This window comes from Sorex araneus, chromosome 5 (genome assembly GCF_027595985.1).
Source record: "Sorex araneus isolate mSorAra2 chromosome 5, mSorAra2.pri, whole genome shotgun sequence".
NCBI classification, from domain to species: Eukaryota; Metazoa; Chordata; class Mammalia; order Eulipotyphla; family Soricidae; genus Sorex; species Sorex araneus.
The window spans coordinates 117,547,977-117,830,644 of NC_073306.1; the positions used below are offsets into that span (position 1 = coordinate 117,547,977).

A 282,668-nucleotide genomic window follows, 5' to 3' on the forward strand; every position below is an offset into this window, starting at 1 on the left:
GGTGGCGACCAACTCTAATAACTCATAATAAACTATTATGTTGATTCTAAACTACTACACTCTGCAGAATCCCAGACAGTTTCTGCCTTCAACAGTTCCCTGAAAGGGCCAAGGGAGGCAAGCAGTGGCAGAACGTGTGCCTAGCATGGATGAGATACTGGCTGATCCCTGGCCTACTTAGAAAAACGTGCAACTCACGAGGCTGGAGCAATAGCACAGCAGGTAGGGCATTTCCCTTGCACGCGGCCGACCTGGGTTCACTTCCCAGCATCCCATAAGGTCTCCTGAGCACCGCCAAGAGTAATTTCTGAGTTCATCAGCCAGAAGTAACCCCTTAGCATCACCAGGTGTGACCCAAAAAGAAAAAAAAAAGGTGCAACTCCAGCACCACAAGGTCAACTGCACATACACTGTACAGCCCAAGCAATAGCAAAAAAAAAAAAATGAGGGGCTGGAGCAATAGCACAGCGGGTAGGGCGTTTGCCTTGCATGCGGCAGACCTGGGTTCAATTCCCAGCATCCCATATGGTCCCCTGAGCACCACCAGGAGAAATTCTTGAGTGCAAAGCCAGGAGTAACCCCTGTGCATTGCCAGGTGTGACCTAAAAAGCAAAAAAAAAAAAAAATGTTGAACATAGAAACCTCCCAACCCCCACCAGCAGGAGCTCAAATCTTTCCTGACCTTTTGAAGTCCTAGTTCTCAAAGACATCGTTCTCCGTCAAGGCAGCAAGTTTCATAAACTTCATCAAAGTTTTTTCCTGGTGGCCTTTCAAGAGGAGTTGACCATTGACAAATAAAAAGTGATCTACTTATATGACAGCAAACCCTTCAGAAGGGAAAGAGAATTAAATTAATGGGCTTCTAGAGATAGGGCAGAGATGGTCAAGGTGCTGGCCTTGGACAGCAACTAACTTAAAGTTCTAACCCCGGCCATTGCCTATGGTCCGCTGAGCACTGGCAGGAGTCATCCTTGAGCACAAAGCCAGGAGTAAGTCCTAGCACAGCTGGGTGTGGTCCAAAAGCCAAGTAAGTTAAAAGAAAAAATTTTTAAAAAGAAAATGGGGGGGGGGCTGGAGTGATAGCACAGTGGGTAGGGCGTTTGCCTTGCATGGGGCCGACCTGGGTTCGATTCCCAGCATCCCATATGGTCCCCTGAGCACCACCAGGAGAAATTCTTGAGTGCAAAGCCAGGAGTAACCCCTGTGCATTGCCAGGTGTGACCCCAAAAAAAAAAAGAAAGAAAGAAAGAAAATGGGGCCAGAGAGATAGCACAGCAGGCACTATTTTGCATACACACTTGCCTGGCACACAGTCAACTCAGGTTCAGTCCCCAGCATTGCATACAGACCCCAGACCCCCAAGCCCTACCAGGAGTGTTGAGCACAGAGCTGGAAGTAAGATCTGAGCACTGTTAGTTGTGCCCCCAACCCCTGCCATGCTGGTGCACGTGCACGCGCGCGTGTACACACACACATACACGAGAGAGAATGAATTTAAGGTGGATGTGTTCCAAGGCTGGAGAAGGTATGGGGTGGGGGGTTGGGGGTGGGGTGGTAAGATACTTGCTTTGCTTGTAGCTAACTCTGGTTCAGTTCCTGGCACCACATATGGTTCCCCTAAGCACCTCATGTGATCTCTGAGCACAGAGTCAGTAGGAGTAAGTCCTGAGCACTGCTGAGTTGGCCCCCAGACAAACAAAAAATATTCCTAGTTAGCGGGGCCAGAGAGACAGTACCTGAGGTAAGATACTTCCTTCTGTTTGGTAACCAATACCCCGAAATCAAATTCCTGGCACCACATGTGGTCCCCTGAGCATTGTCACGGGTCACTTTTGAGCAAAGGGCTAGGAATAGCTCCTGAGCACTCTTTTTGAGGGTGGGGGTATTCAGGGCTATTGCTGGCACAGTGCTCCTGAGATGCTCCCAATGGTGTTTGGAGGACCATGCAGTGCTGGGGATCAACCCCAGACCTTCCATATGCAAAGCATACGCTTAACCTTTGAAGATATCTCTTTGGCCTGCACCCAAGAAACCTTTATCGTGGGCTGGAGAGATAGCACATAGTATAGGGAGCTTGCCTTGCACGTGCCCAACCTGGGTTCAATCCCTGGTACTTCATAGGGTGTCCAAATGTCTCCAGGAATGATCTGCTCTGACTGCAGAACCAGAAGTAATCCCTGAGTACTGTCGAGTATGGCCCCAAAACCTAAATAAATAAAGTTTACAAGACTCAGGGTAAAATAATACATCTACAAATAAACATTTATTGATTAAAAAAATCATAAATTTATTTTAAAACAAAATATTTGCAACCCCCACATTGAGTTATGTGACCCTGTATGGAGTCATGATCCAGTTTAAATTTCAAAAAGTGGTGTTTGATTATTTGGGTAAATAGATACCTATGCGGTTTTGTAATTTTTTTTTCTTTTTGGGTCACACCCGGCAATGCACAGGCATTGGCTTTACTCTTGGCTCTACACTCAGGAATTACTCTTGGTGGTGCTCAGAGGACCACATGGGATGCTGGGAATCGAACCCTGGTCAGCCACGTGCAAGGCAAATGCCCTACCCGCTGTGCTATTGCTCCAGCCTCTACGATTTTCTTATTATTATCTAAAATCTCATATTTTGATTTGTTTTCTTCTCTGGTGCAGGGATCAAACCTAGGGCCTCACATCCATGAGGCATATTTCATGTCCTCATGCTTCAAGGCTGGCCCTTTTATTTTTTGTTTGTTTTTGTTTTCAGATCACACCTAGCAGTGCTAGAGGCTTAATCCTGGCTCTGAGCACAGAGATCACTCCAGGCAACTCTGGGAACTATATGGGGTGACGGCGATCAAGCTTAGGTCAGTTGCATGGAAGGCAAGCTCCCTACCCACTGGACTATCCCTCCAGCCCCTTGGGGCATGTTCTCTTCCCTCCCCTGTGTCATGTATCTAAACTGTATCAGGCACCTGCTTTACTTGTTCTTCCTCCCTCTCCCTCCTCCTTCCCTCTCTCCCTCCCTCCCTCTGTCACTCTCTCTTTCTCTTTCTCTGTTTCTCTCTTTTCCATGGTAAAATATTTGTAGCATGAAATTATAATTTCAGCCTTTTGGGGGTTTGGGGGAGGATGGGGCACATCTGAAATTTCTCAAGGGATAGTCCCAGCTTGATTCTCAGGGGACCCAGCATTGACAGGGATCCACCTGAGCCTTCTGCACACAAAGCATGAGCTCCAGTGCTCTGACTTGCCTGGTTCAGTTGTCTGACACTACTATGAAACCGTCACCCCCAGCCATCTATAATGTGGCCCCTCTTCCCAAATTGAAACTCCATGCCCATTAAATAATCCCTTCTCTTTTCTCCTTCATCCCAGCTACCCCCTATTCTTTCTGCTTTTCTACTCTCTATGAATTCACTTACCCTCATATAAGTAATATCACAATATTTGTCCTTTTGCAACTGGCTTGCTTTATTTAACACAATGCCTTCAAAGAATCATCTATACTGTAGCCTGGGTCTGAATTCTTTCCCCTTTTTTTCTCTTTTAGAGCTAAAGAATATTCTACTGAATGGCTGGACCCCTTTTGTTCAGCCACTCCTGCACTGTTGGGCTCTCAGCTTGCTTCCACCATTCAGCTATTGTAACTGAGGCTGCTATGAACATGTGTTTCAGCCTTTTGTGCTGCCTTCCAGGCCGGGTTGCATTTCTCCTCTTCCCCTTGTTGCTGTCGCGTGAATGACAGGCTCCGCGCACTTGGCTGAGATGCTCATGCCTTGGCCTCAGTGCTCACCAGGGATGGCGCCCCTTTATTCAGCTGTGATGTCATACTCACTCTGGTTGGGATGCTCCGAAGGAGTCACTGTGGTGCTCACACACTGGCTTCTGGGTTCATACTTCCGGGTAGAGGTGCTTGCTCATTTTCAGTGGTGGTCATGACCAGGGCATCACACACCTTAGTGGGGATGCTCCCCTGGCTGTGCCTGGAAGGCCAGCAGTCTGTTGTAGTGTGGGTCGTGTCACACAGCAGATTAGCTGGTACCCCACGTGGCACGCTCAGGCAGTTTCAGGCATCAAACTCATGTCCCCATGCTTCAAACCTGGCCCTTTTATTTTTTGTTTGTTTTTTGTTTTCAGACCACACCCAGCAGTGCTCAAGGCTTAATCCTGGCTCTGAGCACAGGGATCTCTCCTGGCAACTCTGGGAACTATATAGGGTGTTGGGGATCAAACCTGGGTCAGTTGCATGGAAGGCAAGCTCCCTACCCACTGGACTATCCCTCCAGTCTCCTGGGGCATGTTCTCTTCCCTCCCCTCCCTTCCCAACCCCCTGCCCTCCCCTCTTTACCCCCCCTTTCCCTTCGATTTCCTGTCACACCTGGTGTTTGGAGGAGGGGGCGAGAGTGCTGCTTCTGAACTTATACTTGAGTTATTCTCATCTTCTTACCATCCAGTTACTCAATTTTTTTTTTTTTTTTAGGAAGGATGGTGTGCTCAGTGGTGCTTGAAGGAGAATGAGGTCATGGGTATCAAGCCTGGGACTCCCACCTGCAAAGCATGTTATCTTCTGGGCCCCCAATTCTTTTCTCTGTACAAATGTCTGCACTATTTTTATTGTCTTATTTCTGGCAACTTAGGAAAGTTAAGTAATGTATCTAAAGTCTGGGTCAAGGGCATGATTCTGACCTGTCTCTCCATTTAGCTTTCGATATGCTTCTCTCTCTCTCTCTCTCTCTCTCTCTCTCTCTCTCTCCCCACTTCCCTCTGTCTTGCCCTAACTCCTTCTATCTATACCTTTCTTTGACTTAACTAGTTCATTTTGGGGGTTGAGGAACCACACTTGTCTGTGCTCAGGAATCACTCCTGGTTGTGCTCAGGGGATTGAACCAGGGTCAGATGCATGCAGGACAAGCCCCTGCACTAATACTGCAACCCCCTTCTTTCCTTTTTTTTTCTTTTTAAGTGGCACTCGGCTATGCACAGGGGTTACTCCTGGCTCTGCACTCAGGAATTACTCCTGGCGGTGTTCAGAGAGCCATATGGTGTGCTGGGAATTGAACCCGGGTCAGCTGCGTGCAAGGTAAAGGTCCTACCTGCTGTGCTATCGCTCCAGCCCCCCTTCTTTTCTTTTCCTTTTTAATACAGAAAAGTACACAGAATAATTTGCACTTTAAAAAAATAGTCTGAGGGGGCTGGACATGGCCAACCCGGGTTCGATTCACAGCATCCCATAGGGTCCCCCGAGCACTGCCAGGAGAAATTCCTGAGTGCATAAGCCAGGGGTAATCCCTGTGCATTGCCGGGTGTGACCCCCCTCCCAAAAAAAATGTTTGAGACTAGTAATGTGCCTCAAGTGGGAGAGCACACGCCTTCCATGTGGGAGGCCCTGGACTTGAAGCCCAGGACTGCATGCCCCAGTTCTGAAATAAAGCCCTGGAGGCTGGGACCACGGGGCCCAAGCTCATTAAATTTGGTCCCAACCAATGAAAAAAGCCTACTTTGGGCCAGAGTGATAATAAGCGGGCAGGGTGTTTGCCTTCCATGCGGCCAATCCAGGTTCTATCTCCGGCATCTTAAATGGTCCTCCAAACAATGCCAGGAATAATTCCTGAGTACTGAGACAGGAGTAAGCAATTTTTTTTCTTTTTAGGTCACACCTGGCGATGCACAGGGGTCACTCCTGGCTCTGCATTCAGGAATTACCCTTGGCGGTGCTCAGGGGACCATATGGGATGCTGGGAATTGAACCCGGGTTGGCCGAGTGCAAGGCAAACGCCCTACCTGCTGTGCTATCACTCCAGTCCCAACAGGAGTATGCTTTGAGCATCGCTGGGTGTGACCCAAAAAGCAGGGGGGGAGCCTACTTCAAAAAATCATTAACATGGCTATTATTAAAAAACAGAATAGCAAGTGTCGGCCTAGGATGTAAAACATTGGGGAAACACTTGCCTTGCATGAGACCCTAGATTTGAGCCCCAGCCAAACTCTCTCTCTCTCTTTCTCTCTTTCTCTTTCTCTTTCCTTCCCTCTCTCCCTCTCTCTTCCCCTTTCTCTATCTTCCTCCCTCTTTCTCTCTCTCTTCCCCCCCGCCCTCTCTCTCTCTGTCTCTCTCTCTGTCTTTGTCTCTCTCTCTGTCTCTCTGTCTCTCTCTCTCTCTCACACACACACACACACACACACAAACATGTGTAAAAAAAGTCAAGTGCTGAGAATGCGGAACTGAAGTCCTATGCACTACTGGTGAAAATGGAAAATATACAGCTGCTGTGGAAAATAGTAACGCAATTTCTCTAAAATCAAAATGTACAGGACTGGGTTGAATGTCACAGAGAGTGACCCCAGCCCCCTGAATGTAGCTTCAGAGGCCTAAAACAAAGAACAAAACAAAACAAAACAAAACCCAGAAGTGACCAGGAATGTATCTCAGTGATAGAGCATTTGACTTACATACAGTGAGGCCCTGGGTTTCATCTATAACCACCAAAAAAAAAGGCCTTAAATGCTGTGAGATTTGGGCTTTCTCTTCTTGGATACTTGCTCTCCTGTATGGTAGCGTTAGCCACATACTCCTATTTATCATTAAATAAAGGTAACAATCACTCAGTTACCCTTATTCAATCACATTTCTTTATTTGGTGGGCCACGCTCAGGGCTTACTTCTGGCTCTGCACTTGGGACCACTCCCGGTCAGGCTTGAAGGGGGGACAATATCCGGGACTAGCCATTGAACCCTGGTTAGCCATGAGCAAGTAAGCACCTTACCTGCTGCACAATCTCACTGGTCCCACTCAGCCACATTTCAAGTGCTCAGTAGATGACTCTGGTACTGAACATGTGTAGCCATAGAACATGGGCTTTGGGGCTAGAGAGAGAGCACAGGTGCTGGCCTTAGATCCCCCTGACCGTGGCACCACATGTGGTCCTCTGGGCCCTGCCAGGGTTGACTCCTGACACTCCTGAGCAGGGAGCCAGGAATAGCCCCTGAGCATCACTGGGTGTGGCCCAACCTAATCTGCCTGCTTCCTCCACCCAGTCACCCACCAACACACGGAAGACCATTATCTCTGCCTCGTACAGCAGTGCCCTGGTCCAGATATTGAGGAGCTAATGCATGTTGGGTAAAAGGGGCACAATCATGACCTCACTCCGTAGGAGTCAGGGAGGCAGAGAGAAGGGTACCAACAGGTTAAAATAAGCATGCGGTGTGGAAGATTCTAAACCTGCATGGTGGATGGAGGGGACAGAGCAATGGGGGTCAGGAGGGAGCTGGGAGGTAGCCCAGCCTTTGCCTCTGATATTCCTCTCCTTGTCATCAGCTGTGGAACTTACACATGCAACTTTTCTGAGCCCATTTCTCAACTATACAACTAGAGAACAGAAATAAGGAGGGGTTGGGGAGGCAGCGCAGGGGTTAAGGCATTTGCCTTCCGTGCAGCCAACCCTGCTTCCATTCCTTCTTCCCTCTCCCTGCCATGCTCACAGCTCCCTCCGATCACTGACACTCTGCCCTTGTGCTGCTTTGGCATGGAGGTTTCCAGAATGATTAGAAATTCATGGCTGCAGAGCTCTATTAGTTAGAATTTCACTACCAGAGAATTCTATTGATTTGAATCTTAAGGCGCCAGAGAAGTATTGATTCACATTCCATGGCCCTCGAATGCTATCACTCAGAATTTCATGACTGGAGAATGCTATTGATTGAAATTTCATGGCCTTTAGTGTCCCAGCAAAGCAAGTTCCCCTCGATACCTACACATATGTGTGTGTGTGTGTGTGTGTGTGTGTGTGTGTGTGTTTTCCCACACATACTTGTTTAGATCTCTACTGAGGGCTGGGGATTTGGCTCAGCTGCAGAGCACATGCTTCTCATGTGTGAGGCTTAGGTTTGATTCCTGATGCCAAAAAAAAAAAAAGATAGAAAGAAAAGAAAGAAAGAAAGAAAGAAAGAAAGAAAGAAATAAAGAAAGAAAGAAAGAAAGAAAGAAAGAAAGAAAAACTAAAAGAAAAGAGAGAAAGAAAAAGAAAAAAGCACCACGCAGCTCTCTGCTACACCGGTCCCTTCTCAGGGAGGCCTCCCCTCACCTCCCTGTCTCAAAATATTTGTCTGCCACCTGCTCCCTTTTATTTTTTTCCATAGCAGAGATTACTTAGCAATACCTCAGCCATGTTATTTACTGCCCTCTGTACTAGAAAATAAGAAACTCTACTAAGAGGGGCAGGAAATTTTACTTGTTTGTTTTGTTTGGGGGCCTTACCCAGTGGTGTTCAGAGGCAACTACCAGAGCAGGACCCCCAGCATGCTGGGCGACCATGCAGGAATCAAACCCAGGACTCCTGTGCCAAAACCTGTGCTCCAGCCCTCTGAACCATCTCCCTGAACCCAGGGGAGCTCTTATTCACTTCTATATTCCCAGGTCCCAGAATAATGGCAAACTACACACACTCAACAAATATTCATTGAATATGTATAAGAGAATAAAATGTGGAATGAGCAAATTGTTAGAATTATTACATATGATGCCATGGAATCGTTACAAAATAGTGACTTACCCCTCTTCCTTCTCTTAGCCAGCTCTGCCTCCTCAGAGCATCAACGCATGGATGGAGAGGGAGTCACTGTGCCTTCCGCTTCTGGGTGGGAGAGTAGTACAGGGGGCTAAGGCATTTGCTTTGCATGCCGTCAACCCGGTTCAATCCCCAGCCCCACAAGGTACCCTGAGCACCGCCAGGAGTGACCCCTAAACACAGAAATGGAATTAAGCTCTGAGCACTGCCAGATGTGGTCTACTCCCCTCCCAAAAGAAAGATCTAACATTTTAGGAGAGGAAAGGAATGGAAATGAAGGGAGGTAGGGTTGGGTGTAAAGAGTGTTAAGTGAGTATAAAGGGTGATAACTGAGGATTCAGAATCTAAATCACTTCTAAGACCTCGAGAATTACCATCACATCCTTCATCCGATAAGCATTACTGACGAACTCATTCTTAGCTTTCTTGCACCCCTGTTCTAAGTATTATTTGCATCTAGAGATGTGCTGGGGGATTGTTTGATAGCTGCAGATAAGGATCAAGTCTGGTGAACTTGACTCTGCATGAATACCACATCTGGAACACTCTGGAAGAATAAAAAGAGTATGCTAGGGTAGCCTGCAAGAGTAATTAGGGGTCAGGGGATGCCAGAATGAAGAGATCCCCTCAGGGATTGAGTTTAATCCATAGCCTCCTTCTGGAACTATCTCCAGGAGATAGGGTAGAGACAGGCTAAGTTCCGACAAATGGCAAATGAGCAGCTAGTGAAAGCCAGGCTTGCCATAGTTGTGGCAATCAGCCTGGACAATAGGCAAACAATTAGCTGAGGGGCCAGAGAGAGAGAGAGAGAGAGAGAGAGAGAGAGAGAGAGAGAGAGAGAGAGAGAGAGAGAGAGAGAGAGAGAGAGCATTGCATCAGGGGGTAGCCCCATAATAACAAAAACCAACAAAACCAATTAGCTGCCTGTGTTCCCCAAATCTTCTAGATGCTAAAACTTTGAACTTAATATATGTTTTGCTTGTCACACACAAGAACCTTACTTTAATCTTCCCCATAAGTGAAAATAGTACAAAATGGTCCAGAAGGGGCCATAGAAACAGTAGATCAGGGGGCCAACCCTGATTCTATCCCCAGCACTGCATATGGTCCCCTGAGCCCCCATTTAAGAGTATCCTGTATTCTGTGAACACTGCCAGGTGTGACCCCAAACCCTACCCCCCCACCCCCGCCAAAGGCCCAGCAAGCAAGGACTGTCAGGGCAGGAAACTTGGGTGAAATTTCATTCTTTCTTCTTTGGGGCGAGGATGGGAGTTTATACCCAGCAGTGCTGAGGATATTGGAACACTCGGGGGATCATGCTAAGGTGCTGGGGATTGGAACCCCGGTCATAAGCAAGCACTGTACTATCTCCTCAGCCCCCCTCCGTTTTTTTTAAGTATAGGATGTTGGGCACATCAGTTAACCGCCACGAACCTCCCGCACCTCATTTTAAGGGACTGTCATAAAAGTTCCCAAGGCAGTGGTGAGGATTAATCAAGATATGCTCGAACTCCAGCCTGTCAGACTGGGCTTGAGCCTCTGGGCTTCTCTGGTTCATCATCATGACCATCATTAGTCCCAGGGTGGTTTGGGGAGGAGCGTGTAAATCCTTGTGCACACAGACTGGCAGCAAGGAGACCTCCTTAGAAGCTCGGAACTTCCCCTTCTCCCACCCCACCCAGATGAAGCTCCCCAGAACGCTCCTCCCCCCACTCCCAGCTCTCCAGCTCCCCAGACGGGAGGTACTCAAGGCAGCTGGCCAGGGGGCTTGGAGAGGGGCCCGTGGTGGAGGGAGGAGGGCTCTGACCAGCCCCTCGCCCCTAGCTCATTGTCTGAGCCAGCCGCCCGCCAGCCAGCTGATGTCCTGGGTCGGCGACACCAGCTGGCTGGCCCCACCCCCACCCCAACACCCTTTTCTCCCAGGTCCCGCCTCGTCACTCAGCTTCCCCTCTCCACCCCCCCACCATCCCAGCAGTCTGGAAAGACTCTGGGTGCGACCAGAAGTATAGGGCTTTTGTCCCCCAAATCATAGGCTGATTTGCATTCCTTTAGCAATTTGCACACCCCATTCATTTGTAGAAGGCCAGGCTGCCGCAAGGCCTGCGGACTCCTTTGTGTTTAATTTTATTTGAGAGGGGTTTTAAAATATGGTTTTGGTGTTCCCTTTCGCCTGCAGCACTGCCTACATCTGGGACTTTGGCCAAAGGATTTTACCACTCCAACCCTCAGTGCTGTCATCTATAAAATGGGGACACAACCCTTTCCTATCTGTAGTCACTGTGAGGGTTCAACGGTCCTGCAGTGTACCTGGCACAAAGCGTGTACTCAGGTCTTCAGTATCCCAATGCCCTCCAGTGCCACTGTGAAAAGCTGAGATGTCTAGTAAGACCGCCACTAGGCACATATGGTTGTGTTATCACTGTATCACTGTCGTCCCGTTGCTCATCGATTTGCTCGAGCGGGCACCAGTAGCGTCTCCATTGTGAGACTTGTTACTGTCTTTGGCATATCGGAACACCACGGGTAGCTTGCCAGGCTCTGCTGTGCAGGCGAGATACTCTCGGTAGCTTGCCGGGCTCTCCGAGAGGGTTGTGTTATACTACAGGTAATTATAATGATTCACTTGTAACCTTAGTTCCTCTGCGGGACCAGCCAGATTGTAAGTACACTATAGTGGCTTCCAGAGGGACACAGAGATGGAACTTCTCACGGGGAGCTTGGGGATGGCCCCTGGGCTGGAGCTCAGTGAGAGAGTACAAGCTTTGCACATTTAGGCCCTGGGTCCGGAAAGGCATGCAAAGAGAGAGAAAATATTCCCACTGTGGAGAAAGCTGATTCAAAGGGCGGATTACCTGGAGCAAGGGAGGGAAGGAGGGAGGGAGGGAGGGAGGAAGGAAGGAAGGAAGGAAGGAAGGAAGGAAGGAAGGAAGGAAGGAAGGAAGGAAGGAAGGAAGGAAGGAAGGAAGGAAGGAAGGAAGGAAGGAAGAAGGGAGGGAGGGAGGGAGGGAGGGAAGGAAGGAGGGAGGGAGGGAAGGAAGGAAGGAAGGAAGGAAGGAAGGAAGGAAGGAAGGAAGGAAGGAAGGAAGGAAGGAAGGAAGGGAGGGACGGAGTGAGGGAGGGGCTGAGAAGCGGAATTGAGGGGAGGGCAAGGGAGAGAGAGACAGGTGGGAACACTTGCACAGGAAAGGCAGCGTGTTCCGCTGTGCTGATGGACTCAGGCCCCCAGAGCTTTCCTCCTTCCCCCAAATAGGACTCTCCCTTCTGCAGTTTTTCTCCCGCCCTCAGCAAGGTAATGACCTTGGTGAGTAGGTGTTCTTTTGTTCTCTGCACCTGGACTGGCTGGGGGTGGGGGTGAACAGGTGTGGAGCTGTGCCCTGGAGCACTGGGGGAGGGGGGAGCAGCGAAACGTCCCTGTTGTAAAGCAAACAGCTGCACCCACCTCCATCCCAGCCACCAGCCGGAGCTTCCCCAGCCAGACGCGGAGGAGGGCGGGCGGGCGGGCCCTGGGAGTTGCCTGCCCCGTCCCCACCACCACCCAGAGGCGGTTTCAGGTCACACGGCATGTCTGGGCCCGGGACGAGCGGTTTCCCGGACAGCTGACACCTGGGGAAGGTGCGCCAGATGGGAGGCCCGCGGTGGAGGGAGGAGGGGCAGATTAGCAACCTCTCAGAGCCGGGCTCAGCTGCACCAGCGGCAAGAAGGCTAAGTGGGTCACACTCGGGCTCCTTCCAATGCTGCCCCCCCCCCCCAACTGTGGTCCTGCTGCACCCCTGCAGGAGAACAGCCACAGCGAGAATCCGGGAGGCTCAGGGCACTGTGGTGGCACCCCCAGCTCACATCTCTGCACCCCGACTCCTGCTCTGCCCCCCGGGATGTGGCTGTCTGAACCACTGTTCTCTCTCTCCCTCTTTGGTTTTTGGGCTACCCCCATTTCCGCTCAGGGCTTTATTCCTGGCCCTGAGCTCTGGGATCACTCCTGGTGGTGCTGGGGAATCAAACCCGGGTCAGTCACACCCCTTACCCCCTGGACTGCCTCTAGCTGCGGCTGGCCCCAGGCTGATCCTGTCGCATCCCTGTGACTCCATCCTTCCAGTTATCCAGCCTAAACCTTAGAGTTGCCTTCGGCCCTTGTTTTCTGTCCCCTCCAAGTGGCTGCTAGCATCCAACAGCCCCACCTTCCCTATCTCTCTCCAATCCAACCCCCTGCTCTCTGCTGCCATGGCAGCTTCCTGGGGCTTAATGAGCCCCATTTGCCTGGCCCCGGTCCCTTTGCCTCCCACCATGCTGCCCCCCCCCCCACACACACACACTAATGTCCTTCTGTGCCTGTACTGCCACCTTGGTGACCTGGCTCTTGCTCCCCTCCCGGAGCCACTCTTCCATCACACAGCCCTGTCTGCTCTCAGACCTTCCTCGGGCGAAGACAGACCCTATTCAGGGATGACCTTCTCTGACGCCTGCTAGTAAACCTGCACAGCCCCCTGCCTTGTCTTGCCCTGTTTTCCCTCAGAGCACCTGTGACTGTGTATATTTATGGAATTGTCCAGTCCATTTTCCTTCTCATTCCCGCACGGAGATGCCAGCGCCATGGGCAGGCATTTCATCTGCCTTGTGTCCTCCACGCTCAAGGCTCTGGCCTGCACTTGGCTTATACGAGTAGAAGGAAGAAAGGAAGGAAGGGATAGAGGGAGGGAGTAAGGAAGGAAAGATGGAAGGGATGAAGGAAGAATGGGAAGGAGGGAGGGGAAGGAAGGAGGGAGGAAGGAAGGGCAGGAAGGAGGGAGGGAGGAAAGGTAGGAAGGAGGGAGGGGAAGGAGAGGAAAGAAGGAGGGGAAGGATGGGAAGGAGGGAGGGGAAGGAGAGAGGGAGGAAGAAAGGATGGGAAGGAGAGGAAGGAAGGAAGGATGGGAAGGAGGGAGGGAAAGGAAGGAGGGAGGAAGGAAGGATGGGAAAGAGAGAGGAAGGAAGGAAGGAAGGAAGGGAGGGAGGGAGGAAGGGATGGAGGAAGGAAGGAGGAAGGAAGGAAGGAAGGGAGGGAGGGAGGAAGGGATGGAGGAAGGAAGGAGGAAGGAAGGAAGGAAGGGAGGGAGGGAGGGAGAAAGGAAGGAAGGGAGGGAGGGAGGAAGGGATGGAGGGAGGAAGGAAGGAAGGAAGGGAGGGAGGGAGGGATGGAGGAAGGAAGGAAGGAAGCAAGGAAGGAAGGGAGGGAGGGAGGGAAGGAGGAAGGAAGGAAGGAAGGAAGGAAGGAAGGAAGGAAGGAAGGAAGGAAGGAAGGAAGGAAGGAAGGAAGGAAGGAAGGAAGGAAGGAAGGGCGGGAGGGAGGGAGGAAGGATGGGAAGGAGGAAGAGAGGAGAGAGGGGACTATGTTGGGAGCCACACTAACATGACCACATCATTCAATGCTCATAGCCCTAAGGCAGTTATGAATTATCTGATTTTGCTGGTGGAAAGAGGGTCCTAGGCAACAACTTGCCCCAAATTATTAACAGACTTTCCCCAAAGTACCACCAGTCCTCCAATAACTTCATTTTCTTTTTTTTTTTTAATTTTTTAATTTTTTAATTTTTTGCTTTTTTGGGTCACACCCAGCGATGCACAGGGGTCACTCCTGGCTCATGCACTCAGGAATTACTCCTGGCGGTGCTCGGGGGACCATATGGGATGCTGGGATTCGAACCCGGGTCGGCCGCGTGCAAGGCAAACGCCCTACCCGCTGTGCTATCACTCCAGCCCCCAACTTCATTTTCTTATGTTGAGGAAAAAAAGGCATCAATTCCTGGTTGGAGTCACTGTGTGTTTGCACCTTCTCCCCCTGACTCCCATCTCAAATGTGTGCATGCTAGGTGTGTCCTGGTCTCACTGGCTCCGTGTGAGTGTGGGGGTACATACACGCACCCCAGCAGAACCTGGTGTCTGGCCCGAGTTGGTTCCTGCCAGGGGAAGTCTCATGACACCTGAGAGTCTGACCTGAAATAAGTAGGCTGGAAAATGAATGAATGAATCAAAAATGAACGCACAGTATTGCTTAATATTTGAAGTGTCTGGGGCTTTATTGAAAGGTTTGTGTGGCGTAATGACCAGTAATATGCCTGAAAATGTAACTCTTTTATATATTTTTAAAATTTTTTGGCTTGGGGACATACATGGCGATGCTCAGGGGTTCATCCTGTCTATGTACTCAGGAATTACTTCTGGTGGTGCTCTGGGGGCCACTCGGATGCCAGGACAGAATCCAGGTTGGTCATGAGCAAGACAAGGCTCTACCTGCTATACTATCTCTTTAGCCCAGGGGCTGGAACTCTTGTTCCTATCAATTATCCTATGGCAAAAAAAAAATTGGTCTCCAGTGAATTTTTTCACTTAAAATCCCAGTTTCCAAGAACTTACTATGAGGATGTTGAGAACATAACCCTTTTTTTTTTTTTTGAGGGGGGCACTCCTCGCTCAGTGTGCAAAGGCCACCCCTGGTGGTGCTCAGGGAACCATATGCAGTGTCTGGATTTGAACAAGTGCCTTAACCTCATTAAAAAAAAAAATCCTCTGACCCTTTTTTATCTCTTACTCCACTCCTGTACATATAGTCAGAATTGACAGGGAGTTGCAAGAGAGCTAATTCGATGTGCCTGGGACACCCACCAGCCTCGGCATGACACCTGAAACTGTTCAGTAGAAGCATTTCCAGAAAACAAACAAACAAAACACCTCTGACAAATCTCTGATATCTCTGTATTATAAAGCAGCTTCTGGTCAATTGGTTTTTTTTGTTTTATTTTTTTTGCTTTTTGGGTCACACCCGGCAATGCACAGGGGTCATTCCTGGCTCATGCACTCAGGAATGACCCCTGGCGGTGCTCAGGGGACCATATGGGATGCTGGGATTCGAACCCGGGTCGGCCACGTGCAAGGCATATACCCTACCTGCTGTGCTATCACTCCAGCCCCTTCTGGTCAATTGTTTAAAGAAAAATAAAGAGTACTCAGCACTTAGTCCTGACTATGCTCAGGGATTGCTCCCGCTGGGGCTCAGGGATCATATGTAGTATTGGGGATTGAACCCAGGTCAGCTGTCTGCAAGGCAAACAAGGGCGAGGCAACCACCCTACCCACTGCGTTGTCTCTCTCATCCCAGTTCTGCTTTTTTAACTTGGCAACTCTTCCTACCCTTGAACCCGAGCATTGCAAGCAAATTTGGTCCCCATGACAGCCAGGGGTGTGTGAGTACCACAAAAAAGGGATATGACTCCCAGCAAACACGCAATGAAAATGAAGTGTCAGTGCCACAGCCACAAAGTGTGATCCCGGCCATGTGAGCACTGCAGTTACCCTCAGCGAGCATCACAACTAAGAGGGCGAACCCCAGTGAACACATGAGCAGGACAGACTGGGCAGGAGCAATAGTACAACAGGTAGAGACTTGCCTTGCATGCAGCCAATCCGGGTTCGGTCCTCAGTACCAGCAACAGCACAATGCTAGGAGCAAGCCCTGTGCACCGCTGGGAAGGGCCCAAAGGGGAAAAAGTGTTTTAAATAAACAAAGAGGGCTCAGAGCAATAGTACAGCAGGTGCTTGCTTTGCAAGTGGCTGACCTAGGTTTGTCTGCCGTCATCCCATATGATCTTCTGAGCACTACCAGGACTGATCCCTGAGTGCAGAGGCAGGAGTAACCTTTGAGCATGGTTGGGTGTGGTCCAAAACCCAAAAAGAAAGGAAAGAAGAGAGGGAGGGAGGGAAAAAGGGAGGGAGGAAGGAGGAAGGGAGGGAGGGAAAAGGGAGGGAGGGAAGGAGGGAGGAAAAGAGGAAGGGAGGGAGGGAGGAAGGCTGAAGGATAGCACAGCAGGTAGGGTGTTTGCCTTGCACGTGGCCGACCTGGGTTCTATTCCCAGCATCCCATATGGTCCCCCGAGCACCGCCAGGAATAATTCCTGAGTGTATGAGCCAGGAGTAACCCCTGTGCATTGCCAGGTGTGACACAAAAAGAAAAAAAAAAGGAAATAAAGAAAGGAAGAGAGGAAGAGAGGAAGGAGGGAGGGAGGAAAGATAAACCAAGTAGCAAGAAGCATGACACCAGGAACAACTCCTGAGGCGTTCTAATACAGGGTCTGTATACAATCAACACATAAAAGGAGGAGGAAATAAAAGTAAACAATCACTAACTCAATTTTTTGGAGGCTGGAGAGATAGCACAGCTGGTAGGGCATTTACTTGCCTGCGGCTGACTCAGGTTTGATCCCCAACATCCTATAGGATCCCCTGAACATTTCTAAGGGTAATTTCTGAGTGCAAAGCCAAGAGTAACCCCTGAGCACTGACCCAAAAAACAAAAATGAAAACAAAAAGTCAAATATTTTTTATTTGCTTTTTGGGTCACACCCAGCAATGCTCAGGGGTTACTCCTGGCTCTGCACTCAGGAATCACTTCTGGCAGTGCTGGGGGAACCATATGGGATGCCGGGGATAGAACACGGGTCAGCTGTGTGCAAGGCAAACGCTCTACCCGCTGTACTCAGGCCCTCAAAAATAAAATTTTTAAGAAAAATATCAGATAATAAAGTTAAATCCAGGATAGTTTTATTTACATGCAAAATTTCAAGTATATTGGGCCAGAGTGATAGTACAGTGGGTAGGGCATTTGCCTTGTACACAGGTAACCTAGGTTCAATCCTTGGGATCCCATATGGTCTCCTGAGCACTGCCAGGAGTAACTCCTGAGTGCAGAGCCAGGAGTAAACCCTGAACATCGCTGGGCATGCCCCCCTCAGATTCTTTTTCAAGTATTGATTAAAGCTAGCTTCTTAGTAATTATAACTCTCTCTCTCTGCGCCCCCCCATTTTCTTTTTCTTTCTTTCTTTTTTTTTTTTTTGCTTCTTGGGTCACACCTGGTGATGCACAGGGGTTATTCCTGGCTCTGCACTCAGGAATCACTCCTGGTGGTGCTCAGGGGACCATATGGGATGCTGGGAATCGAACCCGGGTCAGCCACATGCAAGGCAAATGCCCTACCCACTGTACTATCACTCCAGGCCCCCATTTGCTTTTCTTTTCTTTTTTTCTTTTTGGGTCACACCCAGCGATGCTCAGGGGTTACTCCTGGCTTTGCACTCAGGAATTACTCCTGGCAGTGCTTGGGGGACCATGTGGGATGCCCGGGATTGAACCCAGGTCGGCTGCGTGCAAGGCAAACGCCCTACCCACTGTGCTATCGCTCCGGCCCCCCCATTTGCTTTTCTTAAGGTTAATGGCTGGGTGGGAGCCCTGGGTACAATCCCTGGCTCCACCTTGTCCCTGGAACACCACGAGGAGCAATCTTCAAGCCCTAAGCCAGGAGTAGACACCAAGAACTGCTCGGTGTGGCCCGAAGTGGGAAAAAGGAAAGAAACTGAGGTGGAAGAACACAGTAACCAGGAATATAAGGCTATGTGCAGGAATGCAGGGCTCACTCACCTCTAGGACTAACGAAGGTCTAGGAACCTGTTTGGGCAGAGGCTTGAAGAGTGTTCTCTTCAGAAGATCAAGTATTGATCTGGAATAAAAACATGAACTCTACAATCAGCCACTGCTATTTAAGCCTGTGTATCTCCGTCATGTCTTCTATTAAGAGGGATAATATGACAACACTTAACCTAACAGGATTGCTAGACACGCTTTGTGCTTCATACACGGTAGCTGGCTCATAGGAAATACTCAATCAATGTGCTCTTCTCTTTTTGGTTTGCTTATTTTGGGGCTACACCTGGTGCTGCTCCTGGCTATTCCTGGCTACTCAGGAATTATTCCCGTGGTGCTTAGGGGATGCTGGGGATCAAACCTAGGTTGGGCGCATGTGTGCAAGGCAAATACCCTACCCCCCCACCCACCCACTGTACTATTGTTCTGGCACTCAGTGGTAGATCTCTTGAACTATTTTCGTGTGACTGGAGAGGCAGGGCAGGCAGAATGTAATGATGATACCTTGATAAGTTTAAACAATTTGCCACAGTCAAGTAGAGAATTTGAAGGGCTAAGTGGCTGCTTCGCAGGCAGAAGAGCTGGGTCTGATCCAATCAATCCTTAGCACACCATGAGCCCCATGTTCCACCAGAAACAATCCCTGAGAACTTCCAAGTGTGATCCAAAAATAAAACAAATGAAATATATATTCTGAGATCCAGAGGAATAGCTCAATGGCTTATAAGCCTTGCTTCACGACTCTATAAACACCTAGTCCAGAGTTCAATCCCAGGTGCTGCCACATGTGCCAAAAGTGATCTTGGCAAATCAGTTGCTGGGGCCTGGCATTTCTAATATCTATGATTCCCTGGTGCTACAAGCAATTTCTGGCCACATCCCAGGCAAGTGTGTGCATACACTCTATACATAAAGTGTGTGCAATCCCTGAGGAACACCAAAATGAAAAAGAGATGTATGAACACCATGGCTAGGAAGTGTAACCGTTGGTGAGTATATGTGTGACCACTGCAGCAACTCCTGGCAAGCAGTACAACCAGAACATGTATGCTACACACAAGAGTGTGACCCCAGTGAGCACATGTACAATCACACATACTTGTTTTCCTGTAATAATCACAGGAAAACTCATACAACTAAAGGAGTGTAAGCCTTAGCGAATACCACAGTTGAGAGTGCCAGCATCTAAATTTGATGTGTGATTCCCAGAAAGCACTGCAGACACACACACACACATACACACACACACACACACACACACACCACACAAACACATCCTGAGAAATAAAACAGGAGGTAAGTTGTTGCCTTGGATGTGACCTATTGATCATTGCCAGGTCATATATTGATCATGTGAGTAGTGAGTCAGGAATAGCTTTGAGCACCATGGGGTATGACCATAACAACATCCCACCCCTACCCCCCCATAGCCAGAGAGATAGTCCAGAGGATAAGGAATTTGCCTTGCATGCAGCTGATTTCTTTTCTTCCTTCCTTCCTTCCTTCCTTCCTTCCTTCCTTCCTTCCTTCCTTCCTTCCTTCCTTCCTTTCTTTCTTTCTTTCTTTCTTTCTTTCTTTCTTTCTTTCTTTCTTTCTTTCTTTCTTTCTTTTTTTTGCATGCAGCTGATTTCTATTCAACCCCTGCTATCACATATGACCCATGAGCACTACCCAGGAGTGATCCCTGAGCACAGAGCCAGAGCCAGAGCCAGGTATAGTCTTTGAGCACCACCAGGTGTAACTCTAAAATCCTCCCTCAACAACAACAACAAAACCCAAAAAAAACTGGGGGGCCAGGATTATAGTATAGTGGGTAGGACATTTGCCTTGCACACAGCAAACTTGGGTTTGCTGACATCCCATATGGTCACTGAGCACCACCAGAAGTAATTTCTGAGTGCAAAGTCAGCAGTAATTGCTGGGTATGAACCCCAAATGTAAAAATAAATAAGCCAACTAAGAAATCCAACAACACAACAAAGAAAATATAAATAATGATGCAGAGTTATGCTGAATAATTATCACAGGAAAAAATTATTCTACAGAAGCTGTAAGGACTATTTGTATATGTATCTACCAAAAGTATATTAAATGGTTATCCACTAAATTTATCCACTAAATTTATAGAGAATTTTCCCACTGATGTGTGTGTCATCCTTGGGGAGGGGCCATGCTAATCTTCCCTGCATTGTTCCAATTTTAGTATATGTGTTGCTGAAGAAGAGTGAGCACTATAGATAAGTTTTAGCATACAAATACTGATGTATACAATCGTTTTATTTTTAAATGAAAATGCACTAACAGTGTGGTCTCAGTTATAAAAATATACCCATGAGTAGAAAAAATGTTGAAGGGAACAGAAACTAGTACAGTGGGTGAGGCGCTTGTCTTGCATATAGCTAACCCCAAATTGTTCCGTGGCATCACATATGATCCTTTGAGCACTTCTAGCAGTGATCCAGAATCAAAATTAAGCCCTGAACATTGCTGGATGTGGCCCCTACCCTTCCTTCCCCCCAATAGATTGGTAGGGCCGGGGAGAAAGCATATGAGCTAGGAGTATGTACCCAACCCTGGTTCGACCCCCAGAAGCACAGTGCTCACTAAGCATCACCAGATGTAGTCCCGATGGTCCCCCGCATCACAGGGCCTAAGCAGCACCGCATCATTGGGTTGTTTCAATGCATTACTGGCCTGGTTATCCAAGTGTTTCCAGAGTGGCCCATGGGCCACTGAGCATTGCTTGGGAGGCCCAAAGGGGAAAATAAAATAAAGTAAAACAGAACTATGGAGGTAAAGCACATACCTTGCATGTGTAGTCCCTGGGTACCATCCCTGGAATTGAAAATTTAAAAATTAGAGAGATTTTAATTTTATTTCTAATATTGTTGTGAAGCACAGTAATTCCTCCCTGTAAGTATATTGCTCACATTTCTTTCGTAATCATAAGCATTAATGAATTTAATAATATAACCAGTGGCCAAGAAACTCAATTTACTCCTTTCTCCCTCTGGGAGCTTTTCAGTTCTTTAGCCTCCTATGGAGAAAAAAGCATTTTCCCTTGCTTATTAGAAAAGTTCCAGTCATGCCAAATGGTGCACAGATAATCTTTCTCAAGTGCTATGGGCACTTCAGTTTCCTGTTTACCCAACAGGAGCAAACACCTTAAAGGCACTTCCCCTCACTGACTGTCATATGTCAGGGCCTGGTGTTTATCATTCATTTAGCTAGCGGAAGGGGCATGGCTAGGGCAGATGGCAGGCAGCATGCGTTTGTCTCTGCCACCCATCTTTGTTCTTCTTGTCAGTAGTGAAAGAACAACAATTACTTGGGGGATTTTTGTTTTGGAGCCACACCCAGCGATGCTCAGGGACTATGTTTGACTTGGTGCTCAGGGGTTGCTCCTGGAGGTACTTGGACGTCATGTTGTGCTGGGGACTGAACCTGTGCTCTGACCCTTCCAGCTATCTCCTTGCCATGCTATAGCCCTCACCTGCCTACATGTGCCCCCCACCCCAATTAAAAAACATTTTTTGGGGCTGGAGCAATAGCACAGCGGGTAGGGCATTTGCCTTGCACGTGGCTGACCTGGGTTCAATTCCCAGCGTCCCATATGGTCCCCTGAGCACTGCCAGGAGTAATTCCTGAGTGCATGAGCCAGGAGTAACCCCTGTGCAACACCGGGTGTGACCCAAAAAGAAAAAAAAACACCAAAAAACCCCCATTTTTCTTTTGTTTTTGGTTTTGGGGCCTCACCCAGTGGTGCTCAGGAGGTACTCCTGGCTCTGCACCTAGACATTATTTCTGGTAGTGCTTGGAGGACCATAAGGGATGCCAGGAATCAAACTAGAGTCAGCTGTGTAGAAGGCAAACATCCTACCCTCTGTTCTGTCTTCAGCTCCTTTTTTTTTCTTTTTTGGGTCACACCTGCACAGGGGTTACTCCTGGCTCTGCACTCAGGAATTACCCCTGGCGGTGCTCAGGGGACCATATGGGATGCTGGGAATAGAACCCCGGTTGGCTGTGTGAAGGGCAAATGCCCTAACCTCTGTACTGTCTCTCCAAAAATCTCTTGTTCAGTTTTAATTCATTTAAAAAATTATTTGTAGGGGGGCTTTGGGGACATACCCAGTGGTGAGTGGGATGTTAGGCGGGTACCTTAACCCTCATACTATCTCTCTGTTCCTCGTTTCATTTTTATTTATATTTTTGTTATTGTGGTTGCACCCAGCATACTCAGGGCTTACTCCTTGCTCTGCATTCAGGAATCACCCTATGGGGAAGCCACGATGGAACCCTGGTCAATGGCTTGCAAGGCAAGCTCTCTGCCCTCTACTATTCCTCTGACTCCTCAATTTTAACTTTTTTTTTTTTTTTTTTTTTTGCTTTTTGGGTTTCACCTGGCGATGCACAGGGGTTACTCCTGGCTTTTCACTCAGGAATTACCCCTGGCTGTGCTCAGGGGACCATATGGGATGCTGGGATTTGAACCTGGGTCGGCCGCGTGCAAGGCAAACGCCCTACCCGCTGTGCTATCTCTCCAGCCCCCTTTAACTTATTTTTTTAATAGTGTGTGTCACATCCAGGAATGCTGTGTGCCAGAGGAGTAGTATGCATACCAGTTATTTATTTATTATTATTTTTTCTTTTTGGGTCACACCCGGTGATGCTCAGGGGTTACTCCTGGCTTTGCACTCAGGAATTAGGGGACCATATGGGATGCTGGGAATCGAACCCGGGTCGGCCGCGTGCAAGGCAAACGCCCTACCCGCTGTGCTATCACTCCAGCCCCATGCATACCACTTATTTAAACCCAGAGTTTTTACACATAAAAAAAGCATGTACTTTGCCACTTCAGGAGCATCCCTGGCCCCATTTTCTTAGCTTTTTTGCTAACAGTAAGCGGTTGACAAGTTGATTGACAAGAAAGCACTTTATTTGCAGGAAAGAGGGAAAATATCTCTCTTTCTCATTGTGAATTTAATTGAAATGCATAAAAATAACATCTGAGCATGATAGAGAGCAATAATAATAATGATAGCTAAGTTATTAAGATTATTATGATGATGGGGCCCCAGGATGTGGCTCAGTAGTAAAGAACATGCATATGCATAAGACTTAGATTAGCTCTTTAGCACTAGAATAAAAAAAAGAGGATAGCACTGTAGCACTGTCATCCCATTGTTCATCGATTTGCTCGAGCGGGTACCAGTAACGTCTCCACTGTGAGACTTCTTGATACTGTTTTTGGCATATCGAATAAATATGCCATGGGTAGCTTGCCAGGCTCTGCCGTGTGGGCGGGACACTCTCAGTAGCTTGCCGGGCTCTCTGGGAGGGACGAAGGAATCGAACCCTGGTCGGCCGCTTGCAAAAAAGGAGGATGGCATTTTAAACCCTTGAAAACGCTAGAGGCCCAAAAGGGGAAGGTACTTGTTAACAGACCTCGGGCGAAGGCTAGCTAGCTGGCTCTAACCTGCAGAACTAAAGCGAGGCGTTATCCCCAATCCCTAAAGCCCGCCCCCTAGAACTCCGCCCCCGGGCCTTGGCCACGGCCGAGACCTCAGAGGGATGCCCAGTGCCAGAAGAGTGGGCAGCGCGCGTGACAGACGCGCGTGATGCTGGAGGGGCGGGGCTGAGTAGTAGGCTGCGCCGGGATAGGACGGAGGTTCGCGCGGAAGGGGCGGGGTCGGCGAGGAGGCGGGATTTCACCGGATCTGGTCCTGGGCTTCCGCGTGCGTTGGTGCGGAGGGCGGGAGCGCGCGGCGGGGGCGTGCCCGGGGGCGGGGCGGGGCCAGGCGGGGGGCGGGGCGGCGCGCGGCCTAACGGCGGCGGCGGCGGCGGCGGCGGTGGCTGTGGCAGCTTCGGCGGCGGCTGGGCTGGTGGCGCTCGGCGGCTGCAGGTCCCGCGGCGGGGGCTGAGCGGGACCCGGGCCGCGCGGGGAGCCGGAAGGCGCGGGCCGGTGTGGCCGGGGGATGGTGGGCGTCCCCGGAGCGGCCGCCTTCCAGCGTAAGCGAGGCGGGAAGGCGGGCGGCCGAGGGGGGCGTGTGAGGGGCCTGCGGCGGCTGCCACGGGCGCGAGGCCGCGGTGGGGAAACTGAGGCCCGGGGCCGCGCGGCGGATCCAAGGTCACGCGGCAGGCCAGGCCTCCCCGGCTCGCGAGTTGGCTCCGCGCGTGCCCGGCGCCGCGCCGACGGCTCGGGACTCGGGCGCGGAGCGGGACGGTGCGGACCGCGGCCTCGACGCCCGGGCCGGGCCGGCGTCCCCCGGACGGGCCCGCCGAGGGTGGTTCTGCGTTTCCGGCGCCGCGGCCGGGCGGGCGGCGCGGCGCGAGGGCCGGGGCTGCGTGGCCGAGGCTGTGGGCGCGAGGGCGGCCGCGCTCCCGGGCCTGCGGGACGCGCGGAGCCGGCCTGGCCCGCCCGCTGCGCGCTGCGGCCGCGCTCGCGGCTCCCGGCCTCAGTTCCCTCATCTGTGAAGTGGGGGTGCCCCGCCCTGGGCGTCTGCAGACGCCCCCCTCCTAACCCCCGTTTCGGGCACGCGGGCGGAACACTTGGCCCGGACTCGGGCACACACACAAAAGCACTGCCCGTTTGTAAATCGCGGGTAGTCCGTGTCCACTGTGACCCTCCCCCGAAAAGCTCGAAACTGGGGCTCTGGTGATTTTAGATGGAATTGTGTGTGTGTGTGTGTGTGTGTGTGTGTGTGTGTGTGTCTGTGTCTGTCAGTCTGTCTTTCGGTTATGGTCGGGCAATGTGTCTTGCTCACCTCTGTGTCTTCAGTCCTGCCTTTTATCTCGTGTTCCTCCAAGAATTGTGTGCTGATTATTAGAGGGGGGAGGGGGGAACAGGGGAGGTAGGGGCGGGGTCTCTTCACAGTAAAATTTTAATTGTTCCTTGTTACAAAAGCAATTATAGCCTGTATTTTTGAGCACCAGGCATTTTGCATTCTATTCATTTAATATTTATTAAATCATCTATTAAGTAAGAAGTACCATTCTCGGCTCTGGGAATACGGCGCGAACCGTTAGACTAAACTTAGGTGAGCTTTGAGTTTTTATTGGAGGAAGGGGAGGTCGGGCAAATTAAACAGATAAATACACTTTGTTTCATATAACCCTGGTGACTACAATATAGAGTTGAGTGTATTAATGTGCCCATCCGGCAGTGGAGAAAACTGAGAGACAGGAACCCTGCAATCTAGCCTTAGAGCCAATATTTCTTATATAAGGCGTTTTTGCTGTCTCCATTGCCACTTTAAGTAGATAACCCTGCTAATAACTCTTTATAGTCTAGCCTGATATTGCTGCTTTTGGTCATTTGATTTGTTCCTTTTGATGTTTATAACAAGAAATAAGATAAATAATCCTTTATTTCTTGTTTTGAATTTTGGGGTCACACTCGGCGATGCTCAGGAGTTACTCCTGGCTTTACACTGAGTAATTACTCCTGGCATTGCTCAGGGGACTATATGGGATGCCAGGGATTTAACCTGGGTGGGCTCGTGCAAGGCAAACACCTACCCACTGTACTATTGCTCCAGCCCCAGTAAACAACCCTTTAAATTTGAAAAAGGTACATCATCTTAGTAGTGTGAACGAACTTAATTACCTTTTTTTAACATTAGTTTTCAATTTAAAATATAGTGCAAAGTACAACTTCTTATTCTATAACAAAGTCTTATTTAGTTTATTTTAGAGTTCTCAGAGAGATCTGTATTATATTCCTAGGCATTATACTTTGTCTTCTCTTCCCTTTAAAAAAATTTTTTTTTGACTTTTTGGGTCACACCCAGTGATGCTCTGGAGTTACTTTTGATTCTGCATTCAGGAATTACTCCTGACAATGCTCAAGGAACCATATGAGATGCCAGAGATCGAACCCAGGTTGGCTGCATGGGAGTCAATGCCCTACCTGTTGCTCTATACTATTACTCTTTTAATCTGGAAGCATATAGTAAGTTGCATTAAAATACTGAGATAAATGTTTTCAGCAAGTTCACATGATACAGTTAGACTGACCGTCTGCTATGCATCAGGCCCTGTGTTGACGTTTGGATTGCAAAGATAAATAAGAGCAGACTCTTGCCTCTGGAAACTTACCGATAGTCTTGATTGGCTAATGTTTTTAACTGAAGTGCTGGGAGTGAGGATGTAGATGCTCAGGGTCCCTGGGGGAAATAGTCTAGAGCAATGGCCGAAAGTGTTTTGGTGTTCTTTCCATTGGTAAATAGGGTTAATGCTATATGAATGCTCTTTCCATCAGTGATAGTGTTGACTGTTCTCACTATTATGTATACTTTATAATTTTTGTTTTGGTTTGTTTTGGGGTTGCACCCAGTGGTACTCAGGGCTTACTCCTGGCTCTGTGCTCAGGATCACTCCTAGCAGGGCTCTGGGGACCGTATGTGGTGCCAGGGATCAAACCTGAGTTGGCTACGTGCAAGGCTAGTGCCCTGCTCGCTGTGCTATCACTCCAAACCCCTATTATGTATGTTTTAGAATGTACAGAAATAAAAGCTTTACAAAAGGATGAGCTAAAGTAAATATAATTAGAAGTTCCAATATTGTCTTTTCACACCCCAATGTGTGAATATCAACTATTCCTCCTGGGGTGCAGACCACTAACTTTGTAGTTGGTGAAAGCTTCCCCTTGTTTTGTTCTGTTGAATTAAATTCTAGAATTTGTGCCTAGGTAAAAATCTTAATTTTCAGTCCTTACTAACTTTGAGAGTTTTGGCAAATAATATAACCTTTCTGTGCACTTTGTTTTCTTCATCTGTAAAACTGAGATGAGAATACCCAACTTAATTTGCAATTTTATTGTGTTGATTGATAATATGTATATGTGTGAAGTACTTAACTGCTTGACAGTGTTTCCAGTGCTGAAAATACAAAGATGACTTAGGAGCTTACTATCTATAAGGGCTTTGCATGGGTACATGAATAATGATAAAGTGTGGTTTGTTTTTTTTTTTTTGAGTGTTTTAAGGCTAAGCAACGTTTTGGGACTGCAAAGGAGACCTACTTTTGGGGTCTCCAAGTGAAATTCATCTAAATCTGGAAAGGACAGGGCTATTGTTTAGGAGGAGTGAATCTGATTGAGAGGGAAAACTTGGAGGATACTGAGGGCTTGCCAGGTAACTTTCCAGATCTGGGTTACAGGGAACCTGATTGAAGCTTGTATACCTTCTTAATAAGATAACTGAGATCTGGCGGAAGTTGTGTCTGGCTCCAGCCAGATGGCAGGGAAGCCTGTTCCAGAACTTTTCACAGCATCACAGCTCTTTACTCTCTGGTGGCACTTAACCTCATTCTCCTTTTTAGTTGTTCAAGATTATAAACTCCTAATTTAAGGCTCATGAGGTTTTTGGAAGTCTTTATATTTTTGTGATTTTATTTTGAATAGCAAGGTTAGTGTGGTGAGAGGTATCTAAATCTTTCAGGGGCTGGAGGGATAGTACAATGGATAGGGTGTTTGCCTTACATGCCAACAACCAGGGTTTCATCCCTGACATCACATATGGTACCCCCATGTCCGCTAGGAATTATTCCTGAGCATAGTCAGGAATAAGCTCAGCACTGCCTGGTGTGACCCCGAAGCAAAAATAAGCAAACAAAAAATTTGCTCTTCCAAAATAATTTTGAACAATTAAACGTGAAATGTTAAATAGTGATACTTCTAGTAAAAAACTTAGTTTTTCTTTTTATTTCTATACCCAGTGATACTTAGATCTTACTCTGGGATCAAGGATCACTTTTGGTGGGCTCAGGGTCCATGTGTAGTGCTAGGGATTGCTTTGATATTTTATGGTAGCTGTCCCGTGTTCAATTCCTCCGCCCCTCTCGGAGAGCCCGGCAAGCTACTGAGAGTATCGAGCCCGCACGGCAGAGCCTGGCAAGCTACCTGTGGCGTATTGGATATACCAAAAACAGTAACAATAAGTCTCCCAATGAGAGACGTTACTGGTGCCCACTCAAGCAAATCGATGAATAACGGGATGACAATGACAGTGACAGTCCCTGTGTATACTATTCACAAGGAGTGCAAAATGTGGGGTTTAGTAACTCCTTGTTTTTGTTTAATTCTTCCCTTCCCTTCTTTTGTTGTTGTGTCAGTACCTTAGGCTCATATACAGGCTTGGCTATTGTGTTTACTGGGGATCACACTCTTCAGTTGTGTTGCTCTTGTACATTCTGGTAGTGATGCTTATTAGTCGTTGCCTGCTCCCTGAGCATTGTGCTCTCCAGTTGTGCTTGAACACACCTGGCTACAGTCTGCTAGAACTCACACATGGTGCTGCAGAGCTGAAGGTCCTCAACAGTAGAGGGTCTGCTTTGGGTACTTGTGGTCAGTGCTGAGGATCTCTTTATCTCATGCTTGCACAGCAGGTGCTTTAGTCACTGAACTATCCCCTGGACCCAGTTCAATAATTCCTTATCTTAGGCATTAGAATAATAGAAGGGCCTTGGAGATAACTCCAAGGGTTGGAGCAGAAGCAAATTTGATCTTGATTACTATTGGCACCTCATGGTTCCCCAGCACTGCTGGGAATGGCCTCTGAACACATTGGGTGTGGTACTCCTCCAAAAAGTGATAAAAAGTGATATGAAAGTGTACAAGAAAGGCTTCTCAAAGGTTAATTAGGCTCTTTAAGGCCCACTTCATTCTTTTCACTCTTTGCCCTGGAAGGCTGACTTACTGTTTGGACTTCTCTTTCCTGTGAGGTTAAGTTTAATTTGCATCATCCGTTTTTTTATTTGTTTAGTTTTTTTTTTTTAATTAATTTATTTTTGATGTTTTGGGTCACACTTGGTGATGCACAGGGGTTACTCCTGGATCTGCACTCAGGAATTACTCCTGGTGGTGCTCGGGGGACCATATGGGATGCCAGGGATTGAACCTGGGTCAGCTTTGTGCAAGGCCCTTCCACTGTGCTGTAGCTCTGGCCCCCTCCATGCTCCTTTCTGATGGGTGTTGTCTCTGATCGGCCATGTCCCTTGATTGGATATTGCCATATTCCTTTTAAGGTGGTTCTCTTTATGATTCCGTTCTTCTTGGCTTGGGAAGGTTTTATGCTCTATAACTCTTGATTTACTTGTATTCTCACTAGTCCCAGGATACAACTGCCCCTTGTGATTATCTTATACCCTCTCCCACCCCTTTTTTTGTTTTTTTGGGGTCACATCCGGAGATGCTAAGGGGTTGCTCCTGGCTCTGTACTCAGGATCATTCCTGGCAGGGCGGGGACCACATGTGGTGCCAGGAATCAAATCTCAGTCTGCCGTGTGCTAGGCATTGGAGCTGTACTACTGCTCCATCGCCTCTAACCCCCCCTTTTTTTGTAGTATTCTTTATTAAACATTTCTTAAATTGTCCTTACTAAAGTATGTTTTTTCCTGTAGGGATCATGACTATGATTTAAATTTATGTGTCTTATTTATAGGGTAACTTCTCAAACTTTAACTCAGAGCTCATACATTCTCTAACATGCTTCAGAGATACTTGCCTGAGTCCCCAGATCATACAGATTTATTTCTTTGTAGTTTTTTTTGTGGGGGAGGAGGGAGAGGATACTAGAAGTGTTCAGGCTTACTGTTGGCTTTCAGGGCTTACTCCTGGCTCAGTGCTCACTCCTGGTGGGGGTCAGGAGACCATCTGCAGTGTAAATGTCAGACTAGAGTTGGCAATCTGTGAAGCAAACACCTAAACTTTTGTACTATCTTTCTTGCCTTCATTGCAGATTTAGACTCCACAGGGTTTGGGGAGATAGTGCAAAGGATTGAAGCACATGCCTAGCATGTGAATACCAATTCTTGGCACTTTAGCATGCCCCAAGCACAAACAGGATGTCCTTGGTGACCGCCAATACTCTTGGGAGCTTCCCCTGCCCCCCCCAAAAAAAAAAACCCACAATAAATTAGATAGAGGAGAGTCTCCGCTAATTATGACTGTGAGAGACGGCATCTCATCCTGAAGTGCATGCTTGTTTGTATGAGTCCTGAATTCAGTTCTTGGCACCACTTAGTCTATGGAATATAGCAGCCAGCAATTTCAAGCACTATAGGGTGTTTTGTTCTCGTCTTTTAATTAATTAATTTATTTATTTTTGCTTTTTTGGGTCACACCTGGTAATGCTCTGGGGTTACTCCTAGCTCTGCACTCAGGAAACACCCCTGTGGTGCTCAGGGAACCTTATGGGATGTCCGGAATCAAAGCCAGGTCAACTGCATGCAAGGCATGTGCCTTTCCCACCGTATTACTTCTCTACTACCCCACGGCAAGTTTGGTTTAGTTATTGTGATTCCAGGAATCAAACCCAAGGCCTTATAAAAGCAAGGCAATTGTTCTGTTGCGGAGACTCATTCCTGGCACAGCTGTTACTTGTTAATTATACTCTTTATTTTATTTATTTATTTATTTATTTATTTATTTTTCTTTCTTTATTTTTTGGGGTCACACCCAGCAATGCACAGGGATTACTCCTGGCTCATGCACTCAGGAATTACTCCTGGCGGTGCTCGGGGACCATATGGGATGCTGGGAATTGAACCCGGGTCAGCTGCGTGCAAGGCAAACGCCCTACCCGCTGTGCTATCACTCCAGCCCCTAATTATACTCTTTAGGTATCACTGTGTCACTGTCATCCTGTTGCTCATCGATTTGCTTGAGCGGGCACCAGTAACGTCTCCATTTGTCCCTTTCACATGCTAGTGTCGCCCAATGGTGTATTGGGGGCTCTTTCAGGATCAGGGGAATGAGGACCGTCGTTGTTACTGTTTTTGGCATATCGAGTATATCACAGGTAGCTTGCCAGGCTACTCTTGGTAGCTTGTTGGGCTCTCTGAGAGGGACGGAGGCTTTTGGGGCGACCTCTAATTGCCTTTACAGGTGTTCCCAGTCTACCGAATGTAAGCTTTTGGCCTACTGGCATGTTGTAATTATCTGCACACTGACAAACACGCACCTGCTTATGTCTCTGGGCAGCACCTGGGACATCTGCGGCCTCAGGTTCATCTTCTTGAGGTTGACGGAGTGCGCCTGGAGGTTGTTGAGTAGCTGGCAGAGCAGGATCCTATTGCGGAGGGTCTCTGCCAGGTCGAACACCTGCGCTGAGTCCCAGGTCACCTGGTGGTTGGCTGACAGCACCCCACAGTGGAGAGCTACTGCACGAACTGCCTTTCTTTGCTGCGTGCGGCGGCAAGATGGCGGTGCAGATTTCCAAGAAGAGGAAGTTTGTAGCTGATGGCATCTTCAAAGCTGAACTGAATGACTTTCTCACTCTTTAGGTAGATACCTTATTTGCAGTTTAGAAAATTAACTCATTGGGGCTGGAGCAATACCACAGTGGGTAGGGCATTTGCCTTGCACGTGGCCGGCCCAGGTTTGATTCCCAGCATCCCATATGGTCCCCCAAGTTCCACCAGGAGTAATTCCTGAGTGCAGAGCCAGGAGTAACCCCTGAGCATCGCTGGGTGTGTGACCCAAAAAGAAAAAAAAAATTTGGGGCTGGAGCGATAGCACAGTGGGTAGGGTATTTGCCTTGCACTCGGTCAACCCAGGTTCGATCCCCAGCATCACATATGGTCCTCTGAGCACCACCAGGAGTAATTCCTGAGTGCAGAGCCAGGTGTGACCCAAAAAGCAAAAAAAAAAAAAAAAAAAAAAAAAATTTAGCTCAGGAGGCTGGAGCACTAGCACAGAGGGTAGGGCATTTTCCTTGTACTCGGCCAACCCGGGTTCGATTCCCAGCATCCCATATGGTCCCCCGAGCACTGCCAGGAGTAATTCCTAAGTACAGAGCCAGGAGTAATCCCTGTGCGTCTCTGGGTCTGACCTAAAAAACAAAAGACAGAAAAAAAAGAAAATTAACGAAGATTTTATAGAATTAGTACACAAACCCAAACCTGAACTCTTAAAATTAAGATAGCAGTTAATTTTTCTTTTCTTGGGTAGGGGGGACACCTGGTAGTGCTCAGGGCTTACTCCTGGCTCCGCACTTAGGAATCACTCCTGAGGGGCTGTGGGACCATACGAGATGTCGGGGATTGAACCCGGGTAGGCCAAATGCAAGACAAGTACCCTACTCAATGTAGTCTCTCCAGTCTGGTAGCGGTTAATTTAGCTATTTTGGCAGAAGGTGGACATTTGGGCTACATTCATTGGTTCTCAGGGACTACTGTTGACTGTGCTCTGGGGTTGCTCCAGGTGGTGCTAGGAAGGACCATGTGGTGCCAGGGATCACATGCCAAGGCAAGAGCCTTACTCCCTTTATCACCTTGTCAGCTCTTAACTTTTCTTTTAGGTGGGGCCACCTGGTGGTGCTTAGGGCTTACCTCTCTGGCTCTGTGTTTAGTCACTCCTGGTAGGGCTCAGGAAACATAAGGGTTGTTGGGGATCTAACCTGTATTGGCTGTGTGCAAGGCAAGTCCCTTACCTACTGTACTGTCTCTACTGTCCCACCTCCCCATTTTTCCCCCCCTCCTTTATAGGGCCATGTCCTGAGTGCTGACCAGGAGCCCGAAGGGCTGCACCTGGCAGTTCTCATCCTGGCAGGGATCCATGCAGTGCTCTGGGTTGAATTCATTTATGTACTCTACCACTTGAGCTATCTAATTCTAGCTAGTATTTTAAAGTGTGTTGGCTGGGTGGATGGGCAGAGCCATAGTGCAACGTGTAGGGTGTTTGCCTAGCATGGGGCCATCCCAGGTTTGATTCCCCTACATCCCGTATGGTCCCCCGAGCCCACCAGGAATGATCCCTGAGTGCAGATTCAGGAGTAAGCCCTGAACACTGCTGGGTGTGGCCTAAAAAGAAAAAAAAATAAAAAGTGTTGCCTGGGCCAGGGAGATAGCTCACAGAAGCTTCTGCTTTGCACATAAGAGACCGGGTTTGATTTCTGGCACTCTATGGGTCTCCAAGGCAAGACTAGGAGAGACCCCCACCCAGCCTCCAGCTGAAATTCTATACCTGTGTTTCTTTCATTGTAAATTGGGCATTAAAATACTTGTTAAATGTGTTGACTATCACCAAGTGGGAAAATTAAATACTTTTCCTACTCTTTTAACTCCTACATTCGAAGGATGATGTAAGTTATCAGAAAGAACATCTGTAAGAGGAGGAAAACCATGCTTATAATTACGTGTACATTACAGAACTTTTCCTTGCTATTTCCTCCATTATGTGCGGCAGGGTATTCTAAACCTTTGTTGCCTCATGTTCTGTATCCTACCCAATTTTCCACCTTGACCCAATTGCAGAGTTGAATGAAGTGAGTTGAAGTCTTCAAGAATTCTACTGCCACAAAACCTTAATTATTGGTTAAGGCTATTTGCATGTTAATTAATTGGGGGGGGGCCCACATCCATTGGTGCTCAGGGCTTACTCCTGGCATTGCACCCAAGAACCATTCCTGGTAGTCTCAGGGACTATATAGGATGCTGGGTATCAAACCCAGGTTGGCCAATTGCAAGACAAAAATGCCCTACTAGCTGTACTCTCACTGCAGCTCCTGTATGTTAGTTTAGAAGTGAGTTCTGTGTAGAGTTGAATGTAAGGTTTTCTTATTAGGAACAGTTAATACTTTGTTTTGAGGTCTGTTGACTGTTGACTGATTGTCTTGAGAGTTGTAATTTAGTAAGTTGAATCATGTCTTGGACTTTTGATTTTTTTTTCATCCTTGACTTTTAATTACATTTTTTGCCAGTATACTTTACTACATATGGACAGATTCTAAAAATAACCAGAGATTGACTTAAGCTTGTTTTTGAATAAGCTTGTTGTGTAGGGTGTGTAAATCTCTACTTTATGATCAGTTATTTGAATTTAATTAATCTTTTAGGCAGGAAGGATGGTTCTGTCTTAGTTGCTTTTTGTCCTTTTGGTTTTCGTTTTTTTTGAGAGGAGGGGTGGGTGGCTCTTCTGGTAGCTTGGGAAGAATCTTTTTTTTTTTTTTGCTGGGGGGGAGAGAATCTTATTTTTGTTTTGTTTTTGTTTTTGGGTCACACTTGGTGGTGCTCGGGGTTTGCTCTTGGTTCTGCACTCAAGGATCATTCCTGGCAGAGTTCGGGTACCATATGGGTGCTGGGGATTGGATCTGATTTGGCCACCTGCAAAGCAAGTGTCCTCTTTGCTGTACTATCTCTCAGGGCCTTTGGGGAAGGATCTTAAATGGTGCCTGGGTTGGCTAAGTGCAAGGCAAATGCCATAACTCCTGTACTATATTGCCTGTAGCCTATAACTATTTTTTTTTTTTGGGTGGGGTGGGGTGGTTTGGTGCAGCCAGCATTGATCGAAGATTATTGCTGACTGCACTCAAAGATCACTCCTTATGCCATAAGCCTCAGGGGACCACACTGATGTCTCAGCTCGAACCTGGCTCTTGTGTGTGCAAGGCAAGACCCTACCCACTGTACTATTTCTCTGGCCCCAACCCATAACTTCTTTGAGCCGGCAAGCTACCCGTGGGGTATTCTGTATGCCAAAAACAGTAACAAGTCTCACAATGGAGACATTATTGATGCCCACTAGAGCAAATCCATGAGCAATGGGAAGACAGTGCTACAGTGCTACCATGAGATACAGTTACAAAATTGTTCTTGATTTGGTTTCAGTCATACAGTGTTTCAACACCCATCACTTTCACCCTTGTTCATTTCGTACCACCATTGTTCTTTTTCTCTCCAGCTTTGCAGCCTCTACTGCAGACACTTTTCTCTCCCTCTCTCCCTCCCCTCCTTTTAGGCATTATGATTTGCAATACAGTTACTCAAAGGTTAACAACTATGTATCAATTTACCTCCTTTCAGCACTCAGTTCTTTTTCACAGGGATCATTTCCAACCATCATTGTCATAGTGATTCCTTCTCTGTCCTAACTTCTGGCAAGCTTCCAATCGTGGACCAGTCCTCCTGGCCCTCATTTCTACTGTCTTTGGGTATTAGTCTCATACTATGTTTTTTATATCCTTCAAATAAGAAGCATTCTGTGTCTGTTCCTCTCCCTTTGACTCACTTCACTCACCATGATACTCTCCATGTGCACTCACGTGGAGGCCATGTAGTATTCCATTGTGTAGATGTACCATAGTTTCTTTATCCAGTCATCTGTTTTGGGGTACTGGGGTTGTTTCCAGATTCTGGCTATTGTGAATAGTGTTGCAATGAACATAGACGTGCAGATGACTTTTTCTGCATTGTGTTTTTGGGCCCCTAGTATATATTCCCAGGAGTGGTATTACTGGGTCTTAAGAAGCTTACTTTCTAGTTTTTTGAGGAATGCCCATATTGTTTTTTATAAAGGATGGATTAGTCAGCATTTCCACCAACAATGAATGAGAATCCCTTTCTCCCTGTATCTGCACTATCACTGGTTGTTTTTGTTCTTTTTGTGTGTGCCAATCTCTGTGGCATGAGATGATGTCTCATTGTTGCTTTGATTTGCCTCTCCCTGATGATTAGTGATTAGAGCATTTTTTAATTAGTGATTAGTGCCTTTTGGTAGGCCCATAACTTCTTAAACTGTGGATTTTGACCCCATATCTCATATAGGAATCAAATATCTGTTAAAAAGATGGTTTTAAATTAAATTTCTTGGGCCAGAGTGATTGGGCCAGAGGTTAAGGCTATTGCCTTTTTTGGATTCAGCCAACTCTGGTTCAATATCTGGTACTCCAGGATCCCTTAAGGACTCTTAGAAGCAACACCTAAGCACAGAGCCAGAGAAGGCCCTGAGTACCAGGAGGTGTGGCCCTATTCCCACACCCAAAAAGTAAATAAATTTATTTTGGGGGCTGGAGATATAGCTAAGTGGGTTGAGGGTGTGCTTTGTATGCAGGAGGCCCAGGTTTGATCTCGAGCACCACTTGTCCCCTGAATACTTTTAGAAATCACCCTTGAGCACTGAAACAGGAGTAGTTTTTGAGCACCACTAGGTGTTGCCCCCTAAATATTTTTCTTTATGATTTATATACTTATAAGTAAATGATTTATATACCTATCTTATATACTTATATGTTGGAGTTGTATAATTTTTGGGGTAAAAAAAGTCATAAATGAGGAAAGTTTAAAAAGTTTTGGTTTTGGGCCAGAAAGGTAGACAGTGGGTAAAGCATGCAGCTGACCTCAGCTGAGGAGGTTTGATCCTCGGCACCACATGTGATCCTGTGCATGCAGAGCCAAGAGGAAGCCCTGAGCATACTTGAGTGTGGCCCAAAAACAAATATCAAAAGAGAAAAAGCACTGGGCTCTGGTTTACATGATAATGTGAGGTTGTGCTCCCACAATTTTATGGTATTAGTGTAAATCAGTGAAATGTTATTAGGAAAAAAATAGTATACAATAAATAAATCTGCACTGGTATCAAAATGAATTAATGTGCTAAGTTCATAGTCTCTTTTAGAGTAAAGAAAATATGAAGAAAGATGCGGGAAGTAAGAGTTATCAACTGCCCCCCCAAAACAAAAAACAAACAAAAAAGGGGCTGGGGGGCTGGAGCAATAGCACAGCGGGTAGGGCGTTTGCCTTGCACGCGGCCGACCCGGGTTCGATTCCCAGCATCCCATGTGGTCCCCTGAACACCGCCAGGGGTGATTCCTGAGTGCAGAGCCAGGAGTAACCCTTGTGCATTGCCGGGTGTGACCCAAAAAAGCAAAAAAAAAAAAAGAAAAAAGAAAAAGAAAAAGAACAAAAAGGGGGCTGGAGTGATAGCACAGTGGTAGGGCGTTTGCCTTGCACTCGGCCGACCCGGGTTCGATTCCCAGCATCCTATATGGTCCCCTGAGCACCACCAGGAGTAATTCCTGAGTGCAGAGCCAGGAGTAACCCCTGAGCATCGCCAGGTGTGACCCAAAAAGCAAAAAAAAAAAAAAAAAAAGTTCTCAACTGCCAGTTTTATCCTCATTCTTTAGTTTTATTTGTTTTTTGGGGTCATACCCAACCGTGCTCAGGTCTCACTACTAGTCCTGTGCTTAAGGATCATTCTTGGTGGTTCTGGAAAACTGTATGCAGTGCTGGGAATTGAACCCAGGTCAGCCATGATCAAGAGAAGCACCTACCTGGCCCACATTTCTTAGTTGTAAAGTATTGTTTTGAACCTCCTTGTAGAAAGTGAACATTCAATGGTAGACTTATTTCATATCTCGGAAAGTTTGAAGACCAGTGAGGGAGACTTGCTTCTTCCTTGATTGTTGTTTCTGCTTGGGTAAGATTACCAAGCAGAAGGACCTCACTCGCACTGTACTCGCTGGCCTGTCGCAGTATGAGCGTAGTGAGTGTACTTGTGACAGAGCCAGTTTCTTAGTTTTCTTATGACTTGATAAGTAGCTTTTTTGCTTTTGTGTCTGTTTCTGGATTTTTTTTTCCTCTGGCCCCTTGATGCCCTTGAAACTTTCTGAAATACAGGAATTGTGCATCATAAATTAAATGTTTTTGGGGGATGGGGGCCACACCTAGTGATGCTCAAGGGTTACTCCTGGCTCTGTTCTCAGGAATTTCTCGTGATGGTGCTCAAGAAACCATAAGGGATGCCAGGGATTCAACCCGGGTCAGCTATGTACAAGGCAAGCATCCTGCACACTATACTATCACTCCGGCCCATAGATAAAGTAAACTGAAAAAAATCCAGCTGAAAATTTTTTCTTTAAAAGTGAGTAAATAGCTGTAATGTGTAACAGCAGACCAACAGGAGGAAAAGAATCCTGAGGCCCCAGACCTTCTCCCCTGATGTGAGTCCTGTGTGCCTGGGCCAGTTCCAGACCTGCACCAACCCTGAGGCCACTAAGTTCCAAGCAAGGGTGAGAAGGGAAGATGGGTGATTGGAGGTTTAGTCCAAGAGTTCCAGGAGCAAACATAGGTGCTAGTTGAATTTGACCTTGGAAAAATCCATCTCTGGATGTTGATCATGAACTTCTGTCTCTTTTTGTACGTCATCATCTCTACCATGCTGCAAAGCCTCACTGTCCAGATCCGACAGATTTGGATTCTCAGGGTTGGTCCTTTTGGCGTTGATCTCGGTCAATGACCACCAAGAGAATCCACTGCTCCATCTTGTTGATCTTCTCCAAATGCACACAGTCTCCACTTTTCCATCCTCGATAAATCATGAGCTCTCCTCCACTTTCACCTTGTACAGCTCCTTGTCAATGACTGTGGCTGGCCCTTAATTCCTACCTAGAGGTGGGATGTTCTGCTGCTGGATATCCACCACCACATCCTTCCCCTTCAGTCAGAAGTTCACACGAAAGGGTACTGCCAGGTCCAGCTCTGACAGGGTCAGGGTCCAGCGTTAATTGGGCAGGTCTGCCTCATTGCTAAGGTTGGGCTTCACTTTCCCTTTATTCTTCTCTTTGTCCTCCTTCTTTTTTTTTTTTTTTTTTGCTTTTTGGGTCACACCCGGCGATGCACAGGGGTTACTCCTGGCTTTACACTCAGGAATTACTCCCGGCGGTGCTCAGGGGACCGTATGGGATGCTGGGAATCGAACCCGGGTCAGCCGCGTGCAAGGCAAACGCCCTACCCACTGTGCTATTGCTCCAGCCCCCTGTCCTCCTTCTTTCTCCTCCTCTTTCTTGTCCTTCTACTTGTCCTCCTCCTTTCTCCTCCTCTCTTCTTCCTCCTCCTCTTCCTCCTCCTCCTCCGTCTTCTTCGTCTTCTTCGTCTCCTGCTTCCCTGCTGAACCAAGGCTGCCATTCTGTTTTTTTGTTTTGTTTTTTGTTTTTTGGGTCACACCCAACAATGCTCAGGGGTTACTCCTGGCTTTGCACTCAGGAATTACTCCTGGCAGTGCTCGGGGGACCATATGGGATGTTGGGTCTCAAACCCTGGTCGGCCACATGCAAGGCAAACACCTACCTGTGCTGTGCTGTTGCTCCAGCCCCAAGGTGGGCCTCATGATTCTCTGCATCCTTTTTCTGCTCAGTCTCCAGCTGCAGTCTCTCGGCCTCCTCATCAGTTAGCTCTTTGATCTGGAGCCCAGCAGTCTCTGACTTGGCCTTCTTGGCCAGCCTGCCTCTGTCTCTCCCGACAGTCAGACTCCTACCAGGCTCTTTTCTCCCTCTGGACCTTTTGTGCCAGCTGGTTGTAATGACTGAAGGTCTGAGTGATCAACTTCTGCCTCCCCTCATCTCTCTCCTCCAATGAAAATGTCTGTTTGTGTCACAGGGAACTGAAGAAGTGTTCACAGGCTCCTGTATTCCACCCTGGTGCTGCTGCACACTGTCCTTACACTGTTCCTCCTTCTGCCCATCTTGCCTGCTCCTAGCTGCACACTAAGACCTGAGCTCTGCACTGGCTTCCCGTGCTTCCTTAGCTCTGTCTCATAGTGTCCGACACAAGTCCCTGAATGGTTGGTTGGTTTTTTTTTTTTTTTTGGCTTTTAGGCCACACCTTGACCTGTGTAGAGCTTACTCTTGACTCTGCTCAGGGATCACTCCTGGCAGTACTCAGAGGACCATATGTAGTGCCAGGGCTCATGCTCTGGTGGCTGCATTCAAGACAAGTACGTTACCTACTATACTATATCTCTCTAGGCCCAGTTGAAAATTTTGTTTGTTTTTGGGCCACACCCAGCAAGACTCAGGGTTGACTCATGGCTCTGCACTCAGGAATCACTCCTGACAGGCTTGGGGGATGTCAGGGGGACAATATGGGATGCTGGGGGTTGAACCCTGGTCAGCTGCATGCAAGGCAAACACATTACCTGCTGTACCATTTCTTTGATCCCCCAGTTGAAATATTTTTTTTTCTTTTTGGGTCACACCCAGCACTGCACAGGGGATACTCCTGACTCTGCACTCAGAAATTACTCTTGGCGTGCTCAGGGGACCATATGGGATGCTGGGAATCGAACCAGGGTCGGCTTGATGCAAGGCAAATGCCCTACCTGCTGTGCTATTGCTCCAGCCCCTGAAAATTTTTAAAAAGATCTTTTTGCTAGACTTTGGCTCAGTGCTTTTCCTACAGGTCATTTCATGTAATTCTTAGAATCACCTTGGGAGGGAGTTAGTATCTTTGTTTTATAGATGGGGAAATAAGGTTAAGAGAAGTTAAATACATTGTTCAAGGTCACATCACATAGTTAATAAGTAGCAGACACATTATTTAAGCTTAGTTTGCTCCTGGTGTTGAGTTCATTTATTCTGTATTAAGACCTAAGTCCAAATACTTTTGTCTAACACAGTGTTTCTTCTTCCTCTTAACTAAACGTGTATTCCAAGAGGATTCCTAGAACTATGAAGATACTTGATTTTATTTTTTCTTTCTTTTCCTAACATCTTACTAAAAATATTCTAGGAATTGGCTATGGGTTTTAAAGACTACTATATTAGGATTTGTACAGTTCAAGAAGTGCCCTGAGAGCTGGAGTGATAGCTCAGCGAATTGGGCATTTTCCTTGCAATGGGCCAACATGAGTTAGATTCCTTGGACCACAAGTAATCCCCTGAGCACCACCAGGAGTGATTCCTGAGCATGGAGCCAGGAGTAAGATCGGAACACCATCAGGTATGGCCCCCAGACACAACCCTTCCCATCCTCACCAGAAAAAAAAAATCCTGAATTGGCCTTAGAGATGAATTAATAGTAAAGGTAAGAGTAACCCTCATCAACCTTTACCAATTTATACCATTTATTATCTGGTCTTAGAAGGTTATGGAAGTGAACGTCAATACCTCAAGAAACAGGGGCTGGAGCAATTTAGCACAGTGGGTAGGGTGTTTACATTGCACACAGCCAACCTGGGTTTGATTCCCAGCATCCCATATAGTCCTCTGAGCACCACCAGGGGTAATTCCTGAGTGCAGAGCCAGAAGTAACCCCTGTGCATCGCCTGGTGTGACCCAAAAAGCAAAAAAAAAAAAAAAAAAAGCTTAAAATACGTCCATGCTAAATTTACATGACCATATGAGTAACTTTCAGAGATGGTCAAATGTATTATATGGACCAGACGACAAACCTTTACTTTGGACTGTGGCTCTTTTGTGTATGGGGCAGGGCGTGGACTGGGGGGTGAGGAGGACAGTGTTGCCACACCTGCCGGTGCTCAGGGACCATATGTGGTGCCAGGGGATCAACCCTGGGTTGGCCATAGACAAGGCAGATGCCTTGCTCTCTGAATTGTTTCTCCAACTCTGAACTATGGCTCTTTAAAAATTTGATTCTAGGAGCTGAAGAGATAGTTGGAGGGTAAGGCATTTGCTTTGCTTTATGGCTAGCCCCATTTTGATCCATGGCACCACTAGGAGTGACCCCTGGTCTCAGAGCAGGAATAGCCCCTGTGCACCACAGAGTGTGGCCCCAAAACCCAGAAAAATTAAAAAAAAATTCTATTCCTCTATTTTGTATTGTACTTAAATGCAGAAATGTAAGTAAAATCCAGAGTAACGCAGAACAGGGTATTGTCTGTCTGAATTTATCGCTTTGGAGTTGTCTAGGCCTTTCAATTAAATTAGCTGATGGTGACAAATATGTAATCTGACCTCTCCAGCAGCTCAAGTGAAATGTTAGTAACAGACATTGCATAGCTCCCTTGACACACGACTTTGACCTTTTTCCTCTCTCACAAATGTTTCCCTTACTCCTTTGTTAATTTAACCATCTCCGTGAGGGGAGGTTCTGACTGCTTCTAATTCCTAAAGTCTCTTGAGAACAGATATTAAAAGAGCACAGACTTACTCACTTTTACCTATATCCCTAGAGTTATACTAATCATACTGTTTCACCTAATTCACATGTAACTTTTACTTGGTTTGCTGTCTCCTTATCATTATCCATACTCATACTCACTCTTACCCTCTCAAAAGCTAATGTACCATCGATACTTTTTCAATGCAAAATATGGCAGGGCATTTGGTCCTTGACTTAGAGAAAGTGTTTATGTCTTCAGTTTTGTTTCCCTGTAAAAAAGTGGAGCCAAACCCGAGGAGAGGAAACAGGCAGAAAGGAAGTTCTGTTTATTACTGAGATTAAAAGTAAAGGTGGTTTGGGAGAGATAAGTTCTGAGTTCTGCCTCTGAGCCACATCTGGAACCTGAAATAGCTTTTTGGGGGTAGTACCAGAAATTGAATCCAGAACTTCAGACATTCAAGGCATGCTGTACCATTCTGAGCTACATCCCTAATTTTTTTGGTGGGGGTAGATAGGAGAATGGTGCTCAGCATTAACTCCTGGCTGTGCACTCAGGGATCACTCCTGGTAGGCTCTGGGGACAATATGGTGTGCCAGGGATTGAACCCAGTCAGCCTGTGTAAGGCAAATGCCTTACTGCTATATTAAAACTCTGGCCTTCAACTTGTCTGTCTTTCTTTGCTTGCTTGGAATCACTGTGGAGAAGTCTGTATTTCCTCTCTTTCTCCCCTTATGTCTTTGTAAATAAATTTAAATAAAAACTTCTTGCAAAAAATAGAGGTACAAATTATTCTCATTGTCTTCAAAAGTTCCCTTAGGCTTCATTCTGTCATTTATCTGCCCTTGGCAACTACTGTGTTGGTTTATATTCCCATAGGTTATTGTTGGATATTTCTGTTCCTCTCTACTCTTGCCTTTTCCATATAATATATAAATGGAGCCATTTGAATTGAACTCAGGTTGACCTTGCACCGGGCAAAACACCCTATCCTCTATACTATCGCTTCAGCCCCTCACTTTTCTAATTAAGGTGATATTCAATTTTTTTTGTTTTGTTTTGGGGCAACACCCAGCAGTGCTCAGGGCTTACTTAGTCTTGGTTATCACCCGGGAATCACTCCTGTCTGACTTGGTTGACCATAGGGCTGCTGGGGATTGAAACTGGGTTGGCCATATAAAAAGCAAGCACCCTACCCTTTGTACTGTTGCTCTGGCCCCTGTATTTCAGTTTTCAAAGTAATTAAAATTCTTCAGTTCTTTTTTGTTTTGGGTACCAGGATCTCATACATGAAAGGCATGTGTCCTATCATGAACCACATTTCCAGGCCTGTAATTTGAAAAAGAATTTTTTTACATGCGGATTTCACAAAAACTCATATTTAGTGCTTACAAAAGGCCTGTGAGTGAAGTACTATTATCATCTTCATTTATAGTTTTGGAAACAGGCTATGAAAATAAATCATTCATTTCAGGGTATGCCTCTCATTAAGTAGTAGAAATAAGAATTGATCCCATGTCCAAACTCTATCACTGTCACTGTCACCCCATTGCTCATCAATTTGCTTGAGTGGGCACCAGTAACGTCTCCATTGTGAGACTTGTTACTGTTTTTGGCATAGCAAATACGCCACGAGTAGCTTGCCAGGCTCTGCCATGCGGACGAGATACTCTTGGTAGCTTGCCGGGCTCTCTGGGAGGGGCGGAGGAATTGAAGCCTGGTCGGCCGCATGCAAGGCAAATGCCCTACCCGCTTTGCTATAACTCCAGCCCAATCCAAACTCCATATCGTTATTTATTATTTTTTTGGTTTTGGGACAAACCAGGAGTGCTAAGGGGTTACTCCTGGCAGGTCTAGGGGATCTTAGGAGTTGGCAAGGATCGAACCCAGGTTGGCCTCGTAGAAGGCAAGTGCCCTATGTGCTGTACTATCACTCAACACTGCCATATTTATATCAACTTGATTAGCTATCATGTTCTGTTTCCTAATGTTTTTTATTTTTATGGTAGTGCTAGGGGTTACATTCAGGTTTTCTGCTTATAAGGCATACATTTTACTACTTAGTCACATCTTTGGCCTTTCCTAACTATTCTGAACAAGTGATAAGTTATTCTCCTTCTGCTTTTATAGTATAGTTTTTGAAAAATGCTTTATCAGTGTAATATATGACATTCTTATAAAAATCAGCCTAGATGGGTTGGAGAGATAATACAGTGGGTAGGGCTCTTCTGCATTTGATCTCCAGCATCCCATATGGCCTCCTGAGCACCACCAGAAGTGATTCCTTAGTCATAGCCAGGAATAACCCCTGAACATTGCTTGGTGTGACCCTCTGCAAAAAAAAAAAAAAAATCAGGTTGGAGAGATAAAAGTTAGATAAGGTGCTTGTCTTACATATGACTGACACTAATCTGTCCCCAGCATCACATATAGCCATCTAAGCACTGCCAGATGTGATCCCTGAGCACTGCCAAATGGAGCCAAACCCTCCAGCCCCCCAATAATACATTTATTTGTATCAGGCCTGGAGAGAGTTAAACAGTTTGAGTATATGCAAATATTGGAGACCCAGCCCTAGTTTGATCCCCAGCACCACATAGCCTTCTAAGCACTGCCATAGGACTCCTGAGCTTAGGGCCAGGAGTAGCTTCCTAGCTTTGCTAGATGTGTTCTCAAAAAAAAAAAAAAAAGTAGCAAATAGAGTCAAAGTAAAATTCCTTTCTACCTCATCTTTGCAAGTTTGTATTTCTAGTCTTTTTAGGATAGATTTTTTTATACATTTGTTACATGCCAGTATATGGTTTTTCAATGTGGAATCCTAACAGCAATAATATTCTACTGTCCATAATGTCAGGATAGATGGGAAATTCATAAAATTGTTCTCAGATCTTTGCTTTCAACAAGAGCAAAGAAATTACTCTCTTCTGAAACAGATTTTATAAGTGACAGGAGCATTCAGTATTGATTTGTTGAGATCCTTTTAAAATGATCACACCTTTCATTTCAGAGAACTTTACAAATGCTCTGTAAAAAGGCAGATGCATGATTGACTGCTTCAGGAGACTGCCAAGCATCATTCAGATCATTTCCCCTTTCTCAGGAAGTGCAAAGTCATCTATCTTTGGAGCTATTAACTCTTGCAAATGCATTTCTTACCTGTGGTTATAGGACATGTTTCTCCATCTGTCTGACAGTAATAAAAGAAATAAACTTGTGAAGTTCTATAACTAGACAGAATTTCTGAAAAAGAAAACAGGTCTTTCCTGCATCTGATAACTGAGAAAGCAAAGCGCTTAAGGTAGATCATACTCTCTCCAGATCTGTCTCATTGATGCCTAGTAATTTTCATCTGATTAATGCCATAAAGATGTTGTGATTTATTTTTACCATTATAAACTATACATATGACAATTTCTTATTTTATTTTTTGTTTTTTTGAGCCACACCTGAAGGTGTCCAGGGACTGTGCCTGGGTCTGTGCTCAGGGGTTTTCAGCAATGTTTAGACAACCATGTGGTGCCAGGGCTGACTACGTGTAAGGCCAGTGCTTTAACCTTATACTGTCTCTCTGACACTGATATGACAAATCAGTTTACTTTTTTTTTTAAGGGGGGAACATGTTATTTTGGGCTATATCTGGTAGTGCTTCTGTGCTTAGGGGGCTACTCCTTACGGTACTTAGGGGTCATACCTGGTGATAATCAGGGGACCACAGTTGCCAAGGATTGGACCTGGGTCTCTTACATGCAGTTTTTTTTTTTTCAGTCCTTTGAGCTATCTCTCAGACCCCTATTTTTTTTTTTTTGCTTTTTGGGTCACACCCAGCAATGCTCAGGGGTTACTCCTGGCTTTGCACTCAGGAATTACTCCTGGCGGTGCTTGGGGGACCATATGGGATGCCGGGGATCGAACCCGGGTCGGCCGCGTGCAAAGCAAACGCCCTACCCGCTGTGCTATCGCTCCGGCCCCCTCAGACCCCTATTTTTCTTTTGCTTTTGTTATCGAAACACATCAGGGTTTACTCCTTAGGGGCTACTCCTGGCTTGGTGCTCAGAGGTCCCTTCTGGTGCTGTGTGGAGATACTCTACTAGGAAACAAAACCTGGGCCTCATATGCAAAATATTCAGTCCAGCCCATTAAGTTATCTCTTTGGGTTCTAGATGGACTTTGGAAAGGTGGTGGTTAGAGCCACACCTTGGCAGTACTCCGGGACTATTTCTGACTCTACTTGGGTGGCCATGTACAGTGCTGGGAACCAAACTGGGGTCAACCTTAGGCAAGGCCTTATTCCCTTGTATCATCTCTCTGGCTCCACTAATATCTAACTTGTTTGGTTTTTGAACAATACCCTGCCTGCTCAGGGCTTACTCCTGGTTCTATTCTCAGGTAGGATTGGGGGACCATATTAGATGCTAGGATTGAACCCAGGTCGGCTGCAAAACAGGTGTGGGAATTGCACATATTCTGATTGTACTGTGTGTGGGGGAGTGTCACTGCAGTACCTTTACAATCTTCTTCATGCTCGCCAAGGGTCACTTCCTTTAGTTGTACTCAAGCATAGTTGACTCTGGTGTAGCTGGAAACTTGTGGTGTGGGGCTCGTAGGCAGCAGAGCTGCCAGGATTGCATTCCACACATTTGGACAGCTCTAGGGATAGAATTTGGGATCTCATGCTTATAAGGAAGATAGATGATTTGGCCACTGAGTCATCTCCTGGGCTCATAAAAGCATAACTTGTATCATTCAGACTGACTTACTGGGGCCAAAGAGAGAGTACAGGGACTGAGGTGTTTACCTTACATGTGACGCACCCCCGTTCCATCCCTGGCACTATTTATGGTCCCCTAGTAGTGCCAGTAGTGACCCCTGAGTACTTGTGGTGTAGCCCCCTGAAAATTAAAATAATTAAAGTATGATAAGAAATTTTCACTTAATGTGTTTTTATTTGCTGAAGAAATCACTGTTTCTAGTTTTTATTATTTTTATTTTATTTTATTTTATTTTTGCTTTTTGGGTCACCCCCGGCAATGCACAGGGGTCATTCCTGGCTCATGCACTCAGGAATTACCCCTGGTGGTGCTCAGAGGACTATATGGGATGCTGGGATTTGAACCCGGGCCGGCCGTGTGCAAGGCAAACGCCCTACCCGCTGTGCGATCACTCCAGCCCCGTTTCTAGTTTTTATACACACGTGCCTGTGTAATATACACACATGTATTTTTTGCTATTGTTTTTGGGCTACACCCAGCAGTGCTCAGGGCTTGGGATCACTTCTGGCAGTGCTCAGGAGACCGTATGTGGTGCTGGGGATTGAACCCGGGTTGGCCATAGACACTGCTGAGGAATAGTGAACTCATTTTATAAGGATTATCCTTTTTTAAATATTTTTAATTTAGTTTGGGAAGTGGTTAATGACAGGTTAGTGGTTAGGCTTTTAAATGTAGAACAGTTTTTCTGACATTATTGTACTACTCTAACATTTGTGTTTTGGAGATGCAAAGCACAATTTTATCATCTTAAAATTAAAAAGTGACATTAGAGGGGCTGGAGCTATAGTACTGCAGCTAGGGCTCTTGCCATGCACTCAGTCAACCTGGGTTTAAACCCTCCACTCCTTGTGGTTCCCCGAGCTGGCCAGGGGTCATCCCTGAGAGCAGAGCCAGGAGTAAACCCTGAGTATCGCATGAAGCATATGGCCCATAAACAAAACAAAAAAAAGGAAACGAAAAGCAGAAAAACCAAAACACACAAAAAATCTGACACTGGTCTTAATACGGGCAGTAAAATAAAAGCACTGACCCGGACTTGCCTGCTCTGTAGATAGCACTGTTCTTGCAAACTCCATGGGACTCAAGTGTAGAACTAGGTGTTTTACTTTAACTGTAACTGAACCATCTGTGGGAGCAGGTGGACAGATTCTGTGTCATCAGGAAAACACAGCTGGTGAGACTTAGGAGATCTAATTGACTGGTTTTCCTCAACAATTTTCCTCAACTATAGCTCTCTCTGGTCACATACATCTCAGCACACCTTTTACCTGAGCATAGGCAAATGACTTTGGTCAGGAAAACAACAATCAATTGAACTCCAAAATGGAAGTATTTGCTTGTATTTTTGTTTACCTGGCATTGAAAGATTTTCTTTTAATTTAGTTTTTAGTTACTTAAGCATGCTTTCAGATTTTATAATGTCTCTGAGAGTTCCTTGTGAGAATAGTTAATTATGGTAGTAGGTATATAGAGTTTGTCACAGGCTCTGAGAGAATTGGGAAGTAAACACGATGTACTTTTATTAGGCAAAATAGAGCAAAAGAATAGTTGCTTATTCCATGCTTTAATGGAACAGAAAGTAAGTATAGATTAATAATATTTTTTGAAAAGACTATCCCGCCTTCCTATTTTACAGATGAGTAAACTAGGACCTAGAGATAATAAGTTGCTTGTGGCAGTGGTGGAGTGGGGTGGTGTTTGCTAATTCCTTAGAGAATTGGGTTACAACTCAAAGTATCACTTGGTGGGAGGCTGGAGAGAGAGGTACAGAGAGTAGAGCACTTGGCTTGCATAGGGTTGACTGTATATGGTCCCCTAAGCCCCACCAAGAATCATATCGAGCACAGAGCCAGGTGTGGCTCAAAAACCAAATAAGTGAGAAAGTATTGCTGGGGCTATACTACAAGCACAGGGGTTAAGAACTGCTTGCCTTGTCACAGAGTTTAAATTCCTGATGTCCCACATGTGCTAAAAATGATCTGAGCGACTCTGTTGTTTGAGTTTGGCAACTCTTCCGTCTGTGATCCCTGACATTGAAAGTGACTTATGGCCACACTTTAGCCCAATGTGTGTAAGCACAGCAAAAAAGGGGTGTCGCCCCCGGAAAACATGCCAGTTTAAAAGATGTGCTAAGGCCATGGCCAGGAAGTGCAGCTTCTGGCAAGCACATGTATGAACACTGCAGTGTTTCAGCATGAGTAGCCATAACTTGTGTGCCTCAACTGATCTCTGTCCTGGGTAGCACATGCAGAGACTCCAGCTGAAAGAGTACAAACCTCAGTGAGCACTAGGGCCTAGTGTGCAAATATTGGATCCTGATGTGCAATCCTGTCAAGCACCACAGCTAAAATTGTGTAAGCACCACCAAAGTGGTGGTCAGTTCAGCAGCAGCAATGAAGGGGAATATAAAGTTCAAAAAATAAAAATTCAAAGTAGCATTAAATTCTGAAACTAGATCTAATCCAGAATTATTTGATGAATTGCAAATAAACAATTTATAATGTAGGGAGCAGCTAGTCAGTTTTGTACATGGTTTTAGCTCACCTGGGGCTGCAAACTAAAATGAACCAGTGGGCCAGAGTGATAGTATGGTACATAGGGTGTTTGTCTTGTATGCAAGCAACCCAGGTTTGGTTCCTGGCATCTAATACGGTCTCCTGAGCCGTGCCAGGAATGATCCCTGAGTGAAGAGCCAGGAGTAAAACTTAACTGCTCTATGTGCCCCAAATAAACAAACCACACACACTAAAAAAACCCACAAAATGGTAACTGACCCTCACTAAGACACATAGACTAGATTCTGGGTTGGTAGAAAAGAAGATGTGGAACATAGATAGCCAGGTGACCTTAGATGACTTTAAAAAATTCCTTCCTTGGGGGCTGAAAAGAGAGTACAACAGGTAAGGCTCTTTGTATGCATCTGATTTTGGTTCTATCCCCAGAACTCCATATGGTGTTCTGAGCTTCGCCAGGAATGATCCCTGAGCACAGAGCCAGGCATAAGCTCTGAGCAACACTGGATGTTCCCCCAAAATAAACAAAACTAAAATTTTCTTTTTTTGTTACCATTTATATATTGTGAAAAAAATTGGTTATTTTGTTTTTGGGCCACACCCACCCAGTGGTGCTTAGGGCTCATTCCTGGCTCTGCACTCAGGGAGTACTGGTGCACAAGGGGGAACACATGGGCTGCCAGGGATCAAACCCATGTAGGCTGCGTGTAAGACAAGTGCCCTACCTGCTATACTGTCACTTTGGCCTCCAATTTTTTTGTTTGATTTGGGGCCATACTTGACGATACTCAGGGCTTACTCCTGACTCTACACTTAGGAAGTGTTCCTGGCAGTGCTCCAGGGATCATATGGGATGCTGGGGATTGAGCCCAGGTTGGATGCATGCAAGGCAAGTACCCTACCTACTGTACTATCACTTTGGCCTCGATATTGTGAATTTTGAATTATTGGAAATGTTACTGAAATCCAGAACCTAAGAATTTGAACAGATGCTTCACTGTTAATTATATAACCATCTAGATTTTTTTGTTTGTTTTTGAATTTTGGTCACACCCTGTGATGCTTAGGGCTTACTTCTGACTCTGAACTCAGGGATCTTCTAGCAAGGCTTGGGGACCATATGGATGCTAGAAATCAAATGTGGGTCAACTGCTTTATTGTCATAAGTAGGAATTTTTAAACTGGGTTCTTGACTGATATGTAGGTAGCATTGATCTCCCTTTGTTTTTCTTTTTTCATTCTGATCTTGTATAGATGTAGACTTAGAAATGTACTTATTTTTATGTAAGATAATTTTACTGCAAGTGATTTTTGGTAGCAGTTTTGGGGCTACAGCTTGTGGTACTCGGCCTGCCTGGCACTATGCTCATGAATATGATCCCAGGTAGTTCTGGGGAAACCACACGCAGTACGAGGGATCAAACCTGATTCACTTGCATGTAAGACAAAAGCCTTACCCCCTGTACTTATCTTTCTGGTCTACACATGCTATAAAGGCTTTTTGGGGACTAGGGGATTTAGGTCCCATCCAGTATGGTCAGGGATTATTCCTGGCTCTGTGCTCAGGGACCACTCCTGGCAGTGAGCAGGGGACTGTGTGTGATTCTAGGGATCCATCTGGGGTTTGAAAGGCTCCTCTAGCTCTTTGAGCTATAGTCCTGACTCAGTATTTCCATGAGAGGAAGGTCATTCTCTGTCTGCAACTTTTAAAGGAATTTACCACAGTCTACTTCATTGGTATCAGATGATCTGGAAAGTCCTAGTTCCACATCTTTTTTTTTTTTTCTTTTTGGGTCACACCCAGCAATGCACAGGATGTGCTCCTAGCTCATGCACTCAAGAATCACTCCTGGTGGTGCTCGGGGGGACCATATAGGATGCTGGGAATCGAACCACTGTGCTATTGCTCCAGCCCTTTTTTAAAAAAAATTTTTTTTGAGGGGTGTCACACCTGGTGATGCTCAAGGATTATTCTTGGCTCTGCACTCAGGAATTACTTCTGATGGTGCTTGGGGGACCCCCGGAGATTGAACCCATGTTGACCGCATGCAAGTACTATCACTCCAGCCCCCTATATTGAAACAAATTTTAAATGAAGATATTCAAGTATGTCTGAGACCTCAATTTCAAACGTTGAGGAGTGTTAATAGCAAAAGTGGGACGTATGTCATACTTTAAACATGGCAAATGCTGTTATTAGGCCAGAATGTGTCTTATATTGTTACTGCGTATTTTCTTCTCTTTATCTAGGGGCTTTGAAATGCATTTAAAAAATAAGTACCCCCCCATTACTGTTCCACTAGTAGAAAGACACAATCTTGTAAGTTCACATTTAAATCTACTTCATTCCAATTCCTGTCCTTGTACTAGCCTCTTAATTTCTGTGGGTCTGATCTGTTTTTGTGCTAAATGAAAGCACAAAATCACAAAATTGTGTAGGCATAAATGAGAGGCATATGGGGGTGGTGTAAAAGGAACTCTAGGAGTTTTCATATGCCTGGGTGGGCGAGCTAAACTAATAGCTCCCAGCAGTTCTTCTGAATCAGACACTGTGGAGCCAAGAGTCTAACATTTGGAATTCCACTGCCTGTGCTAAGGGTCTGTCTTTTATCCTCCAAACCACCATTTGTTAAATGGCTAATGACCCAGTGGACCTGTTGACAACAAAGGAGGAAGACTGGCAAAGATCAAGTTAAAAGGAAAAAGCAAAGTTCAAAGGTAGGAAAGTAAGAACAAGAAGAGTTTGATCATATCTTCACTTACTGTTTATTATTTTGTTACAATTTATTGTAGAGGATTTAAAGGATACACAAAGTAGACAATAATGTAGCGAATATGAAATTACCCCTGTTCCTGCCCCAGCCCCAGCAATTTACCAGACTTGATTGTGTGGAAACCAAAACTCTGGTGAGCCTTGGGTTTGCTCTCAAAGTCTTGTCACCTTTGGCCTAATGCCATTAAACTTTTTTTTTCTTCTTGAGCACCAAGAATGTAGAATACTATGTTTAGTTTTGTGATGAGTAGGATAATACTTAACCTCTAGCAGCTTAAGGTTCTAAGTGCTGTTGTTCAAGTATAATTATTAGAGCCTATTATTATTATCAAGTATTATTATTAATTATAATTAGAGCATAATTATTATTGTTCAAGTATAATTAGTTATCAAGGGAGAGAGTGAAGGGGAAACTAAGGGAGATTTTATTGAGAAGAGTGTGTGACAGAGGAATGGCTCCCTGGTTGAGACAGCACTGTAAGCAACCTAGTAACTCTTTAAACTGGGCTATTTAGACAGGTTTTTTTTTTTTTTCAGGTGCACAACAAAATATTTTTGTTAAATTTTCTTCTAGAAATAAACTCAGATATTTTTTCTAGTCTATCTCCTTGGATGTTTATTATCGATGATCTGTGCAAGGTGTGTTTGATTCTGAGAAATACCATTCCAAAGTAAGCTGGGCCAGGTTTCATTGGACAGGACCTTTGAGAGGGGAGAGGTGGACTTTGTTGGTATGTCTTGTTTCAGTTATCTTTATCAGTGAAAAAAGCCCTAACTTTTGTAACTGCTCAACTATCAATGACTTTATAAACCATGGTTCTTTAGTTAAATACAAAGCTTTTTAAGAATTAAGAAAATAGCGGGCTGGAGCAATAGCACAGCGGGTAGGGTGTTTGCCTTGCACGCGGCCAACCCGGGTTCGAATCCCACATCCCATACGGTCCCCTGAGCACCGCCAGGAGTAATTCCTGAGTGCAAAGCCAGGAGTAACCCCTGTGCATCGCTGGGTGTGACCCAAAAAGCAAAATAAAATAAAATAAAATAAAATAAAAAAATAAAGAGCTAGTTGACTGACCAAAGCTAGTTGACTGACCAAATAATGTTGTGATTAGTGAGGCATTGAGCTAACCTGGAATGTTCCTTGTTCTTGTGTTCTTTCTTCTGTTATTTTTCAAGGAATAGATGATAGATCTTCGTGTTTCAGACCCAGGTTTCTCACATACGTCTTTTAACTTTTTTTTTTTTTCTTTTTGGGTCATACCCAGCGATGCTCAGGGGTTACTCCTGACGGCACTTAGGAATTCCTCCTGGCAGTGCTTGGGGGGCCATATGGGATGCTGGGGATTGAACCCAGGTCAGCCGAGTGCAAGGCAAATGACCTACCCGCTGTACTATTGCTCTGACCCATCATTTGACTTCTTGACTCTTCGCTTATATTCAGTTCTTTTAAACTGCTTGAAATTCTCTGGGATGTAAATTCTTACTGTCCTGAACAGTATTTCTTTTTTTTTTTTTTTTTTTTTGCTTTTAGGGTCATACCTGGCGATGCACAGGGGTTACTCTTGGCTCTGCACTCAGGAATTATTCCTGGTGGTGCTCAGGGGACCATATGGGATGCTGGGAATCGAACCTAGGTTGGCCGCATGCAAGGCAAACTCCCTACCCGCTGTGCTATCGCTCCAGCCCCCTGAACAGTATTTCTTGGGCTTTTTTATTTTTTGGCTTTTGGGGTCACACCCGGCGATGCTCAGAGGTTATTCCTGGCTCATGCACTCAGGAATTACTCCTGGCGGTGCTCAGGGGACCACATGGGATGCTGGAAATTGAACCTGGGTTGGCTGCGTGCAAGGCAAACGCCCTCCCCGATGTGCTATTGCTCCAGCCCCCTCTTGGGGCTTTTTTTCCCCTAAACCTTTATTAGTTTTTCCCTTTGATATTACTTATTATTATTGTTTTATTTTTGGGCCACACGTGGCAGTGTTCAGTGCTTAGTCCTGGCTCTGTACTCAGGAATCACTTCTGGCAGGTTTGGAGAACTCTATGATGGGTGCCAGGGCTAGAACCTGAGTTGGCTGCATATAAGGCAAGCACCTTACCTATCATACTATCGCTTTGGCTTATTTATTTATTTATTTATTTATTTATTTATTTATTTATTGCTTTTTGGGTCACACCTGGCATTGCACAGGGGTTACTCCTGGCTCATGCACTCAGGAATCACTCCTGGTGGTGCTCAGGGGACCATATGGGATGCTGGGAATCGAACGTGGGTCGGCTGTGTACAAGGCAAATGCCCTACCCGCTGTGCTATCACTCTAGCCCCTCCAAGTAAAATTTTTTTTTATTTGCTTTTTGTGTCACACTTGGCGATGCACAGAGGTTACTCCTGGCTCTGCGCTCAGTAATTACGCCTGGCAGTGCTCAGGGGACCATATGGGATGCTGGGAATCGAATCCAGGTCGGCCTTGTGCAAGGCAAATGCCCTACCCGCTGTACTATCGCTCCAGCCCCTCTCCAAGTAGATTTTAAAATCAGTTTGTCAGTGTCCATAAGAAGGGAGGAGGCTGGAAAAAAATTTTTTTTGCTTTTTGGGTCACACCCAGTGATGCACAGGGGTTACTCCTGCCTCATGCACTCAGGAATTAACTCCTGGCAGTGCTCAGGGGACCATATGGGATGCTAGGAATCAAACCTGGGTTGGCCGAGTGCAAGGCAAATGCCCTACCCGCTGTGCTATTGCTCCAGCCCCTATTCTTCATTTCTGACTGTAGTTTTTTTTTCTTTTTTCATTTCAGCTCTCATATTTTCTCTGCCTTCCTGACTACCTGTGCTCTTGTTTCTTTAAACTCATTGAACATCCTCATCATAGTATCACTATAGACACTGAGGATTTGCTGTTGGTTTTTTTTTTTTTTAATGTCTTGGGTAATTCTTTTTCATGCACTGAGCCTGGTGAGCTTCTAACGTGTTTCCACCATTAATTTTCTAGTGTTCTTGTGCTGGGGTGAGTCTTTGTAGTTATCCCTCTTGGAAGATCCTGGGATGGTGGGACGGCAAGCAGAAGGTTAGGGAGAAGCTGTGGTGTGGGGCCTTAATATGGCACAGATCATGTGTTGAGGCTCCTGGTACCCAGTAGGGAGAGATTCTGCCTCCCCTTTAGAAAGACAGCCAGAAGGTAGCTCACTTAGGATGGTGGAGCGGCAAGCAGAAGGTCCTCCATTTTTTTTGGGGGGGGAGGATTGGTTTGATTTAGGGGGCTACACTGACTACACTTAAGAGATAGGACAGAGATAGCTTGCTTGCATGTTCAGTCCCTGTCACCCCATATAGTTCCCTAAGCCCACCACTAGTGTTCCCTTTTTGTAAGGGAAAAACAAATTACATTGTTTTTTCTGATTTTTTTATATCCTCACCAAGGGTATACAAAATTTCAGTGTTTTTTCTTTGGAGAAATGTTTGTTAAGAATCCTTCCCACATTTGGGGTGGGGGGTATTGGGGATCGATCCCAGGGTCTCATACATGTAAGGCAAGTGCTCTACCACTGATTTATATTCTTTTTTTTTTTTTTGCTTTTTGGGTCACACCTGGCGATGCACAGGGGTTACTCCTGGCTCTGCACTCAGGAATTACCCCTGGCCATTCTCAGGGGACCATATGGGATGCTGGGATTTGAACCCGGGTCGGCCGCGTGCAAGGCAAACGCCCTACCCGCTGTGCTATCGCTCCAGCCCCTGTCTACATAATTTTTAATTGGGTGGTTTCGTTAATATCTGTTTAGGAGATCTTCATATTATTTAGATACTAGTCCCATAACAGATATGAGTTGCTAATATTTGTGCCCATTTTATAGATTACCTGTTTATTCTGTGGTAGTCTTTATGTATATGTATGTGTTTTTGTGTTTAGGGGGGTTGGGAGGGGGTTGAGGAGGGTATTGCTAATTGAATCCAAAATCTCAAATATGTGAAGTCTGCACTATTCCCAGGGATGTGATAGTGTCCTCTGATAATTAAAATCAAAACATTTTCATGGTGCCCCTTTTTTTCTTTTACCCTAGTATTTTATTACCTAGTATTTTAATTAAAAAAATCCCTACCTTTTGTTTTTATTAACCATATTCTGTTCACTTCGCCTTGAGAATATATACAGAATCTGAGTAGTGTTTTAATTTTTTTCCTCCTGTTCTATTTTTTTTCCTTTTATTTGTTGTTGTTATTTTTTAGGCCATACCTGGCAATGCTCAGGGGTAACTACTGGCTCTACACTTAGGAATCGTTCCTAGCAGTGCTTAGGGTCTGCATGGGATGCTGGGGATCAACCCCCGATCAGTTGTGTGCAAGGCAAGTGCCTCTCCGCACTGTACTATCTCTCCTGACCTAACCTCCTGTTCTGTTTTAAATCTCCCAAGATCTCTGGCCTGAATTACATTGTTTTTCCTGCTTCCATTCTGGCCAAACTTTCAGTTTTGAACACAACAAAGTGATCCAATTTAGTAAGATCTTATAAATGCTCTTGGGACCCTTTTAGTGACTTACTTAGAGGAAATCAGTTTTTTCAGTAACCTTGAAGCTTTCTATTATTTTCCTCTATGACTCGGGTTCGATTCCTCCGCCCCTCTCGGAGAGCCCAGCAATTTACTAAGAGTATCTTGCCTGCACAGCAGAGCCTGGAAAGCTCCCCGTGGCGTATTCGATATGCCAAAAACAGTAACAATTCTCACAATGGAGACGTTACTGGTGCCCACTCGAGCAAATCGATGAGCAACGGGATGATAGTGACAGTGACTTATCTTGGCCATTCTTTAATTGTCATTTTCTCCTTTTTCTTCCCTCTGATAATATTGCAGTGATGAGGATTGCACACATACTTGGTACGGTGCTTGCACATTTGGGTTGTATTGCTCGCTTAGCTTATTTGACACACTTGGCCGCTGTGCTAATCAGGTTGGATCTTTTAATAATCTATTTTTTTATAATCATTCTGAACTCAAATCCTGCTCCTTTCTTACTTTCAGCTATACAAATCTTAGTGTAGTGAATTGAATACCATATGTAGCCCTTAACATGTGCAGCACTTTTACCTAGACTGCATCTTCTCTGCTCTGTCATCTTCATTCTGCTTTACCAGTTCTTTCCCATTCTCTAACATACTCTGTAATTTACTTATTTTATTGTCTGCTTCCCTTTGCTAAGATGCAAGTTCCAAAGAGGACAGGAGTTTTTGTCTGGTGTTTATTGCTATAGCTCTGTTGCCTAGAATGTTGTCTGGCACGTGGTAGATGCCCGTCAGATATTTGATGGATGAGTAGAATAAAGTAGATAGAGTAGAATAGAAAGAAAAAAAGTGGACAAATGGTCTTTGCTGCCGTGAAGTTTATACTTTGTCGAATGAACTTACCCATTCAACTTCCTTTATTTTTTGGTTTAAATATGTGTAATTCAAAATTTTTGTTGAAGAAATGGCACTTGAATTTTGGGAGCTTACTTTCTTCATTTTTGTTATTGTTGTTTCCTTTTTGGGGTGGCTGAGCTCAGTGTTGTGGTGCCAAGGATTAAATCTGGAGCTCCTCTACCCCTTGGAGCTCTCTCCGTGTCCTGAGAACATTATTTCTCAAAAATGGTTGGGGTCTTGAGTTGTGCTTATTTGTTTTTGTTTTGTTTTTTGGGCTACACTCAAGTTCAATCCCCTGCACCATGTATGGTCCCTTGAGTAACATCAGGAATGATCCCTGAGCACAGAGTAAGCCCTGAGCACTACTAAGTTTGGCCCAAAGCAAACAAAATGCTGTTAGATAATTTTGAATCTTAGTTCATTGCTATCAAACACTTTATTATAAAATATTCTTTCCTTATAGTTAAAGCGATTTGTTTGCTTATAAATGGGATTAATAAAATTATTTTCTTTCTATGAAAGTTTTCCTTGAAAATGATTGACAAGTTAACTTACTGATTTTAGGCGTATAACATTAGTTTTATATTTGTATACATTATGAATGGTCACCCCAGCAGTTCTTTGTCCTTCTGCAATCTACCCTAAGGTTTTTCTAATGTTTAAATCCAGAATTCTGTGCTAGAAAATGAAATGTGAGGACTTTTGAACAAATAATCAGAGTTGAAGCAAATATAAATAGTAGATATTATATTGATGCCAACTGAGGAAATATGATTAGATTTAGTCAATAAATAAATCTGTTAACATATTTGTCATGTGCCAATTTAGATAATAAAAGAGTTACTGTAGGAGGATGTTTTGTTAAATGTCGTATGTGGCATGTTTTTTTCTGTGCAGGCTTACCATGTAGTAGACATTTATTAATAGTTGGGAAATAATAATGATAATACGATATTGAATTTTCTGCCTCTTAAGTTTTTTATCCAAGGTGCCCAGGGTAGGGCTTAGAATACCTTCTACCTTGCAGACATTAGGCCAGAATTGTGACTATAGTGTGCCACCGTCCTTCATACAACTCTTATTAAAACACGGGAAATAAAAAGGCTACTTGGGGACCAGAGAGCTAGTACAGCAGATAAGACACTTGCCTTGCATGTAGTCAACCTGAGTTCAATCCCTGTACTACGCAAGGATACCAAACCCTACCAGGAGTGATCCCTGAGTACAGTCAAGAGTAAGCCATGAGCCCTGCAGGGTGTGTGCCCCTACTCTCCCCACAGACTACCTGGCAGAAAGTAGTGTATTAAAAAAAAAACTTAGGTATAAAGTCTTCCCACTTTTTGGATGAATTCCAATGAAACTAGTTGTACAATGTCTCTGAAGTGTATATTATTTTCTACTAACATCTTTTTTTTGAGGCACTATGATTTACAACACTGAATACAATGCAATAATAGGATTTAGTGTACACAGTGTTCTGACCTCACACCTCCTCCGGGTCTTTTTCTTTTCTTCTCCATTGTTTTAGTGTCAGATCTTAAACACATCTTCTCCTGGCACCCACCACTCCCCTCCCCACACACTTGGGGAAGCTCAGTTCTGTAAACCAGTTCTTAGATTCTTTGCCTTGGACCATTTGTTATTCCCTTAATACATTTCTTTTTGTTTGTTTGTTTGTTTTGGAGTCATACCTGGTGGTGTTCAGGGCTTATTCCTGGCTCTATTCTCAGGGATCACTTCTGGCAGGGCTCAGGAGACCATATGGGGTACTGGGGATCGAATACAGGTTGACAAGACAAATATCCTACCTGCTGTACCATTGCTCCAGTCCCTAATACATTTCTTTATATCCCACATATGAGAGACATCATTCTGTATATGTCCCTCTCCTTCTGACATAATTTACTCAGCAAAATATCCTCCAGTTTCATCCACGTAGTGGCAAGCTACAGGATATAATCTTTTCTTAAAGCCCAGTAGTGTTCCATTGTGTGTATATATCCCAGTTGTTTTTAATTCGATTTTAATTAATCAGTTCTTAAATACTGCTATTAACTTTTGTTCTTAAGACTAAAATACTAGAAGCTGAACAGTCAGGGTAAGGCACTTACTTGTCTTATATGTGGCTGACCCCATTTTGACCCCTAGCACCACATATGGTCCCTCAAGCACTTCCAGGAGTGATTCCTGAGCACAGAGGAAAGAATAAGTCCTGATCGCTGCTGGTGTGGTCCAAAAACAAAACAATTGAAGTTCTGGAACCAGGGGAATAGCACATGGCTGGCTTGCACTGAAACCATATTCCCACTTACCCAGCAGCACTTGGTTGTAGCCCTTGTGGACTTCATCAGTGCCGGTTCAGCACAGCACCACGTTGCTAGCCCATCTATTGCTAGGAGTTGTTTGTAAAACCTCTGAGCAGTCAGTCCATTGGAGACCCAAAATATAAAATTGAAAGAAAAACCCCACCAATCTGAAACAGTTTTCTGAGCAATAAGTAGTCCTAAGATGCATGGGAATTAATAAGTAATATTTCTGGATTGTTCTGGTTGTGGGATGTTTTAGATTTTTTCTCCTCTCCTTTTAGGTTTAGAACCACACCTGGCAGTGCTTAGGGACTGTTGCTGATATAGTGTTCTGGGATTGCTCCCAGCCGTGCTGGGGGAACATGAGGTTCTAGGGGTCAAATCCAGTCTTCCTGCATGCAGTGTGTACTTAGTACACTGAGCTCTCTCTCCAGCCTCCTTTTGTGAGTTTTAAACATCACATCTAAGTTCACCTTTAATATCTTAAATATTAAAGGTTTTTGTCTTTTAACAACTTTTTTTTTATTATTTTTTGGTCACACCCAAATATACAGGGGTTACTCCTGGCTCATGCACTCAGGAATTAACTCCTGGCGGTGCCTAGGGGACCATATGGGATGCTGGGAATCAAACCCGGGTCAGCCAACGTGGAAGGCAAACACCCTACCCACTGTGCTATTGCTCCAGCTCCTTAATACCATGTATTGTTTTTGAACTTTGTGTCCTCTGTAACATAGATATACAGCTTACCTGTTATTTAAAAATTATTTTAATATTGTTGGTTTTTTTGAAAGGGAACTTGCTAGGGATTGAACTCAGAGCATCTCATATGAATCATGCCCTCTTACCACTGAGCTACATCCCTACCCTGCAAAGTTGTCAAAGACAACCATTTAAAACTTGGGGGGGCTGGAGCAATAGCACAGTGGGTAGGGCGTTTGCCTTGCAAGTGGCCGACCCGAGTTCGATTCCCAGCACCCCATATGGTCCCCTGAGCACCACCAGGGGTAATTCCTGAGTGCAGAGCCAGGAGTAACCCCTGTGCATCGCCGGGTGTGACCCAAAAAGCAAAAAATAAATAAATAAATAAATAAATAAAACTTGTGTTGGGTTGTTCCCAGCAGCGTTACTTTAAGATCACAAATTGGAAACAATCCAGATGTTTCTCCTGGTGAACAAATATGTTATCAAGTAATACTACCAAGCAATAAAAAAAAAAAACTACTTGTACTATATACATTACAGAAACCTTATACTAAATTTAAAAAGTCAGTTACTGAATAAAATATACCAAATTCCATGTATTAAGTGAAATGCCTGAGAATAGAGACCGAGTGAGCAGATTGGTAGGTTCCTCGGACTGTGGGTATAATTAGAATTTCCTTTAAATGGACATAATAGACCATTAGAAATGATGGAAGTATTATGAAATGGGATTGTGTGATGATTAATTCTATAAATTTACTAAAAATTGTTAAATTATACATTTTAAATGGGTAAAATTTATACCACTAAAACTTACATTTTAAATTTTATTGAGGGGGAGGCCCCCCCTTAGGAGCTTTGGAGACACCTGTGAGATACTTTGAATGGTTCAGTTATCAGGCCCAGATCCAGTACTACTACTGACCGTCATTACTGGGAACTGCTAAGGCCATACTCAGTGGTTTTTAGAGGCACAAAAGCTATACGTGGTGTTGCTGAGAGTAGGGCGTGTAGTTAGAGGGATCAAATCCAGGGACAGCCGTTTGAGCTAATGTCCTAGTCTTATGGGTGTTTTTTCAAAAACTCAGTCTAAAGGAGTGGCCCATGTACAGCACATCTCTGTAGATTTACTTAGATGACTGCTGTTCAGCTTGCTTAGTTTAAATCTTCTGAAAGATTAGAGCCAACAGGAGCTAGAATAGTCATTTGGGATCATGTTATGATTTAAGACACATCAAAGACATTTGTTTTTAAATTTATAAATTAGTATTATATAATGCTACCAAGCAATAAATAGGTCAGTATATAACTGACCTAAGACCTTACCTGAATTTTAACACCTAGTTTTGTTATTCATATAACATTTTCTTGAAGGTAATATATCCTAATAACTTGACATATATTGCCCTACATTGCCCTTGCAAATAGGTATATATCTGTGTGATTTATTTTTGGTATTAAGGTACAGAACCTTGGACTTCATTACTTGAAAACTGTATGACCTACCACTAGGATTTATCCTTGGCCTGGATGAATGAGAACTTATTTGGAATAGACAGGGGTATCAAAAATGTTTGGGAAAACTAGGGCTAATAATTTTTCAGTTATTTGCAAATAAGTTATTGAATGTTTTTGCCGAGCTGGATTGATAGCACAGCGGTAGGGCGTTCGCCTTTCACTCGGCCGACCCGTGTTCTATTCCTCCACCCCTCTCGGAGAGCCTGGCAAGCTACTGAGAGTATCTCGCCCGCGCGGCAGAGCCTGGCAAGCTACCCGTGGCATATTGGATATGCCAAAAACAGTAACAACAAGTCTCACAATGAGAGACGTTACTGGTGCCCACTCCAACAAATCAATGAGCAACTGGATGACAGTGACAGTGACAGATGTTTTTACCATTTTCAGGGCCCAGGAGATGACTCAAAGGGTTGGAGTGCATGCTTGCATGCAGGACCCCTGGTTTTGATCCCTGCACCTCAAAGTTCCCCAAGTATCACTGTGTGTGGTTCCTCCCCCAGTAAATGTTTTCATTAATTTAAAAGCCATAGCACTCATAAAAATGATTGAGGATATAATTTGATTTAAATGTTATATTTAATAGAAAATGATACAGTTTTCAGACTATATCCTTGTCTATTTTATTAAATAGAGGTTTTGGTGCAGATTCTTTTTAGCTAATGTTTAGTGGTTCTAGAATAAAGAATCTTATTTTGTTAAATTTATTTTTAATGAATAGTATATTTTAATTTATTTATTCAGCAAATAGCTTTGAATTTATGGATTTTGGCATTCTCCCAGCCTTAGAGGCAGGTAATGAAGACTCAGAAGAACGGACTAAAAGTGTGTCAGAGAGCTCGACACACTGATGGGTATGCTTTGCTTGCAGGAGGTCTAGGTTCAGTCCCTGGCACCACGTGGTTCCCCCAGGCGTTACTGGGTGTGGCCCCCAAACAAAAGCAAATTGGAATAATGTAGTCAATGGGTAACTTAAGCATTAATTTTGTTTTGTTTTGGGGACACATCCGCTGATGCCGAGGGGTTACTCCTGGCTCTTCACTCAGAAATTAACTCCTGGCTGTGCATGGAGGCACCATACAGGATTCCAGAGATCCAACCCAGGTCTGCCATGTGCATGACAAGTACCCTACCTGCTGTACCATCTCTCCGGTTCCAAATATTAATTTTTTTTTCTTTTTGGATCAGACCCAGTGATGCACAGGGGTCACTCCTGGCTCTGCACTCAGGAACCACCCCTGGCAGGGCTCAGGGGACCATATGGGATGCTGGGAATTGAACCTAGGTTGGCCTCGTGCAAGGCAAACGCCCTACCCGATGTCTATCGCTTCAGCCCCCCAAATATTAATGTTTTAAGTATTGCTATCATATCTGTCTTACTTGCTTTGAAAATCATCTCTCCCAAAGGTAAAACTCCTATGAAAATTCTTTAAAACATGATTAATTTTCCAGATGGGTCACATAGAGGGGGATATAGAAAAGAGCTTGCCTACACACACACACACATGCACACACACACACACACACACACACACACACACAGAACCACTCCTGCAGTGCTCAGATGGGTCACATAGAAAGGGATATAGGAAAGAGCCTACACACACATACACACACAGAACCACTCCTGACAGTGCTCAGAGACCATATGGGATGCCGGGATAGAACCCTAGTCAGCTGCATACAAAGCCAAGACAAGCACCCATATGCACTGTACTGTCTCTCCAGCCCTACGAAGAGCTTATTTTGAGGGAAGAGTTCAGAGTTTAAGAAATTGGTTGGTAGGATAACTAAGTATTATCTCTTATTCTCAGAATAAGAATCTTAAAGGGTTATGTGTAATTTGTTTTAGCAAATGAAAATTCCTGCTTCATTTATTTTTTTGTATCTCTGTTCTCTCAACTTTTAAAACTCAGTTATTACAATTAAATTGAATTCTTGATTTTAAATGATGATCCACAGCTGCTTCTGTCTGGTTTGTATCCCATAAGGACCGATGACTTAAACAGCAAGAGAATTGTTTTTCAGTTTTGTTTTCAAGATCATTTGTCAATGTGATTGCTTCTCTTTTTAAAAAATTAACAAAACATTCTTTCAGACTTTGTAATATTAATTATATCATGCAAATAAACAAGCAAATTATGAAATTTTTATTAATAAAATAGGGATCTATGTGTTATCTTGTAAATAAAATACTTTGTTTCTGGAAAGTCTTACCTCTTATTTTCAGGTTATTTAACTTAATTTAGTATCTGGAGAAAAAGTTTATCTACGTATTTAAAATTTTAAGAATTTAGGTACTATGATCTACAGTGTTCATAGTGGCAGGGTTGCATGCATAAAACACCACAGGCTACCAGAGAGTCAGCTTCCTTCCAGCGTCGTTCCCCACCCCACACTGTAGAATCAGTTTAAAAACAAAGTGAAAATAGAAGCTTAAATAAGAAAGAAAGCTGTAGGGGCAATTATATCATTTAATCCTGGTCTCTGACTTGACATAGGACTTAAATTAATTTAGTAGCTGAATTGGATGGCACTCTGTTGAATTGCAAGAGGAACGCTCTTAAAATCTTTGCTGTAGATTCTAGAGAGATAGTACAGCAGGTTCGATGCTTGCCTTGCATGTGGCTGGCTGGGTTTGCTTCCTGGCCCCACATATGGTCCCCTGAGCCCTGCCAGAAGCAATCCCTGAGCATAGCTGGATGTTCACATCCCCACCTCTTAGAGGGTGGGTGGGGGGGTGGGTATGTTTCCTATAATTTGATCTGAAAATGAAGACCCCCCCTATATTCTGCGGTGGTATATTTTAAAAGTCTAAACATTTCTTTAGGGTTTTAATTTTTTTGTGTGTATGTTTTTATCATCCTCCCCGCAAACTCCTCTTCACTCCCCATGCTCAGGGGTTACTCCTGGAGCTGCATTCAGGAATTATTCCTATTGTTATTTGGGGGACCAAATGGGATGCCAGGGATTCAACCCTGGTTGGCCACTACAAGGCAAGTGACCTACTCTCTGTCCTGTTGCTCCAGTCCTATTTTTAGTATTTTGTTTTGTCTTGGAGCCATATCTGGTAGTGCTCAGGGGTTATTTCTGGTTCTATGCTCAGGGACCAATCCTGGTTGTGCTTTGGGGCAATATGTGGCGCCAGGGATTGATCTGGGTTGTCTACATGCAAGGCAAGTGCCCCTACCCACTTGCACTCTGGCCCCTAACCTTTAGGTACTGGAAGTAGTTTGATATATTGACAATTTGTTGAGACAAATTGGCCTGTATCGTTTACCTACAACACAACAAAACTGTGTAGTCTGTTCTTTGCGTGTTACTGTAATGAATCTCCCCCCCTTTTTTTTTTGCTTTTTGGGTCACACCTGGTGATGCACAGGGGTTACTCCTGGCTTTGCACTCAGGAATTACTCCTGACGGTGTCAGGGGACCATATGGGATGCTGGAAATTGAACCCAGGTCGGCCACGTTCAAGGCAAACGCTCTACTTGCTGTACTGTTGCTCCAGCCCCTGAATCTTCCTTTTACCAGTAATGTTGTCTAAACACTACTACTTTCAGGTCTTCATGCATCTTCTCATACATTCTTTTTCTTTTTCTTGTTCTTTAAAATGTTTCTAAAAATTCTTATTAGTGTTCATTGTTATTTTTGATATATTCTTTTCTCTACCTGAAGTAATTGAAATATTCATAAACTTTTTAAAAAAGAGTCTAGTTCCTTTCTCATCTCTTTAAGTTCTACTTCATGTGATAATACTTGGGCTGGAGCGATAGCGCAATGGGTAGGGTGTTCGCCTTGCACGCGGCCAACTCGGGTTTGATTCCTCCACCTCTCTCGGAGAGCCCAGCAAGCTATCTTGCCCACACAGCAGAGCCTGGCAAGCTACCCGTGGCATATTCGGTATGCCAAAAACGTAACAAGTCTCACAATGGAGATGTTACTGGTGCCCACTCGAGCAAATCGATGAGCAATGGGATGACAGTGATACAGTAATAACACTTATATATGATAAGCCTTTCATCAGCCTCCCTCTGTCCCACACTAGGCCCTTAGTTCTCATAATCTTTTCCTAGTACTTATTGTTTATTACGCATTCATCTTTGTAACCTTTTTATATAACATATAGCCTCAAAAGACTGCAAGCTTCCTGTGGGCAGAGACTATATTTGTTTGCTTTTTTGTTTCCAACACTTGGCCTAAGATTTGGTTCACTGTGTTTGAGTCTTTGTAAAAATACTCTTGCTAAATTCTGGTATTTTGTAAAAGGCCAGCCAGTAAATGTTTTTGGCTTCCAAAAACATCATCTGTCCAAATTCTTTTGTTGTAAGGAGAAGAAGAAGGAGCTATAGAGAGATAAGTGTAAGGAAATAGGCATGGTCCTTTCCCAGTGGACTTTAGTAAGCAGGTTAAAGCTTGCTGTCCCTGTGATAATAATTTTTTGTTTGTTTTGGTTCTAGGTCACACTTGGTGATGCTCAGTGGTTAGTTCTGGCTCTGCACTCAGGGAGTGCGCAGGAGACCATATGGTATGCTGGGGATCAAACCTGGGTTGGCTGCGTGCAAGGCTAGCACCTTCCTCACAGTACTGTCTCCAGCCCCCCAGTAATAGTTTTGAGGTCTGGAAAGCTAATACGGTGGGTAGGGCACTTGCCTTTCAGCTGACCTGGGTTTGAGCCCAGTACTCTGTATGGTCCCCCAAACATGCCAGGAGTAAATCCTGAGCACTTTGAGGGATCACTCCTGAGAAGGCTGTATTCATGTTGTTTTTTATGGGGAGGGGAGAGTGGGAGCACACCTGGCTATGCTCAGGGCTTACTTTTGGTTCTGCACTTAGAGATCACTCCTGACAGGTTTGGGGGGGACCACATGGGATTTCAGAAATTGAACCTGAATCGGGCACATGCAAGAGAAGCATCTTACCATTATGCTATCTCTCGAGCCCTCATTCTATTTTGAATTTACATTTCCCTGAAAATTGTATTTTTTTTGTTTTATATTTTTGCTTTTTGGGTCACACCCAGAGATGCTCAGGGCTTACTCCTGGCTCTGCTCTCAGGAATTACTCCTTGCAGTGCTTGGGGGACCAAATGGGATGCGAAGGATCGAACAAGGCAAATGTCCTACCACTATACTATCACTCTGACCTCACTCTGACCGCTTCCCTAATAATTGGTTGCTGAGCATTTTCTCCTCTTTTTTTTTTTTTTTTTTTTTGCTTTTTGGGTCACACCCATCGATGCACAGGGATTATTCCTGGCTCTGCACTCAGGAATTACCCCTGGCGGTGCTCAGGGGACCATATGGGATGCTGGGAATCGAACCCGGGTCGGCCTCGTGCAAGGCAAACGCCCTACCCGCTATGCTATTGCTCCAGCCCCTTTCTCCTCTGTTTTATTGATTTTCTCTGTGTCTGTTTTGACAAAGTAACTGGTCATCTCTTCCTCCCTTTTTATGATAGGATTATTACTATTGTGTTTTTTGACCACAGTCTGTGCTCAGGGATCATTCCAGGTTGGGCTCAAGGGACCGTATGGGGTAACTGATCAGCCATATACAACACCTTACCCCTGTACCATGTAGTTCCAGCACCTATTATTATTAATTTTTATTGTTGAGGTTTTTTTCTTTGTGTGTGTGTTTCTTTTACTCTTTGGGCTACTCCTGACTGGGCTAAGGACTTACTCCTGTCTCTGAGTTCATTGATCGTTCCTGGTGATGCCGGGGATTTCAAACCTGGGTCGGCTACATGCAAGACAAGTACTTTCCCCCTTGTATTATCTTGCGACCCTTTTATTGTTGAGTTTTGTAATTATTTATATACCTTGGATACTCTTGTATGATGTGCAGTCCTGTAATTTTTCTTTTTGCGGAGAGGTGTTGGACCACACCCAGGGGTGCTTAGGGCTTCTCCTGGCTCTGTGCTCAGGGATCACTCTTGTTGGAGCTCAGGGGACCATATGTAGTATTGGGAATCAAACTCTGCTTTACTATATGTAAGCTAAGCACCCTGCCTGCTGTACTATTACTCCGGCCCCTTATGCAGTTATTTTCTCCTGCTCAGTAGGATATCTTTTTGTTTCACTGATGAGTTGTTTTGCATGCAGGAGCTTTTTGGTTTAGTATAGTCTCAGATGTATTTTTGCATTTGTTTCCCGTGATGTTAGAGTTAAGTCCTCAAAGTCATGACTGAAACCAATATCGTAGTGTTTTGCCTATGTATTTCTCTATGTATTTATGATTTTAGGTAGTAGATTTAAATCTTTGATCCATTTTAGATTCAGTTTTGTGTATGGTGTGAGATAGTGATCTAGTTTAATTTTTTTGCAAATGGATACGAAGTTTTCCCATCGTTTGTTAAAAAGATTTTTCTTTATTGTATTATTTCAGCTTCTTTGTTGTAAAGTAAGATTCCATATGTATAGAGTTATTTCTGGGCTCAGTTCTGTTTCATTGATCTGTGTTTATATTTTTGTCTAGTACCATACTGTTTTCATTACTCTCTTTTTGTAGTATAATTTAAAGTCAGCATAACACCACCTATCTTTTCCCCCAGTATTGCTTTGGGAGTATGGAGTGGGTTTCAATGCAAATTCCAGTTATATTAGTTCTTTGACCTTGAAGAATGCCTTGGAATTTTACTAGATACCACATTAAATCTGTAATTGCTTTGGGTAGGGTGAAAATTTTGTTTTGGGGGAAGGCTGCCACTTGTAGTGCTCAGGGCTTACTCTGCGCTCAGGGATTACTCCTGGTGGTTCTTGGGACCACAATATGAGAGTGGGATGTCTTTTTATTTCTTGGTATCATTTCTTACAGTGCCTTACAATTTTCATTATATAGATCTTTCACCTTTCTTTGAAGTGTATTCTTAGATAATTCTTTTGACAATATCAGTTTTCTTTATTTTTGTTTGGGGGGGCCTGGCGGTACTCAGGGCTTACTCCTGGCTCTGTGCTCAGGGATCACTTCTGGCAGGCTTGGGAGACCATATAGTGTGCTGGGGATTGAACCAGTTTGACCATGTTCAATTCAGGTTCCCCTACCTGCTGTGCTATTGCTCCAATCGACATTCAGTTTTCTGTGGTTAATTTTCACTAAGCAGAAATTGAGTATGCTATTATTGCATGCCAGATATTTCAGGGAATAAATGATTAAGCCCAGACCTTGAGTGGTTCATTTCTTCTCTCTGGGTTCTCTCTGTTATACTTTCTTTTAAGAACACACATACACAACTTACTACGGCATCATGATTTATTACATTATTCATAGTTGAGTTTCAAGTATACAGTGTTTCAGCACCAGTCCCCCACCAGTGTCAACTTCCTTCCACCTATGTCCCTGGTTCCCTCCGACCCTCCGCTATATTTCTAAAAATGTTTTAATTTTCAATCTTTAATGTTAAATATTGTTATTTGTCTCATATTTTCTTTGCTTTAATTTTTGTCTTGCATTGCATCCCCATTTTCATTTATAATCTTCATAAGCATCAGAACCATGTTGCCTGCATTGTCTTACTTTAATCACGTGCCAGTTTTGCAGTGCTACCAAGTCTGGATCTGAGAGGCAGCTTGTGTGAATCATTTACATACATTTCTGCTTATATTCCCCAAATTAATTTGCAACTTTAAATTTTTCATCCAGTTATGTGTCCAAAGCAGATTTTTAATCATTCATTTTAAGAATCTTACCTAGGATTTAAAAACTGGCTCGAAGAGCAGCAGCTATTAAACAATAGCAGGAACCAGACAATACATAGGACTTTAAATCGTAATTGTTAAACCTTTGAATGTTCCCCAAAACATGAGTCTCTGTATGTGTGTCTTTATATGTTACTCCGCTAGGGACTTGTACAGATAGGTTTTGCACAGTATCCTTGCTGTTATTGTCAACCATAAACAAATTACACATACTTAACAAGTTAATGTCAGATTGGCTAGGAGCCATTGGGAGGTGTGTACTTAGTGACATCAGCTGGCAAAGAGCCCTGGTAACTGGGAGGGTTAGAAGGGTAGTGGAGGGAGAAGGGAGCAGGAGGGAGGTAGAAAAAAAGAGACAGAGAAACTGACTGTATCTGGGGATTCTGGCAAGGTGAAGAGCTGGTCTGTTTGGCAGGACCTTCCCATCTGGGATCCATCTGTGTTTCCCTGGAATGGGACAGGCAGCTCTAGTCAGTGAGAAATCGCAGATGTGAGAGAGCTGACACATGTCCAGCTAATGAAAGAAGGAAGGAGGCTGGTTTCAGATTGGGCTTTGAAGATTAGGAGGAGAAAAAGAAACGCTTTTAAGCATCTATTTGAAATATATTTGGTATTTTTATATTCTGGATTGTTATAATTTGGACATTTGGGGTAAGTACATTTTAATCTAATTTGGGAGATCAAAATGGGCATTTCTCTGCCTCAAAGCTTTCACTTACTTCACATTGTGGCATTATGAATATGTTTGATATTGATAGCTTGTCTTTTAGCAGCTTTTTTTTTAACGTTTTACTTTGTTCATGTATGTGAATTTTCAATTATCACCTTCATTTTGTATATTATACTTTATTAAGTGGAAACATTAGGTGTAATGTGTGAATACTATGAGTAGGAAGAAATGCTACATGTATTTCTATAAGGCTTTCCAATTTGAGTCTTACTGTGATGTTTTGAGGATAAAATTTTTTTATCCTTCAGTACGCATACTAAGAAAGATGGCCTATAAAATACTCTTTTGCCAGACTTTATTTCAATATATTTAGGCAAATTGCAGCTGGAAGATGTTATCATAACTAAAAAGCATATTAATTTTGATGCATTTAAGCTCAGTGTATTTTCATTACATTTTATCCCTTTGCTGTTTTTCCTGTTTACTTTCTACTTATAAATAGCTAACATCAACAAATCTGAGTTGAATTGTGAGTTTGAATCACTTTTGTGATGCAGTAAACTCACATGTGTTCTTTGGTCCTGTTTTAGTTGGTAGTGTATAATTTAGCTTTTTGCTACTTCTGAACATTGTATTAATGTTTTCTAAGCTTCCAAAACCAGGTTAACTATGAAATGAGTGAGTTTCATGGTTAACATATACTGGATAGTCATCATTAGTAAATGTCTGTTCTCAAGCAATCTGTTTACTGTCATTGAGTTTATTTTTGTGAACTTCCTGCCTCGTGTTCTTTTGGGGGAAATTGGTACGGCACAATGAAGGCATACAAGTTACTTTCATAAGTTTTCAGATGTTCATTAGTCTGCTGTCATTGGTTTTTAAAACATTTCCATTTTTAATTTTAATTCTCATCCTTAGAATGAGTCTATAACTATAGTTTTCAGGACACCCCTCCTCTCACTGTACCTGCCTCCCAGGTCTCTGTATTTTTAAAATAAATATTACATGTTATTTTTGCTAAACCTCATTGTGATTATAAAAAAATTTGAACAGCATTCTAAGCATTGTAATGTAAATGAGACCGTTAAAGTATACCAGAACAGAGGAACTTCAGAAAGTGGACCAACATGATACTCATGAATTACACTTATTATATAAGCAACTACTTAGTTTTCTCCCAAATTTTGATTCCTTAAAATTAACCTTCACTCCTTCACTTCTCCTTCACTTCTGTCAGCTGGATATTTTTTTAAGTGGACGGTACAGTAACATTTAATTTCTTCAGTTTTGTATTCCAGTTTCTTGTGGGAAACATTTTTGTCAGTTTTTTTTTTTTTTTTTTTTAGCCAAATGAAGAATTTACAGGCTTGTGTGACTAGATGAGTTAGTAAGAATTTACAGGTTTGTGTTTTGATAGACATGTGTGTGTTTAGCATATTTGGGAACTTGTTTTAATACCTGAGCAGATATAGAGTTTATATTGTTTTTGATATATATAATATATATGTGGGTATACAAATACACACACACATTTTGGTTTTTTGTTTTTGGTGTCACACCTGGCGATGCTCAGGATTTACTCCTCGCTTTGCGCTCAGGGATCACTCCTGGTGGGGCTCAGGGGACCACACTGGATGCTGTAGATCCAACCCTGGTCCACCACATGCAAGGCGCACTACCTGCTGTACTATCTCTCTAACCCTACATGATAATTTTTTGTTTGTTTTGGGGCCACATCCTGCAGTACTCAGGGCTTACTCCTGATGCAGGGAATCACTCCTGGAAAACTTGGACCATATGGGGGTGCTGGGATCAAACCTGGGTTGACTGCATGTAAGGCAAAAGCCTGACCCATAATACTCTCTCTGTGGCCCCACATGATACTTTTTTTTTTTAAATTGGATCACTGTGAGATAGTTACAAAGTTGTTTGTGATTAGGTTTCAGTCATACAATGTTTCAACACTCATCCCTATACCTTCAGTGTACATTTCCCACCACCAGTGTCCCATATTTCCCTCCCACCCCTCCATCTTGCCTCTATGGCAGGCACTTCTCACCTCTCTCTCTTTCTTGCACCTCCCCCTCCCTCTCTTTCTTTCTCTCTCTCCCCCCTCCTTCTCTCTCTCTCCCTCCCCGTCTCTCTCCCTCTTTCTCTCCTTTTCCCTCATGTGTGCTCTCTCTCGTTCTCTTTTTCTCTGGCTCACTCTCCTTCTGGTCATTATGGTTTGCAATAGATATTGAAAGGTTATCGTGTGGGGCTGGAGCAATAGCACAGCGGGTAGGGCATTTGCTTTGCATGCAGCCGACCCAGGTTCAATTCCCAGCATCCCATATGGTTCCCTGAGCACCGCCAGGAATAATTCCTGAGTGCAAAGTCAAGAGTAACCCCTGTGCATCACCAAGTGTGACCCAAAACGCCAAAAAAAGGAAAAAGGTTATCATGTATGTCCCACTGCCTACATTCAGCACTCATTTTTTTTCAGAGTGATCATTCCCAACTACATATGATATTTCTTAAGTGAGCAAGCAGTTTTCTTTGAACCCTTGGAGACATTCTCTTAAGCTGAATGTGAGAGAAAATACTTAATGCTGGGCTGTAGCGTAGGCAGAGGTCCACTGTGAAGGGCCACAAAAAGAGATTTGCATACCACTTTATGTACCTAGTATAAATACTTATATATGGTATGCCAAGGCCTCATACATATTCTATACCACTGAGGTATATTTCTGACCTTGCATTAGGAACAGTTTTTAGATTAATGTTTCAAGTAGCATTAAAAAATAATATGAAGGGTCTGAGAAATGGTACAGTGGGTAGAGTATTTGCCTTGCATGCAGCAGAACCTGGGTTTGATCCCTGGCACACCATATGTTCCCCTGAGCATCATTAGGAGTAATTCCTGAGCACAGAGCCAGGAATAAGTGCTGAGCACTGCCAGGTGTGGCCCCCAAATTAAACAAAATTATATGAATTTTATTTTGTCAATATCCATTGACTGCAAACAAATGTGGCTGACTCAAATTAACTAGGACCACATAGTTCAGAAGAGCAGTTGCTTGTTACTGAGATAATCACATATCTTTGAGTTGAAGATAAGACTGTGAAAGTATTAAAGCTTTATTACTCTGAGAAGAAACGTTTTAAATTGACTTCCCAAAATGATCCAACCAAGAATTTTCATACCAAGGGGATATTGGACTGAAATTATTCAATGCAGTAATGTCGGTACACTGGAGGATAATGACATTTAAATTGCATCTTTGGAACATCAGGAAAGAATGCTTTTAAGTTTGAATGACTCTTTTACACAACCAGAAGGATTTAAGTGGATCTGAAAGATTATTCGAATTACTTCATTGAAGGTAATTTTAGACTGCAAGTCTCACAATGGAGACATTACTAGTGCCCGCCCGAGGAAATTGATGAACAACGGGACGACAGTGCTACAGTGCTAGAAGTGCTTAAGAGTCCCTATTGATGAGCTATAAAAAATATTAAGATTGAAAATGATTCTAAGCATAATCTAATCAAAAGCATTATTTTATAATAAGGAATCTTGAGGGAAGGGTGATGAAACAGTAGAGTCTGCTTGACTCAGAATTTTAAAACCACAGGCCAGTGAAATAGAACGGTGGATAAGGCACTTGCCTTGCAAGCACCCTCCCCCCCAAAAAATTAAAAATTGTTACCTTAGTTGATGACTGAGCTTAGATGGAATTGTCTTGAGTTTCTGAAACATACATTTTACATTACATAATTTTGGTCTTGTATATCATCACAAGGTAACGGTGGAAAATGCCTTAAAGAGGAGATCAAATGTTCAAAAGTAACTAAGTCCTAGAAGTTAACTGCCAAAAATTGGAATATTCTCAAGGGATTTAATAGCAATTGGTTAGAACTTCAAAAGGGATTGGAAGCTTAATACAGGGGTTAAGATCTTTTCCTTGCATGAGCCAACACCAGATCAGTCTCCAGGCACCATGTATGTTCCCCCAAGCACCACTAAGCTTGATCACTCGACACAGAGCCAGAAGTAAATCCTGAGTACTCCTAGATGTGACCCAAAATAAATTTTAGAGGGTCAATAATTTTTTTTAAAAAACCAGTGTGTCTGGAGGGATAGTACAGTGGGTAGGGCACTTGCCTTATTTGTGGCCAACTTGGGTTTGCTCCTTGGCACCCCATTTGGTCCCCTGAGCCCCCAGCCAAGTGTGCTCCCACTCAAAAAAATAAAAAGCAAACAGGAGGACAGGAGGATTTGGAAGAATAGTGGATTGTTGGAAAGGCTCACTTTCCATTAGACGCCAGTGCCTTAAGTCAGACTTTTTCAAGGCATAGAAACACTAATATCTACCGTGTTTTTAGTTAGGTCTAGCTGTTACCTTTCCAAATAGAAGAGTACATGTTTACTTTTGACATATATCTCCATGTACATGCATATCCCCCTGCCACTGTCATAAATTGGTTTATACCAGGAAACTCTAAAGATTTCTCTGATATTGATATCATTCTCTGGTATCTATATCATGCAGAAAAATAACATACTGTGTAATTGTTCTTTATATTATTACTGGCTAACAGTCCAAACAGCTTTTAAGAGCTAGATGACTCTTAAAAGCATTTGTGCTAGGAAACTTAAAATGGAGATAGATATGTTTCTGAAGCTAGCCACAACCTGCAAAAAGTAACTCTGTGCTTTGTTTAAACTAGTGATCCTCAGCCACCAGTCCACTGACTGGTGCCAGTTTGCATGTGTAAAAAGTGAAAACCACTGGTTTTCTACACTGGTTATAATTGTCCTGTTATATATGACAGGTGCTGGTTTGCTCGTGTATAAAGGTCGAAGAATGCTGGTTTAGTGCAAAAGCCGGTGAAAATGTTATTCAATCCTGAGTTAGAGGTGCCTAGTAAGGCAGGGTTAGTGTGCAGTTCTGTATAGGATGTATGTGCATGTACTTGAAATTGCCTTTCTCCTTTTGGAATTGGGGGTGGTGGTCCTCAGGGCTTATTCGTAGCTCTGTGCTCAGGGATCAATCCTGGCAGGGCTTGGGGACCATATGTAGTGCTGGGGATCAAACCCAGGTCAGCTATGTGCAAGGTAAGTGCCCTACCCACTATACTAACCCTCTGACCTTTGCAATTACCTTTTCGTAACTGGAGTTCTGAAGTAGATAAAGTTTGTATTTTCATCTACTTATGGTAGTTAATACAGGTGAAGAAAAGGCAGTAGAAATATTGTGTTAAGCTTTGGCATTAAACAGTGTAACCATGACCTAATTTATCTTTCACTTCTAAACCCCATTTTTTTCTCACCTATAAAATAGGAGTTAAAAAACTTAACTGTGGGCTCTAGGGATTAAATTAGAAAGCAACAAGCCATTGATACTTAATGCATCAATACTCAGTAAGATTTGTCTTAGACTTGGTTTTTTTTGGTATTCTCTAAACATTGAGACCACAATTAAAGACTTAAAATATGTTTCTTGTGTATTTTCAGTCTTTCCTCAGACTGACAGGGAACCAACCTTATTCCCTTAGCTAATTCTTAGTCATGAGAGAAGGGTGCATGCAGAGGATGCAGCAACCTTAAAAACTCAAACCTGTTGCTGTGTGGCAAGCTGTTCATATGTAGGGACCTTGGATTACTCACCCTGCTGGAAGAACAGGGGGATGGGCCACTTTGAGGGTGACAGATGTGCCCTCTGCTGCCGCCGGGCGCGTGCCGGCTCTGTCCCTCTGCTCCCAACACCAGGTGCAGCCATTGTTCTGGCTGGTCTCTCTTCATCCTGCCTCATCCGGCCTCGTCTGTTACTCTGCTCTTTCTAGCTCATTGTTTCTGTAGGAAATTAGCATTAAAAACCCATCTGAAACCCCCATGTCCCTCAACTGCAGGTGACTGTTATTGGTCCCAGCTGCCACCCTTGCGCTTGATTACTTCCATATGGGTCTGTGCAAAGAAGTAGTAGCCATTTATTGATTTCCATCACAACCCCCACCTCTATTACTCAAACTATAATACCCTGAAATCTATTAGACCCCCAACAGCCTGTATAGCTCAGTTGGCACTACAACTGTGATGAACGTTTTACAAGCAAAACTAATTACACCCTCTTCCTACCCCCTTTACCACCTCCTAAGTGTTCAGTGTTTAAAAACGAGAGTGTCATATGTGGAATAGTAAATCTTGTGAATGTTTAAAGGTGAATCTGTTTCTGTATAGTAAGCCTTTTACACTAGATGGACTTTTATGGAAAATTTTAGTTACTGCCTTGAATATTTTATATCACAGCCATAATGTTGAAGCAAATTTATAGCCCAGTTGGCCCCAGGGATAGGGGCATGCAAAAATTTGTCATTTGTCTTATAAGTTCATCACGGTTCCAGTTTGTTAGGAAAGGGAACTAGTTTAAAATACACATTTTTGTTTGTTTTTGTTTGGGGGCCACATCCTCTGATGCTTAGGGTTTACTCCTGGCTGTGCACTTAGGGTCACTCCTGGAGGACAATGGGGCTCCAGAGATTGAATCCAGGCAAGCATCTTACCTGCTGTACTGTCTCTCTCTCTCTTTTTTTTTTTTTTTTTTGCCTTTTGGGTCACGCCCAGCGATGCTCAGGGGTTACTCCTGACTTTGCACTCAGAAATCACTCCTGGCGGTGCTCAGGGGACCATACGGATGCTGGGAATCGAACCCGGGTCGGCCCCGTGCAAGGCAAACACCCCACCCACTGTGCTATTGCTCCAGCCCCTGTACTATCTCTCTTGCTCCAAAAACACATTTTGTGGGAACATGTCTTTCAATTACAGTTCTTTCCCTTTTTCCCCATCAGTGCTCAGGGACTATTCCTGACTTGGTGCTGGGGCGGGGGGTGGGGGGGGGTGGGGGGAGGGATGTAACTCTTTGTAGTGCTCTGGGGATCATGTCATGCCAGGAGTAAACCTAGATCTTCGTGTGAAGCATGCAGTTCAGTTCATTGAACTGTCTCTTTGGCCTTAAGTTATTAATGTAATGAAGATCTTTATTAAGGAATTTGTTTTCTTTAAACATCTCCCTGGTTGATCATCTTCATCCCCCACCCCCACACCACCTTAATTGTTGCTATGACAACTGGGACTGGAAATTGCACACTTGTAGTTCTTACTGGGAATCTCACACTTTTAATTTTTTTTTCCTTTTTGGGTCACACTCAGCAATGCACAGAGGTTACTCCTGGCTGATGCACTCAGGAATTACTTCTGGCGGTGCTCAGGGGACCATATTGGATGCTGGAAATCGAACCTGGGTAGCAAATGCCCTACCTTCTGTGCTATCACTCCAGCCTCTCTCACACTTTTATTTTCAGTACTCATTAAGGTTGCACACAAGGATGCTGTGCACATCCTTGCCAGGAGTTACACTCATTTAGTTGTGGAACTTGCCTGCGTTCTGGTTGTAGTGCTTGCCACATGCCTTGGTGCTCATACAATTCTTTTTTTGCTTTTTGGGTCACACCTGGTGATGCACAGGGGTTATTCCTGGCTCATGCACTCAGGAATTCCTCCTGGCCATGCTGGGGGACCATATGGGATGCTGGGAATCGAACCCGGGTCGGCTGCATGCAAGGCAAACACCCTACCCACTGTACTACCGCTCCAGCCCCACACACAATTCTTTTAGTTGTGAATCTTACCAGGGGTTTCATGCTTCAGTTGCAGTGCTTGCAGAGGATGTCACACACTCCATTTTGTATTAAGGGCCTGAAACAGCGGAGTTGCGAGGACCACATTCGACACATGTGGGCACACATACCGGTGGTACTGGAGATTGAAATCTCTGAGCTTGTGCTTTTGTCACTGAGCCATCCATGCCGAGGCTACTACCAGTAGCCAAATTATTTCATTCTACATTATTTTGTTATATACTCCCTATATTTGCACAGTTGTATCATTTTTTAAGATAAATATCACAGCTAGGAGATTGGTAACCTGGATTTATTCCTTCAGCAGTAAACAAATTATGTGTTCTGGTTTGGTTATTCATCTTAATCAAGGTTCTAATCCTTAACAGATTGGCTTAAGCCCGTAATTGCATTATTATTGGCTGCTGATGAATTGTATTGTGATTTTGATAAAGTTACTAACCATGTCTGAAAAATTTCAGGTGCACATCAGAGCCTTACAAGTCTGTAGTGAGGGGGCTAGAGAAATAGTGCAGTTGGCTTTCATGCAGCCAACCTGGATTCAGGCCCTGGCACCCCATTTGTTACCCCAAGCATTACCAGGAGTGATCCCTTAGCACAAAGCCAGAGGTAAACCCAGAGCTCTGCCAGGCATGGACTGCTCCATCCCCCACCAAAAAACCAAAAATCAAACAAAAAACCCCATCCAAGTAAGTAGGTAAGATAACCAAGACTAGTCATGACTAAGATATTTTGGCAGATGAGTATTTAACTGAAGAATCAATGTTAAAGTAAAATCTGGAGTTCACAACATTTCAAATTAAGTTATTTAGTAATTCTAACATTGAATGTAACAACTTCAGTATTTTGAACTTGGCTAAATGATAATTTAATCATAATTATAGAAGTTAAGGCCATCATTGGTTGGGAAACTTTTTCCTTCCTTTTCCCACTTTCCTTTCATTATTCTAAAACTTGGAGTTTTAAAGTTTCCTAGGGAGACTGGAGAGATCTGACCCGGATTTGGTTGGTTTCTCAGAAATTAACATTATCTGTGAAGGGCAGAGAAATTGCAATTTGCAAAGTCAAACTGATTAACCTGTTGAGGATTAGAAGAGGTTTTATTCGTGAGCAAGAAGTGCAGAAGGTGAAGTACAGATGGAGTTCAAGCAGTTAAGTTCATTGGCTTAAGAATGAGGAGAGAGGGATTCTTGGCACATATTCATTGCTCAGGAGTTAAATTTAGATCTTTTGTAAATCTGGCGTTTATCATGAATCAGTCTCTGAGTTCTTAAGCTTTGTTTTTTTGAGGTCTATGTATGAGATTCTTTTTCTGAGAACAACTTTTTAAAAAATTTAAAGAACCATGATTTACAAGTTCTTAGTAGTTTAGTTATAGACATACAATATTTCAGTACCAATCCCACCACCAGTGTCAGCTTCCTTCCGCCAGTGTTCCCACACTGCATGGGCCTCCGCCTCCCTGCCTGCCACGTTGACAGAACATTACAAAGTTTGGTGGTTGTAGCTTAGATCTCATGTTTTCAATGTTATTGCATTTGTGCTTTAGATAATTAACTACCACTCTCCCACACCAACATTATTTTACATCTTTGGGTTTCAGTTTATTTCATTTATTTATTTTTGCTTTTTGGGTCACATCCAAAGGTTCTCGGGTTATTCTTGACTCTGGACTCTGAAATTACTCCTGGCAGTGCTCAGAGGACTGACTGTATGGAATGCCCTGGATCGAACCTGAGTCAACTTTTGTATAAGGCAAATGCCCTGCCCACTAAACTATTGCTTCAGCCCACCAGGAGGGTTCCAGTTTAGACCGAAATTCTTTCATACCTCGTTTCTTTGTATTTGTGTGCTTTAGGTTGCTTTGACAGTGCTTGGGGAGCTACTTGGTGATGGAGCTTGAACGTGAACCTCCTATATGCAAAGCATGCACTCTAGCTCATTGAACCATCTTTCTGGCCCCCATACCTTTTGTTTATTTTATTTATTTATTTATTTATTTATTTATTTATTTATTTATTTATTTATTTTTGAACCACACTCAGCAGTACTCAGGGCTTACTACTGGCTCTGTGCTCAGAGATCACTCCTGGTGGGCTTGAAGGACTATATGGACTGTCAGTGATTGAACCTCATGCAAGGCAAATGCCCCACCTGCTACACTATCACATGTATCTAGTCCAAGCACATTCATCATTTGAACACGTATCAGATTGCTATGAGAGAGTGCAGAGGATAAGGCACTTATCTTGCAGGTAGCTGACTCGGGCTTGATCCCCTGCACGCCGAAGCGCTGCCAGAAGTGATCCTTGAGTGCTAGGAGTGACTTCTGAGTACAGAGCCAGGCATAAACCTTAACCACTGCTGGGTGTCCCCTCAGAATAGGGGCCAGAGCAATAGTATAGCAGATAGGGCGTTTGCCTTGTATGAGACCGACCCAGGTTCAATTCCTGACATTCCATATGGTCACCAAGCACCACCAGTCGTAATTCCTGAGTGCAAAGCCAAGTAACCCCTGAGCATCACTAGGTGTGACCCAAAAAAACAAAAACAAATTAATTTCTTTTGTTATTGTGGTGGGATGTGTGTGTGCCTGCATGTGCCTGTGCGTACTGAGGATCAAACCCAGAGTCTCACATATATGCAAAGCATGTGCTCTGTCACTGAGTTACATTCCTAACCTTGGTTGGTGTTTCTGACGTTCGGCTTCTGGGCAAAAGATGAATATCATGAGCAAACGTTAGACTTAGATTATCTTGAGATGATTCCTAAGTAGTAGTCTAAGCAAGAAATGGGGAAGGTCTGAACTTTGTTATAGATATACTGTAGGCTAGAGGATTTGGACTTGGTGGAGTGATGGTTGGTAGTAATGATTTTCATTTAATTTGTGCCAAGTGCCTAGGGGACTATGCAGTGCCAGGGATTAAACCTGGGGCTCCCACATGAAACCATGAGCTCCAGACCTTTGAGCCATCTTACTGGTCCAGTAATGCTTGGTTTTAAAAACACCCGAAAGTTGTTTGAGATTGCTCGTGGAGCTGAGCTCCTGCTCTGCAGATGGGAGGTCTAGGGTCAACCACGAGCACCACTGGGTGTGGCTCCCAAACTAAAGTCAAGCCAAAATAACAACAAAAAACACAAATGACAACAAACCAAAAAACAACAAAAAATGCTTGGATTTGAGCTGATGTTGCTATTTCGTGGGTTTTTTTTTTCTCCCTTTAGGATCTGCTGCTAGCTACATCCCTGATTCCCTGATCAGTTATTTTAAAGATTGCCTATGAAGTGTTTTTATGCTTTCAAAGCGAAATTTGAAAAGAGAGGAAAAGCTTGGGTACTGTAGGGTTTTATTAGACATTTGGGGTGGGAAAACAATTTCTAAAATATTTCTAGCAACATTATTTTCGTTCTTAATCTGCAGAATGGAAAAGTAAATTCTGAGGTTCTTTTTGATTAAATTAGCAGACCATATGGTGTTTACACAGACTGACTGCTATCTGAGGTGGCTGTGTTATTTTCTTCTTTCAGGATGTGATGCTTTACCTGATGCCAATGTTCTGAAATATTTATTTTCTATTCAACAGTATGTGAAGCAATTATTCTAATTGTTTTTTCTTGGTGTCATAATTTGTGAGGGATTTAACTCTACTTTTATTTAGTTTGATACTTTATTGTTACTTCGCTTGGTTTTGCTTTTTTTTTTTTTTTGTGGTCCAAGGGATTGAACCCAGGGCCTACGCTCTACCTCTTAATCAAATTTCTAGCCCTTGTTAATTTAATATTTCAAAAGTTAAATATTTATTCCAGACTTGTATAGTCTTGTCCAAATTTTCCATATAGCACACAGAAATTAGTTACATTCTGGTTGTCTATCCTAGGTAGAGGAAATTATCTATGTTCAATATATTAATAAATGATATATAATCCATGTATGTTGAATATATAATCAATAATTACATGTAATCATTCACACATTTCTAGTGATTATTGGCACACAACTTAATTTTTTTTTTCTAGGGCTGCAGTGATAGTATAGTGGGTAAGGCTGCCCTTGCATGTATCTGACCTGGGTTTAATCCCTGGTATGCCATATGGTCACCTGAGCACTACTAGGAGTGTTCCCTGAGGTCAGAGCCAGGAGTAAGCCCTGTGCACATCCCCAAAATATTTTCATTTCTATGTAATAAAAAAGCTTTAGAAACCTCTCTGTTGCATTTCAATTAACTGAAACTAGGAAACGGAGCCTATTCCAGTGTTTCAGACATGTGATAGACTGGTCTAAATATGGGTGTAGCATACCTGGCAGGCACTGGAGAAATAAGGGAAGCCTTAGGTACTATTGATGGAGGGTGTGGGGTGGGCAGTAGGAACTTCTTGTTGGTTCACTTAAAGAAGGTTGCTTCTGGGAGAATGCTAAGTAATTTCCCCCATTTTTAAAATATTGGAGCCAAACCCTGCCTATCTTCAGGGGCTGTGCCTGCTCTGTGCCTGGAAGTTGCTTTTGGTAGACGTGGGGGACCATCTAGTGTTAGGGATCAAACCTGGGCCTCCTGCATATAAAGCATGTCTTCAGCTTCTTAACCGCTCTCAGGACCTGTGATTTTTTTTTTTTCTCAAACAAGGCAGGAGAGAGACCAAAATAAATACGAGAATATCTAGTCTGTACTGTGTTTCAGATATGGTAGTTAGGTACAAACATCTGGTTATAAAAGTAAATCACTTGGAGCTGGAGAGATAGTTCAGCAGGTAGGGTGCTTGCCTTGAACACAACCGACCTAGGGATTTGATCCCTGGCATCCCCTGTGCATTTGCCAGGTGTAACCCAAAAAGCAAAAAACAAAAGGGGGGGCATGTATAATAGCATAACTTAAAAAGTCTGTTCTTGTGGCAGATGTGGTTATGTGTCCTACTGTAGTGCATATCTACCTTCTATTTATGTTGTTTGAAATCAGTCCCTACTATTTTAGAACTGTATTTGAATTGTGCTTTTATTTTTCAAATATAAACTTGAAAAAATGGTCTTCCTTTTAACCACCCCCTAGTGATGAGGAAAGAAAACGGATGGTAGCAATTTTACTTATGTGCAGGAGGAAACTGGAGCACCTTTATTTTACCAGTATTTTTTGTTTTCAAGCATTAGTCATGGGGGCCAGAGCAATAGTACAGCACGTACAGCACTTGCCTTGGCACATGGTTGACCTGGCACCTCATATGGTCCCCCGAGCCCCACCAGGAGTTGATCCCTGAGCATACCAGGTGTAACCACCCCCCCAAAAAAGGCAAAAAGTTAATACGAGAAAAGAACTTAAAATATCTCTAATGACTATATCAGTTTCCACAGTATCTTTGCTTTATTGCACAAGGTGCTGTTCTACAGGAAGAAACTTTCCCAGTCTCTGGGCATAGCAAGAGTGATGACTGATGAGGCAGTCGCTAGGAGGAAGCCAGCAAAGCAGACAGCAGGGTTGCTGATTACAAAACCAACAGCCCGACATCTGCAAGCTGCAGCTGTAGCCTTTTGCTACAGCAAATTCGTATTTGTGCATATACTCGAGAAGAATCACAGGGTTTGAAGGAGGAATGCTAGTTAAACCATTCCAGGCTTAGAATATGCTTCATTTCTAGCTCTTGTACTCTATGCTTGTATTTATACTGGGTGGAATTGTCTATAGCACCCATAGTTGATATTTTTCCAGTTTACTGTTGTCTTGTTTATCTAAATTTCCCAACACCCAGCTTTAGTTTAATGCCAAAATAAGATGGAATGGAATAGGTGCTCAACATGACTGAAATGCTTTCCAAAGAGATAACGTCTGTGTTCTAGCTGGTTTTGTTCTTTATCCTTCAGCCTCTCATGGAGAACACATGTAGACCACCTGGTGATGTTTAACTGTGTCATTGTTAAAATACTCATTTAGTGAGCAGTTTTGGCTGTTGACTCTTTACATGTCTACCTACATATGCTTATCCATTTTCCCAGAAATACATGGATTTAGATAGTGAAAGAAAGAACTTTTGGGTTTAATTTTGAGGAAAAAAAAGACACTCGGTGTGAAATCAATATTTTCACAGTCATGTCTGTTCCCCCCGCCCCCCCATACCTAAAATCCATTTGTTTGACAGAGTGGGCCTACCTTATCAGAAATCTTTCTGATTACCGTTTGAGGACAAATACTTTTCTATATAATAACTTTTTAGTCTTAAAAATTATTTTTTTGAGGGGGCACACCCAGCAATGCTCAGGGGCCACCCCTGACTCTGTGCTCAGGAGACCATATATGATGTCAGGGGTTGAAACTGGTTCAGCTTTGTACAAGACAAGAACCTTGACCCCAGGTACTATCTCTCCAGTCCCTCAACTAAATTTTTCCACATTATTAGTTGATGACTTTTGTTATCAGAAAAGAATGATTTCAGGTATAAGACAAATGACTTATGCCTAAAATGTCTCAAAAAGTCTTAAGTTACAGGACTAATACAGATGACTATAAGAAACAACATAAAACTGAACATTAGTGTGTACTTTCCAAATTTTAAAAATTTATTTTTGAAAGTTCAAAATTTTCAGCATCTTTAAAATTTTGTGATCATTTCTAGGGTAGTGTATATGATTGAATTAGTATACAATATTGAGTATTAGTTTTACTTGGAGTATTTTGTTTTTGACCTTTTTCATCTTTGTTATGATGATGTTAGGTGATTGTATTTGCATTGCAGACTTTAAAAGTTCTGTGTCCATGGTTTGTACAAGTTTTAGTTGTGGTGCTCACATAGTTGCATTGTACTAGAGATAGCACATTTTATGGTGACTGTCAATCCCAAATGAGGGTGGGAAATGTATCCCAGATTCAGCACGTTGGGCAGTACTGGTGTTCTGACTGGTGACCTCATGCCTGCAGAGCCAGGTGCCCTAGCATGAGCTATTCCTAGATCTCAGGAGTATTCTTTAAAGTTAAGCTAAATAAAAAATTTAAAAACCCAGAAGAATGGAAAGCAGCTGAGAAGTTAAGACTGTGAACAGAACATGAAAAATTGACCATAATCAAAGAGAATTTTGTTAAATTTACCTCAGTTTGCACCCATTTACTACTATTTTCCATTCAAACTGTAGCACTTTCTCCATATTACAAGATTGTAGAGTTGCTCTGTATTCTGTGGTATTCTCACAAGGCTGATACAGAGTAGCTCTACATTCTGTGGTGTCTTCACAAGGCTTGTTACACACAGGAAAAATTATATAGCATTGTAATATAGTTTTGAATATCTTTTCCTTGTTTGGATAATGTGAGGCTTTTTGAAGAAAAAAATTTCACTGTGGCATAAGATGCACTAGTAGCATCATTCCCACTTTTGTTATTGATTATTAGTGAGTGCCGGTCATTCAGGATGCAACTAGGCTGGTCTGATTATCAAGCCTACCCTTCAGAAGGAAATAGTTGTAAACCTTAAGTATGGCATAAACTGGTTATAAAGACTGTGTAAAACATGTGTGGCTATGATGCAGAGGTATCCTGAGTGATTTTCATAGGCTCTTAAAAGGGGTTAGTGGAATGGGGTATGGAATCCTTTTCCACTGATTTCAAAATACATATAATTGACATAAAATTCAGATAATTGTATGCAGTCCAATGATTTGTCATGTGAAATCTTACCCATGCCACCCTCCCTCTCTTCTGTACCCTGTGCCCCTTCAGAATTTGTATGTATCCTGTTCTTCTGACTGAAATCAGAATTGTGTATTTATTATAGCTTCCCTTTATACATTGTAGTTAGTTCCTTTACTAACCTGTCTGATGTTGTTTTGATTACCTGTATAACTCAGGAAGAACCTGGAGGGCTAAGAACTTTTACCTGTATTTTGATTAAAGTTGTGTTTTTGGTTTTTTTTTTTTTTTTTTTTTTTTACTATTCTGGTCTTAATTTCATGTATTTATGTATTTTGGGGGCCACGCCCAGCCATGCTCAGGGCTTACTCCTTCTGTGCTTCTGTGCTCAGGGATAACTCCTGGCAGGTTCAGGGGATCATATGAGATGCTGGGGATTAAACCCAGGTTAGCTACACGCAAGGTAAATGTCCTACATGCGGGGCTGGAGCGGCAGCACAGCGGGTAGGGCATTTGCCTTGCACGCGGCCGACCCAGGTTCGATTCCCAGCATCCCATATGGTCCCCTGAGCAGCGCCAGGGGTAATTCCTGAGTGCATGAGCCAGGAGTAAACCCTGTGCATCGCCGGGTGTGACCTAAAAAAAAAAAAAAAAAAGTCCTACATGCTGTACTATCTCTCCGTCCTGTAATTTCATATTTTGATTGTTTTTAAACTTATTAACAGTAAAAACTTTTTTAATAACCCACAAGGAAATACCTAAGACTTGGGCTATTTGTTCATTAAATAATAAGTTTGTGCTGTATTCTGGCCACTAGGCTTGGCACTGGGAATATAGCAATGATCAAGACAGACTGGCCCCAGTTCTCAAGGAGCTTACAATTTAAAAATGACCTCTGACAAATTAAGAGTTAGGCTTTGACATGAACAGGTTTTTGATATTCTTTATTTAGTAGCTAGAAGAAATGTCAAAATTATCAACTAAGAAAGCAATATTTCTTTCCATTTGAGTAGGATTCATCTGTAGCACACAGGAAAAATTGCTAATTTTTGGTTTCATATTTTAATGAAATTTGTTTTAAACCCTGAGTAGATATGTATGTCTTTAGTTTCCATTATAAGCAATAGTCACCTAACAATTTCTTGGCGAAGTCTTATTTTATACCTCTGATTGTGTTATAAATCGGGTGCTTTAGGAGTTTTAGGCCACACCTATCTGTGCTAAGGTCTTCTGGCTCTGCTCAGAAATCACTCTGATGGCAGACCCAGGAGACCATTTGGAGCACCCTCCCTGGCTGTATTATCTCTCTGACCCCTTTGGGGTTTTTTTAAATTTATTGTTGGTGGTGTTTTTTGGGGATGGAGATGGGAGGTGTTTTTGTTTTAATCCACTGGAACCAGAGGTGTTAGTTTGTGTTTTAAAACTCACATTTGATAGTGGTACCAACAGCTGTCACACTGAATAATTGTCAAGTCATTATGAGAGTTTCTATTGCTCACTAATCTGTAGCTATAAATGTGGGGTTTAAGCGCATGTGATTGGTTGAAATTAGTTTTGGGAAGAGTATGCAGTGTAGGATATCTGTTTCCTGTTTGTAAATACAAAAATGAAAAATTAGTCTTAAACTTGGAAAACCAGTGAACCTCAGATGTATGTTACGATAGCCTGAGTGAAGTCTTGGTGACCCTTATAACATGGGATCTAGATGCAGACACCCAGGGCTTTGCCAAAGCATTAGTGTGTGTGGTTATATTCTTCATTTGGTTAGAGACATCTCTCTATTTTTAGCTGATTTTTTTGGGGGGGCCACACCTGGCATTGCTCAGAGTTTATTCCTTGCTCTGCACTCAGGAAATACTCCTGGGGGTTCTCAGGGTACCATATGGGATGCAGGGAATCAAACCCCAGTCTGCCTTATACGGCAAATACCTGATGTACTATCACTCTGGCCCCATTTTCAGCTGATTGTCAATGACAGCTGTGAACTACAACAGGACATTAGAGTACAATGTAATTTGATTGTTTTTCCCTTCTTTTCTGATCCCATTCCCAATCTACTTGAGACTGTTTCTTAATTTCCAGTGACACCAGAAAATTCTTGGGGTTGGAAATGCCACTGTACCCTCCTTCCACCCCTTGCTTTATCTTTATAATTGTACTGAGCACTTAATACAAAGCTGTGGTCTAGTCTTTCAGTGACTGCTAAATGAATCACCATGGCAGTTTCTTAAATTAAGAAAGTGTGGGGAGGGGAGAAAAAAAGAAAGTGTGGGGGCCAGAATTTTAGTACAGGATCAGCCATGTGCAGGGCACTATCGCTTTAACCCCAAAGAGTGATACCTTTTACTAAAACCAACATATTTCTTCCCCACATCCCTTCCAGTTTTTGCCTATTCACGGGCACTCCTTTTGTGTTAATTCTATGAATACATTATTCTTTCCTTTACAAGGCCATTTTTATGTTACTCTGTAAATTTTTCATCTTATTTCAATGGAGAAGTAATCCCAGAATGTACATTGTTTTCCTCATGTATTACTGTTGACATTAGATTTAGTTGTTGTTTGTCAATCATTTTCCTGTAAAGTTGGTTTAGTCACCTGGTAATGAATGGATCTTTACCAGGGCCAAACACCACCCATGTCTAGTTTCATTTTCTTCTGGACGAATTTACTATATGGTTTTCTAGTTTTAAGTTCTTACTAATTGTAAATCTATTTGGGGAGATGTAATAATTTGAATAGAATGACTTTTGTCATATTTCTTTGTGGGTTACAAGTGTATTTAAGGGCCAGGGTTTGTAACTCACTGGTAGAGAGTGTGGTTTAAATGTAAGAGACTCTGAGTTAGAGGCTCAGCATTCCCCCACCCCCCACACACACAATAATCAAACACCCATCCCCTCATCAGTGCACACCCTCCACCACCAAGAACCCCAGTATACCCCTCAACCCACCCCTCCCCCTGCCTATGTGGCAGATGATTTCCACTCTCTCTCCACTTTGATCACATTCAGTATTTCAACAAGAGTATGTTTACATGTGAAGTGTTTTATTTATGTTAACTATTCAATAAGCATTTAAAATAATTTTGTTTTTTGGAAAGAATAAAATCGCACACAATTGAGAATGAGTTATTTGATTTGAAACCATAAAAGGATTCTACATATATGTATATGTATATTTTTTTCTTTTTGGGTCACACCCGGAGAGGCACAGGGGTTACTCCTGGCTCAGCACTCAGGAATTACCCCTGGCGGTGCTCAGGGGACCATATGGGATGCTGGGAATCAAACCCGGGTTAGCTGTGTGCAAGGCAAACACCCTACCCGCTGTGCTACCGATCCAGCCCCTCAATATATTTCTGTCCTAAGTCTCCTTGTTTGGAATTGGATGGTGAACAAGAAGCCATTTGGGGGCTGGAGAGATAGCTTAAAGGGTTTAGTTAGCACTTGTTTTGCATGTAGAAGGTCTGAGTTAAATCCTTCAGCATCACCTGTTTTCTCAAAACCACCTCCAATTAAAAAAAAAAATCCAATTAAAAAAAAAATCAGATTTAGGGGCCGGAGCGATAGCACAGCGGGTAGGGCGTTTGCCTTGCACACGACCCACCCAGGTTCGATCCCCGGCATCCCATATGGTCCCCCAAGCACTGCCAGGAGCAATTCCTGAGTGCAGAGTCAGGAGTAACCCCTGAGCATTGCTGGGTGTGACCCAAAAAGAAAAAAAAATCAGATTTATATTTATTCTGTCAGGTGATTTTTTTTAATATAAAATGAAATTTTAATATCCCTCCCAAATAACAGCAATCTCAATTGTAGAAGTACTTTTCTGAGTATCCCCTATACCAGCTAATCTGTGTAATATGGACATGCTTTCTTTTTTTTTTTTGGCAGGGTGGGGGGCACACCCAGTGGTACTGTACTACCACTCTGCTCTATGTTTTTTGGTTTTTGGTTTTTTGGGGTTTTTTTGCTTTTTGGGTCACACCAGGTGATGCACAGGGGTCATGACTCCTGGCTCTGCACTAAGGAATTACCCCTGGAGGTGCTCAGAGGACCATATGGGATGCTGGGAATCAAACCTGGGCCGGCCACATGCAAGGCAAACACCCTACCTGCTGTGCTATCCAGCCCCTCACTCTGCTCTATGTGTGTGTGTATGTGTCTGTTGTTTGTTTGGGGGCCACATTTAGACACCTGGCTCTGAGCTCAGAAATTACTCCTGGCAGTTTGGGGTGACCACGCCAGATCCAGGGTTCCCAAAAAGGTTGGAATAGTTGACATTCCCACCAGCATGAATGATAGATAGTCCCTTTCTCCCTGCATCCATACCAACATTGGTGTTCTTAATGTGTGCCAGTCTCTCTGGTATGTCACATAGCTTTGTACTATGTACGCTTCCTCTCGTGTGGAATCATCTTCATATATAAAATTTTTAATGCCTTTATAGTTCATGTCGATATGTAGTTGAACCATTTATTTAACCATTCTTCTGTGGTATTAAGGCCTTTTTTTCCTTTTGTTATTTCCTTAATGACAAATTCCTCAGGAATGCAGACATACAGTCAAAGGCAGGATTTATTTTTTATCACAGAGGAGTTATTTTTTAGCCTCATTAATTGCATATTGGGACTTCAAAATACAGTTTGTTTTCTTCCTAGTTCATTGGTAATTGAATAGTAGAACTAATGGAAGATAACAAGTTTGAAAACAACCTTGAAAGACTTTTGGGTTGAATGGGATATATGACATTTTCTTCAAAGTCCATTATCCTATTTTGCTTTGCAAAATGAATGATGGCTATCTGAAGACCAGGGCAGAAATTGATATTAAAAACCTTCACCTTGATAAACTGAAATTTGACTTTAGAAGAAAAACTTAACCATAGAAGCAACATGTAACTATTCTTTATGGTTGATTATTAAAATATAGATTTGCTCCTTTTGTCCTCTGCATACCAGTTTGATAATATGCCTCACTCTCCTACAAAGGTGATTAATTAATTAATGTACATGTGCTTAACACTAAGGAAAAGAACTGCAACTATACACTTATGTAATTCTATCAACACTTTGAACTTTTTTAAAAAAGGATAATTTAAAAACTTTTTAAAAAGGGATAATCTTTGATACCCCCCTTTTTTAGATGAAAGTAGACTCTGAGGTTCCTATTGATGGTGGCTCTGTCCAGCACAATGGAATCTGCTTATGCTATTTTTCTCTAAAAACCTTAAGTAGAGACTGGATTCATGAAAGTCATTTGTATTTCAGAGCAGATTGTTGCCTTGTATATGAGAGCAAAATAAAATTATTCTCTTCTCAGTGCCAAGGATTGAACCAGCAGCTTCCCATATGCAAGGAAAGTGCATCCTGCTGAGTCTCATCCCAGCTCCAAAATAATAACCTTAGATCCCTTTGTCATTATGAGTTTCTAAATGATCAAAAATAACGTTGTGGTTAGCGTGTGACGGGTCAGGGGGACTTATTTATTATATAAGGATGTAAGGATGGAAAGGCAGCTTTGAAATAGGAAAACTTTGCTGCAGACCCCCTGACACACAGAAAGATATGTACTTTGACTCTCACTTACTCTTTTTCTTAGTAGGTTCGAGTTAGGGCATAGAAGTTTAAAGACTGGGGCCGGAGCGATAGCACAATGGGTAGGGTGTTTGCCTTGCACGCGGCCGACCTGGGTTCGATCCCTGGCATCCCATATGGTCCCCCAAGCACTGCCAGGAGCAATTCCTGAGTGCAAAGCCAGGAGTAACCCCTGAGCATCGCTGGGTGTGACCCAAAAAGCAAAAAAAAAAAAAAAAAGAAGAAGTTTAAAGACTGTCATAGTTTGAAAGCTTTACAATTAGAATGGTCTCTAAGGGCCAGAGAGATAGTACAGTACGTAAGGTGCTTGCCTTGCATGCAGTTGACCTAGGTTCAAGACCCCATCACTGAATATGGGTCCCTTACCCCAAACCCAGTCTCACCAGGAGTGCCCGAGTATGAGAGCCAGAAGCAAGCCCTGAACACCACTGACAGTGGCCCAAAAAACAAGAAAAGAGAAAAACAATTGTCCCAAGTATAGGAATTTGGCAGGGTAGTGTGGGCAAAGAAAAAAAAAAAAAAGAAGAAAGAAACCCATCAGACTTGTCTCCAAATCTAAATGTGGGCCTGAGAGATGGTTGTTTTTTGTTTTTTTTTTTTTTAATTTTTATTATATCACCATATGGAAAGTTACAAAGTTTTCAGGTTTATGTCTCAGTTATACAATATTCAAACACCATCCCTTCACCAGTGCCCATATTCCACCACCAAAATCCCCAGTATACCCCCCGCCACAGCCCCCCCCAACTGTATAACTGATGAATTTCACTTCATTTTCTCTCTACCTTGATTACATTCCATGTTGCAAAACAATACTCACTATTGTTGTTGGAGTTTCCCCCCAAGGAAGACAGCCCTACTAAGGAAGCATTTGATAATTGGTTTGTCATTAAAAGATTGTATGTTTTCAGTTTTTAGAAAAGGTTGCGTGGCTGCATTAGCGGCTGCGAGGCTCGGATGTGTTCCAGTCCCGCAACCCGGAGCCGTGTTAGTTGCTTCTCAGTGTCGCCAGGGCTCCATCCGGAGAAGGTGTGCCAGCTGTAACTCCTCCGTCTGGATCCCTGGTGTTGTTGGCCCGGATTCGGGTCCGGAGCATTTCTCCGGCCGAGTTGCTCACCAGACTGCCTCGAGAGATGGTTTTTGTGGTCAGATAGTATGCCAAGACTTCTATGGAAAACTTAAAATCTAACTCCTCAGTACCAAAATTTAAATCTCTTTATTCTTTAATTGAAATTACTTTTATTTATTTATTTATTTATTTATTTATTTGCTTTTCGGGTCACACCCAGTAATGCTCAGGGCTTACTCCTGGCTCTACACTCAGGAATTACTGCTGGAGGTGCTGGGGGACCATATGGGATGCTGGGAATCAAACCCGGGTCGGCCGCGTGCGAGGCAAATGCCCTACCCGCTGTGCTATCGCTCCAGCCCCTGAAATTACTTTTAATCATGCTCCCATAAATGGCTTTTTTTTTTTTTTTTGCTTTTTGGGTCACACCTGGCATTGCACAGGGGTTGCTCCTGACTCATGCACTCAGGAATTACTCCTGGCGGTGCTTGGGGGACAATATGGTCCCCCTTTCTTACCCTTAATTACATAGCTGGGAATCAAACCCGGGTCGGCCGCGTGCAAGGCAAATGCCCTACTGTCTGTGCTATCACACCAGCCCCATAAATGGATTTTTATAGAAAATTTCTTGGCTGTTCTCAAAACCAAAAGTTAAATTATTTTATGTCATTTTACTTAAACTTGTCATGTCTGGGTTGTTTTGGCATTTAAAGCTACTGATCTCAACTCATGATTTCTGTCTAGAGACAATTAAAAGACTGGTATTTATATCAGAACTATTTCTTTCTTTTTGTTCTTATTGTTGTTGTTTGTTTGTTTGTTTGCATTTGGGCCACACCCAGTGATGCTCTGGGGTTATTCCTGGCTTTGCACTCAGAGGTCACTCCTGGCGGACCTCGGGGGACTATATGGGATGCTGGAGATTGAATCTGGATCAGCCGCATGTAAGGAAAACGTCTTCCCCACTGTTTATCGCTCCGGCCCCCATATAGCAATCACTGTTTCGTTCACACGTTTTAAATTGGGTTAGAAATTTTATATAGTAAGGAGACCAGAGTGATAGAACAGTGGGTCAGGCACTTGCCTTGTGACCCAGGTCTAATCCTCCCCATGCTCACCCGGAATTACCCTCGTGTACAGAGCCAGGAGTAAGCTCTGAGCACCTTTGGAGTGGCCCAAAAACAAAACAAAAAAAGATAATTAAATAGTGAGAAAGTCAGGAGTTTAGAGTAACATCTAGTGTTACCATTGAAAAAGGAAGACCTTCTAGTGAAGGAAGGGAGACCATAAAGTGACCAGTTACATAGGTATGTTTACTCTGTTGGTTTATTTTTTTTGGGGGGGGGGCACACTCAGCAATGTAGGACTTATTCTGGCTCTGTGCTCAGGGACCACTCCTGGTGGGTTCGGGAGACAAGATAGGGCATTGGGAATTGAACCCAGGTAGGCCATGTGCAAGGCAAAAACCCTAACCACTGTACTATTGCTCTACCCCTAAGGATATCTTTACTTTGGACTTAGTTCAGAAATGGAATAATTAACCAATACTTTCTTACCCTTAATTACATAGCCAGAACAGTGTGAAATAATCATTGTGCAAATTAATTGTGGGGGGTAGAGGAAATGAGAAGGAGGAAAGATGAATTAGTTTTTAGTTTCCGTGGCCTGGGGTTTGTGCCAGTTCTATTTTTATTTTATTTGATCATCAACAGTAATGCTGGCAGCTGGACAGTATTGATTGTAGGTTATAAGCAAGGAAACCGAAGGAACAGATTTTGAGGAACAAGTAATCTCACTGTTACAGAGCTAGAAAAGAAGTAGGGCCTCAGTTTGCATCTTGATCTATCTTAATGTAGAAATCAATTATTTTTCTGTCATCTTCCTACATGTTACTATCCTACTTTCATTTCAGCCCTAATAGTTTTTAAGGAAATTTTTTGAGTTTGGGGTGGTGCTTAGGGATCACTCCTAGTGGGCTTGGGGGACTATATGGAGTGCGGGGAATTAAATCTGGGTTGGTCATGTGCATGGCCATGTGCATGGCATAAACACTGTTGTACTTTCTCCAGCTCCTAGTAACTTTATTTTATTTTATTTAGTTTTTGCTTTTTGGCTCATACCCAGTGATGCTCAGGGGTTACTCGTGGCTCTGCACTCAGGAATTACTCCTGGCGGTACTGGGGAGGAACATATGGGATGCTGGGGATCAAACTCGGGTTGACTGCATGCAAGGTAAACACTACCCACTGTGTTGTCGCTCCAGCCCAGTAACTTTATTTTAAATAGAGAAACAGATTAAACTAACTTTTTTACTTAATACATAAAAAACCTTTTTAATATGTAATTGTGTAAAAACATTTTTAATATATAATTGTATAAAACCGATTGAGATAGTTACAGTTCTTTTTTTTTTTTTTTGCTTTTTGGGTCACACCCAGCGATGCTCAGGGGTTACTCCTGGCTTTGCACTCAGGAACTGCTCCTGGCAGTGTTTGGGGGACCATATGGGATGCCGGGGATTGAACCCGGGTCGGCCGTGCAAAGCAAACGCCCTACCCGCTGTGCTATCGCTCCGGCCCCTGTTACAGTTCTTTTTGTATGCAGAGTGTGTGTGTGTGTGTGTGTGTGTGTGTTGTACAACGTTGAAAAACAAATCCAAGCCCTCATGTAAGTGAAACATATATGCTAGCACTGATTAAGTTATACTTGTGGTTGGTTTTTAAATGCCGCCCCTTTTTTCCAGTACTAAATCTTTGAAACTTAGTTATATGAACAAAAGATTTGATGTTTACATTCGTCGAATATTCCTGAACAATATATTTGAGTTTCAGGACCACATTTGACTGTGTTTGGGCTATTCTTGGCTAGTGTTCATGGGTCCACACAGGACCAGAAATTAAATTCAAGGTTCTGACTTATAAAGCATTCACTGCAGCCCTTAGAGCCACCTCTCTAGCCCAGCTTTTAAAAACAGATATTCAACTTCTTTACAATTTTGATAATGGAATCCTGATTTGTATAACATTTTATGTCTCCATTAAATGGGTGAAGATGTATTACTAGTACATGTAATTTGGAGGAATAATTTTTTAAATTTTTTTAATTTTTTTTTTTTTTTGCTTTTTGGGGTCACACCCGGTGATGCACAGGGGTTACTCCTGGTTCTACACTCAGGAATTACTCCTGGCGGTGCTCGGGGGACCATATGGGATGCTGGGATTCGAACCCGGGTCGGCCGCGTGCAAGGCAAACGCCCTCCCCGCTGTGCTATCGCTCCAGCCCCCCTGGAGGAATAATTTTTTTAGGTGCTGTTGATGGATAGAGCTGCATATAGTTCTGTCTTCAGACTTTGTCTTCCTAGTGTCAAGTAAAATTATGACTTTATATGATTAACAGAATACTCTGTGGTCTAGAATTAAAGTAAGCAAAACTTGTTTATACAATAGGTTCTTACAAAATATCTCTTTATTCAGGTCATTTTATTTGAAGGGAGGGGCTTGGGCTGGGGGTTCAGTCCCTATTCCTGGCACTTTGTTTAGGAATTACTTCTGGTGGCACTTGGGGCCATATGTGGTACCTGGGATCAAATTGGAATTGGTTGCTCACAAGGCAAGTCTCACCTCCTGTACTATTTCATCTACCCTCAATGTCATTTTGTAATCATGCTTGTGAAAGAAAAGAATCAATTCCTGGCCAGGACTTGTTTATATGAACTTTACATGTCTCCCCATGTTCTGCTTGAATTTTCACTGGATACAGAAATATTGCAGGTTTTCTCGCTATATCCCAAACATGTATAAGATAGGCTAATCGTTATGTCTAAATTGTGTTTGTTTCAGAGTGTATATGAGTGTTTCTTGGATAAAGGATAGTGTTGTGTTATCCAGTGTTGGTTGCCACCTTGTGCCCTAACTTACCAGGATGGGTTCTGGAAACTGCTGACCCTGATGGGCTTGGAAAATGAATGAATACAAATTATTGTATAATATTAGAAGTGTTTTGAGTATCTCAGATGTTTGATGTTTGTGACCAGAAATAGGCCAGAGGAACTTAATTCTTATTTTTATCAATTATTCTATGGTAAGTTTTTAGTTATAATTTTATATGTATTTTATTTTATATTTAATTTTATATGCATATATATGCCTCTCGGAGAGCCCAGCAAGCTACAGAGAGTATTCCCTCCCACACAGCAGAGCCTGGCAAGCTCCTCGTGGCATATTCGATATGCCAAAAGCAGTAACAATAACAGGTGTCATTTCCCTGACCCTGAGAGAACCTCCAATCATTGGGAAAAGACAAGTAAGGAGAGGCTGCTAAAATCTGAGGGCTGGGACAAATGGAGATGTTACTGGCGCCCGCTCGAGTAAATCGATAAACAATGGGATGATAGTGATACAGTGGTATATTTAATTTTGCCCAATATTACAGTTTCTTTGAACCTTTCAGTATTAAGGGGCTTGCTATATTTATACTATTTACTGACATACTTCAGCAAAACTATTATAAATCATCTCCTTTTCTTATTTTCCTGTTTAACAACAATTGTGATCAAGTGCCAACTCTTTGCTTACGGAGTCCTGTGCAGGGTGATATGAAGGGGGGAGGGTGTCTGAGAGAGAGTACAGTGGGTAGGGTATTTGCCTTGCACTTGAACAACCCAGGTTTAATTCCCGAATCCTGTATGGTCCTCTGTGTATCACCAGATGTGGCCCAAAAACCTACAAAAAGAGAGGGACACAGAGAGAGAGATTAAAGAGGGCCAAGAGATAGTACAGAAGTGTACCTTGCACACTTCTGACCCAGATTCAATCCCAGCACCCTACATGGCCCTCTAATCCCGGATCATAGCCATGTGTGAGCCCCCCAAAAAAACAAAAATTGCGAGATTAAACTGAGGGCCAGTTAAATGGGGGAGGGGTATAGAAACAAGCTAGAGAATATAAATTGTTACACTCCCTGTAACACAGATCTGCCCTTGGTGTCACAGCCCCAGGCTGCTGCACATTTCTTTAATGACCAGTTTAATACAGCACAGCTGAATTCTCGTGTATTTTATTAAGTCTCCTATGATATCATTCCTCAAGTAGGCACTGAAAAAAGACACTGTCCAGTTGCAGAAAAGGCAGCTATTTACTTCAGAGTTTATCACTCAAAATTTACTAATTTTTTATTCTTTGTGTTTCAGAGAAAAGATAGCACAGATATTTCAGTAGATGGAACCAGACAAACTTCAGTTTGATTTATTTTTGTTTGAATTTTTTAAAAGCTAGTAATAAGCTGTATGAGAAATTGATAGGATTTCTTTCTGTCTCCAGAAACAAATCTGAAGTCTTCATTTGTTGGGGAAAAAAGAAGAAAAAAAACCCTCACAGAGGTATTAGCTTTTTCCCCTCTGATAGTCTCAGTTTCTTGAATTAGCTGGCTGGCTTTTGTGGGGGATTGAAAGTTGAAAGTATTTTGAGCCACACCTGGTGGTACTCAGGGGATTGCTCCCAGCTCTGTGCTCTGGTGTTGCTCCTGGTGATATTCAGAGGACCATAGAGTTCCGGGTTATAAACCTGGGCCTCCCACCTGCAAAGTATGGTTAAGCCTTTTGAGCTCTCCATCCTGGACTGCATGTAGTTGGCCAGAATAGTAATGTCCCCTCCCTCCCTGTGAAAAGTGTGTGTTCTGCCTGTTGGATTATCCATCCAGCTCTGGCCCCATGTATTCAGCCAGAATCGTAATGGCTACACAATGTTGAGTTTAAGAGTCATTAATGTGGGTATGGATAACATCTAGGGAAAGACAAGATGTTAATCAAATGTAATTTTAAGTCATTTCTTTCATGTGAAAAATATTAACTCGCTGGGACTTGAAACAGATGGTATACAGTTGGTGTAGATAACTATATAATTCCAAATAAACATTTGCTGGAGCTGGGAAGCAACAATCATATTTTCCTTTTCCCTATTTCCTTTTTTGTTTTGTTTTGGGGCCACACTTTGTGGTGCTCAGAGCTTACTCCTGGCTCTGTGCTTAGGGATCACTTCTGACAGAGCTCAGGGGACTATATGGAGTGCCAGGAATCAAAGGCTGCATACAAGGCAAATGCCCACTATACTTCCCCTCTGGCTCACCCACTATTTACGTTTTAAATTGGCAAGCAATTATAACATCTAAATATGAATTTATTTAAATACTAAGTAAAGGGGAAAAATTGGTTACCATTCTTGTGGTTAACCCCAGTTTGATACCCTCTACCACATGTGGTCCCCTTCGCAGTCCTTGAGTACAGAGCTATAGAGTAGCCCCTGAGCATTGTCAGGTATTGGCACCCCCCACTTCTGTGGGGGGGGGGGTTGGGGGCCACACTTGGTGATGCTCAAGGGGTTTCCTGGTTCTACACTCAGTAACCATTCCTGGCAGTTCCCAGTGGCACCTGTGGGTCTGCCCTGCGCAAGGCTAGCGTCTTACCCACTGTACTGTACTGTTACTTTGCCCCTTTTTTTATTTTTGGCTTTTTGGGTCACACCTGGCAATGCACAGGGGCTACTCCTGGCTCTGCACTCAGGAATCACCCCTGGCAGTGCTCAGAGGACCATATGGGATGCTGGGAATCGAACCCGGGTCGGCTCATGCAAGGCAAACACCCTACTGCTGTACTATTGCTCCAGCCCCAACTTTGCCCATTGAAAAAAAATAAAATTTTAGCACTGGAAGCGATCCATTAGTTACATTCCGTATACAATGGCATAATTGTTATTGATCTATTTCTAATGAATAATTGTCTAATAATATCATAGTGTAACAAGCACTAGCTAAATGCTTGTTTGCTCATAGTTATTTTTTTATTTTTCCATATTTTTTTTTAGTTTGTTTTTGTTTTTGGTCCACACCCAGCAGTGTTCATAGCTTCTACCTGGCTCTGCACTCAGGGATCAGTCCTGATCTTAGTTGTCTTAGTTGTTACTTTATTGAACTTTCAATTTTCTTCCTTAGGTGAGGAAGATAAGGAAAACTGATTTTTGAGTTTTCTTATTCAGTATCCCACAGTTGATGAATCAGTAGGAGAACTAGAATTCATAGTTCACATCTTCTAGTTTCATGTCCAGTTCTAATTCCATGGTAGCTTGTCTTTTCTTCAGGGACATAAATCTCAGTTAAGGGGCTGGAGCAATAGTACAGCATGTAGGGTGTTTGCCTGCACATGGTTGACCAGAGTTCAAACCCGGCATCCCATATGGTTCCCCAAGCACCGCCGGGAGTAATTCCTGAGTGCAGAGCCAGGAGAAACCCCTGAGCATCGCTGGGTGTGACCCAAAGAACAAATAAATAAATCTCAGTTAATTTGTAATTTGATCTATTTGTCAAATAGATCAAATAACCTTTCCTTTTATTCTTTGGCTGCAACAGCTTTTTTTGTGTTTACTATATATTGTTTCAGCTAAAATCTATCTCATTAGTTGGAGATGAAGGAAAATAATCACATTAACTGTTTCATCTGCCTAAAGTACTTTAGCCGTTGTATTTGGCTTGCTCCAGTTAGGTTCTGGAATGAGATTTATATGCAGCCTGTTACATTCTTTTGATCTTTTTTGTTTGTTTTGTTTTGGGACCACACCTGGCGATGCTCAAGGGTTACTCCTGGTTCTGCACTCAGGAATTACTCTTCTTTTTTTTTTTTTGCTTTTTGGGTCACACCTGGCAATGCACAGGGGTTACTCCTGGCTCTTCACTCAGGAATTACTCCTGGCGGTGCTCAGGGGACCATATGGGATGCTGGGAATCGAACCCGGATCGGCCGCGTGCAAGGCAAACGCCCTACCCGCTGTGCTATTGCTCCAGCCCCTGCACTCAGGAATTACTTCTAGCACTGCTCAGGGGAACCATATAGTTTGCCGGGGACCAAACCTGGTTTGGCCACGTGCAAGGCAAACACTTTAGCTACTGTACTATCACTCTGGCCCATTCTTTTTTTTTTTTAATTTTATAAAGTAGTTCACAATATTTGGTTACATTTAATATTCAAACACCAGCCCCACAACCATTACACCTTCCCACCACCACATTTTGGGTATTTCCATCCCAAACCCCAATCCTTGCCCCAAAGCAGAACTGAAACAATATCTTTTGTATTGTTTGTTATGAAAAACTGCTGAAAATGCTACAAAAAAGTATCCTTACAATAAAGAGTGTGAAGATTGTTGTTTTTCACCCAGGGACCAGTAAGCCCTTCTATAAGAGATCACTAACACGTTGTTAAAGATTGAGCCTTGTGTTTTTTTTTTATATATTATCATCATCCCGTTGATCGTCAAATTTCTCGAACGGTTCCAGTAACGTCTCCATTCGTCCTAGCCCTGAGATTTTAGAAGCCTCTCTTTACTCATCCTTTCCAATGGTGCCGCATTGGAGGCTCTTTCTGGGTCAGGGGAATGAAACCCATCATTGTTACTGGTTTTGGTATATGTATATGCCACTGGGAGGTTTCGAGGCTCTCCCATGCAGGCAGGAAACTCTCGGTAGTTTGCCAGGTTCTCCCAGAGAACTAGGCTATAAGATGTTGTGTGCTTTCGGGAGCTTAGTTTTATAGTCTCTGGATGTTGGTCGTTGGTGGGATTACACGGCGCTGGGGGCAGTCCCTGGGTGTGACAGCCTCGAAGCTGGAAAATGGGGATCTGACGGAAGAAGCCCAGTCCCAATCCAAGCAGGCTTGGAGATCTCAGCCCCAGGTCCCACACACCTGGGTTCCTCTGCCAGTTCCTTCATGCATGAGGCTCGTCCGAAAGTGTGGAGAGGGGCCTTGAGCATGGCTGTGGCTGGGATCCGGAGGTCTTCAGCTGCAGGGGCTCTGCTCGGGGCAGAGAAGGAAACTGAAACCCACCCCCTCGGAGGGGCCCCAGTGAAGACAGGCAGGAGCGGGGGCAAGAGACTCTCTGCCTTTTTTTATATATGTATCTATTTAAAAAAATGTATATTTTCCCTCTAAGATTGGTTGCCTCCTACTTTGAATCCTATCAAATGTGGTACTATAATCTTGGAGTACAGGTAGGGTGTGTGGTTTAAAGTATCGCGTGGCTGCAAATGTGGCCATGCGGTTCTGGCCCATTCTTTTGTGTCTTTTTCTACAGATAGTATATTTATTCTGACCTTTGTGATTATAATCTTGCTGATGCCCATGATCCAAAGTTTTAAAATAATTGGTATAAAAGATCCCTAAATTGTCAGTTATTTTTAATGTGAGAATTCATGTTTAGAATTTTAGGCTAAACAATTTTGACAAAACTAAGAGTTATTTTGAGATCAAAACTTGGATTCCCTCTCTTGCATCATCTTAAAGATCCTCTCATAACAATTTTAAAAGTCTATTACAATAGGCTAGAGATATGATTTAGCAGTAGAGCACATGATTTGTCTGTTTGAGACCCTAAGTTTGATGACCCAGGACTGCCACCCCCTCAAAAAAAATCTGTTCCAAAAATTGCTTGTTCCCCATATAATGTAAAAAACAAAATAATCATACTCAGACCTAATGGTTATTTTTGTGTTTATCCAACTAAGTAATTTGTGTTTATGAACTCAACACTCCCTCTCCTCCTTCTCCCTCTTTTAGAAAAAGAAATTTCTTCTTGACTTTTTATATCTAAGGTACTCTGGAATTGGAGACCTCAGGATATGTTTAGTTCTTTCAAGGGATTCATTTAGATTATAAAATATTTATGAAAATCATTTCATAAAAATTTAGATAATGTGTGCTGGTGGAGGGATGGGTGTTTGATCATTGTAAAAAGATAGTTACAAGCTTTCATGTTTGGGTTACATTGTGTGACTGTAACCCAAACATGAAAGCTTGTAACTATCTTACAGTGATTCAATAAAAATAAAAAAATTAAAATTAAAAAAAAAATTTAGACAAAGTCATCCTAACAGTGATGACATAAGGGCCGGTTACGGATACCACACAGAGTTAGTGCCTACTTTGAAACAAACCAATCAACCACCATCTTAGCAACTGCTTCAGTTGCCCAGGCTGTTTGTGAGTCATTTGACAGATCTCTCACATCATGAGGTGTACATTCATGCCACCTAGCCTCTAATGAAAGTGCCATCTAACATTGAACTGGATGGTTTTGTAAACTCTTCATTATTCCATGCAGTATTTCTGAAGTTACATGGATTAATTATTGCCAGTATAGCCATATTACAAGGGAAACAAGTTGAGTATGATCACATGACTAGTCAAGTGATAAATCCAGAATTTGTTGATTATATTTTCTGTACTCTAATTATCATGACTCTTTATTGAACAAGTTTGGCATCACCTACCTTTATTTTTTAATTTATTTTTAACACATCTCTTAAAGGTTGAATTTTGTTTGTATTAAATCACCATGAGATACAGTGACGAAGCTTTCACAATCAGATTTCAGTCATACAGTGTTCCAACACCCATCCCTCCATCAGTATGTATTTCCCACCACCAGTGTCCCCTATATCCCTCCTGCCAGTCCTCCTCCCCCTAGCCTGCTTCTGTGGAGGCACCTTCTTCTCTCTCTCTCTCTCTCTCTCTCTCTCTCTCTCTCTCTCTCCCTTTCTCCCCCTCTCTCTCCTTCTCCCTCTCTCTCTCCTCCCCCTCCCCCCCTCTCCCTCTCCCTCTCTCTCCCCCCTTTCTCTCCCCCCTCCTTTGGGGCATTATGGTTTGCAATACAGATACTGAGAGGCCATCATGTTTGGTCCTTTACTCCTTGTATAATTTCTGCCAGGCGTATCTTATTATCTCTCATTTTTGCCTGTGTTGAAAAAAGCCCAGAAAGGTGAAACGATGAAATTCCTACAGGTCATTGGTAACAGAATGAGAATTCACACCAGATCACCGACTTCATCATAGTCATGCTTTTTATTTTTTTTTTGGTGCCGAAACCCGGGAACGAAAGTCATGCTTTTTCTGCTAGGCTTTTTCTGCTAGTGTTGCTGCTTGGGACAGGAAGAATAATGTTGTTGCTGCAGGTTTATGAATAGTGAAATGAACTAGAGTAGATTTTATCTATAACTAGTATTCTTGTGGTTAGGTTTTACCCACTGTCTCAGCTTTCACTTGGAACATAGTTCAGTATCTGCACTTGGGCTGCTATTTTTTTTCCATTTTACCAAGTGCTGAATATTAAGGCACATGTAACTGCAACTGCTAAGCCCTCCTCAGGCCCTTTGGCGCCCTTGCTGTAAAGGCAGGTGGTCTGAAGAAAGGCTCCCTCTAGGTTGTTGCACACTATACACAACACATAACAGTGCGAGACAACTGTCAGTTCCTTCCTTCCCTTCTCCTTCCACCCTCCAGAAAGCTGGGCTCCAGATGGAAGAGCTGGAAGGATGTCAACTGTTCACTGAAGGGCATTGAGAAAATACTGTCAGGAAGAAAAAGGCAAGCACAACAGCTCATTAGTCCACTAATCAGACATGATGATCATCAATTTCACAAAGAAAATGTCCTAGACAGAGCCATGGGAAGAGCTGGCAGAGTGTTGTCCACATGGCTCAGAGACGGTACATTTTTGTCAGGGGATTTGTGACTTGAGGGCAGTGCTTCCTTGGTTGGATTTCTGTGTTCATTATATTCTTCCCCAAATGTGGTCACCACAAACTGTAGCCTAAAACTTAATATTTTGGCAATGCCTTGTGAATGTACAAAGATGTGCCTGTTGCTATTGTCATAAATGTTTTTGCTTGTGTTATGTTACAGCTATCTCACTGAAAGGAAACTCTGATTTAACATTGTATTGTAAACTATTGGAATGATTTTCTTCTATTTTTAGTTGAATTCATATTTGATGCCTTAGGTTCAATCTCTGATACCATAAGAAACAAATAAATGAGGAGATAAGATCCAGTGATTATAGAAAATAAGTATATGGGGGGCTGGAGAGATAGCACAGCGGGTAGGGCGTTTGCCTTGCACGCGGCCGACCCGGGTTCAAATCCCAGCATCCCATATGGTCCCCTGAGCACGGCCAGGGGTAATTCCTGAGTGCAGAGCCAGGAGTAACCCCTGTGCATCGCCGGGTGTGACCCAAAAAGCAAAAAAAAAAAAAAAAAAAAAAAAAAGAAAATAAGTATATGGTACTTGAGTGAAAAGCTTGAAATTACTGAGAGTAATAACTTTAAGATGATTAAGGTAGACCTGACCCTGTTATTTGCTCAAGTGTGTACTGTATCACCTTTAATAGGAAAAAACTTTTCGAAGAATATTATTCCTTCGTGTCAGTTTCACTTTAGATACAATTTTATTGTCATGATGTTTAAACTATCTAATTTCGGGCTGGAGCAATAGCACAGCGGGTAGGGCGTTTGCCTTGCACGCGGCCGACCCGGGTTCGATTCCCAGCATCCCATATGGTCCCCCGAGCACCGCCAGGAGTAATTCCTGAATGCATGAGCCAGGAGTGACCCCTGTACATCGCCGGGTGTGACCCAAAAAGCAAAAAAAAAAAAAAAAAAGCTATCTAATTTCCCTTTTTGGAATTTATTTTGTCTAATGTTATCAGATAGCTGCGTATTATGACATTTTCCCTATGGGCAAAGTACTGTTTACTTAGGTTAGAAGCAGCAAAGCTTTTCATCTTCTATGGACATTAGGCATCATAATTAACATTTATGTGCCAATGTCAAAGATATTACTACACTTTTTTTTGTTAATTTCAGGAATTGAACCCAGCACCTCATACATGCAAGGCACATGCTGTATCACTCGTTCACCTAGCTAAGTCCCTGACCTTGACTCTAGTTCTTTTTTCCTACTTTCAGTAATTGATATATAAAAATGTAGTCCCTATCATTTGTGGTAATTACATCAAACAGTTTATGACTCTTATTTCCATACCATGAAGTAAATGCTTATTGAATTAGGCCCACATTAGCCATTTTTCCCTACTAATATGATTCAGTTATAAGAACTCAAGAAAGAAATTGAATTTATAACCTAGTTTCTTTCTTACTTAGCCATTATCATAGTTGTTAACTTTCAAGTCATGTGACCCCTTGCTCTTGTTGACTTGTTTTAGTTTTCTAGGATTAGTAAAACAAAGTGCCACAAACTAAATGTCAGTAAAATGAATGAATGTATCAGCAGGATTAATTCCTTCTTAGAGCACAGAGGAAAAAATACATATTTTCTATGCCTTTCTCCAGTCTTCTGGTGCAGGAAGGCGCAAGTGGCGGGTGTAATGTCTTATTTTTATGTGTGTCTTCTTTTTTTTTCCCCTCTCCTTTTAAGGACACTATTTATATTTGGATATTAAAGAACCCAACTCAACAATTCAAAAGATGAATGAATGAATGAATCAGCAAGATTGATTCCTTTTTTTTGATGATATAAGTTATAATTCATATTTCTCTTTCTCCATACATTATTGTCCACATGCATACATGTAAATAACAGAGGTGTGTTTACATTTCCAATATTGGTGATATTACCATTTGATTTATTATATTATGACCTTTCCAATTAGGCTAATGCAGCAGTTACTGTATAAGCAACCATATGGTTGGCAATATTGATTTCTTCTTGATTAAGTCTCTTAAGATTGTTAACTCAGAGCCCCACATAATTCAAGGGGCTGAGCACATGTTTTCCATAAGGGAGGCCCTGGGTTTGATCCGCAACACAATATCTCTTTAGTGTCATCAGGTGTGGCCCAAAACACAAAGAATCAGGATCAGGGAGATGGTTCAGAGATTAAGGCACTACTTTGCATGCAGTTGACCAACCCCCCTCCACCGAGGGCCCCTCCATTTCCCCCCTTCCCCCCCACCCCGTTCCATCCCCAGCAATACCAGGAATGATCCCTGAACACAGAGATGAAAGTAAACCCTGAACATTGCTAGGTGTGGGCTAAAATCCTACCATCCAAACAAAACCTTTTTAACTTATTAGATCTTCAAAGACTTTTTTTGTCTCCCATATTAGGAAACATTCACAATTCAAGTAATTAAAAGGTAGATATGTCTTTTGAGGGGCACTCATTCATCCCATTACACTAAAAATGTTTTTTTGTTTACTTGAGCACACCCAGCAGTGCTCAGGGATGATCCTGGCTTTGTGTTCAGAGATCAGTCCTGGCTGGGCTTGGGGGACCGTATGGGGTGCCCGGGATGTAAGCTATGTAAGCTATCTGCAATGTACGTACCTTACGTGCTGTATTATATCTCTGGCCCACTAAACATGTTCTTAACTTTTCAATCCTCTAAGAAAATAAATTAATTTGTCGCCATTTTTATTATTGAAAACTCATTTTCATTCCTTCTTTTTTCCTTTATAGTTGGTCCTGAGAAAAGGGTGCCAGCAATGCCTGGATCGCCTGTGGAAGTGAAGATACAATCAAGATCTTCACCTCCTACCATGCCACCACTTCCACCAATAAATCCTGGAGGACCGAGGCCAGTGTCATTTACTCCTACAGCATGTGAGACCTCTTGATTACTTGGATTTGTGATTCATTTGGATCTAAGTGATTAGCTGCTGTTTGGGCTTCTATGTATACTATTTAACATTTCTGGATGGCTCTGAGAATAATGTTTAAATAATTTAGTCATTTGAAAAATTTAGTAGTTCAAATATTTTGTTTCCATACCATTGGTCTAAGGGGTCAAGAATATGGTTCACTTTACATGTGTGAGGCCTCAGTTTGCTCCCCAACACAGAAATGAAAGAGGGGCCAGACAGATAGTACAGCAGGGAGGGTGTTTGAACTCACATTCAACCCCCGGCATCCCATATGATATCCCAAGCACTGCCAGAAGTGATCCCTGAGCTCAGATCCAGGAGTAACCCCTGAACACTGCTAAATATGGCCCCCCAATAAAGAAAGAAAATAATTTTTTTGTCATACTCTTTGCCTGGTAAATAGCTATTTTAATTATTTACTCTAAAATAGTCAAATTTTTATGTTGATCTATGCAATTCAGAGTAAGTTTCATAAACAACTGAACTACCTTTTTTTTTTTTTTTTTTTTCCTTTTTGGGTCACACCTGGCAATGCACAGGGGTTACTCCCGGCTCTGCGCTCAGGAATTACTCTTGGCGGTGCTCAGGGGACCGTATGGGATGCTGGTATTTGAACCTGGGTTGGCCGAGTGCAAATGCCCTACCCGCTGTGTGCTCTAGCCCCCAACTGAATTACTTTTAAAATTTTCCAGTACTGTCATGGTTAGACTTGGAGACTAGAAGTTCAAGATTAATTTGTCAGCAGGTTTGGTTTCCTCTAAGGTCTCTGTCCTTGGCTTAAAGATAGCCACACACATGCTGTAGCCTCCTGTGGGCTCCCTTTGCACACATGCACCTGTAGTGAACCCACCTTTTTTTCTAAGGACAGTTCGTCATACTGGACTAGGGACCAACACATCATTTCATTTAATCTTTCAATGTCCTATTCACAAGTAGAGTCACATTCTAAGTGAGTCACATTCTAAGTAGAGTCACGTTCTAAGAAGTTTAGAATCTGTATAAGAATTTATGAGGATTTGGGTTGGACAATAGTACAGAGGATAGGGTGCTTTCATTGCATGTTACTGACCCAGGTTCAGTTTCTGACACCACATATCGTCCTCTGAGCCCCACCAAGAGTGATCCCTGAGTGCTGGAAAGCCAGGAGTAAGCCCTGAGTACTACTGGGTATGGCCCTGAAACAGCAACCAAAAAAATTAGAAGAATTTGGAGGACACAATTTAGTTCATTACAATAAACATAATAAAGTATTAATCAATATATGCAATCTAGTATAGAAAGGAATCATAATTTTGAGGGGTGAGGAGTTAGGGCAGTTTCCTGACTGATTCTATCCCCAGCACCACATGACCTACCAAGCATCACCAGATAGAACTACGGGGTACAGTCCTGGAGGCCGCTTAGCAGTGCTGAGGTGGCTGTGTTCTCTCCTGGCACTAGAGGCCTGAGCAGGAGCATGTCCGCAGGCCCTAGCTCTGAATTGCCAGCCTTGTTGATAAAATAACCAGGAGTAACTCCTGATCATCACTTGGTAGGTTCCCCACCGTGTTCTCCCCTGGCCTGCTCATTATATTTTAATTTGGTGAGTAAAATAATGAAAGCCTCTAAATAGGCAATGTTTTTATCTACTTGGTTTTGTCTTAACTTTCCTCGTGGTGCCAAGGTTAAACCCAGGACTCACTTGCAAAGTGTGTGCACTCCCTGATGGTCTAGTGGTTAGGATTCGGAGCTCTCACATGCAAAGTGTATACTCCAGTCCTTTTTTTGGGGGGAGGGGTGAGGAGGGATTATGGGCCACACCCATCAGTGCTCAGAACTTACTTTTGATTCTGTTCTCAGGGATCACTTCTGGTGGTGCTCAGAGACCATACAGAACGCTGGGGTTCTGTACATACTGTCTCAGGGCTGGCTGCATGCAGGGCAAGCACCTTAACTCCTGTACTACCTCTCTGGCCTCCCAGTCCTTAAGCATCTCTTTTCTTTCTTTTTTTTCTTTCTTTTTTTCTTTTTCCTTTCGGTACAAAATATTTTAGTTTATTATTGTGGGGATTGGGGTTGGATCACATATGGCAGTGCTTGGGTGCCACCTGGCCCCCAACTCAAGATCATGTGGCGCTGGGGATCAAACCAGGGGGTTGTCCATTTGCAAAGCAAGTCTCTTAGCTTCTGTACTATCTTAATGATCTTTTCTTCCTTTTTCATAGAGACCATTCCCAGTGATGCTGGGATGACCAATAGAACATTCTCAGAAGTGCTCAGGGGTTGGGGAGTGGAACTCACAGCCCTGCCTATGCTAGGTGTATTGTTTACCTCCTGAGCCAGATGCCCAGCCCTTACTCTTTTCTATTTTAGTATTTCTACTTTATTATTTTTTTTAATTTTTTATTAATGAATCACTATGAGGTACAATTACAAACTTATGAACTTTCATGTTTGCATTTCATTTATATCCCTCCACCAATGCCCATTCTCCTCAATCAATGTTCCTAGTATCCCTCCCACCACCCCCACCCCAACCCCCATCACCCCACCCTGCCTCTGTGGCAGGGCATTCCCTTTTGTTCTCTCTCCTGTTGGATGTTGTAGTTTGCAATAGAGGTATTTATTGAGTGGCCATCATGTTCGGTCTATAGTCTACTTTTGGCACGCAGCTTTCAACCTGAGTGGGTCCTCCCAATAGTCTCTACTAGGTGTTCCCTTCTGATTACGCAGGTGCTGGCTCTCTGAGGTTTCTCTGAGGTTGTGCCGGTGCTGGCTCTCTGAGGTTACACAGGGCTGGCTCTCTGAGGTTGCGCAGGGCTGGCTCTCTGAGGTTACTCAGGTGCTGGCTCTCGGAGGTTGCACAGGTGCTGGCTCTCGGAGGTTGCACAGGGTTGGCTCTCTGAGGTTACACAGTGCTGGCTCTCTGAGGTGCTCTCTGAGGTTACACAGGGCTGGCTCTCTGAGGTTATTCAGGTGCTGGCTCTCTGAGATTACACAGGGCTGGCTCTCTGAGGTTACACAGGGCTGGCTCTCTGAGATTACACAGGGCTGGCTCTCTGAGGTTGCGCAGGGCTGGCTCTCTGAGGTTACTCAGGTGCTGGCTCTCAGAGGTTGCACAGGTGCTGGCTCTCGGAGGTTGCACAGGTGCTGGCTCTCTGAGGTTACACAGTGCTGGCTCTCTGAGGTTACACAGGGCTGGCTCTCTGAGGTTACACAGGGCTGGCTCTCTGAGGTTACACAGTGCTGGCTCTCTGAGGTTACTCAGGTGCTGGCTCTCTGAGGTTACTCAGGTGCTGGCTCTCTGAGGTTACACAGGGCTGGCTCTCTGAGGTTACTCAGGTGCTGGCTCTCTGAGGTTACACAGGTGCTGGCTCTCTGAGGTTACACAGGTGCTGGCTCTCTGAGGTTACTCAGGTGCTGGCTCTCTGAGATTACACAGGGCTGGCTCTCTGAGGTTACACAGGGCTGGCTCTCTGAGGTTACTCTGGTGCAGGCTCTCGGAGGTTGCACAGGTGCTGGCTCTCGGAGGTTGCACAGGTGCTGGCTCTCGGAGGTTGCACAGGTGCTGGCTCTCGGAGGTTGCACAGGGTTGGCTCTCTGAGGTTACACAGGTGCTGGCTCTCTGAAGTTACACAGGGCTGGCTCTCTGAGGTTACACAGTGCTGGCTCTCTGAGGTTACTCAGGTGCTGGCTCTCTGAGGTTACACAGGGTTGGCTCTCTGAGGTTACACAGGTGCTGGCTCTCTGAGGTTACACAGGTGCTGGCTCTCTGAGGTTACACAGGGCTGGCTCTCTGAGGTTACACAGTGCTGGCTCTCTGAGGTTACTCAGGTGCTGGCTCTCTGAGGTTACACAGGTGCTGGCTCTCTGAGGTTGCACAGGTGCTGGCTCTCAGAGGTTGCACAGGGTTGGCTCTCTGAGGTTACACAGGTGCTGGCTCTCTGAGGTTACACAGTGCTGGCTCTCTGAGGTTACTCAGGTGCTGGCTCTCTGAGGTTACACAGGGTTGGCTCTCTGAGGTTACACAGGTGTTGGCTCTCTGAGGTTACTCAGGTGCTGGCTCCCTGAGGTTACACAGGGCTGGCTCTCGGAGGTTGCACAGGTGCTGGCTCTCTGAGGTTACTCTGGTGCTGGCTCTCGGAGGTTGCACAGATGCTGGCTCTCTGAGGTTACTCAGGTGCTGGATCTCTGAGGTTACACAGGGCTGGCTCTCTGAGAGAAAAGGCCGCGCGGCTCGGATCTGTCCCAGTCCCGAATCCTGGAGCCGTGTTAGTTGCTGCTAAGTGTCGCCAGGGTTCCATCCGGAGAAGGTGTGCAGGCGGCACCTCCTTCCTCCGGCCCCCCGGTGATGCTGGCCCCGATTCGTGTCCGGAGCATTGTCCGGGCCGCGTTGCCCACCAGAATGCCTGCCGCTTCTCTGTGGATTGTGTCTACTTTATTATTTTTTAACTGGTGGTCTATTTCACTGTGAAGCAAAGTCATGAAGAACATAAAGTGTCTTGCATACTCTTAACTAAATTCAAGTAAATAAAGTAAAGGAGAAAGCAAATAAGAACAAAATTACTGTGTTTTACACTTTAACAGTCTTTTGCTTGACTTTCTTTTAGTAAGTAATGGCATCAACCACTCTCCCCCTACCCTGAATGGTGCTCCATCACCACCTCAGAGGTTCAGCAATGGTCCTGCCTCTTCCACGTCATCTGCACTAACAAATCAGCAGTTGCCAGCCACTTGTGGCGCTAGGCAGCTCAGCAAGTTGAAACGTTTCCTCACCACTCTGCAACAATTTGGCAATGACATTTCACCTGAAATTGGGGAGAAGGTGCGGACCCTTGTTCTCGCACTGGTGGTAAGTACTCCATTGCAGCTGAGTGTGACTTAGAACCGAAGCCAGAGAGAAGTAGATTATTTTGTTCATACCAAATCCGCAGCAGCTTGCAAATTCTGTAGAATATACTGGTTTTTATGTATACTGTATAAAAATAACTGCGTGCGGATTTCTGTTGTGGATAATAATGTCTGTTGAAATAAAGTCTATGACTATCTTATTATGTTATACTGATAATTTAATGCCAGTAGCAGCTTTTGTCTTGCAACTGTTTCAGCAGGCCCACTGATATTTAACCAAGTTAAATGCAAGGTTTTCTTAGTGTATTCAGTGCCTGTTGTGTTGCTTCAAAACCAGAGATTTTAAAAATTTAATGAGTTTTCAAAATTACAATTTGCAAAAATTATTAGTATTGTGGTCTAAGTACATACTGTCTCAGGGGTTGTATTCTTTAGTTTCTCATGTAAATATAGTTTCTTTAGAATTTTCTTGCTGTACATAAGTTTTCTAAGTCTGGTATAGTAAACTGGTGATATAAGGGAGTGATTTTCTGGCATTGACTGCTTGCTGCTTTTAACTTAGTGCTTAAGTCAAGTATTACCAGTGTCCAGTGTTTATAAATTTAATTCTTCGAGGTTTCTCTCTAATAATGGCACCCTGGTCTCTTGCATATTATCTTTATAAACGATGAGAAAAGATAACCCTACAGTTCTCAAAGTGTAATCAGAGACCTCCCCAATTCTTTTTCCAGAAGTTCCAAAATGTCAAAATTATTTTCATAATAATACTAAGATGTCCCTTCTCTTTTTTATTATATCCCAATGGGATTTCCTTTCCCTGTCACCTCCAGTTTTTAGGTCACACCTGGCAGTGCTCAATACTTACTCCTGGCTCTGCACTCAGGGATCATCCTGGTGGGGGTCAGGCTACTATTTGTGGTGTCAGAAATAAAATCCAGGTCAGCAAAGTAAGCACCCTGCCTACTGTACTATTACCGCCCCTCTCCATGGAATTTTCTAGAGATTATATAACAAATGATTATTTGTTATTTGCAAAAGATTAAATGTGAAAGCAAATAGAAGTATCCAGCTATCTTATATTAAACTGGATGTTAAGTAGTTGAGGCACAATGAGATATCCTTATCAGGTGGGAAAAACTTTCTCGGTTTTGAATCAAAGCAAAACTGCTTATTGGTCAGATTTTTAGACTATTAAAAAGTCTCATTGTATATAGAGTAATAAAATTGGCCTTAAATGTCAGGTTAACTTTGAAAGTAAAACAGACACTGGAGTATTAATGCCAGTTCTAGCAGGAAATTATTTTAACTAGAGTCTGTGCTTAAGTATAGTTTAAAGGTCAGAGATACAGTTTAGCTGCAGAGCACTTATCTTTGGTGTCTGGGCTCTGGGTTTGATTCCCAGCACTGCAATAATAATAGTAATAATAGAGAGTAAAACAAAGAGGGAGGGCAAGGTAGTACAGTAGGGCTAACAATAGGCATTTGCCTTATATGCCATCGACCTGGTTTAATCCTCAGCATCACATATGGTTCCCTAAGCATTGCCAGGAATAGTTTCTGAACAGAGTCAGGAGAGAGCCCTGAGTACTGCAGGAATAGCCCCAGAAATCAAGAAGAAAAATGAAGTAAGAGAAATGATGAAACAAAAAATTATTTTTAATTAATTATTTTCTAGTTATGACATTTATTTATTATTCATTGACAATATAATAGAATTGTCGGAGTGTAACTTCATACTTCTCTGTGTATATGTCATACCAGTCAGAAATTATCTTTGCAAGTATAGTTTTTTGAAAATACATTTAGATTTGTCCAGTCACCATTTTGTTTTGTTTATTTGGGGGGAATGGTGCATCCAGCATTGCTCAGGGACTACTCCCTGCATGATGTTGTAGGCTGCTTCTGGCAGTGCTTAAGGGTCAACCTGGAGCTTCCACATGCTATGCATTCATTCACTCTGCCCTTTGAGCTGTTTCTCTGTCCTAGAATTTCTTATCTTCTGTGTTGGGAGGGCCACACCTGGCAGTGCTTAGGGCTTACTTGTGCTCTGTGCTCAGGGGTAACCCCTGGTAGGCTCAAGCGACCATATGGGGTGCAAGGGATCAAACCCAGGTCATCATATGCAAAGTAAGCACTCTGCTATACTATTACTCTGCCCTATGGTTTTCCTATCTTTCAAACACAGAATGATACTGCATTATATTCATATTCCTCATTTTGCTTATCCACTATCGGTTAATGGACACTTGAGTTGCTTCCACATTTCAGTTAGGGAAAATTTCAGAGTGGGGAATTGTTTAATAGACAAGAACAGACAAGTTCCTCGGTGCCAGCCAGTGGCCAAACTTACAAGCCAGACTTTTTATGGTCAGAGGTTTTAAGTCTGCTGTGTTAAATTCTTATCTACCTAGGAGTCCTTACAAATCATGTTGTAATGTTTTCTTACAAGATTATATATGAATGGCCTCCTCAGTCTTATGCTTGGTATGTGTATACAAATATGCCCCGAGCAATGGAATTGTGTCTTTATAGGGTGTTCATATGTACCATTCAATATATAAAGCTATATGGTTTTCCCAAGGTTTATACCAGTTTGTGCTTTTACGAACTGGTTTTCATTAAAATTGGTGTCTTAGTCTCCTTGAGCTCTTAGAACGGAATATCGTAGACTGAATGAGTTATAAACAACATTTATTTTTCACAATTGTATAGGCTGTAAAGTCTTAGATGAAGGTATTGGCAAATATGGTGTACTGTGAGGGTCTGGCCTTGTCCTCTTTAATAGATTTCTAACTTCTCACCATTCTCAAATCACAAGAGAAGTGAGGGAGGTGGTTTTGGTTTTTGTTTTGTTTTTGTTTTACCACACCCAACGCTGTTCAGGGCTTACCCCTGGCTCTGTGCTCAGGGATCACTTATAGTGGTGCTCAGGGGGCCAAATAAGGTGCCATGGATCAAATCTAGGCTGACTGCATGCAAGACAAATGCCCTTCCAGTTGTACTATCTCTCCAGCTACCCCAGGAGATGTATTTTTATGCATACTGAAGCCTTTAGTGAGAACTTGACTCTTGTGTCTTAATTACCCAAAATCTTGCAATTCTATTAAATGGTGATTGAGTTTCAGCAAATGAGTATGTAAGGGTATTAGGATAAAACATTGAACTTACACCAATTGGTGTTGAAAATATAAATAAATCAGGTAAAGATGCAGAAGTAATTATTTGTTAAATTCAGCACTCATTCTTTTTTTGTTTGGTTTAATTTTGGTGCCATACCCAAATGTGCTCAGGAATCACTCCTGGTAGTGCTCAGGAAACCATATGCAGTGCCAGGGATCGAACCAGGCTTGGCTACATGCAAGGCAAGTATCTTAACCTCCATATTATCTCTCTGGCCGATCCTTATTTTTTAAAATCTTAAAACGTTTAGGCACCAGGAGGTAGCTCAAGTGGTAGAGCACATTCCTAGTATGGTTGAGGTCCTGAGTTCAGTCTCTGGTACCAAGTGTCTCCCCTTATCCGGCACTTTCAGTTGTAGTCCTGGAGGCCCCTAAGTACCTCATTGCTAGACTAAGCATTACCCACTGTCCCCCAGAATACTCCTGAGTATGGTCCCCATTGGAAAAAACGAATAAACTGGTACTTAGGAAAATAGGTATAGCAAGGAATTCCTTAATATCCTCATGGCTTTACATTATAAACAAAAAACGTATATAGTAAATATCATTCCCTCCCCCCAGATAGGATCAGTCCTGGTTCATTGCTCATGTACTGCTGAGGTACCACATGCAAGGCAAGCACCTTAACTACTGTACTCTTACTACTGTAACTCTTTGGCCCAACAAATCTCATACTTAATGTTGAAATTTTGAAAGCTTTGTTTGTTCTTGTAATCTGAACTTTCTAGCCTACCTTGTACGATATAAGTATTACAAGGGTGAGAGAGACAGATTAAACTGCTGTTGTTCATTGAGAAACATATATATTGCATTCAAGCTCACCACTATCCCCTTCTATTTGGTTTTGCTACCGTCTTGTTGTTGAAAGCTTTGTCAGTTTGGAAGGGAATATCTTTACAAAAATTATTACCCATTTAAGAAAGACTTTAAAAACTTCATGATTACTTATTAGAATAATTATTTAGATTTTATTAAGCAGGCCAGGCGGGTAGTGCAGTGGACTGAAGTGCATGCCTGGCATTTGGATGCCCTTGGTTTGGTTTCCCAGCACTGCACAGTCTCCTGAGTGCCACTTGATGGCCCTAATGACCCTCTGACAGGTCTGGGCTGTATATTGCTGGTATTGGCGCTGGAAGCAACTGAGCACAGCACATCCTTTCTCTACCCCTCCCCTCAAAAAAAGAAAAAAGATTTTTATCAAGCCTGCAGAAGTAGAGCTGTCATTTCATCTGGAGACTTTATTTGCTAAATTCAGAAAATGCTAAGCTAGACTTTCCCATATTGGGGATACAGCTTTCCCTATGGAATGCTGAAGTGAAATGAGGACTGCATAACAGGGGCTGGAGAGATAGTGCAGCGGGTAAGGCGCTTGCCTTGCACAAATCCAGGTTCAAACACTGGCACCCTGTATGGTCCTCCTGAGCCTGCTGGAAGTGATCCCTGAGCACTTCAGGTCTGACCCCAAAACCAATGAATAAACTACATAACAAAGTCTCCTAGGTTTTATACTTTTTACATATACCTTAGACTGCTTTTGAAAAGCAAGGAAACTTGAATTACTAATGGGGACAGCCATAAAAAGGAAAGAAAAGGCCGTTTTCTAGCCAAAAGATATAGAAGTGGTCCCTGTGCCTCAGTAAATGTGACCCAAAAGCCAAGAAGAGGAAAAAGCTGACCAGTCACACAGAAGAAAAAGCTACAACCTGTGGAAAATACAAAAGATTTAAAATCCAAGTAAGAAACATTTTACCTAGAAAGGGAAGACCAGTGACAGTGGACTTCTCATTAATCAGCATGGAGGCTGATTGTTGAACTATTTAACAAGAATCTTACATCAAAGGGAAGTACCTTTCTTTTTTTTTGGGTCACAACCAGCGATGTACAGTGGTCACTTCTGGCTCTTCACTCAGCAATTACCCTGGCAGTGCTCAGGGGACCATATGGGATGCTGGGAATCAAACCAAGGTTGGCCTTGTGCAAGGCAAACGCCCTACCCGCTGTGCTATCGCTCCTGCCCTGGGAAGTACCTTTCTTAAATGAAGGGTCAGGGGATCAAGATATTCTTAGATGAAATAAAGAAATTTCTCTTTATTTCATCTAAGCCAAACATTCTGAAGGAACGGTGAAAGTTCTTGAAACAGAAAGGAAATACTTAAAAGGAGAGAGTAAAAATATTAGATAAGCAGCAGTATCTAATAGTAGTATCTAATAGTAGCTGCTATCTATCTAATAGTAGCACTCACAGTAGCACAGTAGCCAGTCTGGAAACAGCCCAGAGTCTAAGAACAGATGACTGGAGGAAATACTATGGTGCATATGCACAATTGTATATACAATACACAGTTGTATATTGTAAGTATACAGTGTCAGTATTGTGTACTTAGAGCCAAGTATACAATACTACTTGGCTATGAAAAAAGATGAAATCATGCAGTTTGCTGCTACATGGTCTGATATGGAGAGTATCATGCTGAGTGAAATTAATAATAAGAACAGGCTCGGGGGGTGCATTGCTGCCAGCAGGTCAGCCTGTACCTGCGGGGCAAGTGCAGCATTAGCCTGATGGTGCCTTCAGGCTTCCTGATACCCCAAAATTGTCTCTGTGCCTCTGGCCAGACCCCAACAACTCAGGACCAAGTTTCTCAAGAAATTTAACAGCCAGAAGTTAGGCATGTGGGAACCACACCCACAGCCCACCTCTGCTTAGCTTTACAAGCTCATATCAATCTTGCTCCCCAGACCAATAAATAAATCTCGAAAAATATCTAAAGCCACAGTTAACTTCGGACCCATGCAAGGTTGAATAGACCAGGGTAAATTGGAAGCGGCAGATCAGTCTGGTACCCGCCCAAGCAGAGCCCCTGGCAGCTACTTGCTTCCACAATCCAAAATTGCCACCATGCCCTCGACCAGGCTTCACCATCTCAGGGCAGATCTCACCGAGATACATTCTGCTGAAAATTTGGGTATGCAGGTTTTATGACTGAAGTCTCCAGGATTTCTCTGGGTCGGGATGGGCTACCTTCCTGTACTACTTTAAACCTCGGCAATCACATCCACACCCCAAAGCTGCCATTCAGTTAAATAAGCTACTTCAGCCTTATCTTTCTGATAAAAATACTGAACACCCTGAAAAAGCACAATTATTCTTTGTACCTATATTGCAGAAGGAGAGAGAGAGAAAGAAGAAAAGTGTCTGCCATACAGACAGGCTGATGGGTGAGGGTGTAGCGGGGGATGGTGGGAGGGAAACGGAGGACATTGATGGTGGGAAATGGACTCTAGTGGAAGGATGGGTGTTGGAACATTGTATGACTGAAATCCAATCATGAACAGCTTTGTAATGGTCTCAAGAATATTCAATAAAAACTTTAAAAAGAACAGTCACAGACACACAGTTATCTCTCATACGAGAGATACAAAGAAACAGAATAACAAAAAGAAATTTAGAAATGGTCTTCAGTTGGAAATTTATCAGAGGGGGAGAATGGAAAGACCCAGACATTGGGACAGTGGCCACGGAGTCTACTCTGGTGGAGGGTGTAGTCTGGAATGTTTCATGCCTGAAACCTTACCAGTTTTGTAAAATCACAGTTTTGTAAAACAAAACACTGCCTAAAATAAAATTTTAAGAAATTAAAAATAGGTATTTCATATGAAAAATATAACTTGGATAAATAAAATAGTCTTCTCAAATTGTCTAAGTCATTTGACATTAGAAGCAAAAATTAGAAAACTATCTGTTGTTGTTACTGTATATAACAGAAATAATAGTTGAAAATTTCCAAACTTGACAAAAGATTTAAACCTACAGATTTAAAATTAAGCTGAGCAGAAGCTGGAGAGAGTGTGTAACAGATTGGAGTGTGTATTTTGCATATAGGATGCCCATGTTCAGTTCCTAGTGCTATGTTGTTCCCCCAAGCCAGGAGTAAACCCTGAGCAACACTGGGTATGTCCCAACCCACACAAAATAAATAAAGGAAATATTTCAGACAGTTTGTATACAGGTAGATAAGGTGTCCTGACTTTTTTGATGGTGGTTATATGAATAGACACATGACAATAAAGAGATGAAAAACTAACTAATGTTAGTTTCTTAGCTTTTATGTTAGACTCTAATTATATGCAATATAACTATACAAGTAATCTATTTGCACAGTTTTTACAACTTGGAATGACTGGAAATGCATCAAATTTTAAGAAAATTTTGTCTGGTGGCCAGCCAAACCCATTGGTTTTCCGAGATCATTGTAACCATAGGTATTAGGAACCTAGGTCCCTTAATACTTAACTTTTTTCACATTCTTGAACTGTCAGAAGTATCTTGCTCACAGCTGTAGATTCACCTTTTTTTTCTTGTTTTGTTTTCAGGTCACACCTAGCAGTGTTAGGGGGCTTCTCTTAGCTCTGTGGTGAGGGAACCATGCTTATGGAACCACACAATGCCTAGAATTGAACCCTCGCCTGTATACAAAGCATGTACCCAGCACTTTTTTTTTACTTTATTTCTTCTCTCTCTTTTTTTTTAAATTTTATTTCTTTTTTTTTTTAATTTTTAAAATTTTATTGAATCACCATGAGAGTTACAAGCTTTCATGTTTGGGTTACAATCTCACAATGATCAAACACCCATGCCTCCACCAGTGCACATTCCCCACCACCGATATCCCGGGTATACCCTCCCTCCCCCACCCTCCCCCTGCCTCTAAGGCAGACAATATTCCACATACTCACTCTCTCCTTTTGGGCATTATAGCTTGCAACACAGACACTGAAAAGTCATCATGTTTGGTCCATTATCTACTTTCACTATGCATCTCCCATCCCAACTGGTTCCTCCAGCCATCATTTTCATAGTGATCCCTTCTCTATTCCATCTGCCTTCCTCCCCTCTGCTCATGGAGCAGTCTTCCAGCTATGGGGTAATCCCCCTGGCCATTGTATCTACCGTCCTTGGGTGTCAGCCTCAAGTGATGCTACCCTACACTACACAAATGAATGCAGTCCCTCTGTGTCTGTCCCTCTCTTTCTGACTCATTTCACTTAGCGTGATAGTCTCCATGTTTATCCATTTATAAGCAAATTTCATGACTTCATCTCTCCTAACAGCTGCATAGTATTCCATTGTGTAGATGTACCAAAGTTTCTTTAACCAGTCATCTGTTTTAGGGCACTCAGGTTGTTTCCATATTTTGGCTATTGTGAATAGTGCTGCAATGAATATATAGGTACAGATGTCATTTCTACTGTGCTCTTTTGCATCCTCGGGATATATTCCCAGAAGTGGTATTGTGGGGTCATATAGAAGCTCAATTTCTAGTTTTTCAAGGACTGTCCATATTGTTTTCCAGAAAGGCTGGACCAGTTGGCATTCCCACCAACAGTGAAGGAGCGTCCCTTTTTCTCCACATCCATGCCAACACTGGTTGTTTTTGTTCTTTGAATGCGTGCCAGTCTCTGTGGTGTGAGATGATATCTCATTGTTGTTTTGATTTGCATCTCCCTGATGACTAGTGATGTGGAGCATTTTTTCATGTGCCTTTTGGCCATTTGTATTTCTTTTTTGAGGAAACTTCTGTTCATTTCTTCTCCCCATTTCTTGATGGGGTTGGAGGTTTTTTTCTTATACAATTCTACAAGTATCTTGTATATCCTGGATATTAATCCCTTATCAGATGGGTATTGGGTACATATTCTTTCCCATTCTGTGGGCTCTTTCTGTATTTTGGTCACTGTTTCTTTTGAAGTGCAGAAGCTTCTTAGTTTGATGTAGTCCCATTTGTTTATGTTTACTTCCACTTGCACGGTCAGTGCTGTTTTGTCCTTAAAGATGCTTTTAGCTTCAATGTCATGGAGAGTTCTGCCTACATTTTCTTCTATGTACCTTATAGATTCATGTCTGATATTGAGGTCTTTAATCCACTTTGATCTGACTTTTGTGCCTGGCATTAGACAGAGGTCAGAGTTCAATTTTTTGCAGGTAGCTATCCAGTTTTCCCAGCACCACTTGTTGAAGCAGCTTTCCTTGTTCCACTTTGCATTTCTTGCTCCTTCGTCAAAGATTAAGTGGCCAGAATACCCTGCCATAGTGGCAGGGTGGGGTGGGGGGAGACGGGACTGGGGAGGCGGGGAGGGATGTTAGGTTTACTGGTGGTGGAGAATGGGCACTGGTGAAGGGATGGGTTATCGAACTTTGTATGGGGGAAACATGAGCACAAAGATGTATGGATCTGTAACTGTACCCTCATGATGACTCTCTAATTAAAAATAAACTAATAAAAAAAAAGATTAAGTGGCCATATATTTGGGGGTCTGTGACAGGATATTCAACTCTGTTCCATTGGTCTGCAGGTCTGTCTTTATCCCAATACCAAGCTGTTTTAATTACTACTGACTTGTAATAAAGTTTGAAGTTGGTACCCAGCACTTTGAGCTATCTCTATGACCCTTCTGTGGTTTCAATTCTTTAGATGATACTTCCATAAAGTTTTGTTCTCTCCCAATGTGTGATTCAAGAATGTCTTCTCTGTATACCAATAGTATCCCTAAATTTATTTGCCTAAATTTTTCTGAACAAATAAACATGTTTGTTTTCCCAATAATTAGTTCTTAGGGAAATGGAATTGGTATAGGGGCCAGAGCTACAGTACAGCAAGTAGGGAGACTGATCCCCAGCATCCCATATGTCTCCCAAAACCTGTCAAGAGTGATCCTTGAATGCAGAGCCAGAAGTTAAGTCCTGATTATCTCTGTGTGTGGTCTAAAGACAAACATTGCACCCCCCTGCCCCTCCACAAAATTTAATAGAATTAAATGGAATAGATTTCATTCACTCCTTGTTTTTGTTTCTTTGTTTTTTAGTTTGGGGTTCTTTTTTTGGGGGGTGGGGTGAGGTTTTGTTTTTTGTTTTTCCTTGAGACCTGAGTGTATCCGATGCAGTAGGGTATTTTCAGAGATCGCAAAGGGCTGCACCTGGTAGTGTTGTGATGCTGGGGAAAGCATTGTAGTACAGGAGACGGAACCCAGGGCCCTCAAGCACCTACATGTGAATGACATGCTCTACCACTCAAGCCAAATTTGCTTTTACACTTAGTTTATTTTTGGTTTTTGTTTGTTTTTTCAGTGTTTTCTTTCTCCTGGCTTTGTGGTCAGGGGTCATTCCTGGCAATGGTGCTTCAGGAATACAGTGCCAGGGATCAAAACAGGGTTAGCCACTTGCAAGGTAACCGTTGTATTATCTCTTTGGCCCCTGAGCCTATAAGTTAAAATTTGTGAATTGTTAAGAAGTAATATTGGCACTGCAGAGATGAGAGGTTAAGACACGTGCCTTGCATGCAAGCAAACCCAGTTCAATCCTGGGCATCACATGGTTCCCCAAGCACAGTCGAGAGTGATAACCAAGCAAGAGCTGGGAGTAGTCCCCAAGCACCAGGTGTGATCTAAATACCCAAACACACACAGACACATCAAATAAAAGAAGCAATTTTGTACTGATGAATAATTCTACAATTTGCCACAAGATGCTTGTTACATCATTGAAAATCCTAGAAGTAGTAATTTTCCTTTCAGGGAAACTAAAAATCAGATTGATGTTCCATTGTTTTTTTTTTTTTTAACTATTATTAAACTGCGTTTAGGGGAACTGAGGTATTTGTAAACTTTGAGGGAAAATGTTTATATTTCCCCTTAGCAGAGGGCCTGCGAATTCTAGTTTAAAGCCAGGCTTTTGAGGGGTGCAGGATGGGTTCATCAGTAGAGCATTCTACAAAAAGTCATATTAAATTCACCTTGTTTGTGTGAGACCCTGACTTCATTTCCCAGCACTGCCAAAAGTAAATAAAATGAATCATGATTTTTAAGAAAGTTCCAAGGAAGTGCTAGTAATTTTCAAAGAATGCTATAAATCTGTGTGTGTGTGTGTGTGTGTGTGTCTGTGTCTGTGTCTGTGTGTCTATGTCTGTGTGTCTGTTTCTGTCTGTGTGCGCACATGCCTGACTGCTTAGGGGCAGTACTGGTGACCATGTACTGGCCAGAGATTGAACCTGAGCCCCTTGCATGCCTAGGGTGTACTCCAGACCATTGAACTATCTCTCTGACTGCAGCCTTACCAGTGGGACTCTGCTGGCTTGGAGGTGCTATAACTCTGGTACCTCTTTAGACCACAAACAGACCACGTTGAGATAGAAAGTAACCAATCTTTTTCAACTTTAAGACTATTTAGAGAGCAGCTACTAGGAGGTAGGGAGAACCTGTGAAGAAATAGGTTTATGAAAAAATGGAGTGCTGGATTATTGAATCTTCAAGCTGACATCCTGAACTAAATTGGGATCTACTCAAGTGGAAATATTGTCATCTTTGTTTCCTGTATCTGAGATGACTTGCAGTGACTCCCTCAATACAAGAGACCTGATTGCCTGTTTTCCTAGATTGAGAGGAAGGTTATGCGGCCCAGGCTTTTGAGCACAGAATTTAGAGACAGAAGAGAAAAAAATGACTATCACTAAGATTTTTTTCATAAAGTATACTGATTTTGGTCAACCCTTAAGAGAGGAATTTGACTTTACCAGTGTTCTTAAAATTGTCATTTTCCATTATCAGGTTTATATTAGGAAGATAATTTCCAGTTTTAGAAGTTGAACAATATTATATTTTTCTTTTCAGAATTCAACAGTAACTATTGAAGAATTCCATTGCAAGCTTCAAGAGGCTACTAACTTTCCTCTTCGTCCTTTTGTAATTCCATTCCTTAAGGTAATTTTTGAATCATTAATGAATGTAATTTGTCTTCCGTATTTCTTCGATATGTGTACTGATCCCTGTTCAGTGAGCTAAATTAGGGCAATCAGCCACATTTTATATCTTTATTTTATGTGTAAAGTTATGTGAGTACAGTCTTCACATAAATTTAGTGTGATGAAAACTGCTGAATTCCTACACTGTGATTTGTGTTACAAAGCATACAGAGGGAGGATGAGGGGCAGACTATAGGAAAGGGGGACATGCAGGTGGCCTGGAGACCGGGGTCTAGCAGAAGAAATAACTGAATACTAAATCAGTTGTGGCCATCTCAGTATAAGATATCTTAGTATAAGATACATGTTGTATTGGGGCCGGAGCTATAATACAGTGGGTAAGGTGCTTGCCTTACACGCGGCCAACCTGGATTTGATCCCTGGCATCTCAGTGTCTCCTGATCCAGGAGTAACCACTAAGCAGTGTGGCCCAAACCCTCCCCCCCACCCCACCCCCACACACACACCAAAAAAAGAAGACATATGTTATATCTTAGAGAATCCTTTATAGTTCAGAAATTCCCCAAGTCAGGAAAAACTATGGAAAGACAATTTTTTCCCCCTAATCCAAATTAGTCTGACTTCTGATTATGTCCTCTGTAATTAATTTTTTCCAATTTGGGAGACACTTTTCTTTTTAGGGAATGGGATTTGGGTCACACCCAGTGCTGCTCAGTTTGCTCAGTTTATTCTTGGCTCTGCACTCAGGAATTACTCCCAGTGGGGCTCGGGGACCCATCCATGCTGAGGATTAAACCCAAGGTGGACACACACAAGGCAAATTCCCTACCCACTGTACTATTGCTCAGGTTCCCCTCCCCTTTTATTTGGTTTGTTTTAGGGCCATCCTCAGTGATACTCCTGGTGGACTTAAGGGACCATTTGAGATACTGGAGATTGATTCCAGGTTGACCACTTGCAAAACAGTCACCCTACCTGCTGTACTGTTGCTCCAGCCCAGTTTTCAAAATTATTAGCTTACCTGGTGAGTCAGTGTTTGATTAATGTGGAATGAATAGTCCACCCGTGTTTTGTAGTACCAGAGATGAAACCCATAGCCCCAAACACTGGAAGATTTTTTTTTAAATACTATTGTCTCAGGGCTGGAGCAACAGTACAGTGGATAGGGCTTTGCCTTGCACCCAGCCAACCCAGGTTTGATTCCCAGAATCCCATGTGGTCCCCTGAACACCGCAGGAGTAGTTCCTGAGTGCAAAATCAGGAGTAACGTCTATGCATCACCAGGTGTGACCCAAAAAGCAAAAAAAAAAAAAAAAGTATTGCCTCCCAAATGTTAGGATTTATTTATACCCTTTGTTCAAATCCTTCAAGTTTTAATGTTATGTTTATCTTATTATGTTATTATCTTTTTTCTTCAAAATTATGGGGGCTGGAGCAATAGCACAGCGGGTAGGGCGTTTGCCTTGCACGCGGCCGACCCTTGTTCGATTCCCAGCATCCCATATGGTCCCCTGAGCACCGCCAGGAGTGATTCCTGAGTGCATGAGCCAGGAGTAACCCCTGTGCATCGCCAGGTGTGAACCAAAAAAAAAGCAAAAAAAAACCAAAACAAAATTGTTTGTACATAAGCTACAGACATGATGTATCTAAGTAGTACAATTGTCAAATCAATACATTAACGCTTAAATGACACTATTATCTATAGATTTTGTTCATGTTCCAACAGTTGTCACACTGATTTTCTTTACAGCAATGAAAACACTTGTGTGGGGGCCAGAGCTAGTACAGCAGGTACTGTGTTACATACAGCCAACCTGGGTTCAATCCTTGACATTCCATATTGTCTCCCAAGTACCAACAGAAGGAATTCCTGAGTGTGGAACCAGGAGTAACCCTTGAGCCCAAAGTAACCTCAGTATGGCCCAAAAGCAGAACTAAAAAATAAAGAATAGGATGAAACATTTGTGTGTATATTGTATATATGTGTATGTATAATTCACATCTTGCATGTCATTTTCAGTCTGCTTAATCTAGAGCAGCATTTCAGGCTTTTATGATCTTGACATTTTATGTGGATGGATGGTGTGTTTTGGGACCACCCCTAGCTGTGCTGGGGCATATTCTTAGCTCCATGCTCAGGGACCATTCCTGGCAGAGAACCATATGTGGTGCTCTGGAGATTGAACTGGGGGTGACTCTGTGCAATACAAGGAGTGGCCTCTACAACTGGGGAAGAACAAAGAGCTAAGTCACTAATTATGTTACCTAGTAAGTTAACTTTTGGTAAAGGATGTCTACTTCATGTACTAAAACTTTCATTTGTGGGGCCCAGACAATAGCTCCATGGATAGGGTGTTTTCCTTGCATGCTACCCAGGTTCTATCCCTGGTACCCCTTTGAACCTGCCAGGAGTGATCCCTGAGTGCAGAGCCAGGAATAAGCCCTGAGCACAGCTGAGTGTAGTGCAAAAAGACAAACAAAAGCAACATTTCATTTCTGCTAGAGAGATAGTTTATTAACTAAATTGATATAATGGAACTCGTCCCTCAAAGTATCACCGGGTGTGGTACTCCCAAAATTAAAATGTTTACATGCTCATCTTTCCCTTGGGATAAAAAAAACTTCTCCAACTATCCTTAGTCTTCAAAAATATATATTTTATAATTATTGTTTAACAAACATTTATTGAACTTTGAGTCTGCACTTGGCCACAAAGATAAATAAAGCACCTGTATTTTTTTTTTTTTTTTTTTTTTTTGCTTTTGCTTTTTGGATCACACCGGTGGTGCACAAAGGTTACTCCTGGCTCATGCACTCAGGAATCACTCCTGGCGCTGCTCGGGGGACCATATAGGATGCTGGGAATCGAACCTGGCATGCAAGGCAAATGCCCTACCTGCTATGCTATTGCTCCAGCCCCAATAAAGCACTTTCTTCCTTAACGAAATTTATATCTTGCCAGGGTAAAAGATATTAATTCTAATTCATAGAATAAAAGCTGTATTATTCTTAGACATATGAAAATCAGATTGAAAAGGAGAGAAGGTTTTTGTCGTGTGCCATCCAGTTTATGAAAGCCTTTTGAGGTGTTAAGCCCTGCTGTAGAGGGCCTACCACCAAGAAAACGGCTTCCCTCCTGCTTCCTCCTCTTTTCAAGGCCAACCTGCCTCTGCTGCAGCGGGAGTTGCTACACTGTGCTCGGGCTGCTAAACAAACCCCGTCCCAGTACCTTGCCCAGCATGAACACCTTCTGCTCAACACGAGTATCGCTTCACCAGCTGACTCTTCCGAGCTGCTCATGGAAGTGCATGGAAACGGAAAGAGGCCCAGTCCAGAGAGGTAAGATCAGAAATGCTTTGTTTCCCATGCTTTTTTGAGACCATTCTAAATCGTGAAAGAAATTTTGATTTCTGTAGCTACAGATAGGTATGGTCTCAGAATTTCTAAGGTTAGTTTTGCTTTGTCCCAACAGTAGGCAACAGAGTAGATCTCAAATCTATAGGAGAATATTCTAGACAGTATTATTTTTTTAACTTTTCACTTGTATGGTGGTGGGGGAATAACTCAAAGGGCTGGAGCATATGCATTGTGTGAAGAGGATTGGGTTTACTCTCTGGCACCACCAAGAGCTACCCCCCCCCCCGGAACCCAGCTAGGAATAGCCCCTAAATATCACTCAATGTGTTCCAAAGCAGAAACAAAGAGCTTCAGGTGACAGTCCGCTTGCCTGGAGAAAAGCTTTGCTCCAGAGTACTCTCTGAACCCGCTTCTCTAGAGCCAGAAGAAATGCTATCTATGCAGGGCTTTTTTTTCTTTTATTTGAGAAGTCTTTAGAAAAGATATCGAAGATCCAGAGGGATGGAGACAGTTGCCTTACAAGTGGCAGACCCAGGTTTAATCCTGGCACCCCTTATCATCCCCCTAGCCCTGGCAGGAGTGATCCCTGATCACAGAGCCAGGAGTAAGCCTGAGAACAGTCGGGTGTGACCCCAAAGTCGAAATCAAAAAACAATTTTGATACTGGCTTATGAATCACTGTAATTCAGAATATTTAGATGAAGTCATTCTGGAAATTTCAGTATGAATGACATTATTCTATCAAAAAAGATGGGTGTGTGTGTGTGTGTGTGTGTGTGTGTGTGTGTGTGTGTGTGTGTAGTATTGTTTATTTGAGGGCCATATCTTGCTATGCTCAGGGCTTACACCTGGCTCTGTGCCCAGAGTTCTTCCTGACAGTCTGTACAGGACAGTATCAGGTGCTGGGGATCAAATCTGGGTCGACTGCATACAAGACAAGCACCCTGCCCACTGTTCTGTCTCTCCAACCCCAAATTTTTATATATTTTGGTGGGGGGGGGGAGTGAGGGTGGGCCACACCCTGCACTACTCAGGGTTTATTCTATCTCCGTGCACTGGGGTCACTCCCAGTGGTATTCAGGGGACCATACGTACTGCTGGGGATCAAACCTGGGTCTGCCATGTGCAAGGCAAGCACTTTACCCTGCTATACTGACTTTCCATCCCAAAGAAGCAATATTTTAACAGTGAAAAATGTTTAAATTAAAGCTAAGTAGTTGAAAACCCTGCCAGTTCACAGTGCTTTAATTATATGAGCCTTTTCTCTCATGTGAAGAATTGTTGTTCTATTAACTAAGTTCCGTAGTAAGAAATTTGACCTCAAGATCTCCGTAGATATAGAAGAAACCATAACTTTCCACATTTCTGTCATGCAAGAAAATGCCGTCATCTCCTTAGTCTTTGTGGGGTTTAGGTGATTCCGTCTCATTATGAACAGATTTGATCACTCCACGTGATGAGTTAAGTCAGCAGTTTCCATTGCCTGCGTGTCTTCCAGAGACATTTTCATTTACACCTCATATTATACCTTTCCTTAAATTCTTCTTGTTTGTGAAAGTATATAGCACAAAGTTGGTGTGTTACGTGAACATTTATTGATGGGTTCAGATATGTTCTCCGGGTGCTTCCACAGGAGGGAAGAGAGTGGTTTTGAAAGAGATACGATTGCTCCTGAACCTCCCGCCAAAAGAGTGTGTACCATCAGTCCTGCTCCCAGGCACAGTCCTGCCCTCACTGTGCCACTCATGAATCCCGGAGCCCAGTTCCATCCTACTCCTCCTCCTCTTCAGCATTATACCTTGGAAGATATTGCAACTTCCCACCTATATCGTGAACCAAACAAGATAATTGAGCATCGAGAAGTTCGTGATAGACACCACAATCTTAGTAAGTAACATAAACATAAATGGTAATGACTTAAATTCAGATTGAATCCTTGGATTTATTTCTTATCAGTGCTAACATAAAATAGTAGCATTGTTGCCTTTTACCAGAAAGTGAAAGGTAGCATGATATTTACTTATTTTTTAATTTTTTAATTAGTGAGTCACAGTGAGGGTACAGTTACAGATTCATCAGGGAGATGCAGGTAGCATGGTATTTAGGAAAGAATATTATAGGGGCTGGGGAGCTGGCTTAAAGGACTGAGGCCAAGCTTTGCTTGCCGGAGACCTGAGTTCAATTGCCAGCACCGCCCGCCCCCTAGGACCACTGAGTGTGACTCCAATACAAACAACAAGATTAATTAGAGTTGTATTTGGTCTAATATGACTAGATTTTAATTTAGACCTTATTGCCATTATTATAGGATAAAATAGGATTAAACGAATTTTTGGACACGCACAATGAAATTTTGGGTTTTTTTCCTTTGGGGCCACATCTGGCAGTGCTCAGGGACAACTCCCTGTGTGGTGCTCAGGAGATCATGTCAAGAATTGAAACTAGGCCTTCATGCAAAGCACACACTCCAGCTCATTGAATACTCTCTCCAGCCCCCACAGGAAATATTTAAGAATATATGAGCATATTTATTCTCAGATGGTCAGAAAATAGATTGAAAGGCAAATGAAGTAAAGTAAAACATTTTTTAAATTAAACAATAAAAACAAAAGATAATATGGCATTGTATCGGAAATATGGGTATTTAGATCGATCAGGGAGTAAGTTCTTATCTGTATTTAAATCTTTTGTCAGGGGATTCTATCCCAATGACATTAGGGGGCAACAAGATAAATAATGCTAGGGAGTGAACTAGGGCCTTATGCACACAAAGTGTGTGTCCAGGTTCTCTGATCTATCTTTCCAGACTAAATTTGTATCGTGGGTCTGCATCCTCACTTACCTTTGTGATCTTACGCACGGTTGTCTTTCTAAACTTCAAATTATTCATTTCTAAAATAACAAAATAAAGTTACCTGTGCTGAGTCACTGGTTTATTTGAAACATCTGGGATATGCCTCCTTGGTATGTTTAGGAAGAAACCAAAATGTCTCCTAGCAAAACTCAATCACAGAAGGTTTTTCAGAGTTTAGCTGCTGAATATGTATCCGAACAGAGAACTGAAAGGCTACTAGCTTCCAGGGTTCCCTGCATATTTCCATTGAGAGAGTACCTTAGGGAATATTAAATGGTAACATTATTCCATGCCCCTCAGAGGTTCTTTAGCCCCCTTCAGGGACTTGTAGGGCCCTGGATTCAGAAGGGTAGCAGAATTGTACCATCATGACAACAGTGGTGTTCTAAGATGCCAGCATTTACCAAGTCTTAAGATACCACGTAGATTGTGGTATAATTTATCGCTTTATCGTCACAGCACTCCCAACAGTGATGTCCCTTTTTGATAAGAGAGGAAGGAACTTAGACCAAATTAACATAGCTAGAAAGTAACAGAAAATGTTCAGATCCCAAGTGCCTGATGCCCAAGGTGGCTGAATTTGCTGGTTTGTTATAATGTCTCCCCAAGAAGCTGATTGATAATAGTCCTATTCACACCCCATCCCCATTTCTCTTTATTTTGCCAGGTTGATCTCTTTTGGAGAGAATATGCTGAAAACTAACCATACTATATTTCTGTCAGTTTTGTATTTTTGCACTGTAGCACTGTCGTCCCGTTGTTCATCGATTTGCTCGAGCGGGCACCAGTAACGTCTTCATTGTGAGACTTGTTACTGTTTTTGGCATATTGAATACGCCACAGGTAACTTGCCAGGCTGTGCCATGCAGGCAGGATAGTCTCGGTAGCTTGCCGGGCTCTCCGAGAGAGGTGGAGGAATCGAATCCGGCTCGGCCGCGTGCAAGGCAAACGCCCTACCCGCTGTGCTATCGTTCCAGTCCTTTTGTATTTCTATTTTAGGGATTTTTTTTTCGTGGAGGGAAGGGACTGTTGGGCTACACTTAAGGGTGCTGGGGGCTGCTTCTACCTCTGTGTAGAGTGAGTAGTGGTCACTTCTGCTGCCTGCTGCTCATGTGAGTTTGAGCCCCAGCACCTCCTGGTTCCTGGACCACATACTGAGAGCAGCTCCAGAGCACAGAGCTTGAAGTTGCTCCTGAGCACTGCCAGGCGTGGCCCACAAAGAAGCCAGGATTAATTTGATTGTATGTGTTTTTGCTTGATAGAATTCGAGTCTATTGTATTATTTTCTGTCTTTAAATTTAATCTCTAATTTCTAATAGGTCTAAATGGAGGCTATCAAGATGAGTTGGTAGACCACCGTTTGACAGAAAGGGAATGGGCTGATGAATGGAAACATCTTGATCATGTAAGAATGTTTAATGTACAACTTTCCTATTTATTATTTGTAATCCTTAGTATTGCCAATAGTGAAAGTATGTATGTTTGAAGTGAATATGACTGCTGAGCATGAAGCCAGGAGCACACCTTTATGTATGGTCCAAAACAAACAAAACACTATGTTATCTGAATTCATTGGAGAAATATAATCATATGTAACTTGTTTGTCACAGAATCTGATATGCAGGAAGTGCTAACTACATGTACTCATTTGTATTTTATTTCATTTGTACTTTAAATAAATATGATCACTGTATCACTGTCATCCCGTTGTTCATTGATTTACTCGAGCGGGCACCAGTAACGTCTCTATTCCTCCTAGCCCTGAGATTTTAGTAGCCTCTCCTTACCCGTCTTTCGCAACGATTGGAGGCTCTTTCACCAGGGAATGAGATCTATCGTTACTGTTTTTGGCATATCGAATACACCACAGGTAGCTTGCCAGGCTCTAGGAGGTGCGGAGGGAGTGGTGTGTGTGTGTGTGTGTATAAAACTCTCTGTGATTTGTTGCCTACTGTCTGAACTCCATCAGATATGGTGTGGTAATTATGGAAAATGGGTAGGAAGTGTCTTATAATGTATCCGGAAAGTGGCCTGGACTGTCGCGGCAGCGGTTGGATAGTGGAGGTTGGCTGCCGGGGCTGGGTCCCTTGGGGCAGGGAGGGATCTCACCCACCCCCCTCTTGGGTGTCCCAAGTGAAAACAGCCCGGCACAGAGTCCTTTTAAAAGTATTAATATTTTCTAATTCAAAATAAATATGATAGCTGGTATAAAAATATAGAACTTCTCTTTCCCATTAGAGTTTCCAGGGCTGGAGTGATAGCACAGTGGGTAGGGCATTTGCCTTGCATGCAGCCAACCGAGTTCGAGCCCCAGCACCCCATACTGAGTAATTCTGAGAGTGCAGAACCAGGAGTGGACTGGAACAATAGCACAGTGGGTAGGGCATTTGCCTTGCACTTGGTTGACCCATGTTCTATTCCTCCATCCCTCTCAGAGAGCTCGGCAAACTACCGAGGGTATCCAGTTCACACAGCAGAGCCTAGCAAGCTACCCGTGGCATATTCGATATGCCAAAAACAGTAACAGCAAGTCTCACAATGGAGATGTTACTGGTGCCTGCTCGAACAAATCTATGAACAACAGGACAACAGTGCAACAGTGTGACAGTACAGAACCAGGAGTAACCCCTGAGCATTGCTGGATGTGATTCAAAAAGTAAAAAAAAAAAGTAATAAATAAATAAATAATACAAATAAATTTTTTAAAAAAGAGCTTCCCTTCAGCTAACATAGGGGGAGAAGATGTAATGCCTCCATGAAATTTATATACTCGAGCTTTTTTTTTTTTCTTTAATGGAGGAGGAATAGGTACTACTAGTAATCAAATTCCTACATGTAGAACCTAAAACTTTTGTTTTTTTATATTTTTGTTTGTTTGTTTTTGCAAGTGGTGGTGGGGTGGTAATTGGGGTCCACACCTAGTAATGCTCAGGGGTGACTCCTGGCGGTGCCCAAGGGATGCCAGGAATTGAACCCAGGATGGCAGCATGCAAGACAAGTGCCCTACCTGCTATGCTGTCTTTCTATTTTACTTAAGCCCTAGTGGAACCTAAAGTTTTAACAGTGCTGCATCCCTCAATCCTGGTTTTTTGGGGAATTTGTTGGTCTTTTGGGGTTTTTTTTGCAAGGGCTGGGGAGATATTGGTGTGGTAGATGAAGGACAGGTGGGCCATACCTAGCAGTGCTCAGGAGCTATTCCTGACTGTTTGCAGGATTAACCTCTCATGCACTCACTGGACATCACCATATAGTCCTTAAGGGCTCATGTTAGGGCTGCAGATAAATTAGAGGATTTAGGCTCTTGCTTTGCATGCAGCTGACTCCAGTTCAAATCCTGTTACTGTAAGTACTACCAGGAGTGACCCCTAAGCACAGAGAGCCAGGAGTAAACCCTGTGCACCACTGAAGTCTACCCCAAAACTCAATATAGATAGATGAGAGAGATAGATACAGATATAGATGTATAGATAGTGTCCCATTTAAAATTAGACTCTAGCTGCTTCAGCTAGAATCCAAAAAGTGGTATTTTAAAATTTGGTGGGGGAAAATATATTACATGTATTATATTTCAAAATAAATACTAAGGGGGCTATAAAATAAATTTGATATTGTTAAATTTATATAATACTTAAACCTTTTTTCCTTTTATTTTTTTTTAACCTGTCCTTGATTTTTCAGTGTTGGTTGTTTGAATGCCCTCATCCGTTTCTGCTTTACTTTCTTTCTGACTCAGGCCCTGAATTGCATTATGGAAATGGTAGAGAAAACAAGACGTTCCATGGCAGTTCTCCGGCGCTGTCAGGAATCTGATCGTGAAGAACTCAACTACTGGAAAAGGCGCTATAATGAAAATACAGAGATGAGGAAAGCAGGGAGCGAGTTGGTTTCCAGGCAGCACAGTCCTGGGAATGCAGATTCTCTCAACAATGGTAAGGAGAGAGTCCTATCAAATATGGCAAGGAAGACTTTTCCTGTTTAAAAGATGATATTAGATTATGAAGGTATTATAAAAAGTAAATGAGAAAATACATCTAGCTTTGGACCGGAGCAATAGTACAGCAGGGAGGGCATTTGCCTTGCATGCAGCTGGCCCGGGTTCAATCCCTGGCATCCCATGTGGTCCCCCAAGAACCACTAGGAGTAGTTTCTGAGTGCAGTGCCAGGAATAACCCCTGAGCATCGCCAGGTATGACCCAAAAAGCGGGGGGGAAAAAAAGACAATGAAGAAGAAAATACATTAGCTCCTAGAACCTGGATTATTCAGGAAATTGTGATTATTCCTTATAAAAAATGAAATATTATGTTTTTGTTCTGTTTTTAACCTTTCTATGTATATGCTCAGTGATCATCAAAGATTGGTAGTTAAATTCAGCTGAATACACTTATACTCTTGTATAGATCATAGTTATTTCTCATATTAGTATTAAAAGTGTTTACCTCACCGGGGCTGGAGTGATAGCACAGCGGGTAGGGCATTTGCCTTGCACGCGGCCGACCCGGGTTCGAATCCCAGCATCCCATATGGTCCCCTGAGCACCGCCAGGGGTAATTCCTGAGTGCATGAGGCAGGAATGACCCCTGTGCATTGCTGGGTGTGACCCAAAAAGCAAAAAAAAAAAAAAAAGTGTTTACCTCACCTTCTATCCTCTATACCCCTGTCCCATATGGGAAAACAGCATTTATCACCCACTGTCTGGCAGCCTCTTAGAAAAAAGTTTTACTTCAGAACTTTTTCTGGTAGCAAAGCTTTGTTATCCTGTCTCACTTTTTCTCAGATGAAGTGGAAGATTTATAAATAACTGCAGCCACAATCTGTGATGCCAGAGCTGTTCCCCTAAAATGTTCCATCACATTCACCTCGTAACTGAAAAGGTACCCTATGCAAAAGCAAGCTAAGTGAGGAGCCATCTATAACATATGACTTTCCCGGTCACCCACCCACTTCAGGTTCAGTGTTCACTAGAGAGAACAAAGCTGTTCGTTTGACAGATCTAGTATGTTCCATGGATGATGGCTGTTAATCTCAAACAGACTATCAAAAAAAAATTTGAATCAGAGATGAGGGAGATAGGTCAAAGGGCTTGGTCGCATACCCAATCCAGCATGAAGGTCAATTCTCAACCTTCCCGGCCCTGCTCGCTTTATATAGCTCTTCAGCTTCCAGCACTCAAGCACTCAGCATATCGCTAGGACCATGACTAGAACCCTCATGTACAGAACCCTGCACCTCTGGGCTCAGCTCAGAATAACCAGAAGTGGCCCTCCAGGTGCCCAGGCACTGGTCCCCTAAAAAAAAGGGGGGGAGGAATTTTGAGCTGGAGACACTGTTAACCAAGAAATTCTACTCCCCCACCCTGCCTATATAGTGACTCTGCCTACCATAAACTAGCACCATTATGTGGGATATCTAGCACAGTAAGACATTCAAGAATTCTTAGAGCTGTAAAATGATTCCATTTATAAAAACTTTTATCAGGTGTCCCTCATCATCTGAACTTCACAAATTATCCCCATAACAAGTTTTGGAAACTTATTCAAAGTTCACTATCCAAATCCCAGACCATTTTACTTGTCCATCATTCAGTGTGTATATTTACAGGTGAGATACTATAGGTTGTAATGAACTGTAGACATAAATCTACCCATCTCCATTCATGATCATATGTCTTGCTAGTGTCATTTAAAACTTTGATTTTTGGGGCCAGAGAGATAGTTTATTGGTCAAGGTACATGTCTTGCATGTTAGGGACCCAAAATAATTCCTAGCAATGTAAAACTGCCCCTAGCACTGTCATTGTGAATGTGGAGACCCCCAAACACACAGTGGTTGCCCTGGTAGTCCTCAGCACTCTCAGGCCTGAACATTAACCATTCAGGCCTTGTTGGCCAAGTATTGGTACGAGTCGCCCCGAGACCTCCTGAGCAGTGCTTGGGAGACAACTACAAACACTAGGTTTGTTTTGTTTTATTCCATTCGGAGAAGGCAGCATACCTAGTGGTACTAAGGGATTACTTTTGGCTCTATTCAGGGATCATATTAGATTTGCAGGCAAGCAAGCAGCTTAACCCCATTCTATCTCTCAGTCAAATTCTGGATTGCTTTTTTGTTGTTCTTGTTGTTGTTGGTTGGTTTGGGTGGGTGGTATTTTGCTTGCTTTTTATTTAGTTTTTGGGTGTGTGTGTGTGTGTGTGTGTGTGTGTGTGGCGAGGAGAGGGGTGGTTGGGAGCTACTCCCAGCTCTGCTAAAGGCTCACACCTGGCAGTTCTCAGGGGACCATGCAGTCCCAGGGATGAAACCATGTCCTGGAACACAGATCATGTGCTCAACCCTTCAGCTATCTATCTCGCTGGCCTGAGAATACAATTGGTATTTTTTTGTTTTTGTTTTTGTTTGGTTTTTTTTTTTGTGGGGGGGGTTTGGGGGGGTCACACCCGGTGATGCACAGGGGTTACTCCTGGCTCTGCACTCAGGAATCACCCCTGGCGGTGCTCAGGGGACCATATGGGATGCTGGGATTCGAACCTGGATCGGCCGAGTGCAAGGCAAATGCCCTACCCGCTGTGCTATTCCTCCAGCCCCCCGAGAATACAATTGGGGGAAAAATGTGTTTTTGGGCTTTATACTGAGTTTGGGTCACAACCGTGCTGCTCTCTGGTGCTTGGGGGACCATTTGGTACTGGAGGTTGGCCTTTGCCATCCTTCACGCATGGCATGAGCTCAGTTCATTGAGCTATCTCTCAGCCGTGAAGGAAAGTTATTTTAGCAGAATTCTGTGCTCCATCAAAACACTCAAAAGTTGAGTTTTAGATTAATAATGTAAAATTTTCAATAAGTGTGCTCCCAATCTACCTTTTGTCTGTGATTTGGTAGGATATACCCAATACAAAGGAAGTAGGATTGCAAGTATAAAGTGTGTTCAAGTAGAACCGGAACACACTTTAGTCACTATATTAATATTTGAAGTGTGGGTGTATGTATTTTTAAATTAAAATTTAAATGTACTATTTTTAATCTAATTGTATCCCTTACTAGAGTATTTTTGCACTAAATAAACATATATGCTTAATCAAAATAAAGTTGTTAATTTTTAAAAATATAAATAAAAGTGCTAAGTGCAGAGAGCTTCTTACTTATGCGTTTATCTCTTCTATAGATTCTCAGCGGGAATTCAACAGCAGGCCAGGAACAGGATATGTACCTGTGGAGTTTTGGAAAAAAACTGGTATGTTTGTGTCTGCTTATAGGTCATGTACTCACACGTGCTCCAGCTTGGAGCACAAATTTGGAATGTAGTTGTTTTATTTCTTTCCATAGAGCTCTAGCCTTCTGCCTCTTACTTTCCAGCATTCTGATACATCTAGGATGCCAGTCATGTTACTTTGCAGGTTAAGAATTTGGAATGGGGGACTGGAGTAAAAGCACCGTGGGTAGGGCGTTTGCCTTGCACGTGGCCGACCCGGGTTCAATTTCCAGCATTTCAGATGGTCCCCCAAGCACCACCAGGAGTAATTCCTGAGTTCAGAGCCAGGAGTAACCCCTGAGCAACGGTGGGTGTGACCCAAAAAGGAGAAAAAAAATTTGGAATGGGGGCTTGATAGATAGTACAGTAGGTGGGATGCTTGCCTTGCATGCAGCCAATTCAGGTTTGATCCCTGGGACCCCGTATGGTTCCCCAAGCCCTGCCAAGAGTGATCCTTGAGCTCAGAACCAGGAGTTAGCCCTGAGCATAGTTAAGTATAGCCTAAAAAAACAAAAGAAACCAAAATATATGGGGATTAGGGAAATAGCTCAGAGGACTGGAGTGCACACTTTGCATATGGGATGCCCAGATTTAATCACCAGCATTGTGTTAAGTATGGCCCAAAAACAATTTTTTGTTGTTTGTTTTGGGTAACACACAGTGGTGTTCAGGGATCACTCTTGGGGGACCTGTAGGACCACGTGGGGTGCCAGGAATTGAACCTTGATTTGCCATAAGCAAAAAAAAAGTGCTCTATGTGTTGTACTATTGTTCCAGCCCATAATAAGTTTGTGAAGACTGGGAATATGACTCTGGTAGAGCGCTTGCCTTAACGTAAGTGAATTCTGTTGTTCATCTCCTGGCATTTCATGGACTAGTGATTACTGAGCCAGAAGTAGCCCCTAAGCATCATCGTAACTCATTTCTGCCTATTCTCTTTACTAGTATCTACACTTGTATTCCACATACTACAATATTTGGTTTCATTCTGCTGTAAGAACAGCTCTTGAAACCCTGTGCTTTTCAGGGATTTTTTTTTTATTATGTTTTGTTTTATATTTTGGAAGGGGGTGTTGCCCAGACGTTAAGTGGGAGTCGTGCACATTCGAGGGGGCTGGAGCTCAGATACATACTATACTATTTGGAATATCTATCCACTAAATGCCGAGCAAAGTAGCAGGATGAGAGAAAGTGATTAAGAAGTAAAGAGATGATGGTAACTGGATATATATGAAAACATTGGACTTCTCGAAACCTATCTGTCTCTGAACTGTCTTTTCGAAACTTGGTATATACCAAACTGTCTCCTAGTCATTTGAAGCTGATTGCCTCAGAGGCACCCTGATTTTCTCATTTGTCTTCCGAACCAATTTTTTTTCTATTGTCAGTTCGTTTGCATAACAGCCAGACTCTTAAATGCCACCACCCTTATTCTGCCTCATCCCCTCCTCTGCACCACTTGCTTCTGGCTATTTCAGTATATGTTCCATCACCTGGATTATTACCCCAATGTTTCTGTTGTTATCTGTCTTTCTTTTTGCTTAGAACCCCTTTTCAGCAGGAGTGGGTGGGGAGTGGCATTTGGACTGTATCTGGTATTCCTGAGGTGGGGGCACTACTCCCAGCTCTATATCAAGGATACTCTTGGTGATGCTGGAAGGCCATACAGTGACAGGGATCAGGCTTGTGGTCAGCCACCTGCAAGGCAAGTGTTTTAATCCCTGTGCTATCTCTCCAGCCCCTGCATACAACGCTTTTTCTTTAGAAAATTGAGGAATGCAGGAGTCTAGAAAACAGTGGGCAAGGCACTTCCTTGCATGTGGCTGACTCAGGTTTGATCCCTGGCACTCAGTGTACTCCTGGGCACCAACAGGGGTGATCCCTAAGCACAGAGCCAGGATTAAGTTCTGAGCACATCTGGGTGTGACCCCCAAAACAAAACCCTAAAAAAAGTTTGGGATTCAAAACTTTCCAAAAATTGGTTTCCATCTGTATCTCAGCCCAAGTGCTTTATCCGTAGTACTATCTCTCTAGCCTTCCCTGTGTCATTTTATTTTCTTATGTATTTTTTTACCACTTTGATTTCATTTTTTTTAACAAAGTTGTTCATGATGATTGTTACAGACATTCAATATTCCAACATCAATCCCTTGCACCTTCCACCGTTATTTCCAGTTTTCCCAACCACCCCTTAAGCATGCCCTGATAGCAGGCTCTAAATAATTTATTTCATATTGCTTGTTATAAATAATTTTCTAAAAGAATGATCAAATAGCGTTTCCTTAGAAGAAAGTGAAGATTGCTGTATCTCAACATGGAGCCATTAACCCCTGGAACAAGAGATTACTAAGATGTTGCAGGTTAAAAGTTCTGTGTTGATATATATATATTTTTTGCTTTTTGGGTCACACCCGGCAATGCACAGGGGTCACTCCTGGCTCTGCACTCAGGAATTTCCCCTGGTGGTGCTCAGGGGACCATATGGGATGCTGGGAATCGAACCCAGGTTGGCCGCGTGCAAGGCAAATGCCCTACCCGCTGTGCTATCACTCCAGCCCCTGATATTTTCTTTTAATTGAGATTGGTTGACTTACATCCCATCCAGTCTGATGTGCTACTCCTTGTTTATCATTGTCGTAAAGTTTGAGATATCATGTGGCATATTTGCGGCCGCACTCTCCAGGAATTCCAAAATTTTTATCCTGTGTTATTTTAGAAGAGAATCATCTTATTTCACCTCTTAGAAATGGTGTTGGGTGGGAGGGAAAAGATTTCTCGGCCAGTTGATTTTACTGTCACTTTCTTCTAGAAGAAGCTGTGAATAAAGTGAAAATACAGGCAATGTCAGAGGTGCAGAAAGCTGTTGCTGAGGCAGAGCAAAAAGCCTTTGAAGTGATTGCAACCGAGCGAGCCCGAATGGAGCAGACCATAGCCGATGTCAAGCGGCAGGCTGCAGAGGATGCCTTCCTCGTCATAAATGAGCAAGAAGAATCAACAGAGGTCAGAACTCAGGGTAACTCTGTGGCTGGGGTGGGGGCTAGCAGGAGCAACCAGGCTCTCTGCTTTCTTCTCAAGTGCTGGACATTTACAGTTTTGGGGGGAGAGGGTATTTAGCCTATAACCAGAAGTCTTCAGGGCTTACTCCTGGCTCTGTGGTCAGTATCTTGGTGGGGCTCAGGGGACCATATGAAGTTCTGGGGATCCAACCCAAATCAGCTGTATGCAAGACAAGCTCCCTCTCCACTATACTACTACTGCTCCAGCCCTACATAGTTACAGTTTTTATCCAATGGCAGAAGGGTTCTGTTTCTCACTCTTGCAATTTTTACCTGCCAACAGCGTAGTCAGAGACATATAATTTGACTTAAAATACCAGCTTAAATTTCAAAATGGTATAAAGACATTTGAGGGATTGAGCAAGGTATTATCCTTTTTATCATAAAAATGATCTGATTCTTGTACCCTAAATTTACAAATTAGGAAATTGCTCATTTGTAAATAACTATTATATTTGAGGGACTCTAACTGATGATAATCCCATAGTGAATTTAAGATTCAGTGGTAAGGAAATACAGGCTGTAGGGTTCTGGTTTATTTTCAGATAGGATAGGTTTGTTTGTTTGTTTGTTTGTTTTGGGGGGGGTTGCTTTTTTTTTTTTTTTTTTTTTGCTTTTTGGGTCACACCCGGCGATGCACAGGGGTCACTCCTGACTCTGCACTCAGGAATCACCCCTGGCGCTGCTGCTCAGGGGACCATATGGGATGCTGGGAATCAAACCCAGGTTGGCCGAGTGCAAGGCAAACACCCTACCCGCTGTGCTATCACTCGAGCTTCTCAGATAGGATAGGTTTTAAAAGAAAATTTTTGTGCGTATAGTTTTTTGGTTTTGGTTTGGTTTTTGGTTTTTGCTTAGGGGTTGCCCCTGACTCTGCACTCATCATATGGGATGCCGGGAATCAAATCCAGGTCAACCACATGCCATAAGGGCTGCTGTCCTATTGCTCTGGCCAATTTTTTATTTGTTTTTTTGGGTTTTGAAGTCATACCCAAGCAGTACTCAGGAACTTCTCTTGTCTCAAGGCTTGGGATCATAAGTGCCAGGAATTAAGCCTGGAGCTTTTATATACGAAATACACGCTCTTGTTTTGTTTTGGGGCCACACCTGACAGTTCTCAGGGCTCACTCCTGGCTCTGCTCTCAGGGATCACTTCTAGTGGGCTTGGGAGAGTATATGGGGTACCTGGATCAAACCCAGGTTGACCATGTGCAAGGTAAGTGCCCTGCCCACTGTACTATCACTCTGACCAATGTATAAGACATTCCTTTTTTTTTTTCTTTTGCTTTTTTTTGGGTTACATGTGGCGATGCACAGGGATTGCTCCTGGCTCTGCACTCAGGAATTAGTCCTGGATGTGCTCAGGGGACCATATGTGATGCTGGGAATCGAACCCGGGTCAACTGCATGCAAGGCAAACGCCTACCTGCTATGCTATCACTCCAGCCTCTGTATAAGACATTCTTATGGGGCTGCAGCGATAGCACAGCAGGTAGGGCATTTGCCTTGCACGCAGTTGACCCAGCATCCCACATGGTCCCCTGAGCACCGCCAGGGGTAATTCCTGAGTGCAGAGCCAGGAGTGACCCCTGTGCATCGCCAGGTGTGATCCCCCCCAGAAAAAAAGACATTCTTAGGACAGTGAGACAAAAAAATGAAAGGATTGAAAAAGCTTAACCAAAATATCAAAATGGTCTTTTCAATATAATAAAATTTTTGATCATTTTTCAACTTCAAGGAAAACTCATTAGATATGAAACAACCTTGTTTCTGTGAAGTAAACAGATCCCATTACTAGTTAGGTTATCTAGCTAGTAATGGAACTATTACTAGTTAGAATATCCTTAGGACATTCTTTTGAAGTTTTAAATATTGGGGTTTTTTTGCTTAGGGGTCACACTCGATGATGTTCAGGGATTACTCCTGGCTCTGTGCTCAGGAATCACTCCTGGCAGTGCTCAGGGGACCATATAGGATGCCAGGGATCAACCTGGATCAACTGCATGCAAGACAAGCACCCTACCAACTATACTATCTCTCCAGCCCCCCCAATTTTTTTTTTTTGCTTTTTTTTTGGGGGGGGTCACACCTGGCGATGCACAAGGGTTACTCCTGGCTTTGCACTCAGGAATTACCCCTGGTGGTGCTCAGGGGACCATATGGGATGCTGGGATTCGAACCTGGGTCGGCCGGGTGCAAGGCAAACGCCCTACCCACTGTGCTATTGCCCCAGCCCCCCAAAATTGGTTTTTGAAGGGCCTGAGAAATAGTGTAGCAAATAGGGCACTTGCCTTACATGCAGCTTACCAAGGTCCAATCCCCAGCTCTCATTATGGTCCCTCAAGCCCACCAGGAGTAAGACCCAAGTACTGCCATGTATGGTGCAAATAAACCAAAAAATTTGACGGAAGGTTGGGGGTTAATTAATTTGTTTTTCAAAGCAACAGGTATTAGTGCTGGAGCAGTAGCACAGTGGGTAGGGCCTTTGCTTTGCACATAGCTGACCTGGGTTTAATCCCTGGCCTCCTATATGGTCCCTCAAGCACTGCCAGGAGTAATTTGTGAGTGCAGAGCCAGAAGCAACCCCTGAATATCAGCAGGTGTGACCCCCCAAAAAAGAAAAACCACTAAATGAAAACAACAGATATTTTCTCACTGTACTTGTATTCATTTCAGGAGCCAGAGCAATAGTACAGTGGGTAGGGCAATTGCCTTGCATGCTGCCAACCTGGGTTTGATCGCCAGCACTGCCTATGGCCCCCCAAGCTAGCCAGGAGTGACCCCTGAGCACTAATGGGTGTGGCAAAAGATTTTCATTTCAGTATAGCAATGCAGAGTATGACAATGTGAAGATGAAAACACCTAAACAGTGTGTGGTCTGAGGATTTCCTTAACCCTGTCCTTTCCTTCTCTCCACCTCCTTCTCTTTAGTAGTATTCCCGAGCAGTAATGCCATTACTCAGTTGTATGTATGTCGTTCTGTATATGTAAGTATCTTCCTATGTGTGTTTGTTGGTTGGTTTTTTTTTTTTTGTTCCACATTCAGCGCTGCTCAGGGGTGCATATGAAGTGCTGGATATCAAACCCAGATAAGCCACATATAAGGCAAGCACTCTCCCACTGTTCTATCACTCTGTCCCCTCTCTTTGTTTTTTTTACGTTGTTCACAGTAATTTATTACATTCAATATTCCAACACAAATCCTGACACCGTTACGCCATCCCACCACCATTAATTTTTTTTGTATTGCTTGTTATGAATAATCTGCTAAAAATGATCCAGAAAAGTTTCCTTAGAGGCAAGTGTGTGAAGAGTGTTATATCTAACCCTGGAGCCATTAAGCCCTCGCATAAGACCATCCCACCACCATTATTTATTTTTTAATTACTTGTTATGAATAATCTGATAAAAGTGATTCAGAAAAGTTTCCTTAAAGGCAAGTGTGTAAGAGTGTTGTATCTCACCCTGGAGCCGTTAAGCCCTTGTATAAGAGATTAGTAACAAGTTGTTACATGTTGGCCCTGGTGGTGTGCTAATATATGTATGTGTGTGTGTTCTGCATTACACCCATCATATAGTGTGCTACTGTTGGTACATCAGGGGGCAGAATATGAGTTGTTGCACAGCCACAATGCAGCTGTATGCTCCAGGGATTCTGAAATTTTAAATAGGGTGATATAGCTAGAATTTAACTTTTAACTGGGGCCGGAGCAATAGCACAGTGGGCAGGGTGTTTGCCTTGCACGCGGCCGACCCGGGTTCGATCCCCGGCATCCCATATGGTCCCCCAAGCACCGCCAGGAGTAATTCCTGAGTGCAAAGCCAGGAGTAACCCCTGAGCATCGCTGGGTGTGACCCAAAAAGCAAAAAAAAAAAGAAAAAACTTTTGACTGGGTGGTGACTTTGGGTTGTGGAGGCATCTCTGTGTCATGTTGCTCTCTTTCTCTTCTGAGATTTATTTGTGGGTATCTGGATTGTGGCCTTTAATGAGCTTTTATGGTGCCAGAGGCAGTTTGTGGGAGTGACCACCAGTTTCCAGGAAGCACAGGGAGGTGGCAGGAGGAGGCCCATTCCCGGGTCCATGAGAGCCCGGAGAGTTTGGTCACAAAACCCACATACCTGGGTTTTTCAGCAGATTCATTCTCATGGATGAGGCTTGTCCCGAACCTGTGAAGGTCAGCTGTGAGCATGGCGGCCTACCGGCTGTTCTGTCATTCTAGCACCTACTCTTAGAGTATTAATGGCATAAACAGCAGCCGTGCCTGACAAAGGAAATTTAGGACTCCCATTTCTGACTTCCTGGCCAATACCTCAGTAGCCTCTCCCTCTATAATGGACTGTTTGGGGGCTGGAGCAATAGCATAGCGGGTAGCGCGTTTGCCTTGCATGCAGCTGACCTGGATTCAATTCCCAGCACCCCGTATGGTCCCCCGAGCACCACCAGGAGTAATTTCTGAGTGCAGAGCCAGAAGTAACCCCTGTGCATCACTGGGTATGATCCAAAAATCAAAAATAAATAAAAATAAAGAACTGTTTGGCCATCTGTATTGCTCCAGCTTTAAGGAATACCGATTTGAAAGTTGATTACAATAAACATTTTTGTTTATTTTTATTTGGCAGCCATATCAAATAGTGCTCAGGTGACACTTCTTTTAGAAGATGCATGGTGCTGAACCCAGACACTGACATTCAAACTCATGCACTCAGCCCTTTGTACTATCTTCCCAGTCATAGCAATAAAACTTGTCTGTGTCTTGACCAGAAAGCTCATGGTAGGGCTAGAGATGGTCAGGTGCTTGCCTTACTTGCAGCCAACCCGGGTTCAATCCCCAGCACCACATTTGGGTTCATCTCCCAAACAACACCAAGTGTGGTCACTGAGCACAATCAGAGTAAGCCCCCAGCACCTCGCTGAGCTGTGGCCCAAAGACATTGAGGTCAGAGCAGTAATACAGTGGGTAGGGCCTTGCACACAGCCTACCTAGGGTCAGTTCCTGGCATCCCATATGGTCCCCTGAGCACCCTCAGAAGTAATTCCTGAGTGCAGAGCTAGGAGTAACCTGATCAATGCCAAGTTGACACAAAAAAAAAACCCAAAACAAGATGTTCTTGCTCAGTATAGAGGGTCTCAGCTGGCTGAGACTGAACCTCTGTCCTGTGTTCCCTCGGTTTCCCTGTGAACGTGGTAGCTGAATTTTTGCCTGTACGTCATTGTGTTCTGCCAACACTTTATGTGGAGTCAGCCTCTCAGACTACAAAATTTGAAACTTGCTAGAATGCAGTCTGCTCAAAGATCTCTAAATGTAACCTGAGAAATATTTTGTTTCCTAGTTTGGTCATCTGGTGTTGGTGTTGTCAAGTTTGAGCAGCCCCTGGAGTTTATTTCCTGAAAAGTCTGTTGTGTTGGAAGGAGTTTTATAATTCATTCTAAAACTCCTTGAAACTAAACCGTTGAATCTAGAGGAGTCAGGAAGACAGGTTTGGAGCTTTGTGTAGTCATTTAATTATTTGTATAGCATTAGACAGAGCACATTAGTTGTCCCTTTTTTTTTTTCTTTTGCTTTTGGGGTCACACCTGGCAATGCACAGGGGTTACTCCTGGCTCATGCACTCAGGAATTACTCCAATTACTCCTGGCAGTGCTCAGGGGACCATATGGGATGCTGGGAATCAAACCCGGGTCAGCCACATGCAAGGCGAATGCCCTACCCACTGTGCTATCACTCCAACCCTCACTGTCCCATCTTTACAAAGTCTGGTGGTTAATCCTAAGGTCCTTTTGAGCACTTGTTTGTTATTTATTTGAACAAGTGTTCTGGTTTCACTGGGGACAGTATCTTTCTTCTTCCAGAGGATTCTAGGTCTAGGCAGTCTGGCTTCGTGATTGGTTTCTGCCGTTCTGGAGAACTTTAGTGGGGCAGAGAAGACTGACCCAAGTTCCCCTGACCACTAAGCTAGACTTGTCACTTTCTAATAGCTTCACATGCATACCTATTACTATTGTTCTATTGTTCTTGTTGTTTATGTGATATGGTTACAATATTTTTCTTCTTTTTGTTTGTTTTGGAGCCACACTCTGTGGTGGTCAGGGCTTATTCCTGGCTCTATGCTCCAGGATCACCCCTAGTAGGGTTCAGAAACCATATGCAGTGATGGGAATTGAGCCCGTGTCAGCCACATGCAAGGCAAGTGCCCTCCCCACTGTACTCCATTCCTGCTTTTTCCGTAGAGACTGAACCAGGTCACATTCCCACTAGAATGAGTGAGTGTTCCTTTTTCACCACGTTCCCAACAACACTAGTTGTTTCCAGTCTTTTTACATGTACCATTCTCTGTTGTGTGTGTGAGATGATATCTCATTGTCTTTTTTTTTTTTCTTTTTGGGTCACACTCGGCATTACACAGGGGTTACTGCTGGCTCTGCACTCAGGAATTACTCCTGGCAGTGCTTAGGGGACCATATGGGATGCTGGGAATCGAACCCAGGTCGGCCACGTGCAAGGCAAATGCCCTACCTGCTGTGCTATTACTCCAGAGCCCCCCTCCTACGCCCCCCCTTATTGTCATTTTGATTTGCATATTTGCATTTCCCTAACAATCGACAGTGGTGGCCAGAGCAATAGTACAGCAGGTAGGGCTCGTACCTTGCACACAGCCAGTTCAGGTTTGATACCTGACATCCATGTGTTCTCCCCAGCACTGCCAGGAGTGATTCCTGTGATTCCTGAGTGCAGAGCTAGGAGTAATCCCTGAACATCACCAGGTGTAGTGCCCCACCATACACTCACACACACAAAATACATGACAGTAAACACTTTTCCGTGTGCCTGCTGGCTGTGTCCCTCACTTGCACACACACACTTTTTTTTCTTTTTCTTCTTTGGTTTTTGGGCCACAGTTGGCAGTGCTCAGTGTTCACTTCTGACTCTCTGCATTCAGGTTTCAATCCTGACGGGGCATAGAGGGCTCTGTGGGATACCAGTTATTGAACTTATGCAATGCAAGTGTCCAGTAGCTATTCTAGCTCTCTAGACCCTGGTAAAATCTTTTTAATTTGAGGTAGTCCCATTTTTGTTGTTGTTGTTATCTTTGACATTGAAGTCAGATCATTGAGATACCCCTGCAGCCCATTCTGGATGTGGTCTCTTATGTCTCTTATTAATGGGTCCTGGGTATCGTGGGTGTACATTCATGTATCACTGAGGGAGTTCTCCCAGAAATCTGAGGAAGGAGCATACCAAGGGGCAGCTGCTGGACTCCACTCTGATGACTAAATTATTCATGATGCTTTTCCTTCAGAGTTCATTAGGAGAAATGTTATATTGATGCTGCTGCTTTTATGACTGCTACTTTCATTGGGGAGGTGTTGTTTGGAGGCCACATCTGGTGGTACTTAGGGTTTATTCCTGGCTCTGCACTCAAAGTCAATCCTGGCAGTCTTGGGTCAATCCTGGGGTGCCAAAGATTGAACCAGGGTCGGCCATGTACCCACCTTACTATTTCTTTGGTCCTCATGGTGGTAACCTCTAACCCTAACCTGACCTTTTGCGGTTTCTGTGCTTGGTTCACGGGTGCTCTGCTCCTCTCTCCTCCCCTTCTCCCTGTAAATTCAAAGTGTCAAAGAAAAGGAAACCTCCTGAGCCCTGACCACCAAGCCTTGAGTTCTGAAGTATTGGGAGGACTACCAGGGTACTCCCTACCCCTAAACCACCTGTGGTGAGACACAGGACTAAAAGGAAATGGGCATGAAGCCAATAGCACAACTGGCTCACTCACTCTTTGATTCACCCAACCTGGTCTTTGTTTGATGACTGTTTGTTTGGGCACCATACTTGGCAGTGTTCAAGGACTACTTCTGACTCTGTGCTACGGATTCTTCCTGTGATATTCTGTACCTGGGGGTCCTTGGGGGTGGGTGTGACACTCCAGCCCATTAATGCTCTCTCTTGGCACCAAGCCAGTGACATTTTCAGATCAGGTATTATCACTGAAACCAAGATCCTCCAGGGAGGAGAGAAAACAAAAACAAACAAAATGGTTCTCTTAATACATGTATATATGTGTGGTTTAAAAGTGGGTTACTATTGTGAAGGGGTTGGGCCAGGGTTTGGTTCAGTCACTGAAGATTAAAATATATTGGTTGGGGCTGGAGCGATAGTACAGCGGGTAGGGCATTTGCCTTGCATGCAGCCTACCCAGGTTCGATCCTTGACATCCCTTATGGTCACCAAGCACTGCCAGGAGTAATTCCTGAGTGCAGAGCCAGGAGTAACCCCTGGGCATCGTCAGAGGTGACCCCAAAAGCCAAATAAATAAATAAAATTAGATGAGTTGGTTGCCTTCAAGTTGGGGCTGCCACCATTCTACAATGAAGCTGTGCAAATCCAAGGTAGGAAGTTTTACAGCTAAAGAAACTCAGAAAGGGATGCATCTTTTCCACGCACAGGTGGCCCTGCAGGCAGGACAAACTCAGGTGTATGGGCCTTCAAACACAGCCCCTTTTGCTGCAGTGCAGTTAACAAGTGATGACAAGCCTGCCCTATGAGATTTAAGCAACTAACTGATGCCTATATCTTGCAGAATTGCTGGAACTGTGGCCGCAAAGCCAGCGAGACCTGCAGCGGCTGCAATATTGCACGATACTGCGGCTCTTTCTGCCAGCACAAGGACTGGGAGCGGCACCACCGTCTTTGTGGCCAGAGCCTGCATGGCCAGAGTCCCCACAGTCAGAGCCGACCACTGCTTCCTGGAGGAAGGGGCTCCTCAGCCAGGTCTGCTGACTGCAGTGTGCCCAGCCCAGCCCTGGACAAGACCTCAGCAACCACCTCACGCTCCTCTACACCTGCCTCTGTGACAGCCATTGACACCAATGGACTCTGAGCAATAAACCCATTTCGCCCTGATGACCTCACGGCACAGTGCCACCCTGCACTGGTCTGGCTGTGGAAACCAGTGCTAATAACTGTTGGGTCATCAGCAAAAAAGGAAGTGGAGGCAGGAAGAGTGAGAGTCTGTCAGTCCCCTCCACAGCCTCTCCCGACACTTGCCCACTTTCCTCTGTGTCCCTTGGAACTAGCAGCCAGAGCTGTCTTCTCCATGACTCCCTGATTAGCTCTTCTTCCAAATGATGCTGGTACGGCGACCCCTTTCCATTGTAGACCACCAGCTCCCCTCCTGCCTCTTGAGCCCCTTGAAGCCATGGACTGCCAGTGTGCCCACCAGGCTAAACCTAGCTCACCACAGGTGCTGTCCTCCCACAACAGAAATCTGGAGGCTACAGGCTATGGAGGACGCTCCCGCTAACAGGAAATGGATCCTCTCACCCCAAACAGCTCCTTGAGTCTCTTCCAACCTCAGCAGATGCCATTGATCGGCGCCCCCCACCAGGACTCGGGCAAGTGAAAAGCAGCACTCAGGACTCTCCTCAGCCTTGCTCCACACTTGCTAAGATTCTCAGAAACACAGGAAAGAAGTCATCATTCAGAAAAGCACACAAGTTATTTTTAAAAATCAATAAAACTTCCACCAAGTATCACAGATCTTTTTGGACAGGATTTTGCAACCTTGTTGGCTAGTTTGGAACCCGTTTGGAACCCCTTTATTTTCTTCTCTTTGATTTTGCTTGTGCAGAAAATAGTTTCCTGCGCATGGATTGGTCTGAGAGAGAATGAGACTCACTTGGACATTCTGTTCTCTCTGAGCATGTTGGCCAAACTAGTATCGTCAAATGATTGACCAGATCATGTATGGAAATGCAGAACCATTTGTCACCATGTGCTGTTTGCACAATCTTCTTGTGTCCTTGTATCAGACCAGGCATGTCTGGATCACTGCACAGAGCTTCCTCCCATACTCTAGTTGGTGCCTCTTACACTCCACTTGTCCCATCGGCTAGTTCTTGCCTCAGCTGTCCAGGCCTGGGTATATCTGAGCGGCCCTCCTGGACCTGAATGAATTCTTCAAACCTCATAGTTTCATACTCTCTCTATATATACATATATATATACATATATATACATATATACTGTGTCTGCTTACAGTTGGGCATACAAACTGTTTTCCTCCTTTGGTGTAATCTGTTTGACACCTCCCCTTTTGCAGCTAAAGAAAAGTTCTGTGAGAAATGACAACCATTTTGAGGGGAAATGACAACCATTTTGAGAGAACCAGACCAATTTTCCTTCCCATCTTCAGAGAGTGCTCCAGTTGTTTGCCTGGCTCTCCAAACAATACACCTTCTAAAATGCTCTTAACTGCCCCACACATTCTTCCCCGCCATTGGATTTTATTGGGGCCCAGGGACTCTGACCCTCTACTCTTCACCCCAGGCCTCCAGTCTGCACTCTCACCAGGGAATCAGTGAATTGGTTGGTCCTGTTCTGCTGGCTCTTGAAGACATCTCTAGTGGTCACCTTCTGTACACAGGGAGTATTGTCCTCATATAACTTAAAGAACTTTAAGTCCCTCCTCCCTTCCCCAGGAATTTCATATCTTAAAAACTCAGCATTAAAACACCTTTAAAATGCCAGGATTTTCATTTCCTATGCAGGGGTAAGGAAACCTTTTTTCTGCTGCAGGTCATACAATAGAGGCAAACAGGCTGTGGCAGCCAATAGAAAGCCTACATCTCTGTCACTGCGTAAAGGGCCAGACTACAGAATTCTGTGGCTCTTCTACAGTCCATGGCCAGAAGCTCTCAGTCCCTGGCCTAAAGTGTGGTAAACCCAGAAAATAACATGTTCCTTTTATGGAATTTATCTTTCACAGGGTTATAGTCCATTTCCCAGATAGAATATAGCCTAAATTTCTATAAGATATGGAATGTACCAGGAGAAGGTCACGGAACCCATTCATTGCTAAGAGCAAAAAAGTTGTCTCAGGCCAAAGGGATAGTAGAAGGGTAAAACGCTTGCCTTACATGCCACCAACCCGGGGTCCATCCCTAGCTCCACATATGGTCCCCTGAGCCCCACCAGGAGTGATCCCTGAACACTGCTGGGAGAGTCCTCCCATAGTGAGCCCCGCCTCCCCAGAAAAAAGTATCTCATGGTGTTCCTGGCTCACTGACTATTGGGAACTTGGATGAACACTCCAGCTAGTGTATATACAACACTAGCTAGGGTAGCTCAGGTCTTCCTGGCTGTTACAATCGGAATCAACAAATTGCTGTTCACTAGGATTTGATGTCAGTCTGTAGAGTTAAGGTTTTGTTTACAAGCTGGCCTGCCTGTGTGGGCTCTTGCTTTCAGATGACAACTTAGCTTTCTGAGTCTTTATAACACTACTTGACATCGCCTTGCTCGTGATTCAGAGACTTCACTGAACACCTAGGGAGTCTACCGCTCTGGTCATTAATTTTGCTCATTTCCATACAGAGGTTGCTAAGACTTCCTTCCTAAGTAAATAGATCCCCTTTTCCAGGCCGGAGAGATAATACAGCAGGTATGGCTTCACACTTGACTGTCCCAGGTTCGAGCCCAGCACTCCATATCGTTCCCCAAGCCTATCATGAGTGATCCCTGTGTGCAGGGCTGGGAATAAACCCTGCACACGACCAGGTGTGAGCCCCAGTTTTCTTTATTTGATTCTTTCCACCAGCTCCCCTGTACCTGCAATTCTCCAGCCCTCTGCTTGGGAGGATAATAAGTGCCCTGTGGAAGCAGAGTAGGGAGCGAGGGAGGCCAAGTCCAGATTCACCATTTGGTTGCAGTCTCTGCAGATACCACACGAGTCTCATGAATAGGACTACAAGTCATGCTCTGCTTTCCTTGAATTCCATTGAAATTATCTAAATTAGGCTGATTGGGGACCTGAGAGATAGTGCAGCAGGTAAGGTGCTTACCTTGCACACAGCTGACCCAGGTTCAATTCCAAGCACCCTGTATGGTCTCCTGAGCGCAGAGCCAGGAGTAATTCCTGAGCACTGCCGAATGTGGCCCAGAAAAAAAATTTTTTTTAATAATAATTAGGCTGATTAGAAGAACAGCCTTTTATATTCATATACATGGAGGGGGGGAAGATAAAGGGGCTTGGAGTGGTGCTGCCAAAGGTCGGTGTTGTAAGGAGAGTCACGCTCTTGGATGTCAGCCCAGACACCAAGAGCAAATGCAGCGGCAGGTCTGCACCCCTCCACCCCCACCCTAAGCGCACCTGGAGCACAAAACCCTTGCCCGGTGATGAGAAGCACTACGGTGATGGGACGCTGTCATCCTCTGCCAAGTGAGGAATCCGGGCAGGAAGCCTAAAGGGCCCATTGTGAGCCACTTCGGTATTCGGAGGTGTGCTGGCAGCAGGACCCGCATTTCTTCGGGCAGCCTTTGTGTCCCCACTGCTCACACTGTGCCTGACTCCATCCGTGGTGAAGACTTGACTCCGGAAGAAGCTGGTTCAGTCCATCTGCTTAGGAACAGGCCATCTACCTTATGGTCACTCCACTTTCGAGGGTCCCTGCTGCTTCAGAGCTGGGGCTTCAGCACATCTTCTCAGCCCAGTCACATGACCCTAGGTCAGAGTAGGTGGGCCTTTCCCCGGGCAGCGCTGAGCCATGACTGTCACTGGGTCAAAATGCGGGAACAGGACATCTGCCTATCACTGGCCATCCTCTGCAGTATGGACATTCTTGGCCCATCTGGACCTGTTATTCTACCCGGAACACATCACTTCCGGGTGCCTACAGGAGCATCTTCAGTTTCTAGAGAGAAAAATCTACGCTTTAACCTTGTTTAGCCGGGCCCCAAAGTTGAATTGATCCCCTGCACTTTCACTGCTTGCAAAAGGGTATAGACATTGTTCTGATTAGTTCCAAAAGAATCTCGGCGAGTCTGAGGGTTCAGCTTCACAGTGGGATTGTACGATAGTGAGTTCTCATAGTGAAAGCATAAATAATAACCAGGTAGCAATTTGTCCTGGAAACTGTAGAAGGGATTATGGATTGAATAAATCATTGGAAATCAAACACATCTTGGAGGCTTTCTTCAGAACAGGTTTTGTGACTCCTGAGTCAGTTAAGCCAACTTGCTTAGATTTGTGTTTTTTTCTTTCTTTGGTTGTGGGGGCCTTGTTTGTCTTTTAGCTATTTACAGAGAACTGGGTGATGATGTTTGAACCAAATCAGCAAAAGCCAGAGGGCCCCCAGACTGCCAGCTAGCAGGAGGCCTGCCCCAGGTGGCATGGGCTGGGCTAGTGGCAAGCTGCTGAATAGGCTCTTCCAACTTCTGAGTGTCTGTAGTTCTTGTGAAACCAAAACTGACTCCTGCCTCCTTGCCCATGTGCATTGATTGACATGCTCTTTTCCAAAGATGATGCGGTCCCAGGAGCCTTTTCCATTGGGAACCAGGAGACGGTTGGGAACCTGAGGGTGGGGCTTGCATCCCCCTTTCCTGCCCCAGTCCCAGAGATGGAACTTTGCCAACAGACCCCTCTGGTCGGGCGTGGAAGTGCCCAGTGTCTTCTCATTGATGCTGATACCAAATAGGGCATGTGCAGCTGCAGGGACAGCCCCATCCTGCCATGAGTTGGCAGAGACGCAGCTCTAAGCAGTTGGTGATGGTTGAAAGTGCTATTTGACAAGAGGCCTTTGGTCCACTTTTGTGGCTTTCCAAGTTCCTGATGAGGCTACGGAATCTCCAACGGTGACAGCAAGCCAGTAATGTAAATGAATGGGAAACAGCCACCGGCGTGGTTTTGGACGGGGGATGATGAATGTGAAACCACCCACAGGATGCGGTAGAGTCTGATTTTTCTGTGTTTTGTCATTTTACTCTGATAGGAACTTTTGTTACTTAATTGTGCATAACTTATTTAATGTACTGTATAAATGAACCAAAACTTAAATATGTATTTAGTTTGTTCTACTTAAAGTAGTCAATAAAAGGCTATATTCCTTTTCTGACTCAGGCTGGAATGGGATTGGGGAGTGGGTACGTAGCACATGAGAAACCTGCTTTCAGCCTACTCCAGCCCCTCCTACCTCTCCTATGTCTCTGGGGAGAGAGGGAGCCTCAGAGTTCTTAATGAGTTTTGCGTTGGGGCCATACTCAGTGGTGCTCAGGGCTTACTCCTGGCTCTGTGCTCAGGTAGGGCTCAGGGAGCCATATGGAGTACTTGGGGATCAAAACTCAGGTCTGCCACATCCTCTGTACTAATCTTTCTGGCCCCATCTGTTTTTTTGTTTTGTTTTTTAGTGACCTGAACAGCACCTTAGGTGTGAAAGCCAGAAATTCCAGTAATTCCAGTAACTAGATGTCTCCAGCTGTTGACCTGCTGCACCTCAGGGAAGCAGCAAAGTGGCCCCGGGCTCAGCCAGGCCAGGTGCCTGTGCTCATGGGGGGGCAGGGGGCGGGGAAGTGGCCAGAGTCAGGCACCAGCTGCCGCCTTGACTCTCCTTCACCACTAAGTGAGCTGGCAGCACTCAGAGACTGTGATGTGAGCACCCAGCCAGCCAGTCACATAAGAAGCATATGGCTTAACCCCCTCTCGTATTTCTGCAGCCCAAAGGGATCCTTTATTGGGAGGTTGGATGTTTTGCCTGTGCTCTGCCCCTCTAAATGAACTTTTAATACAGAGGACAAATATATCAGGGCTGGAGCGCTGGTACAATGGGTGGGGCGCCTGCCTTCCATGCAATCGACCTGGGTTCGATTCCCAGCTTCCTGGGAATGATTCCTGAGAGCAGAGCCAGTAGTAACTCCTAAATACCACTGGGTGTGGCTCGAAAACAAAAAAAGGAAAAGAAAAAGTATGTATAAAGTTTGAAGGGGCCGGAGCTAGTATCGTGGCTAGTACTTGCGTGCAGTGCTGTACTGGATTTGATCCTCAGCACTGCATGTTGACCCCAAGCACCTGCAGAAGTGATACCTAAGCACAGCCAGGTGCGGCCCCAAAACCCTAACAGCAAAAAGTAAACTTTGAAAAACGTTGACATTGAAAGTAGTGGACTTACAGATAGATTTTCCTAATAACTCTCATTTCCTGAAATGTTTAACATCATATGAACATTGTTAGGTCCTTTTTTTTTTTTTTTTTTTGCTTTTTTGGGTTACACCCAGCGATGCACAGGGGTTACTCCTGGCTTTACATTCAGGAATTACTCCTTACGGTGCTCAGGGGACCATATGGGATGCTGGGAATCGAACCCGGGTCGGCCGCATGCAAGGCAAATGCCCTACCCGCTGTGCTATTGCTCCAGCCCCTGTTCGGTCCTTTTTTATTCTGATGTTAAGTCATAAGTTCACTATTACCTTTACATTTATTTGCTCAATGGTTGTTCTATAAGGGACATATTTTATTTTTTCTTCGAGGCCCAGTGGGTCGACCTCGACCACGGACCCTGCCAGCTTCGCCCTCACACTCTTCCTGTTGCGCCACCATCTTCCTACCTCAGAGTCCCCGGGCAGCCCAGAAGGAGGCCCCTGGAGGAAGGGGAGTCCCAAAGGGCCTAAATTGGGGGGTCAGGATGCCCCCCGAGCGTTTCTCTAAGGCTCTTAGGGGCCACTCAGGCATTTTCAACCAGTAGGGTTGGCAGTTGAGTGCTCGGGCCTGAGGATGTGATGCTGCTTGGGACCAGTGGTGTCAAGGGGCCATCAGGGCCATGACAGTGGTGCTCCAGGGGTCTCCAGTGCTGGACACAGCAGTGCTCAGGAGGACGTGGTAAGGGATTGAACGCAGGCCGCATGTATGCTTTGCACTCTCCCCTGTGCTATTCCCCTGACCCCCAGGACATCATGTTCTTCCCTCGCCAGCCGTTGGGCGACTGGGTTGCCTGCCCCATTGCAGTGAAATCAACATCTTCTGTCACCTGATTGATTTCTTGGAGATCATTTTCCAAAGTTTTTCCAAATTGAACTGGATATTTCAGCAGCCCCTTCATGGCACATTGATTTCTTTAAGATCCTTTTCCAAAATTTTTCCAAATTTGAATATTTCATCGGCCCCCTGGTAATGAATGGTGCCCAAGGTGCCCTAACCAGCAGTGCCACGACAGACCTGTGCGGACACACCTGTGTGTCGAGAGTTGAGCTGTCAATCCGTAGACAGTCAGTGACCTGAGGCTCCTGTCACCTGAATCCCCTTCACCAACTGCTGCCCTCTGCCTTCCCTGGAGCAACCAGCTTCCTCCGCCCCCAAAACACAAAAAGGAGGGCTTGGTTACTTGATATTCAAGATGATCTTGAGGAGGGCTGGCGGTGGGTGGCCTTGGCCACAGGAGGCCAGGTGAGGGCTGAGCTGTGTAATCTTTCGTGCAGATGGTGCTGCTGCCCCGGGCTACTGTCCACCATCTGAAAAAAATCACAGCCTGTCACTCAACCCAGAGCAGCCACATATTTAATGAACACAGTTTTCCTTAGTTCTGGAGAAAAGATCCCCGGGACCCGGGACGTGTAAAATACCATGCTGTCTTTGCTAGGAAAAAAATGACAGACTGAATTTTTTCCATTACCATAGAACAAAAGTCTAATGCATTGCAGTATATTTTGGTGGGGTTTGTTTTGTGTTGATTTTTTTTTTGTGGTGCTGGGAATCGACCCTCAGGTCTTGCACCTGCAAGGAAACTGCTCCCACCGAGCCTTATCCCCTGACCCCAGGAACTGTACTTTGAACTGCCTTGCTGAAATCACAGATGAGAAAGTAAAAGAAATCCCCATGGGACTAAATCCAAAAAATAAAAGAATAGAAGAGGGGCTGGAGTGATAGCACAGCAGGTAGGGCGTTTGCCTTGCACGCGGCCAACCCGGGTTCAATTCCCAGCATCCCATATGGTCCCCCTGAGCACCACCAGTAGTAATTCCTGAGTGAAGAGCCAGGAGTAACCCCTGTGCATCGCCGGGTGTGACCCAAAAAGCAAAAAATAAATAAATAAATAATAAAAGAATAGAAGAAACCAAAAGTAAGCTTCTGGGCTACATGGGCCAGAGTGTACACCCTCCCCCACCCCTTTCTTCCTACCAATATGTGATTTTCTCTTGGCTTCATCCCATGCCAGACATTCAGATTCACACCTCTCAGAGGTCAAAGGCTCCCTGGCTGAGAAATAGGATCCTGACAGAAGCAAACGTTCAGGTCCCCTAGGAAAACAACATCAGTATCAAAAATGCTGCTGTTCAGGGCCGGAGAGATACAACAGTGCTTAGGGCACTTGCCTTGCATGTAGCTGACAAGGGCTCAGTCCCCAGCACCATATTTGAACCCCTGAGCACAGTGCCACTGTGCGAAACCCTCCAACCAGCCAGAGAAATGAACACTAGGACAAGAGTAGGCAGAAACGGTGGCCTGAGTTTAGGTCCCTAGGGCTTCAGGTCCTGCGGGGCAGAAAAAACTCATTATGAAACCTCTAAGGATGGTATGGGGAAGAAGGGGTGAGCAAAAAGGAAGACTGAAAATAACTGGGCATAATTCTAGAAATGACGGTCCTTGAAGTACTCGCACACTATTGAAACAGTGACTGGGATAACTGTTGACGACAAGTGAAGAATTACTGTACGGTTCTGTCATTGAACAGAAGATGGGAACTCAAAAAGGGTTGGTTACTCAGGGAGTGTGGGGGGTGGGGGGTGGAGAGGGGGCTTTTAAACTTCCACAAGTCCGGTGGGTGTCAAGGAGCTTCCGGCCCTCGATATCCAGGAAATTCGTTGATGCTGGCCTCAGAGCACGCAGACATACTTGTCTCTCAGTGCCCATTTCTGACGTGCTTCAGATCACGGTGTTGGTTGTATTCACTCTTCAGCCGCCCTGCCCCAGAGAATCCAGGAACCAATTTGTCCCTAAGAGGCTTCATTGTCTAGTGTTGGGCGCCCTCTGGTGGGAAGAACTGGACCTACTTTTTCTGCCACCTCATCTGGTAAACCAGATTCCAGAGGTGCACACCCCACACACCCCAGGAATTCTTACCACCTTTTTTTTTTGGTGGGGGTAGTAAAAACATCTGCAGCGTTCAGGGTTTACTCCTTCCTGCTGCTGTGATCTAGAATCATTCCTGGTGGGCCCGGGGAGCCTATGGGATGCCATCATTCATACGAAAGGCAGGAGCCCTGCCCTACTGCCATACTGTCTCTGGCCTGATTACTGCCCGCTTTGCACTTAATTTTTATGCCTGGGGTCCAACCCAGGGCCTCAGGCATACAAGGCTCTCCCAGCACTCCAGCTGGGCCTTCTTTCCTGCCCCATGAGTTCAGCTAAGGTGCTCTGGGCACTTCTTAGGAGGTTCCCCCAATTGTCGGGACTCGGCCCCGCCATCTTCTGAGTGCTGAACCCTGGGACCCCGCCTCACAAGCCCCCCATGGTACTCTGTGCACACACAGCTCTCCCTTGTTGCCACATCTGCCATCCTTGGAGCCCCAGGACGCGGTATGCACCTTCTTGGGAGGGCCGTGCTGGCAGTTGCTGAGGACACAGAGCTCTGGGCAGCCCGGTCCCACTGACAAGTAGCTCCTGGGGCCGGGAATTGGTCCACTGTGTGGCCCAGAGCCCCAGCCTGCTGGCTCGTCCCTTCCCCTACTGTGAGTGGTGTCTCAGTCTGCAGAGGCTGTGCTAAGAGGATTTGGTGGGGAGGTCATAGCAGCCACCCGAGTCAGTAGAACCCCTAGCACCTGGCCTGGCACTGGGCCAGCCCCAGGGGCAGGTTGGAATGTGTGCAGGTGAGTTACAGGTGGGAGGAAGTGGCCGGCAAGCAGGTGCAGGGAGTGGGTGAAACAGCAGAGTGGCAGGTGGCCGAGGGGTGGGGAGTTCCCCTGGCCCTCCCCAGCCTCAGGGCTGCCTACATTTTCCAGCCACAGAAAGGTGACCCGGCCCTGACCACAGTGGCTCCCTCCCTCAGGGCTGTGAGGTGGCCATGTGGCAGAAGGGAGAAAGACAAAGATGAGAGGCTGCGTGAGGGGAAGCAGGTCAGCTCAGCTTTGGGGATGGGATGTGGGGCCTCGAAGGCTGTCGGGATCCCCACTTTAACCCTGATGCTGCAGGAGATGGGGTGCCCCACAGGGTCTTGGCCAGAGGGGTGCCGGCCCCGCGGCCCCCAGGGAGTGGGAGGCAAGAAGGCCAGCAAAGGCGGCCACCATTTCCCAGGCCAGAGATGACGGTGGCCGAGCCCTGGGGGCTCTGAGGTGGGCAAGGCAGAGAGGATAGGGAGCAGGAGGCTGTAATAGGCACACGGCGTGAAGATCCGGGAACTCTCATCCTAAACCCGGAAGTGGGAAGTTCATGCTCCGTGGCTGCAACTCCAGCCGCCTGTCTGCAGCAGCCCCACAGCCGGCCACAGTGCTCTGCTCTCCGCCCCCTCGGGGCTCCCCAGCCCCTCCACGCTGCCATGCTCTTTCTCGCCTGGCTCCCCTGCCAGTCACCTGTAGTCACTCACAGTCCCCTCCTTGCCATGCCTCCGTGCAGTAGCCTGCCCCGAAGGGTGAGGCCGGCTAGGTGCTGTCACTTTAAGGGCATCAGCTGAGGCATTGCCAGGCCGTTTCCTCTGCCCTCACAGCCCTTTGCAGGAGGAAGCCAGAGCAACGCTTTCCTCCAGGCCAGGAACCACAGCCACACCTGGCCTCGTGCACAGCTGTCATTCGGGCACTCCAGCACCTTCTGAGAAAGGCCCGGAGTTTTGAAAGTGGGTGTCACGGGGGCAGCTGGCCTGGCGCTGCCTCCTCCCTGCCTTCACCCCTCTGCCCGCCCCGCCTCCCGCCCAGCTTCCACCACTTCAGACACCAACTTTTTCTCTGTCCGGAAAACTCCCAACCTCAAATACAGGCAGGGTTCAAGGGTCCTCCCAGCCTGCTGTGGCCCCCACCCCACCCATGCCTTCCTCCAGATGGCTCCCAGGGGCTCCCGTGGCCAGCAGGGCCGACTCTGTCGTTACTCTGCAGGTGCTCCCTGACTCTGGCAGGTGGCAGGTCCTAGCAGCGGGTGAGAGGATCTGTAGGGACAGTCTCCTTGCTGGGACCCTGAGAAAGAACTGTCACATGCTGCCTGGACAGGGAGCTGAAGCTAGGACATCCAGTGGCTTTGGGGACGTTGAAAGTCGGAACCAGATCTACTCCCCTTTCCCAGGCAGGACCCCAGAGCAAGAGTGGGGAGCGTGAGGCCCCTGATCGAGGAAGCCAGGCAGAAAGCTGTGTGACCTGAGGGAAGGTTCCCAGGCAGGGGAGTGCCTAGTGCGCTCCCCCAAGCCTGTCCTGTGACCAGAGAGAGGACACAACACTCGAGGTGACCACTACCTTTATTGTCTCTGGGTGAGGAGGTATTTGGGAGCAGCAGGTGACTCTGGGCCCAAATTATTGCTACTTGGCACGGTCACCTTGAAGCGTCCCCACAGTGCCCTGAGTATGGGTGGGCATGGACATGCAAATGTTATGCAAATTACATGCAAACCAACCCAGGATCCACCAGTGCTCTTGGCTGCATCCTGGGTGCTCTGAGTATGCGGAGCCTGCAGGTCTGGGAGGGCCAGGAGACAGGATCCTTACCCCTCACAGCAGACAGACCCGGCCCAGCCTCCAGGCTTGAGGTTGGGGGAGGGGGCGTCCCTGAGCATCAGCCCTCCCTCTGCTTTTGATTGGGAAAGAGCAGAAGCCTGGCCTCGAGACAGCAGAAGGGGCGCAGGGCACTCACAGATGGGGAAGGGGCCTGCCAGGGGTCACGCAGCAGGCCAAGGACACCAGGATCCAGAACCAGGCAGAGGCCAGAGGGCTCAGAGGCCAAAGACACACACACACACACACACACACACACACACACACACACACACGTCGAACAATACGGATAAAGAAACAGACGGCAAGCAGCTCCACAGCCCTGCCGACACTCTCTGCGGTGTCTGCCCTGTCTCTGAGGGTCAGCCTGGGGCTCAGAGGCAGCCACTGCCCGTGGTCAGTGCCAAGGGGACCAGTCCAGAAGCTTCAGAGGAGGCAGGAGGGGCCCAGGGTCCTTGGCTTAGACAGGTCAGGCTCAGTTATTATTCATGATCCACCAGGAGGCTGGGGGTCAGAGGTTGGGGGTCAGAGATACTCAGGGGCCTTTGTCTCCCCAGGTCTCAAGCTGCCGGGGCTGGGGGCACAGCGCACCTGGGAAGAACACAGTGGTGAGGGTGTCCGGGGCCCGCAGGTGGTCGATGAGGATGCGCTGGAAGGCCTTGCTGCAGGCCGACTGCTGGTGCCTGCGGCGCCGGGGAGTCAGCGAGGCTGCAGCCAGGCCCACGGCTCAGAGCTCCCCACTTCCCACCCACCCCCTGGGGAGCCGGGGCCATTTTGCGGAAGCTGTAAAATCACACGAAGGGACCCAGGTTCCTGGGAGCAGGGGGCAGTTCTGCCACGAGCATCTCCCACAGACCTGGCACTGGGAAAGGAGGTGACGGGGGCTCAGAGGGCTTAGGCGACTCTTCTGAGGTGACAGCGACACCTGGGCACCTGACACACTCAGTTTCCCAGGGCCCGTGTCACCTACCTTCTCCAGGAGGCCTCATCCTGCCAGAACTCGTACAAAGCGAAGGAGGCATTCTCTGACATCCTCTGGGCCGACACACTGCGGGGCCAAGGAGATGGCCAGGACGGGACAGGACCCCGCTGCCCACCTCCCCCCCCCCAGCAGCATCTGATGGACACCCTGGCCTGGGGTGCCCAGCTCTCCCCCCGCCATGCTGAGCCGGCCGGGAGGACACTCACTGCAGGCAGCGGCTCTGGGCGCCCGTGAAGTCCATGTAGCAGCTCAGCGCGCGGTGGAAGTCCTGCAGGGCCGCCTCCGCCACCTGCACCTGCCTCTGGGCCACAAGAATGTGCTGGCGAGGGAGGAGGCTGGGTGGGCGCGGGCAGAGGGAGCCGGGAGGAGCCACCCGCCCTTTTCAACTTGCAGCCAAGAGGCGCCCCCTGCGATGGGGCCCAGGACCCCTCAGTCCAGGCTCAGCTCCCGCCACCAAGGGGCTAGTCTCCTGCCCCTCTCCCACATTAAGGGCCCAGCACCCGCCCTCAACCCCGCCAGCTTCCAGCCACCAAGCCCAGAGCTTGCGAACTCACTGAGTCAGGGCCCTTGGGGTGCTCCTCCTCGTGCAGGGGCTCCAGCCGGGGGGCCTGGGAGGACACAAGCATAGGCCTGAGAAGGCGCGTCCCAGGACGGCCCTGCCGGGCGGCCTCTGCCCACTCACCTTGCACTCCAGCTGGTCGATGAGCTCCTGGAGGCGGTTGATCTGGAGCCGCCACTGCCTCTCGGCTTCTAAGCTCTGCCCTAGGGTTGGGATGGGGGTCGGAGGGAGGCATGGACCCCTCCAACCTCTTAGAATAAACCAGGCCCCTATGAACTCTGGGAGATGACCCAGGCCCTCCCCAGCCCAGCCCACCCTTCCCCGCACCCCTTCAAAGCCACACCTGTGTCACAGGAGCCAGACCCACTCGGGGACCAACTGGCGCTCTGCAGGGCCCTGCGCCCTGCCCTCCGGCTGCCGCGGGGCCGGCTCTGCCACGCCACCGTCTCTTCCTCAGACCTAAGGGAAGCGAGGATCAGACTGCCTCCACCCCAGGCCCAGGCTGGGACACGGAGACCGGGCAGCCGCCAATCCAGCCACTCTCTCCAGCCCACTGTCCGTCTTCCATGCCCCCCTACCCCCAGCCACAGGACAGGAATGCAGGTTCCCTACCTGGGGGCCTGGGCCTGGGCCTCCAGGGTCTCGGCGGCCCCCTCCAGCGAGCTCTGCAGAGCCTGCAGCTGGCTCACCGTCTCCCGCAGGAGGAAGCGCGTCACAAACTGGTCAACTTTGGAGGCTCGTTCATACTCCTGGGGGGCAGAGAACCGGGTCACCAGCTCTCGCCCTCGAACATGTCCTTTTTCAATTTGGCAGTTTTTGGGCCCCACACAGTGGTGCTCAGGGTTTACTCCTGACTGTGCTCCGGGATCTCTCCTGGTGGGCTCTGGGGACCCTATGGGATGCTGGAGATAAACCCAGAGCAGCCACATGCAAGGCAAAATACCCTTCCCTCTGGACTACCAGCCCACCCTTTCGCACCAGACATGTTTCTGTGTGTTTTTTTTTATGGATTTTTTTGTTGTTGTTGGTGGTGGTGGTTTGGTTTAGGGCCACACCCGACTGCACTCAGGGATTACTCCTGGCTCTGTGCTCAGAAATTATTCCTGGTGGTGCCAGGATGCCAGGGATGAGACCCGGGTCAGCTGCGTGCAAAGCAAGTGTCTTACCCACAGCACTCCTCTCCTTCCCCCCAGACATGCTTCTGACTAGGCAGTCGCTCAGCTGCTGCAAGTCCCCTGGAGCGTGCCCATGGGGGAGCAGGTGCCATCCCTTTCGTGTCGGGCCCGCCTCCCTCAGGGAAGCCCGAGGATTCACCGGAAGAATGTCCTTCTCTGGGACCTCCAGGCTCCTTCCCAGTCGGGACCCCACCTCCAGCTAGCCAGGCCTCAAACACAGCTTGATCGGGAAAGGGGGCCCACGAAGAGGGTGCAGGTCTCAGGGCATGGAAAGGCCAGTTTTGACACAAGGCGAGCAAAGGTGTGATGTGTCCCTGTATCACCAGCACACCACAGACTGTGCTTGCACCCCTTCATTCATTCATCGGTGCCACCAGCAGGATCTAAGCCCCTTGTACTGGGGGATGCAGACACAGGAGAGCCAGCCACTGTCCCTGCACCCACCACCTCCGTGCAGCCCCTCAAGGTGGGCAGAGCCGGGGAGCTGGCGATATTCCAAGCCCTGAGCTTCTTGGGATACTTAAAGGCTCCCCAAGTAACTCCCTTCCCCTCCCTGTGCCTCAGTTTCTTCATCATATGCGGGGCCCTAGGTTTGACTGTCACAGAGCTGGGCAACGGCTCACAGGGCTGGAGCCTGTGCTCTGCACGCTTTGCAAAACCGGCTTTCACCCCAGAACCTTCAGCCCCTGCAAGCACTGCTGAAAATGATCCCTACCCCAAAGGTCAAGCCACAGTTAGCCCTCAAGTACTCCCGGAGTGTGGTCCAAAAACAAACAAAAATGTAAATCATAATCTGAAAAATAGGGATAGAAACAGTTATCTCACAGAGCTGCTGAGAGGCGCCAGCGAAAAATGTCTAAGAGTTATATTTTCAAGTAGAACGCTGACAGACCTGCGCATTTGTTCATCCAGAAGACATAGATCCCCTGAGACTCTCCTCGTTCTCCCCCATCCCCATCGCACAACCCCCCACCCCCGCCCTCGCCCAGTCCAGGATGGGAATCCTGAGAGTCCGGGTCCAGGGCCCTGAGCCCCCTCTCGAGGCCCTAAAGGGCTGGACCACTGGACCACTGGGCTCAGCCATCACGCCCTCCTGGCGAGGTTGAGCTGGGCCCAGGGACAGAGGTGAAGTGGGGCCCTCACTGTCTCAGCCCAGCACACTTCCTGGTGGTGTTTCTTGACCTTTTCCCAGTTCTGTTAACTTTCCGGTGGCCCCATGGTTCAACCGGCTGGCCCGCTAGTCTCATGCCATGCCCTTCCCCCTAGTTAGCGTGATTTTCACGTGTGGCCCTTTAGAATATCCCGATGACCCACTGGGAGCCATTGGCTCCCAGTTGGGAAATCCCCCTGAAATGCTGTCACCAAATCCTTTTGCGGGCTTAAGATGATTGACCAGAGACAATGCATGTGTGGAACCAGCTCGAGCGCATGTATGGAACTTGTCTCGCACACAGCAGATCCTAGTTTCATTCCTGCCCATCCATATGGTTCTCCAAACCCTGCCAGGCGTGATTCCTGAGCACAGAACCAGAAGTAAACCCTGAGCCAAGCCGGGTGTGCCCTTTCCCCCTCCAAGACTGGCTGCAATTGACTTTTAGTCAAAGAAGCCCACCCATTCAGTACCGGGCCCACAGAGAATTTCATTTCATCCTTAGAGCCATTCACAAGAACCATCATTGACCCTTTGGTTGTTTGGTTTTTGTTGTGGGTCACACCCAGCGGTACAGAGGGGTTACTCCTGGCTCTGCACTCAGGGATCACTGCTGCTGGGGATTAGGGGACCAGATGGGATGTCGGGGATCAAACCCAGGCTAACTGCATGCAAGACAGATGCCCTACCCACTATGTAGTATTTTCCCCAATGGGCCTCATTTTCCCAATTTGTTTTAATAAGACCAGAGGGAGCTGAGGGGCTGTTCCCAGCACATTGCTCAGGGTTTGCCCCTGGCGGTGCTCAGGGGATCACACTCGGACCCGCTGCATACAGAGCACATGCTCAGCCCATGAGCCACCTCCCAGACTCTACTGACACCACTTTGCAGCTGAAAACACAGAGGCCACGGGCTCCTGATCGCTTCAGCCAGGGCCAACCAATGATTTGGTATTCAAGTCAGAATTCAAGTCCAGGACACAGAAATTCCTCTCCACTCACCCCTAAGCACCTTACCAACACGGCCTCACATATGATCAACAGCCCACTTCCACAACTAAGGACCCAAGGTCAGAGGTCACAGAGGTGACAATCCAGATCAGCCTGTGGTTCTGGGAGGGGTGGAGCCTGGAGATGGTGAGGCCCTGCGTGAGATAACAAAGGGGCCCAGAAAGGCCCGCAGGCAAGGCAGCAGCAGTCTGGGCACCGGGTGACCAGCCCTGCCACAGGAAACAGCAGTTCCTGTCCAGGGTCAGGATGCCCGGGCAGCCCGGCGGGGAGAGTCGACCCTTCATGGACAAGGCCCGGAGGAAACAGTCCAGCCACAGGCGGGTGGGTGCCAAGGGTCAACAGGCAGGCAAAGGCCAGGGAACCCAGACAAGACAGGTGGGCATTGGGGGGAGAGGGGGAGGATAGACAGGCTAGTGGGCACCACAGAGCTAAGGTACAGGGGGTTCCCATGTTCCCCTTCCTAGCTCCAGACTTAATCCTTTTCCCTCTTCAAGTCCTCAGAGGTCTTGAGCAGTGCCGGGGTGGGTGAGGGTCTCAGCAAAGCCGGGAACCCCTAAAGGCGAATGGAGTAAGTTCTCAGACTGGTAGCCTGCTGGGGATATGGTGTTGCCAGTAGGGTCTCCCACGGCGGCGAAAGGTCCGGGGTGGGGACCCCACTGGGCAAGGGAGGGCAGCGGGAGTGCAGAAGCGACAGCGCCCTGGGCGAGGGTACCCAAGGGGCGGGCGGCGCACTGGCCCTCACGCCCTGGCCGCCCTCCTCTCGCCCCCCCCAGATCAAGATCGTGGTCTTCTCCGGGGCCCGGCGGCAGCAGGCGGCGGCCGGCCCCAGCTCGCAGGCCGGGAGGCCGGGGGCGGGCGCGGAGGACTCCCCCGAGGGCTCCCGCGCGGCGGCGCCCGTGCAGCACGGAGCCGGCGACGCGGGCCAGCGACGCGAGAGCGCCCACGCGCGCAAGATGAAGATGTTCCTGATCTGGCTGCTGCTGCTGGACGCGCGGAGGCAGGGGCAGGCGCGCGGCGCGGAGGGCGGGCCCGGCGCGGGGGGCGGAGCCGATGCCCAGCCCGCCGCCGGCGGCTCCCGCTGACCGGGCACGAGCTCCCGGCGCGCCCGCGGCTTCGGGCCAATAAAGAGAATAAATTGCGCAGAGCAACCCGGCCGCCGGCTCGCTCCGTCCGCTGCGGGGGAGCCACGGTAAGGGGAAACTGAGGCCCGGAGCCTGCCTTGTGAATGTGCACCGGGGGAGGGGGCGCCCTGCCCAAAGGGAGGGGCTGCTTTCAGGCATCCACACGCCTGTCCCTCCCGGGCCCGCCAGCTCCCAGGCCCAGGAGCAGTGAGCTTGCGCAAACCCAGGCTTGGCCGCCATCAAAGGGGGCCCTACTTCGGGCAGAGCCCTGGCATCTCTGAGCCCCCAGCGCCCAGTCACAGACCATCCAGCCACCCATGGTCTCCAGTCAGCGGCTCCTCCTCCCCGGCAGTCCACCCACTCTGGAGTCCAGTCCCCTCTGTGGGTAGGACCCCCTGCTAGTCCCCCCCACCCTGCTGTGGGCCCAAACCAACTTCAGGCTCTCCAGCCGGCTGGGGCTCGGAGCCTGTGGCCTGCCGTTGGCAGGCTGACCCGTCTCAGCAGGCTCCTTCTGGGTCTCGCTCTCCACTCACTGACCTGAACGAGCACCTTCCTCAATGCCCCAAGCAACGGCCCTTCTGCATTGCTGAAGAGCATCTCCCCAGAGCACTGGCACCCCCCCTCCCCGAACCGTGGGGCGATCTGCCGCTCCCCCACATCTACCTGGTCAGACGAGCCACGTTCCTCGTGAGGCCAAGCTGTCTGGCCAAACTCAAGAGGCCCCAGCTGGTCCTCCTAGCCTTTCTGGGCACAGAGACTGGACGAGACTGTTTTCCTCATAAGAAGACACAGGCTGGTAGGGCAAGTCATCAGAAGGATGAGAGCCATGCAGACAGCGGCCACCCTGGGCGCCCCGGCCCTGCAGTGAGCCCAGTTTCCAGTCTGTTCCTGCCCCCGCGCCGGACCCAGGTCCCCTTGCCCTTCCTTCACAAGGTCCTCTGACCAGCTCCTCACTCGGGAAGGGTCCTTCTCTAGAAATCAACATGATCCTAAAAATTCCGCAGAGACAAGAGGCTGCTTCCCTCCATGCCAGGATCACTAGTACTTTTGGGGGAGAAAACCTGCCCCCAGAGCTCGCTGAGATTTGTACTTGCTCAGGGCTGCAGTCAGGTGAGCCCCTGAAAGCGGTCACAGGTCGCCCCAGCTGATGGGACCAGAAAAAGAGGAAGAGATGAACATCCCTAAAGGAGCCGGAAGATGAGAAGACCATATCCCTTTGACATGCAAATCCTGAGCTCTTAGGAAAGAAAAAACAGGCCCCAACCAGATGCAGAAATCTAAGGCCCTATCCAGAGACCCCCTTGTGGGCTAGCAGCAGCCCACAGGACTGGCCCCCCCATGGGTATGCCAAGTGGTTTGGGGGGGAATCAGCACCGGTTACTCTGAGAGGGGTGTGTGTGTGTGTGTGTGTGTGTGTGTGTGTGTGTGTGTGTGTGTGTGTGTGTGTGTGTGTGTGACACCACACACACGGGAAGGGGGGAGGGGCTGGGGCAGCGCAGCGGCGTGCAGAGAACTGAGGTCACAATGAACTCAGCGGAAGTTCTTTTCCTTCCTTTTCCCCCCTCTGGAACCTCACAACCAGGAACTACCTCCCCGGCTTCTGCGAAGCTCAGGTGAGAGTTGCCCAGACTTGGCCAGGGCCCCAAAGGCTGGGCTGAGCTCCTGGGCCCCCAGGAAACGCTTACGTTCCCGTTGAGTGTCACCCCACGTCCCTTCACTTCCAGAGATCTGCGGCTCCCGCCCGGCGGCTGCTCAAGACCAAGGACTTGACCCAGCCGGGCCACCCACCACCCGCGCCAAGGCTGCAGCCGCGGGACAGCAGCGGGAGCCGCGCCAGCCCTGGCCCAGAAGGCGGGGTCTCGGGCCTGGGGGCGGAGACCAGCAGGGAAACGGCCGCCCCCCACTCCGGTACCGAGACAGGAGCGTCCGGGCGCGGGGACAGCCTGGAGCCGCGCCGTGGTCCTCCGGCCCGGGGGAGCAGCGACCTCGCCGCAGCGGGAGCGCGGGGGCCGCCGCCGGGGGCCCGAGCGAGGCGCGGCCCGAAGCTGGCGTCTGTGCGGGGGCCCCGCCGGGCCCGCCGGCTGCCCTCCCTGGGTCGCGTGGCCGTGGTGGTGGACCAAGGCTCGGGCTTCGTGAAGGCAGGCTTCGCCGGGGAGGCCCAGCCGCGCCTGGTGCTGAAGAGCGCCAGCCTGGTGCCCCGCGGGGACCGGCCCGCGCTGTCCCGGGAGGGCTGCGCGCTGGCGGACGGCGCGGTGCGCGCGCATCCCATTAAGCACGGCGTGGTGGTCAACTGGGAGGCGCTGGAGGGCCTGTGGGAGCGCCTGCTGCTGGGCGGCCTGCGGGTGCTGCCCGAGCAGTGGCCCGTGCTGGTGAGCAACTCCCCGACGGCGCCACCCTCGGGCCGCGAGCGGGTGGCCGAGCTGCTGTTCGAGGCCCTGGCGGTGCCCGCATGCCACATGGCCAGCACCGCCCTGCTGGCGCTCTGCTCCACCGGCGTGCTCTCCGGGCTGGCCGTGGAGGCGGGCGCCGGCGTGTGCCACGCCACGCCCGTCTATGCCGGCCACTCCTGGCTCGAGGCCACCTTCAGGATGAACGTGGCTGGCAGCGCCCTGTCGCGCTACCTGCGCGACCTGCTGGTGGCTGCGAGTCCTGATCTGCCTTTGCGGGGTTTGTCCCGCAAAGCCATCACCCAGCTCAAGAAGCACTGCTGCTATGTCTCACAGGATTTTGAACGTGACCTCCGGGACCCTGACCGCCAACACCCGGCCAGTTTCTGCTTAGCCAGCGGGTATCCGGTCTGCCTCAGCAGCGAACGCTTCCGCTGCCCGGAACCCATCTTCCAGCCGGGTTTGCTGGGCCAGTCTGGGCCAGGATTGCCCACGCTGGCCTTCCAGGCCCTGCAGAAGGTGCCCACCACGCTGCGGGGGCGGCTGGCCAACACCGTGGTGCTGGCCGGGGGCTCCACACTCTTCCCTGGCTTCGCCGAGCGCCTGCATAAAGAGCTGGAGGCCCAGTTCCAGCAGCACGGCGACCACACAGTGCAGCCACGCCTGGTGGCTGACCCTCGGCGAGGCACTGCTGTGTGGACAGGGGGCTCCATGATGGCCTCGTTGCACTCCTTCCAATGCCACTGGATGACTCGGGCCATGTACCAGGAGTGCGGCTCCAGGCTGGTGCACGAAGTGTTCAACTGAGCGCAGACTGGTGAAGTGTGGGGTGGCAGGGCAGGGGGCCCCAGGCGGGCAGCAGCAGCCCAGCTGCAGCTCCATCAGGCCAGGAGTGTGGATAAAAGTCTCCAGTGACTGCAGCTGGCATGAGTATGTGGTCATGATGGTCCCCCCATTGCCCTTTCTAGGGCCAGACGGTAGTTGGAACCTCCACTTTGTCCGACGTTTTAATGACCCTCTCACTAGTGCCGGGTTGAAAAATGCCACTTTAGCTCTCCACCCAGGACCCTGTTTCCATGGCAACAAGACAGGCAATGCCCCTCACTTGAAACCAGGCCACATGTGTGGAAGTCCTTGTTATATACCAGCCCCGCATCCCGCACCAACTGGACGCACTTTTCGGCTAGGCCCAAAGGACCACCCCTTCCTGGGGACAAAGCCATAGTACAGCATTTGCCTTGCATGTGGCCTATCCAAGCTTGATTCTCTGGCATCACATGTGGTGCCCTAAGCTTGTCAGGAGTGATCCCTGAGCACTGTTGGGTCCCCCCACCCCCAAAAGCCAACCCTATCCCAAGTTCCTCTATGCCACATGAAAACCGCCGAAAGGGGAAGGAAACGTCCCTTCCTCAGCTGTGTGCTGTGCTGCTCACTGACAAGCCTAGGACCTCAGTTTCCCCTTTCGAGAGGCATCAGGCAGTGCTCCTTCCCCTCCTCGTTAAGAGCAGTGGGCTAGAGCGAGGGCTCGAGCTCCGGGACAGACGAGCTCAGCCTGTGAGAGGCCCCGAGTTAGATGCTGGCACCGCAATCAGGCAAATCAAAAACCCACTGTGGGGTTTTTGAAGTCGCCACCCAAAGGCCCCTGTGAGTGCACAGATGTGGGAGCACCTGGGCCTGTCCTCCGCCTGCCCCAAAGCTGCACCCTGATGCACAGGTGGGAGCACACCATCCCCAGGCCGCCCCAGCTGGCTGCTGGCCTTGGTACTCCACAAACAGACCTGGCCAATGACAGCGCCAGCAGGAGCAGCTTCCTGGATTAAGCACCTACTGTGTGCCAGGCAGTTTCGATGCTGAGGACAGTAAAAGACAAAAACCCCTACCTTTGTGCTTATTTAATGGATACAACAAATGGATGAAGGTAGATGCGCTTGTTATCCCCAATTTACAGAAGAGGAAACTGAGGCCCAGGTCAAGATGAAAGGCCAGAAAGTAGGAGAGCCAAGATCTGAACCCAGCCTTGAGCGGCACAGTCTCAGCGGTGACTGGGTAGGTGCCCAGGTAGGCCAGACCCCCCTGCCCACTCTGTGCGCCCCCTGCCCTCACCCCTCCACTCACCAGCTTGGTGGCGTCCATGGCCGTGAGCACAGCACCATTCAGTGACTCCAGGGCGGCCAGCACAGGCCGGTAGACCCCCAGGTGTTCTGAGAAGTAGTCTACGGCAGAGGGGGTGCAAGGGTTCCCCAACACTTCCCCATCACGGTCCCCCAATTTTCCAGCAACCAATCAGACCTCAGACTCCGAGGCCACCCCAACCCATCCCTCAGAACTCGCCCGCCTTCCCAGGGCACCCAGGAGGGCTGTTCCTGCCGCCTACTCACCACACAGCTTCTCTGTTTCCAAATTGCTAGAGGGAAGAAAGGGGTCTTTCAGCCCCGAGGCACCGGGACTGGCAGCCAATCTGCCCCTGCTCCCCGCCCCGCCCGGGGCTGAGCCAGCACCTCACTGCCCCAACAAACCGTGGCCAAAGGCAAGAACTCAACCCTCTCACGGCCTCCAGGGGAATTTCAGGCAGGGGGAGACAACTATGGACCCTCCTAGGGAGCTGGGGAAGTCTGAAGAAGGCAAGGGAAGACTTTGGTAGCCAGGGAGGGCTTCCTGGAGAGGGTTCCCTAAGCAAGGCCCTGAAGAGCAGGAATTCAGGGTGTCTAGTTTCAGAGTGGGAGCAGTAGGGGTCTAGCCCAAGCGGCAGGACAGAGGTGGACAAGGGGCCCTGATGTCTGCTAGGAGCCAGACGCGAGAAACACGGGGAGCCAAGAGGCAGCTGGAAGGCTCGCGCCCCCATGGAGAAGGTCTGGAGATGAGCAAGAAACCCGAGCCCAGCCCTGCGCTGGAGGGGAGCCTGAGGCGAGGCGTGCGTGCGTGTGTGCATACACACCTGCACCCATGGGTGCAGGCAGGCCGGCCCAGCTGTCCCCAAGCTGCCTCTGGTCCCTGCAGGAAGTGGGAATGGGGAGGGGCCTGTGGGCTGAACCACGGCTGGTGACTCAGGCCTGGCTATTTCGGGGTCCCAGCTGGAAGCAGTGAGATGGGCAAGACTGGAGACAGGGAGCGGGAAGGTGGGCGGAATAAATTGGCACTGAGCCCAGGCCCCCTCCATAAGGAACCCAAGGCAGCAGGGGACACAGCGGGCCGGGAGCGGCTCTCCAGCCCCTTACTCCTACTCACTCGGTGGGCTTCCCATCAATGCCACTGAACAGCTCCCGCAGCTCTCCGGGGCTGAGCACCCCGTCCGCAAAGTAATTCTGGAATTCCTCAAACGAGAGCTTCCCGTCATCTGGACAGGGGCAGGGAGGCAGTCAGTGTCTCCGACCCCGGGCCCAGGTCCCCAGACAGCCTCTCTCAGCCACCCACCTAGATGAAACAGAGGTCTGAACCTGGTGGGGGTCTGGCTGCAGGAACCCAAGACAGGGTCCGAGAGGTGCACGCAGAAGGCATCAGGGCTCAGCACGCGGCCTCCCCAGGGACGCAGCACTGGGCAGGGACTTGTTAAATGTGTTGGGTGGGGAAGCAAATGCACGGCCTGGCAACTAGCCAGGTCATGGCAGCGCCCTGGCGCCACTTGCAAGGGCTTGGACGCCCCAGTCTCTGCCCTCCGTGCCTGCCCACAGGGCCCTGGCAGGAGGGTAGCTGCAGGCCCGCTCTGGCTGCTCCCAGAGAAGCCGCAGCGGGGCAGAGATCTTCCAAAGGGTTGACAGCTCTGTATGAAGTGCCAGGCTGGCTCCTGAGGAATGACTTCCCCGTCACAGGGGCATGTCACAGGCTGTGAGCACTGGTCTGGCCATCTCGGGCAGGTGAGGGGGGAAGAGGGGGAGACCAGGGCGGGAGAAGGCAGAGCCGCCTCAGTCGGGACTCGAAATGCAAGTGGGACAGGGCATCCAGGGCAGCAACAAGCTGGACACGAGCTCAGGCTCTCCCTCCAACCTGAGAGACCAGGGGAAAGGCAAGGGGTGGAGGCCCCTCCTGCCGCAAAAGACTGAAACGAAAGACTCGGGGACGCGGGTGGAGGTGAGGCCACGGGGGCACCTGCTTTCCTTTTCAAGGGATTCCCAGACCCAGGTCAGAGAACTTGGGCCCAGCTTTATGCTGACCAAGCCTTCCAGTGATTGGAAGGCTCGATCATGACTGCTTGACATGATCAAGCAGGTGGGAAGCTGCCGCACCCCGCAAAACCCCTAAGAATCAGGACCAGAGAGATAGTAGAGGAAAGGGCACTTGTCTGCACCGCATAGGGTCCCCCAAGACAGGGGCAAACCCTGAGCACTGCCGGGTGTCAGCCTATGACCCTGCACCCCCACCCAAACCCCATCTGGTCATACTCCCCCACGTTGCCTGACCTTCCCACAAACCTCACCAATCCCGGGCAACCAACCCTGGGCAACCAGGTGGAACTGGGTTCAAGGCCCTCAGACAACCTCCTTTGCCTCCCTGGGCTCTGCTTTCTTTGGTAGGTGGCTAGGGTGACTCATGCCCAGGTCCCACTGCCTGGGCTCAAGCCCTCACCTCCAGCCTCACGAACCCACATTCCCGCCCCTCCACCAGGCCAGCCTTGGCTCAAAACTCTCCTCCAGGAAAGATGCCCTGATGGAGTCTCCTGACTCACGGTTCTTCTCCACTCTGAAATGTGCCCCAAGCCTCCGCCTGCCCCTGGGCTTCTGTGAGGATCACCCCATCATCCCGTCCCCGCTCCTCCCCGCCCCCCCATACTCACCGTTCTTGTCCGCTCTGCGGAAAACCTAGAGGACAAAGGGGCATGGGTGGGAGCCGTGAGTGGAACCCGGGGCCAGACTCTCACCCAGCTCACTAAGACCCCCCACTGGTGTCCTGCCTCCAGTGGCCTTTCCTCCTCCCTGGTCCCCCCCACTCCCGCCCAGCTCAGGTCCGCGGGAGCCTTCCTGTGTGGGCAGCACAGGAAGGGCACACAGCAGGCCCCGGGGTTTGCTCTCCTCTCCTGCAGGGCCGGCTCCCAGCACCCCATCTCCCACACACCAGCCCTCCTGGCTGGCACATCAGCCCTTGGCACGGTCCTATCTTGGAGGTGGGGACAAAGCCAAGATGCAGTCTAAGGGTTTTGGGCACCCAGCCTTACCCGAATCCTGAACCCACCGTGAGGCCACGGCCCACATGCCCCACTCTTTCCCTGGGGGTTCAGAACACCCCAACAAGCCTCCTCTGGAGTTCTCGCTTTCGTGTTAACATGAGGGGGAGCAGAATGAGTTAACCCTTCCAAGACCAGGGCTCCCTATGAGGATAAAAGTCTTGGGTAGGCATGTGCCTGTGTGTACCTGTGTGTACCTGTGTATGTGTGTGTGTGTGTACATACACAGAGGGGAGAGGGTGGCGGAAAGCAAGGGTGGCCAGAGAGACGTGTTAAAGAGAAATAGCTATGAAGAAGCACAGCGCAGAGGGCAGAGAGGGGCAGAGTCAAGCCAAGGCGTCCCCTCATCCAGGCGCCGGAGACCCCTAGGTCCCCCAAAGCAGCAGAGAATGGGAGAACAGCAGGTTGAGCAAGGCAGTTGGGGGGAAAGCTTCAGTGAGACCCCCTTAAAGGCCCCCACCCTGATGCCACTTCCCTGGAGTCAGACTAGGTTGGGGGGCAGTCTGACTCCGAGGTCTGCCCCAGCTCCCCTGTCCTGCATGGGCTGCGGGCACAGATGAAGGCACTTGGGGTACAGAAGGGACACTGGGCTGTGAGAACACCTGGGGTCACATCCAGGGTCCTTGCCTATGGGTGATCTCAGAATTCCCTAACTCTTCACCCACTGTTTCCAAGACAGCGAGCGGCAAGGTCCGGCTGCTTGCGGCCAGGACAGTGGGTAAGGTGCTGAGTCACTGGGGGCAGTGGGCAGGGGGCAGGAACCTGGGGATCAGGATGGGGTGAAAATGCTGGGGAGGGGAGCGAGCTGTGGCGGGCGGCTGAAGGCTGGCCTGGACACCCCAGGGTAACCGTGGAGGCTCTGGGCTGCCCTGCGAGAGATGCCCAGACCACCCAGTGCCAGCCTGCCCAGCCCTGGAACCCCCAGCCCTGGGTGGGGTGCGCAGACTCCTTAGGCTTCCAGCCTGGGCGCCGGAGGGGCAGGGCGTGCTCCTGCGATGGAGCACGGGGCGAGAGCCCACCAGCTTCCCGGACACGGCAGGGCTGGGCTGGGGTCCTGAATCTGAGACCCCGGGAGAGGGATGGGGGCTAGGGGTCTCCCCGGGGTGGGGTGGGGAAAAGACAGAGGATGCGCGCGCGGCGGGCGCACAGGTGCGGGGAGCCCCGCCGCCCTCCCGGCGCCCCTACTCACGTCCTGGAAGAGCGCGTGTCCGGCGGCGCCCGCGGGCACGGGGGACGCGGGGGGCGCGCGGGCCGCGGGCGGCCGGAGCAGGCACACGGTGAGCAGCCCCGCACACGCCATGGCGCCGCCCGCTGCTGCTGCTGCCGCGGCCCCGCGCTCGGACGTCGCAGCGGGCTCGGGGGGACGCGGAGGGCGTGGAGGGGACCCGCGGGCCCATTGGCGCCGGCGCGCCGGGGGCCCCGCCCCGCAGCTCCGCCCACCTCCCGGGCGCCGCCGGCGGGGGGTCCTAGGACCGCAACTTCGCCTCGGCGCCTCCCGCTCCGCCCCCGCCTGGAAGCGGGGCGCCAACTCCGACCTCTGGAGCCCCGCACCGTCCTCTGCGTCTGTGTCCCGGGTAGCCCTCGCCCCCCACCCCGCGGCCGCCCGGGGCGCGCGGCACGTCCCTGCACCTTCTGGGCTCCACGGACCGGCACGACTCCGGGCGGGGTAACAGCACCCGAAATGACCCGCACCTCTAAGTGGGTGGTCACGGGCAGGCATTTGGGGAAGACCCATCTGAGGATCTGTGAGGTCGGCCACCCGCTCCCCCTCCTTTTGGCCACTGGGGTCCCTCGCAAATCCAGCCTGAGTCCTGGCCAGTTTCAGTACCTAAAGCCTCTCCCGGCGCAACACCCCCCCCCCCAACCGAGCTTTCTCGAAATCCTCTGGGCCCTCCTTCCCCATTTGGTCCTCTGCTTTCTTATTTTTTTCCGGGGGGAGGGGAAGGGACTTGGGGTCACACCGGTATTACTCAGGGGTCCATATGGATTGAACCTGCTTTGGCTGCCTGCAGGGGAGCACCTGGCCCTGCTTGGGATGTGATCTTTGCTTACTCCAGCTAATGCCCGCAGTGCTCAGCTCTTGTCTCTCCCAGAAACTCTCCCTGGCTTCCTAAATCAGATCCTGAGCGCCACACAAGGGAACACAAGTATCCCTAGAACTGTGAAGTGACAGAATTGGCCCACCAGAATAACTTGGTGAACCTTTACAAATGCCCAGAAACATCTTCCAAATCTGGAGCCACAGTACAGCAGGGAGGGCGTCTGCCTTGCACGCAGCAGACCCAGGTTCGATCCCTGGCATTCCATATGGTCCCAGCACCAGCAGGAGTAATTCCTGAGTGCAGAGTCAGGAGGAACCCCTGAGCATTGCCAGATGTGATACCCGCACCCCCCCCCCCATAACCAAAACAAAAAATAGAGCCAAGTAACCTTGGGCTGGGGAAAGTGAAGTTCACTTTCACAGTAAAATCACTGCATCAGGCTTTTGTGTGTGTGTGGGGGGGGGGTGCGGGAGGGATACTAGGGCCACACCCAGGGCTCAGGGGCTGTACCTGTCTTTGGCCAAGAGTGACCCCAACCAGGGCCCAGGGGAATCATGCAGTGTTGCTGATTGAGCCAGGGGTCAGCCACATGCAGGCAAGCAGCACCTTACTCTGGCACTATCTATCCAGATCTCAGATACCATTTTTTTTGGGGGGGCGGGGGGCAGTGCTCAGGGCCACAGCAAGGTGTTGCTCAAGAGCTATTGCTGGCTTTTGTTCATGACCATCCCCTAGTGATTAGGGGAATTAATCTGGTGCTAGTGATACAATCAGGACTTGGTGGCATGCAAGACAAGCAACTTGAGTTCTGCATGTATTATCTGATCTCCTGCAGCTCTGGATCAGGCTTTACAGTCCCCTCCCCTCATCCCCTACCCCAGGCTCGGGGTTCATTCTTGGCTCTGCCTGTATTCAGGACTCACTCTGGAAGTACAGAGATCATACACGGTCCTGGGGGTGGAAGCCAAGTCAGAGGTGTGCAGCCCTACCCCACTATACTGTCCCTCGGGCCCCAAGCTACCTATGACTTGGCTTTATGTGTAGGGATCATTCCTGGTGGACTTAGGGGTCCAGATACGGTGCCCGGTACCAAATCCAGGTCGGCCATGTCCAAAGAAAGAGGTCTCTGATGCCTTACTACCTGCACTATTGCTCTGGCTCCCCAATTCAAGCTTTGTTTACTTTTTTTTTGGGGGGGGGAGTGATGCTCAGGGGACCCATATGGGATGCTGGGAACTAAACCCACTTCGGCCATGTGTAAGGCAAACGCCCTACCCATGGTACTAAAGCTCCAGCCCCCCTTTCTTAAAACTGCTTCCAACAAAATAAAACCAAATGGGGCAAAGACGAAGTAGACAACCGGCATTTCCCACAGCAACCCCCAGATTTTCTCCCAGCACACAGCCCCAAACCATCAAAATATTTATTTAAACCAAAGCAGGCGAGAACAGAGCTGGTAGGAAGACAAATCAAAGTGCAGACTGGAAGGCAGGGCAACAGCAAGAAGTGGAGTGGAGGGGGCTTCTTTCAACACCAAAGGGGCCTGGGGTCTGAGCTTGAAGACCCTTCACCCGCCCCTTCTGCCCACACCGTCAGTGTTGGTCCCCCATTCACCTCTCCTACCGCACATCCATCCAGGGGGCAGCTGGGAGGGCTCCCTCCCCACCCACCCCCGCGGTTGTCAGTCTGTTTCCCTCCCTCTCGTTCTCAATAAATAAACCATTCCGGCCTCAGCTCCTTCAGAGTAAGGCGAGAGGACAGCTCAGGGGGCCCCTGCCCAGGGTGTAAGGAACTGGGGTATCGGCCCCACATCCTTATCCTCTGTTGGTGCCCCAGGCTTGCCAAAGAGGCAACGATAGATAAATAAATAACGCTCCATTAAAGCTTCAATCAGAAAAAGCCTTTAAGACGACCGAAGTGCTTTAGCACTGTCCTGCGATCAACAGGCCAGGGCCTCACCACCGAGCCTGGTCAGGCGGCAGGATTCTAGGGCCAGGGGGCCACCCCGGGCCGCATGGGGCCCCTGGAGCAAGGAACCAAAAGTGCAGGTAAGAGCCCCCACTGCGTGGACATGGATGCACGTGCACACGCGTGTGGCCACAACCGGGGCATGGTCTCCACGGGCACATGAGTTCCCCTTCATCCCCTGGTCCATGCACACACATGCTCACACACTCCTCACACGGCAGACCCGTGGCGGGCGGCAGGTGCACACACGGCCACCCCCCACGGACTCCTTCCTTTCCCGGCCCGCTCGGCTTCCTGGCAGCAGCCAGATTCCAGAGTGAGAAGCTTCCAGGACTCGGGTGCAGGGGTATAAATTAAGTGTCTCCAGTCCGGCGGGGGAGATGGCCAGGGCTGGGGGCTCCGGGGCTGCAGAGATGGGATGGGCATCTCAGGAGACCTTGCTCCCCACCGCCCACCGGCCCGGTCAGAAATCCAGGGGAGTGAGGTCCCCAAAGTCACAGTCGAAGAGGTCTCTGATGCCCTCACCCTCCTCCAAGCCAAAGTGGTAGTCGAGGGCCTCGTGAGGCGGGGACAGGCTGATGAACTCCTCGGGGAGGAGGCCGGAGAAGTCCTCCCGCACGTGGTCCAGGAGCGAGTCGGCCGCCACCAGGGGAGACAGGCGGTCCTCGTCCGGGGGGGCCCGCAGGCCTCCCATCCGGGGCAGCAGAGGTTCTGGGGAGATGGGGGAGCATCACAGGCCAGGGATGCCCGGACAGGGAGGGCGAGAGGGCTGTTCCTGCGACCCGCCACCCGGGGAGAGAGGCTGTCACCCCACCTACCTACCCTTTACCCACCTTGTTCCAGGCTGAGCAGGGACTGGCCGGGGTCCGTGGTGGGAGAGGAGGAGGGCGAGGACGGTGGCACTGTGGTGACAGGGTCAGCGGCTCTGTCCTCATTCTCCCCAGATGAGGACTCCTGTGATGGGGGCTTCTCTGAGCTGATGTCATCCACAGTCTCTTCGGGGCACAGGAAAACATCGATGGGGCCTTGCTTGCTCTTAAGGGAGATCTGTAAGTTCTGGGCAGTGGAGGCAGGCAGGGTAAACTGAGGCTCAGTCCAGCACCCGCCCAGCCAGGTCATGCCCAGCCGCACGGTCTCACCTCGGAGGAGTCCATGGCCTGGAGCTGCGTCTCGGGCGGGGCCTTGATCACCATGACCGTCTGCTCAGCGGGGTCCGCGATGCTCCGCAGGTCTTGGCAGGTCACATAGGCCAGGGTTGGTGGAGTCAAGGACCATAGACTTCTGGCCTCCCAGGACTCCTGTGTTTTGTTTGTGGGGGGGAGGGCTCCCTGCTCTACCTTCATTCTCCTCCACTGTTCCGCACAACTCCGCGCAGGGGCTAGAGTGGCGAATCCAGTTTGACCATGATCATGCTGCTAGCAATATGAAAAATTTATAAATGCAATTTGAGAACTCCTTAAATATGCTTCCCCCCCGGCGCTGGAGACAGTACAGGGGGAAGATGCTTGCTGGGTCCATCTCCGGCATCCCTGCAGGTGCCCAGAGCACCACCAGGAGTAATTCCCAAGCACAGAGCCAGGAGTAACCCCTGGGCATCACTGGCCTCACTGGGTGTTACCAAAACCAGTAACAAAGGAAAACAAGCTCCCCCCTTTTTGGTTTTGGGGCCACATGCAAGAGTGCTTGGGGGCTCACCCCGGCTGTGCTTGGGCTTTCTACTGGAGGTGACTGGACCCAGATGCACTGAGTCCCTGAGAGAGAGCCACTGATCTCTCTGGCCCCCTAAAAGGTGCCTTTTTCAGTTTGTTTTGGGGCCAAACCCAACTCAGGGGTTACTCCTGGCTCTGCACTCAGGAATTACTCCCAGCAGTGCACAGGGGACCATATGCCGGATATTGAATCCAGGTTGGCCAATAAAAGCCCTACCTGCTGTACTATCACTCAGCCCCAGGATGCCTATTTTAAAATGAAATTTTAAATTGTACCAAGAGCTGAAAGGAGGTAAAGTGGTGTGCAGGATACCCTTACAGTAACAGTATTACAAACCACAGTGCCTAAAAGGAAAATGAGGGTGGAGGGATGGGCAGAGAGAAAGGGGAAGGGAGAGGAGAGGAGGAGAGGGGAGGAGAGGGGAGGGGAGGGGAGGGGAGGAAGGGGAGAGGGGAGAGTAGAGGAGAGGAATCTTCCATAGAGGCAAACTGTGGGGGCAGTGCACAGTGGGAAATGTGCACTGGTGAGGGGATGGGTGTTGGAACATTGCAAGACTGAATTCGATCATGAACAGCTCTGTATCTGTGTTATCTCAGTGATTCAATAATTATTTTTATTTGTGTGAAATCAAATATCTTATTTTTGCTTTTTGGGTCACACTCGGCGACGCACAGGGGTTACTCCTGGGTCATGCACTCAGGAATGACTCCTGGTGGTGCTCAGGGGACCATATGGGATGCTGGGAATCGAACCCAGGTCAGCCGCATGCAAGGGAAATGCCCTACCCGCTGTGCTATTGCTCCAGCCCCTATGAAATGAACTATCTATGGTCACTGAAGCTACAGCATGCACTCGCTGTTCTAAATAAACACTCCTGACTGCTCTTGCGGGCTTCTAGGTAAGTCAACAGACTCGTCCCTGGTCAGAAATGGGGCAGAGGAAATGAGGCGGAGGCCCGGAGGCTGGTCAGGCCTCACAGTGAATAAGTGCTGAGCCCGGCGTCCCTCCAAAGCCAGGGCCCAGCCATCCTCCCGAGGCCCATGAGGGGGCCCCTCCCTGGCTACTCTGGCTGGCCCAAGGATATCGCTGGCTCTCGGGGTCATCGGACAGCAGCTGGAGCTGCGTGGTACAAATGTGAATCAGCTGGTCCAGCTGCTGCTCGTTGTCCTGCAGCTGCTGGAGGTCCTGAGTTAGTTCTTCAAGGCGGCCACCAATCCCCACGGCTGCCTGGCTGCCTCTGTGGGGAGACAAGGCCAGTGAGCAGCTCCCGATCCCTCTGCCCGGGAGTCGGACCCTCAGCACCCAGCCTGTGGCTGCTTCGCTACATCCAGGGCAGGTCTGGGCCCTCTCGGGGTTCGGTTCCCCATCTGGGAAGCAGCAAAGGTATGGAGCTGGCACACTGGCACGGACCTGGAGTCCAGCCGGATGTCTGTGAGCACCCATGTCCCTCAGAGGGGGTCAGACGGGTACACGATGGCAGGGACATGCCATGGGATATTACATCAGCATACAAAGGACAAGCCATGGTAGCTGCACAGACAGAAACACTGCTAAAACAGGCTGGCAGGGGAGAGATGGGGCCCGGGGGTGCATGCCCTGAGCACTGCCAGAATGTACTTCCCTGACAGGGATGCAGGGGAGGTAGCCCGGGGGGCACCCCGAAAATGCAGAATGAAATGACCTCCCAAACACAGAAACATCAGGTATGTCCAGGGGAAAGGAAGAGGAAAATGAGGCAACAAAAGAAAAATAAAACAAAACAAAACAAAAAAACAAGGAGGGGGGGGCGGAACCAGGCATGCCAAAGCTAGGAAGGAAGCGGCCAAAGGGTCAGAACACACCACATGCAATTAGAGGCTCCAGGTTCGGATCCCAGCCCTGCAGGTTCCATCCCCGAGCAGCACAGGGTGGTCCTGGTGGTCCCCAACAGCACTGGCCTCTGTAACACCAGGAGCGGCCGTGAGCGTCCTGAGCATTGTTGAAGCCACTCAAAAACCAAAAGGCGGGTTGGAGTGAGAGCACAGTGGGTAGGGCGTTTGCCTTGCACGCGGCCGACCCGGGTTCGATTCCCAGCATCCCATATGGTCCCCTGAGCACCGCTAGGAGTAATTCCTGAGTGCATGAGCCAGGAGTAACCCCTGTGCATCACCGGGTGTGACCCAAAAAGCAAAACAAAACAAAACAAAACAAAAAATCAAAAACCAAAAGGCCCCCAGACATGCCAGACCACCCGTCCCTGGCCACAGAAGCCATACTGGTCACCTGGCATGCTATGAGGGGTGGCATGCTACGAAGCGGCACCAGGGAACTTTCTAGGGTGCCAGAAATGCTCTTTCTCTTGGTCCGGATGGAGTCGCCCAGGTGAAGAACATGCCGCACTGCAGGGAGTGGGAGACGTGCACCTTGTTCACCTTCCTGCACCTGCCACCGGGAAGGAGGCGACACCTGTGCCCTCAGAGCCTCAGCTGCCCTGGACAGGGATGCCGGGGAGGTGGCCCCGGGGGCATCACTATGGGCGTGTGCAGGCGTGCCCCCAGGTTTGGGTGGGGGGAGGGGTACCTACAGCCACTGGATGTGGTTCTTGGACTTCTTGGTGATGAGCTGGATGCCCTCGAGGACGTTGGTGATGTCATAGATGCGGCGCTTCTGCACCTTCAGCACCTCGGCCGCCCAGTTGAGGTCCACCACACCGTCAGCCGAGCGGCTCAGCAGCTCCAGGAAGCGCTTCGTGGTAAGATTCAGCGAGGTCTCGTAGCGTGACTTCTCCCCCGGGGACTTCACACCTGCGGGGCCAGGCCAGGCCGGCTCTTCAGCCCCGCCGCAGGCGGGCCACACCATGCCTCGGGAGGCCCCGTGAAGCCACAGCAGGCTGTCTACTCCGCCTCCCCCAGGCGTGGCTCAGGCCTAGGCTGACGGGCCAGAGCTGGCCGGTTCCTTTTTCTCTGTCCACCCCTGGCACTGGGGCCCAGTCAGGGGCGCCTGCACCACCCCAGCCCCAGAGGTACCTTTTCCCGGGTGACGGCCTCTGCCCCGTGTGGGCCCACTACTCTCAGCCAAGTACTGATGGTCAGTTTCCAGGTCCAGTCGCCGCTTCACCTGTAGTGAGGAGAAGGGGAGGATGCCCAGTAACCAGGAGTGAGGCCGCAGGGTGCGGGAGGCGGGCGGGGGCTTCTCCCGGGCCTCCTGGTCCCGTCGGCTTCTCGCCCAGGACGCGAGGGAGAGACAAGCCTCTACAGAGAACATTCAGAGCTCCAGTGCTAGCTCAGGTTTTGTCTTTTGGTGGCAGGAGGGGTGGTGGGGCCACACCACCCCTGTGCAGGAGCTGTTCCCTGCCTTGCACTCAGGAGTGGGCCTGAGCAGGGCTCGGGGGTACTGTGTGGTGCTGTGAACCAGTGAGCCACGTGCAAGACGTGCCTTAGCCACATGCCTTAGCCTCGCTTGTTCTGGTGCTCTAGGATGGGGTTTTAAATATAGAACTTTAGCGGGGGCTGGAGCGACAGTACAGTAGGTACGGTGTTTGCCTTGCACGTGGCCGACCCAAACTCGATCCCCGGCCTCCCCTATGGTTCCCCCCCCAAGGCAGTTCCAGGAGTGATTCCTGGGGGCTGGAGTGATAGCACAGCAGGTAGGGCGTTTGCCTTGCACGCGGCCGACCTGGGTTCGATTCCCAGCATCCCATATGGTCCCCCAAGCACCACCAGGAGTAATTCCTGAGTGCATGAGCCAGGAGTGATCCCTGTGCATCGCCGGGTGTGACCCAAAAACCAAAAAGAAAAAAAAACAACGCAGGAGTGATTCCTAAGTGCAGAGCCAGCAGTACCCCCTGAGCACTGCTGGGTGTGGCCCTAAAACACAAACAAAAAATATATCCATGTCACCTTTTAGATATTCTTCCCCTTAGAACAACAGAGCCAAATTCTAGAACCTTTGTACATCTGGCTAGGCCTGGAATGTCCCTTTTGAAAGACTAGTCAGGGACGCCGCAAAGCTGCCTCCCCGTGCTGTATAAGCGCATCACTGCGAGAAGCCAGCTGCCACGTCATGGGGACCTCCAGCGACGCCAGACCAGGCTGGGCAGCCAGGAGAGAGCCAGTACCCAGACTCCACCTTGTCCCAGCTCAGAGACAAAGGCTTGGGCCACAGCAGTGCCTCGAATGTGACCCAGCCAGCTTACTCCACTCCAGCTCCAAGACCCTGAGTCAGTGACACCCAGTTAAATGGCCTCTGGGCTACCAGGTCACACACATCTCACCACAACAGCTATTCAAACCACTCGGGAGCCAGGGCACGTCACCTCTGGTGTCTGACTGGGAATGTGGCAGCACACCAATGGCCTCGCTTAACAGACAGAGCCACTGAAGGCACCAGGTCATACATCGGGAAGTGGCAGGACCAGGCTCAAGGCCTCTGGACTTAAGCCGCACACCAGAGGGCCCAGCTAGCCCTACAGGTCCCAGACAACTCAACAGCACCTTATCCAAAAGATGTACATTCCCTTCCACTGCCCACCCCTGCCCAGCCTCACATCCGGGCACCGAGAAGTTGTCACCACAGTCAACTCCCATCCGGACGCTCGGCCCAGACGCTTTGGCAGACAGGCCTGCAGCCCTCCGCCCACAGAACTGGAAAGTTCCCCACCATTACTCCCTCAGAACCTGCAATGGAGACCGCCTCTCCGTCCTCTGAACCATCTCGGGCCCAGCCTTCCCTGAAAACTGGCACTGAAAATTTCTGCAGATGTGTGGTTCTCAGTCAAGACAGGGAACCTCTCAGAGAAGGGGACTAGGTTGTCCACCGGGGGTCTGGGCCTCAACAAATGTCCGGGGAGTCATCGTCATATGCAGAGAGACGCCCCATTCACCACCACCCCCAACCCACACCTGTCTCCAGAGAAACCATCAAGTACTTCCGTGGACTGAGCACAGCCACAAACTGATTCCTGCTCACCAGCAGGTAGCATGTGGGACTCCACCTCCCAGGGTGAAGCCGGGGCCTGGCACACAACCTACGTGGCTCATCTACCACCACCATCCATATGCCCCCCCAAGCCGACAAGAATGTCTCTGGGGGACTGGAGCAATAGCACAGCGGATAGGGCATTTGCCTTGCACGCAGCCGACCTGGGTTCAATTCCCAGCATCCCATATGGCCCCCCAAGCATGGCCAAAAGGAATTCCTGAGTGCAGAGCCAGGAGTAACCTCTGAGCACTGCTGGATATGACCCAAAAAAAGCTTTTAAAATGTCTCTGGGGGCTGAATCCACAGTACAGCATTTTGCCTTGCATGCAACTGACCTGGGTCTGATCCCCAGCACCCCATATGGTCCCCCAAGCACCCAAGTTAAAAAAAAAAAAAGGTATCAGCATCATCTACCTATGATTGCTGCTCTTAAATAAATAAATAAAGTCTCTTCTCCAGCTTCACCAGTTCACCTCCAGGGTGGTCTCACCCTGGCAGGCTCCTGCCATCTGCATTCTACATCTGTACCCTCTGCCCCAGGTCCATGCCCATCACTAATGCGGGTCAACACTGCACCCACAAACATGGGTTCAAACAGCAATTTCTGACAGTTTCTATGAAACCGCCCTTTCTTTTAGTTTTTTTTTTGGGGGGGGTGGGGGGGGTGGGCCACACGCAGTGGTGCTCAGGACTTACTCCTGGCTCTGTATTCACAAATCATTCCTGCCGGGCTTGGGGGACAATATATGGTGATGGGGACTGAACCTAGGTCAGCCGCATGCAAAGCAAGTGCCCTCCGCACTGTGCTCTCACTCCGGCCCAACACAGCCCTTTAAAACAGAACCCCGTGTGGGGTTCCCTAAAGGCTGGAGGGAAGACAACAGGAACTGGTGAAAATACTCTCTAGTCAAACACCCATCCACAGGAGGCAAGAAAAGGGGTGTCGGGGCCGGAGCGATAGCACAGCGGGTAGGGCGTTTGCCTTGCACGCGGCCAACCCGGGTTCGATCCCTGGCTTCCCATATGGTCCCCCAAGCACTGCCAGGAGTAATTCCTGAGTGTAAAGCCAGGAGTAACCCCTGAGCATCGCTGGGTTGTGACCCAAAAAGCAAAAAAAAAAAAAAAAAAAAAGAAAAGGGGTGTCCCCAGCCCCCTGAGCTGTGCACAAGGACTAGGCCAGGGCCACAGAGGGCAGCCTTTGCGTGAAGAGGCTCAGTTCAACCCAGGCACAGCAAAGACCTTGGAGCTATATGCCAGTTTGATGTGTCCAACTCACCAAAAAAAAACCCCAAAACATCCACCCTCTCAAAGATATCCTAACAAGAAAATGTTACAGGACAACACATTCATTGGATCCTTTCTGGCTTAAAAAAACAAACAAACAAACAAAACTAATGTTAGGGAGAGTCTGGAAGGCAGGTAAGCCACTCGCCTGCCGTGGAATCACCCCAGGTTCAATCCCTGGCACCCCAGATGGTCCTCTGAGCCCTGTGGTCCCTGAGTGCAGAGCCAGCAGTCAGCCCTGAGCACAGCCAGGTGCGGTAGCCTGAAAACAAACAAAAAGCTCCCGAGACACAAGAGAAACACAGTGGGGAAGGGCCAGCCTGAGCCAGGTTCCACCAGCATAGGCGAACTGGGGGGCACTTTCTGTTTGCTAAAAGGTAGTTTTCCACGGGTGTTTCTCTCTCTCTCTCTCTCTCTCTCTCTCTCTCTCTCTCTCTCTCTCTCTCTTTTCTCTTTTTTAACTAAAAAGGGGCAGCAGAGCAAATAAGTTTGGGACCCGCTGCCCCAGACGCTTTCATCCTTTCTCTACAGTAATCATGGATTATGTTTATAATACGAAACTTCAGTTGTGTTTCTTTTTGGACTTGGGGCCACATGTGGTGGGGCGCAGGGGAGCACACCAGGTGCCAGGATCAAACCCAGCCGGCCTGGTGTGCAAGTCCAGCGCCTTATCAGCAATACTCTCTGGCCCCTTCAGGTTAACAGCCGTGAGAGGTGCCCAGCGAATGCCGGCTGCTACAGCTAAGTGTGCCACTAGTCACAAGGACACCCTGACACACGCCAGGGGCACGGAGGTCACAGTTTACTTGGCCAGGCACCACCAGCAGGTATGATGGTGGAAGGGCATCGGAGGCCAAAAGACAGGCTCCTCCTTCAACTCCAGGATGGTACCTGCCCACAAGCAGAAAATACTCCGTAGCCCTTATCATCAGGGGCAGCGGCTCCTAACTGGCCCCTGTGCCTATTCCGGCATGGGCACACACTCAGCGGCGAGGGGCACAGGGCACACCAAGTCAGGCCTGGTCTACCTGGGCAGAGGACAGCCACTGGGATGCTGGCGACCAGAGCACAGCAACTAAGCCAGTGACACATCCCTGGTATCCTCCACAGGTACAGCTCAGCATCTCCGGGAGCAAAGCCCCAGCTACTGGAAGGAATTGGGGGTGGGTGCCCATCCCTCGGGCCTCAGTTTCCTGATCTGTAGAAGGGGAAGGTGGCTGAGAAGGTTAAAGGAGTTAATGGGGTAAAGTGCTTGGCCCAGAGCCTGACACATAAAACGATCTGAAAACAATGGTGGCTGCAGACGTTATTATTATTAGCATCTCAGTGATTCCGGAAGGAAGGCAGCACTGGGCATGGGGCCAACAGGGCTGGGGCAGCTTCGCCGGAATGCTTGGGGACCAGCTGCCACCCAGGCCCCCGGCGACAGTGGAGCCGCCTCCTAGCCCCAGCCCTGCATCTCCCCCACCCCACACTGGTCCCAAGGCCCTCACTGCGACCCTCCCGCCCCATCACCCCTGCCTTCCCGCCTGCCTGTGCACCACCTTCACCCACAGGCTGCGCCAGTCAAACTGGTCTCCACGCCCTATCCTGCGGCCCACGGATCCAGGTTCCAACCTCTGCTCCCTTCTCCCCTTGCAACGCAACTCCCTCCTCGGGCTCTCCCACTCTGAACTGGTCTCGAGCCTCTGGCTGCTCTCAGAACAATTTGTCAAGGCATCTTCCCTGGGATAATTCCTCCCTCCTGGCACTGGGAAAGGGGGGGAGGCTTAGGGGCGCCTCCTCTCCAGCCTCTGGAGGCCCAGCCCACCCTGTACTTGCACTGGGGCCCAGGGGTCTGCCTGACTGATTAATGAGGCTCCATGGCAACCAGGGCACGGGAGGGTGGAGGGTGGCAGATGGAAGGACAGGCAGAGGGAGGGGATCAGCAGCTGGCCCGGGGGCCCCGCCCCTGCAGAGACGGCCTCCGAGCCAGGAGGCCAGTCCCGGGGGGCCCGAGCGCCAGGCCTGCACCTGGCAATGGAGCCAAAGACGGCGGGAAGGAGGGTCTCCTCAAGGGTTCTCCAACATTGGTCCCCATAGCGCCCCCCGCGGCCCCCCAGCAGCGAGGCCTGCGACCCAGCCACAAGTTCGCATACGAAGCCGGAAGGCCTCGGTTCAAATCCCAGTCCTGCCCCGTTTGCAGCCGGGTGACCCGGGGCAAGTCACTTCCTCTCCCGGCCCCGGCTCGGAGCGGCGCCGTGGCAAGACCGAGCTCGTAGCGTGCGCGGGGCTGGAGCCGGGCTGCGTCTGTCCGGGGCCCGGCGTGCGGCGAGCGCCGGCTGGGTGCACGGGAGCCGCGACTCGCACGGCCTCTCGCTCTCCTCGCGAGGCAGCGGAGGTCACCCCGCAGCCCGGGGCGGGGCCCGCAGGCCCACCCCGGGCGGCACCGCCCCGCCCGGCCGCCTGGGCCGCCTCCCCTCCCCCGCCCGGGGCAGCGCCGGGGTCCACGCCGCGCACCCGGCCCGGAGACCCCGGAGTCCGTACCGGCGGGCGGCCGAGCGCGGGGCGCGGCGCGCTGGGCGCGGGCCGGGGCGCTTGCGGCGTGGCGAAGAGCAGCAGGTCTGGGTCCCGGGGGCCGGCGGGGGGCGCGACGGGGCCGGCGGGGGCCGGCGGGGCGCCAGCGTCCTGCGCCGTGGAGATGATGACGATCTGCGAGGACTCGAGCAGCCCCAGCGCGCCGGCCCCGATCAGGGCCTCCAGCGCCGGCGCGCATGGGCCGCCCGCGGGGGCCACGGCCATGGCGCTCACGGCCCGCGCGGCCCGGGCGGCAGGCGGCGGCGGCGGCGCGGGCCCATGGCGGCAGGCCGCGGCGAGGGCTCCATCCCGCTCGGGATCCCCGCTCCGCCCCCGGCCGCCGCTGCCTGCAAAGTCCCGGCCACTTTTACGCGCCAAATCCTTTTTGCCGCGAAAGAGCCACGAGCCGCCGAGCGCTGCCGCGATTGGCGGTCCGCGCGGTGACGGAGACGACAGCGGCCGCGCCGATTGGCTGCGGCGTTGCCGGCCCGGCGGTAGCAGGCGGGATGGGGCGGCGGCGCGAGGGGGCGCAGCCAATCGCGGGGCGGGGCGCGCGCAGGCTTTGTCGGGGCGGTGCCAGGCGCTTTCCTACTCCCCGCCCCCGCGGCCCGGCGAGTGCGGGCTCCGCCCCCGCCCCCACCCTGCCATTCATCCCGCGGATCCCAGTTGGTGGACCCGTTTAGGAAAGCATCCGTTCATCACCTTTCATCTTCAGCAAGCGCCACCTGATCTTCCGAATATCATCCTCTTCCACCTGTAGCCCCAAGTCTTTTCTCAAGAAACTTCCCTCTCATCTTTTTTCAGGCCACCTCCAACCACATCCCCCATCCTCAGCTTGCCCCACCCTCTGTCATTTACTTTCAAATCCTGCACGCTGTGGTTCCTCACCCACAGCCCAAGCAGCAGGGAGTTGCCCTGTATAATACTTGGGGCTTTCTACAAGCCACAAGAGACATTATTTGGAATGTCTCTAATAAATATTCCCCTTGAACTTATTCACTCATTCAACAAAGATTTTGAGAACTTGCTCCTTGCCCCAAGTTTGGTTCAGATTTTGACTCCTGGATTTAGGAAGCTCACAATCTAGTGAAAAGGGCGGGGGGGAGGGGAATAACTAGCCACACATTGTGTGCATGAGACCTGGATTTGATCCCCAGCACCATACACACACACACAAAAAAATGGGTTTACAATCATTTGCCCATCGGTCATTTTTTATTACTCAAGTTAACTATTTGAAATTCTCTGTGCCAGACCTGGGCCAGCACAGAGGGCAAAGACTTAAAAGATTGAATCATATCTATGAACTTGCCTGCCATCTGGTGGGGATGACCAAACAGCCTTCCACATCTAAGGTAGCAAAATGCAAGAATCGATTTCCAAGGAGCAGTATAAATACCACTTCCTGCAGAGTACCCTCCTAGTGGGAGTCACACACTTAATTGAGCAGTCTAGGCTACCTCAGTTCCAGCACTGACCACATATTGGGCTTACCCATTGATCTCTACTATGGAAATGTGCTCTCCATTAGGGTGACCTCCTGACACTGGTCTGACCCCAGCAGTCATTGGTGCTGAGGAGGGTTTTCAAAGAAAAAGAGGCTAATGGGCCCTGAGAGAACCAAGAGCCAGTAGTTAAGGCTCTTGCCTTGCATGCAGCTGACCTGCACGGTCCACATGGTCCCCTGAAGCCACTAGGAGCAATCCCTGATCCCTGAGCACACAGCCAGGACTAAACCCTGAGCATAGCTGGATGTGGCAAAAAAAAAAAAAAAGAGGGGCTGGAGCGATAGCACAGCGGGTAGGGCATTTGCCTTGCACGCGGCCAACCTGGGTTTGATTCCCAGCATCCCATATGGTCCCCTGAGCACCACCAGGAGTGGTTCCTGAGTGCAGAGCCAGGAGTAACCCCTATGCATTGCCAGGTGTGACCCAAAAAGCAAAAAAAAATAGAAAGGAAGGAAGAAAAAGAAAAAGAGGCTGATGCAAAAGCCAACCTAGATTCCAAAAAAAGAGTCTGTAGTTCTGAGAGTGTCCTGGGGCTTTATAGACCTAGGCACATTAACTTTGGGTCCGCACCATGACTGCCTATTTGAAATTTGCATTAACAATCTCCTTTGGGGTGGGGGTGCACATTTGGTAGCAGTCAAGGGCTATTCCTGGCGCTGTGCTCAGAATCACGCCTGGCTCAGGGGATCATATGCGTTGCTGGGGATGAATCAGGGGTGGCCACGTGCAAGGCAAGTGCCTTACCTGCTGTACTATCAGGTTCTTCCTAGTTATTTTTATACACATTTCTTTTGAGAACAAATTGATAGATCTGTATGGAGCAAATGTGCAGTTGACCTCAAATTATAACCCTTTGAGACCACTTTCCATCTTTCGTTTTCATATCAGAAATGGGCACTCTGCGCTGATACCATCAGAATTATCACAAGATGAAAAAATATAAGGAAGGACCAGGGAGATATCTCAAGGAGCTTGTGCACAGGCTTTGCATGTGGGAAGCCTGAGTTTGAACCCCAGCATGGTATGGTTCCCCGAACTTCATGGGAACTACCCTCCATAAGCAATGTGCCAGGACTAGCTCCTAGCACCTCCCGGTGGAATCTAAAAATGTAAAAAATATAAGCAATCTAAATGGTTTTTTTTTTTAATTTTTTTTTTTTTTTTGCTTTTTGGGTCACACCCAGTGATGCACAGGGGTCACTCCTGGGTCTGTACTCAGGAATTACCCCGGCAGTGCTCAGGGGACCATATGGGATGCTGGGAATCGAACCTGGGTTGGCCGCATGCAAGGCCAACGCCCTACCCGCTATGCTATCGCTCCAGCCCCTCTAAATGGTTTTTAATAGTTTATTTGTTTTGTATGTTTTGGGGCCACACCCAGCAATGCTCAGGGCTTACTTCTGGATCTACACTCAGGAATTACTCCTGGAGGACCAAATGGGATGTCAGGGGTCAAACCCAGGTGAGCCACATGCAAGGTAAGCACCCTACCGGTTGTACTATCTCTCCAGCTCGGTGAATGTGCTTTTTATAAACATTAAGGTAGTCTTAGGAAAGTAATGAATTTCTTTTCTCCTCTGATGAGCAATTGGGAAATTACTCATTCTCAATTCTAGAACGTGTCATCACTAGAAGGAAACACAGTGACTACATTTGCCTCTTACTTGCCAAGTGGGAAAACTGAAGTCTGTTTAGAGGTTGGAACCCCTGAAGCCAGCCAGTGACATTATCTGGGCAACACCAGCTTCACAGCCTTTGGGTCAGCTTGTCTCCCTTCTGCTCCCCAGGTAGAGAAGCCCTTGTTAGAATGGCAGGTCTCCTTTACAATAACTAAGCCAGTCCCTGACCCAGGGCAAGAGAAGCCAGTGAGGTCCCCATTCCAGATAAAGTTTCCTTTCCTGCCCTCTTCCCCATGAGATCTCAGTAACTACCATTCATTGTAAAGCTCTCTCACACAGTTATTTAGCAAACTCTTACTGGCTTGTCATGTATTGTACCCGTACTGATTGCAGGGAAAAGAAAGATAAGGTTTGTCTTGTACCATTTTATAAAGAGGAACCTGAGGTCCAAAGATCATGCTCAGGGCTTACTTCTGGATCTGCACTCAGGAATTACTCCTGGGGGATCAAGTGGGATGTCAGGTGTCAAACCCAGGTGAGCCACATGCAAGGTAAGCACCCTACCAGTTATACTATCTCTCCAGCTCGGTGAATGTGCTTTTTATAAACATTAAGGTAGTCTTAGGAAAGTAACAATGCATTTAAAAATGCAAAGGCAAGGGCTGGAGTGTTAGCACAGCAGGTAGGGCATTTGCCTTGCACTCAATAGCTGGATGTGGCCAAAAAAAAAAAAAAAAAGAGGGACTGGAGCGATAGCACAGCGGGTAGGGCATTTGCCTTGCATGCGGCCAACCCGGGTTTGATTCCCAGCATCCCATATGATCCCCCGAGCACCGCCTGGAGTAACCCCTGTGCATCTCCGGGTGTGACCCAAAACGGAAAAAAAAAAAAAAGCAAAGGTTGGGCCTGGAACAGTACAGCGGTAGGGTGTTTGCCTTGCACAAGGCCAACCCGGATTCAATCCCCAGCATCCCAGCACTGCCAGGAGTGATTCCTGAGTACAGAGCCTGTGCATTGCAGGTGTGACCCAAAAAGCAAAAAACAAAACAAAAGCAAAGGCTGATTTTATTCCCACTTGCTGAGGTCTGAGCCAGGGATTTTCCAAAATCCTGCCTGCCCCAAAGTATTCGAATACCCCACGTCCCACAGACTCTCCTTTCCACAGTTGGCCTGTTCTGCAGCAGCAGGAAGGAGTGAAGAGCCGACTATTCCCTGTGTGAAGTCAAGAAAGAGATAAGGGCCTCTGTATCTATTAATATCCACTTGGAAGCAGCAAAGGCTGGAGAGATAGAGTGCCTTGGCCCAGAGCCTGACAGATCCTGATAAGGCTGTTCTAGACGTCAACAATCCTCAGGCTGCTGGTCTTCCCAAGAACCCCCCACTTTCAAAGAAGATGGCCTTTCTAAGGATAATCGCCTCATTGAAACTTCCTGATCCCCGAGAGGCAGGAGGGAGGCTCACAGAGGTGCTTTCACCAGGTCAAGGACACACAGCAGAACTCAGATGGGAGGGCTGGAGCGATAGCACAGCGGGTAGGGGGTTTGTCTTGCACGTGGCCAACCTGGCTTCGATTCCCAGCATCCCATATGGTCCCCTGAGCACCATCAGGAATAATTCTTGAGTGCAGACTCAGGAGTAACCTCTGTGCATCTCCGGGTGTGACCCAAAAAGCAAAAAATAAATAAATAAATAAATAAAAGAACTTTCGTCTCTTTCACTGAAGAACTGCTCTTACTCTGTGACCCTCAGTAAATAACCTAAGTGCTGGGGTCAGGGTTGTGGTGATAGCATGTGGCTTCCCAAAGGGAATACGGATTATGGTTTAATTTGTCAGTTCTCACTCCCATCACTACCTTTGACCCCTCACTACCAATGGGGTGGAAGACCTGGGGATTCCCTCTTTCCTATGTTCTTTCGAAGAGGCAGGGTGGTGTAGAAGCCTTAGGACTGCCTTAAACATCCAAGCGGGATCTGACTAGAAATCCTGCTTCCTATCCATGGTTTTCAGCCTTTACACAAGTGCGGAGTGGCACCAGTCAAAAACCACTGGACTATCACCTTCAGAAAAATCAACCCACCGCCTCTGAGTTTCACTCATCAAATCCATAGGTATTGATTTAGCACATGGGTATTGATTACAGATTAGACACGCTTGTGAGACCGCTGGAAGCAAAACAGACCCATCTCTGACACTGGAGATCATAGTCCAGTGGGAAAGGTAGAATTCCTTCTAGGTATCTGCATACTATGCTCATTAAAAAGTTAGATGCGGGGGGAGGCGCAGAGCAATAATAGTACAGCAGGTAGGGGCCTTGCCTTGCACATGTCCTATCCGGGTTCAATCCCTGATATTCCATATGGTTCCCAAACCCGCCAGGAGTGATTCCTGAGCACAGAGCCAGGAGTAACCCCTGAGCATCAGTAACCCCTGTGGCCCTAAAACAAAACAAAAAATGTTACATGGGGCAGGAGGGTGTGGGTGCATTGTTTGTGGGCCAGAGAAATTACAGGGGTACCTGCCTTTCGTTTTGGGTTTCGCGTGATCAGAGCACTGCTCAGGGTTGAGAGTAGCCCCAAGGCACTCCCAGTTGTGCTCCCACAAAAGAAGAGGAATTGAGAAGATAGCTCAAGGCCCGGAGCATGTGCTCTGCTCCCCAGACTATGTGGTCCCCTAAGCCCTCCCAGGTCACTGAGCACCTCCCTGAGTATGACCCCCAAACCAAACAACTTTGACAAAAAAAAGAAAACTAGTCTTATTCAGATTAGTCTTATTCCACATACACCATCTCTTCTAAATACAGGCTGGGCTTTCGGGGCTGGAGTGATAGCACAGCGGGTAGGGCGTTTGCCTTGCATGCGACCGACCCGGGTTCGAATCCCAGCATCCCATATGGTCCCCTGAGCACCGCTAGGGGTGATTCCTGAGTGCAGAGCCAGGAGTAACCCCTGTGCATCACCGGGTGTGACCCAAAAAGCAAAAAAAAAAAAAAATACAGGCTGGGATTTAACTTTAAGGGCTGAAGCAATAGTACAGCAGGCAGAATGCTTGCCTTGCCTGCAGTCAACCCAAATTCAACCCCCAGCACCCTATATGGTCCCTCAAACCCCACCAACAGAGACCCCTGACTGCAGAGCAGAAGTGAACTCAGAGAACAGCCAAGTATGGCCCCCCAAACAGAAAATAAGTAAAGGAAATCACTGTATCACTGTCCCATTGCTCATCGATTTGCTCGAGCGGGCACCAGTAACGTCTCCATCGTGAGACTTGTTACTGTTTTTGGCATATTGAATACGCCATGGGTAGCTTGCCAGGGTCTGGAATGCGGGCAGGATACTCTGGGTAGCTTGCCAGGCTCTCCAAGAGAGATGGAGAAAGGTAAAGGACATATAAAAAAGAAAGAGGGGCCAGGAAGATAGTACAGTGGTTAAGGTGCTTGCCTTGCATGCAGCCTACATAAATTCCATCCTCAGCATCCCATATAATCCTCCCAGCCCTGCCAGGAATGATGTTTGAGGGCAGAACCAGGGTAAGCCCTGAGCAAAGTTGGGTGTGCCCCCCAAATAAAATAGCACTGGAGCACTGTAGCACTGTCTTCCCGTTGTTCATCGATTTGGTTGAGTGGGCACCAGTAATGTTTCCATTGTGAGACTTGTTACTGTTTTTGGCATATCGAATATGCCATGGATAGCTTGTCAGGCTCTGCCATGCAGGCGGGATACTCTCGGTAGCTTGCCCGGTTCTCTAAAAGGGACGGAGGAATAGAACCCAGGTCGGCCGCGTGCAAGGCAAATGCCCTACCCGCTGTGCTATCGCTCCAGACCCCCAAGTAAAATAATACTAATAAATTTAAAAGAAAAACTTCAGGGCTACGGGGATGTAGCTCAGGGGTTGAGCACCTTGCTTTGCGTGTGTGATGCCCAGGATTTAGTTTCAGCATCACAAAAGTAACAAATTAAAAAACAAACAAACAAACCTCATTACATCCCAACGTCATAAAGAGTAATTATAAAGAGAAATTATTCTGTGGTGACATGATATTATGCAGGGTTATAGAGATGGCCACTGCCGAGTCTGGCACGGGGAGGGGAGCTGTCTGTAGCATCACATCCATCTCAAGGACCCCTCATTGCTCCACTGGGTCCTCGGCCAGACTGACAGGTTACTGTCTCGGGAGATGTCCTGTCACTGTGCCGTGCTGAGTCTGAACACAGGCCTCTTACCTGTGCCAGAGACAAACACACACAAGAGGAAGCTTTGGGATTCGGGCAGTTACCAACTCCGAGGCTTCCTGGCTGGTACCCTTGAGCAAGAGATTGATCCTTATTTTTTTGTGGGAAGAAGAAATTCCCCAAGAGTGTTCAGGGACCCTAGAGCGACACGCAGTGTTACTCGGCCATGGGTACAATTGGGATTAGTTGATGATTCAATGATTCAACGCCCAGGTCTGGTGAGGGAGGGTTGCTTCAATACTGGGGGGCACGCAGCGTCACAGCTAGTGGTACGTGGGTGGGGTGGGGGGCTGCTGGCATGAAGTGCCGGGGATTGAAGTCTTTGCTGCTCCAGCCCCGTGAGTTATGTCTTCGGCACCCTGTGATCCTCTTGAAGGCTCTGCTTAACCTCACCTGTAGAGCAAGACGAAATAGCTCTTTATAAAATAGATGATTTGTTGTTGTTTGTTGTTGTCTGAGTACTCCTGGAGTGCTGGAGGACCATATGTAATGCCGGAAATTGAACCCAGGTTGGCTACATGCAAGGCAAGCGCCCTGCCTGCTCTCTCTCCAGCCCCGTTCTTGGTTTGGTTTGGTTTCATTTTAAACTGTTTGTTTGCTTTTTTGTCATTGTTGTTGGTCTGTTTTATTTAATTGTGAGTCCTCAGTATATCAGATATGTCTTACACACAGGAGACGCCCATCATAGACTTGCTGAGCAATAGAGCCAGGGATATGTTTCACTGGTAGAGATCTTGCTTTGTATGGGTGAGGCCATGGGTCCTGAACATCACCAGGAGTGACACCTAAACTATAAACCAGGAATAGCCCCAAAACACATAGGCACAGGTGGGTGTGGTATCCAAAATAACAACGAATTGGTACACCGAGGGATGCTTGCTTTGTTTTATTTACAGTGCTGGGGATTGAACCCAAGTCTCATGCATGCAGGGCATATGTTTTACTGTTGAGTCATACCCCTGAACTCTTGGAGATGGGTATTAAGACAAGCAGAGTTAAAAAAAAAAAAAAAGACAAGCAAAGTAGGAGCTGGGAGACAGCGCAGTGGTTAGGGTGCATGCATAACATGTGCCCAACCTGGGCATGATTCCTGGCACCACATGCTCCCCTGAGCATTACCAGGAATAGCCCTGTAAGCCCCCGGCACCACAGGGGGGACTCAGGTATCCCCAGCACTGCGGGTCCGAGCAGCATGGCATTCTTGGACCCTTGCCTTGAACCTCCACCTGGGTTGGCCAAGAATCCAGAGGGGCCCCTGGACCTCCTGAGTACCAGTTGAGAGGCCCCTCCTCCATCCCAATAAACAAGCAGAATTGGAAACTGGCCTTATGAGTGGTTTTAATTTACCATGTGTAGTTTTCTTCTTAATTTTCAGGGGAAGGCTGTACCAGGCAATTCTCAGGGCTTGCTACTGGCTCTGCTCTCAGGGGTCACTCCTGGGGGACTTCAAGGGACCATATAGGGCACTGGGGATCAAACCCTGGTCAGCAGCTTGTAAGGCAGTCTCTATACTATCAATCTCTGCTGTACTATTGCTTTGGCCCCATATCACTGATTTTTTACCACGGAAACAGCTATTGAAAAATTCCAATGTCAATGCCCAAAAGTAGAGAGAACGTATGGGGAATATTGTCTGCCATGGAGGCAGGGGGAGGGCGGGAAAGGGGGGGGCTTATCGGGATATTTTTGGTGGGGAATGTGCACTGGTGGAGGGATGGGTGTTTGATCATTGTGTGATTGTAATGGAAACATGAAAGCTTGTAAGTATCTCATGGTGATTCAATAAATTTTAAAAAATAGGGGCTGGAGCGATAGCACAGCGGGTAGGGCGTTCATCTTGCACACGGCCGACCCGGGTTTGATCCCCGGCATCCCATATGGTCCCCCAAGCACCGCCAGGAATAATTCCTGAGTGCAAAGCCAGGAGTAACCCCTGAGCATCGCTGGGTGTGACCCAAAAAGAAAAAAAAATTAAATAAATAAGTAAAATTAAATTAAATTTAAAAGATGAAAGAAAAAAATTCCAATGTCTGACTTTCTTTGAAAATACTATCTTTTAAATCCTAGACAAAGCAATAGTACAGCCAAAGCAATGATACTCCAATATGTCGGAGCAATAGTACAGAGGGTGGGCTTTTGCTTTGCACTCAGTCTACCTGGGTTTGATCCCCGGCATCCCATATGGTCCTCTGAGCACTGCTGGGAGTAATTCCTGAGTGCAGAGCCAGAAGTAACCCTGAACATCACCAGGTGTGACCCAAAAAGAAAAATAGAATTCCTAGCCCAGCGTTGGTGCTGAGCACAGTGCTGCCCCCCATTTAGCCAGAGGCTTTTGTTCATTTGGTTTTGGGGTCACACCCTACAGTGCTCAGGGCTTAGTCCTGACTGTGCACAGGGATCACTTCTGGTGGGGCTTGGGAAACCCTATGGGGTGCCAGAATCAAACCCGGGGCAGCCCTATGCAGAGTCTTACCTGCTGTTCTATCGCTGCAGCCCCTAAGCCAAAACCTTGACCCTCCAAGTCACTGCCCGACTGGCCTCACTCAGTGATCTCTTGTCCTGCCCTTTCAGGTATCTGAGTTGGCAAACCCTGAGACCTGCGCCTGGCACGGAGTAAGCAGACAATGAATGTTCTCCCCATAAGTGGTGGCGCCAGTGCCAAGAAACCAAAGAACACCACAGCAGTTTCTCTGCTCTGCAGGAGACAGAACGGAAAACCTGGGCATGGCATGGGAGGGAAAATGGGCATTTGTGGCAAAAGAGAAGAGCAGGGATAGTGCCAGAACTCACTGCCAGAAGTGAGCGCTGGGTTGTGCAGCCTTGGCCAAGTTCTCGGCCAAGAGCTGGTCTGTATGCTTGGTGGGACGTGGGCCAGAAGGTCCAAGGTCCAAGGTAAGTGGAGAGAGCCCCAGCACACAGCAAGCCTCCCTTCCTCCAAACCCCAGACTTGCTGAGCTCATGTCTGGGGACTCTTCTCCTCCCCAGGGCTTGCCCGTGTCCGAGCCCTTGCTGTGCTTCATCTCAGCCTGTGAGCAAGGGCTGTTTTTCCTAGGAGAGAGGGAATACCCAGAGTACCCTACCACTGCCCCTAGCTGCGGTCGGGGACCTTCGGGCAGAGGGTTCTGGTTCTTGGTAGATAAAATGAGTGTGATGGGGACAGGGAGAGATTATAGCAGCCAAGGCCAGTGATGGCTGGGGGGGTGTAACCTGAAAGCCCTCAGCCCTGGTGGCCCCCAGAACTGCAGGGTCCGACCAACTGTTTGTCCTCATGTTCTTGCATCAACCATCTGACTTTATTTTATTTATTTATTTTTTGTACTTTGGTTTGGGGGCCACAAATACTCAGGGCTTCCTCCTAGCTCTGCACTGAGGGATCAGTCCTGGTGGGGCTCATAGGACCATATGGGATGGTGGGGATTGAACCTGGGTCGGCCACATGTAAGGCAAGCACCTTACTCGCTATAACATCATTCCACCTGATTGGCCAGGCAATACCAGGAATGACCCCCTGGCCTCCTGAACACTTCTTGAAAGTCACCTTAAAAGAAAGTTAAATAAGTAAATGTTATAATAATAATGTTTCTGGAGGGGCCGGAGCGATAGTCCAGCAGGGAGGGCTTTTGCCTTGTACTCGGCAGAACCAGGTTCTATCCCCGGCATCCCATACAGTGTTCCCGAACCTCCCGAATTCCTGAGTGCAGAACCAGGACAAACCCCTAAGCATCACCGGGTGGGCCCCCCACAAATAAAAATAATGTTTCTGGGGTTGGAGAGCTAGCACAGCAGATAGGCTGCTGTCTTCACGGAGCTACCCCAGGCTCCATCAGCAGCATCCCACATGGTCCCCAAGCCTCACCAGGATTAATTTCTGAGTACAGAGCCAGGAGTAACGGCTGAACACTGTGGGGTGTGGGCCCAAGACAAACAAAAATAAGGTTGCTAATAATGATAGTATTTACCTGATTGAGTACTGGGAATTTTTTTTTTTTGCGGGGGGTTTATTGTTATTTAGGGGGCTTTATCCTGCAGAGCTCAGAGGCTACTCCTAGCTTGGTGCTTGGGGTGGGGGGGGTCACTTCTGGCAGTGCTAGTGGAAGCAGAACAGACATACAGTGACGGATATTGAACCGAGGTTTCCTGCATGCAAAACAGGAGCTCTGGCCCTTTCAACCATTTCCCTAGCCTATAGGACTTAAAATGAGTCACTCAAGTGCTTAGAACAGCAGCTGGCACGCAGACAGCAATACATGTTGCCTCCATCTCCTCTTGATTTTTCTAAAGGAGAAAAGAAAACCCCTATTCTGTGAGGCTGCAGAATAGGAGCGCATTCATGAGCCAAGCCCCGCACTGCCTCCAAGCTGTAAGCCGTAAGCACACAGACAAGGAGAAAGTGTTTGTTTGTTTTTGTTCCTTGTTTTCTTTTGGGTCTATTTATTTATTTTTTTGGTCACACCTGGAGATGCTCAGGGGTTACTCTTGGCTCTGTACTCAGGAAAGTGCTCAGGGGACCATAGGGGAGGTGCGGGATCGAACCTAGGTTGGTCATGTGCAAGGAAAACACCTACCTGTGGTACTATTGCTCCAGCCCCAGAGAAAGTATGTCTGGAGCACAGCACAGGGAGTCGAAATGACAGTGGCCTGTGGTGTCAACTTTGTTTGCACCTGCAAAGTGGCAGTTGAAAAATCATCCTATCCATTCCAAATCTCCCCCCCATTTTTTTTTTTTTTTGCTTTTGTGTCACACCTGAAGATGCACAGGGGTTACTCCTGGCAGTTCTCAGGGGACCATATGGGATGCCGGAATTCGAACCCGGGTTGGCCAAGCACAAGGCAAATGTCCTACCCGCTGTGCTATAGCTCCGGCCCCCCCCCATATTTTTTGTTGTTATTGTTTGTGGGTCACAGCTGGCAGTGCTCAGCATATGTGCTGCCGAAGCGAGCACGATAGCTGGCAGTGCACAGAACGCAATCCTGACTCTGTGCTCAGTGCTCACTCCTGGTCATGCTCAGGGGACCATATTGGATACCAAGGACTGAACCTGGGTTGGCCTCATGCCAGATAAGCACCTAAACCCCTGTACTGTTTCGGGAGGTCCTCCCTTTTTTTTTTCTTTTTGGGTCACACCCAGCCATGCACAGTGGTTACTCCTGGCTCTGCACTCAGAAATTACTCCTGGCAGTGCTCAGGGAACCCTACGGGATGCTGGGAATCGAATCCAGGTCGGCCGCATGCAAGGCAAACGCCCTACCCGCTGTGCTACCGCTCCAGTCCCTGGGGGGCCCCTTTTGAAATTAGATTTTTTGTTTCTGGGATGGAGGGGCTCACACAATCCTCAGCACACCCATTGCATCTCTAGCTCTGTCCTCGCTCCTGGCCTCAGAGTCGGGCTGTACACCATCAGTGGCAACGTCAGAAGGTCTCGGCTCTCCCCCTCTCCGGCGTCCACCGCGCACTGGAAGTGGAGCGAGGCGGAGGAGCTGCTTCTCCCTTTCCCCCACCTTCCTGCTGACATCTGCTGACCTGAATTTAGTCTTCAGTTGACAGGCACAAGGCAACTGCTGACGGGGAGGGGAGGAGGGCGGCACGGCTGGGAAGAGAAAGGCTGTGGATAATATATTAAGATATTCAGAGAGGAGGAGCCAGAGATTTCCCCCAACTGCTTTTTTTTTTTTTCAAAAACAACAACAACAAAATCCCTGCTGGAAACTCAGTTATATATCTGCCAAACAGGCCGGGGAACCCAGCAGGCCTCGGGGGCTGGCAATGAACCGAAACAGCGGCATTGTGTCAGGGCTACTGGCTGGCTAAGGGGGCATTGTTGGAGCCTGGCCCTGCCTGGGAAAAGGGGGAGCGAGGGGCAGGGGGCTGTGTTCCCATGACTCCCTGGTGTGTGTGTGTGAGAGGGGAGGGGGGGGAAGAGCAACAATCAAGGCCAGCTGGGAAGCCCACATGACAGGCCTGGGGGAGGGTGGCTGGCCCCAGGGGACTCTGGAGGGCTGTGGGGGGCCCGTGGAGGGAAGGGGGCACAAAATGAGGGCATTTCTCAGCTGAGGGGCAGGATCTAGGAGGGAACACGGAGAACTTTCCTTCATCTCCACCCGAATCTCCTTCTAAATGACCCCCTGGATGTGCCCACCTCACACCACCTCATGGCCCCACCTGGTCCCACGGCTGTGACCTCTGCCCTGCTCCGCCCAGAGCTGCCAGGCCAGCAGCCTCACCGCTGGCTTGACCCCGACACTGTTTGCCACAGGATGCAGCGAGAAGAGCTTTTCCACAATGTCAGCCTCACTAGCCCGCCGCAAACTGCCTGTTGTACTTCCCAGACAAGCCGAACCCCTCGCTGCTGCCTGCTGGGCCCCGGCAGCCTCTTGCACCCCATCTCCCATACTCCACGGAGCCCTTCTGCTGGGCCTTGGGAAACTCTCTGTGGCTCGTTCCTGGGGCCTGTCCCTTTGGAGCACGTCAGCCTGGAAGTCCCTTCCTTGGTCTCTAGGCCAGTCTCTCTGCATCGCTCATAGCTCTGACTACAGCTGTCTCTGGAGACAGGCCCTCCCCGGAACCCAGAGCCTCTGACCTCAAGCATCCGCCCCCAGAGCAAGTATGACTGGCGGGCTCCTCTGCAGTTTCCTCTATAGACTCTGAGGCCCGAGGGTGAGGAACCATCTGCTTTCACCATTCAACCCTCAGTTAGCACTGAGAAAGGACTTAGCACTGAGAAAGCACAAGGACAGCATCGACCATTATTATTATTGTTATTATTATTATTTAGATTTGGGGCCATACCCATAATCTATTACTTTTGGTTCTAAGCTCAGGGTTCACTCCTGGCTGGGCTCATGGAACCATACACGGTGCCAAGAACCGAACCCAGGTTGGCCAGGTGCCAGGCAAGGGCCCTACCCACTGTACCATCTCTCTGGCCCAATTGGCCATTATTTTTATTATTCCCATGTCCAGGGCTTGGGAAAGAATGACAGCACCACACAGGTGACTGAGAAGGTACTGCACCCTCTGCCCTCAAAGCCAGAGTTCTGAATCCGAAGCCCCTGAACTCAAGTTCCATGAACTTGGACAGGAAAAATATAACAGCTCTATTTTCACTAAACTCTCACTGGCAACATAACATTTCTTCCAATACTGAATGTAGGCAACAGACTGGAGTCCTGTCAACAGCATCTGGGATTTTAGAAATAGAAACCCCTTGTCTAAATCACACCTATTTTCACTCCAGCACTGCTGCGATGATATTGCATGCTAATGCTTATTGTGTCTGTGAAACCATGGTCTCTTGGGTTGACCTGACATTTGTTTTTCTTGTTGTTTATGTTAGGCCACTCACGCCGATGCCACGGATGAAACCCAGGGTTCGTTTCTGCATGCAAAGTATGCAATCAACCCACTGAGCTCTTTCCACAACCCTCTAGTTCATTTTGCTCCTTTAGGACCTGTCATAAGAGCTTGTTATGTAATGTCTTTGATGTATTTGTTTTGTCTTGTTTTTATTTGGGGGCCACACCAGGCAGTCCACAGGGTTACTCCTGACTCTGTGCTCAAGGATCACTCCTGGTAGGGTTTAGGGGACTATACTCCATGCTGGGGATCAAACCCAGGTCAGTTGTGTGCCAAGACCAGGGTCCTACCTGCTATACTATCTCTCTGGCTCCCATAATGTGCTTTTTTTTTTTTGCTTTTTGGGTCATACCCAGCGATGCACAGGGGTTACTCCTGGCTCTTTACTCAGGAATTACTACTGGCGGTGCTCAGGGGACCATATGGGATGCTGGGATTCGAACCCGGGTCGGCTGCGTGCAAGGCAAACGCCCTACCCACTGTGCTATGGCTCCAGCCCCCTCCCATAATGTGTTTTAGAAAGAACACAAATAGTCAAATTATGGTGGGCTAGAGAGATGGTGCAGTGGGTAGGGCACTTGACTTGCACATGCCTGACCCGGCTCAATCCCTGGCATCCCATATGGTCCCCCAATCTCCACCAGGAGTGATCCCTGAACACTGCCAGGTGTAGCCCCCAAACTAAAATAAATTAAATTACAATTATTATTATTATTATTATTATTATTTTGCTTTTGGGGTCACACCCGGCGATGCTCAGGGGTTACTTCTGGCTTTGCACTCAGGAATTCCTCCTGGCAGTGCTCAGAGGACCATATGGGATGCTGGGGATGGAACCCGGGTTGGCCACATGCAAGGCAAACGCACTACCCGCTGTGCTATCGCTCCAGCCCCTTAATTACAATTAAAAAAATTGTCATATATATGAGTTTGTCTTATATTTATTTTATGAGTTTTATACATAGCATTCTGGGGCTGGAGCGTAAACCTTGCACGCGGCCGACCCGGTTCGATTCCCAGCATCCCATATAGTCCCCTGAGCACCGCCAGGAGTAATTCCTGAGTGAAGAGCCAGGAGTAACCCCTGTGCCAGGTGTGACCCAAGTAAAAAAGAAAAAATAATAAACATAGCATTCTGAGAAAGGTCTATAACATTCACTAGATACCAAAAGTTGTTTTGTTTTGTTTTGTTTTGTTTTTTGGGTCATACCTGGCAATGCATAGGGGTTACTCCTGGCTTTGCACTCAGGAATTTCTACTGGCTGTGCTCAGGGGACCATATGGGATTCTGGGAATCGAACCTGGGTCGGCCGCGTGCAAGGCAAACACCGTACCTGCTGTGCTATCACTCCAGTCCCACCAAAGGTTTTTTTTGACCCACATAAAAGACAGGCCAGAAACAAGTGTCTTCAAATGGCCCAGGCAACCTGGCCCTGACCTTCTCTCAGTGCAGGGCCAACCAGGAGAGGGGGAAGAAGGACACCCTGCAGAGCAGTGAGAATGGGGTTTGGCAGAGATTCCATCATTTGCATTTCTTCTTTTTTGTGGGGAGAGGGGGAATCTACTCCTGGCTGAGTGATTGGAAGTCACTCTTGGTAGCTCTTGGGGGTCCATGCGGTGCTGGGCTCAAATCTGGGTCCTCTGCATGTTAAGCCCATGATCCAGCCCATTGAACTCTCTCTCCACCCACGACCCTGCGCTGCCATGCTGTCAGGGTCTGTATCACTGACCGAACCATGTCACCTGCAGTGGCTCTGAGCCTAGACTCCGGCACAGAAAGTGGGGGACCACCCATCAGGAAGCCCTATCTAAAAACAATACTCAAAAGACAGCTCAGCTTTCTCTCTGCCTCCTACCTGGGCCCAGGGCACAGAAGCCCCAGTGGTTAGAGTGAAACCCCCAGGATCCCAAATACTCAAGGCAAGAAAAGTTATGTACACTCCTTCCTTTTGCGTCTGGAATAAGGCAATGGGGAGGGGGAAGAATTTCCTTTTATAACCACTAAACTCATCAAAAAGATCACCAATCTGAGGGGCTGGAGCGATAGTACAGCGGGTAGGGCGTTTGCCTTGCATGCAGCCAATCCAGGTTCAATTGCCAGCATCCCATATGGTCCCCTGAGCACTTCCATGAGTGATTCCTGAGTGCAGAGCCAGGAGTAACCACTGAGCATCGCTGGGTGTGACCCAAAAAGAAAAAAAAAAAAGACCACCCATCTGAGACAGAATGAGAGCTCAACAGACTGAGCACATGCTTTTCAGGCAGGAAACTTGCTGGGGAAGACTGCATGGTCCTCCAAGCACCACCAGCAGTGGTCCCTGAGCACCTCTAGATATAGCCCCAACAGAAAAAAAGAAGTGATCTCTCTGAAGTCCAAGCCTGTGCACATAAGGGTTTGCTCCAGGAAGCTGGGCCTTGCACAATGATCCGGTGTAGGATGTACTTAAGTCTAAAGTCTGGCTTACAGGGGCTGGAACAATAGTACAGGGGTAAGGAGTGTATATTGCTGCGGCTGATCCAGGTTCAATCTCCGGCACCTTCTAGGGTCCCCCGGGTCTCACCAAGATAATCCCTGAGCACAGAGCCTGAAGTAAGTCCTGAGCACCGTGGGGTATGGCCCAACCCCTCTGCTCTCAAAGAAAAGAGACTGCACAGGACTGTAGCTGGGAGTTTGATCTAGGACATGCTTGGGATGGAGGTGGAGTGCATATTTAGGAGACCTGGGTTCAATCCCCAACACTGCATGGTCCTCTGAGAGCCACCAGGAGCAAATCCTGAGGATCCAGCTGGGAACAGCAGCGGAGTATGACGTGTGATCCCGAGAAACTGATAACCAGGAGGGAAGAGAGAAGATAGTACAGGGGTTCAAGTCCTTGCCTTGCATTATGTCCACCCCGGTTTGAACCCCAGCACCACATATGGTCCCCTGCGCACTGCCAGTAGTGACCTATGAGAACAGAGACAGGAGGAGCCCCTGAGCTTCGCTGGGTGTGACCCCAAAACCAAGCAACAACAAAGCTCCCAACCAAATCCATGTTAAAAGCACTCTTCTGTTTGGGGGACAGGGGGCCACAGGTCCTTTACCAGCCTTGTTTTTCAGGCCAAAGCAAAATGGAAGCTCAGCTAAAAGGGAGCAGAGTGGGGGGACCCCTCCTGGGTCTGCCGGAGATCTGCCCCTCACCAAGGACCACACCGCCTTCCTCCCTGAGGCGAGCAGTTGGAGGCAGCAGCTGCTCCAGCAGCATCCAGGGAGCTGCCATCTGCGAGGGAAACCTATTCTTAGAGAGCAGAGATGGTCGGTGGGGAGCCGGCCAGCCCCACTGGTGGTGGGGGACAGGCGGGACAGGCTGAAAGCATGGCGCACTCATTTCTCACGGCCCTGCTTTCTCCTACAGTGGGTTGCAGGATGAGAAACAGCAGCGAATATTTACTGAGGGCTTCTTGGAGCCTCTGGTTTTGTTTTTTTTGTTTGGGGGGCTACCCCAGCAGTGTCCAGAGGCTTCTCCTGTGCTCAGGGGACCATGCGGTGCTATGGATTGAACTTGGGCTTCCCACATGCCAAGCATGCACTCAGCCCACTGAGTGACTGCTCAGGCCCCAGTGCTCATTTCACAGGCCTGGAGCCCACCTGCAGGTGAGCTCTCAGCACCCTTCTTGGCATATGGGCAGACACAGAGGGGTTCAGTCACAGTCCGTGAAACCCAGGCAGAGCCTCTTCAGGGCACACCCCGGCCTTCAGCTGCCACCCATCTTTCTGCCCGTGGGCTCTCACAGTCCACTGTCACCTCTGCAGACCTGCAGGACGAAGGGGCAGCTGATCTTACCATGACTGACGCATCCCCCCAAAAAACCACACCCCTCCCCAGTTAGATCTGGGGAGGGTCCCCCTGCACAGGCTTCCCATTGGGTCCCAGAGCTCCCAGCAGGGCTGAGCTAGCCTTCCCACACCTCATCCCTTCCCTGTCTCCCTTCCTCACACCCGGCCAGGGCTTCCGGGGCCGCTCCACAGAAGTCACTAGCACTCAGCGCCTGGTCTTGGGCAGTGCCACTGGGGAAGCCAAAACTGGCCTCTGGTACACTGGGGTTCACAGGTCATGTCATCACCCGAGGCACTAAGGAGCCCCTCTCCACTGGGCCTGGCCCCCCAAAACACACACACAAAACCAGACAAGCATATAAGTCTCTGTATGACCCTATCCTCGTCCGTCCCTACTGCACAGCACCCATTTATGCCACATGTCCCGGGAGGCGGCTTGCAGCCCCTCTGAAATAGGTCTGATCACTAACATTTATATAGCAATGCTTAGATTTCTACATTTATTTATTAATTTCTGGTTTGGGGGCCAACCTGGCTGCATGCAGGAGTTACCCTTGGTTCTCTGTGCTCAGAACCCTCAGAAATAACTCCTGAGGGTCCTCAGGGGACCATATGTGGTGCCAGGGATGAAACCAAGGTTGGTACATGCAGGGCAGGCACCCTGCCCACTGTACTATCTCTCTGGCCCCCAGATTTCTAATATTATTTATTTATTTTCATATTTTGGGCCACATCTAGTTCTGCTCAAGACTTACTCCTGGCTCTGCACTCAAAGATCTGGTCGGCTTCTGGTAGGCTCAGGGGACCATACGCAGTACCAGGGGTCAAATCTGGGACAGATTTGTGTAAGGCGAGTATTCTACCTGTTGTATTATCACTCTGAGATTTCTAATTTTATTTTTTTTAATTTTTTTTTTTGCTTTTTGGGTCACACCTGGCGATGCACAGGGGTTATTCCTGGCTCTGCACTCAGGAATTACTCCTGGCGGTGCTCAGGGGACCATATGGGACGCTGGGAATCGAACCCGGGTCGGCTGCATGCAAGGCAAATGCCCTACCCGCTGTGCTATTGCTCCAGCCCCCAAGAGATTTCTAATTTTAAAGTAAGGCACAGAGGGCCTGGAAGACTGCTCCCCAGAGGGCTGAAGACAGACTTTGCATGCAGTTCTGGATTCGATCCCCAGCACTTCATGGTTACACACACACACACACACACACACACACACACACACACACACACACACACACACAATTTTTGAATAAAGTCAATGAATTAAAAACAGAGCCTTTGAAATCAGATCTGGGTTTAAAACCTGATTTGGTTATACCACAAGCTGTACTGCTTTGGCTAGTTACTCTCCTGAGTTCCCACTTCTGTGAAACAGGGATCAGAGAGTTCTGCACAGCCACCGTCAGGATTCAGAACATTATGTTTGAAGCACCCAGGAGGAAGCAAGATCTCATTGAGTGAAAACAATTAGTAGCAATGAGTAAGTACAAGGCAGACCCCAGGCACGATGATGATGATTTTACAAGAAATCACGAGCTCTGGGAATGTTAAGAACCTTCTGCCAGGTCACAGCGGTGGGTTGGAGGTTATATCCTCCAGCTCTGTGACCACACTGTCCACTAGAGTTTTCTTTGATGACAGAACTGTTTGATATCCGTGTTGTCCAATATGGCAACCATAGGCTATACTGGGATAGTCCACTAGAGTTTTCTTTGATGACAGAACTGTTTGATATCCGTGTTGTCCAATATGGCAACCATAGGCTATACTGGGATACTGGGCACATGAGCAACTGCTTCCAAGCGAGACCCACTGTGTGTCGCCACCTGATGATTCTGATGGCATAGTATACAGGAAAACATATATAAGGTATCTCATTTAAATTTATTTTTACATTTTTAAAAAAATGTATTTTTTTTATAATCAGATAGGAGTGATTAGGGTGTTGTGAGTCCTAATCACACAGAAATGTTCAGCACGTATCATGCGAACTCCAATCATCATGTTCTATTTGCCCTCTGATGAGAGGAACAGGTAAGGATTATCCTACCTGACAATCAAAAAATTTTTTGTTGTTGTTGGTGGCAGGAAAGGATCCCAGGGCTATAGCCACTTTCCTGACACTTTTTTTTTTTTTTAATTTTTGGGCCACACCCAACTATTCCCAGGACTTACTCCTGGCCCTTTGCTCAGGAATCACCCCGGCAGTGCTCAGGGAACCATCTGTGGTGCTGGGGATCAAACCCAGGTTGGCTGCATGGGAGGCAACTGCCTAACCAGCTGTACTATTGCTCTGGCCCCTGTTTTTATGTTAGTTGCATGTCAAAAGATGTTATTAAGCCTAATGTCCCCTGTTCCTTTCTACTCTGTAAAAAATACAAAGCAACAGCACTTGCCTTGTATACAGCTGACCTAGGTTCAATCCCTGGCACCTCATATGGTCCCCGGAGCCTGCCAGGAATGATCCGTGAGCACAGAGGCAGGAATAAGCCCTGAGCACTGCCAGATGTGGGCACAAGACAAAACAAACCAGAAAAAAAAAAGTGTGTCTAAGAGCCAGAAAGTTAGTACTGGGGTTCAAGTGCGTCCTGCAGGTGGCAGATCCAAGTTCATGATCACCAGCACCACATCGGGTCCCCTGAAGCAGAGCCAGGAGTGACCCCTGAGCGCAGAGTCAGGCAGAGCCCCAGGGCACTGCCAGGTATGGCTGAAAAACAACAGAAGTGGCTACTAGAACCTTTCAATGACAACCATGGCTCCTGTGGTATTTCTAGGGAACAGTGGGACCACAGAGTTCCTCCCAAACAATACCTGAGACGAGGAATTGAATACTTGGAAAAAAAAAAAACCAACAACATATTTGTAGCTCATGTCCCTATTCCACGGGACCAATGAGAGGAGACAGGCCCGGCTCTCCCTGGTCCCAGAGAAAGCAGCAGCAGAGCTGGACCAGAACCCAGAACCCAGGCTCCCCAGTCCTGTTCCACTTGACCCGAGTACCTAATAGGATCCAAAAATTGGTGCTTTCCCGTGGGCAAGTAAGTCCTGGAACAATCAGAGCTGGAGCCTGAGACTGCGGAGGGTGAGAAGGCGCCGTCAGTCCTCCAGCACGGCCCAGAGCCCCAGCCCGCCTGGAGTCAGGCTGGTGGCCGCCTGGCTGGCTCAGCGTCGATGGCTGCCACCTCGTTAATTCGCCGGGGGGCTCTTGTTGTAGATGAGGAAGTCCGAGATGTCGTGCCACTCATTGCTGTCCTTGTACAGGTAGGTCATGGAGGACTGCAGCGAGGGCTGCAGCGTGCTCTGGTGGTACTCGAAGAGCCACATCACCAGCCCCCACACCAGCCCGGTGAAGAGGGGGAACGGGTTCCAGGCCGGCTCGGGGATGTAGCCCTTCTCCACACCCAGGCGGCACAGGGCAAACAGGACCCGGGAGGTCAGGTACATGCTGATCTGCAGGGTGAAAAGGATGGAGGCTTAGGGCAGATACAGACATAGGAACCTTCTGTTTACCCTCGGCCCCCCAAACTTTTGCGCTGCTGGTCAACACTGACGTGTAAAATGATCAGCAGTAGTATCTAGTAGTCATTATGATATTGCTTTAAATAGGGCTGGAGAGCTGGGACAGAGGGTAGGGTGGTACCTTGCATGCACCCACCCGGGTTTGATCCCCAGAACCACATGAGAACCCCAGCATGGCCAGGAGTGATCCCTGAGTGCAGAGCCTGGAGTGAGTCCTGAACACAGCTGGGTGTGGAAAGAGCAGAAGCAAAGCAAAACAAATGTATACACATATATAGAAATTGGTTTCTGAGCCACACCCAGCAGTGCTCAGAGGTTAGTCGTGGATCTGCACTCAAAAATTAATTCTGGTGGTGTTTAGGGAAACATGATATGTCAGGGATTGAATCCACGTCAGCCTTGTGCAAGGTGGCACCCTACCCACTGTTCTATCGCTCCAGCCCACATAATTGGTTTTTGGGCCACACACAACATTATTAGGAATCACTTCTAGCTCTGTGCTTGGAGACTTCGCACTGTGGTGCTCAGGGGACCATGTAAGTCTGGAGATAAAACTCAGGTCCAGCACATGCAAGGCAAGCACTTTAAAGCCTGTACTTGGGGGCTGGAGCAATAGCACAGCAGATAGGGTGTTTGCCTTGCATGCAGCCGACCCGGGTTCGATTCCCAGCATCCCATATGGTCCCCTGAACACTGCCAGGAGTTAATTCCTGAGTGCATGAGCCAGGAATAACCCCTGAGCGTTGCCGGGTGTGACCCAAAAAAAAATAAATAAACACACCTGCACTACCTCTCAAGCCCATAAGATTGTTATTAGAACTTTATTTTGTTGGGTGGGGGGTGTAGTTGGGGGCTTTGTATGTGTGAATTCTGGGCTCAATCTCTGGCACCATATGGTTTCCCAAGCACTGTCAGGAGCCCCTGAGCAGTTTGGGGTAGGAGAGAAGGAACAAGGAACTGACATAAAAGTCTGCAAGTTACATATTTAAGTTAAAAAAAAAAAAAGCTGGGGCCAGAGAAAGAGAACAGCAGGTAGGGTCATGGCCAACCATATGGTCCCCATGCCCAGCAGGAGTGATCCCTGAGTGCAGAACCAGGAATAAATCCTGAGCAAAGCTGGATGTGTCCCCAAACAAAAAACAAACAACAAACAAAACTCAGGGACTGAAGGCCTTAGTGGGAAACTTCCAGGTGCAATGACCCAGAAGGCAATTTCTGCAAGGCCCCCTACTCAGTGACACGACATCTCTGGCAGCACAAGACCACTGGCAGAACGGGGTATGACTTTTTTATTTTTGCTTTTTGGGTCACACCCGGCAATGCTCAGGGGTTCTTCCTGGTTCTGCACTCAGGAATTACTCCTGGTGGTGCTCGGGGGACCATATGGGATGCTGGGAATCGAACCCGGGTTGGCCTCGTGCAAGGTAAACACCCTACCTGCTGTGCTATCGCTCCAGCCCCATGACTTTTTTATTTTCTAATTTCTAATTATAATCACATGTTCTCATGTTATTTTAGCACACCTGGAAACACCATCACAAAGGAGGCACTCAGGGGCTGGAAAAATAGTACAGTGGGTAGGATATTTGCCTTGCATGTGGCTGACCTGGATTTGTGACCCTGTACCCCACAGGGACCCCTGAGCACTGCCAGGAGTGACCTCTGAGCACAGAGCCAGGAGTAATCCCTGAGCACCACCAGGTGTGACCGAAAAACAAACAAAAAAATAATAACAAAAAAAGAAGAAGCACTTTAGTCTGGAGTTTTTAAAACCTTATTATTTATTATTATTATTATTTGTGTTTGTGTGTAGTCTGAGAACCCAACCCAAGGACTCACACATGCAAGGCAGATACTCTACCACATAACTCACATCTTTGCTCACTCTGTAATTTTTTTTGGAGGGGGGTCACACCCGGCCATGCACAGGGGTTACTCCTGGCTCTGCACTCAGGAATTACCCCTGGCGGTGCTCAGGGGACCATATGGGATGCTGGGAATCGAACCTGGGTCAGCCTCGTGCAAGGCAAATGCCCTACCCACTGTGCTATTGTTCCAGGCCCCACTCTGTATTTTTTAATATAAAAATAAAACATTTTGAGCGGGGAATTTGGGCCACATCCAGCAGTGCTCAGGACTTACTCCTGACTCAGTGCTCAGGGTTTACTTCTGGCTCTGCACTCAGAGTCACTCCTCGCTTCTGAGCTTACTCCTGGCTCTGTGCTCAGGGGCATTCCTGGCAGTGCTTGAAAGACTATGCATTGGTGCTGGGGATCACCTTTACCCTATCTTTCCTGCCTGAAGTAAAGCATTGCTTTTATAACTTAAGATTTTTAAGAAATTTGTGAGAGACCGATAGAGGAGCTGCAAACTTTCCATGTAGAGTAAGGACATAAATGTGACAAGTAGTATTTCATAAAAAAAAAAAAACAAAAAAAAAACATTTAACTGGAGCAAAAAAAAATCTCCCCTTGTTAGAGAATAAGAGAAAATCATTAGCATGTAAGTTTCATTTTATGAAAATCTTTTTCCAGTGTCATCTGTTTCACATTTGACTGAAGATGCTGTTATACTCTTTGGTCTTTTGGGGAGATATGGGGGGTGCTCACAGCCAGCAACAGTGCTGGGGGGTCAGGGGAAGTGCTCAGAGGAACAGTGCTCAGATTTAACCCAAGGCTCCCGCACGCAAAGCATGTGGTCCAGCTCTTTGGGCCATCTCTTGGCCCTGCAGAGGGGGCTGGTTGTTTTTCTTTTTGTCTGGTTTGGGGGCCACACTTGGTGGTACTTAGGGTTTATCCAGGCTCTGTGCTCAGGGGTCACTTCTGGTGGGTCTTGGGGGACTGTGTGGGGTGCTGGGATCGAACCCATCTTGGCTGTGTGCCAGGCAAGCACCCTACCCACTGTACCATTGCTCTGGCCCCTTCAGGTATTCTGGAGGATTCCCAAACCAGGGCCCACTCCCAGTGATTCTTAGCTGACTGTGCTGGAGGTTCAGTGCATGTGCCTGGTGGGGATGTGATGCTTCCCTGCCAGGGATGACCCGAGCTACCTGCAGTGCTGGGGACCCAAGCGCGGGGGCTCGAAGGGGATCTGCTACTTGCAAGACATGTGTCTTAAGGCCGATAGGCTCTCTGTCTCTGTCTCTCTCTCTCTTTCTCTCTCTCACTCTTTCTCTCTGTGTCTGTCTTTCTCTCTGTCTGTCTGTTTGTGTCTCTCTCTGGGTCTCCTCCAGAGTTTTCAATTTGTTTTTGTTGTTGTTTACTTGTTTTGGGGGCTATACCAGTGGTGTCGGGGGCTACTCCTGGCTTAGTGCAAGGAGGTCATTCTTGAGAGTTCTGGGGAACCAGGTGCTGTACCAGGTACTCCTCCTTGGGAGGCAGGAGATCCAGCCCAGGGAACTATCTCTCAGGCCCTGCATTTTTCAGCTTCTGTTTCAAAACTTGTTTTTTTTTTTTTTTTTGGGAGCCATACCTAGTGGTGTTCAGTGGATACTCCTGTCTCTAGCTTTGGGCTCAGGAATGATTCCTGGTAGGACTCAAGGGACCATATGGGGTGCTGGGAAATGAACCCAGGTCAGCCATGTGCAAGGCAAGCACTGTACTCCAGCCCCCTGTTTTAAAACTTTTGCCCCTTAGGCTGGAAAGATAGTATAGTGGGTATGCAGCTTGCCTTGCAAGAGGCCGACCTGGTTTCACCCCACACGGTGGCCCGAGACCTCCACCACCACCAGGAGATCCCTGAGTGCTGAGCCAGGAATAAGCCTTGAGCACCAACAGGGGTGGCCCCTACACCAAAACCAAATAAGCAGATAAAGCCCTTTTGCTTCTATTTTCTTTTGCCTTGCATGTGGCCAATCCCGGTTCAATCCCCAGAACCACATACGGTCCCAGAGCACTGCCAGGAGTGATCCCTGAGCACAATGCCAGTTGTAAGCCCTAAGCACCACTGAGTATGGCTGAAAAAGGCACAAAAATGAATAAATATAAATGAAATATTTGCCACGTAGAGCCATGCACACATTGGGGGAACCAGACTTTGAAAAGGCGGCTTGACTTCCCAGTGGAAAACTGAGGGACAGGTGACCCTTCCAGGGTCACACGGGGTGGCTGAGTCAAACCCTTGGACGTGGACCGGAAAGGCAGCCTGGAGCTCATCTTCCTGGAGCCCCCACGCCTCACCCCAACACACCCTGCTCCCAGCCCCTCCCAGGAAGCCGTGTTACCTGGCTGTTAATGTTGTTGTTCTCGCCAAACACGAGGATGCCCCCTATGATGGCGGCCAGGAACGAGTGCGCCTGGTAGGTCTGGCCCTGAGCTTTCAACTGCAGGGCACAGAGGCTCTTGTAGATGAACACAAAGCAGGCCAGGTTCCGGGAGTGGATGTACGTGGCCTGGAGGATGGCTCGCAACTTCTCCCGCAGGCTGCACAAACACAACAGGCCACTGTGAGCCCAGGGGCTGGCACCCCTTCAACTCCAGGCTGCCCAGCCCTGGATTCAGGCCTGGATGGTGGATGCCCTCTCACACAGGCCTTGTCCTTCCAGCCACCCTCCATGGAATAGAGACCTCACGTTGCACTAGGCTCTGAGCACTTGGGAGATTGACAGGCTCTGTCAGTACCTCCCTCCTCCCCCCAGGGGCAGCTACCAGAGCGTGTCTCCATCTAAGGGGACGAGAACAGGGCCTGGCACCTAGGTCTAGGGCTCTGGTGTGCGCACACGCAGACTGAGTGCGGTGTAGAGGTGGAGAGCCAAGGGGAATGATTCCGAGAAAACCAGATCAGTTCGCTGCCCGAATGAGCTTTTCCATCTGAGGGACAGGAAAACCAGAGAGACAGGACAGTGAGGACGGCGCTTGCCTTGCATGTAGCCAACCCGGGGTCCAATCCCCAGCACCCCATATGGCCCTCCACCAGGAGGGATCTCCAAGTGCAGAGCCAGGAGGAAACAAAAGCAAACCAGAGACAAGGAAACAGGAACTTGATCATCGTGAAACCAGGGTGACCTGGAACCAGCCGAGGGTCTCAAGGCTCAGGATCTAGGGGCCTGGAGGGAAGAGGAGGAACCTCCTGGCAGGGGGCCCTCCCCCTATGGCCTAAGGAGGGAGAGTGTGAGAGCAAAGGAGCAGAAAGAGATTGTCCAGGCTCGAGCACAGGCTGGGAGAGACGAAGACTGCAGAGGTGGGTGGGTGTCCTGCTCTCTCATTTTCAGACGAGAGAAATGAACAGGTTTTTTTTTTTTTTGGTGGGGTTTGTTGGGTCTTTGGCTTAGGGAATATTCTGGCTCAGTGCTGAGGGTCATTCCCCTAATGGAGTGGGGAGGCTGGTGGCCAAGACCTTCCTAGCTCCAGAGAAGTGAAAGATTAAGTTGGGTCGAGAGCTGAGTAAAACTTTCACAAATTGCGCAGGGCTGTGAGAACAAAGGAGAGGAACAGGGAGTACTTCAGGAAACCCATCTGGGCCAGGAAGGCTGAGACCAAGTGCCCTCCAGGTGAGCTGGGTCCTTGAGCTGTCTCAGGGGACTTGTGGACATCTGCCAAGAGAGCCCTGAGCACCAGGGGTCAGCTGATCCTCCCCCCAGGGAACCTGTGGCCAAGCTGCAGTGCCTGTGTTGCTTTGGTTTGGTTTTGCTGCCGCGCTGGGATCCCACCCAGGGTCTTGCAGATATGACACAAAAGCTCTACTGTTGACCTGCACCCTTGTCCCGGATTTCCCAGTTTGTAGATACTGGCACTGAATCTACCTTCAGTTAGAAATTCTCTACCTTTCTGGCAGGCCACGGGCTCAGTGGCTTACAGCCGCTGAACTGCAAGCACAGGGTTGGTTTGTTTTTGGTGCTCAGGGGACACTTTGGGTTACTCGGCCAGGAAACACTCCTGGGAGTGCTTGCAGGACCATAGAGGATGCCAGGGATCAAACTTGATATGTCATAAGCCATGCAAATGCCCTACCTAGTATACCATTGCTCCAGCCCAGCAAGCACACATTCTTACATTTGCTACTCAGTGCTGCTACAGGTGTCTGTCAGACAAGATCCTGCAGCTCCACTGTCCACGATCCCTAGAGTTAAGCAATTTCCAACCACAGCACAGCCAGGTGGACATTAGTGGCACAACTGAAAACGGCGTAACCTCCAGAGAGCACCACTAAAACATGTGTTGCTGGAGCAACAGTGCAGAGAGTAAGGCACTTGCATGGGACTGACCAGGGTTCGATCCCCGGTACCACATGTTCTCCCTCCCCTCAAGCACTTCCAGGAGTCCCAAGCACAGAGCCAGAAGTTAGCCCCTTAGAGCACACACACACATACACACACACACACACACACACACACACGCACTCACGCACGCACGCACACGCGTGCACACACTCACACACATGCACATGCACACACACACATGCAAACACACACACACACACACAAACACACACACACACCAAGGCGGGGAAGACAAAGTTCTCACTAAGCAGCACAGAGAGAATGTACACAGCTGAAGACACCTGAGCCAGTGTGTGTGTGAGCACTGTTAAAAGGGTAAAGGGGTGCAACCCAGAGAGCACTGAGGCCCAGGGTGTGAACTCTGCGGAGAAATGTTACAAACCACACAGGGAGCATGTGTGACCCACAACCAAGCAATGAGGGAAGCAAAGGGTACAAATGGCTTTTGTTGTTGCTGCTGTTCGGGGTTTTTGTGGGGATGTGCAGGAAGCGAGCTCCCGCTGGGAAGCGGCCATGCTGAGAGCTAACCACGTCCTCGTCCTCTCCCCAGGCAGAGGTGTTGGGGGTTACCTGCCACTCCGGAAGAGAAAGGTCATGACCAGCGCGTGAGGGGCCCGGATCTTAGCTCCGTAGCTGTAGAAACAAAAGAAAAAAAGAGTCGCGTTCACTGCTTCTCTTCCATTCCTCTCTCCAGCCCTACCCCTGCCAGGACTGGGGGAGGGTAAAGAACAGTCAGTTAGATCTGGGTTCAAGTCCCAGCTCTTGGTAGTGTAGCGTCGGGCTTGTCATGTTAAATAACCTTCTTTTTTTTTTTTTTTTTTTTTTTTTTTTTGCTTTTTGGGTCACACCTGGCGATGCACAAGGGTCACTCCTGGCTCTGCACTCAGGAATTACCCCTGGCGGTGCTCAGGGGACCATATGGGATGCTGGGAATCGAACCCGGGTCGGCCGCGTGCAAGGCAAATGCCCTACCCGCTGTGCTATCACTCCAGCCCCCTAAATAACCTTCATTTAAATGAGCTTCAGTGTGGGGCCGGAGAGAGAGGACAGTGGGTAGGGTGCCTGCCTTGTACCCTGCCACACAGATTCGACCCCAAGCGCTGCATGTTTTCCCTGAGTCCCACGGAGAGTGACACCAAAGTAAAGAGCCAGGAGTAAGCCCTGAGCACTGCTGGGTATGGCCCCCAAACCAACCAAGCAAGCAATAACAACAATAACAAAAATACTTCGATTTTGTACAAAGGTAAAAGAGGAGGTCAGGGGCTAGAGGCGGCACAGAGGTTAGGGCACTGGCCTTGCATCCCTCGTTCAAAGCCCCAGCACCACAACGGATCCCCAATAGGGCTCACTCCCCAGCACAGAGCTCAAAGAGCCCCTGAGCAAGGGGAGGTCAGGAATGAGAGGGCTGATGGAAACCTCAGGGGAGGGAGGCAGGTCTGGGAAGAGGGGGGTGTCTCCACCTTCCCTGCAGGGCTGCTGCAGGAAATAGCTCCTTTGGCTGGGCCTGACTTTCCCACTGCAGCCTGACTCTCTTTTCCAACTTGGTTTGTGGGCCAGACCCACAAACTGGTAATGGGGAAGGTGATACTCCCAGTTCCATGCTCAGAGGCCATGTCTGGCAGTGCACCAAGGATTGAGCTGGTGCCTCTTGCATGCAAGGAGGCACTCCAGCCTGCGCTATCTCCCCAGCCCCAGACTTTCTTTGTTTCTTTCCTTTTTGAGCCACACTTGGCGATGCTCAGGGCTTACTCCTGACTCTGCACTCAGAAATTACTCCCGGAGTTGCTCAGGGGACAATATAGGACGCCAAGGATTGAACCTGGTGGGCTGCGTGCAAGGAAAATGCCCTACTCGCTGTACTATCACTCTGGCCCCTAGACCCATCTTTTTATCTATTTTTTTATTTCAGCCCTGGTCCTTCCAACACATCTTTTGTGTATGTGTCTGAGAAAAACAAATGGTCCTATTTTCTTAGGAGAAAATATTGAGAAATATCTAATACTAATTGTGTAGAATAAACCTTCATAATCAAAAAGGGGAGAAATTCGATAGCTATTCCATTTATTTCTATTACTTTTAAAATATCCTAATTAATTGTGGCTGGAGCGATAGCACAGCGGGTAGGGAGTTTGCCTTGCACGCAGTCGACCCGGGTTCGATTCCCAGCATCCCATATGGTGCCCTGAGCACCGCCAGGAGTGATTTCTGAGTGCATGAGCCAGGAGTAACCCCTGTGCATTGCCAGGTATGACCAAAAAGCAAAAAAAACAAAACAAAACAAAACAAAAAAAACCAAAAAATATCCTAATTATTGTAGGGTTGGGGAAATAGTAGTGTAAGGTGCTTGCTTGCCTTATACATGCCCAAACTGAGTTCGATCTGCAGTAACCCAGATGGTCCCCTGAGTCCTGCCAGGAGTGGTACCTGAGCACCAAGTCAGGACTAAGCCCTGAGCACCACTGAGTACAGTCCCCCCAAACATAAAACAAGCAAAAAATAATTATTATAGTTTATATCACATATTTGGAATAGTGTTAGCATTTATGTTTGTTTCTTTTTTTGTGTACGTGTGCGTGATTTTGGGGGCAACACCCAGTGATGTTCAAAAGTTATTCCTGACTCTGTGCTCAGGGATGACACTTGGCAGAACTTGGGGGACCATATGGGGTGCCGGGGATTAAGCTTAGGTTGGCCCTGTGCAAGGCAAGATCCCTACCCACTGTACTATCATCTCCAGCCTCGAATTTTTTTTTTTTTAAATTTATTGGCCCTGAAATTCTCTCCAGAACCTGTTCTTTTTTTTTTTTTGCTTTTTGGGTCACACCCAGCGATGCTCAGGGGTTACTCCTGGCTCTGCACTCAGGAATTACTCCTGGCAGTGCTTGGGGGACCATATGGGATGCCGGGGATCGAACCCGGGTCGGCCGCATGCAAGGCAAACACCCTACCCGCTGTGCTATCGCTCCGGCCCCCTCGAATTTTTTTTTATAGAACTTTTTTTTTTCTTTTTGGGTCACACCCAGAGTTGCTCAGGGGTTACTCCTAGCTCTGCACTCAGGAATTACTCCTGGCAGTGCTGGGGGACCATATGGGATGCTGGGAATCAAACCCGGGCCGGCCGCGTGCAAGGCAAATGCTCTACCCGCTGTTCTATCACGCCAGCCCCAAGCATTTGTTTTTTGTTTTGTTTTTTGTCTTTGGGTTACACCGGCAAAGATCAGTGGTGGTTCTGCACTCAGGAATTACTCCTGGCAGTGCTGATAGGACCATATGGGACACTGGGTATTGAACCCAGGTCAGCTGCATGCAAGGCAAATGCCCTCCAAACTGCCCTATCTCTCTGGCCCTTCGCATTTATGATTTTGATGTTCAGTTACTGTACCCCCACCACCATCAAAGTGACCAAGATGTCCTTATGTTACTTCTAAGCCCAACTCTTCCTTCTCCCACCCCCTTTCCCAGAGATTTATGTGGGCGGGGGTGCTGGGAACCACATCTGGTGGTGCTCAGGGCATACTCCTGGCTCCGTGCTCAGGGATTACTCTTGGCAGTAGTCAAGGGACTACATGCAGTGCCAGGGATTAAACCCAGGTCAGTACTATCTCTCCAGCCCTGGATATATATATATCACTGTCACTGTCACTGTTATCACTGTCATCCTGTTGCTCATTGATTTGCTCGAGCGGGCACCAGTAACATCTTCATTATGAGACTTGTTGTTACTGTTTTTGGCATATCGAATACGTCACGGGGAGCTTGCCAGGCTCTGTCATGCGGGTGAGACACTCTCGGTAGCTTGCCGGGCTCTCCGAGAGGGGCAGAGGAATCGAACCCGGGTCGGTGTGCAAGGCAAATGCCCTACCCGCTGTGCTATCGCTCCAGCCCCTGGATATATATTTTTAAACCATAAATCACATCACTTCCAGCTGAAAAGCCTCTAATCCCTTCCCACTCTTGAGGAAAGAAAATCCAGACTCCTGGGGCTGGAGAGATAGCACAGCGGGTAGGGCGTTTGCCTTGCACGCTGCCGACCCGGGTTCAAATCCCAGCATCGCATATGGTCCCCTGAGCACCGCCAGGGGTAATTCCTGAGTGCAGAGCCAGGAGTAACCCCTGTGCATCGCCAGGTGTGACCCAAAAAGCAAAAAAAAAAAAAAAAAAAAAGAAAAGAAAATCCAGACTCCTCCTCCCAAGCCCCGATAGGGGTCCCCCCACAACACCAGGCACCGTCCAAACAAAACCAAAAAAAGTTTAGGGATTTGGCATCTGTTCCTCACCTTGGCCCTCTCCTGCCCCAGCAGAACCTCCCCAGGATCTTTCCTGTCTCTGAGCCTCGCGTAGAGAGATCTACCTTTCCCTCACCGCTGACCTACAGCCGAGATGAGAGAATTTCAGTCAGATCCCAGACTTCCCAGCAGCTCGTCACACTCTCAAGCTTGACTCCTGACTCCGAATCAGTTAACTCTAAGAACAGCCCGGGGTCCTGGGAGGCGAGGCTCTTCTCGTCCTCTGTGAGTGCCCAGCGCTTCCCTTGGTGTTCGACACAGAGCCTGCTCATCAAGTGAGTGTCTGGCACCTCAACCAGGAGCTGCACTTCCTGATGGGAAAGACGGGAGGGCGTCTCCAGAAGGGTCTATCTTTATTTATTTATTTATTTTTTTGCTTTTTGGGTCACACCCGGCAATGCACAGGGGTTACTCCTGGCTCTGCACTCAGGAACCACCCCTGACAGTGCTCATGGGACCTTATGGGATGCTGGGAATTGAACCCGGGTCGGCTGCGTGCAAGGCAAACTCCCTACCTGCTGTGCTATCGCTCCAGCCCCAGGGTCTATTTTTAGCATGGTCTACCTCAAAGTTAACAAATTCCCTAAAGCAAAAACAACAACAAAAAAAACGAATTCCCTACAGCAGTTGCTAAGTAACATTGCCTGCTCTCTTTCTTCCTTCCCACAGTGCTCAGGGCATCTCCTGTTTCTGCACTCAAAGATCACTCCTGGCAGGGATTCACGGGGTGGGGGAGAGAAACCACCATGTGGGGTATGAGGGATTAACCTGGGCTCAGGTCACCTGCATGCAAGGCAACTGCCCTCCTTGCTGTGCTATCCCTCCAGCTCTCCACTCTGTTTTCTTCTATTGGTTAAAAAATACTGCTCAACTACTGTACACAGGAAGATTTCAATTTTGAAAATGAATAAAAGACTGAAAAGAAATATGCTACAATATCTACTATGAAATAATATGAGGGTTTTTTAAGTCTGTATATTCCAATTTTTCTGTACTTCTAAAAGATCTATAATGAGGGGCTACAGATCAAGTACAAGGCACTCACCTCGCACGTGGCTGACCTTAGTTTGATCCCCAGCATATGGTCCCCTAAGTACTGTAAGGCTGGGAGTAAGTCCTCAACACCACCAGGTATGCACCCCAATACACACATCTATAATTATTAGGCATTGCTTTTAAAATTAAAATAGGGGTGGTGGGGGCTGGAGCAATAGCACACGGCCGACCCGTGTTCAAATCCCAGCATCCCATATGTCCCCTGAGCACTGCCAGGGATAATTCCTGAGTACAGATCCAGGAGTAACCCCTGTGTATTGCCAGGTGTGACCCAAAAAGCAAAAAAAAAAAAAAAAAAGTAAAAATAAAATAAAATAGGGGTGGTAGTGTGATGCTGGAAAGATAGTATAGATGGTAAATGTGCTTTGCCTTGCACACAGCAACGTGGATCCAGTTCTCAGCATCCCATATGATCCCCCAAGCTACACCAGAAGTCCCTGAGCACAGTACCAGGAGTAAGCCCTGACCCTAGGAACAGCCCCGAAACAAAAACAAAAACCAAACCAAATTTTTTTAATAATAAAATTAAAATAAGGGCCAAATAGATAGCTCAAAGGGCTGGTGTACATGCATTAAATGCAGAAGGCCTGGATTCAATTCCCAGTACTATATAGTCTTTTGAGCATCCACTGGGAGTGACCCCTGAGCACAGAGCCAGGAGTAGCCCAATGCATTAAAGAATTTGCCCCCCCCCAAAAAAAAAAACCCTGAAATTCAAGCCTCTTCCCCGACCTTCCTTTCACTTCTGTATTTGAACATGTGGGAATTACGTGGACAAGACCACCATGCTCACCTACACATTTACCCTCATTGTTTTAACTGTACCCAGTGGATCGTAATAAAGAAGACAGCACCTCCAATTTGCTGTGTGTTCTCGGAAAGTACTTAACCTCTCTGAGCCTTCCTCCTCCCATCAGTAAAAATATTTCCCATTTCAGACCTGCCCTGGCGATGAAGGACCCCTGAGTGTCCAGAGCCTAATCAATACTGGCATCCTTTCTTCTTTATTGAACCCTGTCTCCCCACCAAGTTCTCCAGACCTCAGGGCCTGGGCTAATCAGCTCACCTATGCATTTACCTTCTATAACCTGGGCTACAACTCCAGGACAACCTCGAGACAAGGCTCATGAAGCCTAATTATCCCCCTATGAGTCTGTGTGGCAGTTCTCTGCAGGCTTGACTTGAAGTAACAGAAGACTGGAAGCAAACCTGCATCCATCCACAGCAGGCTACCGGGTGAACAGACATGGCCCCTGGGCCAGGAGGAGGGGGTTCAGTGGTGGAGCACATGCTTAAACATATGATGCCTGGGCTCCATTCCCCGCACCAGCAAAAAGCAAAGGGTGAACAACAGACAGCCGTGAAAGAAGGAAATAATGCAGGGTGGATGGGAGTAAGGCTGGTGGAACTTCAGACTGCAGGTCTAGGGAAAGGCAATATGTCAAACAGAAATTTTTCCCCAGGGGTGGGGGAGAATCTATGTATTTGCTTGTGTATGTATCCCATGCCACAGTCCTGGAGGCAGGCACCAGAGATGGAGGGGTCACCTCCAGGAAGGGGCTTTGGCGGCTGGTGGGCCTTGAAGCATCCAACTTTTTTTTTTTTTTTTTGCTTTTTGGGTCACACCTGGCAATGCATAGGAGTTATTCTTGGCTCATGCACTCAGGAATTATCCCTGGTGGTGCTCAAGGGACCATATGGGATGCTGGGATTTGAACCTGGGTCAGCTGGGTGCAAGGCAAATGCCCTACTCGCTGTGCTATCACTGCAGCCCCCAGCATCCAACTTTATAAGCCTTTTGACGCTCTGTTGCCTCACATAAAAGAAATCTATTGGAGACGAAGGAGATAGCAAAGAGAGCATACACTGTGCTCATAGGAGGCCTGGGTTTGATCAAAGCATGGTGTGGTACCTCAAGCATAGCCAGAAGCAACCCTGAGCTCTGAGTGTCATGCCAAAACAAACCCTTCAGGGGACCAGAGGGATGGTTCAGTGGATAGGGGGATTGTCTCGCACACAGCCAACCTGTTTGATCCACAACACCCCATATGCCCTGGCCCCCCACCGTGCACTGCCAGAACTGACTCCCTAAGCTAGGAGCCAGGAGTATGCCCTGAGCACCACCTGATGTGGTTAAAAAAAAAAAAAAGGCAACAACAAACAAAACTGTCAAATCTAAAATAAAAAAATAAAAAAGAGTGAAACAGGTGTGATGCAATGGGGTCCTGAGGTGCCCCACTCTCTTGAGCAACTGAGACAACATGACTATTGACAGGCTGGCAGTCAACATTCCAGGATAATTAGTTTTGCCTTGTGTTTGGGGCCACACCTGGCTGTGCTCGGGGCTTACTCTTGGCTCTACACTCAGACATCACTCCTGGTAGCGTTCAGGGTCCCTTTGGGGTGCTGAGGTCTGAACCTAGATCAGTACAAACCTAGCCACGTGCAAAGCCATCATCACCTTCCCCACTGTCCTGTCCTATCTGTCCAGTCCCTCCAGGATTATTACTAATGTCCATCACCATTAATCTCCAGAGGGATATGCTCTTATTTTTCTGAGCTGCACACTGATCGATTTAGAAGTGTGATAGAGAATCAAACATCCCTGTTATCTAAGCCTGCCCCCTGAAATATCTGGGAAACTGTGGATCTTATCCCTCCAAATTTCCCCCTGGAAATTTGGAATGGCAGCACTCTTCCATAAAGGGTGACGGGCTTATCACCGAGGCATGTGTGAGTTTGCTTCCTTTGCACAGGGGAGGACACTGAGGCTGGAAGAGAAGAGGAGCCCCTAGTTTGAGAGGCAGGAACGAGGATTTGAGCTCCTGAGCTGAGCTGAGGAAGTGCCTGCCCTGGCTGGGAAGGTCCCTGCAATCACTTAGGGCGGAAAGGGAGTCTAACATCAGCATTGGGCAATGCCCATTGCCACCAGGGTGCCAACTTACGCTTTGCCCTGAGATTGCCTTGGCAAAGAGCCACTGACGTTACCATAGGCTGCACTCCACCCAGGTCACATGACACATAGCTGCTATGCTCTTGCCAGTCACCTTGATTCCAGACGCCCAGAGCCTGCATTGGGGTCAGGCATCCCTGGATTTGGATCCTGGCTCTAGGTCAGGGCTAGAAAGAAACTTGAAGGACTAGGACCCAGGCCTGGTATGCATGAGGCCCCACGTCTGATTCCTGGCATGACACAGAACCCAAGCGTGGTATATGTTGCCCTAGTGGCTCCCAGCTCCACTGGGTCCCAGCAGCATCACATCACCAAGCCTGAGCACTGAACCTGCAATCAAGCACTGCTGGGGAGTGACCAAGTCCCCTGAGCACTGCTTAGGAGCAACTCCCCAGAAGGAACCCTAGCTCTATAACCCTAAATGATGTGCCCGTAAACAATGAGTGTGCCTCTCTAGCCCACTGACCTCTCATGTAGAAAATGGGGACAATGGCAATTCTGCCCTTGCACACGTATTCATTTCCGATAAATATCTGAGCACCTAGGTGCTAGGTGGACACGAGGAACAAGGAAAGGAGACACAAATTTCTGTCTCACACAGTTCTTGTTCTAGTGAGAGAAAGCATGAAAAATCAGCACTCAGGGTCACAAAGTGATAAATATTGTAGAGAAAATGACGTAAAGAACGAGTTGGGGAGTTCATAGGTGGCCTGAAAAGTGGGAGGGAAGTGGGACAGGCAGACATCAATAATAATAACAATCAACAGCAGCCACCAGTGGTAAATCCATCGGGCATTGTGCTGAGCATTTCAGACACAGTGACTTAATCTTCTGCCAGTAGGATAGAAGTACTGTTATTCCCATTTTATGGAAATCAAGGTTTAAAGAGACTGAATGACTCAAAACCACGTGGTTAGTTGGCCGGGGCACTGAAATGGAGGCGGTTCACATCCCTACCACCACACTGTGCTGCCACTGGGATGCCAACTCCGGGCGGGCACAAGTTTTTGTTCAGCTGTCCTTGGCTAAGTCTCTGATTCTGGCTTAATAAATAATAGCTGTGGCACACGACGTTTAACGGGGGCCTCACTGCCTTCCGGACACCACCAGGCAGCACCCAGGGCGGCTTCTCCTGCGGGTCTGATGGTCAGGGTGGAACCAAACTGACCAGCGGTCATTTGCAGCTTCTTTTTACCCAGGAGTCTCCTGTGCCACAAGGGGGCTGGGGCAGGCTGGAGTCCTACGGATGAGGAATCAGAGGAGGGGTGGGAAGTCCGCGGGGAGCAATGTGCAGGAGGCGGAGGCCAGAGGCTAGCGTCTTGCAGCGTCGTTGGGACCACCGAGTCCTGACAGGCCCAAGGACACGCAGCGATTGGGGCGGGGGAAGGAGCTGGCCCCCAAAGAAGGCTGACAGGCCCCCCCCCCCCCGCCCCCGGCAGAAAAGTGGTCAAGGATCCAGAAGCGGCAGAGTGGAGGAGATGCCCGAACCCAAAATCCAGCGCCCACCGTGCAGAGGGTGGACACCGAGAGGCCGCGCCACGGCAGGGCTGCTCAAGGGCAGAGAGCGCGAGGGCGCCAGGCCCAGAACCGCGCCTCCGACCCCAGCCAAGGCGCCGCATCTCGGCCCGGGCCCGGCCCGACCGCCCCACTCACACTGCCCCGTTCCGGAAGCCCTTAAGCACAGCCAGCGCAGCATGGTAGCGACGATTACGCAGCAGCGTGTTGACCATCTGGAGGACAACTCGAAGCTGCGGTGGGGCTGACATGGCGCGAACGGCACCGGGGTTCTGAGCACCGAGGCGGACCCGCACTGACAGCCACAGGTTCCGTCAGCACGGCTCACGGCGGGCTGGAGCGCCGGGCCCCGCCCATGGTTGCGCTCAGAGGCTAACGGTTCTGTCACTCACACAGAAAGAGCCAATCACCAGGCGCGCTCGCTCTCCCGACTCAGTAGCTGACTGGGAGAGAAGAAGAGTTTGTAACCAATCGCAGCGGGCTCCGCCCGATTTCCCCTCAAGAAAGATTAGGATTGCTCACCCGAGTTTATCCAATCAGAAAGCAAAGCTCCTTCCAGCTAGACTGGGGTGTGTCACTTCTAAACTTCGGAGGTTTCCTCACAGGGGAGGTGCCCTCTCTCGAGCCCTGATAAATACATTTTATTTTATTTTATTTTATTTTATTTATTATTTTTGCTCTTTGGGTCTCACCTGGTGATACACAGGGGTTACTCCTGGCGCATGCACTCAGGAATTACTCCTGGCGGTGCTCGGGGGACCATAAATGAATTTTAAATGGTGCTTCTGGAAGACGCCAACGCTCATCTTTACAAATAAGTGCAGGGAACACTGTGATATTCTCATAGCTCGCATAGTGGTTTCCAGCTCATCTTTACACATGAGTACAGGGAACACCGTGATATTCTCTTAGCTCGCACAGTGGTTTCCAGCTCATCTTTACCCATGAATACTGGAAACTCCGTGATATTGTCATAGCTCCCACAGTGGTTTCCATTTATCCCTAAAACACAATTTCTTTGGGCCAAGGAGAGAGCCTGAGCGGCAGGGAACCCCGGAGTTTGAACCTCTTGCATTGCATGGTCCCCTGAATACCTCTGGGTTTTGGTGACCACCCCCGAAAAAAAAAAAAAAGAAGCAAAAGCAAAAACAAAACAACGAAAATCCTTCCCATGGCTAACACAAAAATAATCTATAATCTGTTTTCTGCTTTTTTTTTTCCCTCCCTCACCTCTGTTCAGTCACCTCCCTCTTGCTCTTCTTTGGACCTGGCTAGAACACTTGCTATTTCCCTTCCAGGTGTTTATTTACCACACCCAATTCTTCACATGGTTGTTTCTTTCTCAGCCTACAGGTTTCAGCTCTCAGAGGCCACCTACTTAGAGTACTTTCTAGCTATCCTAAAGTCACACTGCCCAGCTTCTGACCGGTTGCCCTGTTTTTATTTTTTCTTCATACAACTTTCTCTTCTTTGAAACAACTGCTACATGGTTATTGTTCAATACCTCTGTAGGACTGCAAGTTCCAGTCTTGCAGAAAACTTGTCAGTCTTGTTTTTGCAGCAACTTCAGCACTTAACGCATGGTGTGTACACAACATATACTGGTTGAAGGATCACAATTTTCAGTTATATTCCAGAGTAACGATGCCATATAATCCCACTGTCTGGAATTGCCACTGGATATCAGCTACACACTGAGTGGTGACTGTGACTTATGACGGTGTCCCCTGGAACATGGGCCATGTGTCATTTATCCGTAACATTATTGCTTTGGGTCAGTGTCAGAGGTCATAAAGGAAGAATTATTATGGTTCTAATATATCATTAAAACTAGATTCTTGGGGCTGGAGCAATAGCACAGTGGGTAGGGATGCTGGGAATCGAATCCGTGTTTGCCTTGCACGTGGCCGACCTGGGTTCGATTCCCAGTATCCCATATGGTCCCCTGAGTACTCCAGGAGTAATTCCTGAGTGCAGACCCAGGAGTAACCCCTGGGCATCGTCGGGTGTGACCCCCCAAAAAAAGTAAAAGACAAACAAAAAAACCCAAAAAACTAGATTCTTGGAGCCTGGGAGATTAGGGTGCTTGCCTTGCATGCAGCCCACCTGGCTTTGATCCCTGGCACCTCAGTAGTCCCCTGAGCCCTCCAGAAGTGACCCCTGAGACCAGTGTCAGAAGTAAGCCCTAAGCACATCTGGGCGTGACGATAAAACCACAACTAAAAACTAAAACTGGATTTTTCATTTTTGTAATGGCAGACTGGTTTATTCAACTAATTCTTCATCTGAAAAGAGTGGAAATGTTAAAGCATACAAGTATCTTCTGAAAAGTTTAAAAGTGTGGGCAATTCCCAGGGAAATGTGAAAAAGAGTAAACAGAAAATTACTGTTTGAAACTGTAATGATGAAATTGAGTGCTGAAAGAGGGCAAAGGGACATACACGATGACCTTTTGGTACCTGTATTACAAACCATAATGCCCAAAAGGAGAGAGAGGAGAGAGAGAAACACACACACATGCACACGCATATACACACAAACTGAGAGAGAGAGAGAGAGAGAGAGAGAGAGAGAGAGAGAGAGAGAGAGAGAAGGAAAGTGCCTGCCATAGAGGCAGACTGGTGGTAGGGGCATAAGAGGAAGGGAAACTGGGGGCATTGGTGGTGGGAAATGTACACTGGTAAAGGGACCCATGTAGGACATTGTATAACTGGAACCTAATCATGAACAACCTTGTAACTGTGTAATTCAGTTTATAGAAGAGAGTGTGAGACTGAAATGATGGGGCTGGAGAGATAGTACAGTGGGTAGGACACTTGCCTTGCACATAGCCAGCCCAGGTTTGATCCCATGGCCAGGTTTGTCCCTCTGAGCACTGCCAGGAGAAATTCCTGAGTGCAGAGCCAGGACACAGCCGGGTATGGCCTTAGCCCCCAAAAACAGACTTGGAGAAGTAGCACAGGGTTTAAGGTGCTTGCCTGGCATGCAGTCGATACAGTTTGGACACCCCCCTCCATCACCACTCCAGGGTTTTCAGGGTAAAGAGTTGCCATTTGGGAAAGCTCACAATTGTCTTTTAAATAATAAATAGTTGAGTCACTCAAAATACAGACTGTTCATCTTTTCCCAGTGAAGATAAATTTGTGTATTTAACAAACACTGCTAAATAACTAATTCTCTACAGAGTACTTACTGCATGCCAGGAAAAATTTATTAACCATTAATTCTCTTAATATCCTCATGAGTTACTTATCATCATGAGTTAGGTATTATCATCATGTCAATTTTTTTGTTTGTTTTTTTGATTTTGGGTCACACCTGGCAATGCACAGGGGTTACTCCTGGCTCTTCACTCAGGAATTACCCCTGGCAGTGCTCAGGGGACCATATAGCATCATGTCAATTTAACTGGTGGAAAAACTGAGACAGAGAAGCAAAATAATTCACCTAAGATGATATGGTGAATCAATGATGACATTAGGATGAGAATCCGGACCTCTCACTGTCACATTTTTTTTTTTGCCTTTTTGGGTCACACCCGGCAATACACAGGGGTTACTCCTGGCTCATGCACTCAGGAATCACCCCTGGCGGCATTCAGGGGACCATATGAGATGCTGGGAATTGAACCCGGGTCGGCCATGTGCAAGGCAAATGCCCTACACACTGTGCCATTGCTCCAGCCCCTCACTGCCGCATTCTTGATCTTAACCATTTTAATTGTTTCCATAACAAAATCCCTCATACTGAGTCATTGACACAACTGAAATTAGTTTTCTCAAATTTTGAGAGTGAAAATCCAAGATAAGTTTCCTGCAGGTTTGATTTCCTTCTTTCAAGGGGCGAGAGTGCGTCACATTTGGCTTTTCTTAGGGACTCTTCCGGGCTCTGTGTTCAGGAGTGACGCGTGCCTATGCTCAGGGAAACATATGTGGTGGACAGAGATCAAACCAGGGTTGGTTGAGTGCAAGCAAATATTTTATCTCCTGTATTTACCTCTCTGGCCCTCTCTCTGATCTATAGATGGTTGCCTTCTCACTGTCCCCAAATGGTCACCCCTCAGTCTATGTATGTGTTTAAACCACCTATATATATATAGGTGGTTTAAACTATATATACTATATATATATATAGGTGGTATATACTATATATATATAGGTGGTTTAAACTATATATATATGGACACTGGTCACATGGGATTAGGCATATATATATATAGGTGGTTTAAACTATATATATATATATATATGGACACTGGTCACATGGGATTAGGTCCAATTTATATGATATTACTAAATTTAATCACCATGGGGGCTAGAGCGATAGCACAGCGGATAGGGCATTTGCCTTGCATGCGGCCGACCCGGGTTCAATTCCCAGCATCCCATATGGTCCCCTGAGCACCACCAGGGTTAATTCCTGAGTGCAGAGCCAGGAGTGACCCCTGTGCATTGCCGGGTGTGACCCAAAAAGCAAAAAAACAAACAAAAAAAACCCCCCAAAAAACAAAATTTAATCATCATGTTAAAGGTCCATCTTTAAAAAGTCATAATTTGGGCTGGAGTGATAGTACAGCAGGTAGGGCACCTGCCTTGCACATGGCCAAACCAGGTTCTATCCTCGGCATCCCATGTGGTCCTCCAAGCACCAACAGGATTAATTCCTAAGTGCAGAGCAAGGAATAAACCCTGAGCATCGCCAGCTGTGATCCAAATAGCCAAGAAAAAAAAAGAGTCATAATTTGAAGGATTAGGAGTCAGGAGATCAACACAAATTCTGGGGAACACAATTCAGCACAACTACCATGCTCTTCTGCCTCCTACCAATATCTACAGACCTCACAAGAAATTAGGGAATAGCAGCGTGAATCCTTATCGTCCCCTTCCAGCTGGGGCAGTTGGTTTAAATGGCCCACAGTTTCTCTGTTTCATGAACAATTTAGCTTTTCTGGAGTGCCCAGAGCACCCGTTGTGGAGGAAGCCATTGGAAGTTTCCCAAACTTCCCCTCCTCCTCCCCGCTTGACTGCATTCCTAGAATTACCCCATCACTTACCTTAATCTCTAGACTGTTACTGGGTTTGGTTCAGCACCAACAAGGCAGAATTGAGGGAATAGGACAAAAGAACATTGGTTTTGGTGGAACAAGAGATGGAGGCCAGAAGCAAAAAGCCCAGAGAAGGGGCTGGAGTGACAATACAGTGGGTAGGGTGTTTGCTTTGCACTTGGCCTACCCGGGTTCGATTCCCAGCATCCCATATGGCTCCCCAAGCACCGACAGGAGTAATTCCTGAGTATAACGCCAGGAATAACCCCTGGCCATCGCCGGGTGTGACCCAAAAAGCCAAAAAAAGGAAAAAAAAAGCTCAGAGGAGTAGGGGCCATTGGGACTAGGGAACACGATGTCAGTTGGGCTTTCCACCCCTCAAAGCTCATCAGTTGTCCCTGAGTGAGGGAGCCAGACAGAAGCATCGCTCAGGGTGTCTCTGTCCAACGGAAAGAAGCTCTGCCCAGCTCAAAGGGCTTCTTCCGGAAGGGGTAGAGAAAAAGGCAACTTCCAATGGCTCAGAGAGTCCCCTGCGAGGAGTAGTAGCAAAGGCTGGCAGGTGCCATCCAGGGCTATCAAGGAAGGCATCTTAGTGGAGGCAAGAAGGCTCCTGTGGCGGTGAAGGGGGCATCAGGAAAGAGAACAGCAGGCCCAAGGGCTGAAGAGCAGATACAAATCAATTGTGTGGGCAGATGCTTTGTAGGCAGGAGACCTGGCTGCAGTCCCGCATGGTCTTCCTAGTCCTGCCAGGGATTGCCACCAAGCACAAAGTTAGGAGAGGTCTCTGAGCACTGGCGGGTATAACACAAAAACCCAGAAAAACTGAGTGGAGGACAGGTGGGGTTTTGAAGGCAGGATGGGCGTTCAAGAGTAGAAGTGGGTGGCTGGAGTGATAGTGTAGCTGGTAGGGTGTTTGTCTTGCATGTGGTCGACCTAAGTTCAATCCTTGATATCCGGCGTGGTCCACCATGGAGTACCAGGAGTGATGCCTGAGCTCAGAGCCAGGAGTGAGCCCTGAGCCAGGTGTGACCCTGAGACAACAAGAACAACAAAATAGTAGAAATGGAGCTTGAGGGTGTGTCTGTGGGGGTTGGGGGGAGGTCAGTGAAGCAATGCCTCAGAATCTGTCCTCTGCAAAGCAGAACTGCTATGTTACTAGGAGTGTACTCAGCTAATCTAAGGAAACAGAAAGTGTGATTTTCATTCTGGTGAGGCTAAAATAAGTTTTTTGTTTTTTTTTTCTTTTTCTTTTTGGGTCACACACACCGGCGATGCACAGGGGTTACTCCTGGTTCTGCACTCAGGAATTATCCCTGGCGGTGCTCAGGGGACCATATGGGATGCTGGGAATCGAACCCGGATCGGCCGCGTGCAAGGCAAATACCCCACCCGTTGTACTATCGCTCCAGCCCCCTGTTTTTTTTTTTTGCTTAAAATAAGTATTTAAGAAAAATGACGAGCATCTCTAGAGTCAAATCACCCCACACTCCTGGGGTGACATCAGGACACGATTCCTCTGGCCTCCAAACACATGCTCCCCTAGCTCCTCCTGATGGTCTGAGTGTGGCACTTGGTCTTTATTTTTTTTTTCACATAGGAAGCACTCTCAGCAATGACTCCGTGTGGGGGGGAATGGGGGGTTGGGCACCAGAGTCCCAAAGCAGTGGTCCCAGAAATAGCACTAGGGCAGGTGCTTTACCACTTTAGCCTTATCCCCAGCTCTGAAGTGAGTTTTGAGTTTTTGTTTTGTCTTGGGCTCACACCAGCACTGTTCAGGGTTTTACACCTTGCTCTGTGCTCAGGGATCACTCCTGCCAGGGCTCACAGTACCGTATGAAATTCGGGGGATTGGGGGATGGAGCGATAGCACAGGGAGTAGGGCATTTGCCTTGCACGTGGCCGACTCAGGTTCTATTCCCAGCATCCCATATGGTCCCCTGAGCACCGCCAGGAGTAATTACTGAGTGCAGAGCCAGGAGTAATCCCTGTGCATCGCCAGGTGTGACCCCAAAAGCAAAAAAAAAATGGGGGGGATTGAACCAATGTCCACCTTGCGCAAGGCAAGCACCCTACCTACTGTACTATTGCTCCAACCCTCCACCCAAGGGAGTTTTAGAAGGATGAGCACACACCTTGAAATGAAGTGTGTTTTTCTTTTGTGGGGAGGGTTCTCACCTGGTGGAGCTTCTGGAATTACTCCCAGTGCTGCCTGGGATCTCAAAATTTGAATTTTTGTTGTTCTTTTTCAGGGCCATACCTGACAATGCTTAGGGATAATTTCTGGCTCTGCACTCAAGAATCACTTTTTTTTTTTTTTTGCTTTTTGGGTCACACCCATCGATGCTCAGGGGTCACTCCTGGCTTTGCACTCAGGAATTGCTCCTGGCAGTGCTTGCGGGACCATATGGGATGCCGGGGATCGAACTCGGGTCGGCCGCGTGCAAGGCAAATGCCCTAACCGCTGTGCTATCGCTCCGGCCCCAGGAATCACTTCTGATGGGCTCAGGAAACTATACAGATGGTGGGGATTAAACCTGGGTCAGCCGCATGCAAGGCAAACACCCTACCTGCTGTACTGTTGCTCCAGCCCTCAAATTTGGGGTTTTCACAGACAGAGCATGAACTTGGGACTTTGCATTATCTCTCCAGCCCAATGATTTTTAATATTTAATGTCTGTCTGCCTCTATTTCCCAGCTTGTGGGAAAGGGTCTCTGTCTTCTGGGAGCTATAATCAGGCCAGTCTTCAGCTAGGAGCTGGTGGAGGGTGTATGAGTGATGGGGGCAGAATCGCTGCATGGGCTCCCCAGGTGGGCACTGGGAGTTTGTCCCACAAACAGAGGGAAATGAGGAAGACCTGTATGAATAGGAAAGGGTGCTCCCCCAAAGGTGTATACAGGGCGGGGGGGAATGTAAGGCAACAGCTATGCAAGATGTGAGGAAGGGATTTAAGGCCAGGAGAGGCAGAAGCACTTGGTTCCCAATCCTGCAGCAAGGAGGGAGGTCTCTGACAGCAGGATCCCAGGGTGGGTCCACGTTGCACAGGCTGACCAAAGGTTCCATCCCAGGTGAAGTGGAGATGGGCTGACAAACATAGGGGGCCCTGGGAGGAAGAAATAGGCTGGGGGACACCTTATGGTGGAAATAGGGTGCAAACAGGGTGCGTGTTGCAGAACTGAAGGTCCCATGTAGAGAGAAGAGGATCGTACTCACAAAGCTGTTTCTGGATGCGTGGACCTTAGTCGCAAATGCACCTGGCCAAGTTTTATTTTATTTTACTTTGTTATTAACCAGGAAGGATACTTTTACTTTCAGGAAACTTCCTATATTGGTACAATAAGTAGCTTTGTCTTCCAGCATTTTTTTTTTAATTTTTAAATTTTTAAAAACTGTATCACTGTGAGATACGCTCACAAAGCTGTTCACGATTAGGTTTCAGTGATCCAGTACTCCAACACCCATCCCTCCGCCAGTGCACATCTCCCAGCATGAGGGCCCCCAGTTTCCCTCCCACCGCCCCCCCCCAGCCTGCCTCTGAGTCCGGCCAACTTTTAGGGTGCACACTGTCACTCTCAACATAGCACTTAGCACAGTGGGGCGGTCTGGACCACGAAGTGCGGGGGGCGGGGACTGGGTCGGCAGAACTGGGGTCCAAGGGGGCGGAGCTGGGCGTCCACATGCGCCGGTGAGAGGGAAGGCGCCCGGGGAGGCGAGCGGGTGCCCTGGGGTCGCGGCGGCGGCTCCCGGGCGCCCCCTGGCGGCCCCGGACCGCGCCCGCCGCGGCTCCCACAATGCTCGCGTAGCCGCGGCTCCCTCGGCGGCGGCTCCAAGATGGCGCAGGCGATCTTCGAGGCCCTGGAGGGTGAGCGGCGGCGGGGCCGGGGGAGGCGCGGCTGTTCCGCGGCGCGCCCCCTCCCGCCGCGGGCTCGCAGCGCCGGGCCCAGGGCGCGCGGCGGCCGCGGGGCGGAGGGCGCCGGGGCGGGAACAGCCGCGGGGCGGGAGGGGCGCGCGCAGGAACAGCCGCGGAGCCCGGGCCTGGCCGGGCCGGGAGGGCCCGCGGGAGGGGGCGCGGGGGCCGGAACAGCCGGGCGCGCGGCCGCGGGCACCCGGGGCCCGCCGACCCCAGCCCCTGCGGGGGCCTGCACTTGCACTGGGGGCCTGGAGGGAAGCAGCGGGGCCATGGGGCCGGGACGGGCCTGGACCGGCTGCACCCACTGGACCGGGAGGTGGCCAGGCCTGCCCACAAAGAGCAGGTGTTGGGAGCCGCCGCTGTGGCCAATCACGTGCAGACGGGGAAGGGGTGGACGCCGCCTGGGGCGCTCGGTCAGGCCCGGGTCACCGAGCGAGCCGGAGCATCCAACGCTGGGGGTCCAGAGGAATTGCCCTGTGGTCTGCAGGATCCTGGCGTGGGAGCGGGCGCGGGGCACTGTGGGCTTTGGAGACAGCCAGCCAGGACCCCCTCTGTGCACCTGCTGGGTCTGCAGAGGAAGCCTTAGCGACTGTCCAAGTAGATGCTGCGGGTGGGGGTGGGTGCAGACCCAAGGAACGTCCTTGGAGGAATGTGACGAGGTGACTGATGAGCGTGCACCCGAAGAAAAGTAGGCCAGACTAGTAGATGTGACTATGACTTTGAGGCAGGTCTCCGCTGTGTCCACTGCACAAAGGATCCGAATTCTCACCGTGACACCGCGGCGTACCCTTTTGCGCATCCAGGGCTAGTTTCAGGACGGCATTCTTTTTTCGGATTTTAAGGCGCCAGGGGGTCATGCTCAGGACTCACTCCTGGCTCTGCCCAGGGTTCTGGCAGTGCCCAGGGGACCCTGTGCGGTCCTGGGAGTGGAAGGCAGGCTGCTTTCAAGGTAATCTTCCTTCCTGGGGGGACTTTCCAGATCCAGTTTCAGGAACTTTGGACCACACAGTGTCCCTGCCCCATAGCCTGGTACTAAGTAGTACAACTAGTGATTGTTGAAATGATAGAATCAGGGACCAGAGAGATAGCAGAAGAGACAGGGCGTTTGTGTTGCATGTGGCCTTTGTTTGAGGTTGGCCTTTGTTTGATCTGGCATCCTGAAGCACCAAGACTGGTTATTCCTGAACACAAAGTCTAAATAGTTCTCGAGAACCACAGCGTATGACCCTGGTCCTCCATATTACCCCCCAAAAGAAATTTTAGAAGAAGTGTAAAAGTTACAGAGAAGTAGTATTGTGAGTAAGGCACTTGCCTTACATACAGCTGACCCGGATTTGATCCCCATGTAGTCCCCCAAACCCTGCCAGGGGTGATCCCTGAGCACTACTGGGTGTGACCCCCAAACAAACAAAATACCAAGCTGGTGTTAGTGCAGGGATGTGTGAGAAGGGGGTGCGCTGGAAGCAAAAGGCTCTCTACTTTCTGCTTGAGATTTCTCAAGTGTTTGAGTTTGTGTTTTCTTTCTGGCTTTCGGGCCACAACTGGGTGGTGCTCAGGGGCTTCCTAGCTCAGCATCTAGGGGTTGTACCTGTCGGTGCTCAGAGGATCATGTGGTGCCAGGGATTGAGCTCAGGCTTCACATGCAAAGCCTGTACTCCAGCCCTCTAAGCCATCTCAGCCCTCAGCATTTGAGTTTTTATTAGAAGAAACGTTTCTGTGGGGCTGGAGAGATAGTGCAGTGGGTAGGGTACTGGCATTGCATGTGGCTGACATGGGTTTGATTCCTGGCACCCCATATGGTTCCCCAAATCTGCCAGGAGTATCTCCGAGCACAGAGCCAGGAGTAAGCCCTGAATACTACCAGTTGTGGGGGGAGAGAGAGAGAGAGAGAGAGAGAGAGAGAGAGAGAGAGGAGAGAGAGAGAGAGAGAGAGAGAGAGAGAGAGAGAGAGAGAGAGAGAGAGAGAGAGAGAGAGAGAGAGAGAGAGGAGAGAAAAACAGTTCCTAACACACCATAGTGTAATGCATACACAACTAGGAGAAGGGTGACAGAACTTTGGGAATCTGTGGGCACGGCACATGCAAAGCCCTGGGGACAGAGAGGTCACCAGCAAGTCACGGGAACTTTATGTGAGTAAACTGCTAGAGATGGGGATTCTGAACTTCCGTCTAAGTGGAGCTAAGAAAGAATTTTTTGGAGGAGTAACAGTGAGTAGGGGCTCTGCTGTGTGTGTGTGTGGGGGGGGGGTCATGGGGTCCTGTGTGGTGCTAGAGATCCCACTGGCACTGACCACATTCGAGGCGAGCACTTTACCTCTATACTTCTCTTTGGCCAATTGGGAATTTTTTTTTTCTGTAGATTTCTTGCAGTTGTTTACGGGGTACTTGGATGACTGGAAAACATGGAAGTAGTTGACTTTTCAAGAAAACAGAGATGCAGAGCATATAAGCATATGGGGGACCATATGGGATGCCAGGGATCAAACTCAGGTTGGTGGCGTGCAAGGCAAATGCCCCTACCTGCTGTGCTCTTGCTCCGGCCCCACCAGGCAGCTTTTCAGGAAGCTTCCCAGGGGGCCTGAGAGATATTGCAGGGGTGAAGGCATTTGCCTTGCATGTGGCCAACCCAGGTTTGGTACCCAGCACTGTGTATGGTTGTCTGAGCACTGCCTGGGGCGATCCTAAGAACAACTGGGTGTGGTCAGAAAATCAAACCAAATCAAAACCAAAAAAACCCTTCCTCAAACTTCTTGTTTGGTCGGTGAATTTGTGGAGATTTAGGGGAGAATGATGTGCTTAGAGGAGGCAGGGAGTCTGCATCCTTTTCCCATACCTTGCCCTCTGCCTCTCCCTGACTGTTCCTGAGTTTTATCCCTTGTAAGTGTTGTAAGAGAAGTTCACTTAAGCACACCAAGACAAAGTTTGTGGTGGGAAAATAAGAAGGTTTTATTTACCGGTGTGCTGAGTCCAGACAGCGCGGGTATCTGAGCACATCAGCAGGGAATAGTGGCCTCACGAGCCATTTCTGCAAATGCATCTCGGTTCAGGCTCCGTATTCTGGGTTAGCATTGTGGAGGCGCACCTACATCAGGGCATAAGTACAGCTGTGACATGGGGGCTGCAGCACAGCAAGGCCATTGTTAAGAGAAGGGGTTGCCTTCGTAATTACATCAAGGGAGGTTTAGCAAGGTCCTTTACAACAAGGAAATCAGGCAGGAGGTTTTGTGGTTAACAAACTAAGTTCTGAATCACATATTACATAATAGTCAGCTACTCTCATTCAGAGAGCGGATATTCTGGCTGGTCTGCGAAGGGAAGGTTCCATACTGGAGGACCCAGGCCACTGTTGTACAACCTTAGAAAATTAAAAAAGAAAAAAGAGGAGCTGGAGCGATAGCACAGTGGGTAGGGCACTTGCCTTGCACGCGGCCGACCTGGGATCATCGATTCCCAGCATCCCATATGGTCCCCTGAGCATCACCAGGGGTAATTCCTGAGTGCAGAGCCAGGAGTGACCCCTGTGCATCGCCGGGTGTGACCCAAAAAGAGCAAAAAAAAAAAAAAAAGACCGGACTGGAGAGATCGCACAACTGGTAGGGCGCTTGCCTTGCATGTAGCTGAGCTGGGTTCAGTCCCTGCATCCCATATGGTCCTCTGAGCATTACAAGGAGAGATTCCTGAGTGTAAAGCCAGGAGTAACCCCTGAGCATCACCAAATGGGGCTCAAAACCAAAAATAAGATCTTGGGGCTGGTGAGATCATGCATGCAGGGAGTAAGGTGCTTGCCTTGCAGACACTTTGCGGCCACAGTCTTGGGATCTGTTGCGGTGGCAGTGGGGGAGAATGTGTATCAGGGCCCCGCCAGCCGCCTCAGCCACATGGGCCTTGCAGTGGGTTTGGGTTTTAAGGGCAACACCACTGCTGAATGCTGGGCCCTGCTTCAGAGCAGCTGCGTTTCCTTTTTCAGGAATGGACAACCAGACTGTCCTGGCTGTCCAGTCATTGTTGGATGGCCAAGGAGCAGTCCCTGACCCCACGGGCCAGAGCGTGAGTGCCCCCCCCACCATCCAGCCACTGGGTGAGTATGTGCTTGCCTTCTCTGGCAGGAAGGGTCAGGTGGTTCCCGTGGAAGAGAAGTGGTGCTCACAAGCAGCACGGGAGCACATTGTCCACTTTGGTCCCCAGGGATTGCCCCTGGGCGTCTCTGGACATCTGTAGTGTCTGAGCCTTTCCCCCTTCTTCCCAGCTTCGTCACTCTGGAGGGAAAGAAGTAGAACTCGTCTCATGTTTCTTCTTTTCTTTTTTGAAATTTTGGAGCCATTCCTAGCTATGCTCAGAGGCCCCTCCCCTCCTGGTGCTTAGAGGTTACCTCTGGTGGTGCTCAGGGCACCCTGTGGTGCCAGAGATTGCACTCAGACCCGTTCTACCAATTGAGCTATCTCGTCGGCCGCTATATACTTCGTTTTAAGAGGAAGTTGCTGGGGCCAGAGTGATAAGACAGCAGGTAGGGCACTTGCCTTACCATCCCAGGTTTGATCTTGGGCATCCCATAGAGTCCCCTGAGCCCCACCAGGAGTAATTCCTGAGTGCGGAACCAGGAGTAACCCCTGAGCATCTCCAGGTGTGGCCCCAAACCCCTGCCCCCTCCCCTCCAGGAAAGAGGAAGTTGCAGGTACAGTGTGCCCCTGGTACTGTCCCATTGGCCAGAATTTAGATACATGATATGTCTTCCTCCAAAGAAGTCTGGGAAACGTAACCTTTCACTAGATGGCCATATTTCCCATTCATATTTATAGTGCTGTTTAAGAGGCTCTGCACTCAGGAGTTACTCCTGGCGGTCCTCGGGGGACCATATGGGATGTCACAGATCGAGCCTGGGTCGGCTTCGTGCAAGACAAATGCCCAACCTGCTATACTATCGCTCCGGGCCCATACTTTATTACTTCATTGATTTCTAATTTTTCCATCCTTAGGTGAGTATGGTCTGACCCTTCCTGCAGGTGTCTGTGTAGTTCTAAAAGCCTCTAGGACACCAGCCTTGTCACTGACCTCCCGTGGGTCCCAGAGCATTGATGGATCGGCCGTTTCTGTGGGCTGCTTCTCCCTGGGACGCACCTTCTCATTTATCCACTCTCGCTTTTTTTCTGCTCTCCCCCCGCCCCCCCGCCCTGCTCTCGTGCCCCCTAGACGATGAGGATGTCTTTCTCTGTGGGAAGTGTAAGAAGCAGTTCAACTCACTGCCAGCGTTTATGACCCACAAGCGGGAGCAATGCCAGGGGAGTGCCCCACCGCTGGCCACCGTCTCACTGGCCACCAACAGCATCTACACGCCATCCGCGGCCCCCGCAGCGCTCCAGCAGGCCCCGCCTCCTGCCAATCGCCAGGTACTCATCCATCCCTTCATCATTCCTCCATTCCTCCATGCCGGGGACAGGCTCCGGGTGGTGCAGCGAGGTCCCGAGCACCAAGCCCTGCCCTCACAAAGTTGGTTGAGAGAACAGGATCCAAACTAAGGTTTCAGCAGATGCTGTTGGCAGGATGTGGCATGCACATGCCAGGACAGACGTGCAGGTCTTACCTTCTGGCTTACGGTGCTTGGGGAAGGGCTTTGGACAAGGCGACCTGAGAGCAGAGACCTAAGCGGTGAAGGAGTTTGGGGGAGAGTTTTCTTTTTTCCTTTTTTTTGCAATGTGCTCCTCCTCCCCCCACCTCTATGGCCAACACTTTCTCTCTCTCATTCTCTCTCTCTCTCTCTCTCTCCCTCCTTTTCTTTTTTTTTTTTCTTTTTGGGTCACACCCAGCAATCCACAGGGGTTACTCCTGGCTCTGCACTAGGAATTACCCCTGGCGGTACTCAGGGGACCATATGGGATGCTGGGAACCGATCCCAGGTCGGCCGCGTGCAAGGCAAATGCCCTACCCGCTGTGCTATCACTCTAGCCCCACTCTCTTTTTCTAAGAAGACGGTCAGCAAGTGTACAGGGAAGGGCAAGAGATGATCAAGTCAGAGATGGAGCAGCACGTGTGGGCCTGGTGCTTTGATTTTGAGGGAGGGGGATCCATTGGTGGGTTTGAGCAGAGGCAAGATAGAGTTGGGTTTCTTCCTTAAAAAGGTCTCTGGTTGGGGCTGGAGCAATAGCACAGCAGGTAGGACGCTTGCCTTGCATGCAACTGACTCAGGTTTGATTCCCAGCATCCCATATGGTCCCCCAAGCACTGCCAGGAGTAACTCCTGAGTGCATGAATCAGGAATAACCCCTGTGTATCGCCGGGTGTGACCCAAAAAGCCAAAAAAATGGTCTCTGGTTGCTATAATTTTTTCTTTTTTCTCTGTTTTTTTTTGGGGGGGGGATCACACTGGGTGGTACTCAGGGCTTCCTCTTGGTTCTGCATTCAGGGATCACTCCAGGCAGTCTCAGGGGACCCTATGGGATGCCAGGTATCTAACCTGTGTTGGCTGTATCCAAGCCCTACCTACTGTAGTCTCACCAGCTCCTGCTGTACCTTTTTGTTTTGTTTTGTTTTGTTTGTGAGCAACCGCAGTGATGCTCAGGGCTTACTCCTGGCTCTGCACTCAGGGATCACTCCAGGAGTGGGAGCTCAGGGGGTCTTATGGGATGCCAAAGACCGTCTGTGTCCAAGGCAAGCATCTTGCCTGCTTTATGAATTCTCCAGCCCTCAGTGCTGAAATTTAGATAATAGATTCTGATGGACCTCCTGGCTTTCTCACTAGACTCTCCAAAATCTATTGTCTGATATTTTAACTGGGCTGAGCACACGCTTTACATGCCGGAGGCCCCTATTCAATCCCCAGCACTACACAGTACCCTGAGCACCACTGGGTGTGCCCTCCAACTTTAAAAAAAAAAAAAAAGCACAAAAATTGTTTTCTGCAAGGCCAGAGATATGACCCCATGGAAAAGCACCTGACTTGCACAGGCAAAGTATAGTTTCAATTCCTGGCACCACATGGCCACAGGGTGTGGCCCCAAAACAAAAGCGAAAAAGGAATAAAAAATAAATCATGGTACTGAGTGCAGGTCGCCTGACCAGGGTGGAGGGGCAAATATTTTGCAGACAGAACTTGCAGCTGGAGCTAGTGGCCAGATTGATGTCGGGGTGAGGCCAAGAGGAGTGAGGGTTGAGGCCAGAGGTAGGGGGTTGGCATTAATGGAAACCCGAGGGAGATTCAGAAGTTCAGCTGCACACACTAGGTTTGGGATCCCCACTGGGCTGTTCAGTGGTGGCTGGAACTGCAGCGGAGCTCAGGTGAGCGGCTGAGGCAGAGGGTCCTCGCACCGCCTGGGTGGGGGCTCCGAGAGCGACTCGAGGAAGCTCCCAAGGACTCGGGAGGGAAGCCAGGCCCAAGTGTTGAACTTCCCTCTGGCTTTCCCTTGTCTCCTTGTTCCTTTGAAGCATTAGCTTCACACCAGAAAGATGGGGCTGGAGGGATTGGGACACTCTGTGGGCATGGCCTGAGTTTACTTCAGAACAAGAACATGTTTCCTGTGTGGGAGTCCCGAAGTTTTATTCCTGAGTACCCGTGGGTTGGCTTCTCAGCATGGCCAGTTGTGGCCCCAACACCAACAAACCAAAACAGAAACTCTTAAGAGGATAGAATCTATTTAGGCTCTAATTTGATTCTCCCCCCACCCCCACCTCCCTGCAGTACCAGTTACCTGCTCCGGTATATTCGATTCCAGACTGAGCTATTGTTTCTTCCCTCCCAGTGAAAGGCCCTGAGGGAGGTTATTCATGGTCCTTGCTCTTTGACATGAGTCTGTACAGGACTCTTCTGTTTGTGGGCTCCCTCTGGCATATGTGCTTTTCTGAGTTGGATACCAAGGTGTCTTTTTTTTTTTTTGGTTTTTGGGTCACACCTGGCGAAGCACAGGGGTTACTCCTGGCTCTGCACTCAGGATTTACCCCTGGCAGTGCTCAGGGGACCATATGGGATGCTGGGATTTGAACCCGGGTCGGCCGCGTGCAAGGCAAACGCCCTACCCGCTATGCTATCACTCCAGCCCCAATACCAAGGTGGCTTATTGGGTGCTGGAGAGATGGTACAGTGGGTAGGGCGCTTGCATGTGGCCCACCTGAGTGCAGAGCCTGGAGAAATCCAGGAGGAGCATCGCTGGGTATGGCCCCCAAACAAACAAGAAACAAGGTATCTCATTGTTGGCCCTTAGAGTTTGTGTCTTTGAACGAGGTTGCCACTTATGCAAGAAACAAGAAACAAGGTATCTCATTGTTGGGCCTTAGAGTTTGTGTCTTGGAACGAGGTTGCCACTTATTCTCCTCATTGAGGGAGGAAATAGAGATTCAGAGAGGTGGAGTGACTTGCCTGGGGTCGCACAGCAGGGAGCCACAGAGGTGCCCGTGGAATCCAGAAACTAGACCTTTTGTGTCACGCCTTTGACTTCTTTCCAAGAGCCTCTGACATTTCCTTCCTGACTTCCTGTCTGTGTGCCTCTGTCCAGATCTCCACGTACATCACCGTGCCCCCGTCTCCCCTGATTCAGACTCTGGTGCAAGGGAACATCTTGGTGAGCGATGACGTGCTCATGTCTGCCATGTCCGCCTTCACCTCGATGGACCAGCCCATGCCCCAAGGGCCTCCACCTGTGCAGGTAAGCAGGGGGCCACCGTCTCATTCCCACCCTGCGTGCTGGCACCTTGCAGGCTCAGAGACTTGAGGAAAGACGGGGGACTCGGCCTTAGCTTGCCTCCTGGGGGACGACTGTCCTCCTCATCAGGGCCGCCCTGGTTCAGCTGGGATCCAGAACATGACTTGGGGTTTCAGCACCTCAGTTAGTCAAACGTAATTCCTATTATTATCTTTTCTAAAAGAATAAGAAAAGGGTGCCAGGGGGCTGGAGCGATAGCACAGAGGGTAGGGTGTTTGCCTTGCATGCGGCTGACCCAGGTTCGATTCCCAGCATCCCATATGGTCCCCTGAGCACTGCCAGAGGTAATTCCTGAGTGCAGAGCCAGGAGTGACCCCTGTGCATCGCTGGGTGTGACCCAAAAAGCAAAAAAAGAAAAGAAAAAAGAAAAGGGTGCCAGAGGAAAAGTACAGGAGGCAAGACGCTTGGCTTGCTTTGCGTGTGACCACGGCCACTGCAATCCTGACTCGGGTCGCTGGGCCACGGTGGCTTCCCTGAGCACTGCCAGGAGTCACCCCTGAGCACAGTAGCCACTGAGCAGCAGCGGGTGTGGCCCAAAAACCTCAAAGATTTATGTAAAATAAAAATGTCAAAGCATTCTTGGGGGCTAGAGCAATGGTGCAGTGGGTAGGGCATTTGCTCTGCGTGCAGCCGACCCGGCTTCAATCCCTGGCATCCCGTAAGGTCATCCCGCCTTGCTAGGAGTAAGCCCTGAGTCCAGAGCAAGGAGTGGCCCCTGAGCACCGCCAGGTGAGGCCCAAACTCGCCCTCCACTCCCAATTTTTTTTAAAGCATTCCTCACTACATGGGTTTGATAGTAGAAACTAATTAAGTAGTCTCTGCATTTAAGACAAAGGTAGAAAAGGTGTTCCTGGGACCATCGAGATCATTTACTGGGCTGAGCACATGCTCTGCTTGCTGGAGGCTCAGCTTCAGTTCCCGAAAATGGAAGGAACTGATTTCAATTCAAAAGTATCTTGTCACCCAGCACCACTGGGGGGGCAACACCTGAGTCCCATCAAGTGTGGCCCAGCCCCCTCCCACCGTTGTCCCCCTCCCTCCCACTAAGTACTCCACTGACTCAGAGCAGTGGAGTTCTTGCTTTGCATGCAGAGGCCCTGAGACCAGCCCAGATCCCCGGGGGATAACTCAGCCCCAGTGGTCCCCAGAAGCTGTCAGACCAGCTCTCCTGGGAGTGGCGCCCCACATATGCATAGCACCGAAGTGTTCCAACGTTCATGAGGAAAGCATGAGAAATTACATGAAAGAAGAGTTTCCCGAAATGCCTATTAGGGCTAGAGCCACAATATGGCAGGTAAGACTCTTGCCTTGCATGCAGTTGCCCCGGGTTCTGTATCCAGCACCTCATATGGTCCCCAAGTCCTGCCGGGAGTAACGCCTGAGCATTGCTGGTATGCCCCCAAACCAAACCAAACCAAACAAAAACAAACAAATAAAACCTTGGGAAATCAGTCACTCAACCACCGCATCGCTCTTCACCCAAAGAAAATAATACTAAAAGTTTGGTGTCTGGCCTTCCTGGTCTTTGAATGCAAAGAGGAATATGAACAGTTATTTTGTTTTTGGTTTTGCTTTTGGGCCACACCCAGCGGTGCTTGTGGCTGACTCCTGGCTCTGTGCTCAAGGGTCACTCTGGGCTGGCTTGGGGGACTGGTCTTAGGGATTGAAACTGGGTTGGCTGCAACATGCAAGGTAAGTACCCAACCCACTATACAGTTGCTCTGGCCCTGAAACAGCTTTTTATATTACTATGTTTATTTGTTTAAAAGGTGTGTCTATCTAAATGGGTCATCATATGCATTGTGTTAAAACTTGCTCTTTTTGGGGGGTGGAGTGGGGTGGCTCAACAAAATGTTGGTCATCAGGTGACTTTTCTTTTTTCTTTTTGGGCCACACCTGTCTGACTTCTGGTGTGGCCAATACTTCTGGCTCTGTGCTCAGGGATTACTCCTGGCAAGACTCGGGGGACCCCATAGGATGCCAGGGATAAAACCAGGGTCGGCGGCACGAGAGGCAAGAGCCCTCCCCACTGCCCCCTCTCTCGGCCTTAACTTTGCTTTTCTAATTTCAGAGCAGCCTGAACATGCATTCTGCGCCCAGCTACCTCACCCAGGCTCCGCCGGCCCCTCCGCCTCCTCCGCCACTGCCCCCGCCACCCCCTCCACAGCCCCCGCCCCCACCACCTCAGAGCCTGGGTCCCCCAGGGCGAACCAACCCTGGTGGGAATGGCGTGGTGGAAGTGTACAATACCGCGGCACCCCTACCTGGGAATGCAACAGTGGAGATCCAGGCACTGGGAATGCAGCCCTACCCATCTCTGGAGGTGAGTGGGACCTGGTGCGGAGGGGGCTGGGACATAACTGGTCCTGGTCATCATGAGTAACCTTGACTGCAAGCTGGGCGTGGCCGGAGATGCTGCTCAGAGGGGACAAAAGCAGACCTGATGGCTACTCTCACAGAATCCTCCCTCATGGTGAGAGGATGTGAACCAAACACATCCCCTCTGAAAGTGGAAATGCGGATGCGGAGAGGGTGGTACAGAGTAGAGATGCAGAACTGCCCTTCGGGCGTGCTTAGGGAGAACTGTCAGGAATGCCTGTCTTTTAGGGATAGGATTTTATTTATTTGTTTAAATTATTATTATTTTTGGGTTTTGGGTCACACCTGGCAATGCTCAGGGGTTACTCCTGGCTCCGCACCCTGGAATTACTCCTGACAGCACTTAGAGGACCATACAGGATATCGGGGATGGAACCCAGGTCCGCCGTGTGCAAGACAAACACCTTGCACTATGCTGTTTGCTCTGGCCCTAGGCGGGCAGGGTTTTAAATAACGATCTGCACGAGTCTCTCTTGCATTAACCAGTGCGGTGTGACTGTGCAAGAAATAGCCACAGAGACTCAGTGGCGACTGGCCCAAAAGTGTTTGTGATCCTCACATAACCAGCTTAGCCGAGCGCTGATCCAGGCCACACTCGCCCACGTATGTAGGTGTAGGTGGCTTGCTGGTGGCTGTGAGCGAGTGGGCGCCCTGTGCTGCCCAGGCGTCTCTCCTGTGCTCAAGGCTGTGAGCGTGGCCGTGGGTGGGGCCAGTGGGCGCCCCGGTGTTGTCCCGAGCCTCCCTCCTGTTCTCGCAGTAAGAAGGCAGGAGCGCCCGGGTCCCCTTGACACGGAGGCTTGGCAGTCACATGCAGGCTTCTGAGTCGTCAGAGCCAGAGGCCAGGCCAGTGGGGACGACATGGACCCGGAAGGAGGAGCCCCTCGCAGTGGGAAGAGGCGCCAAGGCACGCTGCGGCGGGCACGGGGACGAGGCACGGTGAAAAATTGCTGAGGCCACTGTGTAACTTGGGTGCCGTACGTGCCGTGCTGAGCCCTGCTGAGGAGCTCTGAGCGTGGGCACCTTCCCTCCAGTCTCTCAAGGGACATTCCCCGAGGCAGTGGTGGCGGAGATCCCTGTGTGCATGGTAGGTCCTGTTTGCCCAGACTCACCCTAGGAAATGGCCATAGCCCATGTCAGGGTAGTATCTGTCTGTCTGTTGGCCATATGGGTAAATTGCCCCACATGGTATCACGTGCTCGCCGGGGAGGGCACAGCAAGCCTCCCTCTGGACTGGGTTCTATTTCAAAAGGAACCAAAGCCGGCAAAGGGATGAGGGTGGCCCGGTGGGCAGAGATGGCCTCGCATGGGGCAGGCTGCCTTCTTTCTTTTTTTTTTTTTTGTTTTTGGGTCACACCCAGCAATCCACAGGGGTTACTCCTGGCTCTGCACTCAGGAATTACTCCTGGCGGTGCTCAGGGGACCATATGGGATGCTGGGATTAGAACCCAGGTCAGCTGCGTGCAAGGCAAATGCCCTACCCGCTGTGCTATCGCTCCAGCCCCTGCCTTCTTTATTTCTGCATGGACCCTGGGGCTTTCTGAGGGCAGAACCGGGCTTTGAGGGCTCGTCTTTACTGGGCGTACTTTGCACCTCGCTGCGTCCAGGGCCCTCCGGCCTCCGTTTGCGCTCTCTGAGACAGGATCTCCCCTGCCAGAGCTGGTGCGAGGACAGGGGCTAACCCTGGCGCAGTCACGGCTCTGCCCAGGGGTGACGTGAACGATAGAACCCACTCACGGGGCAAGAGAAGCGAGCCCAGTGTGGGTGGGCGGGCGGGCACTGGCTTTAGCATGCGGCCACTGCTGCCATTTGGCCTGGGCGCTTCTGTGGTGGCTGTTCAGCTGCCCAGTCTTCCCAGGGCTGATGGGCAGAGGTCACAAGCCTGCCTGCTCTCCAGGACAGGTCCCCCCTCCTTCCTGCCACACAGATTGCCACCAATACTTCTGTGACGCAGGCAGAAGCCAGTCTGAACCAAGTTGGTCGGGGGTCAGGAGTGTGGAATAAATAAATAGATTAAAAAATAAAATAAAAAGAAGAAAGAGAAACAAAACCAAAAAGGAAGGTGATGTTTCGCTGCCTGCCCTGCGTGTGAGGGGAGCCCAGAGGGCGTGGGAGTGAGGCCAGGTCTGGTGGCTGCCCCTGCTGGCTCCATATCTCCCCTGCTAAAGTGAGGTCGCGTCCTCAGCACCCACGATTGAGTGCCCACTCTGTGCCGAGCAGGGGTCTGGGACTGGAGCATTTAATTAAAAGCAGAGTAAAAGCCCTTGCCTTCATAAAGATACAAGTTACACAGGGGAGACTGGGCTGTGATTTATTTTGGGAGGGAGGCGCAGGGGAGGGTACACCCAGGCCCGCACAGGGCTTATCCCTGATTCTGCGCTCAGGGATCATCCCTGGTGGTGCTGGGGCACCCTATGGGGTGCTGGGAATTGAATTTGGGCTGCCGTGTGCCAGAGAAACACTCTGGCCCCTGGAATGTGACCGAGGCTGGCCCAGGGAGCCGGCATGTGAATAGATGGATGGACGGTGCACAGTGTTGCTGGAATTCCAGTGGCTCGGGATTCCTTTGGCAGTATCCTGTTGCTTCCCAGTTGAGTTCCCAGTTGAGGGGCCTCCTGAGGGGTCTTCTAGCATGCCTGGGGACACCGGGGGTGAGCTCACAGACCCTTCTGGCTTCCTGACTGTTACTACCTAACGCTAACCTTGTAACAGCAGTAACAACAGGCAGGCTTCCTCTGTGGGGCATAGCTCTCAGCTCTTCCCGCTGAATCCCCCCGGGAAGGGGTAACTGTGACACCATTTCATAGATGTGTCAGCTGGGGCAGAGAAGTCAAGACTTGTCCACAGTCCCTCAGGCAGCTGTGGCTGCCTCCCTCCTGCTGGCTCCATGAAGTTCCCAGCGGCCCCAAAATGACAGGGACGATGACCACGGAGGCAGGGGGTGGCTGGAATCTGCCGGGCCGTGGGAGGGTGCTGCTGTGGGCGTGGGGAAGCCCTTGTCCTGCTGTCCCAGGGCTCTGTCCTTAAATGTGCGCGGTTCTTCCAGGTGCCAAACCAGTGTGTGGAGGCGCCGGTGTACCCTGCGCCACCCGTGTACAGCCCCGGCAAACAGGGATTCAAACCAAAAGGACCAAACCCTGCTGCCCCCATGACCGGTACTCCAGGAACCGCAGTGGCTGCCTTTGACTCCTCGCCAGTGCTGAAGACCCGGCGGGCCAAGGGGACCAGCGGACTCCAAGAAGGTGTGCCCGCAGCTTGCCACCCACATCTTTCTTTCTTTCTGAGCCACACGGTCATGCTCAGGGGTTACTCCTGCTCAGCACTCAGGATTCACCCTGGTGGTCTTTGGGGGGGCCATTGGGGATGCTGGGGACCCAGCTCGGGTTGGCTGCAAGCAAGGCCAGCCCCTTTCCTGCTGTACTGTCTCTCATGCACCAATTAGAGGTATCTTAGCTTCCAGACTCTTACTTAGCTCTCATTGGCCAACACTTGGTCACAGGACCATGTGTCGCTGCCAAGGAAACTGGCAAGTGCCTTAGTGAGGAATATTTTGAAAAAGATTTGTGAGGAAAGAAGGGGAGAATGGATACTGACGTTTACCCCCCTTTGGAGATGCTAGGTTAGAGGTTGGGGGAAAGCTTAGGAAGTGGTGCTAGGGGCTGGCGCGATAGTACAGCAGGTAGGGCACTTGTCTTGCACACAGCCAACCTGAGTTCAGTCCTCGCTCCACATGTAGCCTCCTGGGCCCAGAAGGAGTGATTCCTGAGTTGCAGAGCCAGGAATAAGCCCTGAGCACCTCCAGGTGTGGACCCCAAACAAATAAACAGACAAAGTGGCTAGAGGGGGAGTGATAGCACAGCGGGTAGGGCGTTTGCCTTGCTCACGGCCAACCTGGGTTCGATTCTCAGCATCCCATATGGTCCCCTGAGCACCGCCAGGAGTAATTCCTGAGTGCGTGAGCCAGGAGTAACCCCTGTGCATCGCCGGGTGTGACCCAAAGGAAAAAAAAAAAAGTGGCAATAGGAGGTGAGAACAGAAACTGCAGAAGCTCTCCGGTTAGCCCCGCTGCCTTCCTCTCAGAGACTCAGGATGAGCATGTGTGCGGCTGTAGCCGGCACTTAGGAGCCAGCACTGTCGCTTGGGATTTCTCTGCCCCCGTGACAGGGAAAGAGGGAGAAACAGCTCGGTGGGAGGAGGAACAGGATGCTGTGATGGGGACTGGGAGGAAAGCTGGGAAATGCTGGCCACTGACCATCTGGGGATAGAAGGAAAGGACTCCTAGGTCTTGAAGGGTTCAGCCTTCCAGGCCAGGGTTGGACCATGCGTGACTTTAGCAAGGAGTCCAGCCAGATTGGAGAGATGAAGATGACAGGAAGCAGAGGATGCAGTGCCCCGGGGACTCAGCAGTCAGGCTTGAGCCTTGGGCCGGGGAACCTTTTAGAGGTTGCCCTGTTCTCCCACCCTGAGCATGTCCCAGCTCTGCATGCCAGGTGGGGTGCATGTGTGTGTTTCTGCTCCCTGTCTGTGATATCCCACCCTCCAGGGTGGGGCTGTTAGCCCTGGGTCCCTGGGTAAGGTGGCTGCACGTGGTTCTGGGTTGGAGAACAACCCAGAACAACCCTCTGTTGTGCCCAGTATCACCTACTGTCCCCCCACCCCCCACCCCACCCCACCCTGTCTTTCAGCTGCAGGGAAGCCAAAGGCGCAGAAACTCAAGTGCTCATACTGTGACAAGTCATTCACCAAGAACTTCGACCTGCAGCAGCACATCCGAAGGTACTGGGCATGGGGGCAGGTGGCTCCGGGGGGCCTTCACAGTGGACACAGATCGTTCTTCTCAGCCCCTTCACCTGGTGGGACCAGGCCAGCCTGCCAGGGCCTGTCAGAGCCTGGTGCTGTGTTCTGGGCTGGGGGTATTTCAGCCTCTGCTCTCCAGAGCACTCTGGGGCCGGGAATACTGTCCAGGCAGCCACAGGGCCATGTGGAGGTCTCTGGCCTGCTGTGATTACAGGCCCTGCCCCCTCCCCGTGTGATTCTGCTCATCCCAAGGACACTCACAGTTTCTCTCCTCCAGTGGGGATGGGGGTGTCTAGGTTAGTGCATCTCAGGAGTGGACCTGGTTGAGTCTTGAGATTCTTGCTACTTTGTGGCTAGAGCAGTGAAAAGCACTGTAAGATAGTGGAAACAGTGACTCTTTCCAGTTTTAGTCTATTCTTACATATGACTTTACATTTTAAGGCCTTACATGCAGCTGAGCCCAATTTGGTCTCTGGTACTGCTTATGGTGCCCTGAGCACCACCAGGAGTGATCCCCAAACACAGAGATGCGAGTAGCCCCAAGTGCTGCTGAATATGATCAAAGAGCTAAAAACAACAACAACAACAACCTCAACAAAAACCCCAACAGACCAAATAGGCCCAGAGAGATAGTATGCTTGCCTTGCATGCGTCCAGACCAGGTTCAATCCATAGCACCCGATCTGGTCCTCCAGGCCCCACCAGAGTGACCCCTGAGTACAGAGTGACCCCTAAGTACAGAGCCAGGAGCGATCTCTGAGCCCACCAGATGCAGCCCCAAAACCAAATAAAAGCCCAAATAGTGGGAGTTGCTGTCTGAACGGGTTCAGACAACTAGGAAGTGTTTTATCCCATGATCGGAAGGAGCCAGAGCAGGGAGGCGGCAGGACTGGTGGATCCCACAGCTCCGGGACGTCTCCTGGGGCCTCAGTCTGCCTGTCGCTGGTCTGTCTGCAGCAGGGGGCTTGTCACCGTGGCAGCCTGGGGGCCAGCCACCTCTGGAGCCTGAGCCTGGGCCTCCATGGTGGCCGGGGCTGGGGGGCTGCGAGTGAGTGGGCTTCTTCCCCACAGCCACACTGGCGAGAAGCCCTTCCAGTGCATCGCCTGCGGGCGCGCCTTTGCCCAGAAGTCCAATGTCAAGAAGCACATGCAGACCCACAAGGTGTGGCCCCCGGGGCGCAGCGGGGGCACCGTCTCCCGGAACTCCGTCACCGTCCAGGTCATGGCTCTGAACCCCAGCAGTCAGGAGGATGATGAAAGCACTGGTAGGTCGAAACAGCGGGGAGGGGGAACACACTGTCCTGAGCCTCTTCCACGGCTTCCCGGAGGGACGCCTGCTGCTTAGCTGTGTGACTGCTGGCAGCCTCCTTGGCCTCTCTGGGCTCCCTTCTCCTGCATTGGTAAAATGAAGCATGGGATGATGAGAGGGAAGACAGAAACCCCACCCGGGCCGAGTCACTAGCATCTTCCCCAGGCATCACTCAGAACCTGAGTCTCTAGTGGAGCCTGGGGGCTGCCTGGGCATCCATGTGCAGGAGATCACTGCAGACATCTCCTCCGTGGATGGGACTCTGGAACCCGTCTGGCCTCACAGGCTGCGGCCCCCAAAGTCCTTTCTCCCTGAGAGGGGTCTCATCGGTGCCATTAGTTCCTGAGCTTACGGTCCTGGTCTTGGCTTAATGCGTCTCCTGCATGCAGGTTGAAGACTGCTGAGATCTAGACACTGACCAACAAAATGTAATATGAGCTATGTATGTATTTCCCTGTCTTCAAATAGTTACAGAAAACAGGAGCCAGACTAATAGTACATCAGATTGGGCGCTGACCTTGCACACAGCTGACTCAGGTTTAATCCCGGCATCCTGAATGGTCCCCAAGCCCAGCCAATAGTGATCCCTGAGCACAGAGCCAGGAGTCAGCCCTAAATACTGCTCAGGTGTAACCCCATTCTCCCCCCAAAATGTTGCAGAAAACCATTTTTTTTTTTTTTTTTTTGCTTTTTGGGTCACACCCAGTGATGCACAGGGCTTACTCCTGGCTCTGCACTCAGGAATTACTTCTGGCGGTGCTCAGGGGACCATATGGGATGCTGGGATTCGAACTTGGGTCGGCCGCATGCAAGGCAAACGCCCTACCCGCTGTGCTATCACTCCAGCCCCGAAAACTGGTTTTTTTTTAAAGTGTAATTTTGTTCATACATTTTACTTAACTCAACACAATAATATTTTAGCATGATAAGTATTAAAATGGGGTTGTTTACGTTCTGTGGTGGTGGTGCTAGGGATTGAGTGTTCAGATTGCGCTTTGCCACCAAGCCACCTGTCCTGTTTATTATCTTATTTATTAATTTGCCACTTGTTTTCATATTTTTTTCTCATTCTAACTCCTCAGAAAACCCGGTGTATTTTTTATGCATGACACTTCTGTTTCCCAAAGTGAACAATCCCTGTACTGCTGTCACCCCGTTGCTCATCGATTTGCTTAAGCGGACACCAGTAACGTCTCCATTGTGGGACTTGACACTTCTGTATTTGAACTGGCCCCATTTCTGGTTGCCACATGTGGCTCGTGGTCAGCGTGTTGGGCAGCGTAGGGCCAGCGCTCCTGTCCTCCCGAGTGTCTGACCCTGCTGTGGGACTGGCCTCCCGAGGGCTCCTGAGCTCCTTGTCTTTGGAAGCTCCTTGCAGCGACAAGGGCTGGGCCATTTAGCACCCACTTACGGCACCCGACAGGGCGTGGGTGGGCCCCTTGTCCCCGTGAGAGTTTGGGGAGGTGGCTGAGCAGGTGGCTGTGACTAGAAGCAGGAGCTGAGGGGGCGTGATGAGCGCAGAGTCGTGTTTGGCACTTCTCAGTCTGAGGGGAGGGCCAGGCGCGGGCTAAGCAGTCACTGTTTTTCGGGGGGGGGGGGCGTGGCAGCAGTTCCATGTTCTCCCATCGAGGCGGTACGCGCCAGCTGCAGGTGGGGGGGTGGCGGGGCCCTTCCCGGAGCGCCTGCCTCTCGCCCTGACTCTTCCTCGGCCTCTCCCCAGGGCTGAGCCAGAGCCTGGCCAGCGCCCCGCAGCCCCCAGCCCTGCAGGCAGCGAGTGAGGAGGAGGGGGACGAGCTGGAGACCAAGCAGGTGGTCCTCATCGACAGCTCCTACCTGTGTCAGTTCTGCCCCAACAAGTTCAACACCTACTTCCAGCTCAAGTCCCACATGACCCAGCATAAGAACGAGCAGGTAGGTGGGGCGGCGCACCATGATCCTAGTCTAGGCCAAAGGGGGCACGTGGGGGCCGTTGTTGCTCTGAGCTCGTGCCAGGCTTCCTTCTCGTCTCTCTGCAGGGACCCTGGCTTACTCGGCCACGGTGCCAGGAGGCCGAGGGAGAGGCCTGGCTCTCGGGAGCCATAGGGAGAAGCCCATGCAGGACAGGTTCTTCTTTTGTGTTGTGTGTTTGGGCCACATCTAGTCCGCTCCCGTGCTTGGGCATTATTCCTAGCAGAGTTCAGGAGCATGCGCGGTGGTGATGAGAAGCAGACTGAGGACTCTTGCATGCACAGCATGTGTTCGCCCGGTGAGCTAGCAGCTCTCCAGCCCAGGGAACGAGCTTAATACCCCGGGATCTAGTGTATAAAAGCCTACCAATGGGAATCTAGGACTATTATTAACTTTATTTTTAAAAAATTGTGATAGAACTTACATACCATCATATTCATTCCCTCTCCTTTTTTTTTTTTTTTTTTTTTGGTAGTGTGGGATTTAGGCCACACTCAGCTATGCTTAGGGACCACTCCTGGCTCTGTGCTCAGGTATCACTCCTGGCAGTGCTGGGTACCATGTGTGGTGCTGGCGGTCAAATGGGGTCAGCCACATGTAAGGCAAGCACTTTAACTCTTGCTATCTCTCTAGCCCCAAAATCACCTTATGAAAATGTAAACTGCCATGCATTTTTTTTGTTTGTTTGTTTTGCTTTTTGGGTCACACCCAGCGATGCTCAGGGGTCACTCCTGGCTTTGCACTCAGGAATCACTCCTGGTGGTGCTTGGGAGACCATATGGGATGCCAGGGATCAAACCAAGGCAAACACCCTACCCGCTGTGCTATTGCTCCGGCCCCAAGATTTTAAAATATTCATAAATGTGAGCAAGCAGCACTACTATCTTAAGTCAGAATATTTTTACCAACTAGAAAGGAACTCTCCCTAAGAAAAGTCATTCTCGGGGGCCGGAGCGATAGCACAGTGGGTAGGGCGTTTGCCTTACACGCGGCCGACCCGGGTTCGATCCCCGGCATCCCATATGGTCCCCCAAGCACTGCCAGGAGTAATTCCTGAGTGCAAAGCCAGGAGTAACCCCTGAGCATCGCTGGGTGTGACCCAAAAAGCAAAAAAAAAAAAAAAAAAAAAGAAAAGTCATTCTCCTATTCCCCTGGTACCTGGGAATCAGTCTTTCTTCTCTCTCTCTCACTGGATTTGTCTCTTCTGGATATTTACTATATTTGAAATTTTATGCTATGTGACTTTTTGTGTCTGGCTACTTTCACTTAGAGTTCTTTCTTTCCTTTTTCTCCTTTCTTTTGTTTTTATTTTTTCTTTTGGGGCCACATCTGGCAGTGGTCAGGGTTTATTCCTGACTCTGTGCTCAGGAATCACTCCTAGCGTGCTCGGGGCATGGGGTGCTGGGGATTGAACTCGGGTTGGCCACTTGCAACACAAGTGCTCTACCTTGCTGTACTATCTAGCCCCTCTTTCCTTCCTTTCATTCTTTCCCCTTCCTTCCTTCCTTCCTTCCTTCCTTCCTTCCTTCCTTCCTTCCTTCCTTCCTTCCTTCCTTCCTTCCTTCCTTCCTTCCTTTCTCTCTCTCTCTCTTTCTTTCTTTCTTTCTTTCTTTCTTTCTTTCTTTCTTTCTTTCTTTCTTTCTTTCTTTCTTTCTTTCTCTTTCCTCCTTTCTTTCTCTCTCTTTCTTTTTACTTTATTTATTTATTTATTTGTTTGTTTTTTGGGTCACACCCGGCAATGCACAAGGGTTACTCCTGGCTCTGCACTCAGGAATTACTCCTGGCGGTGCTCGGGGGACCATATGGGATGCTGGGATTTGAACCTGGGTTGGCCGCGTGCAAGGCAAGTGCCCTACCTGCTGTGCTATTGCTCCAGCCCCTCTCTCTTTCTTTTTATATTTTATTTTATTGTTTTTAGGCCACACTTGTTGGCAATGCTCAGGGTTTACTCCTGGTGGCCTCAGGGGACCACATAGGGTGCCAGGTCAGCCATGTGCAAGGCAAGTGTCTGCCTGCTGTACTGTCACTCCAACAATCTTTCTTCTCTCTTTCTTTCTTTCATCAAATGTAGGGCCTCATACATGCAAGGCAAGCACTCTACTGCTGAACTACCTCTCCAGCTCTCACAGGAAGTTTTGGGGGGAAGAGCCTAGCAGTGCTCAAGGAGCACCATTTGGTTCTAGGGATCAAGCCAGTGCCTCCCACATGCAAATCATGGACTCATCTTTTTGAGCTGTTTCCCTAGCCCCTCATAGGAAGTTTGTTTTTGGTTTTTGGTGTTTTGTTTGCTTGTTTTTGGGCCACACCCAGTGGTGCTCAGGGCTTATTCCTAGCCCTGTGCTCAAGGAGCACTCTTGGTGGGCTCAGCACCATATGAGGGGCTGGGAATTGAACCAGGGTTGGCTGTGTGCAAGGCAAGCACTCTACCCACTGTACTATTGCTCCAGCCCTTCTCATAGGAAGTTTTAACCAAATTCTATATTCAGATGTTTGAGTTTGTGGCTCAGTTGTAGAGCACATGCGTCACACATGGGAAATCCTGGATCCAATCCAGTATCTCTCTTTCTGTCGTACACACACATACACACACACACAACCTACAAGTTTTTTATGAGTATTTTCTCCTGTCTCTATTTTTTAACTATATAACATGTATAGTTTTTAGACCACAGCTGTGCTTAGGGCTTACTCAGTGGTTACTGCTGGTAATGCTCAGGGAACAGTGAACCAGGTTCATTGTGGTGCTGGCATTGAACCAGGCTTGGCTACATGCAAGGCAAGTGCCATAACCCCTATGCTATCTTTTTGACCCTCCAAAGCATGACCTTCTTTTTTTCTTTTTCTTTCTTTTTTGGGTCACACTCATTGATGCACTCAGGCTTTGCACTCAAGAATTACTCCTGGGGGTGCTTGGGGGACCATATGGGATGCCGGGAATTGAACTTGGGTTGGCTACCGCAAGGCAAAGACCCTACCCGCTGTGCTATTGCTCCAGTCCCAACATAACTTTCTTCTTTTTGTTTTAAATTCTTTTTATTTTAATTAATCATCGTGAGATACAGTTACAGACTTACAAATTTTTGTGATTACATTTCAAACAATGTTTGAATACCTATCCCTCCACCAGTACCCATTCTCCACCACCAATGTTCCCAGTGTCCCTCCTGCCACCCCCACCCCTTCCCACCCCCAGCCTCTGTGGCAGATACATCCCCTCTTACTCTCTCTCTCTTTTTTGGTGTTAAGGTTTGTAACATAGGCACCAAGCAGCCATCATGTTTGGTCCATAGCCTGCTTTCAGTACGCATCTGCCATCCCGAGTAATCCCTCCAACCATCATTTGCTTAGTGGTCTCTTCTCCATCCCACCTGCCTTTTCTCCCAGCACACGAGATTGGCTTCCAAACCATGGGGCCACCCTCCTGGCCTTTGTCTCTACTGTCCCTAGGTATTATTCTCCTATTATCCAACATAACTTGCAATGGCTGTGTCGAGTAGGTGTTCTAGCAACTGATCCACATTCTCAGCTGACAGGATTTTTTCCCCCAAGCCTTCTTTTGTTGGGCCTGAGAAATAGCCCAATGGGCTGACCACATGCTTTGGTTCCAGGAGGCCAGGCTCTATCCTGGGCACCGCATGGCCCCACAGACACCACCAGCAGCAAGCTCCAGGCACGGAGTGGGAGTGGTCTCTGAGCACCACCAGGTGTGGCCCGAAAAACTAAAAGAGGAAAAAAAAAAACTGCCTTATTGATGGACCTTTATTTCCTGAGTTTTCCCATAACCAGCAAAACTGTGGTGGGCATCATTGACAACAAGTTCTTTGTCTGCATCTCTGCCTTTTTCCCTTATGGAAAGCGGGGAAACTGCAGTTAGGGGTCACAGAAAACACTGAGTTCAGCTGACCTAAGTAATTAGGACGTTTGTCATCTCATATAACAAGAAAACCTGAGCGAGGGCAGCTGCAGGCTAAGCTGGTGGCTTCAGTCCAGAGTCACAGGCCCTGCCTCCCTCTATCTCTGTCTCCCAGTTGGTGCAGTTTACTCTCCTCGGTGGCAGTTTCTCTTTCTGGGTGACACTCTTTCCAGGGACACTGTCACCCACGAGCAATAGGAGCTGGCTGGCTTTTCTGTCTCTCTCTCTTTTTTTTTAATTGAGTCACCATGAGAACAGTTACAAAGCTTTCCAGTCTAAGTCTCAGTCATACAATGATCAAACACCCACCCCCTCACCAGTGCACACCTTCCACCACCAAGAGCCCCAGTAGACCCCCCAGCCCACCCCTCCCCCCGCCTATGTGGCAAATGATTTCCACCTTATTCTCTCTCTGCTTTGATCACATTCAATATTTCGACAAAAGATCCACCATTATTATTTGGAATTTTCCCCAACATTCAGACCTGCCAAAAAGGCATCATTACATAATTTGTTTTCTATTGCTGATATGAAGAGCATTTTGGATTTCTGATATTTTAGTAATAAGTCTGGAGGGATTTCTGCCAAAAGCCGCTGGGTTCTGAGATTGTTTTGTGTGCCTCTGGGGTCATGGCCATTAAGGAGCCAGGAGCCGTTTGTGGGTGGCAACTCGGGGCCTCGTTGGAGTGGGGAGAGGGTCCGGTTCCACCCCCCATGCCGTGAGGCCCCATGTATCATGTCACTGCAGTCTCATGTCTGGCTGTCCAATAGGCTCTGAAAAGGTGGCAGCCACTGTGCCGCCAGGGAGAAAAGGCAGAAGGGACAAACACCTTTTCCCACCTGGGGTGGCACGGCACTGTAGTTTAATGCTCAGTCTAGATGCATTTTTGCCAAAAGCCGCTGGGTTCAGTTTATGTGCCTCTGGGATCATGGCCATTCAGGAGCCAGGAGCCTTTTGTGGGTGGCAACTCGAGGGTTTTTCTGTCTTTTTTAAGGAGTCTTTCCCAGAAACCTTCCATGCATCCACCATTGATCAGAGCAGCACCCGAGTTTTGGAATGTGTTGCTATTCCACAGAGAGCGAAACACCAAGTGGTTAGAGTTTTATTTACCTCCTATCACAGAGCGTCCTTCAGTAGAGGCAACTCCAGCTTCTTCTGCCTTTCTGCTCTGCTGTCTTACCAGGAACGTTCAGCCTCAGGGGTGCAGGATGACTACCATACCTTCAGCTGGACAAATGCCCAAAGCAGAGGAGGGCGAGCAGGATCCTTTTGCCCTTTACTTCCGGGAATGATTGTTCTCCGGTGTATTGCCTACCTATGTATCATTGGCAAGAAAAGGTTCACAGGACCCAAGCCATAGTACAGCAAGTCGGGCACTTGCCTTGCACCTGGCCAACCAGGGTTCAATCCCTGGCACCTCCCCATATGTCTCCTGAGCCCCACCAGGAGTAATCCCAGAGCACAGAGCCTGGAGTAAGCCCTGAGCACCACTGGGTATGACCCTGAACCCTCCCCCAAAAAAGGGTTAACATGGTATCACGTATTTCAATGAGACCACCAATTGGGCATCATTTTATGAGGAAGGAGAGCGTGGAATCAGACAAGCCACATGAGCTCCTTGTGGGTCACTTGGCAGGGAGGAGAGGGCCCTCTGATCAGAATGCAGCGGGGGGCCGGGGTGAGAGTACAGTGGTAGGGCATTTACCTTGCACACATCTGACCCAGGTTTCACCCCGGTACCTCACATAGTCCCTCCGAGCACCATCAGGAGTGATCCCTGAGCACAGAGCTGGGAGAGAATCAAGCTGGGCTCCAGCCCCTAGTGACACTCCCCTTGTCCTTCACCTCCCTTGCCTCTTCCTTCAAGGTGTACAAGTGTGTGGTCAAAAGCTGTGCCCAGACCTTCCCGAAGCTCGACACGTTTCTGGAGCACATCAAGAGCCACCAGGAGGAGCTGAGCTACCGCTGCCACCTCTGTGGCAAGGATTTCCCATCGCTGTACGACCTGGGCGTGCACCAGTATTCGCACAGCCTCCTGCCGCAGCACAGCCCCAAGAAGGACAGTGCCGTCTACAAGTACGTGCCCCCAACACAGCCCCAAGGGCAGTGCCATCTACAAGTACGTGCCCCCAACACAGCCCCAAGGACAGTGTGGTCAAAGAAGTACGTGTCCCCCAACACAGCCCCAAGGACAGTGTGGTCAAAGAAGTACATGTCCCCCAACACAGCCCCAAGGACAGTTGGTCTACAAGTGCGGCCACCCTCCCACCACGTCCCTTCCCCACCAGGAGCCCCTTATTGTGTGTCACCAGTGTGACACCTTAGTGGGAAGTCAGGTGCCAGTCTGCAGTGGCTTCTGGGCCTTGGTGCTAGTGGGGAGGGAAAGATACCGGGTCTCCTTCTGTTGTTCTTTGATCTGTAACACTTTTTTTTTTTTTTTTTTTTTTTTTTTTTTTTTTGCTTTTTGGGTCACACCCAGCGATGCTCAGGGGTTACTCCTGGCTTTGCACTCAGGAACTACTCCTGGCGGTGCTTGGGGGACCATATGGGATGCCGGGGATCGAACCCGGGTCGGCCGCGTGCAAGGCAAACGCCCTACCCGCTGTGCTATCGCTCCGGCCCCTGATCTGTAACACTTTTCCTTTATTCATTCTTTCATCTTTTCTTTCTTTCTTTCTTTCTTTCTTTCTTTCTTTCTTTCTTTCTTTCTTTCTTTCTTTCTTTCTTTCTTTCTTTCTTTCTTTCTTTCTTTCTCTCTTTCTTCTTTCTCTCTTCCTTTCTCTTTCTCCCTTTCTCCCTTTCTCTCTCTCTCTCTTTCTTTCTTTCTTTTTCTTTCTTTCTTTCTTTCTTCCTTTCTTTCTCTCTCTCTCTCTTTCTTTCTTTCTTTCTTTCTTTCTTTCTTTCTTTCTTTCTCTCTCTCTTTCTTTCTTTCTTTCTTTCTTTCTACACTTTTCCTTTATTCTTCCTTCCTTCCTTCCTTCCTTCCTTCCTTCCTTCCTTCCTTCCTTCCTTTCTTCTCCCTTTCTTCCTTTTATTTTTGTGGGATATCAGGGACATACAGGGCTGTACTCAGGATTTTCTCCTAGCTCTCTTCATGGCAGGGTTCAGGCGACTATATGGGATGTTGGGGATTGAACCTGGGTCAGCTATGTGCAAGGCAAGCATCGTATCTCCTGGACTATGACTCGGACCCAGCAGCATGGCAGACCTTTGGAAAAAGTGTTATCTAAAAGAGAAACTAATTTTCCCTTGTTAATAGTGGAGACAAAGAAGAACTTTATATATATATATATATATATATGTATGTATATACATATATACATATATATTTTTTAATTTTTTAAATTTTATTATTTTTTATTTTGGGGCCACACTCAACAATGTTCAGGTTGTTACTCCTGGATTTGCACTCGGGAATTACTCCTGGTACAAGTTCTCCTCGGTCATACCCAGTGGTGCTCGGGGTTTACTCCTGGTTCTCTGCTCAGGGCTCACTCCTGGTGTGCCTCGGGAGACCATTAGGGATGCCAGGGAATGAACCCAGGTTGATCATGTGCACGGCAAGTACCCTACTCATTGTCCTTTATCTCCAGCCCTGAGGCTTTTTCTTTTTAAACTAAAAATATGAAAATATTATTTGCCTGATAATCTACAAAATTAAGGTTTTATTAAGGATACTACACCAATGCTTAAAATGAGAAAAGAAGGAGCATGCACTTTTTTTTTTCAGTCAGTATTTGGACCACACCTGGCAGAGCTCAGGACTTTCTCCTGGCTCTGCACTCAGGGATCACTTTTGGCAAGGTTCAAGAGATTATCTGGGTGCAAGGTCTTGAACCTGGCGTGGCCGGGTACAAAAATCATCTGTCCTATCTCTGCAACCTGCTGTCCTATCTCTGCAACCCTAGCAGATATGATAGCATAAGTGAAAAGTAGGATGTGTTTGTTTATAATATAAAATTGAAGTTATTCTATGTTTTGGGGCAACCCCCCGCGGTGCCCAGAGATCACTCCTGGTGGGGCACAGGGACCATATGCAGTGCTGAGAATCCAACCCAGGCTAGCCACGTGCAAGCAAGGGTCTCACCCACTGTATCTCTCCAGCCCTAAACTGGTGGTTCAAGTTTAAGGTCGGCTAAGAACATGGCTCAAAGGGCTGGAGCAGCTTTGGGGTCTGGATGTGACTACCAAGGCTTCTGGAAGTACAGGGAGGTAGGGGGAGGTAGCCCATTCCAAATGTATGGGGCAATCTTAAGAAAGTGGGAGCCCAAGAGATAGTACGGCAGGTAAGGCGCTTGCACTCGACCAACCTGGATTTGATCCCCCAGCACCCCATATTGTCACCTAAGCAATGCCAGAAGGGAACCCTGAGCTCAGAGTTAGGAGTAAGCCCTAAGCACAGCAGGGTGTGGCTCCCCCAAACCAAAGCGAAACAACACAAATACATCCAAAAAGGAATATATGAAGGGCAGATTTACTTGGAGTTCTTACCCCATTTGGTAGATGAAGAAACTGAGGTCAGAGATCGGAAGCTGCCAGCCTTAGAGCCTTGTCTTTTTGACTTTTTCATGTTAACAGATTCGCAGTTGTGCTCAGGGCAGTTTATCCACAGAACGGATGCAGTTCCTGCCTCCAGAGCCCACTTGCTAGCAGCAGAGGTAGATAATAACCAGTGAGTCAAAAATTAAAACTATCCCAGGGCCAGAGCTCCAGCTCAATGAGCTGACGCTCATGCTTTCCATGCAAGAGACCTGACTTGGATCCCTGGAACCTCAGGTCCCCTGAGCACAGAGCTGGGAGTAGCCCTTGAGCTCTCCCAGGTGTAGCATCATCATCGTCATCAAGATGGTACAGGGGTTATGGTATTTTCCATGCACACAGCTCTCCCTGTTTTGATCCCCAGCACTGGAGGGTCTCCCAGAGCACTGCAGGAGTGGCAAAGCCTGTTCCCTGAGCACCACTGGGTGTGACCCCAAAACAAGCAAAACACTGTATACATAATAGGGAATTTCCAGGGGTAAAAGGGGCAACTGAAAACAAGGTGGCTTGGAGGGTGTCTCAGGAAGTGGCATTGGAGCTGAGGCGTGAGGACAGTAGGTGCTGCCCGCGATGCCTTGGAAAAGTGTCTCAGTAGCAGGATCAGACTGTGCCAAGTGTGGGGCCAGAGAGGTAGTACCGCAGGTCGGTTGCCTTCTTTGTGTGTGGTTGACCCAGGTTCACCCACGTTTGGTCCCCAGCATCCCCTATGGTCTGCTGAGCACGGCCAGGAGTATGGTGTGACCCCCAAACAAGCAAATGAACGAAAAAGCAGACACTGCAGAGTGGATTCTACAGGATTCAGCCTAGAAGGCCAAAGGGGGTTGTCAGGGCTGCATGTTGAGCCTCCCCTACCCCTACCCCTCGCACCCCTCCCCTCCTGCTCCTCCCTCCCCCACCCAACCTCCAGCCCCTCCCTCCTCACCCCTACTCCTTCCCCTCCCACCACCTGCCTCTTCCTCCCTTCACCTTCCGCTCCTTTCCCCGCCCCACACCTCCTGCTTCTCACCTCCTGCTCCTGCTTCCTCACACCTCATCTCCTGCTCCTTCCACTCAGGTGTGTCAAGTGCGTGAACAAATACTCCACTCCCGAGGCCCTGGAGCACCACCTGCAGACAGCCACTCACAGCTTCCCCTGCCCGCACTGCCAGAAGGTGGGTGCCCATGGGCAGGGGTGCGGGCGGGGCGGAGAGGTGGCGGAGCGTTCCCCTCCCCTCTGCCCTGGGTAAGCGAAGATGGAGGCTGTCTCTGCCGACCCTGCTTCCTTGTGGAAGTCTGCTCGCCTCGCTGGCCCAGTGACTTCACACGCCAGACGTGGCCATGGGTGGGGGGGTTCTCATGGGGTGGTGGGGCTGGTCCCGGCCACCAACCCACATGCACTGAAGCCTCTCCTGGGCCCAGCTATCTCCAGCTTCTGGATGTGTTATCATCTTTCTCCTTGATTCTCGCGGTCTTTTCACCGACCACCCCTACAGCATCAGGTCCCCTGAGTACAGTTCCCATTTCCTGGGTCTCACAAACACCCTCGTGCCCCAAGCCAGCAACACAGAAGTGTGGCCTGGGCGCTAGTTTAAAGGACCGCAGCTGTGTTTATCCCCAGCACCACGTGGTTTCCTGAGCACTGCTAGGAGCAACCCTCGAGCACAGAGCCAAGAGAAGCCCAACACCCCTGGATGAGGCCAGCCCCCTCCCATTCCCTTTGTTCCCCCCCCCAAAAAAAAACCCCAGAATCATGGACAAGAGAGAGAGTACTGGGGTTCAAGCACGCACTTGGCTTGCATGCAGCCAGCCCGGGTTTGCTTCTCTAAATGCTACCAGGGGTGGCTCCTTAGCACAGAGCCAGGAGTAGACCCTGAGAAGCATCAGGTATAGTCCAGCCCCCGCCCCCAATCCCATTCAGAAAATCATTTTGGGGGGCTGGAGCGATAGCATAGCGGGTAGGGTGTTTGCCTTGCACGCGGCCAACCCGGGTTTGAATCTCAGCATCCCATATGGTCCCCTGAGCACCGCCAGGAGTAATTCCTGAGTGCAAAGCCAGTAGTAACCCCTGTGCATTGCAGGGTGTGACCCAAAAAGAAAAAAAATATCATTTTTTGCCAAGTTGTCATGTTCAGCCCCGCACACTGCAGTTAATGGAGGCCAGCGTTTCTGTTAATCAGCAGGTTTCCCACACCCCTGCTCGTGTTTTGTTTTGTATTGTTTTTGGGGGGTCCTCACTTGGCTGTAACTAGGACTTAACTCCTGGCTCTGTGCTCTGGGAGTGCTCCCAGTGGGTCTCGGGAGACCATCTGTGGTGCTCTCTCTCCAACCCCTGGTTTGGCTCGCAGTGTGTGAGGCGGAGAGGGAGGCTCCCAGGACAAGGCTGGCCGGGCCCAGGCTTGGGGCCGCTGCGCTGTGACGAGGGCCCTGGGCGAGTCGGGGAGCCTGGAGGTGTGAGGATGGCGGAGCATCTGCTCTGGGTCTGACCCACGGGGCTGGGAGTCAGGGAACGAGGGGCCCGGTGAGCTCAGGGGATGGTGCGCCGCGTCTGATCGGACCTTCTCTCTCACCAGGTGTTTCCTTGTGAACGCTACCTGCGGCGTCACCTGCCCACTCACGGCAGCGGGGGCAGGTTCAAGTGCCAGGTGTGCAAGAAGTTCTTCCGGCGGGAGCACTACCTCAAGCTGCACGCACACATCCACTCAGGTGGGGATCCGCCCCTCAGCTCCGGCCCGACCCCCTCCCACATCTGTGGTGCCCCTCTCAGTCCACTCTCCCAACTCCTCTCAGCCCTCTTCCTTCTCACCTCTCGCCATCATCTCCTCCTCTCCTCTCCTCCGACCTTAGATCAGAGAAGAGCCCCTGGGAGATTGGGGGGCTCTTGGCTCTGCCCCCTGAGTGTCAGCCCCTCTTCTCACCACCCTGAGCCCAAGGGGGAGCACTCTTTATTTCTCTTGATCTGAAAGTGGTTTTTTTTTTTTTTTTTTTTTTTTTTTGCTTTTTGGGTCACACCCAGCGATGCTCAGGGGTTACTCCTGGCTTTGCACTCAGGAATTACTCCTGGCGGTGCTTGGGGGACCATATGGGATGCCGGGGATCGAACCCTGGTCGGCCGCGTGCAAGGCAAATGCCCTACCCGCTGTGCTATCGCTCCGGCCCCTGAAAGTGTTTCTTGGAGACCACACCCTATGGTGCTCAGGGGCTAGCTCTCTGTGCTTAGGAGTGGTCCCTAGGAGTGCTCAGGGAACCAAAAGTGGTACTCAGCATCTAACTGGGGCTGCAGTTGCCATGACAACATGCAAGGAAAGTGCCTTACGATCTCTCCAACCCCCTGAATGTGATACGGGGTTTGTTGCACTGGAATGCAGGCATTGCATGTGAGAGACCTGGAATATCTCTCCATTGCCGCATGGTCCCCTGGTTACCACCAGGAGAACCCCTGAGCACCAGGGTATATGGACACCTCCACCAAAACCAAAAAAAGTTATTGTTTTTTAATTGAAAGGGCTTCAAAGATTGGCAAAATGGGAAGAAAAAAAATACTTGACAATACAAGAACATAGATAATAAAAACCTAACCCCCTGCCATCAATGGACAGCCCAATTGGTTTTTTGGCTGGTTTATTTTGTTTTTTTTTCTGGAACCAGGGATTGAATCTGGGGCATGACAAAGGCTCGGCCACAGATCCACGTCACCAGGCCCCTCTAGTGTTTGTTTTCACTGTGACCTATTTTGTAACCTCAGAAATGCATGCACAAACAGAATATGTTGAAATATGTTTTATGAAGCAGTGTTTTCCATTTCATTGGTTTTCTTTTTTTTTTTTTTAACTTTAGGGGTATTCTTGGTCTGGGGTGCTGGTTTGGGCCACACCCTTTAGTGCTCAGGGCTGTTGCTGCCTCTGTGCGAGGGAGTGAGCCCTCGAGACGATCAGGAGGCCATAAGTGATGCAGGCATTCACACTGAGGTGACCACATGCAAGAGAAGAACCTTAATCCCCGTATCTCTTGGCCTGTCACTTGTTGTTTTGGGGATGGCCATATGCAGGGGCCACTCTTGGCAGCACTAGGAAACTGAAGGAAGCATTCTGGAGATTGGGATGGAGGTGACTGCATCACAACACAGATGTGCTTAATTTCAAGGTGCACTGCAATTTGGGTCAATAACCACATACAGTGTGAGCTACCAGTGGGATGTGTCAGTGCCACTAAACTGCATATTGAAAAATGGTAGAGGTGCAGTCCTTCTGTATCTCTACAGAGATACAGTAGTGGCTGGAGATACCGTACAGAGGGTGAGGCACTTCCGTTTTGGGGGGATTCATACCCAGCAGTGCTTGGAACTTACTCCTGGCAGTGCTCAGGGGACCCTGTGGGGTGCAAGACAAGCAAATCTGGGTCAGCCTTGGGACAGGCAAGTACCCTGGAGTGTGGCCAATCTTCGTTCAGGCTCTGGCATTGCATATTCCCTAAGCACTGCCAGGAGTGACCCCTGAGCGCAGAGCCAAAAGTATCCCATGTGTACTGCAGAGCGGGACCCCAGAACTAAATCCCTCCCCAAGATGATGGTAAATTTGATGTATATACAGTCACTATGAGAAAAGAAAACAAAGTGTCTGTATCAGTAACTTGAATAGGTATTACCCAGTTGCTCCCTTGATGGTTTGAAAGGTGATTAAAATTCAAAAACAATTATTATCATTCACTTTTACTGATTGTGAAACAGAAGCAGTATAGAATTACACAAAAGAAAATTTTAAAAGTTCTCCCTCAAGTCCCTTCCTGTGGTCTAGTTTGGTGTAGACCCCTCCCCCCACTTCTCTTTCTGTGTGTTCTGTGTATATGCAAGTGATTAGCATTTCTTGGAAGATGGTGATCACAGTTTTTCCTAACAAGAACAGTACTGTGGGGCTGGAGCGATAGCATAGCGGGTAGGGTGTTTGCCTTGCCGGCCGACCCGGGTTCGAATCCCAGCATCCCATATGGTCCCCTGAGCACCGCCAGTAGTAATTCCTGAGTGAAGAGCCAGGAGTAACCCCTGTGCATCGCCGGGTGTGACCCAAAAAGAAAGAAAAAAAGAACAGTACTGTGGCCAGAGGGAGAGGGTGAAGGACTGAGTGCATGCTTTGGATGTGGGAGACCCATCTAGACCCTTGGCAGGCAATGCAGTGTCCCCTGAGCACTGCTAGGAGGTGCCTCGTCCACTGAGCACTGTTTTAACACCCCCCTCCTCACCCCCCCAGGCACTGCTGGGTGAGGTCCCAAAACAGAGCAAAACAATTAAATGAAAACAAAAACACCCCCCCCTCCCCGCTGTATCAAAGTGTTTGCAGCTGTCTGTCCTCTCTCCCCCTGCACTGGAGCCTGGAGATCTTCCCTGATAGAGAAACACGGATCCACCTGAATATTTTTCATGAGTTCAAAGCATTCCATTATAAGGGCCAGACTTGCCTTAATCATGGGGTTGGAATTTTTCAGAAGTACATTCCAGAGAATTAACAGAGTACAGGAAATAAGGGCAGGAAACCGAAAGAGCCCCTTACCGACTGTTTTCCCAAAGCACAGATTGGAACCTTGGGCCCCTTGCTGCTCTTTCTCTCGCCTTCCTGCCCTCCTCCTGCCCAGGGCAAGTTCCGCCACAGGCAGATGTGGGGGCCCGAGCAGGGCCCCGGCTCCCATGGCAGCTCGCATGCTAGTCAGTCGCCCAGTAGGTGGAGAGCAGCAGGTTAGTTTCTCTAGAAAGTTTGTACCCACTTCCGTTGTGGTGCTTTACAAGGATCCCATGAGGTGACGGTGATTCCTATGGGGTAGACCTCGGTTCTGTCAAGCCGTCCCCGCCCGCTGGGCCCCTCTGCGCGCCCCTTAGCCGCTCCCGCCCCACAGCCAATCTGTTGTCAGGGCTTTGTTCTGCTTTCTAGACACACCTGCCCTCGGCCACTCCTGATGTTGCGTTGGGTCTCCCCCTTGCCCGCACCACCACCTACCTTGATCCGTTCTGTCTGGCAGCCCGAGAGGTCCAGGGAACCCTGCAGCCAGAGCCCACCCGCCTGTGCGCGGACCCTTGCAGGTGTGTCCGCGGGCACAGCCCGAGTCTCCGGCTCAGCCAGCAGCGCCTCCCTCTCGGCCAGCGGCTCACCGCCCTCACTCTCTCCCCCCTGCTCTCCCCCCTCTGCTCCGCACACACTGGCCTCCCCGTGGGTCCTTAGACACACCAGGTGCCCCCCAGTTTCCGGGGTCAGCATAGCCTGGCCCCCTCGTCCCTCGATTCTCTGCTCACACGCTGCTCTCGCGGCTGCCTTTCCCGACTGTCCCGATGATGATACAGCCCGTGGCTAACCACGGCCTGGTGGAAGGGGAGAGGCCACTCTATTCCTTGGCTGCCTCCCGAGAGGAGCTGTTGCCCTCTCCTGGGGACCCCTGTGTCTCCTCTCAGTCCCCTCCGGTGTCCCCCCCTGCAGGTGAGAAACCCTACAAGTGCTCAGTGTGCGAGTCGGCGTTCAACCGCAAGGACAAACTGAAGAGACACATGCTCATCCACGAGCCGTTTAAGAAATACAAATGCCCCTTCTCGTGAGTAGAGATTGGAGTGTGTGTGTGTGTGTGTGTGTGTGTGTGTGTGTGTGTGTGTGTGTGTTTTGTGGGGGCCTGAGTGAAGCATTGTGCCGTGGTGGGACAGAAGGAGAGCAGGACTGAGGGCCTCTGTCCTTCCCCCGCCCCCTTCTCCCTTCCCATTGTTGTCGTTGCTGCAGTGACCCAGGGTTGCACACTCAGCTGTGGTGTTTGCACGCACTTGGTGCATCACAGTTGGTGGCAAATGTTGGGGGTCACAACCAGAGCAGTGCTGGGATTGCCCTTGACGTGTTGTATGAGCTGGTACTAGGGATCCAACTCACAACCTTATGCTTACAAGGCTTACACTCTACCCAGTGCGACCTCTCGGCTCCTTCCTTTGTCCTGCCCTGGCTTACTCCCTCCCCTGCCTCCTTGCCTAGCCTTTGGGAGGGATAGAGAAGTCCCTCATGGCCAGGGTGAGTGGAAGGAGGGGCTGGCAAAAGGCTCCTCGGTGACATCCCCTGACTGGTGGCTTTGTGATCTAGGTCACACACGGGTTGCAGTAAGGAGTTCAACCGGCCGGACAAGCTGAAAGCGCATATCTTCTCGCACTCGGGTACGTGGCTTGTCCCCTGCCGGAACTGTGGTTCAGCTCAAGCCCACTGCCAGGAGGGCAGGCATGACCCTCGAGGCTTGTCGTTCCAGCCTGGAATGTTCCAGCCTGGTGCTCTGAGCCAGGCCTCTGTGGGCGCTCAGTGCCCCGGGCAGAGGAGATAAGTGTAGGGGCCCTGAGTGGCTGACGGAGATGAGACATAGTGGAAGATCAGGCTCGGACCAGGCTTGGACGGGGCCCAGGTTTGGCCAGGAAGGCTCCTTGTGCTGCGGAAGTTCCCACCGAGTGCCAGTGACTACCCAAGCAGCACGCTTTGAGAAGCGGGAGAGCACCTATTTATTTCTGCAGTGGACCCAGTTGATTTCATGCTCCAAAAACTGGGCCCCAAATGAAGGGTCGGATCTGTAGTACAGTGGGTGGGGCATTTGCCTCGAATGCAACTGTTCGGGGTCCAGCATCCCATATGGGTCATGAGCATCACCGGTGTGACCCCAAAAGCCAGAGGAGAAAAAAAGAAACCCAAAATAACAAAGGCAAGAGCTCTGTGTTCTAGGCCGCCCGAAGGCAGACTGTTTGCAGGCAGCTGGCGGGAGAGCACGGGGTAGACGTGGCCAGGCCTGTTATTTGGCAAAGTGGAGTCTGCATCACCTGGCGGACATGAGCATATTTGGCATATCTCCCCATGCTCCCAAGGTTACACGGGGAGACTGTGGGCATCTCTAGGCGCCCCAAGTGCACTCCCTGGTTAGGTCTGCCTGTCTCAGCTGCCCCTTGGCAGCTCCTGCTCGCTGGTGTTAGCCTGTTGGAAATGCCTGACAGGCTGACAAGTGGCAGGGCCCATTTTCCTTGTCACTAGAGCCCTTGGCGGAGCAGGACAGCTGGGGCATGGAGCAGAGGTCCCCTGGAACTTCCCTCCCAGCTTTCTTTCCAAGTTCACCTTCCTTTTGGAATCTTTCTCAACTGCAGCGCTGGTGATCCTGTGGGCCCAATGAGTCTTTACTGGCTCAGGGTGAGGTGGGGTTGGACAGGTGGGTGCCCTGTATATTGGGGCATTGAGCACCCACCCCTGGTGTCCATCTACTAGCTGCCAATGGTGCATCCTCCCCTTAGTTGTGACAATCAATGATGACTCCAGAGGACCAGTCAGATGCCCCTGGGGGGCAGAATGGCCCCCAGTGAAGAACTTGTCAGTTTACAGGAAGGATGTAGTGGGGGATAAAAATTCTTGTGAAGTAGGAGAGTCTTAGCATTGCTGCCCCCTTGAGGTGGCCCCCGGCAAGTCACTAACCTTTTCTAAGCCTCCATCCCTGGAAGACCAGTCGGGCCCTGGCCCAGGCTGTGTGGGCTGGAGTGACCTCATGTGGTGCACAGTGCCCGCTGGGAACCTGTGAGATTCAGGACCGAGTCTGCCCTCCTCCTGGGAAAACGGAGTATCAGTGGCAGAGATTGACAGTGAACACAGATTAGTGTGTGAAAGAAAAGTATAGTAGAAACAAAGATGGGAAAAAGCAGAGTGCAAGGACAAGGAATTGTGGGGCGGGGGCGGGAGGCGGGGATGACATCAGGGAGGGCCTCTCCCAGGGGCTGGTGTGAGGCCAAGTTCCAGGGAATGAGAGAAGCGCTCGGAAAGGAGTTCTAGGTGAGGGAACAAGTGCAGAGCTTGTGGGCAGAGGGGAGACTGGGAGAGGGAGAGGTGTTTGAGACAAGGCCTCAGAGAGCAAGTTTAGAACCTGGAACAAGCGGATGCGACCAAGGCCCAGTGGCAGCCAGACCGCATGTCACCTTGTGGGAAATTTGGAGATTCGCCAGAGAGTGTAGAGCAGAGAATGTCATGATGCTTTGACACATAGGGATTTTTATTTTTTTCTTCAGGGAGGGTTGGGGAGGGCCACATGCCGTGGTACTTAGGGGTCACTCCTGGCAATGCTCAGGGGGATCAGGTGGTATCAAGGATCGAACCTGGATCCTCTGCCTGCAGAGCATATGCTGCAGCCCCTGGAGTCATTTCCCTGGCCCCGACAACCCTTTGAGCTTTATGAAGACGTTTCTAGCTGCCCTGTGGGTGTGATAACATTAGGGATAAGAGACCAGAGAGAAGGCTCAGGGTCATCCAGGTAGGAGGTTTGAGGATGGAGGGTTTGGGAGGCTGTTGATGGGGAGGAGGGGAGCAGCAGGTGCAAAAGCCCAGGGGCAGGAGCCAGCTTGGAGCCATGGAGGAGTGAAGCTGGCACAAGCAGGGCCTGGGAGATGTGCTGGTGGGAACCCTGGTCCCATAGGTGCCGGCCCTGCCAGCTGAGCTGGGTGGCACAGAGGTGGGCGCCCCTCACTTGCCCCTGCTCATTCTGCAGGCATGAAGCTCCACAAGTGCGCTCTGTGTAGCAAGTCCTTCAGCCGCCGTGCCCACCTCGCCGAGCACCAGCGTGCCCACACGGGCAACTACAAGTTCCGCTGCGCGGGCTGTGCCAAGGGCTTCTCCCGCCACAAATACCTCAAGGACCACCGCTGCCGCCTGGGCCCCCCGAAAGATAAGGACCTGCAAGCCCGGCGGCCCCCTCGCAGGAGGGCAGCCCCCCGCAGCGGCAACAGTGGTGGACGCAAGGTGGGGACCCCCCTGCCTGACCCACTGGGGCTCGAGGAGCTGAAGGAGCCGGGGCCGGGGCCCGAGGCCGCCCCTGGCAAGCCGCCCTTCCCGGAGCCCGAGGCTGTGCTGTCCATCGTGGTGGGGGGTCCTGTGGGGGGCGAGCCCGAGCTGGTGGTGCCCGGCCATGCCGAGGGCCTGGGCTCCAACCTGGCACTAGCGGAGCTGCAGGCAGGGGCCGAGGGCCCCTGTGCCATGCTCGCCGTGCCCGTCTATATCCAGGCCTCCGAATGACGGCCCGCAGTGTTCGCTCCTACTACCTGACCCCACGCTCGCCTCCGGCCTTGGGGCCCCTGGGGGAGTCTCGAGGGCCTTCCCCATGGCAGCGAGCTCTCAGCTGTGTCGCCCTGTCCTGCTGGAAAGCCCAGCCGCTCTCTGGGCCCTGGGGCAGGGTGGCCTCTGGCTGGGATTTCAGACAGAGGCGGCGGTGAGAGCGATGGCTGGGCCCGAGAGGCGCAGGGGCTGCCGGTCCCCACTGGCGGTCGGGCTCCGGAGAGGAAAGCGTGGGCCGTCCTGCCCGCTGCCCCAGTCACCCCGGGTAGCCTCTGGTCCAGCAGTTCCAGCAGGAGCCCTTACCTGCCGGACCTTTTCACGTCCGGTAACTCTGAGCCTCCCCAGACACCTCTGTGCTGGAGCAGCGAGGAAGGCCCAGGGGTCAGGGCTCGTGTGTGCTTCTCTGCCACATCTGCCTCGAATCCAACTGCTGCCCACACACTTGCAGTGGGACGCGGGGTCAGTCACCTCACCTCCCCATGCGCCTCGTCTGTCAGATGGGGCCTGTGAAGGCGCTATCTCCCAGGGCTGTCATGAGATGCGGTAGGATAAACGCCCAGAGGGGGGGAAAATGCCCTGTACACAGTTATCCAAGTGTGCTCAGGGCAAGGCCTCAGCCTTGACAGTCCCTTTCTTAGCCTCTAGGTGGCAGCACTCTGGATTGACTTTGTGGCCCCGTGGCTCACAAGGCTGCACAGGCCCCTTAACCACCGAGAGCTTGATGCTCCCAGGAGGGTGAGGTTTCCAGCCTTGGATACACGATGGAGGAGGGGTTTATACTCACTCTTGACAATGCTGGCTCCTGGGCCTGGCCCCAAGCCCTTTTGCAATCAGCAGAACCAGAGAGGCACGGTGAGCAGAGAGCCCTCCCACCCCGCTACGCCCCAACGCACACCCTCCTCCCTTCCCTGTAATGCAGCGGCCCTGCTGGAGCAAAAGGAATCATCCCTGATTCCTTATTTATCATTTTTTGTGTGTGTATCTTTTTGGGTCACACCTGGCCATACTCAGGGGTTACTCCTGGCTCTGCACTCAGGAATCACTCCTGGCGGTGCTCGGGGGATCCTACGGAATGCGGGGGATCAAACCCGCGTTGGCATCGTGCAAGGATAACGTCCTCCCCACTGAGGTGTCACTCCGGCCTGGCCTGGGTTCCTTATTTATCTGCCTCACCACTTCTCTGAGTAAAGGTCCAAAGGGGACCACACCGCCTGCCAGACTAACCACCACCCCCATGCTCCAGAGCAGTTAGAGGTAGAGGGAGTGGCCAGGGAGGGCCCTCAGGGTACCAGCTGAGTTGCTGGGGACTAGAAGTGAGTTAGGGGAGGGAACAATGGAGCAGGCCCTTGTGCAGATTTGGGGGGTTGGGGAGCTGGTACCCTCAGTGGGGCGGGGAGGGTTGGTGACATGTCCACTATGCCAGGGCATGCATGGTGGTTTGGACTGTGGAAGGCCTGTTGTGGGCTGGGCGTCATGTCTGTCTGTGGAAAGTGAGCAGACGGATCCCGGAGGTTCCTGGTGTCCTCATGCCATAGACTGGGCCTGAGCCGCTCATGGCGCTGCCCCTCTGCTCTATCAGGTCCGCCCCTGTGGACTCACGGGCGAAGCTCACCCAGGCTGTGAGCCGTGGAGCCGGGCACAGGCTGGGTCAGGGTGCTCGTCTCCGCCGACCCTCTGCAGGGAGATACCCAGTTGGTCAGATGGCATCTGGCAGATGGGGGTCTGCAGAGTTTCTGCTCTTGATGGGGACCTCACGGGAGGCAGTAAACATTTTGAAAAACTGTAATAATGCCATTAAAGGAACCGTTGAAAACTACCTGTCAGTTCCCACATGGCTATTTGTTAGTGTACACACCCACATGTCCATGTGTGAGGACTGGTGTGAACTAGGCACTTTTGAAGCATCTGGTACTCCTGAAGCATCTTGAGGTAGGTGCTCCATCAGCCTGTGTGTGTGTGTGTGTGTGCGCGCGCGTGCACATGCGTGCGCATGTGAGTGCGAGGTGCTGAAGATCAAACTCTGGGCCTCAATCTCTCATCCCCAGCCCTACTTCCTACTTGTTTTGCTTGTCTACAGGCCGGGTCTGGCAGAGTGTGGTGGCTGTCCCCAGCAGTGCTCGGGACTGGGCTGTGCGAAGATGCACTCCGACCCTTGTCATCTCCTCACACCCACACCCCCGCCCATTGGTTTTGGTTATTTGTCTGTTTCTTTGGCTTTGAGGACCTATTGGCAGTGTGTGAGACTATTCCTGGCTCTGTCAATCAGGAGTTGTTGTGGGCAGTACTGGGGAACCCTGTGGAGCTGAGGATTGAATGCAGGGAGCCCCCTTTATAAGTTTAACAATGCTGTGGTGGCTCAGGCACATAGATCATTCCACTACACAAAGCCTCCCTACCAAGTTTAGTTAGAAACAGATTGAGTTTTTAAAATTAGATGCTGGGGCTGGAGCAATAGCACAGCGGGTAGGGCGTTTGCCTTGCACGCGGCCGACCCGGGTTCTAATCCCAGCATCCCATATGGTCCCCTGAGCACTACCAGGGGTAATTCCTGAGTGAAGAGCCAGGAGTAACCCCTGTGCATCGCTGGGTGTGACCCAAAAACCAAAAAAATTAAAAAATAAAAAATAAATAAAATTAGATGCTACTGGGACTAGAGAGATGCTACTGGGGCCAGAGAGATAGTATAGTGGGGAGGAAACTGCTTTGCATGCAGCTGACCCGTGTTCGATACCCGGCATCCCAGATGGTCCCTCAAGCCTGCCAGGAGTGATTTCGCATACAGAGCCAAAAGAAATCTCTGATTGGCCCCAGTCAGAAACCTCTGATTGGCCAGGTGGCCCCAAAACAAAAATAAATTAGGTTGTAGTTTTTTGAGGAGGGATGGTGAGAGGAATTGAACCCAGGGCAGAAGCATATGTTCTGTCACTGAGCTGCTTCCTCAGACTCCAAGAGGTAGGTACTACTTTTATTTCTTCTTCTTCTTTTTTTTGTTTTTGTTTTTGGGTGGTGTTCAGGTTTTACTTCTGGCGCTGTGCTCCATGATCACTCCTGGCAGTGCCCACGGACAACATATGGGGTGCCAGGATCAAACTAGGGTTCACTGCATGCAAGGCAAGCACCTTAACCCCTGTACTATCTCCCTGACTGAGGCAGCCACCCCTAGGTTAAACAGCCCCAAGTCAGGGAGTTGTAAGGGAGTTGTAAGTGTTACGGATTTACCAAGATCAGGTGAGTTTGGTTTGTGTTTTTGTTTTGTTTTATAGCCTCACCTAGTGGTGTGTAGGGGCTGCTATTGGTGCTGTGCTCAGGAATCACTCCTTGCAGTGCGGGGGCCCCATATGTGGTGCCTGGGAAAAGGAAATACAAAGCATGCATCCTAGCCCATAGACAGCTCTCTCTCTCTTCACACACACACACACACACACACACACACACATACCCCTCTGGGAGAAAACAAGGCATGCACTCTTCCCCACAGGACCCTTCCCCCGCCTACACACACCCTCCTGTGAAATATTTAACAGATGCAAAGCTGGACTCCAGATAAGGAATTGTCTGTACCTGATGAGTTTATTTACACAAATCAGAGATATTCAGGTAAAATTACACACTGGCAGCCCACGGGATTGACATTTTGGCCTTCAAATGGTATGGGGGGGAAGTGACCTACACTTAAAATGAAGGAAACTGAACCCTACTGTGATGGTGGAAGCGAGGGTCACCTGGGGAACAGGGCCAGATGCCGCTGTCACGACCCTCACGGGTTGGCAGCTGGCCTGAGAAATGAAATAAGACGGAAATGAAAGGCAGACTTCCCAGAAAGGAGGAAATAATGGCAAGGTCAGTGTGTAAAAACGTATTGTTCCTGTGCTTCAGAAGCAATTTGAAAAATGTAAGTCATGGGCTGGAGCCACAGTACGGCATGACCCTTGCCAGCGGCCAACCAGGTTAGATCCTTGGCACCACATATGGTGCCCCGAGCCCCACCAGGAGTCACCGCTGCGTAGATCCAGGAGTAATCTCTGAGCACCACCGGGTGCGGTAACTCAAAATAAATGTAGGTCACGTTAGGGAACCTTCCCCTCAAGGACTGGGCTTCTCATTCTGTGGACGTTTCAGTGGGAGAGCAGAGAAGTAAAGCGGCTAGCCAGCCCCCATAGATGAACTCATCCATTTCTCCAAAGTGGAAAAACAAGATGGCAGAGAGCACTGCATGAGGGATGTGTGTGTGTGTGTGTGTGTGTGTGTTGCTTTTGGGGTCACACCCAGCGATGCACAGGGATTACTCCTGGCTCTGCACTCAGGAATACTCCTGGCAGTGCTCAAGGGACCATATGGGATTCTGGGAATCGAACACAGGTTGGCCATGTGCAAGGCAAAGACCCTATCTGCTGTGCTATCGCTCCAGTCCTTGTGTGTATATGTATGTGTGTGTGCGTGTGTGTTTCTATCCAACTGTTTCTTTTTTGTTTAGAGGCCACACCCAGCAGTTCTCAGGGCTTGCTCCTCACTCTGAGCTCGGGGTCACTCCTGCTCAGCTGCATACAAGGCTAACACCCCACCTGCTGGACTATAACTCTGGTCCCCTATTCAACGGCTTTATCAATCTTTTTCTTTTTTTGAGGAGTGGGGAGTTAGGTCATACCAGAGGCGCTCAGGGGACCAGGCTGTGCCAGGGATTGAAACAGGCTCCACTATATGTAAGGCAAGTGCCTTAACCCCTAGACTGAATCTCTGACCCAAGGACCAGGGTTTTCTTTGGAAGCATTTCTCTAAGCGTCCAGCCACACTGTTCAGCTCAGCCCTCACTACTGTTCCAGACCACCAGCCTCTGGCATGGATGACCATCAGTCGCCTCTTTGCACTGTTTTCTCTCTTCCCTGATCCTTATCCTACCTCTTGGCAAACCCAGGGAATTTTTCTCAGGCCTAAATCAGATCATGCTACTTTCCTATTTAAAACATACCAGTAACTTCCATTCTATCCCTGGATAAAATGTAATATTTCAAAAAGAAAAAGTAATGTTTTTCCCTGTAGATTTTAAGGTTCTACCTCCCTCTTCTCCCCTCTGTTCTCCCTGCTCTCCTGCCCTCTTGCTGGGCCTCCATTCTATAAAGCTGATACTACTTCCAGGCTTTTTCACCTGCAGTTCTCTCGGTCTGCTTTTCCTTTCGCCCAGATTTTGCCAGTCATGTCTGGCTCCCTCCTTCTAGTCGCCTTTGTCCAAAAGTCATTTCCTCAGGCCTTTTGTGGCCGATTGTTAAAATAACCCCCACCCCATCCACCATCCCTACCCCTTTAACCTACTTCATTTTCCTCTACAAACCTTAACATTATCTTGACACTTTTGTTTTTTCTTTTTGGGTCACACCCGGCGATGCACAGGGGTTACCCTGGCTCTGCACTCAGGAATTACTCCTGGTGGTACTCAGGGGACCATATGGGATGCTGGGAATCAAACCCGGGTTGGCCGCATGCAACCCGGGTTGGCTGTGTGCAAGGTAAACGCCCTACCCGCTGTGCTATTGTTCCAGCCCCCTTGCCACTTTCTTATGGTGCCTTAGAAAGATGTGGAATAGAGAGTTCCAAGGGCTGAGCGTGTGCTCCATGTGCTCCGCTTGTAGGAGACCTGGGTTTCCTGGTTCCTTGAGCACCAGTGGGCTAGCCCTCCCGACTGCCTCTGGATGGAGGCCAAACAGAAAAGAGAGCAATCCATCTGGAGTCAGCCCTAGACTGGGAGGTGGTGGGGTTTGCTCTGGAAAGCCTTTCACAATGTCCTGACTTAGCAATGCCCTCGGGTTCTTAGAAATCCCAGAATGCATTCACAGGAGGTGGAGAGTAAATCTGTGGAAAGAAGCCACCTCCAGGCTTCTTTGTGACGCCTGTGAGGTGGAGAAGGAGCCTCAAGCATCCCCGGAGCAGGAAGCTGGGAGCAGCCTCTGAGTACCACTGGCTGTCGCCCTTATGGGGGAAAGTAAAAAGTGACTGGGAGGTTGCTCAAAGGACTATGGTACATGTGTTTGATGTGTGAGTCCTGGGCTTGGGCCCCTATACCACATGGTCAGCCAAACACTGCTAAATTGGTCCCTAGGAACCTGGTGTGACCCTTATTGTACTAGAAGATTGTACAGTAACTAGGGCACTTGCATGCGGCTGACCTGGGCTTGATCCTCAGCACTGCTGTGGTCCCCCAAGTCTGGCAGGAGTGATCCCAGAGCACAGTCAGGAGTCAGTCCTGAGCACAAACTGGCCCAAAACCAAAAAAATAAAAAGAAGAAGAAGAAGAAAAGGCTCAAAAGGATAAGAACCATCGTTGGTTTATTGATTCATCCACAGTGCCTGAACTATCTAAGAATGGGCCAATCCATATCTGCTGAGTGAATGAATAGCCATGGCACTTTGAAAGAACCAGGCCTACTCTTCCACCCCCTTCTCTCCCACTCCAGGGGCCAAGGGTGATTCTTGTCCAGTAAGAAGATGTCCTATGAGCTGAGAAAATCACTGTATCACTGTATCACTGTCATCCCATTGTTCATCGATTTGCTCGAGTGGGCACCAGTAACATCTCCATTGTGAGACTTGGTACTGTTTTTGGCATATCGAATATGCCACAGGTAGTTTGCCAGGCTCTGCCGTGCGGGCGAAATACTCTTGGTAGCTTGCTGGGCTGAGAGGGACGGAGGAATAGAACCTGGGTCGCTACATGCAAGGCAACACCCTACCTGCTGTGCTATTGCTCCAACTGAGAAAATAGCTAATGCAAAATTCTGGGAATTTTGCATTGCTCTAAAGGGCATTTCCTTGGCTGGAGAGATAGTGCAGGGAATTTCGGCACCTGCCTTGTAAGGCCCACCCTGTTTCTACCCCGCAGCACCACATATGGTCTCTGGAACACCACCAGCTTCACTCCTGAACACAGAGCCAGGAATAGCCCCTGAATACCACCAGATGTGACTCCCCCTCCCACAATAAACAAATAATAAAGGGCTTTTCCTGTATCTTAAGAGCAAGCTAGGAATATAGGTCAAATGACAGAGGTGGTGGCTTGGAAGTCTCGGTTGACAGCACAGGGCAGGGTCACATAACTGGTTGGACCAGTTTTGTCCACCTGGAGAGGGAGGAGCGGAGGTGGCCACAGCAGGTGCTCCCCACCCCCAGGGCTGCCAATGGGTGAGTCCCATGGATTCACAGAAGTGGTCAGGGAAGTTGGTGGGTTGTCACTGGGGGTGACTTCTGTGTGCTAGGGGTAGAGACATGCAGTACAGGGCAGGAGGCCCAGGCCCAACTTCTGCCCCCTCTGTGGAATCACACAGAGTTAGCTGAGGCCCAGGGAGGGGCAAGGTCTTGTCCAAGGTGTCATCTTGCAAATCTGGAGGAGATCATGGCTCCCCATCATTGCTTCCTCAGTCCATTCATTTACTCCCTTCACCAATGTTTATTGAGCTTCTACTAAATGGCAGGCCTCAGTTCTAGGCATTGATGTACCTGGTGAAAAATATGAAGATCTGTGGAGCTCCCCTATGGAGGCAGCAGCAGATAAGCCACAAACAAGCAAATTGTATGATATGTTAGAAGACAGAGGAACCCAGGTATGTGGGACCCATGGCTGAGATCTCCAAGCCTGCTCAGATCGGGACTGGGCCTCCTCCACCCAGATCCCCAGTTTTCCAGTAGCTTGGCAGCCACACCCACAAACTGCCGCTGGTGCCATGTAATCTCATCAACGGGCAAGATCCAGAGACTATAAAACAAAGCTCCCAGAAGAGAGCGATGCAGAATCTTGCACGGCAGAGCCTGGCAAGCTACCCGTGGAGTATTCGATATGCCAAAAACAGTAACAATAATGGGCCTCTTTCCCCTGAATGCAACAGGAATGAATGAAGACATTACTGGCACCCTCTTGAGCAAATCGATGAGCAATGGGATGACAGTGATACAGTGATCAGTGATACAGTGATGTTAGAAGGTGATGAGCATGGTTGATGGAGAACTTGGGGGTGGGGGGACAGGGGCGGCCTGGGAAGCTGCATGCAGAAGAAAACATTTGGTCCTCCAGTGCCAGTTGCAAACTTGTACATGCTAAGATGGATGGAGATGGAGCAGGCCCTGCCACATTCTGCCCCGATCAACTTCAGTACAGGAAATCACCCTCTACTGGAGCCCTGTCGGTTCTACTGGACCTGCCTATTCCCACTGCTAACTTCGCCTCCTCCCTGAGGGTGTGTGTATGTGTTTGTGTGTGTGTGTGGTGGGGGTAATAGGGCCAGCCCTCAAGGGCCATCCTGTTTCACTGATGTAATATGCTGGTGTATGTCCCTGGCTGTTTATTCGTTTATAGATAAAATAAATAAGAATCAAAGCTTTGCCCCTACAAGCTATATAATTTTTTGTTTATTTCGGGGCCATCCCCAGTGGTGCTCAGGGATTACTTCTTCTGGCTTTGTGCTCAGGAATCATTCCTGGTGGTGCTCTGGGGACCAGATGGGGTGCCAGGGATCACATCTGGGTTAGTCATGTCAAGGCAAGTGCCCTCCCATTGTACTAGCTCTCTAGCCCCCAAGAGATTTTGAGCAAACTATTCCGTTTCTCTATTTCTCTCCAGTGCCTAATCCAAACCATGGGGACAATAATAATGACCACTTCATGGATGAGTTAAAGAATATAATGCATTTAAAAATGCTTAGTTCAGGGGCTGGAGCAATAGCAGAGCAGGTAGGGCGTTTGCCTTGCACACGGCCGACCCAGGTTCAATTCCCAGCATCCCATATAGTCCCCTGAGCACTGCCAGGGGTAATTCCTGAGTGCAGAGCCAGGAGTAACCCCTGTGCATCGCTGAGTGTGACCCAATAAAAGCAATAATAATAATAATAATAAATAAAAATAAAAATGCTCAGTTCAGGGTCTTTCTGAATAATCAATAAAATGACATATTGATTTGAGCCAGGAGATAGAACAAAAGGCTGGGGTTCATGATTTGCACATGGAAACTCAGTTTGACCTCTGGCAGGGCAGATTTCCCTGAACACCAAGACTGAGATAGTTCCTGAGTACTGTTGGGTGTGATCTCCCAAGCAAAAAAACAAAACAGAACTAAACTAAACAACTCACTGATTTTCTGGGATTCTATGTACCAGACACATCACTTAATAATAGTGTGTATCACCCTGCGGCCAGGGTGTTAGTCTTGTGGAAGGGTGATTGACTTACATGTGACCAATTTGGGTTGAATCCCCAACACCACGTATGGTCTGTATATGCTATACAAGACTGTCTGGTATTTATCTTTGATTTTCTGACTAGAACTTTTTTCTTTTTTGGAGTGAGGTTTTGTGCTATACCCAGCTATTCTCAGGGCTTACTCCTGTCTCTGTGTTCAGGGGTCATTCCTTGTGGTGCTGAGGGCTTACCGAGCACATCTGGTCCTCAGGGAGACCATGTGTTATGCCAAGGATTGAACCAGAGTAAGCCACATGTAAAGCAAGCACCTTAACCACTCTACTACCCTTCCAGTCCCTAGAACTTCTCTCGGTTCTGTGATCAGGGATCACTTCTGATAGTGCTCTAAGGACTGTTTGCAGTGCCAAGGCTTGAAGTACTGTCAGTACCTTGCAAGTCAAGTGCCAACCCCTGCACTGTATCCCTATTCTCCCCAACCCAACCAAACTTTTCTTCTTAAGAAGATTTATTTCTTTTTGGAGAATTTTAATTTAATTTAATTTTTTATTGAATAACCATGAGATACTTACAAAGTTGTTTATATTGAGTTTCAGTCATATAATGTTTCAACACCTGTCCCTTCACCAGTGTATATATCCCACCACCAATATCTTCAGTTTCCCTCCA

The 282,668-nt window shown here is 48.3% G+C and overlaps 6 protein-coding genes and 2 non-coding genes across 13 annotated transcripts; 3 read left to right on the forward strand and 5 right to left on the reverse strand.

Annotated features, from left to right (window-relative positions):
- Window positions 1-20,114: 20,114 nt before the first annotated feature.
- Window positions 20,115-20,222, reverse strand: LOC129405281 (U6 spliceosomal RNA). The gene has a single exon (XR_008630461.1). It is a non-coding gene; the product is annotated as a U6 spliceosomal RNA (small nuclear RNA).
- A 3,586-nt stretch (window positions 20,223-23,808) lies between these two features.
- On the forward strand, window positions 23,809-153,548 carry CBFA2T2 (CBFA2/RUNX1 partner transcriptional co-repressor 2). 4 transcript variants are annotated; one of them, XM_055138235.1, is made up of 11 exons: window positions 23,809-23,899; window positions 106,200-106,343; window positions 110,974-111,215; window positions 123,058-123,147; window positions 126,307-126,488; window positions 128,140-128,393; window positions 130,680-130,765; window positions 133,094-133,289; window positions 136,515-136,583; window positions 139,411-139,601; window positions 148,238-153,548. In XM_055138235.1, exons 2-11 carry the CDS (start codon window positions 106,226-106,228, stop codon window positions 148,535-148,537), a joined length of 1,728 nt encoding a protein of 575 aa, XP_054994210.1. In that variant the 5' UTR covers window positions 23,809-23,899; window positions 106,200-106,225; the 3' UTR covers window positions 148,538-153,548. The 4 variants fall into 4 exon arrangements, with proteins under 4 accessions (XP_054994210.1, XP_054994208.1, XP_054994209.1 ...); XM_055138233.1 differs by having other exon boundaries at window positions 23,815-24,006; XM_055138234.1 differs by having other exon boundaries at window positions 23,815-24,006; window positions 139,414-139,601.
- Window positions 153,549-159,839: 6,291 nt separating this feature from the next.
- NECAB3 (N-terminal EF-hand calcium binding protein 3) lies at window positions 159,840-175,051 on the reverse strand. Of its 2 annotated transcripts, none has more exons than XM_055140263.1 (13): window positions 174,840-175,051; window positions 173,264-173,288; window positions 171,721-171,829; window positions 170,874-170,899; window positions 170,611-170,708; window positions 162,264-162,400; window positions 161,995-162,110; window positions 161,775-161,854; window positions 161,647-161,700; window positions 161,299-161,393; window positions 161,081-161,158; window positions 160,702-160,793; window positions 159,840-160,614 (listed from the first exon to the last, which is right to left on the reverse strand). In XM_055140263.1, exons 1-13 carry the CDS (start codon window positions 174,948-174,950, stop codon window positions 160,586-160,588), a joined length of 1,050 nt encoding a protein of 349 aa, XP_054996238.1. In that variant the 5' UTR covers window positions 174,951-175,051; the 3' UTR covers window positions 159,840-160,585. The 2 variants fall into 2 exon arrangements, with proteins under 2 accessions (XP_054996238.1, XP_054996237.1); XM_055140262.1 differs by having other exon boundaries at window positions 161,299-161,411; window positions 174,840-175,048.
- ACTL10 (actin like 10) lies at window positions 167,447-170,492 on the forward strand. The gene is made up of 2 exons (XM_055138221.1): window positions 167,447-167,450; window positions 167,783-170,492. Exons 1-2 carry the CDS (start codon window positions 167,447-167,449, stop codon window positions 169,300-169,302), a joined length of 1,524 nt encoding a protein of 507 aa, XP_054994196.1. The 3' UTR covers window positions 169,303-170,492.
- Window positions 175,052-177,925: 2,874 nt separating the features above from the next.
- Window positions 177,926-188,511, reverse strand: E2F1 (E2F transcription factor 1). The gene is made up of 7 exons (XM_055139509.1): window positions 188,140-188,511; window positions 182,376-182,466; window positions 181,934-182,153; window positions 180,455-180,607; window positions 178,800-178,914; window positions 178,494-178,716; window positions 177,926-178,371 (listed from the first exon to the last, which is right to left on the reverse strand). Exons 1-7 carry the CDS (start codon window positions 188,392-188,394, stop codon window positions 178,124-178,126), a joined length of 1,305 nt encoding a protein of 434 aa, XP_054995484.1. The 5' UTR covers window positions 188,395-188,511; the 3' UTR covers window positions 177,926-178,123.
- A 20,061-nt stretch (window positions 188,512-208,572) lies between these two features.
- On the reverse strand, window positions 208,573-226,571 carry PXMP4 (peroxisomal membrane protein 4). The gene is made up of 4 exons (XM_004612564.2): window positions 226,392-226,571; window positions 217,014-217,076; window positions 214,449-214,647; window positions 208,573-210,157 (listed from the first exon to the last, which is right to left on the reverse strand). Exons 1-4 carry the CDS (start codon window positions 226,502-226,504, stop codon window positions 209,894-209,896), a joined length of 639 nt encoding a protein of 212 aa, XP_004612621.1. The 5' UTR covers window positions 226,505-226,571; the 3' UTR covers window positions 208,573-209,893.
- Window positions 208,630-208,764, reverse strand: LOC129405326 (U8 small nucleolar RNA). Its single transcript, XR_008630494.1, has one exon. It is a non-coding gene; the product is annotated as a U8 small nucleolar RNA (small nucleolar RNA).
- Window positions 226,572-234,981: 8,410 nt separating the features above from the next.
- ZNF341 (zinc finger protein 341) lies at window positions 234,982-274,641 on the forward strand. 2 transcript variants are annotated; one of them, XM_055138782.1, is made up of 15 exons: window positions 234,982-235,157; window positions 239,172-239,282; window positions 240,392-240,588; window positions 243,685-243,834; window positions 245,963-246,214; window positions 249,314-249,509; window positions 250,953-251,043; window positions 252,136-252,329; window positions 254,094-254,284; window positions 260,102-260,310; window positions 263,828-263,924; window positions 265,323-265,455; window positions 269,208-269,319; window positions 269,847-269,917; window positions 272,263-274,641. In XM_055138782.1, the coding sequence occupies exons 1-15, from the start codon at window positions 235,127-235,129 to the stop codon at window positions 272,784-272,786; spliced, it is 2,559 nt and encodes an 852-aa protein (XP_054994757.1). In that variant the 5' UTR covers window positions 234,982-235,126; the 3' UTR covers window positions 272,787-274,641. The 2 variants fall into 2 exon arrangements, with proteins under 2 accessions (XP_054994757.1, XP_054994760.1); XM_055138785.1 differs by lacking the exons at window positions 234,982-235,157; window positions 239,172-239,282 and having other exon boundaries at window positions 240,448-240,588; window positions 245,968-246,214.
- The last annotated feature ends 8,027 nt before the right edge of the window (window positions 274,642-282,668 follow it).

Bases quoted from the DNA above. Each gene is read 5' to 3' on its own strand.
- ZNF341 (XM_055138782.1), top strand. From the start codon at position 235,127: ATGGCGCAGGCGATCTTCGAGGCCCTGGAGG. The intron at 243,835-245,962 runs GTAAGCAGGGGG...TTCTAATTTCAG, and splicing joins AAGGGCCTCCACCTGTGCAG to AGCAGCCTGAACATGCATTC. The intron at 246,215-249,313 runs GTGAGTGGGACC...CGGTTCTTCCAG, and splicing joins AGCCCTACCCATCTCTGGAG to GTGCCAAACCAGTGTGTGGA.
- CBFA2T2 (XM_055138233.1), top strand. From the start codon at position 23,973: ATGGTGGGCGTCCCCGGAGCGGCCGCCTTCCAGC. The intron at 123,148-126,306 runs GTAATTTTTGAA...CCTCTTTTCAAG, and splicing joins TTGTAATTCCATTCCTTAAG to GCCAACCTGCCTCTGCTGCA. The intron at 126,489-128,139 runs GTAAGATCAGAA...GTGCTTCCACAG, and splicing joins AAGAGGCCCAGTCCAGAGAG to GAGGGAAGAGAGTGGTTTTG.
- E2F1 (XM_055139509.1), bottom strand. From the start codon at position 188,394: ATGGCCGTGGCCCCCGCGGGCGGCCCATGCGCGCCGGCGCTGGAGGCC. The intron at 180,608-181,933 runs GTAGGTACCCCT...GTCTCCCCACAG, and splicing joins AAGAACCACATCCAGTGGCT to AGGCAGCCAGGCAGCCGTGG. The intron at 178,915-180,454 runs ATATCCTTGGGC...GACTCCACCAAC, and splicing joins GATGACCCCGAGAGCCAGCG to CCTGGCCTATGTGACCTGCC.
- NECAB3 (XM_055140262.1), bottom strand. From the start codon at position 174,950: ATGGCGTGTGCGGGGCTGCTCACCGTGTGCCTGCTCCGGCCGCCCGCG. The intron at 162,401-170,610 runs GTGAGTGGAGGG...TCTGCCCCCCAG, and splicing joins CCATGGACGCCACCAAGCTG to GAGTATGAACGAGCCTCCAA. The intron at 161,159-161,298 runs GTGAGTGTCCTC...TTGGCCCCGCAG, and splicing joins GCCCAGAGCCGCTGCCTGCA to TGTGTCGGCCCAGAGGATGT.
- PXMP4 (XM_004612564.2), bottom strand. From the start codon at position 226,504: ATGTCAGCCCCACCGCAGCTTCGAGTTGTCCTCCAGATGGTCAACACG. The intron at 214,648-217,013 runs GTAACCCCCAAC...GTGTTTGTGCAG, and splicing joins TTTCTCTTCCGGAGTGGCAG to CCTGCGGGAGAAGTTGCGAG. The intron at 210,158-214,448 runs GTAACACGGCTT...TTCACCCTGCAG, and splicing joins ACAACAACATTAACAGCCAG to ATCAGCATGTACCTGACCTC.